This window comes from Myxocyprinus asiaticus, chromosome 2, assembly GCF_019703515.2.
Source record: "Myxocyprinus asiaticus isolate MX2 ecotype Aquarium Trade chromosome 2, UBuf_Myxa_2, whole genome shotgun sequence".
Taxonomy (NCBI): Eukaryota; Metazoa; Chordata; class Actinopteri; order Cypriniformes; family Catostomidae; genus Myxocyprinus; species Myxocyprinus asiaticus.
This window is the reverse complement of record NC_059345.1, coordinates 22859798-23148155: the sequence shown is the minus strand read 5'-3', so window position 1 is coordinate 23148155 and position 288358 is coordinate 22859798. Positions and strand designations below refer to the sequence as shown.

The window sequence follows — 288358 nt, the reverse complement described above, 5'->3', positions numbered from 1 at the left end:
CTTGGGGCTGAGGGAGTTTTTAGACTCTGTAGGTGCTGCACCATGACATAAGGCTGTACTTTGGCTTTTAGGTTTAACCACAGTCTTCTCCTTTGCACTGCTTGGAGATTTCTCATATTGGTAGTATTGCACTAACCTACTGGACAGCCTCTGCTGCTGGGCCTTGACATGGAGCCATCCAGCAAAGTCTTGTAGATTGTATGGATTAATTCTTGAGGAGCTGAGCTTCCCTTGTAGCTGGAGAAACTCTATGAATTTATCTCTTAGGTACTTGGGTAGATTACTAAGCAGGCGATCAATGTGTGAGCAGCAGTTTAGCTCTATCCCTCTGGGTATCTCTAAAGACACTAAGAGGTGAACTCGCAGAGCGAAACTCTGGAAGCTGCGAGCATCGTTTGGTTTTACCTCTGGTGCTGTGAGGATTGCTGCTATCTCACTCTGAGCCAGCTGGTGTGGTTGACCATATTGTAATTGAAGAGCTTACATTGCTGCTGAATATGGGTATGGGTGATGATGGCAGGACTGCCCAATCATCTGGGCTTCAGGCTTTTTAAGGTGTTCAAGCAGGATGTGATATTTGTATTTTTCATCCAGCTCTGCATGAGGCCCAAGGAGGTTATCCAGTGCTAACTTCAGGTTAGTGAATTCTCTTTCATTGTCACTGACAAAGTCAGGAATTCTTGGTTGGGGGGCAGAATGCAATGAGTGATGAGGCATCAAATATTCTGGTTGTTTTATTGCCTGGTTAAATGGCTGCTCTGAAGGGGCAGTGAAGGCTGGAATGTTCCATGTGGGAACTGGAGCATTATGCAGGGTTTGAGGAACTGACGCTGCTGGAGGCATAGGAGTATAGTGAGGAAGTGAAAACCTCGATGCAAGTGGTGGTGACACTGCTGGATAGCCGTAAGGTACATTAGGATGCTGATAGGTTAGCGTGGGAGCTATTCACTGTTGTTGCACTTGGGGCTGAAATGCTTTTCTTGCATCTTCATGAGGGGGAAACTGTTTGGGGAACGGTAATGGCACAGTCTCTGCTCTTGTAGCATGCTGATGTTGGTGTGGAACAGAAGGTAATGTACCTGACCAAACTGGTGAATACAAAGGGAGTGTACCAGCTGGCAGTATTGGAACAAATCTGCCTCTGTCGTAGGAGTACTCGCTTTCATTTGTGTGACACTCCCATATCCCAAAGTTCTGGAAATGGCACACCTTAAAATGTAACTATGTCAGGTGACTGTAACAAAGGGGAAGAATGACTTGAAGATGAAGGCAGATGGGGAGAGTTTACTGGAGGTGATCTTGTTGGAGGTGTAACACATCTTTACACTTTGATCATCCTCTTCATCCCCTTTTTCCTTCAGGAATGACGTGATATGTTCCATCATTTCCTGATGCCGGCGCTGTCGTTTCTCATACTGTCCAAGTTTGCTGCAAAGCTGGGCTATGTCAACATCTTTCTCCTTGACAGATATAGACTCCAATAGTTTGCTCAGTGAACCCATACTCAATAAGACTGTGGAGCTTGGGCTATGTGTGGCTGGATGCTCACCCTGGCTGGAGGCTGGTTGTGCTTGGCTAGTTATGCCCCCTGCTGCTCCTCTCTGCTCCTCTGACTCTTTTCTGGTAGGGTGGGAGGAAAGGGTAGGTCGGTGCTGACTATAGTCAAGGATGTACTCCTCCGGATGCTTGGGTGTCACACAACCCAAGCATCCGGAGGAGTACATTGCCTTGATGGTATATCTGAAGTCTCAGTATGAGAGAGAGGGACTGATTTATCTTCTGATGATTATCTTCATCACTGCAGTAGTCAATGGTTCCAGCTCGAAGGACCAATGTTGGGGATTGCCCCACTGAAAACTGGAAATTGAGGATATTGGCCGCTACAGAACTCTGGTAAGGGAGTGGGAGTCATCAGATAGGTCTTGGCCTTTTATTTGTGCAATATTCAACCATATACACAATCTGCATACTTCTATAAACGTAACAGTAAATTACAGCCTCAATAAACAACTTTGGTATAGTACAATGTGGTATAAGGGAACAAAGAAATATAAATAAGACATGAATATTATACTGTATCATTAATACAAAACTGCAATAATAACAAACTGTGGAATGTATTATTATACAGATAAATATTATAACGAACTGTGGAATGTATTATCATACAGAGAAATATCATACATAAATGGAATAAATGTTGTAAACATTAGTAATATGAGCAGCCGTGCCAGCGGTTATAATCCTCTCAATGAACATGATAAAATAACACTCATACAGATCGCTAATCATCAACAACACTGCATACTCGAAGCCAGGATTAAACATGCAGTGATATATTTAAGCAATCCAAGTTATTAACAAAATACAGTCATGATTTACTGTCACAAACTTTATCCTGCACATACAAGCACTGCACATGATAAACACAGAAGCCCGATCACTCCACTAATGTACCATAGTGAATGAGCAACTTACGAGTATGAGTCCGTACATTCTTTGAAACACCATACTACGCTAGTTCCGTAACAAGATATAGCACATTTCAATTAAATTTAAACTCAAAATGTAAAGAATTCACAACACACGGTGCAACAAAGACATTCGTCCAGCATGGTTTACATAGGAAAACAATGGGAGAACAGAACAGACGTGCGCAAATACACGTTTGGTGTGAATGGCACCTAACTCCTCCTTTCGCACATGTCTGTGAGTGAGAGCGCATGCACGAAACAAGTTCGGTAGGCTGTTTTGTTTTGTTTTTTTTTTCATTAATTGCAAACCCGACCCGAAGTCCTATTTGAAAAACTGACCTGAACCCGTCGGGTTCTCGGGTCCCATCTGGCCCGGGTCAGGTTGCACACCTCTAAGTCACTGTGGATAAAATCTAATAATTGACTTCTTTCTTACATCTCAACTCCCAGCAGGATGTATTGATTCCAATTTATTACTGGTGCTCTCGTGTAATAAATTTTGAGTGAAACTGTCATAATATGATGTTATATCGCTTGTATATATACCGACTGCCTGTTAGTAAGTTATGTTTAAAACCCCATGAAAGTTGGAATTTTAGTCCTTGGCTTTTAGTTCATGTCTGCTAGCTATGAGGCCATCTATATACTTTTAAAAGTAAGGCAAACCAGAAAAAACATCTTGCATGCACAGGGAAATACAAATGCAGTGGCACTTGAAGGTGTACGGCTTAAGAAACTGTGCATATCATAAGCACTCCGACTGACCTTAGAAACATTTTCCCTGATAATATTTCAGCAATCTTGGCGATGAGAACTTGCGATGCCCGATTTGTGAATGAATCATTCTTTTGAGTCATTCTTTTAAGTGAATTGGCCAAACATGAATGCAAAATGGCCAGAAGTGATTTGCGTTTCATTCAGACTGCACATTCCCTGAATCTTTTGGAGAGGTTTCTCACTCAGAACAACAGTCGGGATACTTTAGAACACAGAGAACAAACAGAGCACTGGCTTAAGTGGATATCTATTAGGGGTGTAACGGTTCTCTGTAAAAAACCGAACCGTACGGTTCGCCACCCACGGTTCAGGAAGCATTGGCAAAGCAGTCGGTTCACCTCATGTTTAATGACGCACCTGGAGCACAAGTTTTGGTCAAGAAAACAAAGCGTCAAACAGACAGGCACAGATACAACTTCCGCTAATGCACCTGAATGGATACGCTCCACCTTTGTTTCACGTGGGTCAACTTGATGACATCACTGTTCTGCAAGCGTTGTGTGTAGTTGAAAATGGCAAGTGGAGAAAACGAAACACTGATAGAGAAGCCCCCTGCGTTTCTCCTTTTTGGGAACATTTTCTTTTTGCAGTCATTTACAACAATGATGGTCAAAATACGTTTACAAACAGGCATTGTTTGCAGACATCGCTCAACACGAGTGCTGTATACTGGTAATATGTGTCAATAATGTGTGTGAGGGTTAAAACGTGCACGCAAGTTCTTCCTGTTTTCTTGCACGGCTGTAATCTATCACGAGCGTCAATATTTGATTAATGGCATTAAGATGCCGTTACAGTAATACATTGATAATTAATCATTTACGCCGACATCACCCAGGGAAAGAGCCGCAGGTGAGCCAAAACTGCACACTCCCCCTTCCATTTTTAAGCAGGCACTCAGTGCTAATTCGGACAGACATGAAACAATAGCTAAAGTGCTTGGGTGTTCATGTGGGATTACCATGTATGATTAAAATGCTCAAGCAGCATTATCACTACATCCCTTCTCGTATGCATTCTAATAGAAAGGTTATTCCTTTTATAGATGTACAGCTTCCGAATACTGAATATGTTCAGATGAGTTTGAAGTGCACTTTATGTTGATGCATGTAGCATATTAGTGCAGGTATTAAGTTCAAATGTTGATTTAGTAATTAGAGAATTTTTATTTTTTATTTTATTTATTTTTTGTTAAGGACCCTGACAAAAATTTACCATGGTTTTACTATAGTAATATTGTTGTAAACATGACTGCTGTCATCATGGTTTTCTGAGCAGAAATCTTGGTTTTGATACAATTAACCATGGTTTTATAACAGTAATACTGTATATGTTTCTTTATAGTAACCATGATGTGGACTCAAGATGGCGCCGAGTATGGCTGCTGCATTGCGAGCTCCGACACAACATAGTAATGTTTTGTTTGTTTTGTTCACAGTTCTTATGTTTTTTGTCTTGGATGTTGTCTGCCTTATTGTCTACGACAGACAAACACTTTTGGACATTGGTTCAGCAATCTCACACCGTAAACCGGACTTCACATTCCTCAATGCCGACCCACTGTTTACAAACACGCAAGCGGAGCCCTTTGTCTGGGCAGCACAGCCGCGGAAACGCAAAAGGAAAAGGGGAAACAGAGCCAGCGTTCTCATCAGAGTAAGATGCCGCGCAAATAGACCCCCGCTACACACTATTCTACTGGCAAATGTTCAGTCTCTGGATAACAAGCTCTGCGAGCTGAAAGCGCGGATCTCTTTCCAACGAGATACAAGGGACTGCTGCATTATCTGCCTTACGGAAACTTGGATGTCTGTGGAGATTCTAGACTCAGCCATTGAACACGCGGGGTTCTCCGTGCACCGAGCGGACAGAGCGAAAGACCTCTCAGGTAAAAGTAGAGGTGGTGGAGTATGTTTTATGATCAACAAATCCTGGTGTGATCAGAGGAACGTACATTCTATCAAGTCTTTCTGCTCTCCTGATCTGGAATTTCTCATGCTTCTGTGTCGACCATTCTGGCTACCGAGGGAATTCACAGCGGTCATTATCACAGCTGTGTACATCCCACCACAAGCCGACACAGACCGGGCACTCAAGGAACTGTACAGGATTATAAGTGAGCAGGAAACCGCGCACCCTGAGGCCGTGTTCATTGTGACCGGGGACTTTAATAAAGCCAGTTTATAATCAGTCGCACCAAAATATCACCAGCACATTAGTTTCAACACACGAGGGGACCGGGTTTTGGACCATTGCTACTCTCCGTTCCGGGATGGCTACAAATCCCTCCCCCGCCCACCATTTGGCAAATCGGACCACTCTTCCATTCTGCTTCTGCCCGCTTACAGGCAGAAATTGAAACAGGAAGCACCCACCCTCAGAACAATCCAGTGCTGGTCGGACCAATCAGACTCTACGCTACAAGACTGTTTTGATCACACGGACTGGGAGATGTTCCAGTCCGCCTCTGATGACGACATCGAGCTTTACGCTGATAGCGTAATGTGTTTCATCAGAACGTGCGTAGAGGACGTGGTTCCGACCAGAACAATACGGATCTATCTGAATCAGAAGCCATGGATTAATAGCGTTCGCATGGTACTTAATGTGCGGACCTCCGCTTTTAATTCCGGGAACGCGGAGGAGCATAAACAAGCCAGTTATGCCCTCCGAAAAACTATCAGAACCGCAAAACGCCAGTACAGGAGCAAGATTGAAGGACAGTTTAACACCACCAACTCTAGAAGCATGTGGCAGGGAATTAACATCATCACGGACTTTAAAGGGAATAAAAACTCCGCCATGAACACCGCTGCCTCTCTCCCGGATGAGCTAAATACTTTTTATGCTCATTTCGAGGGAAATAACACCGCCCTCACGGAGAGAGCTCTCGCGGCTGAAGCTACAGAGGTTAGTTCACTCTCCATCTCTGTAGCGGATGTAACCCGATCCTTCCGACGGGTGAATATCCGCAAAGCCGCGGGCCCAGACGGCATTCCGGGCCGCGTCATCAGAGCGTGGGCGAACCAGCTGGCTGGTGTTTTTACAGACATTTTCAACCTTTCCCTCTCTTTGTCTGTATTCCCCACATGCTTTAAAACATCCACCATTGTGCCTGTTCCAAAACAATCAAAAATAACTTGCTTAAATGACTGGTGTCCTGTTGCTCTGACCCCCATCATCAGCAAATGCTTTGAGAGACTAATCAGAGATTACATCTGCTCTGTATTGCCTCTCTCTCTTGACCCGCTGCAGTTTGCTTACCGAAACAACCGCTCTACTGATGATGTCATTGCATCTACAATACACACTGCTCTCTCCCACCTGGAAAAAAAGAACACTTATGTGAGAATGCTGTTTGTAGACTACAGCTCAGCATTCAACACCATAGTGCCCTCCTAGCTAGATGAGAAACTCCGGGCTCTGGGCTTAAACAGCTTGCTGTGCAGCTGGATCCTGGACTTCCTGTCAAGCAGACGCCAGGTGGTTAGAATAGGCAGCAACATCTCCTCCTCACTGACCCTCAACACTGGAGCCCCACAGGGCTGTGTTCTCAGCCCACTCCTGTATTCCCTGTACACACATGACTGTGTGGCAACACATAGCTCCAATGCCATCATTAAGTTTGCTGATGACACGACGGTGGTAGGTCTGACCACTGACAATGATGAAACAGCCTACAGAGAGGAGGTGCACACTCTGACACACTGGTGTCAGGAGCACAACCTCTCCCTCAACGTCAGTAAGACAAAGGAGCTTGTGGTGGACTTCAGAAGAAAAGTCAGAGAACACAGTCCCATCACCATCAATGGAGCACCAGTGGAGAGAGTCAGCAGCTTCAAGTTCCTGGGTGTCCACATCTCTGAGGAACTCACATGGTCCATCCACACTGAAGTCGTTGTGAAGAAGGCTCATCAGCGCCTCTTCTTCCTGAGACGGCTGAGGAAGTTTGGAATGAACCGCCACATCCTCACACAGTTCTACACCTGCACTGTGGAGAGCATCCTGACTGGCTGCATCTCCGCCTGGTACGGCAATAGCACCACCCACAACCGCAAAGCACTGCAAAGGGTGGTGCGAACTGCCAGACACATCATCGGAGGTGAGCTTCCCTCCCTCCAGGAAATACAGGTGCATCTCAATAAATTAGAATGTCCTGGAAAAGTTCATTTATTTCAGTAATTCAACTCAAATTGTGAAACTCGTGTATTAAATAAATTCAATGCACACAGACTGAAGTAGTTTAAGTCTTTGGTTCTTTTAATTGTGATGATTTTGGCTCACATTTAACAAAAACCCACCACACTATCTCAAAAATTAGAATATGGTGACATGCCAATCAGCTAATCAACTCAAAACACCTGCAAAGGTTTCCTGAGCCTTCAAAATGGTCTCTCAGTTTGGTTCACTAGGCTACACAATCATGGGGAAGACTGCTGATCTGACAGTTGTCCAGAAGACAATCATTGACACCCTTCACAAGGAGGGTAAGTCACAAACATTCATTGCCAAAGAAGCTGGCTGTTCACAGAGTGCTGTATCCAAGCATGTTAACAGAAAGTTGAGTGGAAGGAAAAAGTGTGGAAGAAAAAGATGCACAACCAACCGAGAGAACCGCAGCCTTATGAGGATTGTCAAGCAAAATCGATTCAAGAATTTGGGTGAACTTCACAAGGAATGGACTGAGGCTGGGGTCAAGGCATCAAGAGCCACCACACACAGACATGTCAAGGAATTTGGCTACAGTTGTCGTATTCCTCTTGTTAAGCCACTCCTGAACCACAGACAACGTCAGAGGCGTCTTACCTGGGCTAAGGAGAAGAAGAACTGGACTGTTGCCCAGTGTTCCAAAGTCCTCTTTTCAGATGAGAGCAAGTTTTGTATTTCATTTGGAAACCAAGGTCCTAGAGTCTGGAGGAAGGGTGGAGAAGCTCATAGCCCAAGTTGCTTGAAGTCCAGTGTTAAGTTTCCACTGTCTGTGATGATTTGGGGTGCAATGTCATCTGCTGGTGTTGGTCCATTGTGTTTTTTGAAAACCAAAGTCACTGCACCCGTTTACCAAGAAATTTTGGAGCACTTCATGCTTCCTTCTGCTGACCAGCTTTTTAAAGATGCTGATTTCATTTTCCAGCAGGATTTGGCACCTGCCCACACTGCCAAAAGCACCAAAAGTTGGTTAAATGACCATGGTGTTGGTGTGCTTGACTGGCCAGCAAACTCACCAGACCTGAACCCCATAGAGAATCTGTGGGGTATTGTCAAGAGGAAAATGAGAAACAAGAGACCAAAAAATGCAGATGAGCTGAAGGCCACTGTCAAAGAAACCTGGGCTTCCATACCACCTCAGCAGTGCCACAAACTGATCACCTCCATGCCACGCCGAATTGAGGCAGTAATTAAAGCAAAAGGAGCCCCTACCAAGTATTGAGTACATATACAGTAAATGAACATACCTTCCAGAAGGCCAACAATTCACTAAAAATGTTTTTTTTTTATTGGTCTTGTGATGTATTCTAATTTTTTGAGATAGTGAATTGGTGGGTTTTTGTTAAATGTGAGCCAAAATCATCACAATTAAAAGAACCAAAGACTTAAACTACTTCAGTCTGTGTGCACTGAATTTATTTAATACACGAGTTTCACAATTTGAGTTGAATTACTGAAATAAATGAACTTTTCCACGACATTCTAATTTATTGAGATGCACCTGTATATACAAGGCGGTGTGTGAAAAAAGCTTGGAGGATCATCAGAGACTCCAGCCACCCGAGCCATGGGCTGTTCTCACTGCTACCATCAGGTAGGCAGTATCGCAGCATCAGGACCCGCACCAGCCGACTCCATGATAGCTTCTTCCCCCAAGCAATCAGACTTCTGAACTCTTGATCTCCCACGATCAAATACATCAGCACTGCACTTTATTACCCTTACTCTTATATCTCACACCGGACTGTCATAAATTATATTATTATTATATTATATTCTCTCTTAACAACTGACTATCAACCGACAGCCTGAATGTCAATACAGTACAATACTATACATTCTACATATATACTTTTTTTTAATATATTTTTATTTTTTATTTTTATTGAATAATGTGTATCTATATAGTGCATATTGTATACTGTACAGTGTATGTTATTATTTGTATATTGTTGAGTGTAATTATGTGTATAACAGATGTTTATTTGTGCTGTGTTAATTTGATGTTATTGTAAATTGGTATATGTCTCACCTATGTCTCATCACTGTCACGACTGCTATGTTGATCGGAACTGCACCCAAGAATTTCACACACCATTGCACTTGTGTATATGGCTGTGTGACAATAAAGTGATTTGATTTGATTTTGATGATTTTATTATATATTGTAACCATGACAGTAACCATGTTTATATTGTGGTTATTATGATTTTACTACAAATGCCATGGTTAAACTATGGTTACTGTTGTAAAACAATGATTGTTATTTAAGGGCAAACCTGTTGAAGTGTTTACCAAATAGATTATTCTTTGGATTTGGCAGTAATATATTATATATATATATATATATATATATATATATATATATATATATATATATATATATATTTTTTTTTTTTTTAAACAAAGCAAATACTGAACCGTACAGAAACCGAGACCCTTAAACAGTGGTACAAAACGAACCATGAGAAATTCGAACCGTTACACCCCTAATATCTATGTAGGATCATTTGAAACCAAAGGCAACTTTTTTGAGAGGTAACGTTGAGAACAAGCGCTGTGTCATGTGAATAAGGGGACTGTTCACACCAAACATGCACGAAAAATTTTAATTTTCCATACATGATGGATGTCTTTTATCACTATGCCATGTTTTGCTGTGTCTAGCATTTTTCCACACGAGCGCTGCATTTTTTAGACGACGTGTCAAGTTAAAAAGAACTTCATCTGTTAAATAGCAGTCTCAAGACTCCTGCGTTCTAATCCATTTGTCTTTTCTTTATAACGCAAAAATGCATTTGGTCTGAAATTTCAATGGTCATTGTGTTACAGTAATATTGCTGCTACCATGAAGCCCTTGTATGTTTCAAATACCCTTTCAATTTATTGTACCAGATTGTTTAATATAACCATTACACTATTCAAATATGACCTACATTTACTCTGATCTGGTGAACACCTAAAACATTGAGACCTCCTTCTCCAAAAACTAGTATGTCTAGGTGCATGAGTGTGTTTGTGTGTACATACTTAGCTATAGTTTGAGGACAAATCTGCCCCCCTTATGTGCACGGCACTGATATGCGTATCTCCCTCTCAAAAGGCCGTCCTGTTGTAGTGTGGTGTAGTGTGGTCCTTCTGGCAGCCTTTTGACTGAAAAATATTCATAAATGCTGATATACTTTCCACAGATGGTCTACCTTCATACTGGTTCAAATTCTCAGCAGAAAACCCAATGGGGCAGCTTTATTTCTCGCTTTGAATAAAACACTAGAATTTGTATACATATTTTAGACTCATAACCATTGCAAAGCTAGTTATAATGTCCTACTTCACTGATAGTGCTATTTTACATAGATAAAAAAGATAAACCACAAGCTCTGATTGGTCTTCAGGGGCTGGGACTACAGAAAATGACCATAAAATAACTGGGTCATGACACAAATGGATATGACAGAAAAGGAAATGGCAGAGCCAGCCTAGTTAACAAGGCATTTTGTTTTGTACTTTTAACCCCATAAAGATTTTATGTTTTTGTTCTGAACATGCTCCAACAATTTTTTTTTAAATGTCTTGTAGTTTAGCTCATTGCATTAGTGTACAGCTTAAAGGGCTCATATCATGAGAAATTGAATTTTCCTTAATTTTATGAAATAAAATAATTCAATGAACAATAAAAAAATACTGTAACTTTCAGAACTTTCAGAATTTTTTTAAATTAAGCTGCAAAAACCTCCATTCTGAAATCCTTGGATTTCTGACATCAGAAACTTAACATACTGACGGTCCACATTTACAAGTCAAAATAAATTTTTATATCTCAGGTTTTTTTTTTAAAGATGAGGTCAGTTAAATGTGTGCCACAATGTGAACCACAGAGTATACATTAGTTTTATGAGGCAGCATTACAATGGAAACAGACACCGTTGTAAAGTTATATATTTAAAGTGTCAGTATCAATATTACAAAAGAATAAAATTAATACATTCATTATGAACTATAAAGACTATGCCCCCATTTGTTTAAATCTTGACAAGTCTGAAGTTCTTTTGAAGTAAAATGAAAAACCTGTTCAAAGAACTGGTAGCGAACGTTCTGTCAAAGGTCCATGTATGTTCACAGGAAGTCTTGTGATTGTCCCCCTGAACATCCTTTTAACATTTAAGGAACATTTGCAGTGGCCATTCAGGGGATGTTCTGGTGATCTTTGTAGGATTATCCACGAACGAAGCCATCAAATGAACACAACACCACATTCCACAGATCAGAGAGATCCCCCACCAAGCCATTAGAGAGTCATAAAAACGAATGCATGGCACCTAAATTGCTGAAGGAGACTGTCTCCACCATTCCTGCTTAATCTCAAACTAGGGTTTGTAATGACAGAGCTAACCCATATGGACAACCCTTCTTTGTTCCACAAACTTAAACCCTCTGTAAGACCAAATGGCCAAGTAAGACCTTGTGACCTTAAATGCATAAATCTGCAGCCATATCAGGAAATGGAGACTCATGAAGGAATCCATGAATGTTGTACCTTCACTGAGTTAACCCTCTTAAATGTACAGAATGCATTTAAACCTACAATGTACACCATACCTAGCCTTACTAGATAATTCTGAAAATTACTTTGACCTGGGATTACTTTCATAACTGACAAATTAATGATTATAGCCTGATGTACCTTTTAAAATATGTGTAGTGATTTGTAATCACTTCTAACTAACAAATCAATAAGTATAATCGTTAATCTTGTATTATTCATCTCATTCTACTAAGAATGATAACTAACCTTATAATATACCCTGACAATCAGTTTTCTCATAACGTGTAATGTTTTATCCATGTTGTAAAACCAATGAATTAACCAGTATGATTGGTAATCAGGAATTTTCATGTTTTGTTACTTACATGTGTAATACCCACGAAAGTATGTCACAGTCAGTATGTAAATGCTTGCTTGTTTACATAGACAATGTTGATGACAACGAATGTCGTGTCTCTTGCAGCATTTTCAAGATATAAAAGTTCATGATTAAACATTTACTATTTTGAGCGAGAATCTACCACACAAAGGATCATAAATCAACTGTGATGAGGACAGACCAGTCGGCCACGTGACTCTGAAAATCCACTTCTGATTGGCTCAGGACGCCTTTGGGGTGCGGCCAATTTCAGTTCAAAAGTTCCTAAACAGGAAGAACACACTCTCTTACTTTCTTCGCTGCTTCTTCTCTACTCGTCTCTTGCTTTTCACTGCAGCTCTTCAGCTCCAGATCCTCTGTGCCATGTAGAGTTCAGGAAAACTTGGGACCCGGAGTACCAAGAAAGCCTCTCACTCTCTGCTCTACGGTTCAGACACCCAACGGGAGTTGCGAGTCCTCCTTGCAGAAGGCCTCACCTCATCCAGACAACAAACTATCAGTGATCATAACAGAGTCCAAGACATCGACGAAACGAACTTTCTTCAAACGGCAAAGAACCAAGCAACACAAGGAAACGCAACGACACGCAAGTACATCTCCAGACTTTTGCTCAAAGTGCTGGTGTATTAGACAAATACTGTGGTAATCCGACTGCAAATCGATTTAGACTCAAAGAAGGATAGATGGTTCTTAAGGCATTGTCAGCAGACTATGTATTGATCATTTATTTCACATTCTGTCACTACTCACCAACCTGTTTCATGTTGTATGTGATAGATTAGTTTTATGTTTAGAATAGCAATAAAGGTTGTCTGTATTTAAAGATAATTTGATTGTGGTATATTTTGATAAATAATCTCATCCCTGTTTTTAAAAGATTTCGCTTCAAAGCTGTACCTAAATATGTGTAATATTATTTTCAATAAGCCATGAGAATAATATTACTCCAATAAGTAAATTAACCATAATTACCTTATTAAAGCTAATTCCTTACAGTAGAAATTGTGAGCAGATACAACAAGATGTTGTATTACAATTTTAATGGTGGAGGATTTTATTCAGACAAATAATCTAGTTATTTGTCATTTATCTAATTTATAATGGTTGTCGAACACGACTAATTCCATTATAAATTTCCTTACATAATAATGTAGAATAAGAAAAATAAATCATATACAGGTGCATCTCAATAAATTAGAATGTCATGGAAAAGTTCATTTATTTCAGTAATTCAACTCAAATTGTGAAACTCGTGTATTAAATAAATTCAATGCACACAGACTGAAGTAGTTTAAGTCTTTGGTTCTTTTAATTGTGATGATTTTGGCTCACATTTAACAAAAACCCACCAATTCACAAGCCTCAGTCCATTCCTTGTGAAGTTCACCCAAATTCTTGAATCGATTTTGCTTGACAATCCTCATAAGGCTGCGGTTCTCTTGGTTGGTTGTGCATCTTTTTCTTCCACACTTTTTCCTTCCACTCAACTTTCTGTTAACATGCTTGGATACAGCACACTGTGAACAGCCAGCTTCTTTGGCAATGAATGTTTGTGGCTTACCCTCCTTGTGAAGGGTGTCAATGATTGTCTTCTGGAAAACTGTCAGATCAGCAGTCTTCCCCATGATTGTGTAGCCTAGTGAACCAAACTGAGAGACCATTTTGAAGGCTCAGGAAACATTTGCAGGTGTTTTGAGTTGATTAGCTGATTGGCATGTCACCATATTCTAATTTGTTGAGATAGTGAATTGGTGGGTTTTTGTTAAATGTGAGCCAAAATCATCACAATTAAAAGAACCAAAGACTTAAACTACTTCAGTCTGTGTGCATTGAATTTATTTAATACACGAGTTTCACAATTTGAGTTGAATTACTGAAAAATACTTTTCCATGACATTCTAATTTATTGAGATGCACCTGTAGTTGGCGCTTTAATGTATCCCTTTTGCCAAATCCTGATTTCCAACAAATGTTAAAGTCCGAAATCAATGTTTATATGGAGACCAACTGGTCCTCAGTATCCTCTGTGGGCGTGGCTTGGGAGGCACTTAAAGAAGTTCTTAGGGGTCGGATCATACAGTATGCCTCATTCGTTAAAAAATCCAAAGCACGAGAACTTGTGGAGTTGGAAGTAAATATTAAAAGTGCAGAGGCAGAGCTGAAGCGCTGTATGTCAGCTGATGGCCTCGGAGAATTGACCCAATTGAAATACAGATATAATACTATTTTGTCACAGAAAGTGGAGTTTTGGTTATTCAGGGCAAGACAGTCATACTTTGAGTCGGGTGACAAAGCAGGGAAGCTTTTGGCTAGATATATAAAGCAGAGAGAGTCTCTTTCTATCATTCCCTCAGTGAAATCTGCTGGCGGTGAAATTTTTACTTCAGCTATTGATATTAATAATGCCTTTAAAGAATTCTATCTTGATCTTTATAGTTCCATGCCTTTGTCTACTGATGAAGATTTTAGAAACTTTGTGGAACCATTAGATCTTCCTAAACTGACGACTGAGGAAAAAAACTCTCTTGATTCTGAGATAACCTTGGAGGAGCTTGACGAGGTAATTAAGTCCCTACCTACTGGTAAGGCTCCGGGGCCAGATGGTTTTGCCGCAGAATTTTTTAGATCCTATGCTACAGAACTGGCTCCACTTTTGTTAGAAGTTTATACTGAATCATTAAAGAAGGGGAAACTTCCTCCAACCATGACACAAGCCCAGATCAGTCGGATCTTTGTCCTTTTTAAGAATCAAAGCGAGTGTAAAAGTTACCGTCCAATCTCCCTGATCCAACTAGATGTAAAAATATTGTCAAAGATTTTGGCTAACCGATTAAGTAAAGTTATGACATCTCTTATACATATAGATCAGGTGGGGTTTATTCGGGCCGCAGCTCTTCTGATAACATCAGGCGTCTCATCAATATCATGTGGTCAGTGGCTCTCACTTGACGCCGAAAAGGCGTTTGATATGGTAGAATGGGATTATCTTTTTAAGATTTTGGAAATGTATGGGTTCGGGAGTACATTTATTGGTTGGATTAAGTTACTTTATAAACACCCTGTAGCAGCGGTACAAACAAATGGGTTAATTTCAGATTATTTTACTCTGAATAGGGGCACTCGGCAGGGTTGCCCTTTTTCCCCATTATTGTTCTATCTTGCCCTGGAACCATTAGCAGCCGCGATAAGAAAGGAGGATGATTTTCCAGGGGTGACAGCGGGAAGTGTGGCGCATAAGCTTCTGCTTTACGCAGATGATATTTTATTATTTGTCAGTGACCCCACTAGATCTATGCCTTGCCTCCACAGAATTATTAATTCCTTTTCCAAATTCTCAGGATACAAAGTAAATTGGTCTAAATCCGAAGCTTTGGCACTGACAGCGTACTGCCCAGAAACGGCTTTCCAGCCGGGTGCCTTCCAGTGGCCCAAACAGGGCATTAAGTATTTGGGGATTTTATTCCCAGCAAATTTGTCTGATTTAGTCAGAGTTAATTTTGGCCCTTTAATAAAAAGGTTTTCGAGCAATGTGAGCAGGTGGGCTTCATTACATTTATCGATGATTGGGAAGGTTAATGTTATTAAAATGAATTGTATTCCAAAATTCAACTTCCTGCTTCAGTCTCTCCCTGTAGATGTCCCCCTCTCTTATTTCAAGCAATTTGATAGCATAGCGAAGTCCTTCATTTAGAATGGTAAGCGCCCCAGGTTAAATTTCAATAAGTTACATAGGCCAATTGACAAAGGTGGGTTAGGCCTACCCAAGATTTTGTTTTATTATTATGCATTCGGTCTTAGACATTTGGCTCATTGGTCGCATCCACCTGAGAGAGCCCCTGGTTTTGTATTGAAAAGGAAGTTCTTGCCCCTATCTCGCCACAGCAAAGCCTTTCGATCAAACTAGCCAGAGAGGTTAAGTCGCACCCCGTTATTTTGCATTTGCACTCGTTATGGACAAAAGTGTCCAGAGTGTTTAATTCGGATATTTATTTAAACACAGCCTCGAGCATATGGCTGAACCCTAAACTATGTATTAATAAGTCCCCTTTTTGTTGGTCATATTGGATTGTGAGGGGGGTTAATACATTTGGTGACCTGTATGAGGGTGGAGTATTGAGACCTTTTGAAAATTTGGTTCAACATTTTGGCATTCCCAGATCTCAGTTTTATAAGTATTTACAGCTTTGCCACCTACTCTGCACTGTTTTTGGGAGTGGCACGCACCCCCCTGAAGCGGCAGGTGCTTTGGGAGAGGTGATTGCTGCTTTTGGAAAAGGCCATGAAGCATCAGTGTATTACTCCCTACTAATTCAGAGTCTGGGGGATGGAGCCTTGACTTCTCTCGAGAGTATGGGAAAAATATTTGAATTTGGTATTGGAGGATGGAGTGTGGACTAAGATTCTTAAAAATGTCAAGTCTGTATCTAGAGATGTAAGTGTTCGCCTTATGCAATTTAAGATTTTACATAGATTTTATTGGACCCCCTCTAGATTATATAGGCTTGGTCTTAAAGACACACCCACTTGCTGGTGATGCCAGTCAGAAGTTGGAGACACTACCCATGTCTTTTGGGGGTGTGTTAGGATCCAAGAGTTTTGGTTGAGGGTTCAGAGGTATTTGTGTGATGTTTTGAACACTCAGGTTTTGCTCTGTCCCAGACTCTGTATTTTGGGTGATGGAGTGGTCATGCATTTAGGGGATAATCACATAAAAAATTGGGTTATGACCAGTCTCATGATTGGCAGGCAAGTAATTTTAAGGGGTTGGAAGTCAAGTGGAACACCCTCTTTTTCGGAGTGGTGTGTGGAAATGGGGAGGGTAGCTGCATTTGAAGAGGCGGTAAGTAGAAGACTGGGGTTTAGGGACTTATTTGCTAAACAATGGGGCAAATATTTAGTTTTTTGGGGGGACTCTCGGGGAGGGGATGTGGAGAGTGTAGTTTAATCATGTATGTTTATTATTATTTTATTTATTTGTGTATGTATGTGTATATATATATATAATATATATATATTTTATTTTATGTATGTGGATGTATATGTATGTGTGTATATGTGTATGTATGTATGTATGTATGTATGTGTGTGTGTATATATATGTATATGTATATATATATATATATATATATATATATATATATATATATATATATATAATTTATTTATTTATTTATTTATTATTATTTTTTATTTTTTTGGATTGTGTGTGTGTGTTATGTGGGACCACAGGGATGTTCGTTAGGGGTCAGGGTGGGATTGTATTAGTAGGGTTTAAATGTAAAATGTTGATTCTTTATATATGTGTTGAGTTTTTTTCTACTGTCATATACATATGAATCAATAAAAATGTTAATTACAAAAAAATAATGTAGAATAAGGACAGTTTAATTTAATTCCTAGCTCACACATACTGTTTTCCTACATATAATGGTGGAGGTATGCGGACACTTTAACCCATCCCGTGTACATTTATACTACCAAATTCGCTACATATAATGGTGGAGAATGCATGCAAAGACCTAAATTAGTTATTTGATATAATTTCGCTATATCTTTTTTTGTTAGCTGGGATAATATTCGTACTATTTCTTTCATACATATGGCATAAGTAGTAATAGTATGTAGTATGTCATTGTAAACTCATCCACTCTCTGCAGCGCTTTTTTTGTTGAGTTCAAACTTCAAAGCAGCGCTTGATTCTGGTGTTGAGTGGTGCATTGACACCCTGACACAAATCATGTGAATGAGGCTTGACCATTGCTGTAGCAAAGTGATAGCTACAGCTTGCCCACTCTTTAATTTTGTGGAGACTGAGGGTTTAAGACATTTCATGTGTATGTGCAATGTGCCAATGGGGACACCATGAGCTGTGCCCCCTGGGAGTTGTGGGCCCCTGGGCATCAGCCCGTGTAAGCCCGTGTGTTAATGCACCCCTGGTTAACTATATTGGTTAACATGAACTAACAATGAACACTACTTTTACAATACTTATCTTGGTTAATGTTAATTTCTACATGTACTTGTGCATTTTTAACATTAAAAGTTGTTTGTTAACTTTAATGCAATATGAACTAACATGAACAAACAATGAACAATTGTGTTTTTTTTTTTATAAATTAACATCAAAGATTAATAAATGCTGTAAAATTATATTGTTCATTGTTAGTTCATGATAACTAATGCATTCACTAATGTTAACAAATAGAACCTTACTGTAAAGTGATACCAATTTTTTAAATATACACTATATTGCCAAAAGTATTCGCTCACCCATCCAAATAATTGAATTCATGTGTTCCAATCACTTCCATGGCCACAGGTGTATAAAATGAAGCACCTAGGCATGCAGACTGCTTCTACAAACATTTGTGAAAGAATGGGCCGCTCTCAGGAGCTCAGTGAATTCCAGCGTGGTACTGTGATAGGATGCCACCTGTGCAACAAGTCCAGTCGTGAAATTTCCTCGCTACTAAATATTCCACAGTCAACTGTCAGTGGTATTATAACAAAGTGGAAGCGACTGGGAATGACAGCAACTCAGCCACGAAGTGGTAGGCCATGTAAAATGACAGAGCAGGGTCAGTGGATGCTGAGGCGCATAGTGCGCAGAGGTCGCCAACTTTCTGCAGAGTCAATCGCTACAGACTTCCAAAGTTCATGTGGCCTTCAGATTAGCTCAAGAACAGTGCGTAGAGAGCTTCATGGAATGGGTTTCCATGGCCGAGCAGCTGCATCCAAGCCATACATCACCAAGTGCAATGCAAAGCGTCGGATGCAGTGGTGTAAAGCACGCCGGCACTGGACTCTAGAGCAGTGGAGACGCGTGCTCTGGAGTGACGAATCACGCTTCTCCATCTGGCAATCTGATGGACAAGTCTGGGTTTGGCGGTTGCCAGGAGAACGGTACTTGTCTGACTGCATTGTGCCAACTGTGAAGTTTGGTGGAGGGGGGATTATGGTGTGGGGTTGTTTTTCAGGAGCTGGGCTTGGCCCCTTAGTTCCAGTGAAAGGAACTCTGAATGCTTCAGCATACCAAGAGATTTTGGACAATTCCATGCTCCCAACTTTGTGGGAACAGTTTGGGGATGGCCCCTTCCTGTTCCAACATGACTGCGCACCAGTGCACAAAGCAAGGTCCATAAAGACATGGATGAGCGAGTCTGGTGTGGAAGAACTTGACTGGCCTGCACAGAGTCTTGACCTCAACCCGACAGAGCACCTTTGGGATGAATTAGAGTGAAGACTGTGAGCCAGGCCTTCTCGTCCAACATCAGTGTCTGACCTCACAAATGCGCTTCTGGAAGAATGGTCAAAAATTCCCATAAACACACTCCTAAACCTTGTGGAAAGCCTTCCCAGAAGAGTTGAAGCTGTTATAGCTGCAAAGGGTGGGCCGACATCATATTAAACCCTATGGATTAAGAATGGGATGTCACTTAAGTTCATATGCGTCTAAAGGCAGATGAGCGAATACTTTTGGCAATATAGTGTGTGTATATATATATATATATATATATATATATATATATATATATATATATATATATATATATATATAAATTATCTTTGACACCTTTAAAGATTCCCTTCTCAGGTAAGATGCCCCTTGTAAAGTATATTTAGTCCATTAGGGGTTTTCAGCAAAGTTTAATGAGGAACAGGATCAGGAAGCATCACAGGTTGGACTCAAAACTGCATGACCCTCACACTCACCACACACGCTAACTGCTGCACCATTGCTCCCATCTTTCCTTGTCTTAGACTCAGTTTTAGACACAAAATGAACATTTTGGACAGTGATTTCAAAGTACTGGTTCAAATAAGTGCACTGGCTTGTGACAGTTTAGAAAAGCTGAATTCTTATAAATATGAGGCAGAGGTGCATATTATGCTATCAACAGAACACTGTTTATTTGCAGAGGGAATGTGGGTGGCTCAGGGGCACAGCTGATTATAAAAAGATCAAATAAAATCGAAGGAATGTATAACTAAAAGCAGTACTTTTATGTTCTACCTTATTCTGACTTTTCATAGCTTAACAAGTGTAAAAAGAAAAGAGTCTGTAATGAAAATAAAGCAGCTACTCTAACAATCACTGGATGTTTATTTTCAGTAGACTTTTTTCAGTTCTTTCTCCATGTCTCTTTCCATTCAGGGGACACTAGCACCAGATGAGCTATAGCAGGAAGTCATAGAAATAAAATAAATGTAATGTTTGAGTAGTGTTGAAACCTTCCTCTTCTTAATATACCGCACCATCTGTCCTGTCTGAAGAACAGAATGTCTCAAATTGAGGACAGGAGGAAAAAGAGTGATACTTATGTAATTTCCATTTTTAGTTTCCAACTTCTGGCCTGCCCTATAGTGTAAATAAAACAACTAGCTTATACAGTATGTATGTGTGTGTTTGTATTGTGTGTTGGGCAGTGTTGCATTTTCTCTGTAATTGCTGAAGACTTTTTTACCTCAAATTGAGCACTTTTGTATGGGGAGAGCAATTGATGCTCTATTTGTTAGAGTTTGAAATGGACACACACAAATATTGCACATATACATTGTATGTGGCATTGTTGTGGATAGGAACATCCCTGTGGAGAGCTGTGACAGCTGTCTAAAACATGACAGATACATTATACCACACCCACCCCCCAAAGCACACACGCACATAGCACGCACATATTCAGCTCCTTTTTTTCAGTCCCTAAAGCCCATAGAAAGAGATAGTGTTTTCAACTTTAATAATATTTTAAAATCACTTAGTGTCACTGTCTTTGGACAGCTGGTAAAGGGAAGAGAGAGGGAGAAAGAGAAAAAAAAGAAATGAAGTGACAGAGTGCATGTGAAGTTGTGAATGTTTGTTTATTTATGTGTTTTTATATATGGATCTGTATGAGCGATGCCTGCCATAATGTCTCCAGAGAAGCTCGATTAATTTCTACAGCATGTTGCAGTCACAGATTTGCGCACACACACAGAGATCTAAGCTATCGCTTTTGGCAAAATGAATGCGTGTCAGATTACATTAATCACTGAAAATCCCATTTTTGGACCAAGGCCAGTGTTTACAACACATCGCATCACAGGACAACAAATGCAGCACCCAATTTTGCCCCCTGCTTTGGCTGAGTGGCGCTGCTGGAAGAAGTTTTGTCAGATTTCTTCTGTGGTTTTGCTTTTTAAATAGTCAAGGTTAGAAGAAAAAAACTCCTACCTGGAATATTCTAACTGCATCTAACAAAAACAGATCCTTGATCAGCAGTGTTGGGGAATAACGAAATACATGTAACAGGAATACATATTTAAAATACAAAATATAAGTAACTGTATTCCACTACAGTTACAATTTAAATAATTGGTATTTAGAATACAGTTACATTCAAAAAGTATTTTGATTACTGAAGAGATTACTTTGCATTTTATTCTCATTTGTTTCATTAATATTTAGTGCTTTCAGATGGAAAACATTTATACGGATAAATGATGTGATCCAAAGTGTATTTGAACAGCAGTGAAACAATTTCTTATGATGTGTTACATTCATACGAGCAGACAGAGAAGTAAGTTTGGAGCAGAAGAAATAGAAATAAACCTTGTGTAAATTGTCAGCTTTACGCTAAGCTAAAATGCAATTTCTAGCCATTTTACATGCACGTTACCAGGCACAATCATATTTTCTAATCAAGAAAATTCACGTTGGATCATAATTTCTTTTTTTCTAGCAAGACCTTTGATATTAGGGCAAAATCATATTTTTTATATATATATAATTTTTGTATCGTTTTCCTGTAAAAATATCAAAAAATCCTTAAAACAAGATCAATTTGATTTATCTTGTTTTAGAAACAACACTGCATAAGATATTTAGGTTTTTCAGAGAATGTATTTTTAACGTGTATTTTGTCTTACTGTACTGGCAGAGTTTTTATAGTCAAAACAAGTGAAAAAAACACCAGTGCTGAAAAAGTAATCCAAAGTGTTTAGAATATGTTACTGACCTTGAGTAATCTAATGAAATACGTTACAAATTACATTTTACAGCATGTATTCTGTAATCTGTAGTGGAATACATTTCAAAAGTAACCCTCCCAACCCTGTTGATCAATTTAATTAAATTATAATTGTATTTATTTATCACACATTATACATTAGCACATATACAGTGAAATCCTTTTTTTTTTTTTTTCACATATCCCAGCTAAGCTGGGGTCAGAGCGTCACGGATCAGCCATCCTTCTCGAAAGAATCTAGCCTTTTTGCATGCAAAAATAGTTGACCCTGACATTAGACAAAAAAATTAATAAATCAGTGAGCACAGTTTCACTATCTCAAAAAATCAAAAGATCTGTGGCAGGGAGGAGGGCGGGGCCGGGTCATGATGCTGCACACCTGGCCCCTAATCAGGCTAATCAAGCCCTAGATAGGGATAAAGTCGACCGGAGGCAGCAGTTCGAGAGAGAGAGTTACGGGCAGCTGCCCTGCATGTGTATATGTTTGTGTCTTTTTGTTTAAGATTATTATTAAACTATTATTTATATTGTCAAGCCGGTTCTCACCACCTCCTTTCCCTTTTACCTTGTTACAAGGTCTAATGGGTAAAGGCGAGCAAGAGCGATGTACAATAGAGCCCACAGTCAGAAGCAGGAGCTAAATGAAAAATAGATAGACACACTCCATTAGCTTCTACTACTGCAGTTGCAGCTCGGTCTGATGACCCATGGGATGAGGGGTCTGATATATCACCGCTGCTGTGGCAAGGAGACAGAACAGTAATGGATATTTTGACACTAGCCATGTGGCTGCTCACACTCCATTTTCAAGATCTGCCTCAAACTTGAAAACGACCCTGCTGTCACCGTGCCCTGTTAACCCCTTCAGTTTCAGCTGCAATAATACATGTTGGCTAAATGACAACCTTAACCAAATATCAGCATGTACAAAAGTAATATTTTGATGTAGAAGGTATTCCAAGTGGGTTTCTAGTGCCTAGCTGGCCGCCATGAATCATTTAAGAAGTGAAGTACAGACAGTACGGCTTTTCATGACAGAGCCAGGCTTAGAAGGAAAGGAATTTAATCAGTTCAAAGGTATGAAACAGGCCCAAGGCTAGCCTTGATGATGCTTTGAAATATGCCCTATAGAAAAAAACATTGAATTATCCTTTTATTCATGATGCTGTATGCCACTGTAGTGTTCATATGCCAATCAAAATCAAGGCTTAGTTCAATTGGATTTACTACTGTATGTTAGAAAATTTAAGGGATTGTTCACCCAAAAATACTATCTCTCATCATTTACTCACCCTCATGCCAGCCCAGATGTGTATGACTTTCTTTCTTCTGCAGAACACAAAGTTTTTTAGAAGAATAATTAAGCTCTATTGGTCCTCACAATGCTAGTGAATGGGTACCAAAATGTTGAAGCTCCAATATGCACAAAAATGCAGCATTAAATTAATCCATAAGACTCCAGGGGTTAAATCTATATCTTCAGAAGCGATATGATAGAAGTGAGAAACAGATTAATATTTAAGTCTGTTTTAAACATAAATTCTCCTTCCTGCCCAGTAGGTAACGATATGCATGAAGAATGTGAATTGCCAAAAACTAAAGAAAAATAATGTGAAAGTGGAGATTGATAGTTAAATATTAGGACATAAATACTGATCTGTTTCTCACCCACACCCATCATATTGCATCAGAAGACATGGATTTAACCACTAAAGTCTTATGGATACATTTTATGCTTCCTTTATGTCATTTTGGAGCTTCAAAAATGTGTTACCCATTCACTTGCATTGTGAGGACCAACAGAGCTGAAATATTCTTCAAAAAATCTTTGCGTTCTGCAGAAGAATACATTTCATACACATCTGTGATGGCATGATGAGTAAATGAGAGAATTTTCATTTTTGGTGAACTATCCCTTTAAATTCCATTGCCAAGTCCTCCTGTTATGTTCGGGTCATTTTTGACCCATTTTTAAAGTTAAAAACAGCAAAAAATATTGTATTTGGTAAAATGGCTTTGATTTCTCAACAACAATGAATAAATAAATATGTGAGAAAAAACAACAACAAAAAACTCATTTTTATGCAGTGTCATGGTGTTTAGGATGGTTACTAGGAGGTTGCTAGTGCATTACTAAATGGTTGCTAGCTGGTTGCTTAGTAGTCCAAGTCAAACGAGACCATCCCCAAGTCTCAATGGTATCCTTATCCTTGTGGGGACCTGTGTCAGTGGAAGTCTATGTGATTTTTCATTTGCCAATCGGACATTTATATTCTGAAATACAAATCTTTGAGGAAAAACCATAATGCTGTATTTGTTTTAAACAGATACAATGTGTAAGGATTCCACTTATCAGATTTTTCATTTAAAATGAAGGGTTTACTGAATTTCTTCTGTAAAAGAATATTACCACCACTGACATATGGGTGGTGCTCTTTCCAGATGAAATGCCACTATAAAACCTTGTGTTCAGTGTGAAAAACAAGCCTATGTTAAGGTTATGTATATGATGAAAAGAGAGGTGCTGTAAATCTACTGTACTCTACCGGATGCTTTTTGACCCGAAAAGTTGTTAGAAACTTTCTCACAAAACAGGAGGGTTACACAAATGGAAATGTCTACACCTCCATCTTTACACCTGGATTTGTATACAATATGTTCAGCTAAAATGGCCAAATCAGGCCAGTGTCTTCTGGCCATGGAATTTTGAAAAGTGTCAATTGCTGACATTCTGTAAGACCATGCTTTCTATTGCCAGACCCTGTAAACCCCCAAAGCATTGTAAGGGTCATGGAATGTCAGGAACATTGACAGTCACTCCAATGTTAAGTGATTCTTTAACACAGGTCTGAGGTCAGCATCCTGGGTACAGCTCCACAGAGGCTGTGCATATGACAAGCTGGTCTCGGATCTGGTGTTTGTAGCTGATCTTTGTAAACACAAAGTGCTATTCTGAGGAGCATCTTGGTGTTGGTCATACCCCATCTGGACAAGCAACACCCTCAGGGCTAAAATGTAGGTCAACGAATGACTAGCAGGACAGATGGGGTGGGAGGATGGAGAGAGAACATGAAGAATATGTGCAAAGATCCAAACTGAGAGTTATTTTCGAGCAACTCTCAACCTTGCAAATGTTCTCTGAGGTCAAGGTCATTCTTACTGATATTGGTGGTGGCTTAGTGTGAATATTGTCCTTATTAATCACAACAAGGCAAATATCCAGAGGGAATTTGCAGAATCATTCTCTCTGAAATTGCTTTGCAACAGCATCTGACATTCATGTTTGACTTTGGTGCTGATGAAGATAAAGTAGCAATAATTTCTGGTATTAGTGTGGCTCTGGATTAGAGTCACAGTAATAAATGAATCAGATAATTCCTTATGAGTACAGGTTGTCTGTGACAGTTTGTTTTTTTGTCTCTTTTTTCCAAGCATGCTAGATGCCTAAGAGACTATCAAGTTGCTATATGAGACATTCATGTGCAGGGCAGTCTCATGACTGAAACATAGTCATACTGACTTTTTGCCTGCATAATCAAAATGCCATTGTCATGCTGTTCTCACCTCATTTCCAACAATTCCATTAAAGGCTTGGCAATCTTCTGACTTATAACATGTGTTTAAAATTAGTTTAGTTACATTGTAGAATCATATTAATATCTTAGATCTCCTAACCCAACACAATCCCTAAACCTAACCACTAATATAACCATCCAACAATATAAAAGACATAAGCAGATAAAAGTACAGTCACAATAACTTGCCAAACGACACATGCTGCATTTAAAGTCTTCTGAAACCATATGAGAGCTCCATGTGAGGATCAGAGTGAAACTAAATGTTTTATTAGCTGAAAATGTTCCTTTCCTTGCAAATGCATCCAAACATTAGATTGTTGCAGTCAGTCACATGACAAGTTCAGTCACATGACACACAAGAGCCAATGGCATTTGAGTGAGGAGTTAAATATCCGCCAGATACATTTCAGTAGTGCAGGCAAAAAGTCTCCCCAGTGACATTTGGTCATGAAAGTCTGTAGTCATATGCCTTTAGAGTTTAAAATTATAGAGGTGGACTGAAAAGTGGGATCTGACTGGCAGTAGTCCACTTCAAGATGATGTTTATCTCTGTCTGAATACTGTTATGTGAAAGGAAAATCTATTTGGTATAATGAATTTACTCTACCCACTCTAGTCCAACTTCTGGAATTGCTTGTATACATTCTGCACATTTGACAGATTAGATGGTGATCATAAAGCTCCAGCTTCACAACAGGACAATTAAATTGTTAAATACTAAAGTAGTGCAAGAAGTAAAACAGGAGAAATATAAACAACAAACATGATAAATGGGATAACAAACCAAAAGTCCAACAGTATGTCCTAGAATTCTACAGACTAGAGTGGATGGATTTCCTGTTACAGGCCTTTTCTTGACTGTGAACTAACAGCAAGAAATGACGGCCATGCATCCATGGATTTGCCATTTTTATTCGGACTAATTTATTTTGAAGTTTAAAGCTGATGTGCGTAATTTTGTTCGATGTTACACTTTCTCCAGTCCCACTTTAATATGTAGAGATAACTATAAGTAAGCCATTAATATGTAGATTTACCCAACGAGTGTAAACACTAGCTCTGTTGCACTTTCAAAAATTGCTCTGTTTGAGCGGCCCGACCAGCTTGATAAAGCAACAATGGCATGAGTTTTATGTGGGACTATCCGTTTCTTTGACCAATAGAAGACAGAGGGAATACAGAACAATCCCATTGTTTGCAAACATTGCATTTCTTGCACAGTATGGTGGCAGAAAGCTGGCAAACTGTTGTGTTAGATGTGACAGATTAGACAGCTAGCGCTAGCTAACTCCTCTAAATATTGCCAAAATATAATATAGAATAAAATTTGCCTTCAGGTTCAAAGCTAGCTAGGTTTGGGTACACTATTGCTAGTAACACCGCTAGTTTTAATAATCAGTAAATTGATTATCATTTATAAATACAGAAATATTCTTAGCTATAATACTATTATAATGATATGTTAAAAAATAAATAAATAAATAAATAAATAAACAATACCTGTAATAAAATGCTCCCTGAAAAGCTGTGATTTGGAAATGATCTCAGTCCAGTCAGCTCTGTTGATGGAATCCGATAAAAGTGAAGCCCTCTGTGTTGGGCCATTGAGATTTTGGGAGACAACAGCATAGCACGACATCTCATTTAGCTTAACTAGACTATTTAAAGGTAGTAGCTAACTTTTTGAGGACTGTTGGGTCAGCTAACTACAACTTTGGTTTATGCACTGGTCTTTTTGCCACCACTTCTGTCTTGTTGCCAATATTGCTGTATTCAGAAATCTGTTTGAAATCTGTTTATTTTTGCAATTCCATTTGGTAACGCAAGTGTTGCAGAAATTACACACTTCAGCTGTCAGGTCTGAAATAAATTGTTCTGCTTAGCAATACAGAGATTAAATTAATGCAAAAAAAAAAATAAAAAAAATACATAATTTCTAAAAGCACATTGGAAAACACAATAAAACACAAATAAATAGTCTAAAAAATAATTAATTTTAAAAAACAAAAATAAAAAGACAAGCATAAAAAATATATTAGATATGGTCAAGGACAGATGGGGAGAGTTATTATTAAAAAGTCTAATACATGTAGGAATGATAGACTCTGTGATCTGCACTGAGATCTTAGGTTTACTAAACTGATTTAGTAAAAAAAAAAAAATGTTTCCTTGATACCAATTCTGATACTGATAGGACATTTAAAGGTTGTGTCTAAGTGTGAGAAATATGTAGGTTGCTTAGTCATCACCTTGGTGCTATTCTTCAGCATATTCTATATCAGTGTTTACATCATAAATGTGGTCTTACAGTAAAACTTGAAAAAAAAAAAAAAAATGGCCTGAAGCCAGAGCTTTCATGGTTGAAGACGACAATGGGACTGTAGAAGACAGTGAGGTATTTTTATCTAAAAAAAAAAAAAAAAAAAAATTCACTTCCAAAGAAAATCCAGAACACCACCCTGTGGCCTACCTTTAGTGCTGTGTTAAAACTTTAACAGTGACTTCTTTCTGCCTACATGCTCTCTCATTCCCCAGAGCAAAAGATTTCAGAGATCCTCGCTTTTATTCACGGGCAAGACATGCATTAATTAAAGAGTTTTGAAAAGCATGAATGGAGACTAGGGCTAACTGAGCCATATTAAGAATGCCCTGCCGTGTGTGTGTGTGTGTGTGTGTGTGTTATATGAGTGTGTGAAGTGCAGGTTGATGACCCCTACAATTAAGATGCATTTCATGTGATCGGATCTCATATGGTCAGCCCTAAATACAGGTCTAAACAGGGTCTAAAATGTTTTGTGATCAGATTACAAAAATCACATACGAATGTGGTCAAAAACGCATGTGACCACATCACATTTTAGGTGTTAATGCTAATCCGTCCTGTATGCGTCCCAGCAGCAGTGAAGCTCCACCCCCTGTCAATCAACCACTGTGCTAAAACAAGAGTTAAAATTTAAGAGACTTTAAAAGGAAATAACCGTCCGATCTGAACATTTTAAAAAGTGGATCTTCACGTTTGTGATCGATATCAATACAGATAAGAAGCACGAACACCTGAAGCTCTTTTAATACAGGTAGTCCACTAAAACAATGGATAATTCTGCTTGACATGTTGCATTTGTGCTTATATAAAATTTCAACTGCATTTTTTTATTTATTTTTTTTGCCGCTTTCCTTGTCTTTTCTGACTTTGTTGCACTTTATTATCATGCAGTAACACACTGACATACTGATTGATGTATGTTGTCATGAAGTAGAGACATTCCCCTCCAAATCCAATCACAAGTGGTCACAGGAGAAACATTTAAGTGACCAGGTGTGAACAGCGATGTGTCTCACCTGACTACATGTGATCAGATCACCCGAGACGCATCGTAATACCAGGTGTAAATGGGGTCTGACACATTAAGGCCAGGGGATTTGACCTTGAGTGTCATTGAAAGTCTCAGAGTCCTAGTTGTCCATTTGAGCTTTGACTCTCTGAATACATGCTAATTTCAAGAGCAAAACCTACACATGCAGAGGAGAAAAGCAGAACAATGTCAAGGCTATCAACTAGACCTGCATTTAAAAAAGGAAACACCAGTGCTTGCAAGGCAACAAAGAATAGTGTTCAAGTTTTAGGTAAGCTTTTTTTAGGCTTTCGTTCACCACAAATTAAATGCTGGATCAGAGCTATATATAAAAATTGCCATTGCTGTGACACTCAGTGTGCATTTTGTTTTTTGTAGGCCGCACACAAGAATCAACACAGTCACTGTGTATTGTAAATTGTTATATATGCAAGGAAGACAAGACTAATGACAATTCAGTATGCAAATATTACAGTATGTGGTAAAAAGTAACTGAGTTCCCAATTAATTTTCAGCTCATTGGGAGGGAGGCTGTGGGGTTCAACCTGGGTTCAAATCAAATCCATGTCCGAATCTCATTCCCACTACCTCTCCCCCACTTTCCTGTCTGTCTCTACAATTATATAAATAATGACTTGTCACATCAGTCATTATTCTACACATCAGTCAATGGCAGAAATAGTAAGAGCATTATCTAGTATGCCATTTCGAACTCAGCCCATGACTGTTTTCAGTTCACCATCAATATAATTCTTATAGAATGCGTGATTAGTCAGAAAAATGCTAACTTTATTTCCAAATACCCAACATATAAAAACTGTGTTGATTTATTGTGCTTTTTCATCCAGCCACAGTATTGTAACAATGAATGCAATCAGTCTACATTTGTTAAGTCTGTTTGAAGTCTCACTTTTGCTTACCCAGCCACAGTATTGTCACAATGTATGCGTGCAAACATCATTTGAAGTCAGTTTGTTATTAAAGCACTGAATTCAGCAGAAACTGCAGCATTTTCTTCATATGTTGAAGCACTTATGACAGACGTTACTGTTTTTAGCTCACAGTGATTGGCTGTCGCCCTGCGTTTTTCGTTCCCTATTTGCATAAAGCAGAAGAATTTAAACTTTTTTGACGATCTCGACCGCCCTCAACGCTTTCGTACAGTCAATGGGAATCCGCGCAATCGTGAATTTTGCACGATGGACTTCCAGTGGCGAAGGATTTTGTGTGGAGTTCAAGTTTGGTGAACTTTGCAGCGAACTTTCGCAGCGTTGACCAATAGGAAATTGCTTGGTTTGGCAGTGACCTCTGAGTGGGCGGTGCTTCTTACACAGCTACACTGAATATAAACAATGGACAAGGATATCATTTTAGCAGGGAGCTTCTTTTGAACTTAACTCTGCCAGAGTATGAAATGCAGAATTAAAGAGACTGCTTGGCAGTTGTTGTTTTTTTTTTTTGTTTTTTTTTGTGATTTCACACGCGCTCAGCACTTGCCCACGCCATCTTCGCCCATGGAATGTCATCCTGCAAAGGTATGCGTGCCCACGCCTTATCATACATTTCCACTGGCGTGTAAATGAAGCTGAGCGAGCATTTTCAATTAATTTCTATGGCAGCTGGCGTGGTGAGCGTGATTTCTTAGCACCAGTGGAAATTCAGCATTAAGGTGAATATAGTTAGGATTAGGGATGGGGGCCAAGGAGGTTAGGACCTCTGCTGGCTGCATATATGTGATGTACTGCAGGTTGACCCATGTGCAACATAGGTTAATTTTCTCTACAAAATGAGTCTGAGGGGATTTTGACTTCAGTTTGTGTTTATAAACTCGACATTAACATTTTTAGTCATATGATCTCAACATGGTGGGCAGCCATCATGTGTAATAAAACAGCCTTTTCTGGGCCACTGCTTTGACTAGAGTCTTCATCTCATGTGAGTGTACATCATTTTAAACATATATGCCAAAGAAATTACATTTAGCAATCCAAAATGGACTGTTCTGGGATCATCTCAATATTATTTATTGTGCCCTGTTGGTTGGTATTTTACCTACCAAAATACTGCTAAGTGCTCAAAACAAAACTGCTCTCTCATCTCCTTTGAGGGCTACATACGCGTACAGTCTAACTTTCCTGTCGTGTTTGCACCTGTCAACAAATGTACAAATGGCCAACAAGAAAATTAGGAGAAAAAGATTTAGACAGTGAGAGTGTGTCTGCATAATGTACAACAATCATCCAATTATTTGTGTAGCATATATCAGTGTTATTTTGTTTTCCGTTTTAATTTTTTTAATTCTTCATCAATACTAAACTGACTAATTGTATTTTTCGTAATGATCAATTGTCTGAATCATAATTGTGAGTTTTCAAAATTGTTCCCACAGTTACTTGTATAATTACAGTAATCTTTCTTAATTATGCATCCTGTCATTGTTTTATTAGGTCCTGTACATACACTGCACAGACATCACAAAACAATTATAGATCAATTATATCAAATGTAAAATTACAAAGACAAAAACAAAGTCAGGTAGTCATAATCTGTACTTCTAAAAGAGACAGGGACCTGACAAGTACCTTATCTAAAACAGGTGTCTGTTTAAGATAAGATTAGATTAGTTTAGACTCAACTTTATGCATTGTACAGAGTACAAGTACAAAGCCAATTGAATACAATTAGTATCTAACCAGAAGTGCAAATATAATGAGTAGGCCCAGATGAAATCTGGAGAATTTTCCCGCATTTTCTGAATCAACAGATGTGTTAAACTGAGCCAAAAGCATGATCAAATTAGACAAAAATATTTAATAAAGTAGTAAAGGAAATAAAAAAAAATTTTGTTTTGTTTTTTGAACGACTGGTAGGGTGACCAGTTGACCATGACAAAAATTTGGGACCAAGCCTTATAGTTGTTGCATTTTATTCTATTCATTGCGCATTATTCTCTATTTTACTCCAGGTAAATGTATTCATGTGTGCTAATGATTTTAAAAATAAGTTACTGGTTGAAATTCCTGTTTTCACTTTAACAGCTCCCCAGTATTACCTTCCAGTACAAGTAAAGCCCAGTACACACGATATAGGCTCTGTTTTTACTGCACGGTTTGTGAAGAGTGAAGAATAAGTAACAGCTCCATGATAGGACTGCAATTCTGTACAGTTGTTTTAAACAAAATGAAAAAGGCATGGCAAAAAAAAAATTCTTCATTTTTTTTTAGCTCCAGAAGAGCATGTATACATAGGTAATATGCGCCACTCCCTATATGCAGATTACGCAGTACCATCTCACCCCAAAAAGTTCACAGGCTGCCCTTCCTCACACATTATACGTTATTAAATCCACGGCTACTAACTAACTAAATAAATGGACATAAAATATTGATTTGCATTGAAATGATGTTATTATGTGTGAAGAAATCACTGAACAGCCGAATTCCACCTCTGGTTTGTGGCGGAAATGTGTTGGGGTTTATTTTTAAATAATGATTGTCTGACTGCTCAATATCCAGCATATTACATGACCACTTGCCAGATAAATAAATAAATGGACATGAAACATTGAGTTGAGCTGTATTTAGTTTAAAAACGTACTTGTGGAAATCGAACTGTGATCCGAGAAGCTGGAAAGATGACTCGCAATACCCGGATGGACAGTCTGATATTTCTTAATCCCTGGATGTGCGGTTGTTACTCAGAAATATCAGACCACTAGATGGTGCCATTGATCAATCAGAATAGAGTATTTCAGAGATCTGATTAATAAATAAAAATGATAAATAATAAGGTTATGATTTGTCCAATTTAGTCACTGGCCTAAAATAAGTTTGACACCCCTGATTTATACTTCTTGCTCTATTTCTTGTTCAATATATATATGTTCTGTTTGATTTGTCAAAATCAAACAACTCTGTCAAGCCAATAAAGCACTTTGAATTGAACGGAGGTGGAAAAGGGGACAGAGAAACAGAGACACAGAGGGAGGGGAACAAAGAGACAGAGAAACTACCCAGTCATTGTGTTAACAAGGGTCCCATCTGTGCACAGCCAGGAATGCAGGGAATTTTTAGAACTTCTAATACCACCATCTAACTAAACACACACAAATACATTTAATCTTTATCCCTCTAAACAACTTGTTTAATTCACTGCAGATTTTCTGATTACTTCAATTTTTACTCTGCACTGTTATTTTATTGTATTTCACAATATTGTATTTATCTAATTTTTACTACTAGTTTAATATTTCAGTTCACAATAAAGATCAGGGTGATGATAGAAGGACAGAAAAAAAGAGCAAAAGTTAAAAGAGGAGGTGAATGAGTACTACTGAACCATCCAATACTAAAGTGAGTAAAGAACAGTTAAAGAACAGAGCGACAGAAGAGAAAGGGAACAAGAAAGTGCTTTTCAGATTAAGATTCACTTAAATGCTCGACTGAGCTCCTCTCACTGTCAGATGTACTGAGACTAGCAGTAATATATATTTGTTGCCTCTCGGGTTCAACTGCTCCTCTCTTCTTACACCACAGATGAGTCCGCAAGCCAAAAATAATTACTCACCTTGCTTTGATGCTTTCCAGCTCAACTCATACAAACTCCTCCTCCAGCATCCCAACATAAACACCTCTATCTGGACAATAATTAAACTGCACACATCCATTTGTGTGTAAGAATGCTATGATGGAGCTTTTGATTAATTTAATAGCCAAGCTCACTAGGTATAGGCTCCATTTGTCTCTCTCTTATCACAGACTTCCACTCATGTGGTTAATGGACAACCATTTGGACCATGAAATGAGGACGATGGATGTTAATTAAAATTTAGTTTATCATCTACAGTACATTTAATCAGTGTTTTAAATAGTATTTTAAAAAGAAAGTCAAACACATCTGGGATGGCATGAGGGTGAGTAAATGAGGACAGAATTTTCATTTTAAGTTGAACTATCCCTTTAAGTGCAACTTGGCGAGAAGAGGTTGAATGTTTTATCTGCTAAAATCATCTATGATTTCCAAACTGCCTCCCAGTGGCTGAGGCTAAAACTACAGTCTTGCACATCCACACATTCATGCATTCGACTGCACAAGCGTAAGAAATGTGCAAACCTTATACAAATGATGCATAGTGAGAGGCACAGTGTAACAAATTGGCTTCTGCTTATTGAGAAATACAACTGTTACTGCAAGGATCGGGTATTCTGAAATAGTGCAGTCAGTTCAATGGTTTGATATTAAACTCAAATTCAACAAAAGAGGCAGCAATAAAATTAAAGAATCAGATATATTGTTAAACAGAAATATTCAAACACAACTCATGAATAAAGTCACTCAGAAACAAATAATACTTTTCAATGAGTCAACACAGTTAGTTCTCTGTTAACCTGCCCCCCCCCCCCCATTTACACAAACAGGTAATCTTCTTCTTCTTCTTCTTCTTTCAGTTTTGTGGCGGTTAGCAAACAAACTTATTGTGTATTTCCGCCACCTACTGAGATGGAATATGGAGCATCAATGAACAGGTAATCTTCCAGTCACATTTGATATTTTGCTACCCCTAAAATGGCTGCCCCATTGTCCTTCTAAAGCCACATGGGCGTTTCAAAATAAGAGTCCCCGTTAACTTCAAAAAACAGGTTTCCTTATAATGGTTCCAATAAATGAACTCATAAGTATTAAGTATATTAAATTAATTCCAACTCAAACTCAGTGTCTCACCAGTAAAGCATTTTTTAGTGAACAGATTAGGACATAAATATTACCTTTTGTACATACCATAATTCAAATATATCAAATACTTAACCTGTTTAATGTGTGTGTGTGTGTGTGTGTGTGTGTGTGTGTGTGTGTGTGTGTGTGTGTGTGTGTGTGTGTGTGTGTGTGTGTAATGCCCTAATGTGTGGCAGTGTCACAGAGTCCCGTCTCTGTGATTTTCTCCCACATAAGAAGCCATCTTAGTCTTTAAGGTCCTATTGACTCTCTCTGTGAGATTTGTTTGTGGGTGAAACCTAGTAGTAAGCTTTTGGGAAACCCCCCACCGTTTGCAGAGATCCATAAGGAGCTGACTAAGGAATTGGGGTCCCCAATCAGACAGAATGTACTTGGGCACCCCCCATCTTGTGAAAATCTCATTCTTTAGGATCTGGCAAATACGATGGGTCTTACTGTCTTTCAATGGGAAGAGTTCAATCCACTTTGTAAAATAATCAACAGTTATGAGAAGGAAAACATTGCCTTTTTTGCTCTTTGGGAAAGGGCCCATGATATCCACTCCAAGAATATAGCATGGTTCCTTTATTTCAGTTGATTGAAGGAATCCTAAGGGCTTTGTGTTTGGCAGTTTTTACTGTTGACATACTGTACATTCTTTGACATGTTTCCACACATCTCTGCGCACATCTAGCCACCATGAAATCTCCCTGATCTTTAAGAGTGTCTTCATCCTTCCCAGATGGGCTCTTAAGGGGTTGTTTTGGAAGTAATCAATGAAAGTTAGTATATAGACTTCGGCACAACCAGTTGGTACTTTGCACCTACAGCATATGGAACCACTTGGTACAAGACACCCGGCTGGATCTCCCAATGTATGTGGTTATCACTGTCATCCCTAGTCCCAACTCGTTCCATCATTTCCCTCACATGGTCATCTTTGCTTTGGGCTAAGGCTATTTCAGCCAGAGTAGTAGGCAGATCAAAGTTCCATGTTGTGGACTCACTGCTAAGATGGCTTTAGCCTAGACAGATCTTGATAGGGCATCTGGTACCACATTTATCCGCCCTAATGGATTTGGAAATGGAAACTTTGCAACCTCAAAGTCCACCTGGTCAGCTGTCAGGAAGTTTTGGGAGAGCTGAAGGCAGCGCAGCATGGTCAGTGTACACCACAAATGGGACTCCCTCTAGATAATGGTGCCACTTTTCAACTGCCCACACTACTGCAAAACACTGCTCCTCTGATTTACTATAGATTAGTTTAGCTCCTCTCAGACTTCTTGAAGCATAAACAATTACTTGCTCTTCACCATTGATTTTCTGGGTGAGTACAGCACCAATTCCAACTGCACTGGCATCAGCTTGCACTTGAAATGGCTGGCTGAGGTCTGGCTGTGCTAATGCAGGAGCTTGTTGCAGTGCTTTTTTGAGGCTGTCCAGGCTTCGCTGACATTCACTGGTCCATTTCCATTCAATGCCTTTATGCTTTAGGTGATTCAGCGGGGCAGCGTGATCAGTGAAATAAAGGATGAATTTATGATACCACCCAACTAAGCCCAGGAATCTTGTAATGATGGGATATAACGTGGAGTGAGATAAAGAGTAATGGCAGCAATCTTTTCAGGGTCTACCTCCACCCCTTTTCCTGTAATGATATGTCCCAGGAATTTGAGTTCGGTCTTGAGAAATTTGCCTTTCTTCAAATTCAGGGTCAAGTTGGTATCCTGGAATTTTCTGAAAATTGCCTCTAGATTATTCTGGTGTTTCTCTTTAGTTGGTGAGTACACAATTATGTCATCTATGTACACAAAGCAATTATGTCCTCTCAGTTCTCCAAGTACACTCTCCATAAGTCTTTGGATTGTCGCTCCAGCATTTTTGAGACCAAAGGGCATGGTCAAAAAACGATACAGGCCAAAGGGGGTAATGAATGCAGTCTTTCCCCTACTACTCTTCTCCATTTCCACCTGACTTTAGGTCAAGAGTGCTGAAGTACTTTGCACCATGCAGCAATTCCAGTATGTCATGTATTATGGGCATGGGGTAGGCATCCTGTGGGGTTTTGGAATTTAGACGTCTGTAGTCTACACAGAATCGCAGGCTCCCATCTGACTTTGGAACTAGTACTACTGGTGATGACTAAAGGGTTCAGTAAAGCCATCTTGGAGCATACTTTCTATCTCCATTCTCATAATGTTTTTTTAAGGGTGAGTCTCTATAGGCTTTGCATCTGACTGGCACATTATATGTAATTATGATGTGGTGAGTTGCATGGTTAGTCTTCCCCAGTTTGTCTGAACAGACAGTAGGCCAGGCATACAGGAGATGTATTTTTGGAGGGTGGCTCATTATCAGGTCGTTATGCATTGTCGCTATGCTATGCATTGCCTTGGCAGAAGTCAGAAACTCAACTTTCAGACCCCTCTAAGGGCAAAGCCATATACAGATTGCTTACCTGATCCCTTTGCTGGGTCCAAAGCTGCTCACTGAGAGGCTGGTGGGGAAAATGGAAAATGGTTATTCGTCCTCTAATCCTGAGCCCATAACTGCACTCTCCAATATTCAGCTGCGCTCCAGATCGACTTAGGAAATCAAAGCCTAGTATGAGGGGAAAAGCAAGTTGATCATCAGACATAACGTGAGTGTCCACAGTCCACATGAGCCCATGCCATTCATAAGTAATAGGTACTCTGCCTTCTGATGTATGTGCCTTCCCATCTGCTAGTACAAAGACCCTGCTGTACTTTTCCTGCACTTCCTCACCAGGTTTTGCCAAAGTTTCCCATAACTGCTTCTGCATTAATGTGTAAGTGGAACCGGTGTCAGTAATGGCTTCTATTTTGAATCCACATATTCCTATGGCAAACTTAAGCAGTGGATGTGTGGTAGACTGAACTAAAGACACATGGTGAGTTTGGCTACTAGGGGTTTTTGTGATTTTGATGTGGTGAGAGGTACACTTTTTCCCCCTTTCTTGGGCTTTGAGCTGGTTTACCATGGCCCAGTAGTTTTTTTTTAGTTCAGCTCCCTTTCAACCATTGATCCAACTTTAACTAACTGTTCTACCATATGTACCACACCTCTCAGACTGCCTATCAGAGAAGGGTTGCAATTATTTAGAATTCTCCTCACCACTTCAACATCAGGTAGGTCAGCCTTCCACTTTAAGCACAATTCTCTGTTGTCATAAGCAAAGTTTTGAATACACTGGTCAGGGCCTTGAACCATATCTTTGAATTGATCCTCTACCTCTGTGAGGTAGTCTATAGGAAGAAAGGCTGCCAAAAATGCTTTTTTAAACACAGCCCAGTTATAGATCTTATTATTCTCTGCCATCCACTTCTGGCGGGCCCAGTGAGTACAGCGTTGAGAATGGCCATGAGTTCTGTATCTGACATGGGTCTGAGCGTCAATACATTTTCAACTTTTTCTATAAACTCCAACACATCACTTGTTTCTCTCATCTCTCCAAAACTAGGGCATTCTAGATTAATTGGAGGTTTGGGGTAAGAAGCAGATGGGATGGATGAATGTTGCCCATCACTATCAGAAGTGAATTGTTTAAAAGAAAACTGTAACACAGGAGTACTGGTTTTCCTGATGTGGGCAATTTCCTTTTTCCACTGCTCATCTCTCCTTTGTAGACAGTCTACCACTCCTTGTTCTAGCTGAGCTAGAGATCTTTGCACTGCTGCTTTCATATCCTCAAACCACTGTTCAATTAAATCTCAGAATCCAGCCTCTCTGTTTACAGCACTTTCATTGGAAGATCTAAAATAACTTTTCAGTGAATGTATTTCAGTCTGTAATGCTTGGACAGTCTGAGAGAAGCTTAATACTTCAGATTCAAGTCTTCCAATCACACTCCCAACAGGGTTCAGAGCTGGCTGTTCAACTTCATCACTCTCCTCCGCTGGACTATCAGTATACATCTCACTCAATAGAGAGCTATTTCAACCATTGGAACTGGGTTTTTATAAGTGTCTCCAGGAGTAGGGATGAAGGGAAGGGACTCTTCACCACCCACATTATCAGGATTTAACTCAGCCTGAACCCTAACACTGTGAGAGTCAGCAGTACTCATTGCATGTATGAAAAGAATATTCAGCAATGTGTGATACAAATGAAACAATGCAATTAAAATAATTTTTACAGATTCCTCGTATGGGCCAGCATATGTAACAAATTGGCTTCTGCTTATTGAGAAACACAACTGTTATTGCAAGGATCGGGTATTCTGAAATAGTGCAATCAGTTCAATGGTTTGATATTAAACATTTAATATGAATTCCAGTTTCAAAATAAGAGTCCCTGTTAACTTAAAAAAACAGGTTTCCTTATAAAGGTCTCAGTAAATGAATTCATAAGTACTAACTATATTAAATTAATTCCAACTCAAACTCAATGTTTCACCAGTAAAGCATTTTTTAGTGAACAGATTAGGACATAAATATTACCTTTTTTACAAACCACAATTCAAATACATCAAATATTAACACTTTTTTTTGTAAATGTTTAATGTGTGTGTGTGTGTGTGTGTGTGTGTGTGTGTGTGTGTGTGTGTGTGTGTGTAATGCCCTAATGTGTGGCAGTCACAACAGTGCACAAAAGCACATATTTTGTGAATTATCTGAGTAGTAATATACTCCTAACCCAAACTGTAAACCAGTGCTGAGACCAAAACGCCTTCTTTCACTTCTTTGCAAATGTAGTATCTCGTTATCATAAGGGATGTTACGTGAAAGGCAGAGCACAGGCAATTTCCATGTTTTTTTTTTGTTTGTTTTTTTTTTGCATGGTGGCGCTTGTCTGTAATTTGGCACACTGGTCCTAATTTAAATGGGGGGGGGGGGGGGGGAATCAGAACACAACAATTTCCAGTCTGATTATATTGAACTTGTAGTGAAAGAGATCACAAATGAATAAAAAAAAAAAAAATCATGCATGTATCACGTACACATATGCATAAACAAACATATACTGTATATCCAAGCTTGTCCACTGTTTAATTTTAAAATAGGGTTTTTCAATATTATGAAGAGGTTAAGTTAGGGTTAATATTTTGATATGAGAAATGCTTACATAAGTAGGAAAAAAATTAAACACAATCTCCGTATCTTTCATATAACAGTCTGAAGCAATATCATCTGTTTAAATAAATCACCCTGTTCATGCAAATAGAGTGGCAAAGAGACGGATAATGATGAGAGAGATGGGGAGAAAGAGTGAAGGAGTGAGTGAATAAATGGGAAAATGCATTGAAAATCGCTAAAGGTGACTGATACACCTTTGGCTCTGACCATCTGCCAAGGTCACTCCCAGCATCGCCTTTGGTTGGATCCGAGCTGCCAAGTCACACTGACCAATCACCTGTGGGCATCTGGGTGGAATGCGCTGGCTGTGTGCCCAGCTTGGTTAACATCAATTACTGATCCTCTTCACTCATGGCACAACTTTCCACAAAGCAAACTAAGCTGTGGAATGATGAGTGTGTGCATGTGTGCTTGGGATAAAATAAAATAAATAGCATAACCGCAATGCACAGTTGAAATACATTTAATTATTCTTCAGTATGCAATCCTAGGCACTGACAGATCATTTTCTGTTAAGAAAATGAACATGTTTTCTAACCACATCTAAGCAATAGTACGCAGGGGACGTGAGCAGTGTGTAATAGTATGCCTTCAGAATGCTGGATCTAGGGGATTCAGAAAAGTCTTAATAAACACAATATTACAGTCATCACTTAGAATCACTCAGACAAAGCTGACGAAACATCAGTCTGGCAATGTGGCCAGTCTCATTGTACAATCTCACAGCACCCAAATTTACATAAATTAAGATGTTAGAGACGTAAAAAAAAAAAACAAACAAAAAAACAAAACTCTCCTTTATTAGTTCAAATCAATGCTGTTTCTGATTGAGGTGCATAATGATCAATTCCCGATTCTTTTGTGTCTTTCTGCCAGGTAAGCAATGAAAATCAATCATGTGACACACTAGTTAATTTGTTTTCTTTCTTTCTTTTTTTACTCCGAGAACTTATGTCTTTTTGTTATATTTGGTCTTGTTGTAGGGTTATATGGGGTCATGGATTCATTAACTGTATCTGAGGATTACAGACATGAAGTAAAACATTGCATCAGGCAATAATAGTGTATTCATTATACTTACAGAGTTACTTTCACATGAGTTACATTAAGTTGTCAGCACTGATGGGACATATCTGATTTATTTTTTTCCCTTTCTATTTAAGTGGCTCTCTCCCCTCCCCTAATATTTTTAATTCAAGTCAAAAATATTATTTAACATCACTGAATCAACCTGACTACATTAATTTTAAAGGGGTCATGACATACTATTTTTTTAAATAATTTTTATATAATTTAGTAATATATGATTATTTCCAGCCTGTCTCTGGCACTGTCTGAAATGCTCAGTTTTGGCCTAAGCGGCTCCTTTAAACTTCAACGTAAACGCTCACTGTTATGATTGGCTAACATCGTGCACCTCCTCGAATACAGCCATAATTGAAACTCAATCGGAAGAGAATGAACAGGCATTATAAAACTAAATATAAGGGTTTACACATAACGCACATCCAACACATTTCATCCGAATATATTAAACTGAAGTCAGTTTTCCGTTAATACAATAAAATTGTTTTGGATGGAATTTCCAATTCATTAAAATAAGATGTTTATAAAAGAGAGAGTTCCCCTCTACATCCTCTGTAAATATTTAGTAGAGTTTTTAAAGTAAAAAACTCGACTAGAATGTGTTCCCTTCAGATTATTCTGTCCCTCTAGCAGATGGGAACATGATGTGTTTTAAAATGAAGTGTGTAGCTGTGGGTCAGTGTCAGCACTGCACCAATAAACACCTTGGCCATATTCAGAAGTTGGTGTTTGGGATTGACAACTATATTTACAAGCAGGTGTGACTCTCAAATTGTTGCAAAAACCTTACTTAATTCCTATAACCATAGTGTCAGATAATGATATTAAATATCAAAACTTTGTATTGATTCTATTAGAATGAAATTTTTATCATACATGATTCAATTCATTTCATTTTTTTAAACTGCTGCAAACCTTATGGACATCTCCCTTAGTTATTTTTTTTTTTTATTATTTCACTTTTATTTAACCAGGCAAGTCACTTAATGTTATGTTCGGGTCAAACTCTTGATTTAAGAGTTAAAAACTGTCAAAAACTAGACTTAATCTTAAATTTGGTAAAAATGCTTTTGGGTTATCCTCAATATTGAAAAAATGACAAAATGTAAACAAAAAAAAAATGGTTTTTATAATATATTTTTTATATTTATGGAATGTCAAAGTTTTTTTGCCTACACCTATTATGTAGGCAAAATTATGTATGTCAAATGTGACCCAGGGTTAAATACTGCTGGTTTTCAATGCAGCTGTGAAGCTTCTCTTAAGTCAAGAGTGTCACAAGATCTCTCTCTTTCTCTCTTAAAGAGATAATAAACATTATTGTTACTTTTACTTTATCAAAATCAGCAAAGATTTCACCTAAAACAGACATGTGAACAAAAATATGAAGGCGATCATTTTAGGTGACCATTTTTCAAGGTCTTTCACTCCCAGAAGTACAGAAACTTTCATCTTCACTGATACATTGCATACAACAGGGTTTGAGAAAAATATTCATCATGTTGATGATGTAGAGTTTTTAGAAAATCATTTATGAAATATAAGAAGCACAGCTTTACAGCAGGTTAATATTAGCAGAAATTATACACAGACCTGCACATACTGCCAAAACTGTGTGTAGTGCGCACACACACACACACACACTTAGTTATATGTTGTTGTTCAACTGCACAATATTGATCTGACAATGCTGACAATGTATTTACTGTACTATAATATATATATATATATATATATATATAATTTATTTATTTTTGCAATATTCCTTTGGTTGTAATGTTGCAGAATATAAACCATTACTCTTTTTCTTAATTAAATTTGTAAGTAATATGAGTATCATCTTATTTTAAGTACTGAAAATCCTTACAGTAAAGCTAAAGATGTACAGTATCTATTGTACATGTGTAGTACCACAACTCACAAATAGGTGAATAGGTCTTTATGGTTAAAATGCTACTATAGAAGCCTTTATTCAGTGTGAAAACATATAAGTAAGCCTCTGCCAATTTATAGATAAGTGTGCTGCAAATTTATTGAAAACTATTTAACTCAATACGGGTCATTTTTGACACGAACATCACAGGTGTCATTAGTTTTAAACATAACAGAAGGGTTAAGAACAAAATTCTTATTTGCAATAGCAGCTTGAAAATGACAGTTAACAGTTATTAACCAAAGATAATATATATATTTAACACAACAGTAGCTCCACACCAACAATAATGGTAACCTTTAAAAGACACAAATCATCAAATTGCATTTAGCCTCACAGTCCACAGTCCGTTCTCTATCCGTCTGATGCACATAGCACACAAAACTAGAAAATGCTTTCTCGATCAACTATGCACAAATCTGATTGGCTGGTTCATTGGAACTTCAGCGAGTAGACGGACACAGGATGTTTCATCAGTACACCTGGAGGCCGAGTTGTGTTAAAAAAATTCTGTGTTGATTGAATGAGCACTTTTAAGGAAGAAATAATCACAGAATTTGCCCAAGTTTGCCAGGTTAGTGAAATAAAATCTTTTTAAGATATTCAGAGTTTAGTTTGAGGCACATAGCAGAAAGTGAAGTGAATATCCACAAGCAGAGCCGCATTTTCTGCTTTGTTTACTTAGTTATGTCTGTGAAATTCTCTATAATGTGGTTTTCTGTGCTGTACTTAGACTCTTTACATATTTTCTGCTATTCTCCCGTGTGTTTTCTGTGCAGTCGCTCACGAAGACTCACGCGCCATTGTAATTTATAAATGATTTTTTACCCCATGTCGGTCTTTTATAATGGTATGATACATCTCCAGTAACCCCGCCCCTAAACACCCCGTAATGACAAAACCGAACTGATCGTCGCTTAACGTGTCAGTTAGATGGTTTTTCCTGTCTAAATCGGTGGTTCTTGGCCAATTGAAGCCGCTATAGAGCTATGCGAGACAAGATTGCATTTAACATTTTATGTCCTGTCTCTTTTAATGGGCTGGTAATTCTGTGTAACATATAAGCCTGTCAAACTCAACATTAAGAGGCTGTCTTGTGCCACCTTATAAATTTTATTGTCATGCTCCTTGCCACAAATCTTCACGTTGGGTTCTAGGATTCAGAAAGCTGAACCTTTGTTTGTCAGTTTAAGAAAACAAATAGCATCTACCCAGGAATTTAAACATGATGTATGATTTACTATATCTGTCATTTCTGATATGGTCAAACGCTTGTTTTTTATGAACACATACATAACAGAGCCATCACATTCCTGTATAGTGACAACCAATTAGATGCTGGCCAAGAGAGCCATAATCCATAAAAGAACTGTATCCCTGCTATAAAGAATAGCTTAACCAGCATGCAATTCCCATGATGGTCTAGGCTGGTTTATGCTGGTTAGTGTTGGTTTGGAGCTGGTCTATCTGGTGGACAAGCATAGCCATGATTTTAACCAGCAAAACCTAGCTGGTTAAGCTGGTTGACCAGCATGATCTTTCTTATCAAGCTGGGTAAAGGCTGGTGCAGACACCAGCACACCCCTTGCTGGGGGACCAGCACCCAAAACACAACATAAGCTGCTGACCAGCAATGCTGGTCTTTTCAATAGGGATGTCACTGCATGCACAATGTGCGTATGTTTGTGTCATTCTCTTCATCAGTATCAGAGGGTTGATAGTGCTCAATAAATAAATAATATATGATGATGCGAGATTTATTGGCCCTGAGTCCCTGTCAGTGTCAGCTGTCTTTGTATCTGCTGGCCCTTCCAGCAAGTTCTGGTCCACTTTTAATTAAGGTCTGGTCTGTTGTTACTGAGCAGACTGGAACCTCAGGGAAAGACAAAGTGTTAAAGCTGATGGGGAGAGGTGGAGGAAGAGAGAGAGGGATGAAACTGATCAGTGAACATTTTTGAAATATATCTAATTGACTGTGCCAGAGAAAGCTATTTAGGGAATATGTGTGTGTGTGTGTGTGTGTGTGTGTGTGTGTGTGGGCAGGTTTAAGTGGTATATGAGGACTTTTTTTAGGTTGCAAACTGGTAATTACAAGGGTATTATGCTATAAATGTGGTTTATGAGGAAATTTCTAGTGTCCCCATAATTCAAATCACTTAAAAAAACATACTAAACTATGTTTTATTGAAAATATAAAAATGCAGAACATTTTTGTGAGGGTTAGGTTTAGGGGTAGGGTTAGGGGATAGAATCTATAGTTCATACATTATAAAAACCATTATGTCAATGGAGAGTCCTCATAATGATAGCTGCACCAACGTGTGTGTGTGTGTGTGTGTTTGTGAAACACTGTGGTGTTTTAGCACCAGATTGACAAAAGGATTTATGCAAATCAGGTAATGGTCTAAACACATCATCAACATAGGGACTGTTTGTGCAATCTGATCATGTACATAAACGCAGAGAAAAATGATGTGGTGTTTTCAGTGTATGAGCGGCTGTGAACGATCCACACAAACTCCCTCTCTGGAGCTAGTGAGCATTTCAGCATTTCATTTAGAGTCCTACAGTATGTGTAAATATGCAGGAAAAAGGGTTCTTATGTGGTGATAAAAATAAGCTCCATTATTAAGCTATAGACAATATCTATCTTCTAATAAATATTGGGGGGAAAATCAACCTTTTATTTATGAAGCCATCAACCTATTAGAATTTCAACGTACAAATCACACAAGTAGTGTTGTGTAAGGTGGGTTTTTCCAAGCTGTGGAAATACAGAGGTGACTGAAGAAACGTTAACAGCAAGATGGAATAAAACGTCATGGTTACTGGTGTAACCTCCGTTCCCTGATGGAGGGAACGAGACGTTGGTGTCGATGTAGTGACGCTAGGGGTCACTCTTGGGAGCCCGAGACACCTCTGGTCTTTGATAAAAGGCCAATGAAAATTGGCGAGTGGTATTTGCATGCCACTCCCCCGAACATACGGGTATAAAAGGAGCTGGTATGCAACCACTCATTCAGGTGCTGAGGAGCCGATATAAGGAGCCGATATAAGGTCCGGCCATTTCAGCGGGTAGTTCAGCGTTGTGGCAGGAGGGACCAACGTCTCGTTCCCTCCATCAGGGAACAGAGGTTACACCAGTAACCATGACGTTCCCTATCTGTCACTCACTCGACGTTGGTGTCGATGTAGTGACACTAGGGGTCCCTATACAAAACGCCACAAGGCTGAACTGTGTTACGTGAACTGGCGGTGTGTGGTGGGCAGACTTGCTGTGTGCCTCATAGCCAGTGCACCAGGTCGACACGTAACCTCCCCCAACATAGTTATGAGTGTCGAACGGCCCTTTTTGGGGACAAGTCGACTACCCAAAGATAGAGACAGGCTTAACCCAGTCGTGGCCTCTTTCCCCTTCTCTTTTTCCACTCCCTAAAAAAGAAGGGGGATTATCCAACTGGGCCGCCAGGTCTAGTCGGGGGGTGTCCCTCCCAAGGGGAGGACACCGCGGAGACCACACCTCGCCCCAAGAGAGGGGGGGATATTTAAGTGGAAGAATACATCACATGGTCTTTCCAACCATGTGGAGAGCCTTCAAGGTAGATCCTGCCAAATGGGGGAGGAGTTACTACAACATGGAGACTGGGGCAGAGGGGCTCTGCCCAAGGAAGACGCAGTTTGCCAGCAGGGAAACGAACTAGCAGAAGATATAGATCGCATGGGGTTAGCCTTACAGGGAGCCACCACATGCGGAGCACCTACCCCAGAACCGGGCTCTTAGTTAGCGCGTGTACTGGGCCGGCAGTGAGTCTCCCCGAAAACTCGACTGCCACAGGGCTCGGAGGAAGTCAACCAGGGAACAACTTTTGTGAACACTACTGGGAATTAACAGCGCACGTCTTCAGCTCAAAAGGAGGTGGAAGGCGCTATGTGCAAGCGATACACCCGACCAGCTATCCCGGGCTTATCCGCTTGTGTTGCGTGCCACTACCTGGGACGAAACCGGTTCCACCCGGAGGTTGTAAAACCTTGCAAAGGTGTTGGGTGTTGCCCAGCCCACTGCTCTGCAAATGTCTGTTAGAGAGGCACCTCTGGCCAGGGCCCAAGAAGCCGCTACACCACGGGTAGAATGGGTTCGTAGCCCTACTGGGGGCAGCATGTTTTGGGCGAGATATGCCATAGTTATGGCGTCAATGAGCCAGTGGGCGATCCTCTGCTTGGAGACAGCGCTTCCTTTCCGCTGTGCACCAAAGCAGACAAAGAGCTGCTCAGAGATTCTAAAGCTCTGTGTGCGATCCAAATAGATGCGTAAAGCACACACCGGACACAGCAACGACAGGGCTGGGTCTGCCTCCTCCTGGGGCAGCGCTTGCTGGTTCACCACCTGGTCCCTAAAAGGAGTGGTGTGAACCTTGGGCACATAGCCCGGTCGGGGGTCTCAGGATCACGTGAGAATAGCCCGGACCGAACTCCAGGCACGTTTCGCTGACAGAGAACGCTTGCAGGTCACCTACCCTCTTGATGGAAGTGAGCGCAGTCAGGAAGGCAGTCTTCAAGGAGAGTGTCTTAAGCTCGGCTGACTGCAAAGCTCAAAGGGGGCTCTCTGTAGACCCTGAAAAACTACAGAGGTCCGATGAGGGAACGAGGCGTGGCCTGGAGGGATTCAGCTTCCTAGCGCCTCTTAGGAACCTGATGATCAGATCATGCTTCCCTAAGGACTTACCGTCGACTGTGTCGTGGTGTGCTGCTATGGCAGCAACGTACACCTTCAAGGTGGAAGGGGACAGCCTCCCTTCCAACCTCTCTTGCAGGAAGGAAAGCACTGATCTGACTGCACACCTCTGGGGGTCTTCCTGGCAGGAAGAACACCACTTAGCGAACAGACGCCACTTCAAGGCATACAGGCGCCTCATAGAGGGAGCCCTAGACTGAGTGAACACGTCCCGTCCAGGGGCCAGACATGGAGATTCTAGAGGTCTGGGCGCGGGTGCCGGATGGTGCCCCTTCCCTGAGAAAGAAGGGCCTTCCTCAGGGGAATTTGCCTGGGGGGAGCTGTCACGAGGAGCATGAGGTCCGAGCACCACGTCTGGGTGGGCCAGTAGGGTGCTTACCAGGACGACCTTCTTCTCGTCCTCCCTGACCTTGCACAGGGTCTGTGCGAGCAGGCTAACTGGGGGAAAACGCATATTTGCGAATGCCAGTGGACCAGCTGTGTGCCAGCGCGTCTATGCCGAGGAAGGCCTCGGTGAGGGCATACCAGAGGGGCAGTGGGAGGATTCTTGGGAGGCGAACAGGTGCACCTGTGCCTGGCCGAATCGACTCCAAATCAGCTGGACCACCTGAAGGTGGAGTCTCCACTCTCCCTTGAGGGTAACCTGTTGTTACGGCGCGTCCGCCGAAGTGTTGAGGTTGCCCGGGATGTGAGTGGCTTGCAGCGACTTGGTGCTGCTAACTCCGTTGGAGGAGACGGTGGGCGAGTTATGACATACAGTGGGAGCGCAGACCGCCTTGGCGGTTGACATATGCTACCACTGTCCGAACTAGCACGTGCTTGCCCTGGATCAACAGCCGGAACCTCCTCAGGGCGAGCAGAATTGCCAGTAACTCGAGGCAGTTGATGTGCCAACGCAGCCGCGGACCCGTCTAGAGGCCAGCGGCTGCGTGCCCGTTGCCAACAGTGCCCCAGCCCGTTTTGGAGGCATCTGTCGTGACCACGACGCGCCTGGAGACCAGTTCTAGCGGAACACCTGCTCGTGGAAACGAGAGGTCGGTCCAAGGGCTGAAAAGACGGTGACAGACCGACGTAATGGCCACGCGGTGTGTCCCGTGGCGCTATGCCCGTCTCGGGACTCAAGTCTGGAGCCAGTGCTGAAGCGGCCTCATATGCATCAACCCGAGCGGGGTGGCCACCGCCGAGGATGCCATATGCCCCAGGAGCCTCTGAAAAAGTTTCAGTGGAACCGCTGTTTTCTGTTTGAACGCCTTCAAACAGGCCAGCACCGACTGGGCGCGCTCGTTCGTAAGGTGCGCCGTCAAGGAGACTGAGTCCAACTGCAAACCGAGAAAAGAGATGCTCTGAACCGGGAGGAGCTTGCTCTTTTCCCAGCTGACCCGAAGCCCTAGTCGGCTGTGGTGTGAGAGCACCAGGTCCCTGTGTGCGCATAACCCGTCTCAAGAGTGAGCTAAGATTAGCCAGTCGTCGAGATAGTTGAGAATGCGAATGCCCACCTCCCTTAACGGGGCAAGGGCAGCCTCTGCGATCTTCGTAAAGACGCAAGGAGACAGGGACAGGCCGAAAGGGAGGACTTTGTACTGATACGCCTGACCCTCGAACGCGAACCGCAGGAAGGGTCTGTGTCGAGGAAGGATCGAGACGTGAAAGTACGCATCCTTCGGGTCTACCGTCGCGAACCAATCTTGATGCCTGACGCTCGCTAGAATGCGTCTTTGCGTCAGCATCTTGAACGGGAGTCTGTGTAAGGCCCGGTTCAGTACTTGCAGGTCCAAGATTGGCCGCAACCCACCGCCTTTTTTCGGTACAATGAAGTAGGGGCTGTAAAACCCCTTCTTCATCTCGGCTGGAGGGACAGGTTCTATCGCGTCCTTCCGTAGGAGGGTAGCGATCTCCGCGCAAGGTCGCAGCGTTTCCGTCTTTCACCAAGGTGAAGTGGACACCGCTGGACCTGGGCGGATGCCCGGCAAAGTGAATCGCGCAGCTGAGTCGGACAGTCCGGACCAGCCCTCGTGACTGACTGGAAAGCGCAAGCCATGCGTCCAAGTTCCGCGCAAGGGGGACCAAAGGGACAACGTCATCGGATGTACCGGCAGGTGGGGCCTCGCGGCGGGGCGGAGCTCGAGGTGCCACACCACATCGTGGCCATGCTGAGTCCGAGGATATTGAAGCACTTACCTGGCTCCTTGTGACCACCCCCGAAACAGCCTGGGACAGGGGAGGAAGAGACCTGTCCTCGTGACCCGTGGAGACTGTCACATCGGGGGCGGATTTGTGCCACAGCTGGGCGCTCAGGGCGGGAGACCGCAGCTGGAGCGCCAACCTGCCAAATGGAGTGGTGGATGGTGGTCGTGATGCCAGCCATACACACCGGATATGTGACCCAGGGAACAAGGAAACCACTCTTGCTGAGCTCTTGAGTACTGCAGCCGCTCGGGCATGCAGCGCAATTAAATGCAAAAGGTAACAAAAAGACGAAGATCTGCTTACCAGCTCCAGAGCAGCGGGTTTCGTTGTCCCTGGGTCGCCCGTCTCAGGGGTGCTTTGAAGACCTCCGTGGGTTCTTCGGTGCCGGCTGTGAGACGGGTGGCGTCGGCTTCCTGAGGTGGGCTCCACGCCGGGGCCAGGCCGGAGGGGCGGGCTGCGGCGGAGCCGGTGCAGTCACCGCAGGGGGACGCCCTTGGCGATGAGTAGATGGGGTGCGGGATCTTGAGCCGCGCCGGGGCAGGATAAGCCGGCTAGCATCCATCTACTGCTCTACTATCGAGAACTGCTGGGCAAAGTCCTCGACAGTGTCGCCGAATAGGCCCGCCTGGGAAATGGGGGCAGCAAGGAATCGTGTCCTGTCGGCCTCACCCATCTCGACCAGGTTGAGCCAAAGGTGGCGCTCCTGGACCACTAGTGTGGCCATCGTCCGCCCGAGAGACCGTGCCGTGACCTCCGTCACTCGGAGAGCGAGGTCGGTCACCGAGCGCAGTTCCTGCATCAATCCCGGGGCGGAACTACCCTCGTGCAGTTCCTTTAGCGCCTTGGCGGACTTGCAGGAGAGCCATGGTGTGCAGGGCGGAGACGGCTTGTCCAGCGGCACCGTAGGCTTCGACCGTCAGAGATGATGTAAACCTACAGGCCTTGGACGGGGGCTTTGGGCACCCGCGCCAGGTGGCGGCGCTCTGCGGGCATAGGTGCACCGCGAGCGCCTTTATCCACCGGGGGATTGCCGAATAACCCTTGGCCACCTCACCATCAAGGGTAGTGAGAGCAGGGAAGCTGAAAAGATCGGGACCGGGCAGTAAAAAGTGCCTCCCGCGACCTTGTCAGCTCTTCATGCACTTCCGGGAAGAAAGGAACGGGGCGGGGGCGTGGCTTTGAGTGGCGCCGCGAGCCCAGGAACCAATCACCGAGCCGCGAGGGTTCAGGGAAGAGCGGTGAAATCCACTCTAACCGACGCTCGCGGCTGTCCGGGAAAGCATGTCGTCATCTCCGCGTCAGCCTGTGACTGGGCGATCGACCCCGAAGGGAGGAGCCCAGCTGAGGCTTCCGACTGGACGAGCCCGCTCTCCGATGCTGCGTTCGAGAGCTCATCACTTTCGCAGGCTCCAAATAAGAGGTCGAACTCGCCATGAGACGAGCTAGCAGACTCACCCGGAAGCCCGCTCAGGGCAGACGAGCGTGCTGGGGAATGGGAGGTCCGCGGGGGGATACCCGGCGGAGGCGGTCCCATTGGGGTCCCCAAATCGCCCCCAGTGCTAGCCGCGCTGGCCTCAAACCCGTGGGTAAAAGGACCGAGGCGGGAGCCTCTGGGGTGGCTCGCTTTCTTACGAAGGCGAGCCGCGACCGCAACGTTGCCATGGACATATTCTCGCAATGAGAACGTGACCATCCACAAACGCTGTCTCCGCGTGAGCAGTGCCCAGACACGAAAGACAGTGATCGTGACCGTTAGAAGGCGAGAGATAACGAGCACAACCAGGAATAACACACAATTGGAAAAGCATCTTTAAAAAGACGCGTCTTTAAAAAGACGTTCCGTGTGTGCGCTCTTTTAGAGAAATATATACTGTTTTAGAGGGGAAAAATGCTCTTTCAGAAAATATACTCTCTAGTTTTTCTGCCGAAGCGCCCAGGGGCGTTCTCTGCAGTGCACCAGTGCAGAGGAGGGAGAAGCGGCTGAAATGCGCCATCAGATCCAGCAGGTGAATAAACAGTAGTATTCAGCTCAATGAGCATGACCATTCGGCTCCGAAGAGAAAATCTGAATGAGTGGTTGCATACCAGCTCCTTTTATACCCGTATGTTCGGGGGAGTGGCATGCAAATACCACTCACCAATTTTCATTGGCCTTTTATCAAAGACCAGAGGTGTCTCGGGCTCCCAAGAGTGACCCCTAGTGTCACTACATCGACACCAACGTCGAGTGAGTGACAGATAGGGAACTGCATTTCTTGTCTATTACCACCTTCTGCTTCTTATACCAACAACAGAAATAAGCGCAGTTAAAATAGCTAATAATTTGGGAGAGCGTTTTTTAGAACCTTACTATGACCTTAGTGTAATGAAATATGGAGCACATAAAAATATATAGTTTACACAGTGAGAGAAGCTAGACATGAATTAAAAAAGTAAATGTTTAATAACAGTTTAGCCTTACAATGTTACAGTAGATGGTTACAGTTTAGATATAATAGTTACATATTGGATGTATGAAATATGTATATGAAACCAGTATGCATACTACCTGAGTGAAAGAGAATGGAGGATAGAAAGAGTAAAATAGGGTAGAGAGAGAGATGCCACTGAGAGCTAGAGTCTAGGCCTGATTGCCTTTAACTCAGTCACCCAAGAGCAGAATCCAGAGAAAAGAGTGAGAGGAAGAGGCAAAAAGACCCCGAGCACAAGTTGCAATGTTGTTTTATTGTTTTATCTTTGACGTTATGACCACAAACAGACCTCAGAGCAACACACAAACACCTCACATCAGAACTCTCCGGAATGCAAGATGACTGCTTTCACAAAGGAATAAGGGTTGTAACACAGAAATGAATTATTTTGTTAATTTTCAATCCTACTTGATAATCTGTTTCTTGTCTACAGTGTTTCTCATTTCTACATTTTCGGTTGTTTCATATGTTCTCACTGAGCAAATTTGTGTTATTTATTCATTTCATGTTCATGTTTACCTACACCTTAAAGGAATATTCCGGGTTCAATACACGTTAAGCTCAATTGACAGCATTTGTGGCATAATGTAGATTACCACAAAATAAAATTTTGACTCCTCCCTCCTTGTCTTAAAAAAAGCAAAAATCAAGGTTACAGTGAGGCACTTACAATGGAAGTTAAAGGGGCCAATTTATGAAGTGTTTATAGGAAGAAATTTAAAATGTTACAAAAGCACTTACTATACATGAATTCTTCTGTTAAAACTCATGTATTATTTGAGCTATAGAGTTTTTAAATCGTAATTTTTACAGTCATTTTAGGGTTGTAAAATTGGCTATAACTTCACACAGAAAAGGTTTGTAATTGATTTATCGCACTGAAATCCTGTTAACACACATATTGTTTATGTCTTTTCAAACAGTGAGTATTCTAACATTTACGGATTGGCCCCATTCACTTTTTTTTAAGAAAAGAAAGGGCAAGTCAAAATAAATTTTTGTGGTAATCAATATTATGCTGCCACAAATGTTGTCGACTGAGCTTAACTTGTATTAACCTGGAATATTCCTTTATTATATGCTAAACATCATGTTATTTTGATTTTTAAAACATTTGAGCACGCACCTGATAGCTCAAATAAATACAAATTTGTATGGCCTAAAATGTCAGTACTTTGTTGTTACCTGTCACACGCCACACACATAAACACACAACTGATCTTGCTACAGTTATTCCTGCCATGATCACTTTAAAATGTATACAACTATCCCTTTTAAGTAAAATTTTGTTCAAAAGGGAGATTTATGCATGCTTTTTGTGGGTGGCATAAGCACCAGGAAAATAGTGCAACAGGTCCTGCTCAACCTGCTCTGAGAGGGATTCGAATTGGCGTCAGCTGGCAGGGGAGGCGGGCGCACTAACGAGGAGGCTAAAGGCTACAGCCTCTTTCATCAGTCGCTAGTGTGCCTCTTGAGGCCAGGGGAGTGAGGTTTACACATACCGCACAGCTAGCACGTACCAGCTGGCTCCTGTTACAATAGCATTGATGTTTGTGAACTCATTTACATCGAATGGAGGATGTTAGCGCTACAAACAATGGGTCTGTTCCAAAACCTAGTGAGCTTCATCCAGAGGCAGCATTTTAAAGCGATATTTCAAAAATGAAAATTCTCTCACCAATTACTCACTTTCATGCCATCCCAGATGTGTATGAATTTATTCTGCTGAACACAAATGAAGGTTTTTAGAAGAATATCTCAGCTCTGTAGGTCCATACAATGCAAGTGAATGGTGACCAGATCTTTTAAGCTCCCAAAATCACATAAAGGCAGCATTAAAGAAATCTATACGACCCCAGTGGTTTAATGTGTCTTCAGCGATATAATAGGTGTGGGTGAGAAACAGTTAAACATTTAAGTCCTTTTTCACTATAAATCTTCACTTAAACTTTCTCATTCTTTCACATTCTAAAAGTAGAAAAAAAAGTGACATTTTTTGAAGATTTTTGGAGCTTGAAAGGTCTGGTCACCATTCCCTTGCATTGAATAGACCTACAGAGCTGAGATATTCTTCTAAAAATCTTTGTTTGGGTTTCAGCAGAAGAAAGTCATAAACACCTGGGATGGCATGAGGGTGAGTACATAAGAGAATTTTCATTTTTGGTTGAACTATCCCTTTAAGATCAGTCTGGTAAGCAGCATTAATTAAATTAAACTCATGAAAGTGGAAAAAGAGGAAATCATATATATGCTGCCCTTTAAGATACCTAACTTTTACCAAATTGTAGGGTAACATCATTTGTATCCCTCCCCGTGAAGGCAATCCCAGAATACACTGTAATGAGCTCATTGAAAAAACAGTTCAAAGGTAGCAGACAAAGTGAGAGAAATTTTTATTATAAATGTACTTAAAATCCATTCAGAACTGAAAAGTACTGATAAAAATAGTGTTAAATAATATAAAACAGAATATTTTACCCAAAATGTGTGAATGCTATGTATATTTATGCTTAGAGTGCCGCGCCGTTCCTCTTGCGTCATGTGCGCAGCCTGTGCAAAGCTCTATCTGTGTTGCACGCAGAGTTGCTACATATGTATAGCTTTCTAAATCGGTCACTTATAAGCCACCATTTCATTTTTGATGCTGCCATAGGCAGCTGCCTATATAGGCAGGAGGCAGTGAGGCTGTGAGGCCACTCACTAGGTTTAACTGGATTGTTTGAGGTAAAACTAATAGTATGTGAATAAGACACAGGGTTTAGCACTGAAATACCGCACACTAAAGTGCCACATATATAAGTGAATTCGCCCCTTAGAGAAAATCTGGCTTGACATTGATAGCTGAATATGTAGATTTTGCCACTTTTTCCCTACTAAAGCCATCATCCCCTCCTCTCCAACCCTGTGTCAGGAGGACTTGTTTCTGCGGCGCCGGGTTACGCACCAGCTATCCCATTAATGGCGTATTCATCAATTAGTCCGTGGTCTTTAGCAGAGCTACCACATTGGAGAGCATTGAGAAATCAATTATAGGAGTGTAAAAACAATAAAACAAACATTCAAGCTGAAGGTCTCTAAAGAGTAATAAATACAAACACAGCACTACAGTCAAAGAATGCTAATAATACACTTGAGACCAAATTTCACTAATGAATAGGACACCTAGGCCGAGCAAAGGAGACTTTTATGGAAATTGGATGCAAAGTGTTCCCTCTAAATGAATAAATTGCAGCACTTTTTTTTTTTTCTGGCAGGACCTCCACCTGTTTGTGTCACCAGTTCACTGCAAAAACAAAACCTCCTACTAAATGGGGTCTGAATACAGTAACCACAACATTTTATTTGCCCAAAAACAATCCCAAAAACAGAGTGGGACAACGAGGCAGAAAAGCCAGAACAGAAAATCACCACTCACTGGCTTAACTCTTAATCCATCAGGGAAGAAATAAGTGGGTAAGGTGTTCTATGAAAATGTTGTTTTAAATCCCTTTAATTACCAGCCTTTGTTGGAGCGTGTGTATCTCCTCATCTTCTCATGCCTGTTTTTCAAATGAAGCCTCATTACGATTCCATTTAGGGATTCATGGGACAGCGCTATGCATGCCTCAATTTTGATAACCTACCCACAGCATAGACAAAAGATGCTCATTTCATGATTGATTCGAACTCCGCAAATCCTCATACTTGATACCTGTCACATTTTATCACACGTCTTAACTGGAAAGCTGGAGGAAGGGGCAGAAACAAGTTGCCACTCTAAGAAACTTCGCTACATCACCATTAGACATGCTCACACCATGACACTGAGAAAATTAATAAGTCAAGCAATGGTGCTTGAGATGGTGGCTCATGTACTGGCGGAGAAATGACCATCATCAGCTGTCAGTGGGAACGAAAATCTAAGAAATTTGATAATTGAATGATGAAATAGTTTTTGGAGGAATGACAGGGTCTCAATTTATTTCAAACCAAAAAAACGTAAGTCATCAGAACATTCAAATCAGTCGCTACCTTGGTAGAAGAGTAGAAGGGTAGATAATACTACAACAGTAGTAGCTTTCACTTCAATCAGAGTAGCAGAAGAAGCCCTCAGAGAAAATCAAATGCAATCAAGTCAGTAAGGCAGTGAGAAACTACTGGAAATCTATGACGTAAATTCCTCCACATAAACTACACATACGCATGTCTGGTATTTCTTTCAAGAAAATCCATACATAGATTCTTACCCATTCTATCTGTTACGACACATCTAGTAAACCAGCGAGTGTCTCCAGCCCGCAGAAGAGATAGTGAGGAACATCTAATCAGGAACATTATTGTTGCAGAACGGCCACTGCTGACAAGCAGATGACGAGAGTGGAAATCTCATTTTTCACATTAGGGCTATCAAATTCAGCAAGGGGTGAGCAGAGGCAGAGGTCCAATAGGACATCATCACCTATAAAAACAAACCCGGTGTTTTGGATTGCCAGATGGAAGGAAGCGAAATCCATCACATGGCTTACTGGACACTCCACTCTGAAATGCCATTAAACATGCTTAACTCACTCTGCCAGTCATCTGATATCAAACGCAAATGGAATAGATGTGGAATACATGAAGATAACTAGGGAATACATACAGAAACTGAGCCATTGCTCTAATGCTTATGTTTACACTTAGGACTGCAGGATCAGCTACAAATGTTGAACAGAGAAGCTGCCAAACATCCAGTCCAATAGAATGTGAGTGAGCATTTTGGGCAGGGTTAAATTGCTGTGAATGGCAGCAGCTAGCATTAAACCAGAACATTTAAATGAGAGGTGCTCTTTCTCGCTGCTTTGTGTGCACCTGGCAGGTGTTAATTACAGGCAGGTGTGTAAGAATAATGCTTTAAGGTAGATTTCCAGGACCAAGATTTAGCACCCCCGATTTAAACTTATAAGTTAGCTAATAGACCGATGATTTAGGCAATGACTCATCTTGTTTTTCTTAATTGCAAAAGAAACCAAAATATATATTTGCTTAATCATGAATCAGTTAATGAAACCACTGCAAATGCTGTTCCCAGAAATTGCCTGCAGCTATACACTGTATCTTATTGCTCCTTGCCATGTGTCAGTGTGCACAAAGTTCTTCACTAATTTCAAGAAAATGCTCTCTGGGGAGTTTAATTTTCCTCCCCTTAGTCCTATTACTTCACATCAGTCTGTTAAATGATGCACACAAGTGAGTGGATTCATTCATCTCAGCTGTCATGTCCATCTCAATAGATGTGTTCAACTTCATGCATCGCTGCACAGACCGTTTGACGCTTGACTAGTGCATGTCAGTTAGAAATTTTGTCCATCTTTAGTTGGCGCCACATCACCATGACATATGCTATCAAAAAACCGCGAGAGCAGGACGAGACGAGATCAGCTGGCTGGGTTAGATGCTGCAGATTCTCCAAAGCAGCTGCACAAGCTCTGATGACAACACAGCTTATTCGTAAGGACGATGATGACGTGTGTTTCATGGGCTGTGTTTGGAATGGCATACTACCCATACTTCTCTTACTTCTTCTGCCATATCATCTTTTAAAATAGTATGGTATGGTAGTAGTTTTACCTAGGTGTTCTTTCTGACATCTTCAGTTCAGCTAAACTCTCACAAATCCATGTTTTTATAACAGTATGTGACAAGTAGGGTGTGGCCGTGCTGTGATGGAGCATGGCCGGCGCTGAATCAGCTGATCAGCGGGAGAAAGAGATAAAGGGCAGCTGGAGACGCCGGTTCAAGAAAGAGAGATGCACGCGTCCACGCTGCATGTGTGTCCTTATGTTTTATGTTAAGATAATTTATATAATTTTACTTTATGTTGACTGTACAGCTGGTTCCCACCTCCTCCTTGCCCATTCTGAACCACATAACAGAGTACAAATCTCTTTTCATGCAATCTTAATCTTATATATCATGTTAGTTCGTAAAAACTATTCAAAAATACTTTATTGGTATTAAAACAATATAGGCTTATATCAGACTTTCTTCATGTACACACAGGCATTGTATTAAGCAGCATGTAACCTATTCAGATGAATAGTGTTTCTGGTTATTATATGTAAAATTGAAGCATCTGTCTATCTGAATTTCTATCGCATCTTGAATACCCTAGCAGTGTTACAATCCAAATTCAGATGTGGGATATTCCTACTCCATATCTCAGACTTCTGACCATAATAGCATTCCATTGCCAAGTGCTCATGACATAAAAAGGTGAATCTGTAAGGGACTTGACATGGAGGCTAAGGTAGAATCCAAGAAGTTTATTATAATCAGCAAACAAATCCAAGACAAAAGGCAGAGACGTAATCGTTGAAGCAGGCAATGTTGTCGTTACACAGGTAATCAGTCCAACCAGGTAAACAGATCAAAACAGTAATCCGATATCAGTAAATCTGTAAAGCAGGCACAATGGTCATAACAAGTATGCAGTAAACAGGCAATGAGTGTAACGCTTGGCAAGGCAGTGAAACTGGCAATACTTTGCAAAGTCACAATGGAAGAGCATGGCTATTTATATGATTCAAACAGGAAGTAACCATAGAAGAAATGGTAGTGTCAGTATTCGGGAGACGGCTCCCTCTTTTCGGTAGTCAATGCATGGACGGAGCCCTCCATCTTCTCAACGAAGAAGCCTGCTGCAGCTGGTGAAGTGGAAGGACGAATGAACCCTGAAGCTAAAGCCTCCTCGACGCAAGTCTCCATGGCCATGGTTTCAGGTCTTGACAATGGATAGGCTTTGCTCCTAGGGGGTGCCATGTTGGGAAGTAATTCAACAGAGCAGTCCCAAGAACGATGAGGGTGTAGTTGGGTTGCCTTGACTTTGCTGAATACCTCACCGATTCAGAATATTCTCTGGGGACCTGGATTTGAGCTTGGTTCTCAGGACTTTTGATGCTAGTAGTCAAACATGGCATGGTGACTGTGACATGAAGACAATTAGACTGACAATAATCTGACCATTGTTTTAACTCACCCTGGTTCTAGGAGATGATGGGATTGTGGATAGACAGCCATGGATGACCCAGGATGAGGATACTTGGGTGAGTTGATTATATAAAGAGATGTGATCTCTGTATGAAACAATCCAATCCGTAGTGTCACTGGAACTGTTTGGTGAGTGATGCCTGTGCCTATAGGTGCATTATTCACAGCAGCAATGTTAATGGTGGGTATACAAGGTACTGTAGGGATATGGAGTTCTCGTACTAGACCTTGGTGAAATTCACGGCAGCCCCCGAGTCGACAAGTGCAGAAAAACATTTCAGTTTATCATCAAAGGAGAGCTCAAAGGGAAGAATGAAACTGTGGTGTGTGGAAGATGAAATATTCATGGTACTCACAATAGTTCTGGAGTCTTGATATTTCTTGCCTTTGTGAGGGCATGTGGAGTTTCGATGATTCCTTTCACCACAGTAATAACACATTCGCTCCTTATCTTCATCAGAAACTCTGGTATAGGCGAACTGCATGGGTTCAGGAGCTTCGGGGCATGCCTGGACTTGACTTTGGACTGATGGTTGTGACTTTGAGCTAATCCTTGAGCGTGGTGAATTACGCAGTAAATTATCAATCCTTACTGCCAATGAAATGAATTCAGTAAGTGTTGCATCCTCACCCTTACATGCAAGTTCGGCCTGCAGATTGTAGTTCAGCCCCTCTCTGAACACAGTCTTGAGTGCAGTCTCATTCCATCCGCTTTGGGCTGCTAATGTGCTGAAGTGTATGGCAAAGTCAGCTGCAGAACATGAACCCTGGCGTACATGAAGCAGCTGAACAGAGACATTTTTTTCCTCCCTCTGGGTATTCAAACACTTAATGGATCTGGGAAGTGAAGTAATCGAAAGATGTTTGAATCCGATTATCGCTCTTCCAAACAGCTGAGGCCCAGTCTAACGCCTTTCCGGTAAGTAATGTCATCATAAATGCACATTTCTTGGACTCCTGACTGAATGACTCTTGTTGGTTGGAGAAATATATTTTACATTGACATAAAAACCCCTTGCATTTCTCTGGCGAGCCATCAAATTTATCAGGAAGAGCTAATCTGTGTAGCTTGTGGTGAAGGAAGAGAATGGATATAGTGGGTGATGTTCTCATTTGCAGCTCATAGGTTGTTAAGTTGTTCCTGGTAACCTTCGAGAAGTTCGTTCTGGGAAGCGAATGCAGCCTGGAGTTGAGAAACTTCCACTGGATTCATTGTTGGCAAAGTATTCTGTAAGGGACTTGACATGAAGGTGAAGGTAGAATCCATATGCAAGAAGTTTATTACAATCAGCAAATAAATCCAAGAAACAAGGCAGAGACATAATCGTTGAAGCAGGCAATGTTGTCATTACACAGGTAATCAGTCCAACCAGGCAAACAGAGCAAAACAGTAATCCAATATCAGTAAATCCGTAAAGCAGGCACAATGGTCATAACAAGTAGGCAGTAAACAGGCAATGAGAATAATGCTTAGTAAGGCAGTGAAACTGGCAATACTTCACAAAGTCACAACGGAAGAGCATGGCTATTTATATGGTTCAAACAGGAAATAACGATAGAAGAAATGGTACAGTGTCAGTATTCGGGAGAGGGCTCCCTCTGGTGGCCAGCTGAAGGGATACCAGCCACATTCGTTACAGAATCTCACCAAAAAATAAATATATATATATTTTTTTGTTTTACATAAAGAAAATAGTCTACTATTAGGACCATTAATATTTTATTTTCAGGACAATTAAGCTAATTTTACCCCCCAATTTTTATTACTGTAATCCAAAATACTGTGTCTCATTCTCATTGCTGTGACGTAAAAACTGTTAATATATAAATTTTGAAGTATTTATACATCATAGCATTTGTTGTACTCCCCTATCTAAATTTTTTTCTTTTTTTATTTATTTTTTAATAATTGCTAAACCGTATTTTTACTGTAATACTGTAAATTAAAAAATACTGTATTAGCGGTAAATTATTGAGGATCATCATTAACCCTAAAATGCATGTGTGGGTCAAAAATGGCCATCTACGTTTTGGCTCTAATTTTTACATGAAGTGGTCTTTTGATCTGACACTCCAGGTATTCCTTAATTAAGGTGTCGTTGACCATGTGAACTGACTTTCTTTTACATTTAGTTGAATGTTTTTTTAAATTATAAGAGAGTTTGCATCACACACCCTTGAATGCAAATGTGGGTCCTATGTGATATTTAGATTTTCCTGTGGTATTCAGAGAATTTAACCCAGGTATTACACTTGTAATGACCCTGTTTCCACCTTGTATTAAGATGTGTTTAGGGTGATCCAATCACATGTGGTCAGCCCTAAATACAGGTCTAAACGGGGTCTAAACTGTTTTGTGATTGGATCACAAAATACACATACGAATGTGGTCAAAAATGCATTGTGACCAGATTGCATTTGAGGTGTAAAAGCTAATCCATTTTTTCACTTTCTTTGTCTTTTCTGACTTTATTTATCACAGAGCAATGCTCCAGCTACCACCCAGAACCCCCTAGTAACTACATAACCATGTGCTAAAAAACACTCAAAACACCTTTGCAAACACAACATCCCACATCCTAGTAAATGTAAAAATCTAGAGATTAATTTTGTATTAATCAAAAAGGTTTCATCTCAGACCAAAAATTGGTCTAAATCCTTTGTTGTTATTGTATATAGGAGGAAACTCAGGAGAGGGTCAGTGAGTGAGTTGGCCAAATATCTGAATATACTGAAAAATATTGAAAAGGGGTTCTCTGCAAGTACTATGGTCAAGTGCCTTTGTGCATAAACTCATAATCATTTTCTGAAAGTAACATGGCATCATTCCTTTAAGGCCACTGACCTTGAGGGAAGCTTTCCTATCTTTTACATGTTACTTTCATGGGATAAACTGTACAAACAGCAAAGTTGAAAATAAAAGCAATATTTTGAAGAAATTAGATAGTTTGCACATGCACCACTGGAACAATTGGTCTTGTTTATCTCCATCTATTTTTGCTCCCCTGCTCAATTATAAGAATAATGCAAGCCCATAGATTTGTCAGGGAAATAGCAACAGGATTTATTACAATATGAATCGTGATCAGGTACCAACACATTCTGAATAGGCAGGTGGGTCTTTTCCATTAGCTGAGTCAGTGCATTCCCTTGCTTGCAAACTGAGCAAGTCACTGAATACAGAATTGACAGCAAGGCGAGAAATAGTGTCCTTTTGTTCAGAAATACTGTATGTAGAGTAGGAATACGGGTCTGGAACAAACACTTTTAAAAATGCATTGTCAGCCAGTATGTTACTGTTTTGCTGAAAAATTTCTCACTCAGACAAAAGGAGTAATAATATCATAGTCTGACAATATGTGGGTAACAGAAAGTCACTAGTAGTTAGACAAGTTGAAGTTTCTGTCTGCAATGATATATAAAGTTCTGTTTAGGAACAAGGAAGCCCATCTTTAAAGTACTGATTCATGATTTCATATAAGTTTATACTGTTTGGTTTAAATGATTCATAATTGTATAAACTTTTTCTCTTGCTATGTTTCATTGCTGATAAATCTGACATGAGCAATGTGTGATACGAACACTGTCTTTGAGAACCAGCAGTGGAATCATGCACCAAACAATTCTCTGACTTCAATGTAATAAGCCTCCAAATTCAGTGCACCCGTGGTGTGCAAACACAGACACAAACACATTTCTATTGAATAATGCATGGACAGAGATGAGAGAAGCCTAAACTAACACAAACTGACACCTCTGCCTCATTCTTCCATCTTTAACAAAAGCACCCATCACACTCAACTGAACTTTTAGTAAAATGAACCCTGGTATCTAAATTCCCAGTTTTCAGACTTCCTGAAATAATCAAATAGAAACACAAACACATACTTTTCAATTCAAATACTGTACACACTCTGGTTCTGCTGATTCCATCTGACCATTACCCCTGTGGTCACACTGTAGTTAACAGAGGATTGATTTTCTTGTGGTGTTTGAAGCAGGGTGGATCATGTTTGCAGTGGTTTTTCATCAGTGTGGTGATGTGAGATGTGGATGGAGTGGACAGACGGAGGAATGGTGAATGAAAGAAAAGGAGGAGGAGGGGGAGGAAGAGCAGGACACAAACTGACATCTCAGCCCCAAGAACTGCCAGAACTGTGCAGAAGTCATAGCCCAGTCACTGAAGAGAAAAGGGGAAGGGGAAAGTAGATCCTGAGTGGAAAAATTCAAATGAAAACTGTGAATCAAAGAAGGAACCGTGTTCAGGTTCAGTTGTTTGAACTTCCAAAGATATTTTAGAAAGGCTGGCCAGGTCAATTATAACATTTCCAAAAACATTGGCTCAGGTAACCAGAAAAGTAAATAAAGATGTTTTTCCCCCGTGTCCTGTGAAAGTGGTTTCGCCAACTGGTTGGTCCATCTGTTCATGCCTGTGGCAACACCTAAAGGCAAATGCTCATGTTAACAACACACCACCTGCAGGTCAGCAATTATTTTATTCAATACTAACACACAATCATTTTGAATCCTTTGTGCACATTTAGGCCCATGTGGATCACAGTTACAGCATTGATCTAAAGACTACTTCAGCCTGTTGTGATTACCTTAACATTAATCTTGTTTGTGAACTTTCCCCTACTTTTAATGTATTTATATTTATCAAACATACCATACCTGCCATTACATTCCCTTTCCTCTGTATATAACAGATTTGTATTTGTATTTGTATATTATACATATATATTGGAGATAATATATACAAAGATAATAATAATAATAAAAATAAATAAAAAAACTATATGCATATATATATATACATATATATATATATATATATATATATATATATATATATATATATATATTATTATTATTATTATTATTATTATTATTATTATCTCTGTCTTGTTGCTGTATTGTTTGTGCACTGGAAGCTTCTGTCACCAAGACAAATTCCTTGTATGTGTAAGAATACTTGGCAATAAAGCTCATTCTGATTCTTCTGATTCTGAATGAGATCAGGGCATTGTTGACACATGGGCATTAAAGGATGCATCTCCATTTGTTGTTTCCTTCACCTTATTTGTCCTCAACAACTGCACTGAAATAAAACAACACTTCTATGGCTTTTTCTCTTTTCACTCTTTGCCTCCCCAGGCCATCAAACATTTACAGGATACTAAGAGCAGCTCAAGGTTGAGAACATTCTTCAGAAAGATGAATTCGACACAGATTTGACAGCCACCTATTGTTTTCTGTATACTTGATTTTAAATCCTTTATTTTGATGGCAAAACCTGCAACTTTAAAAATGTTCTCCTCTTTTGCTGCAAAAGTTTTTTTTTTTCATAAATATACACAATATTCTCAGGGAGTCCACTGTATTTCGCAAGATGGGCGGAATTTCCGGTTGGCTAGCGGAAGTGCATTTTGTGTGTAGCCAGTCACTGCTTGTTTGCATGTCATGCGGTTAGATCCTTCTTTTTAAATGTTGTAAGATGTCTTAAAAATGTTCTGGACAATGTGTGCAGTTAATGGTTATCCAAATAATCAAGCGAAACTAAAATTTTATCTAAAACAGCAATGTTATGATCAGAAACCATTCACAAAGCATTCATTTGTATTGCATGTAGTTCTTTTTGTAGATACAATTTATTGTGTGGCTGCAAAGACATCGTTATTTCCTACACAAGAACAATAAATTCAATCTATCAACAAGATCAGTTGTTTAGTCGACACTAAAACATTTTATGTAGGTTATAGCATTTAGATACAGAGATTAAGGATGTAAATTGACAATTATGAAGCTAGATTGAGCTTACTACACATTCATCTCCTGCAAAATAATTGTATTTTATCCGGAAAAACGGCAGCATGACAATCTCATCTCCTTAGTCCTGTAATACACACGCATCCTGCTGTCCGGACCTCCCCTGTATCTGCAGTAAGTACATAATCTCGGTACAACAAACTTTTCAGGTTCTGATTAGACTCAGTATATGCTTTAAAATAACGTCTAGGTTACTGTCGTAACCCCCATTCCCTGATGGAGGGAACAAGACGTTGTGTCAATGTAGTGACACTAGGGGTCACTCTTGGGAGCCCCAAACACCTCTGATGTTTTAAGAAAAGGCCAATCAAAATTGGCGAGTGGAATTTGCATGCAACTCTCCCAGACATACGAGTATAAAAGGAGCTGGTGCAACCACTCATTCAGGTTTGTGCTGAGGAGCCAAGACAGAGTCCCGGCCATTACAGCAGGTAGTTCAGTGTTGTGGCAGGAGGGACACAACATCTCGTTCCCCCCATCAGGGAACAGGGTTACAACAGTAACCTAGACGTTCCCCATCTGTCACTCACTCGACGATGTGTCGATGTAGTGACACTAGGGGTCCCTATATGAAATGCCACAACCAGCTGAATTATGTTACGTGGATCCAAGTAACAAGTGCACCGGCCCCATCGTAACCTTCCCAACGCCCTGTGAACATCGTATGGTCCTCGCCTCCCAAAAGCATAAAGGGGGGGGGGGGGTCAGACATGCCCACAATGGGAACAGGCCGCACCAGCTCGTTCGGCCTTTTCTCTTCTTTCTTCTTCCGGAGAAAGAACTCGCTTGATTCCAGCTGGGGCCAAACGTATTCGCGTCGGGGTAGGTGTCCTTGGAAAAAGACACCGCGGAGACCACACCCTGCCCGAAGGGGAGGTAATTGTGTGGAAATACATCACATGGGCTTACTGATTCCTTATTGGCAGTATCACATGTGGAGGAAGTCCCCGTGGTAGGTCCTACCCGGAGGGGATGGAGCTCTACAAACACGGTGACCGGTGGCAGAGGGGACTCGGGTCTATCATCAGGGAGACCATACTGTGGAAGATTACGTCCTTACCGACAGGGAACCAACACATATGGAGCACCTATTCCAGGGTGCCTTGGGAACCTTGGGCATATAGCCCGGCCAAGGTCTCAGGAGCATGTGAGAGTATGCTGGACTGAACTCTAGGCATGTATCAATGACAGAGAATGCTTGCAGGTCCCCAACCCTCTTGATGGAGGTGAGCGCAGTCAGGAGGGCCATCTTCAAGGAGAGGGATTTCAGCTCAACTGACTCTAAGGGCTTGAAAGGGGCTCTCTATAGGCCCAACAGGACCACAGAGCGGTCCCATGAGGGAACGAGGTGTGGCCTAGGAGGATTCAACCTCCTGGCGCCTCTAAGGAACCTGATGATCAGGTCGTGCTTCCCCTAAATACTTACCGTCCACTGCATCATGGTGTGCCGCTATAGCGGCTACATACACCTTCAAGGTGGAGGGGGACAGCCGCCCCTCCAACCTCTCCTGCAGGAAGGAAAGCACCAACCCGACTGCACAACTCTGTGGGTCTTCATCTCGGGAAGAACACCAATTTGCAAATAGGCACCACTTTAAGGCGTACAGTTGCCTGGTAGAAGTGGCCCTGGCCTGAGTGATAGTGTCTACCACCATGGGTGGTAGACCACTCAGATCTTCCACGTTCCATCCAAGGGCCAGACGTGGAGGTTCCAGAGGTCTGGTCGCGTGTGCCAGATCGTGCCTCGTCCCTGAGAAGGGAAGGTCCTTCCTCAGGGGAATTTGCCAGGGAGGGGCTGTCGCAAGGAGCATGAGTTCCGAGAACCAAGTCTGGGTGGGCCAATAGGGCGCTACCAACAAGACCTGTTCCTCGTCCTCCCTGACCTTGCACAACGTCTGTGCAAGTAGGCTCACTGGGGGAAATGCCGGACCACCTGGGGTGGAGCCTCCACTCTCCCCTGAGCGTCACCTGCCACGACAGCGCGTCCACTGTGCGATTGAGTTCACCAGGGATATGAGTGGCCCGCAGCGACTTGAGCCGATGCTGGCTCCAGAGGAGGAGATGGCGGGCGAGCGAGCACAAACTGCCTTGGCGGTTTATGTACATTACCGTCGTCGTGTTGTCCGTCCGGACCAACACATGCTTGCCCTGGATCAACGGCCAAAGCCTCCGCAGGGCAAGCAGTACCACGAGCAACTCGAGGCAGTTGATGTGCCAACGCAGACAAGGGCCTGTCCAGGAACCTGCGGCCATGTGCCCATTGCAAACGGCACCCCAGCCTGACTTGGAGGCCTCTGTCATGACGACGACTCACCTGGAGACCTGCTCTAGGGGAACCCCTGCCCATAGAAATGCCAGGTCCGTCCAAGGGCTGAACAAGCGATGGCAGATCGGCACGATAGCCACATGATACGTGCCGCAGCACCATGCCCAGTGCTGAAGCGGTCTCATATGCATCAACCCGAGTGCCGTGACTGCCACCGAGAATGCCATATACCCCAGGAGCCTCTGAAATTCAGCACCGACTGAGTGCGCTCGTTTGTGAGACGAGCGGTCATAGTGACTGAGTCCAACTCCTTCCCGAGAAAAGAGATGCTCTGCATCGGGGCGAGCTTGCTCTTTTCCCAGTTGACCTGAAGCCCCAATTGGCTGATATGGCTGAGCACCAGGTCCCTGTGTGCACACAACAGATCTCGAGAGTGAGCTAGGTCCAGTTGTTGAGATAGTTGAGCCACTTCCCTTAGCGGGGCAAGGGCTGCCTCTGCGACCTTTGTGAAGACATGAGGCGACAGGGACAGACCGAAGGGGAGGACCTTGTACTGGTATGCCCAACCCTCAAAGGCAAACCGAAGGAACGGTCTGTGATGAGGCAGGATCAGACATGAAAGTACGCATCTTTCAGGTCTATCACCACGAACCAATCTCGGTGCCAGACGCACGATAGAATGTGCTTCTGCATCAGCATCCTGAACGGAAGCCTGTACAGGGCCCGATTCAGTGCCCGCAGGTCCAAGATCGGTCGCAACCCACCGCCTTTCTTGGGTACGATGAAGTAGGGGCTGTAGAAGCCGCTCTTCATCTCGGCTGAAGGGACAGGCTCTATTGCGCCCTTCTGCAGAAGGACCGTGACTTCCGCACGTAGGGCAGTGGCATCCTCCCAACCTATAAGGTGAAACTGACGCCGCTGAACCTGGGCGGGCGCCTGGCGAACTGAATCGCGTAGCTGAGTTGGATCGTCCTGGCCAGCCATCACGACGGGTTGGAGAACGTTAACCACGCCTCCAAACACCGGGCGAGTGGCACCAAGGGGATGACCACTGCTGACGTACCCATGGAACGGGTCTCGCAGCGGAGCAGGGCGAAAGTGCTATGTCGGGGGGGCTCGTGTCCCGATCTTGCTCTATAGGGAGAGATGTTAAGGCACTTGCCTAGCTCTGCGTACCCAACGTAGGACTGGTCAGCGATGGGAGAGGAGGCTGAGCCAGCCACAACTGCCTGTGCGTGGGTGTGTGTGTTGCGGCCGGGTGCGTGGAGGCGGGAAACCCACACCTGCAATGCCCTAGCCATCATAATGACGACGGCCGAAGGCATCGAGAGTATGACCCAGAGAGTGAGGAAAGCGTTCTTTTTTTAAAAAACGTGGATACCGCAGCCCCTCGGGTGTGTGGCAAAAAGGAAACCAAGGATTCTCCCTCTGGCCCTCCACCGGGGGATGGAGTGGTCTGTCTACCACCTCCAAATATGGCACGAGTCACCTCACCTCCGGGTCACCCATCTCAGGGGTGCTTAGAAGCCTACCTAGGGTTCTTAGTCATGGACCGTGGGACGGGGTGTCAACTTCCTGCGGGGAGCTCTACGCCAGGGCCGAGCCGTTGGCTCAGGCTGCATGGGACTGATGTTGCCACTGCAGGAAGGTCGCCGTGGTGACAGGCAGATGGGGTGTGCAATCTTGAGCCATGCTGGGGCAAGATGTGCTGAATGGCCTCGGTCTGTTGCTTTACAGTCAAAAACTGCTGTGCGAATCACTGCTGTGTCTTCGATGGTGTCGCCGAAAAGGCCAGCCTGGGAAATGGGGGCATCAAGGAAGCAAACCTTGTCGGCATCCCTCATCTCAACCAGGTTGTGCCAAAGGTGGCACTCCTGGACCACCAATGTGGATGTCCGCCTGCCCGAGAGCCCACACTGTGACCTTCATTGCCCGTAAGGTGAGGTCGGTCACCGAGCGCAGCTCCTGCATTACTCCCGGGTCATGACCAACCTCGTGCAGCTCTTTCAATGCCTTGGCCTGGTGAACCTGCAGGAGGGCCATGGCATGCAGAGCGGAGGTGGGTAAGCCTTCACCATCAGAGACGCCGTAGTCTTACAGGCCTTGGATGGGAGCCTAGGACAGTTCCACCAGGTGGCGGCGCTCTACGGGCACAAGTGCACTGCAATCGCCTGCTCTACCTGGGGAATGTCCGTGTAGCCCCTGGCCGCCCCGCCGCCGATGGTGGTGAGAGCAGCAGAACTCGAAAGCCCAGTCCGGGCAGTGAAAGGTGCCCACTATGACTTCACGAGTTCTTTGTGCACTTCCAGGAAGAAAGGCACCAGGGCAGAGCATGGCCGTGAGCAGTGCTCCGACCCCAGGAACCAGTCATCAAGCCACGAGGGTTCAGGGCAGGGTGGAGGGTCCCAATCTAGTCTGATGCTCGCAGTGGCCTGGGCAAGCATGGCCATCAGCTCAGCGTCAGCCTCAGACTGGGCGACCACACCCGAAGGCGGAAGCCCAGCCGAGTCCTCCGCATCGAACTGAAGCAGCCTGCTCTCCGATGCTGCTATCGAGATCTCATCCTCCCCTTGAGAGCCGAATGAGAGGTCGAACCCGCTCTGAGGCAGGCCACCTGACTCATCCCAGAACTCAACCGGGGCGCACAAGCATGCTGGGGAAAGCCGCGATCGCAACATGGCCATGGTCATGCTCTCACAGTGCGGGCATGAACCATCCACGAATGCTGTCTCAGCATGTCTGGAGCCCAGACACGTAAGGCAGCGATCATGACAGTCAGAAGCGGAGAGATAACGACCGCAACCAGGAAGTGCACATAACCGGAAAGGCATCTTTAAAAGACGCTCTCCATCAGTGCCCACTCTTTTAGGGAATATATACTCTTTTTATGGAGAAATATACTCTTTTAGCGCTCCACACGCGGTGCCGAAGCACCCAGGGGCGATCTCTGCACTTATCTGTGCGAGAGGGGGAGAAACCGCTGTGATGCGCCGTAAAATCCAGCAGCTGCAGAAATCGCTCTTTGCTTTTTCTTGCAGAGGTGAATGGACTGGCAGTGGATACATCAACACCGCTTGGCTCCGAAGAAAAAATCTGAATGAGTTGTTGCACACCAGCTCCTTTTATACCCATATGTCCGAGGGAGTGGCATGCAAATGCCACTCGCCAATTTTCATTGGCCTTTTCTTAAAACATCAGAGGTGTTTGGTGCTGCCAAGACTGACCCCTAGTGTCACTACATCGACACAACTTTGAGTGAGTGACAGATAGGGAACCATAATTATCTACAGTTCTCAAAACATATCCAAATTTACAGCTTTGAAGGTGCTAATAGGCTACATAGCTTTTCAGGTTAGTCTGCTCAGGTTCTTCCATCAATGGATAAAGACTCAAAAAAACTAAAATGCTTCTATTTGCGATATTTGGCCATCATCCTCAAACCCATAATCATTATTAGATAGGTGGGGAAGATCGCCTCACGTTCTGTGATCATTTGCTCTCAAGTTTCTGTAATTTTTAGTGCTGCGTTAGTACGTAACATAACGATTGTTTACGCTAACCGTAAGTTCCACCCACATCACCCGCCAAGCTTCATGAGACTCAAGAATATTGTGGATAGATCCAATTATAATGTTTCATTAGGAGACTGAAAGTACAGAATACTTCAGAAATCATTGTACCAGAGCACTGAACGAGACTAAAATGTTAACATCACACTTTGTGTTTTAATGTGTGTTTTTTTATTTTTCATCCTTAAAATGCCTTTTAGAAATTATAACAAGCTTCTGTTGAACACATTAACTCAGACCGATGAGGATCTATTGATTGTTGTTGCTGAAATTACCAGAGTTAAAAAATTCTCAAAGGCTATTAAGGAGACACAATTTAAACAGGGGAGCTCATGCACATCCTTTGGTGTCCCAAAAGTAAAGCCTTGGGTGTGATGTATTCATATGTGTGTGTGTGTGTATGAGAAAGGGAGAATCTCAATCTCTTAAAGACCTCTGTTTATATCAAGAGTTTTTAAGTTGATCTAAAGTTAATTTCAGTTTTCAACTCTTAAAGTGTGATCCATAATGATGTTACTGTAAAGATATTGAAATAAATACAACAAATTCCTAATCTAACAACACTTCTTGTGTATTTCTGAGGTGATTCTCTTAAAATTTATTTAGAATATGAATCCAGATTTTAGTGTTACTATTTAAAAAAATATATAAATAGTATAAGGTCTCTACATTCTGATTGGAAGAGCTTTGTTTGAAGCTGTTGTGAAATGATGCACACTCTATCCACCTTTTTCCTGAACGCGGAAGTGTTTTACGTTTCATAACAGAAGCCTGTTTTCATTTTCCATTTTCCAGTGTTTTAGTTGATAATATGATGTTTAGCATAAATAATTATTCAACATTGGCAAAAAAAAAACAAACAAAAAAAACATGTGGCTTCATAGTGCCGAAATTTACAAAGTCGCGATGGAGCCACGTTTTTTATTTTTTTTTATTTGGCAATTCTTTTGGCTTTTGTTATTAATCATAGAAAATTCCAGGAAAAAGGTGGATATTACTTGCTGGAAGAATTGTTTATTTTAATATTTTTAATACATTTAACTGTATATTGAACATTGATGTCTCTCATCATTGTGCTGTTGCCGCCATTTTATAAAAGCAATAAGCCACTTCAGTCTGTGCTTTATGGCTATTTTACCACAGGTAAGGGGGTTTTAGGCACTTTGCTTCGCACCATGCCTAAGAATGCCCCTTAATCATGGTAAAATCATTGCAACACACAGCCTCTCATTGTTTATTGCTTTATTCAGCTTTTACTATACTATACTTACTAGACTGATCACACTTTGAATTTGGTGACAAAACGGGTCGAAGAGGCTGAAATCGGTCCGTGCTTACCAAAATTTTAACCACTGCCCCTGTGGCTGAAGCTGGAAGTGTTGTTGGCCAGTTTCTGCGGGAAATGTCCACAGGGTGGTGCCAAAAGCAAGTTGTATTTTTACATTTACATTTATTAATTTAGCAAATGCTTTTATCCAAAGCGAATTGCAAAATGAGGAAGGATACAACATAAGAGATTCATACAACATAAGCAATTCTGCGATGATGTAATACAATCAACAGAACTGCATATTTTATTAACTCTACCCACTAACCCAAAACCCAACCCTAAACCTAACCATTTGTGTTCTAAAAATTAGATTTTAGAGCAAAAATGAAAACTCCAAATGGTGCTCACCATTGATGTTGTGTACACAATTACTTGCTGCACATCTTTCACGTGGCTTGTTGAGCACATTACCGTGGATACGTAGCGCATGTGGAGGCCCATGCTATTCTCCGCGGCATCCACGCACAACTCACCACGTGCCCCACGAAAGCAAGAACCACATTATAGTGCCCATGAGGAGGTTAACCCAATGTTACTCTACCCACCCTAGCAACTGGGCCAATTTGGTTGATTAGGAGACCTGGCTGGGGTCACTCAGCACACCCTGGATACGAACTCGTGACTCCAGTGGTGGTAGTCAGCGTCAATACTCGCTGAGCTACCCAGGCCCCCGTGAACTGATTTTTGATATACTGAATGCTGTTGCCATGGCGACATGATAAATTAACGCCCAAAAATGGGAAACAGGAAGTGTCTCATCTCTTCTGCGTGCATCGTGGGATTTACATAAAAATTTAGCCGTATGTTTGGCCTTGCAGGCTGATCACATTGATGTGGCTATTGTGGGTCACTGTCATAGTGCCACCAACTGGCAGAAGGAAGTGTGACACTTTTAACAGACTTTGAAATATCCCTCTTATGTTTACCTGAATTGCTTAAATTTTTTTTAGAATAATGTCAAGACAGTGCAGATATGAAATTCTGAAGGGATTCTTGATATCTTAGTGTTGCCATTGGCAACGCATTAAATGTCACTCTTCCTTTTTATGAATATTCACATGTTTTGAGGTACTTGGCATGCTTGAATTTTCATGATATTTTGCACACACATCAGAGTTGTCCGCCATAAGGCCTGGGCAAAGGTTAACACATGGGCGTGACTGGAGAGCTCTGTAGAGCCACCTTTAATAAAAAGTGGTGGGGTAAGTTTCTTCTACGGTCACCAAACTTGCTACATATATTGTTCTCATCAAGTCAGACAACTTTCAAAATTACAGTCATTAGCTCCGCCCAACAGGAAGTCGGCCATTTGGATTGAATGTGCATCTTTTTCAAATTGCAGATCATGAACTTTTGAATACTCCTCCTAGGGGTATTCATGTGATTGTCAACAAATTTAGGCAAAATTATGCCAAGAAATTGAAGATGCTAAATAGCGAACGGATTTTTGAAATATTGAATGGTGTTGCCATGGCAATGCAATAAATTAAGGCAAAAATGTGAAACAGGAAGTTCCTTATATCTTCTGTGTGCATTGTATGATTTTGATGAAAATTCAGCTGTATGTTTGGTAATGGGGGCTGATCACATTTATGTGGCTATTATGGGTCACGGTCATAGCACCACCAACTGGCAGCAGGAAGTAAGGCCATTTTAACAGACTTTGAACTAGCCTTCTTGTGTTTACGTGAATTGCTTCCAAATTCTTTAGAATAATGTCAAGACACATTGATAGCTTTTATTTTCTCCCTTTTTCTCCCCAATTTGGATTGTCCAATTCCCAATGCACTCTATGTCCTCGTGGTGGTATAGTGACTTGCCTCAATCCGGGTGGAGGAGGACGAATCTCAGTTGCCTCTGTGTCTGAGACCGTCAACCCACGCATCTTATCACATGGCTTGTTGAGCACATTACTGCGGAGACATAGCGCATGTGGAGGCTTCACGCCATCCACCATGGCATCCACACACAACTCACCACGCGCCCCACCAAGAGCGAACCACATTATAGCGAACACGAGGAGGTTGCCCCATGTGACTCTACCCTCCCTAGTAACCGGGCCAATTTGGTTGCTTAGGAGACCTGGCTGGAGTCACTCAGCACGCCCTGGGATTCAAACTTGCAAACTCCAGGAGTGGTAGTCAGCGTCTTTACTCACTGAGCTACCCAGGCCCCCCTGGATATTTGATATCTTAAATACTGTTGCCATGGCAGTTTATTGTGGAGGGGAAAGCAGTTTTTAAAGTGAAATTAAAAAAAGCTATACAATTTTAAGTTTATTGTAATGAAAATATACTGCACAAACTTTACATTTTTAATATAAATAAAAATTTATAAAAATATCAACTGAAATGTAAAAATACTAGAAAATCAAAGCCATATATTTAACCCAGTTCTGAGTGGCAATTAACTTGTTCAGATGCAGTACCAGAATTGTCCAATAGAGGGCAGCCTAGCTCTAATGTTGAATGATTCCCAAAATACCACATCTCAGTCCCTCCAGGATTTTGCAGGTCATGTCAAGGAGGGATCCCTCTTTCGTACGTTATGTATAGTCTAAATATGTGTAACTACATTCATCAGTTAACTGTTTGTCGAAAGAACAACATATAAAGTTAAAGATCCATTTAAGATGGCTAGCAAAATAACATCATCATGCTCATGAACTGCTTTTAATTTTAAACAATATAAGCATTAATTATACAGTATTAAGAAAATAGCAACATCTGTGCCACAGTGATGTACTTGAGGAATCGAGAATGGGCGGCGAGCGCTCCTCGTTGCTGCGAGTTCCGCATTTTGCGCTCTTTTCCAGTCGAATCCCATAGAAAAATGCAAACAAATGTGTCCCATTCAAGATATACAAGATATATAGAGGTGCGATGCAATATTTGTTAATTAAAATGTTTAATATGGACGGATTAGAATCCTAAACTTCTTACTCAATGGGCAAATTAATTACCACTAGACCACCCAGTCAAACTCCTTTCACCAGTGCTGATTGATGTACTTCACTGACTTACAATATTTCAAGACCGACAATAGCACACATAGAGATGAAGCTATGAAATGTATTATGTTAAATATGAATTTTAGAGCTTGAATTGATCATCAAGAATGGCTTTTTATTAAAGCAGACAATTTAAAATAATCTTTTACTAGCACTCATCGTTGCTGTGCGACTTCAAACGCCATGTATCATGAGCATGCCGTTGTTATTTTGCTAGCCATCTTAAACTGATCTTTAACTTTATCAAAAGAACGACATATACAGTTAACTGATGAACACAGATACACATACATAGACGCTACATAACAGAATGCGCATATACGAGAAGTTGACGAAAGAGTGATCCCTTCTAGACATGACCGATTTTGCGATCTTGCAAACTCAACCAATCTCAGCATTATTTGTGGTAGAATTTCCGCGAATTATCTGCAAAAAATGCAAATCTGAGAAAATCCCATCGATTTCCTTCATGTTTGACAGTGGCAAAGCAAATGCTTGAAAAGCCTGAAGCAGTCGCAAAATATACAAATGCACAGCAGCTATTGTATCATCTCCATAGTAACAGTGCTTCACGTTGTGTGCTCACTATCAAAAAACTTCTAAACGTTCATGTGACTACAGACAGCACACATACTTCACCCTGCATGCTGCGAATGAGACACAAAAATCCATGTTTATACAAAGAATCCCTAACATTCACTTAAAATCCCCATTAGTTTTGTGATCAAATGTGATTAGTATTTGAAGTGCTATTAATACAGTAGGCTACAAATCTGAAAATGGCAATTTATTTTTAACACTTGTATGCTGAATGTAAATGTTCATAAATGTTTTTACTGATATAAAAGGTCAATTATATAGATAGGCTATATGCAATATAAAGTGTAGACAATATGACAAAAATGAAAATGTTCATATATGTAACATATTTTATAAACATTTGTGGAATTTAAATGTGTACTGTGCGTAAATGCTCAAATATATTAACTCTAATTGTATTTGTTTGTATATGGCCATATACCAGATTTAAATATCAGACAATGTAATAATTGCAACAGGCTTAATTATATTGAATCCTCATTTGTGTTTTTAGTTTACAGATTTATTGTACGTCTATTTTAACCTTAGATAAGTTTTCCTGCATTACCTAACTGCACCGTAATTTGATGACCGAACTTTCGTCATGGCAACGTAACTGATTACATTGTGACAACCGGAAAAGTGAAATTCCTGGATTCGCTGCCGCAGCGTTAGTTTGGAACTGTGCCAGTCCGTCACAAAGTCATTGTGGCAACGTCAACGAACAATAGTTGTTTGTTGGATACCAGTTGGTAATTTTTGCTTTTAATGATTATTCTATGGGCAGACATGCAGTAGTCTAACCTAATTTATGTCCTTATTTTCACAACATAATTTAAAGGCTATTTAAACAGTTGTGCGTATGAATAACGAATGCAGACTAAAAGTTCATGTACTTTATTTATTTTGGCAGATAACAGAGAAAAAATGCAACAATAAAAGAAATTGAGACATATTGCCACATAATTGCAATGAAATTACAAGACTAAATGACTTCTGTGCTCATATTAAACTGTACTTAGACCAACTTAACACCTAATGTGTTGAATTACATTTGTAAATTTAATTTAAAGCAATTTTAAGGATATATAAAACATTACAATATAATCTTCAGATCTACATATTTTTTCAATAAATACTTATATTAAATTATAGCAAAAATTTTAAATTAATCAGTTAGCAATAAAATGAAAAATTAACAATTAAAAATGAATATATATATATATATATATATATATATATATATATGAGGAAGCAGGAGCCGGGTGAACAATCCACAAAGGCCTTTAATGCCACACTTTTCAGTGTTCATCAAAACATAAACGTGCTTTTCAGCACAATAAACAAACACATTCATAACACTCAACAGCATTGCTTTTCAGCAGTCACTGTGGCACAGATACACACAGCTCCGTGCATCTCTTTCTCCCCATCTGCCACTGTCTTCTCTCCTCAAATACTCCTGCCGCTCCTGAGACCGGTGTGGCGCATAGGTGGAACTCGTTTACCATTTATCTCTCCAGCCTCGCTGTGCTCCGACTCCGCTTGGCCACACCCTGCTCGCCACAATATAGATAGATAGATAGATAGATAGATAGATTACATTTATCTTATATTATGTATAAATGTATTTTAACAAATACACTATACTGGCAAAAGTATTCGCTCATCTGCCTTTAGACGCATATGAACTTAAGTGACATCCTATTCTTAATCCATAAGGTTGAATATGACGTCGGCCCACCCTTTGCAGCTATAACAGCTTCAACTCTTCTGGGAAGGCTTTCCACAAGGTTTAGGAGTGTGTTTATGGGAATTTTTGACCATTCTTCCAGAAGCGCATTTGTGAGGTCAGACACTGATGTTGGACGAGAAGGCCTGGCTCGCAGTCTTCGCTCTAATTCATCCCAAAGGTGCTCTATCGGGTTGAGGTCAGGACTCTGTGCAGGCCAGTCAAGTTCTTCCACACCAAACTTGCTCATCCATGTTTTTATGGACCTTGCTTTGTGCACTGGTGCACAGTCATGTTGGAACAGGAAGGGGCCATCCCCAAACTGTTCCCACAAAGTTGGGAGCATGGAATTGTCTAAAATCTATTGGTATGCTGAAGCATTCAGAGTTCCTTTCACTGGAACTAAGGGGCCAAGCCCAGCTCCTGAAAAACAACCCCACACCATAATCCCCCCTCCACCAAACTTCACAGTTGGCACAATGCAGTCAGACAAGTACCGTTCTCCTGGCAACCGCCAAACCCAGACTCGTCCATCAGATTGCCAGATGGAGAAGTGTGATTCGTCACTCCAGAGAACACGTCTCCACTGCTCTAGAGTCCAGTGGCGGCGTGCTTTACACCACTGCATCCGACACTTTGCATTGCACTTGGTGATGTATGGCTTGGATGCAGCTGCTCGGCCATGGAAACCCATTCCATGAAGCTCTCTACGCACTGTTCTTGAGCTAATCTGAAGGCCACATGAACTTTGGAGGTCTGTAGCGATTGACTCTGCAGAAAGTTGGCGACCTCTGCGCACTATGCGCCTCAGCATCCGCTGACCCCGCTCTGTCATTTTACGTGGCCTACCACTTCGTGGCTGAGTTGCTGTCATTCCCAATCGCTTCCACTTTGTTATAATACCACTGACAGTTGACTGTGGAATATTTAGTAGCGAGGAAATTTCACGACTGGACTTGTTGCACAGGTGGCAACCTATCACAGTACCACGCTGGAATTCACTGAGCTCCTGAGAGCGACCCATTCTTTCACAAATGTTTGTAGAAGCAGTCTGCATGCCTAGGTGCTTTATTTTATACACCTGTGGCCATGGAAGTGATTGGAACACCTGAATTCAATTATTTGGATGGGTGAGCGAATACTTTTGGCAATATAGTGTAGCATCAAACATATTTACATACATAAAAGCTTATCCTGTATAATACTGTAACAAGGTTAAACTGGGCAAGGAGGAGGCAGGAACCGGCTGAACAATGAAAGCTTATTTAATGAAACAAAAAGACACAAATACAAATGCACACACGGCAGCTGCGTGTGACTCTCTCTCTTCCGAACTACCACATCTGGCTGCATTTATCCCTCTCCTCGGCTGATTAGCCCAATTGTGGGCTGGGTGTGTGTAGTCACGGCCCGGCCCCGCCCACCTCCTCGTCACACTCCTCACTCCTGTGCCTCAGGCCGGGGAACCCCTGGCATGACGGCCCAGCCCCGCCCTCCTCCTCATCACACTGGTCCCTCCTGTGCCTCCAGCCACTCCTCCCCTGGCAGACAATAGCGAGTCCTCCGACCCCTGGCAGATGGAACACCCCTCCGCGTTCTGGCGGCTGGTAGCGAGCCCCTCCGCCCCTGGCAGCGGCTCCACCACTCCAGGTGGCCAGCAGCGAGCCCCTCCTCCCCTCATGTATGGCGGCCATTCCTCCGCATCCAGGTAGCTGGCAGCGACTCCTCCATCCCCCAGTGGATGGCTTTCTCTCTCCCGAACAACCGCATCCGGCTGCCTTTATCCCTCTCCTCGGCTGATTAGCCCGATTGGGAGCCGGGTGTGTGTAGTCACGTCCTGGCCCCACCCTCCTCCTCATCACAGATACACTTCTGTTATAAACATTTGGCATAATGTTAGTGGACATTTCAGGTGATTAAAGCTGCCAAATAATCACAGATGCAAAAATATTAACAGAACTTCAACTAGAAGGTAATAATGTTACTTAACCAATCAGATGGGGTTGTTGTATTTTCATAAGTGGACCCTCACAATGAAATGCATGCTGTTTTTTCTTCACTCATTGGATCAGATCATAAGAAGAGAACATGAAATATAAGTACTGTCGCTCACATGTTGCATGTTTTAAAAATGCACTCTTTTAACATTTTAAAATATGTTTTTCACTGTAATGTTCTAATTGCAAAATAGACTGCAGAAGATTTAATTTGATACCAAGTTTTTTATATAAAACAAAGCATTTGTTTTATAGCCACACTCAAACAGCCCACCTGTTGGCCAGTGACAGTTAACAGGTTTAAAATGGTTGTATAAGACGTTCTCTGTAGCACCCCCATTTTCACCAAGAGTCACCAAAACTGGTACATATATAGTTCTCATCAAGCCGGACAACTTTCTTAATTACAGTTATTAGCTCTGCCCAAGAGGAAGTCAGCCATTTTTTTAATATTGCAGTCTCTGAACTTTTAATTACTCCTCCTAGGGGATTCATGAGACTGTCACCACATTTAGAAAACATTATGCCAAAAACTGAAATGTATGTTTAGTATTTGGGGATAATCACATGGATGTGACTATTTTGTGGTCATAGCACCACCACCTGGCAGCAGGAAGTGTGGCTCTTACAACAGACTTTAAAACAGATTGCTTCAAAATTGTTTAGAATAATGTCAAATGCCAAATGCATGTGTCCACCTTGCATTGTTTTACGAAAGCCACCAGGTGGAAATGGACCCATGGTGCTTAGGCCCGTCATTGCTGGTTGCAGCTATAGTTATTGCTTGTTATCCTTACAATCTGCCCTCAAGTATCAATCCTAAAGTAAAAAAACAATATGGCAATATTTATTTGCTAGTAATACATTTTACTTAACTTTTCTAAGCTGGTTTTCCCAGCATGGACCACCCTTGAATAATTAATAAGCTTGCATATTTTTACTGTTTGCCAGTTTTTTCCACTGTTGTTATTGATGATTTTGTTGTCAAGTTTGGTAACTTGATGTTAGTGCAGTCTGAAGTTCATTTTCTACACATTATTACCCATTCATGATACAAATAAAAAGATCTGTTGATTGTTACCATTACTGTGTTTTGTGCACCAAGTGTTGAGTGTGGCACTGATTTTATTTTGTTTTTTACACCAATAATGCAAGGTGTTGTTCTTTCACAGACTACACAGCATGCATTAAGCCTCCTACATGACAGAACATGTGTTTTAATGAAAATTCAAAACTGCAAACATTTTTCAATTTACTCAATATTATGTCATGAGGCTAAGTACATGTTATACCACTAAAATGAACTTATAAAAACTATGTGAAAAACTTGTGAAATTAATTAAAAGTAAATCTTAGTAGCAATTTTTTTCAGTCTAGCACTGTACTTACTAATATCTACAACGAAGATGCACAATGGCATGTTGTGTTGATGATAAATACCAGCAAAATTGTATTGTGCTACCTTTTAATTGTGTCGTACGTAACTGAGTTATCAGTGTTTAGTGTAGCAACACCCTTGCTAGTGTCCGTTTTAATGTTATGATACTGATTCACAACATAGGGAACTAGGGAGCAGAATGAGACACAGCCAAGGCGTTTTGTCTTTTTTGTGTGGGGGGGTGTTTCTATATATTATTACCCTTGGCTACTTTAAAGTTATGTCATATTGTTAATTATATTGTTAATATAGTAATTATAATGTTCTAAGCATTGTTCTGATGCAAAACAATAAAACAATTAATGATTGTAAAAACATCTTGAATGCAGTTAAACAGACACACCATAAGCCTATTTTAACTTGTTTTGAATCCTCAATCGGTGCTTTTGCGACATACAGTAGGCAGTCATGCCAGCAGCTCGGCAGCTTACCCCGGCAGTCATGATAACAGATTGCAACCATACATGGATGACAAGCACACAAGAGCTCTGAACATTTGCAGTGGGGTGAAGCAAATGAGCAGAGATGCAATCATGAGACAAGCGCACAATGTGTGAGGAGAGAGGGATAAAGAGAAAAAGATGGACGGATTGAGGGAGAAAGAAGAAAATTGCTTCTTTATCTGAAAAGAAAGATGGAGTTGGGTCAAAATGTTAAGTCTGTAAGGAAATCAGTAAGAAAAGACCACAAGAATCAGGTGTATAACTGTGAGGTCTGCCTTATTTGTTGCTTCTAAGTCCACCAGAACAGTAATTATAACTTTGGATATTTGTCATTTTGTCCTCCCATTCCTCAGTGCGGTTTAGGGGTGGGTGGTGAGGGGTTACATAGAAAGAAAGCGATGACAGAAATAATAATTATCCCTTATCTATGAGAGACAGAGTCTCAGAAGGTTACATTATGTTTTTGAATAAACATTACACTAGGAGAAATTATGCACAGTATTTGGCAGGTGGAATTTAAAGAAGGATAGTTTTAAGCAATTTACAAATAGCCCATCAAATCTGTGTGTGGAGCTGGCGTTTCCAGTTGTCAACTAATATATACTTATCTGAAGAAGAGTATCTGAGCTTTCAGTATGACCTTTGTTTAGTTTCAAATGAACTGAATATGTCCTGTTCATTGAGACCGAGGTCCTGTCACAGATGAATGAAGAGGTTAACCTGAGCTCTCATCTCAGTCCTCTTAATCTTAAAAGCCTGAAGCTTTTAAGATTAAAAAATGCCCCAATAAAATGCCTATTGAATGTTTATTTTTAAGCAATGTCACTTCAGCAAAAATGCAAGAAAGAAAGAAATTAAGAAAGACATTGTTAATCTATTATAGGTCATGGGATTGCTTTACTGTTGTATTTTATATGGCCTGACCCTGGCTCTGGTAATTATTGCCATGAAGACAGATGTGCAGACCAGATGATGTTGGGTACACATCATTGGCCTCTTTTTCGTATTTTACATGTGCTGCAGAGCCATTAGACAGATTTTTGCATGTATAATACATCCATTAGTAAGTATCACAGAGTCACATTGTCCAATCATGCTCTTGTTTGATTGTTTTCACCTCTTACTAGCACAGATGCTGCCTGCTATTTTGTAACTGCAATGTTTATGTTGAGAGCTGCATGTGCTGCATGTGCTCACAGCCGGGCCTGGCATTTCATAACTTGATTGTAATGAATTTTCAATTTAAGTTAGATGGAAGGTAAAGACTTCCATCTTTAAGGTAATTTGCTTTATGAAGCATTTGGTCCCTTTTGTTTTGCAGCTCAAATAGCCAATCTGGCTCTGTGCTTCGAGCTCTCATGCAAATATGCATTTATTTTGGGCAAAATAATGAAGGATACAACTCAATGGCTTTAGGGCCCCAGAGAAAACTAGAGAAACTCTGTTTTAGCAGAGATAAAGCAGATGCTGGGTACAGAATGCATATGAGGTTAAAAGCTAAAAAGCTTGAGGTTATTTATAATTTTACGTCATGGAAATTACAATTATTTGACATTACACTGCTTTAACAAGCAGCCTCTTGCTCTCTCACTTTCACAGAGTACATTAAGATATCAGCATTATGTCTGCAATTAACTGCAAAAATAAATGTCCTTTAGCATGCAGTGTCACTACTATTGAGAAACGTATAAGTGCTGTTTCATTCTGCAGTTAGACTGGTCTCAAACTTTGTGTTAGGGATTCACAGCACATGCACAGCACAGCACATCGGTCAGTCATCAAAGGGAGCTCTCCACTGACAGCACTGTGCATGGCAAACACTGCATCTGGGACGCCATGCACAAAGATCAATGTGTGGAATGCAATATTGAGGATTCGAAACATCGGTCTGAACAGCTCTAGTTTTCATGTGAACATGCGAGCCACTGCGAATAAGCTTGTCTCATAGCATTCATGAACATGTAATGAACGTCAAGATTTTTTACGAAAAATCACTTATATTTTGGATTTTTACTCATCAAAACCTATCATATGCTTTGAAAAGACTTTTAATATGATGCAGGCGTCACATTTTTATGATACTTTTGGGTGCTCTTTTAAGCTTTAAAGTTAGTATGTCAATACAAGTGCCATTTTATTGAAAAGATGGACTGGGATATTACTTTCTTTGTAAGAAAATGTAAGTCATATGGTTTTGGAACAGCATGAGGGTGAGTAAATTATGACATAATTTTCATTTCTGGGTGTGCTATTCCTTTAAAACCAGTAAAACTAGCAATCCGCATTCTGCATTCCCAATAAGCAGCACAACCACTGTTAATCCACAGGAGGTCGAAAAGTTACTGTCTTACAGTATGCTGAAAAGGTATTTTCCCTACCAAATCCTAAGCTAAAACACAAAGGAACTTAGAGATTGGTCGATTTGTCTCTAATCGCAGCAGAAAGAGCAAATCAAAGCAGCACGGGAGTGGTTTGTTGTTCAGTGTTGGCTGTGATGGATTGGATCAGCTCAACTGTGACTCAAGCTGCATCCAAAACAGCAAACAGACGTCAGAGACTATTTAAACATCCAAACAGCCAGAAAATCTCCTCAGATAAAGAGTGGTTTCCTGCATTCAATAGCCACTGGGGTTGAGTGTGTGACAAAGGTTATGTGTTTATTTTCTATAGGTGCAATGATTGAGGGTGGTTCAAGAGACATGCAGTGAATGTAGTTGAATACAGATGCGCACGGTCAATTCAGTGAAAGATTTTGGAGCACAGTGCCTTCTAGTGGTAAATTTCAAATACTGCATTATTGGTTTGTTAGTAAAATGTAACAGATTTAGTAAATGTAGTAAATTAAATTAAGTGCCTTTAATTTTCAAAGGCATGAATCAGACAATTATTAAATGAAAAGATTTTTTTAATCAACACAGTGTAAAAAAAAAAAAAAAAATTCAAGTCTGTGTTTTTTTTTTTCAATGTACAGACATGGCAAACTATACAATGCTGTAGGAAATCCAACAGATAAACAGATATATGTACATGTTTAAGCATTGTTTAAATGCTATTTTAATAACATTATTAGATTAATAACAAACCTATTGAACTAATAAAGTGAACTAATAGGATGATTTATACTTTATTAAACTTTTTTGAACATTTAAATGTTTCTATAACAACTTTAATGATATAGTCACTGGTTTCTGTTCAAGTGATTTTACTCTTACAGGAGTAACATTGTTTATAAAAAAAATAAAAAATCCAAACATGAACACTCAAACATGAAAAATGGAAGACATGCATAAACATTCCATTTACACACATAAAAAATATTTTAAAAGATTAAAATACAACATTATATATAAATATTTACAGTCTTTGAAACATTACACATTTTCCCCTCAGCTCACTTCAAAAACCCCTCCAGCTTCTGTAGATTCACTGTGGGTATCAACGCAACTTCAAAGAAAACCCTGAAAAAAAAAGAAAAAAAAAATTAGCTAATTATTTCAGATGGAAAGAGACATGAAAAAATATATATCAATAACAGAAATCTTGAATATATATGCTGAATATTAATAAAATGCTTCATTAGTCGAACGCTTTCAATAATTCTCAACATCTTCTGTAGGCGTGACATGAAATATGACAGAACAGATGTCAATGCCAACCAGGTTTAGGAAGACTTTCAAAACAATGTAACAGGCAGAAATTCCAATAAAGCATCAAGCATGAAATAAAAAGTAAGCTCTGATGACAGCACCTGTGACATTCTGCTGATTAGAACAAAAAAATACATTTGCCTTGTCCCTGTTTGTAAAAACAAAATATGCACTTACTGTAATGCACTTACACTGAAAACCCGAATAAGTTCATTGCACTCATTTGATTGAGTAAATTCATTCCCTCAATTTCATTGAGTAAAGGAGTCTCCCAAAACTTGAGTATTTAAATTCAATTAACTTGGTTTTCAAGTAGAATGAACTTAACTATTTAAGTTGATTTAAATACATGCAAGTAGACTTAACTCAGATTTGAATTTAAATATTGTTGTTTCTACTGTTGTACATTTTAATTGAATTGATTCAATTTTAGATCAAAAAACAGCACAGCTCAAATAAAGATGATAACTGATTCTAGGTCAGTTATTAAATAATTCTTTACGGAAATGCATATATGCACTTCAGCTGTACATGCACAAAGAGAACTGAGATAGTGTGACCAGGGTCCAACTTGACCAAAGAGACACAGATCACCCTAATGGTGACATTACACCAAACAACTATTTGCAAAGCATAAATAATACAACAAAAGAGCTAAAACATCTATGAATTCTTAATAACAATTATTTAAATTCCCCAATCTGTTCCCTCTGACCACGGAAACATAATTCAAGCAGCAAGGAATTGTGGGTATTCCCCATAGCCTCAATTTTGTACTCCGTAGTTTGAGTTAACACTTCAAATCCTAAGTCTATGGATTTTTAAGAAAAATAAGTTCAATGAACTTAAATATTTGAGTTATGAGTCCAAAACTTGACATTTCAAGTAATACGTAATTAAGACAACTTGATTTTTACAGTAATGACAACTTTAGGGTTTACAGTGTACAATAGAAGTCTATGGAGCAAGGTATTGTAACAGAATAAACGTTAAACACACTATAGGTGTATACAAAGTAGAAGTACAATACTTAACATTGCGCATGTTAACAGGATACTAGCTTGATAGAATCGCTTACCAACCTTGTTTGTGCAAAATTACATTCAATCTTTATCCAAATTCCCATGTCCAAACGACTATGCTATGTAAAGCTGGTAAACCCTACAACTTTTGTAAGGATACCAAAAAGAGCCATGACATAACTAGGGTTGCAGCGGTATACCGGTTTCACGGTATGAAATTTGACAGTTTTCATACCATGTACATTTGCTTATCTACGGTATTGAGGAAAAAAAATTGCAACCGGACAGAGAATCTCACCTGCGCATCTCCTTTCCTCCTCGACTGCCTGTCAGACTTGTCAACTTGCCCCACACACACACACACACACACACACACACGCAGCGGAGAAAATGTCAGAGAGAAGTGAGGCGAGGGGGTCTGACATAAGTGAGTGTGTGTGTGTGAGTTAAAGCAGTGTTTCTCAACTGGTGGGTCGCAGGTAAATTTGGACTGGGTCACGGACAGCAGGGAAAGAACAATGCCATAGTTCTCCCATTGAAGATATTTTGGCAGCCGCCCAAGTGATAGCTTATTTAGGACTGCCGAGGCAGATTTAATAATAATCTCGCAATCAGCTAAAGGCTTCTCATATGCACCTTTGCACGAGTGTAATGGAACCAACTCACGATCATGATCTGCTCTTCTCTCTGTCGCACGCGTGCAACAATCGGGCTTCTCTCGATATTGCGGAGCGCAGACCTCAAAACTGATGTGACCAATTTCAATTCTAATGAGACTTTTCTAGTTTAAAGCGTTACGGAGGAAGACAAGTCGAACCTCTCAAACAGTAGGCAGCCCTGACATGGCAAACAGCACTGAGGAGGAAAAGAGCAACACTGTGCTATGTGCTCATTTTTTTTTTTTCATTATACATCATCACCTTTACAAAATTGTTTCATGATTTTACATGAGTAAAAGTAACTGTTATATTTTGACAAAAAGTTATAGTTTAATATGTAATAATCTAAAGGTAGAATCTATTAGACCTCATTTTATATCAACAGTGGCAGTTGTAGTTAAAGTTTCAAGATGTCTTTCAGCTAGTATTTATTTTTTCATAAATACTATCATTTGTTATTATTATTACTATTATTTAAGACTAGCTACACTGACCTAACCATGGTAATGAGGAGCCTTTCCTCCTGTGTAATATGTATGTTGTGTTTGAATTATGTTTGAAATTAGGAAACAAACGGGATAATAATGGGCTCATATAAGTAAATATGCTCTTCAATTTTTAAAAGGGGGGAGAGAATTTTCTGTCGCTTTTGTTGTTGACGTCAACAACAAAAATAATGTCACTTGATGCATGTCCTTGTACTTGAAAACCATGAACAAACTATGCAACATAAAAGGAAATGCAACTCATGATACATTAAATACAGGTTACGTTTTTACTATGGTGGGTCGCCACTTGATTTCCAATGTAAAATCTGAGTCCTGCAGCAAAACCAGTTGAGAACCAATGAGTTAAAGGTACAGACAGGAGCAGTCTGGCTGCGCTGTCACGCACCTACAGTATATGTTAATCAGCTGTGTGAGCTTTTATTCATTTAGTAGTTCATTTAACATGCTATGCTAGCATGTAAACTAACATGCTTTAGTTATATAACATGTTATAGTTACATGCTAATTTTTTTTCATGTTTATAATTTGGTTTATTATTATTATTCTGTTAGCTTTCTTATTTAATATATTTATTTTACTTATTTTCAAAAGGGAGACTTCTTTTTTTTACATATACTTCCATTTAAAAAAAAATGGTTTCAAGTTTCAGTTATAATAAAGCATTTGTCCAACCCCCACCCCCCCAAAAAACTCTTCTGTTTTCACTCCTTTAAGGGTCATTGTAACTGATAATAATAATTGTGTAATACTGTATACCGTGAAACCGTAATATTTTCTGAGAAGGTTATCGTACCGTGGAAATCATATACTGTTGCAACCCTAGACATAACTATCCGTTAAGTAGTCTTTAAATGGAGCAAACTCCTCCAACCACTAGTCCCAAAGCTCAAAGAAAGATTTAGACAACTTTACAGCTCAAACACATTTTTGCATGAAAGAATCAATAGAAGAGCTTTATCAACAATAAGACCTGCAAATTTCTGATTTTAAACCCTCCAGAATGCCTTGCCCCTTTGACTTCTATTGTAAGTACATTCCTTTGAACACAATTTTTTTGTTTTCAATGGCAATGAAGAGCATGGCACAGATGCTGGCAATAAAAGGTTAACTTGTATTGAGCCCATAACATTTCTTTAACATTTTTTAAATGTGCAATGAAATTGACAGTTTATGAAACAACCCTTCAGGGACATTGTTGCAAGAAACAAACCAGAACAAGAAATAGACAGTCTACACATCCAGTAGGAACTTTGTAGTTCAAAGTCTTTGAATGGCTGAACTGAAACCCTCACAATTTCATTTTAAGGAATAGTTCACCCAGAAATAAAAACACCGCAACATGGGGAAACAGGAGTTTTCTGGAATCTGTTTGAAAACAGTGATTTTCTTGCAATTTTGTTTAATAATGGTAGTAGCACAGAAATTACACACAGTTTTACGTTGATCAATGATTTAATTTGAAAGTGCATAACTAAATTTCAGTCTATTCATCCCACAAAGTGATCGTATGGCTTTAAAAGACTTGGAATACGGTGCAAGAGTTGTATTGATTCCTTGACTGTGGTTTTATGTTCCTTTTTGAAGCTTGAAGCAGAGTCACTATTCACATTAATTAAATGGCGAAAAGCCTAGCAAAGATTATTAAAATGTGCTACACAGAAGAAAGAAAGTAATTTGAGTTTGGAACGGCATTAGGGAGTTAATGATGACAGAGTTTTCAGTTTTGGCTGTACTATCCCTTTAATAACTCAAATATACTGGAACGCCTGAAAATTCTGGTTAAAAATAAACAATTTAACAATTTAATCCAAAATCACACTGATGACTTACTCGTGTGCGTACTTGCTCCTGATGATGGCAAGCTTACTATCTGGTGGGCTGCTGAGCATGTGATGGAGTTTTCTGACCACGGGCGCCAGATCCTCCCCGTTGTATCCAGAATGGAACTGCAGACACGCTGACTGGAAGCAGAGGTGGGACATCACTCAAAACCTTCACGTACACACACTGCAACATCATTTTGAGGTAAAGCCAGATATCTATGAGACTATCTGGAGGGCTTATAAGTATTACCTAAGGGATATGTGACTTTACTACGCCTGCCAAATATTTCAGTGCGAGAAGAAAATACCCTCAGGCTGTCAATATTTTGAGGATAAGACAGAGAATGTAAATGTGTTTGTGTGTGATTGTGGGTGTATGTGGTGTGTGCAGTACTCTACCTCTGACTCCTTCATAAAAGGACACAAACCAATTAATCAAACTTCAGAAAATACTGTCCAGCTTCACTTTTATTAACCACAATGGCTTTGTCCCGGTCTAAACGGACAAACCAATCCATTACTCAGTGCGAGTGCAAATGTGTGTTTGTGTGAGAGTTCCATGCCAGTGGACAGAAATTAGCATCTGTAATGAACAGTCACCAGACCATTTTAAAGCTGCTGTCAGCTTTAGCTCATTTAGTGCTTTCAGAAAAGCACAGAATACTGAATCACAGCACGCAGAGGCTGCTGAATTCAGAGAGTGTGACAGAGAGAGAGAGAGAGCAAGGAACGGCTGGCTGCATGTGTGTAAATAAATGGTATTATTCAGAAGCTCTGTGCCTGTGCATATGTTATAAAGGTATAGCTGTACACACTTACCCATCCTCCCAAATCCTTGGTTACCAGGGCGATGAGCAGGCAGGCAGAGGCGAGCAGAGACGCTCTTACGGGCACAAACTCCATCTCGAGCAAACTCAGCTCACAAATAAACCGCGCCAGAGTCAGAGTGTCCATACCTGCATTCACACACTGCAGGAAGGAGAGAAGAGGTTAATTATCTCACACACACACACACACACACACACTCTGAGGCCTTATTCACACCAAGAGTAAAATTAAAAAGTGAAGCAAAACTATTCACACCTAGAGCAGAGCCAATCATTCACATGCATTTAACTGACTAAAACAGATTTTACACACTTTAATAATAAAAAAAAAGCCATCTGAAAATACAAATTTCACTCACTTTAATGCAGTGATATGGTGATAGCATAATATATGAATATTTCAGAGTATTCTGAATGAAAGGACAAAACAAAACAAAAAAACTACATTTTGGAAAGAACTCATCATACTCTTCTAAATTTGCAGTTTGCAAAGGCTTGAAAAATCCAGCTACTATGTACAACCTATAATTTAAAAAACAATGGTCCAAAATGGTCCAGTGAGCAGTTCAGTGTGGTGAACAGGGGCCGGATTCTCAAAAATATTCTTAAGAAAAAAATTAAAGTTCTTAGGATACATACAGAGGGCCCTATTTTAAATGTGCTACGGCTTAAGCACAGCACTATGCAATACGTCAGGGGTATTTAATTAAAGTTCCAAGAGGTCTGGTCTCTACATTTCCTTCCCAGCAAAGGTCTGGATAGTAATAGCTTGCACGGTATCAGTAGTCAGTATGACTATGAAATGATATAATACATTTTTTGAATAGTTATTATAACTTTCCACATTGGCAGCAATAGTACCTTGTTAAAAAAAAAAAAAAAAATCCTAAATGGTCAAAATAGTCTCTTCAAAACTAATGAGGATGAGGACATGGGGGGCCTAGACACAGCCTATGAAGTGGGGTCTGAGGAATCTTCTACAAAAAGATTTAAATATTTAAAGATTTCAAGAGTTCCTCAGTCAAGGGCACTTGGATATGAATATTAAAAGGTAAAATCAACAGTTCGTTTTGAAATTGAATGACAGCAGTCCAGTTTTTGGGTTTGAATATTTCTACATTCAGAATATATTCAAATGTACAGTATGGGTAAGAAAAATGTAGAAAATGTAAAGGTCTGAATGGACCATTTTTATACTTTCCTTAAAGTGAGAATCCACTAAAAACAAACAAACAATTTGCGACAACAATGCAGCATAAACATAGTGTTTGATTAATTTAGATATAAATAGGCTGACTAAGAAATAGGGGAAACGTTCTCATCAGTAGAGAACTCTACTAGGCTAAAAGTAATTTAAAAGTTCTGGTTGTCTTTCCTTGCCATCCATGCCAGAGGTGATGATATCTCTGATAAATTTTCACAAAATTAGAACAAACGTCTGCTAAATTTAGACAGAAAAAAACATTATAGTCTAAAGGTGCCACGTTAACTTATCCTGTCACAAACCTGGTTTAGCTGAACCATTAGAGTCATATATCAGACAAATGAAGATAGTTTCACTTTGCTTCATTCTCACCATGTCTCCGCTACTGTTGTTAAAATACGCCCGCAACTCTACTTACAGTAAATCAGGCTTTATGCAGCACCACGAGTCTATAGAGGGGAGAGAGGTTTACGCATGGAGTGGGAATAAAGTGTGTTCTGAGCTAGAGAACAGAGAGAAAAATACGTGATATGCGCAAAAACAGTGAGCATGGCCATGAAGCTTTGTTAATTTTGTGCAAGCATACGCCATGTCTAGGCACAAGTGTGTTGGCGAAATCACGAGCACAAAGCGCTAATGGGCTGGGTCAAGTGCAATTTAATACTGAGGTTCTTCTCCAGTTATTGTTGGCCGCATGCACCACAATGTATGTGTTTAATGTGTTCTCTATCAGCCTCTTTAGGACCGTTTGCTCACGACCTCCATGTCACACCTGCGGTCTTGACAGTTACATGACACATGAAACATGCTTTGCTGCTTTCCCATCGTTCACTGTTTTGTAATGTGTGTTTGTTATATGTTTCTTTGTTTAATTTCTGTACAGCACCCTTGAGCTTTATACAAAAATAAACATTTTATTATTATTAATCATATTGATCTGCTGACACACAAATCATAATGGAAGGAATATTAGATAGCGCAGTCACGAAAATAGAGCCCAGAATGTTCCTAGGTGCAATTTATACACAACATTCATAAGAACATTCTAAAGAAGCCTGTTCGGCAATACAAAATATTATGAAATACTATTTTCTTCCTATTTTCAAACTTAATAAAAGGAGGAAGGAAGAATTTTATTCTGTTTTGTGACTCAGGGCCATAACAGGAAAAATATTTGGAAGTTTCTGAGTCAACCAAACTTGGGAATCCAGTCTAACTGTGCATTTTATTCCCTGGCTAATATCATTCATGCCAGTAACACAAGCAGTGCAGGAAGAGTTACATACCAGTGTTTATTACTTGGAGCTAGGGGTTTGTTCAAACAATGGTCAAAGTGGTATGAGCCTTGACAAGTGCTGTAAAAAAGACATCCTGAAGCCTAAATTGAGGCTTGATTAATTCAGCTGTCAAAGAGTGGATCAGATGTGACAGCTGTGAGCTGGAACAACCGCTGCCAGCAGGTCATAAACTGGGTTTCCATCAAAATGTTTAGCATTTTTAATGTGCATTTCTGAAAATTTGACTAAAGAAAATATGAAACATTGCGCATTTCCATGAACTGTAAATGGCCTGCCTTTTTGTCAGAGCAGCTGAACAGCCTCTTTGTTTCGGGAAGAGTTGTATTTGCTGTAATAAAGCAACTGTACATTAAGTTATTAAATGCTGCCAGGAGACGTCGCAGAATTAGTGCAATAGCTCACATAATGAGGGCTCTAATCTGGCTATTCCCATTCACCTACAGCCTCCATATACCTGGGAGCACCCACCCTCAAAACAGTTCTGGTGGATTGTGAGGAACCACTTTAACGACGATCTGTGGGTGAAACACTTTCGACTAACCAGGGCTACGCTTGAAGAATTGTGTGCCATGGTCGGGCCTTTCGTTGAGCTCTCACACACCTGTACCATCCGACAAGCACATTTCCATCGCGCTTTACAAGCTCGCAAATTGTGCCGAATACAAAGTTGTTGGCGAGACCTTCTGTGTTGGTGAGACCTTCAAAATGCTCATCAAAATAAGTGGACGGAAACGCAGCTACTGACACACAAGGGCAGATTCCTCAAGGAATGGTGAAAAGAAAACTCAGAGAGCACATTGAACGTGAACTTTCCTGCGAAGTCCTTCTCTATGACTTTGACACACACATTCACACACAGACATGTCCGATATTAATACTGTGGCATGTATCGTATGACTCTGAGCTCAACCTGTCTCTGCAGTGAGGGTGCGCATGTGTTTGTGTTTTCTCTCACCTTGGCATAACGACGGAGAAAACGGTATGGAACCGGAATATTAATGTCAAATTTCAGTGCCTGCAGGATGCTGATCTCCATGGTGATGAGTTGAGAGCGCTTGTAGGCATCATCGCAAATATAAAGGAAATCGTCTACGCAAGGAGGAGCCCGCTCCTGTAAGGATACACCAAAAGGATGATGGGTAACAATTCATACTTAGGTTCTGTTATTCTAAACATACCCTAAGTTCTTGTACTGTTTTAGCAGGCTATTGTGCACTGTTTGCTAAATTTCTATATACATGGCATACATGGAAAACCAACTACAACATTTGGCAAAAATTGCAGGATACAACCGAAGCACACTGTGCAATATGCTCATCTTGACCTTCCATGTCCAGTTTGATGAATTAACTTGAGAAAAAAATTTACCATAATCTTTTACATCTCCTTCTTGACATTATATAATTGGACTGCCTTAACCTTTTAAACTCTACTGCATATTTTGAATGCCACCTGCAATTTTTCACACTCAAACTCAAACTCACCTTACCCTCATACAGTGGATTATATGTAAAAAAAAAAATGCATCTCATTTAAAAGAAAACCCCCATAAATAATAATTAAAAAAAAACATTCCAATAATTCATAAATAATTTAGCATAGGTTAAAAATCTTATGATTAACACATTTTTTATTGTCTTTTTTTCTAAATTTGCAAGCATATAATTCATACTCTGTTTGCTCTACCTCTATGCAAAGAGTGCTAGTTCGTTCCACAAAATGTTAGCAAGTACTAAGAAAGGTTATTTCAGATCTGTAGTATACAGATCTGAAATGTAAGTGACGCTCTAACACAGCTGAGCACTCATATATGTGTCCATAGACATCCTGTCTGTTTTGTGATCGCATGCACCTTTCCCACTGTTTTGTCAAAACTCTCGAAGCTTAATCTAGGTGTCGCTGGAAAGCTGAGATCCTCAACTATAACATTATTGTATAACATTTCATCATCAATATTGGTGCTGAAAACATATTTTGCAGATGATCTGTTTGTCATGGTTTTTCTGCTGTACTGCATATTTTTTTCTTGACATCTAACATATAACGTTGGATTATTTACCCAAGCAAGCTCACAGACAAGTAAAAAAAAATTGCTTATTTTGAAGAAAACAGCCAAAGGTAAGAGCTGATACAGAGTTTGTGACTTTTGGGGGCTTACAAAACAAGTGATCAGAGCAGACATGAGACAATTGTCTTTGTTGTCTTATAGAGGTCATATTTCATTTTGTGATTCATTTGATAATCTTTCAAACTTTGATGTTATGGCAACAAAATAAACCTTATTTTCGCATTCTTAATTCCTTTTCTAGGCACTCAAAGCGCTTCATAGTATAGGGGGAATCTCCTCAACCACCACCAGTGTGCAGCATCCACCTGGATGATGCGACGGCAGCCATAGTGCGCCAGAATGCCCACCACACACCAGCTATTGGTGGAGAGGAGAGTGATGCAGCCAATTCAGGGATGGAGATTATTCTTGAGAACACAAACTTCCATTTGATATATGACTTGTCTATTTAAGTGTTACATGAAACACTTTTATATTCATATTAATTTATCTAATTCATCACCTCAAGGTGGCGCTCAATAGTGACACCGAGGTTTTCAGGTCTTACCTTGTTATTTTAAGTGAGATAAATGCAAATGAGATGTGATAAAAACTAGTGCTGACAGTCAGTTAAAATATTTAATCTCAATTAATTTTTCATAGTTAATTAGTAGATTTTGAAAGTGCTGAAATTTGACTCTATATATACTTCTTTCCTGTCAAAATGCATTTAGTTCCTGCTTAGAAAAGAAAACAATATTTAGCAATAATGATTTATTATAATTTACCAAATAAAGTATTCCACACTATAAAGACGGAAATCCACTAAAATAACACAAATTCAAGAAACAATGAACATTTCCCAACGATTAAGTGGGAGGTTGACTAAATGAAAAAACGTATCACCACAGATTGCGTATTCATTGCAATGGGAATTAAATCTCTTAAACCCTCATCCTCCACTAGGGATGGGAATCACAAGGAATTTAACGATTCTGGTTCAATTCCTTAACTGTTCCAGTAACAATTCCAGTAATTCTTTTAGTAGCCTACTTTTGAGTAAGAATTTTTTGAAAATGAGAATTACAATTCTTATTGGATTTACTGTCTTCTGCAGACTGTTGCCAAATGATGAGTTCCTTTAAGATTTCTACAGAGCAGATATAACAAATCAGAAATACATTTAATGCAATTCCTGTAAAAGGTGTGTTTGCTAACTTTTTAGTGACATAAATCCAATCCAACAACTGATCCTAACTAGGCTATATTTAAAATAAAATAAAAATCTAAACCAACAAGACATGTGATGGCATATTTAATTCAATCATTTTCGTAATAAAATTTATTGTATTACAAAACTTGTATCTTTAATTAAACATTGTCATATGAATGACCAGTCAGTAACTACACTGCTTGAATAAAGTCTCAGAGGTCTTATGTAACATGACATAACAGTAACAGTTCCAGAGACAGGTTAGTCTGCATCCTGTTATCTAATATTGTACTTCAAGCTTGTAAGACTTCTACAGTTCTTATTTAATCTCGAATTGGACATTCATAACTTGCACATAAGTGTAAGATTAATACTATACTGGAAGCGCCGTATGTTTTACACTGTAAATTCAAAGGAATGTAGGTTGTGTTACGCTGTAGACCCAGTAGACGGCAGCGCTGCTGCTGCTGAAATGCGCTGCAGAAAACAGTGTCAGAGAATTTCAGTACGGTGTTCCATCCGCATTGGCAGAAAAAATCATGCAGGGGAACTGTTAACGTAACCGAAATTTTGTAAATATTGGTTCTCAGTTTCCCAAACCTATCCTCCAACCCTATTAATCGTGGCTATCCACTTTGCAACAGCAATCGTGAAACACATTTACATGATTTGTGGCACTTTGAACTCCACATGAAAATCTTTTAGCGCTGACATTGTCCACATAATACTTCATCCGGATTGTCCGGTAAGATGGAAGCGCTGTGATGCAGGGTAAATGCTGATGCTTCACCCCAGTGAGTCATGTGAATGCGGCTTTTCACAAGTTCCATTTACGTTTGTGTTGTCCACAAATTACGGTTAAGAGGTTCTTTCTCCATCCCTTTTATCAGTGACACAGAATCGCTGTTGTGTGTGTGCTTGTGGTAGTGCCCGACCGATATATCGGTCGGCCAATATTAGCCTTTCACCGATATATCGGTATCGGCGTATATGTTTACCGATATGCGCAGATATGAAAACTTTTTTTCAGAACATATAATGCAGAAAACAATGCTTTAGAATTGGTGTCATTACGTAGTTTGTCCAGCAGAGCGTGCTCCGAGTCTGAGCACGCTCTGCTGGACAAACTATGTAATGACACCAATTCTAAAGCATTGTCTACAGAGCTGACTCTGAACTGACGGTGGCTCTGCAGACAGGGCGGAGTTGAGCGGTGTGTTCTCAGTAAATTGCAAACTAGTTTGTGAAATACATACTGGAAAGTTAAAGGAATAGTTCACCCAAAATTTACTCATTTACTCACCCTCAGGCCATCCAAGATGTATCGGAGTTTCTTTCTTCATCAAAACAGAATTTAAGACTTTTAGGATTTCATTTCAGGCCTCCTCCTCTAAACAATGCAAGTGAATTGTGCATCAAACTAATCCACACGACTCCAGTCGACAAATAAAGTTCTTCTGAACCAAACGATTGATTATTTTGAGAAACAAAACAATACTTATATACTTTTTAACTACAAATGTTTGCTTCTGTACATCTCTGTGACGTAAGCTCATTGATAAGGTCACGCGTCACGTGGAGGAGTCAGGAAGCATGTCATTGTTTACAATAGAAACTTGCACAGAGCACAGACCAAGCACCGTTCACAAACCAGAACAGTCCAAAACAATTTCAAAACAATATAAAATAAAAAATAATTTCCAAATAATAAAAAAAAAACAATGTAAACAATGATGCGTTTCCTGACTCCTCCTCCACGTGATGTGTGACCTTACCAACGAGCTTATGTCATCCCTCTCATGAGCGCACATCACAGAGATGTACGGAAGCGAACATTTGTAGTTAAAAAGAATGTAAGTATTGTTTTGTTTCTCAAAAGAATCAATCGTTTGCTTTCAGAAGAACTTTATTTGTCGACTGGAGTCGTGTGGATTATTTTGATGCACCCTAAATATGCATTTTGGACCGTCAAAAAATGGAGTACATTCACTTGCATTGTTTAAAGGAAGAGGCCTGAAATGAAATCCTAAAAGTTTTAAATTCTGTTTTGATGAAAAAAGAAACTGGCCTGAGGGTGAGTAAATTAAGCACATTTTCATTTTTGGGTGAACTATTTCGTTAATAAACAATGACCCCATCATTTTCCCTTTTCAATATAACTCATATAACGTTAACACTGTCCCTGACAACCATGTCACTCATGTCTGTTTGCTATGTTAGCCAGCTATAGTTTGTCTGTGCTGTCAGTAATGTAGCAGATTGAAAGGTAAACACCAGAGCATCTTTTTGCAGCTCAGCAGACAACAGTGCAGTGGTGGATTGTGTCTGTTGAGTGTTGATTTCACACTACGTTGTTACCTATTTGGTGAGACGCAATGCTGGTCCATCTTTTACTCTGTGACAATGAGCTTATAGCTAACTAGCTAACCACGTAGCTACTTTCATTGCTTGTCAGCTGAGTGGAAGCTAATGTGTAAACATATATTCACATTTTTTCAGGATTCACAGTTTGTTTCCCCCTTCAACCGAACAATTCCAGTCTTTGCATTTATAAAACGTAATATTTAAAAGTCTGGATTTCCCTGAAACTGCCTCTAATTGACTGGCAGTATTAAAATAGTCATCATTTGACTGATACTAAACATACAGTACTGATGTTTATTTAGCTATTTATTTTATTTTTATTTATTCTTTATGTTAATGGTCAACATTTGACTGATACTAAACAGTACTGATGTTTATTTAGCTATTTATTTTTATTTATTCTTTATTTTAATGGTCAGTATTTGATTGATACTAAACATACAGTACTGATGTTTATTTAGCTATTTATTTTATTTTTATTTATTCTTTATTTTAATGGTCAGCATTTGACTGATACTAAACAGTACTGATGTTTATTTAGCTATTTATTTTATTTGAATTTATTCTTTATTTTAATGGTCAGCAAATGACTGATACTAAACATAAAGTACTGATGTTTTTTTAAGCTTATTTATTGTATTTTTATTTATTCTTTATTTTCTCAGTGTTCATTTCTAGAATTTGTTGACAATGTATAATAATAATGTCAAATATTCGTTGATAAAAATATTTAAGAAAGTAGCCTTCTGAATACCTTTGCATAGTCATATCGGTGCAAAATCTGTTTTCATTCCAGCTCAAAAATTAACTATATCGACCACCATATCGGTAATCGGTGAATTTTCCCCCTCTAAAATCAGTATCGGTCTCAAAAATCCCATATCGGTCGGGCTCTAGTTTGTGGTGCGTACATCCCCCGACACATTGCAAAGGTTCTGCCCTATTCCAACCAGTGTCAGAATCAAATGTCATATTGGTAAATGGGTTAATCTTTCATTTTTCTTTAACACATTAAACATTTAAATTAATTTAATGCATTAAAACATTAATTTCAACAGCTCTAGATAAAACACGTACTCTTGCATTTATGCAAAAAGAGAAAGTGTTCTGTAAAAAGTTCAGATTCTAAGCTTTCAAATGGTACCTCATGTGACTAACTTATGTATCCAGGGACATTTCCCAGATAGCACACGTACATCTCTGAGATGTCTGTTTTAGATCTTTTCAACTGGAAAGCATCACTTTCTAATTAACATCTGCTAAACATTTTTAAAATATCAGATAAACAAACATTCTTAATCATAAATGTCACAAAGACATCTGCTGAATGTCTTATTGACGTCCAAGACATACTTTTTCACATACATCTTATAGAGGAAAAACACATCTTCCAGATGTAAACACACATCAGCATTTGGGTTGTTTGTGCTATCAGGGTTTATGCATAAACTTATTACACGCTCCTGGCCCCGCCCATGAGCGTTCAAGTGTTTAAGACATTTGTTACACAAATTTGGATTAAAAATGTAAAATAACCGTAACAGTGGGCAGTATACAGTATATATAGCACAGTATGTATTAAGCATACTGTCAACAAAAAAGTCTGCACGTCTGAATGATAAAGCTGATAAAATAGTACCTGGAGTACTAAGAGTAGATATCAAAGGCACACTTTCAAAGAGTAACTCTGTTTCTATGAAGTTGTGTGTGTGCGTGTATCTGTGTTATGAGTAGTTGAGTAATTACCTCTAAGCCCAGAAAAGTGTGAGCGTAAAGAAATTACTTAGCTATCATGAGAGAGCATATGCTTTACCTCAAATTTAGAAGCAATGAGCATGGCAGTGGAACCAATGAGCTGTAAAGAATCCCGCTTGGCTTGGGTCACGGCCAGATAATGATCCGTCATTTTCACAGCCAGGTACAGAGTCTCATGATTCAGCTCAAAATTCTCCTACAGAAATCAGAACAAGAATAGAGTCATATCAGTGCTCAACACCTCCAAAAGCAATGGACTAAACACTGTTTGCTTTTTTTAACTTACCAAAATGTGGGAAACCCACAAGGGTAATGATGGCTTATTTGGAAGCAGCCTAATGATCAGATATCAAAACGTACCTGCACCTCAACCAGCCAGTCCACTAGAATCGCTCGCATATTTCTGTTCAGATTTGTCTGATTAGCCATGTAGTCATGCAGGACAAACTTTTCCTGAAAATCAGAGAAACAGTCAATCTTTCCTTGTCAGATCATTCACAATAGTTCACCCAAAATTTAAAATTCTCTCATTATTCACTTGCCCTGATGCCATCCCAGATGTCAGACTGTCTTTCTTCAGCGGAACACAAATTAAGATTTTTAGAAGAAGATAGAGCTCTGTCAGGTCCTTATAATGGATGTACAAAGGTGCCAGCACTTTGAAGGTCCAAAAGTCATATTTAGGCAGCAATAAAGTAATCCACACGACTCCAGTCGATCAATGAATGTCTTCTGAAGCAAACTGATACATTTTCGTAAAAAATAAATCGATAATTAAAATGTTATTAACTTTTAAAAAGCGCTTCCTGCCAACAGCTGACGCGAAGTGTGGCGTAAGCGCGTCAGCGATTTTACGTGAGAATTCGGAAGCGGCGCTTATTTACAACAGAAGAACAAACGTCACGTGAGAGTTTGGCCATTTCAAACTGCATCAGAGCCCTGGATGGAAGCGCTGATTTAAAGTTAAAAAGGTTTTAATTATCAACTTGTTTCTTACATAAACCTATCGATTAAGACATTCATTGATCGACTAGAGTCGCATGGATTACTTTCATGCTGCCTAAATACTACTTTTGGACCCTCAAAATGCTGGCACCCATGTACTTCTATTATAAGGACCTGACAGAGCTCTATCTTCCTCTAAAAATCGTAATTTGTGTTCGGTTGAAGAAAGACAGTCTTACACATCTGGGATGGCGTCAGGCTAAGTGGATAATGAGAGAATTTTCATTTTTGGGAGAACTATTCCTTTAAGCCATGACTAAACCAACCTCTCTGCTCTTGAGGTAGTCAAAAATATCTTTTGCATACTCTGGTGCATGTGTGGAGTCGCTGAGGTGCTCAGAATCAATGTCAAACTCTGGAGGGATCTGAGAGACAGCAGAATATAAAAATCAGAAGGTAGAAAAAGATTTATTAGTGTTTAGAAATCTATTAACAAAAAAGACTAACTGCTTCAAAGCCTCAAAACAAATCTAGTCTAGAGTAATATGCCCCTGCAGGAAGGATTTAATCCATGATTAAATATGCATTCATTATTGAAATTCAGTTCGACTAATTTATCTATGTTTTCTGTGGGATGTAATAAGCCTAAATGGTTTCTTTTCGCCATTAAATGCAAATCCTTTTTCAAAGCCTTTTTACACTCCGGTGCAGCACTTTGGAACATTGAACAGCATTCCAGAACAACTGAATATTTATTAAAGCTGAAGTATGTAGTTTCAGCGACACTAGAGCCAACAAACAGAATTGCAAAAATAATCTTTGTTTTCAAAATAGCTTTCTGAATCTGCCATTGGTCAAACAAAGTGATAGCTTTGCCCCCAACGCACGCCACTGGTTGAGTAAAGTTGTTGGGGCGGGTCACTCAAAACAAAGATAGAAATTTTCATAGCAGCAAAGAAAGACAGTGCTTACAGTTTTCATGAAAATTAACCTATGAATGCCTTACTTGTCATCGTCTCTACATATTAAGCTGGGATAGGAGAAAGTATTTTAACAGAAAATATACATACTTCAGCTTTAATGGATATTCACATTTATTTTCATTGTTCATGGCAATTCTGTCAGCATCTTACCAACTAGGGATGGGCAAGACTAGTAGACTAGTTGACTAAACGGTTCTGATGCTGCTAGTCGACACTGCAATTACTAGTCGGTCAATATATTGTAATATTTTAAACTGTTTTGCATTTTTACACATTTATGTTTGGCTTTATATTATTTCAGAGGCTGCGCTTAAATTACTGTCATGTTAATGTTACACATTTTAAATCTAATTAGTATTACAAATATTATTTTAAAAAAGAGGATTTCTGAAATTAGTCGTTCCGCACATCTCTATTACCAACATAGCAGACCTAGACCTTACCTGTGGGGGCAGCAGATGTGGAGGAAGTGAAGCTTTGGAACAGGGCTCCACTGGTTTCTCAACTGGTAACTCAACATTCTTCAGTTCCTGCAACTGTTCCTCCAAACTGACCACAGCTGATCTGATGGAATAGAAGATCAGCAATCCTCAAACGTTTAGCCAATTTAATCTCAAGTTACTCTTAAACCACCTCAGTGTAATGTAGGAAGTTTAGGGGGACCACATGTAGAATTTAGGCTAAAAGATGAAGTGTGTAATTTCTGCATCACCAAACAGAATTGCAAAAATAATGAAACAGGTTTCCTGAAAACTCTCCCCAACATCCTTTGTTTGGACAAACAAACTTATTAATGCCTTACTTACAGCTGTTTCTGCACATTAAACTAGGACAGGAGAAAGTATTTTAACATCCAAAAAATTACACACTTCACCTTTAAGAACCAGTCATCAAAAAAAAAAAAAACAACAACATTTTACTCAATCATTAATCTGAATATTTGGGGAGGGAGGGTGTCCCTCTCTATCAGTATGTTTACATGCACCTTAATAATTTGATTTCAGTCGGACTAAAACAATAAACTGTCTAATTAAACTGTCAAGTAAACACTTAAGTCCGATTGAAATCATCTGTCCAATTCTTGCGAAGTCGGACTATAAAGACCAAGATGAGCCGATTGTACCTCAGCTTTGCCCAGCATATATACACTTTAATCAGACAACAACTGCCCTCGGCATTGAGCGCATACATGCTCCGAAAGACAGAGGTAATGCGTGACGTGTTTCTAACCAGACATATTTGTCATACTTCATTCCATATTCGATTATGCATTGTGTCATGCACTCTTGGACAGACAGATGAAGACTGTAGCTCGACTCTAAAGAACCAGCTGTAGCTCGATTATAACTGTGCATGAAACGGATTGGATGCCTGTGGTGGTTACAGCACATGAGGAAGACAAGAGAGAGGTAGTAACATTCCAATTACTTTTTTAAGGTGCCATCATTCTTAGCAAGTACTGAGGCCTTCTTCTGCAACTTCTTGATAGGATCTTTCTTGATGGGATTGCATAGCTCGATCTTGTGTGCCTTTAACAACAACAAAAAAAAAAAAGAATTTTATGAGTTTGCATGGATAACTTTCCCTTTAGGAACCAATTTATACTGCTTACACAACACTATACACTATATTTGATTTTTCCCTGCAGTCAAGTTGTCCTGATGTTAAAACAAGCTGGTGAAACACCAAATCAATAAAATTGGTTTGATCGGAGAATCAGTGTAAGGTGTTAGACATCTGTGAATAAAGCCATTATCACAATTTGCATATGAGAGCACCTCACCTGGAAACCCAGAACCACCATGGGAGGGCCCATTTGAGTTAAAGGTGTCATGCATTTCATTTTTTTTTTTTTTATGTTCACTGAGGTCCACTTATAATGTTAGTAAGATTTTTTTCATCAAAAATAGTCATAATTTAGAAATAATTGTCCATTTTCTATCCTGTTTTTGGCCCTCTGATTAAAAAGCTCCATTTTCAGGTTGTGTCCCCTTTAAGACTTCAATGTAAACGCCCACTGCTATGATTGGGTAACATCTTTGCATATGAAATAAGTGTCAACAATAGTGTCAAATGAACGTTGTTTTAAAGGAGTTTTAGGTATTTATATTGGAAAACAAGCCATAACAAAAACAAATCAAAAATGTATTTTGTTGCAGTGTATAATGAGGCGAAGACTACCCTCTCTCACCTTTCTGTTCACTTCAATCCATCTTTAACTCACAAAAAAACAAACTCTCTCATATTAATAAAGCTGCGTATTGCCAATTTTCTTCACGAAATGCACCGTGACACATATTATGATACAATAAGTCGCGAGCCATCACGTTATAATCTAGCTGCAGCAAGTGTGCGCTCGAGGGACGAGCGTACCTGCGCCAGAGTGTACACCAGCCGGGTGCAGTTTCAATCTCTCCCCCTTAGATTGGGACACTTCGCGCAACTCATAGAAGAGGCGCTGACCGCACAGAGAAATGCCAGTTTCAGAGTTTGTAGTTATTTACATGATCTGTTTCCGTATTATTTGAACTTTAATAAAGCTATAACGCATTAAATATAACTGCATTTAAGATGTAACGCCGGGGTGTTTCCTTTAAAGATGCTCGACACCCAAGTTTTGCTCCAGCTCCACAACGAGAGTGCTTCTGTATTTACTGATTTTGTATTTTTGCATTATAATTCCCTCATAATTTGCGATCTACATAACCTGAAGATGTTTGGAAAGTTTAGAGTGCATCTGGACCGTGAGCTGTGTAATTCTTCCTCTCCTCAGTCAGGCGCAAACTGCAGTGCTGCTCTCGTACAACATCATTAGAGTTTAATGTGATCTCATGTTACGTTAAATGACATCAAACGACTATTCGACAACTAAAATTTTTGTCAACAATTTTTTATTGTTGCATTGCCGATAACGTTGACTAATCGTTTCAGCCCTAATATGAAGCAATACAATTAATATGGATACTCACCCTTGTCTGTTGCGACATTACTGTCGGTTCCAATATAGTTGGCACTGCATCAACTTTTAAGTCTCACTGCAAAACCTGCATCGAACTGTTTCTTGTTTGAAAGAGTGTCCACAGTAAAATGAAGCGAACAAACAAACACTGCCTTACTGACACGATCCAGGACTTCATTAAAAATAAATGTCAGCCACTCTTTCCTAATGTTAGGATCATTAGGAATCAAATGCAAAGAGTCTGTTTTTCCACAACCTGACACTGCACAACGTTTTGTAAACTTTGCAGGAATCGACGAACCTCTTGTTGCTCCAAAAATCCCTGTGTTTCTCCCTGCCGTGCCAACTCTTATCACCGCTCTAAAAGCGAACCTGTGGGTGGGCCAAATCAGCAATGATGAAAATGTAGGTGTTGACCTGTTTATGCAGAGGCAGACTTGTGCTGATGTATTCATCTCTATTACGTAATAGAGACGAGGAACTAGAAAATGAGTCGTTTAGGAATAATGGTTTCAATAAAGCCTTTTTTTGGACTAACGAATACGTTTTGAGTTCTGAAACGTACAGTATGTTTTTATAGTACCATGACCTCTTATATGTCAAAAGATCAAGGAAAATTTGATTTCTCAATGCATGACACCTTAAATAAAGCGATTTATGAGATTTCCTGCTTGGGCTTGAATGAGATTTCAAGGAAGTCTATGGACTGGGAGGATGACTACGATACATGTACAATCTGTGCTGATTGGCAGAAGATATGCATTATTTAAACAAACCGCTTGAGTTAGTGGGTTACAAAACAATCACACTGAACACTTACTGGTTTGACATCATCAGCAATAAACTGAGGGGCCAAAAAACACTGAGAGATAGCCTAATCAGGTAACATAAAAGCAACAAAGCTGTAATGCATGTTAAGTTAATACATTTATGAATGAAAACCTGGAAGGAAGCCTTACATTGGTGATGTCCACAAAAGCAGTTCTTTTCTTAGGAGCCCCTTGAGGAGAGGATGATGAACGCTTGGTCTGGGGCCCATCCTGCTGAAAAACATAAACACAAACTCAGATCAGTACATGTTTAGAGCTAGAGTCAAATATACAGATCAGCCATTCCTAATTAATTTCTATTCAAATCTCAGTTGTTCTGGTTGGTGTACCTGGTTCTCCAGGCCTTTGGTATTCAGTTTTGGGATTTTGCTGGATATGGGCTTCTTTCCCCTCGGAAATGGCATGTTATTACTGTTCTGATCCTTCACGTTATCTACCGTTTCAATGGGATACACACAAACATGTTTAACAGCACATGATCTACTGTAAACGTAACAAGGAAACGTGCGATCTGCGACAAAGTCGCTTAAAGTTCAAGCAAAGACAGATTTAAAGAGGTTTGCTTCGGTCAGTAATTGTATTGATCTCATTCAAAAGCAGCAGCAGATTCTGAACAGCATGCGGATGAATGTTTAGTTTATCGAGAAATAAACGAACTTACCTTTATATATGAGTTTAATAGCTTAAGTTAAATTTAAAAGTGTTTTGGAGAATAGCATATGTAAACTTTTACAAAAAGTACAATAGTCCAAACAAGTTTATCACAGGCTGAAACACAGTTCGTGTTGCGTTCTGCATGCGTCCAAAACTGCCCACAGCGAGCTGATTGGCCAATTGCACTTTCCACTAGACCAATGAGCGTCAAACTAGAATGCCGTTGTTAAGGGGCGGGACAGTAGAATTTTCAAAAACACCATAGCAACCAATAGGAAGAGAGTTCGCGGCTCGCGCTGTTGTTTGTCTCTGTAGGTTGAAGAATGTGCAACGCGCGAGACTGCTGCTATTGATACCTGTAGAAGTCTGTTTTGTAGTTTTAATAAAGTTTTGTAATGTGAGATAATCGCTTTGCTTATTCTGCCCTTATTTAATTGTCTTTTCAGTAAAGCCACACCCTCATCCACCCACACACAATGCATGTCATCTCACATAGGAAGTCAGCATACGCTTTACATAGCCTGCACACTGTGGCCCCATCACTCACTTAGGCTACTTAAGTATATCAAGCTGAAATTGTTTGACTGATTTCCCTGAACAAGGTATGAAAAACAGATATTTTCCCAGTCACGTTCTGTTATTAAGAAGTGTATGTTTCCCCTCCAAGATTGTGATGGAATTATTATTATTTTCATTTCTGCTGTAAATAATTTTTTTAAAAAAGGTTAAATGCCTGCTTTGCCTACATGTTTACTTTAAACTGCAGAATATTGGGAATTATGTAATTATGCAAGATATATCTAATAAGATTTTTACTGTAAAAATTGAGTGATGAAAATCATATATGGCATTTTAAAGCCATGCTGTGTGGCATGTGATACATTTGGTTACGTCTGCACACTGGTCAAATGTGTTTCATTGTCTGGGCAGTGATCTCTGCATCAAATCTTCAGTAAATTATTCCTCAACATGTGAGTGTGATATCTCTCCAGCTGTGTTTGAAAAACAAAAAAGACACTATTGATGTGTTTCACATCATGTGTTTTACTTGTAAAAATCTTTTATCTGTATTGCTGCACAAGGGAAGGGTAGGGTTGATTTAAGACCATTCATCCCACTCCCTTTGAGTTTTGTTTGTTTCATGGGACATTTGATGTAATGAAAAGAGAGAAATGCCTTGATATCATCATTTCCTTTGGCAGTCAAACAGCACTGCATTGCTTTGGACGAATACAAACACACACGTATTTCATTACTCCTTAGAACATCTCAATCATCTGTGGTTTATCAGAGGTTCTCTTATGAGGATTTAACGGCTGTATTAAAGACATCAAATCATAACAATACATAAACAATGGATTACAAAACCCAAGATTCTTCAAGGTGAAGTTCTCCACTTCACTGCCCAGGAGACTTTATATTTTCAAATCCCTTCAAATGTGCTTGTAATCTTACTTGAACCCACTGCAGGTCACACAAGTGTGTTTTAGCATTCATAGCCAAATTAAATAAATATGTGGATCCTGACACAAAGTGCTTCACAAGTTTTAGCCTGAGAAGATGTTTATCAGAGATTCAACATATACATCCGTAAAAGTTGCACCATGATACTGATCTAGGATCACCCTACTCAGTGAGTATCATTGCTTTAATTATTTGATGAAAGACTTTAAAACTTATCTCATGGAAATGGAAACATCTACCATCAAGTTTTTTTAGCATCCGTCAACCCCCACCATCTTTTCCTGTCTGTCACATGACTTATTTCCTGGAACCATGAGAGCAACTCATCTGGTGATCACTTGTGGTTTTCACGGCGCTAAAGTCTCTTTTCATCTGATCTGAGAACAGTTTTGAGGTTTCTTTTTCGTTTATTTTGATTAGATCGAGCTGGTCCTATATCTGTGTGGTTATAAAGTAAGTGCATTTACTTTTGCTTATTTACAGTCCTGTCATCTAATTGCACCATTTGCAAATCCTCAGTGCTCAAGGCTTCACAATCAAACACTTAACAAGCTGAAACATTACAACTGATTGCCACAATCTGGGGATAAAATAAGGATTGTATGGGGTGGGCTGTATGCCAGTCCCCAGAATTTCAGAGAATCATGCTATGGGTTCCCATTGTCCTCATGGACATGTGAAAGATATCCTGTAGCTAGAACATGATTGCTCTATCCTGCTCCTAAAGATCTTCTAACAAAGTTTCATGACTTTCAGGTTCACGTGATAATTATAGGCAGGTGTGTTACAGCATGGTTAGAATTTGGCTAATCTTTGCAGAATGTGATCTGGGCAAAAAGCAACCCTGCTCTATCATATCAATGGACCACTGATATCTGTTGTCCAAAGCTACAAAATATCTGTTATCACGCCTCCAACCACTACATAATAATTTGATCTTATTTATGTCTTCTTTTTTTTCTTTTTTTCAGATGACTACCGAGGAGTGGTTGTGCAGCACATTTAAACTTTGTAATCTTGTCACTTCTTCAGAGTCTGGTCACTCTGGTGTAAGTACAAAAATGTAGAAAGTATTTTAAAGGTGCTGTAAGTTTTTTTATTTATTTATTATTTTATTTATTTATTTTTATTTTATTTTATTTATTTTTTAATACCACATAAAATGTCCCTACTTAATGACAGAAATAACTAAATCTGTGACAGCCCTAAGCTCTATAAACTGTTGTCATGCCAAATCCTAGCCCCCTTGGCCCCCGGGGATTGGCCGTTTGTAATGCCTGATCAAAAAGCCTTCTGCAAAGGTTTGTTGTGAAAAAGTTTAATAAATTGCACAGGGTTTGATAGGTTATCATGATAATTGTTTAGTGGCATGCTGAACTATCAGGCTAATTATTTATCTTCCTAACATGAAGCTTACGGAACATACAAAGAAAGATAAATTATTGATTTGACCAACTGTAGCTTCGGTAATATAACGTGGCATAAGATATATAATTTAAACATTGCTTTACAAATTATCATGACATGTATTAACAAGTGTTATTGTAGGTTTTGTAAGCTAATCAGGCACCAAATAGAGTACCCCAAAGAAGTTCCATTGGCCAATTAAATCATTTTGGGTTCCAAAAGGGGTAGGATTTTAAATTGGGTAGAATTTTGGATGAAAGTTTGGATGGATTTATCAAAATGGCTGAAACTGTCTACAGCACTTTTAAAAGCCTATAAACACTTTTCAGTCATAAGACTTTTCCTTGTGCTCTAAATTTGCTTCACAAATCTTAAACAAGTACTACAGAAAAGCAGCTATTGAATAAAATCCTATAACAGCAACCTTGCTATTTTTCCATTTTGACATTCTCAGGATTCCATGCAGAAAGTAATCAACAGCGATTCATATCCACAGCCTGCTTATAACCCATCATCTATCCAACTTACTTTGGAAACTTACAGTCGGCTACTGGATAAAACATCAGAATTAAACATGAAACATATCGATCAAAAGGTGATGGAACTAGACAATGAACAGATAGAGTCTATTGACCACTTTGCACAGATGACAGCCAAATCTGTCATAGATTCAGCTATGATGACAGGAGAATACCATCTTGACAACATATGCAATCTAACTGACCCAAGAGAATCCATCAAAGTTAGAGGAAATGACGTGGATATGTTAGCTGAGGAGCTAACATTACAAGTCTGTTGCAAAGCTTTGCAAGAGATGGGGAAATCATCCAAAGAAAGAGGTTATAAAGAGGCTATGGAGGGAATTTGCGAAAATGCATCTGTCATGTGTGCCTCGGGGTACCACTGTGATGAAAACACATCTGAAATGGAAACCAAGATGGAGGAATATGATGAAGCATCTGGTACCACAGTATATGCCACTGCCTTGAACAGCATGGCCAGTCTGGGCTCTATTGACTACCCTGATGCTCCTCCAAGCACCCCTTTACTTCCAGAGATGATGAAGAGCCGAGCCAGTTTTACAAGGAAGCTAAAGGGGGGATTGGCTAAAGAGTTCCTTCCTTCACCCCCTCCTCCAACCCCCAAAGACCAGATGCAATCCTTATTGGCAAACCAGATGACAGACACCTCTGCTGACAAATCAGACTTCATGGTAAGACTGTTGCACTCACTGTCATTAGAGTACTGTCAACATGAAGGTGTAGGAGAAGAGGATGCTGAAGAAGTTGATGATGGTGGACATCAAAATGAGATTCCTAGACTGTATGACTACGCAGCACAATTGTCTGCAGATATTCTGCATTGTATTACCGCAAACACGATAGAAGTAAATGGAGAGGGTTCTATGAAACGAGTGCAAGCTACTGCTTATCAACTGGTGGATGACATTTTCGTAATGTCTTTTGCAGAGCTGATTGAAAGGGAGAAAATTGAAAGTATAAGAGACACCTCATTTATGAAGGAAGAAGCAACATCATATTCAACCCACAAGCCCACCATGGTAGACATGGCTTCAGTGTTAGATACTGCTTCTCAACAAAGACCCAGCATGCAATTTTCTGCAGCGGAGGGAGTGAATGTTTTAGCTAGTGAGCTAATCCTTAATGCCATGGTTCAAGCTTTTGCTAATCTAAAACAGGGTGTGTTTAAACATGGAACCCATCCACATTTTTTGGGCCAAGCAACAGAACTACAACCATGGGAAAAAGGAAGATATTCAAACACACATTTGTGTACAGACTCGATCCAGTCCCACAATGCCAAAACCTTCAGTTGCTGTAACAATAAATCCGAATTGAATCCTATTACATTTGACAGCAGTAACATGACATCGTCAGCAGTATACACATTTGCGGAGAACTTCGCAGAAGATTCTGTAGGTGATGCTTCCAGCTTACTGTTAAACTTTAGGAAATTGCAGAGAACACATGTCGAAGTTGGTTCACAGAAAGACATTAAATCGTGCATAATCAAGACGCATGCTGAGGAAAGTCACGATGTTCAGGAACTGCAGTGTGCGCTACTTTGGGCTGCAGCCTCTCAGAAAGGGATTTCAGCACTTCAGTTTCATCTACCAGACACAAGCCTTCAACACCAGGTACAGAATTTCGTTTTTTCACAGACTGAATGTCATATAATTTGTCTATTATTGCACAATATAAAAGCTGTTATAGATATGTGGATTGAACAATTCCAGAAGTATATATTGAAGCACTATAGGTTTTTTTTTATTTTTATAGCATTCATTGTACTACCCATACTACTTACAGTGTTTTGAAAGGCTCATTACTTTACTAATTATATTTTCAATCAAGTCAGTTAGAAGTGCTTATGCAGGCTATCATTTTCATTATAAAAAAAAGTACTGATTTTGTTTGAAATGTGACTAACACTTTTTCTTAGCTTTGTAGACTCTCTCGGAGTGCCCATGTGAATGGCTGGACAGTGGGCGCTTTAATGGCATCACTCTACCAGTTTTGTGATATGCAGCAAGAGACCAGCAGAGGGCACTATGAGAGCTCTGATTCTCTCTTGGAGCATCTGCAGTGCCTGATTGACAGTATATGTTTAAACTGATCATTGACTAGCTTCACCCATCCAATTTCTGGTGTAGAACATGCAGAATTGGTCATTGATCAATATGACACCCAGCGATTCCCCCAGATATCCAAAGAGGAAGGAAACAGCTGACACGATCTTAAACAACACCACTCTCACATCTTAAGCATTAAAGGATACAAGACCATAACAAAGTAATGCCATACAGATGAATATTCAGTAATAATTGATTTATTTTTGAGCCATTAAATAGGAAGCAGCTTTGACCCCTTAAAGATGAAACTGCTGCGCACATGCTGTCTGTTTATACTGAGATCTGCTTTCCTAACCTAAACGGCAAGCCACAGCCATTATTAGGAAAGTGGAAATCTGAGCACAAATTAGTTTTGAAGGTTACCTTCTAACCAAAACAGAGAGACACATTTTTTAATACGTTTCCTATATTCTGTGTGTTTCTCTATTTTTATATTTTAACAATAATAAAATGACTCAGTGAATGCTGTATTGTTGGAGCTGTTTTAAAATTGAGATGATTGCTCTAAATTGTTGCACAGGGCTTTGGAGGGTCTGTAAAAAGCAGGACTATTTTACTGCATCCCATTTATACTCCCCAAGCAGTGATACCTAACATGGCAGGAATGCCCTTTGGTGAACTCCTGCCTCCCACTCACTCCCAATGTTAGCGACCATCGCCTGAATTCAGGAACACACATACAATCTCACACATACTCATTCTTTGACCCTCTGCCTCTCTCTATCACTCTCCCAGACACACTTTTTTATTTCACTCGATCTCTCCTGCACACACACACACATTTTCTCATCCACATGGGAGACTGACTTCACAGCTGCAGTGTCAGTGAAGACACAATGGCTTTTAGTCCAGCCCTGCTTTACACATCTGGAGAAGTGTTTCTTCCAATGTCTGAGGAACCTCTACTGCCAAAAAGAGAGAGTGAAAAAAAGGTGCATAAGTATAAAAGATATCAGGAAAGGGGAGGGAGCGAAAGAGAGTAGGGAAGAAGTGATTGCAACAGAGCTGAGACATATAGAGCCGAATGGATCACAGGGTTTCTGGAAAAGATCCCAACACTGATTCCCCCCCTTTTCCCCAAACTATGACGCATCGATTTATTCTCTGCAATGAGAGCCAGACACATGTAAGGAATTCCTTACACTAAACAGACCTTAAAGTACTCATAAATTTTCTATTCAAATCAGTCAAGTCTAGCAAACCATTGAAGCACCTCAGATTAGATCAACAGCGATGGTAAGCAGTCCTTTGTATTTACAGTTGAAGTCAGAAGTTTACATACACTTAGGTTGAAGTCATTAAAACTCATTATTTAACCACTCCAAAGATTTAATATTAGCAAACTATAGTTCCGGCAAGTCATTTAGGACAACTACTTTGTGCATGACACGAGAAATTTTTCCAACAATTGTTTACAGACAGATTGTTTCACTTTTGATTGACTATATCACAATTCCAGTAGATCAGAAGTTCACATTCACTAAGTTAACTGTGCCTTTAAGCAGCTTGGAAAATTCCAGAAAATGATGTCAAGCCTTTACAAAAATGGCCAATTAGCTTCTGATAGGAGGTGTACTGAATTGGAGGTGTACCAGTGGGTGTATTTTAAGGCCTACCTTCAAACTCGGTGCCTCTTTGTTTGACATCGTGGGAAAATCAAAAGAAATCAGCCAAGACCTCAGAAAAAAATTGTGGACCTCCACAAGTCTGGTTCATCCTTGGGAGCAATTTCCAAACATCAGAAGGTTCCATGTTCATCTATACAAACAATAGTATGCAAGAGTAAACACCATGGGACCAAGCAGCCATCATACCGCTCAGGAACGACACACATTCTGTCTCCTAGAGATGAACGTAGTTTGGTGCAAAAAGTGTAAATCAATCCCAGAACAACAGTAAAGGACAATGTGAAGGTGCTGGAGGAAACAGGTAGACACGTATCTATATCCACAGTAAAATGAGTCTTATATCGACATAACCTGAAAGGCTGCTCAGCAAGGAAGAAGCCACTGCTCCAAAACTGCCATAAAAAAGACAGACTACAGTTTGCAAGTGCACATGGGGACAAAGATCTTACTTTTTGGAGAAATGTCCTCTGGTCTGATGACACTAAAATTGAACTGTTTGGACATAATGACCATCATTATGTTTGGAGGAAAAAGGGTGAGGCTTGCAAGCTGAAGAACTCCATCCCAACCGTGAAGCATGGGGGTGGCAGCATCATGTTGTGGGGGTGCTTTGCTGCAGGAGGGACTGGTGCACTTCACAAAATAGATGGCATCATGAGGAAGGAAAATTATGTGGATATACTGAAGCTACATCTCAAGACATCAGTCAGGAAGTTAAAGCTCGGTCATAAATGGGTCTTCCAAATGGACAATGACCCCAAGCACACCTTCAAAGTTGTGGCAAAATGGCTTAAAGACTACAAATTCAAGGTATTGGAGTGGCCATCACAAAGACCTGACCTCAATCCGATAGAACATTTGTGGGCAGAACTGCAAAAGTGTGTGCGAGCAAGTAGGCCTACAAACCTGACTCAGTTACACCAGTTCTGTCTGGAGGAATGGGCCAAAATTATGGCAACTTATTGTGAGAAGCTTGTGGAAGGCTACCCAAAACATTTGACCCAAATTAAACTATTTGAAGCAATGCTACCAGTTACTAACAAAGTGTACGTAAACATCTGACCCACTGGGAATGTGATGAAAGAAATAAAAGCTGAAATAAATAATTCTCTCTACTTTTATTCTGACATTTCACATTCTTAAAATAAAGTACTGATCTTAACTGACCTAAGACAGAGAATGTTGTCTATGATTAAATGTCAGGAATTGTGAAAAACTGAGTTTAAATGTATTTGGCTAAGGTGTATGTGTTCAGACAGGCCAAAAAAAAAAAAAAAGGAAACTGCATAAAAGGCTAAATAAATAAAAATAAAATGAGAAAAATAAAGTTTGCATTGGAGAAGACGGTTGTGTTTTTAGGTTTTTCACCGATTTTCACTGCTTTTATCAGGCTTTTTGTATCCATCATAAAGATACGGCCAACATTTCTTAAATACACCATGTTCTCTGTGATCTGTGGTCTGTAGTGTAAGAAAAAAAAAAGTAGTTCCAAGCTGTAACAATACATTAAGAAATCCTTCCCGGCATGAGTCAGTTCCTTCATTTTGTATCGTTAATTTTCTTTAGTCAAATTAATTATCAAGACATGTGAAATGCTATTTTATCCAGGTAAAAAGCAGTGGGGTCCTGTTTCTTATATGTTTTCTCATGGCTGCCAATCAGTTTTCTTTTTACAAACAATACCAGATATGAGAGATCCAAGCTCGTGTGGTTGTCTCACATGCCAGTTAATTAATCTGCCACAACGGAGGCGAGTCATTATCCATGGTCGAGGTGTGAGCATCAGTCTGAAGGGGGCCAAGACCAACCGTGACCTATCAGCCATCTGACTTCTATCTCCACAAACATACACTCTGGCCCACACACAATGCTCATCTCTAGATGTTTATGGCTGAAACAGAATGGCTGCAGATATATTTACAGTGTGTGGAGAGGAGTCTTGTTCATGTCCCTTAAAATTTATTGTTGACCATTTATCTCAAGAAGACTGGAATGTTTGAGACTGGTGAAGAGTGCAAGTGATAAACATAATTTATTACACAAATGCTAAATGCAAAAGATCTTACGTTTTCAATTTTGTAAGTGAATCTGAAACCAGTTCCCCTGCATTTGTCATCTTATCCTTTTAAGTCACACAAATTGCAGCCTGAGAACTAGCAGTTTATTTTTGTCCACTAAAGTAGTCAGCGTTTTTGTTTATTATATTTAAGTCATGGTATATCTTAAAGAGAACATCCTTGGCTTGTAGGGGTGTGACCAATATGGTAAAATGAATAGCCTATATGGTATAACAATGGTATGATGTGGTCATAATATAATATAATAAAATATATAATAACTATAAAAATAATATGATATGTCTAATAGTTTCTTATGCATGAAACACTAAATCTAAATGTCAGAATATTGTATTATTATTATTACTATTATTATGATTAACCTATTTTTATTTATTTATTCGCTACACCTCAGTGGGATATATATGAGCGAGGAGGAAAAGGGTTACTTAGTCATCAGCATTTGTAGTTTCCCTTGATAAACTCTTGAGACTCAACCCCTCTGTGTCTTTACTCACTTCACACACACTCGTCCTGTACCATTAGTCACTGCATACGAGTGTCGGGCAGGCTGTACCCTCCCACGGCCGCTCTCCACCGAGAAGGAGTTTATTCACCGTGCCGTTGTAGATGTGTATTTGTTTGTCACTGACTGGTTTTATACTCACGTCTTAGGAATGCCATGGCTACTCAGAATAACCAGGATTACTTCAGGTCTGTCAGCAGCGAGTCCAGCACATACATGATGGTTCCGGCGAACGGCCGCGTTCGGGACTCGCCGTCTAAATTATGGGTCGCAATGGTCGTGATTGTAGTGGTCGTGCTGCAAATCGCCTCGACCACCGGGCTCTTTGTCTATTTAAATATGTCTTTATCGCAGGTAATGCTTTTTGATTTTGACTTATTTTGCAATGATTTGTAGACACATGGGCGTTATCTCAAAACTTAGTGAGTTGTAAACTTTTACATATATGTGGAATCATAAACGCGTCGCGCTCAAAACAAGAGTGCGCGAACTTACTAGCGTTTTTAAACGCGCTCCACGTGTCCATGATTCCCAAAAGTGCTGTCTAGGTAGGCAGCTTACTAAGTTTTGAGACGCGGTAATACATAGTCTGCAACAGAGTAGAACTTTTACGAAGCTTTTCTATCAGGATAAGTAAGGCAACTATAACTGACACAGTCAAAGTGAAAAGCTTTGTGAGAACTGATTGTGATGGGAAAATGTTCGTATCTTTTTATGTCATTTATATGCACAGATTTGCAGTTTCATAACTGACATATCAAATACTGATATTTCATCAATCAACATCATGACAAATAATAATTTGAAACAACATCAGTGTTGTCAGATTTATTAAAACTATTGATCATTGTTACGTAACTGCATAAAACATAATTAGCCAATGAAATGACACGTGAGTTTTGGAACATTGTTTTCAGAAGTTCCTATGCATGCTTTACTTTCCAGTTTGGCAACATGTCATGATCCAACATGCTACAAAAATAACAACAGGTGCTTGTGATATGCACACATTAGGTTGAATATATCAGCATTCTTTGAATCAGAACTGACTTTATTGGATCATTTGCACTGAGATAAGGCAAAGATTCCTCCACACACTCCCACCACATCTGCTGTCTTTTTGTAACTATGCATTTAAGTAATTACACTGTATGTGCTTGAATATTAGTATATACGTTATTACAAGTATGTGTATGAAGATTAGGCTAGTAGGCCTATATGAATATATCGGTGAGGCCGATAAATCAGATGATATTATGAGTTTTTATATTATTGCATCGGCTGATAAAATTTCCTGTTTAGCCGATTTGTTTTTCAAGCCGCAGGGGCACATAGAATCGCCTGCTTGCATGTATAAAGGAGCCATCTTAAACATGTAACTGACCAATCACAGTTCACTTTGTTGTTACGTGCTTTGCTGTTTACTTTCCAACTTAAAAATGTTGAAATTTTCAATTAAGTTCAGTTCCGTTTTTGCCCATAAAAGTTGAGGGTAAACATTTTTTAATATCTTGACATTATGTTTATTCATAAAGGACAACTTGAATGTTGTTCTTTTTTATTATTATTTAATTTTGTATCACGAATGAAGAAATTATTGTAACATCACTGACAAATTCTCATAAAAGATACATTTTTTAAGATGATTCTTGCAGCCCCTTTTTCCTCTGAACTTTGACCTAGAAAGTTCTTCTCCACAACAAGTTTTTAACATTGAAAACACCACTGACATGAAATCAAGGGGCAAACATTCTTTTTTAATGATTTAAATTATTAATTATTTTGTTTTGCTTTTTTGACTTGCACTAATGCTTGACCTGAGAAAACAAATTTATTAAAAACTAAACATACTGTAAATGTCATAAAAAGTGGTGTATACAATGAAGGATACAGGGGCTTTTTCAGGCAATCGACAAATTCAAATATAAATCAAGTCAAACCATTTCATATTATTTAATAAAAGGGTAGGTTATAGAATGAATACTTTTTAAATGGGGTTTCATGACTTACTGAAATATTTTTCATAACTGAGAAGTCAAGGGATATTTTTGTCACCATATTTTGATAATGACCCTACAACAATGTCTCATTTAAACTGCCCTGCATATCAGAGCAACAAAAGACGTGCAGGAACTCATTAAAGTGTTTGCATGTTTCAGTCTCTGTCTCTCTTCTGAACAGTTCCCTGTAACCTTTAACTGTCTTTTAACTGGGTTTTTAACGCCCAATATCCAGAGAGCAGGGGGCCGATAGACCGATATAATGCCGATACATCAGACAAATTTAAAATAATAAATAACATATACGTGAAACTGCTAAAAAATGCTAACTCAACACCTTTTATTGTTTTATTATATAGTTAACTTTTATTTAGCACTATATTTACTCAAAATTTGACACAGAAAACTTTAAGTCATAACTGATTTTGAAACTTAAAGGGATATTTCAACATGTATGACTTTCTTTGTTCCGTGGAACACAAAATATGTTGTAAGGCAGAATGACAGCCTCAGTCACCATTCACTTTCATTGCATCTTTTTTATTTTTCCTCCATACAATAAAAGTGAACGGTGACTGAGGCTGTCAATCTGTCTGACATCTCTTTTTGTGTTCCACAGAATTAACAAAGTTAAATGAGTTTGGAACAAAATGAGCGTGAGTAAATTATGACAGAGTTTTCCATTTTGAACAGTGCCTTTAAAATTAAACACGCCGAGTTTGGTTATCAGAAATCTGAATGTTGTTTTTCAAGGTTTTTAATGTTATTATTGCAGATTGTGAAGGGTTAGTCCTAATATTTGCTAAACAGACTCTGTGGTTTTGATTAGGGAGTCAAGAACGCTCAATGATTGAGATTACACCAAAGACAAGTTGGCTTTACAACACTCGACAATAACTAGTAGTCTTCATTGGGTTCTGCTTTTAAGTAATGCAATGTAGTCATACTCTGACGCAGATTGTAGGCTATTGTATTGCTAATTCATCTCATAAACCATTGGATAAATGGGAATGCAGTTGGACTGTCTGAGCCCTGAATATTTACTCCATATTGGGGATTTCAAAGACGCTTCTGAAACAAATCCAAAGTTACAAATAGGGCTGTATTTCACTATGAAAACATAAAGCTGCCCTTCGATCAGCATATCCAGTAAAGCGATAGTACTTGGTGTGAAAGGCTGATCATTTCGAATAAACGCTCCCTCTGTAGTGAAAAAGAAAGTGGGGTTAATTCATGGTCACACTGTGAGACTGTAAACACAACAGGGAGGATAAAGAGAGAAGCTCCCACGCAAGTCGCCTTTGTTGGAATTACATGGGGTTCTGGCTGACCTATTTATATGTAACTGCAATTGACAAAACCCACTGAGAGAGGGTGTTGGGTTGGAAGGTGATTATGATATGTGCAGTTTTGTGTCATAGTTGTGGTGCTGAGTCATGACATTGTCTAAGAACTGAGTTTGTATGTAGTGCCTTGTTTTGGGACAGCACTTGTGGGTTTTTGTTTAGTTTTTTCTGTTTATGCCAGCTCCAAACTCTTTCTCTCTCAAACAGCAAGGTTTGTGTGTAGTTCTGGTAGCCCCTCATCAACGATAACAGTAAAGTTATACCCTGCAAGCAAATGTTTGTCTCGTTTTCCTGGGCTCCCCGATGGTAAACCTCCTGTGACATTTTCCACTGCCAAGATCCACATCGTCTCACTCTCTCACCCGCTTGTTTTCCTCTCTCTTTCACTTTCTGTCTTAATTCTTATTCGTTTTCTTCTGTCTTTCCCTCTCTTTTACTCCCTCTCTCACTCTTATACCATGCATTTTATATGGAACATATTACAGCTAATTCTTGCTGCCTTTCCCTGATGTTTTTTTGCGGATTCAAGTTACACTATGTTTGTCAGACCTAAGGAAGGCATGGGTAGATTCCAGTGTTACACAGACTTTTTTTTTTTTTTTAAACAAAGTTCAACCGTAAATGCAAAACTGACATGAGGACAAAGTTCTAGATCATTTTTACTGATATGAATGGCTTTGAGCTATTTAAGACATTTTTATACTTTGCTGTCTGGGAGCCTGGTGAACATGCCTTCAAAATGATTGGGGAGCATAGAGAAGCTTTTAGATTTTTTCCTTAATAAGTAAAACTAAGCATGCAACTTCACCAGCACAGTATACTAATTCATTTCTCAGTATAAATCATGTTTAATGCACAAGACACAGGCTTTTATAATAAATCTGAGAGAGGTTTGAAATATCTCCTGGCCTATTTTTGAGGCCCTAGTCATGATGAAGTTTTAGTCATATATGAGTAAAAAAGCCTTAGAAAAACATTTTCAGGGATTAAACACCCCGTTGAATTTGCAGAAGGATTAAAGATATTTTTTTTTCCCGGGAGGGACTTTCATTAATTCAAAACAATGACAAGCTGAAAAGGCGAGAAAAGAGGTGCGAGAATTGTGAGATATTGTGTGAGAATGTGCTGAAAATATAGACACACGAGCACTCACTTTAGACACACACACACCCACACACACACACACACACATACAGCTGTTGCCTAATGAACATTCTTCAGCACTAACATAAATATCCTGTGCTCACTCTTGGTGCACTGGCCAGATGGGATGCTCACAATGTTGTCCTGAAAGACTAGTAAACACCTCCATTTTACCCCATTATCAGAGCCTGCAAGGACAAACAAAGCCCTAGTTTATACCAACAGTATTGGTAATAAAACGATGCCACACCCTCACTTAGATCCATTAGTGCAGCATAAATATCTCAGCTGTGTCGCTGTCCTTCCAATGACATTTAGGGAAAGGATGTTTTCTCTCTTTATTTGACAACTATCAGATTAAACATTAAAAACATTTACTGATAAGGCCCAAAAAGAAGATTCAGCTTCTTAATTCATGCGATCCAATCAAGTGTCTTGAGTTAAAATTATTTAATAATTACTCCAGGCTGTCTTTGTCAAGTTTAATTTCTGTATTAATTATGTGTGGTGGAAAATTCTGCTTGAAGTGCTAAGATACTTTAGCAGGGCTAGATCACTGTTGGGGCCCCATGTGGTTGGAGAAAAGAAGCCCTAGTCCACTGACAGGCAAGTAGTTAGTATTCTGGAAGAGTAACATTCAGTCAGAATAGCAGAACTAAGGCAGAACAGGACGGAGATGGCCCGAGACCACCCAGAGGACTTCACAAACACACCACAATGGGCTCTTAATAAGGCCTGTCTTCATTGGCCATTTACCAGAGATTTATGAGCAAATGAGAGAAGCCAAGACAAAGGTGATTATGACAGAAAGGATAGTTACCCTTGGCAACTGGGGTTTTGCCACACACAAAAGTTGAATGTTTGTGTGCACAGGTGCATACTAGGGTATTGATGGCATTCCGAGTATTCACTTCATCAGAAAGTTTAACTTGTAAGGAAAATATTGTACTGTATGTATCCTACACATACTGGCATGTGCTAATTTTAGAGAAATTTGCCATTGAAAGGAAAACACCTATACGGACCTTGTTGACATACTTTTCATTATGTAATTCTAAATAAAACTCAACTAGAAACTTTGCTCAAAAAGGGGGTTCCCCTTTTAATGTGACATGATTTATTGCTTTTATTGACTAGTCGACCCAAGGTCAGGATTGCTTTTTGTTACTCAGACAGGTTGTGACTTCTGTGTGGTATTTCAGAGAGAGAGAGAGCAATCTCCTTAGAGCTCTTTGATTGCCAAATGCACAAATTGAAGATTTGGGTGGATTTCCTTTGAAGACCTGCTTAGACAACCTGTTGCCCTGAGGGATTTCTCTCTTTCTCTTTAATAGTTCACCCAAAAATGAAAATCCTGTCATCATTTACTCATCTGCATATTGTTCCAAACCTGTGAGACTTTCTTTCCAAATTAGAGTTTAGAAGATGTTAAGCAGAATAACAGCCTCTGCCAGTATTCTCTTACATTGTATGGGGGAAAAAATTATGCAATGAAAGTGAATGGTGACTGAGAGTAAAACCCGCTATACACTGTAGGATTTTTAGTCCTTTAATGTTGTTGCTTGTCAGACTGTACGATATGAATGCATTGATATCGCCATGGCACACTGTGTGACAATATGTCTGTACGATACATCATTGCCGACTGTGGTCTCAATCGTCCCGATCAGTGAACGTGACTCACATTATGGGAGCGTTGCAGAATAGAAGCGAAACAGCGAGATTTGCCCACCCCAGAGTTTTTTTTTTTTTTCTGAAAGTCAGAACATCCACATTTCTGTTGCTCCAATACCACTCCATCACTTGCATAGGCTAATATATAAAAATAAAGATGGATTTTGTCAAATAGGCCTATACAGCCTGATCACAAATACAAAAAATAACAGATGTTGAGATGTTGAACGCGAGTGCGGGAGGTAGCCTACATTAATAATTAGCTACCACAAGCAAATATTCATTGTGGAAATAAAAAGATTTGTGGCCCGAAAAATAACGAACTTCTCTGTTCACATAGGGGAAAACAAAAAGGGTGGGTTATAGTACGTCTTTCTCCTCTTAGTTTAGTAACCTATAGGCCACGCAAAATTTCAAAAATTAATATAGGCTAATAGCGTATCGCGCTTGCAAATTCCCTATGGATAATCCATAATTGTATCCAATTTTTCTTCTGATTTGGATTAAAATGTCCCATTAATACATACCAATATAAATTGTTCAAAACTTTTTATTTATATATATATATATATATATATATATATATATATATATATATATATATATATATATATATATATATATATAATTGAGTGGTGTGAAACTTAACTAAAGAAGTTTACAGACATTTCAATTAAATTTATTAAAAGTAAAATACTAATTAAAATAAAGTTGTAAAGAAAATGCATGATAAATGTAAAGAAAAAAATGTGTTAAGAAAATGCAATCATTTATTTATTTTCATTTTGTAAGCTCTGTATTTATTTAATTCAGGGAATAATTCTTTCATATTGCTGAAGTGTTACACTTTTATCCAAGTGTTTTCTGCTTATTTATTTATAAAAATTTTTTATATAAAATGAAAAGAAGACAAAACATTGAAAGAGCTTGAGTAGAGTGATAACTAGGCACAAATTTTGCTATGGTGCAGAAGCAGAGCAGGTTTCTTTCCAAATGAATTGGGGAGTGAGAGAGCGGAGCGGACTTTCTCATCTGACCGTCGGAATTGCAGTCACACTATATGGCTGCAATGCTAAATTTCTGACACAGCCAGAACTTCGTCGGAGGCTAAAGATCATCGCAAAGGCTATTAATCAGCCGTCGGTGAACATGTCACACTGAACGTTGTAAGATTGCCAATTTTGCCCTACGATGACAGAAATCCTTTAGGGTTCCCAAAATGTATCTCAGATGGCAGAATTGTGGCCAAAATCATACAGTGTGCACTGGGCTTAACATAGAGTAACTGCCCAACAGTCATACGATTTTGGAACAATAAGGGGATGAGTAAATGATGATAAAATTGTCATTTTGGGGTAAACTTTCCCTTGAATCCAAGCAGAAGTGCAGGGCTTGAACTCTAACAGATCATTTAGATCATGACCAACTCTCATTCTGCTTTCCTTTCTTTGAGACCATAGGAGGGAACTAGAAAAAACAGACACATGGATCGAGGATAGAGGAAAATAGAGAGAAAGTGGGGAGGACAGGGTGAGACATTATGGAGAGAAAGAGAGAGATACTGAGACAGAAAGCCCCTGGCATGGATTACATGTCTGGTTTCTCTTATTTAATCCTTTCCCAAAAAAGTAATGGATGTGGAGTGAAGCAGAAAGTTCAGTGGTGGCTTCTTTTCCCCAGCAAGAGGAATCAGGGCTAACACTGAAGCATTGTTCCCCACTTCCTGATGCCCTCTCTGGGATCAGAAACCCTCAGCCCCTCTGGTGCACAACTAGTCTCGCTACCAGTGACTAAATACCACCATCTATGTTGATTTTACGTAACTGAGTTATTTTACTGCATTTTTAGCTACATGTGCAATGATTTTATTGGGTACAGCAGCCCATCTGTGATAGATTATGTATAGCAACACAAGGATAATGGAGTTTACATGTACAAAAGTTGGGGAGTAGCAGCATTACACCAGAGTTGTTTAATTTATTTGGTATACACTCACTGAGCTATTTATTAGGAACACTATGGTCCTTATTAAGTGCCCGACGTGGTCTTCTGCTGTTGTAGCCCATCCGCTTCAAGGTGCGACATGTTGCGCGGTCTGAGATGCTATTCTGCTCACTACAGTTGTACAGAGTGGTTATCTAAGTTACCGTAGCCTTTCTGTCGCTCAAACCAGTCTGGTCATTCTCCGTTGATCTCTCACATCGACAAGGCATTTCCATCCGCAGAACTGCCACTCACTAGATGTTTTCTGTTTTTGGCACCATTCTGAGTAATCTTTAGAGACTGTTGTGCATGAAAATCCCAGGAGATCAGCAGTTACAGAAATTCTCAAAACCAACCCGTCTTGCACCAACAATCATGCCACAGTCGAAATCACTGAGATCACATTTTTTCCCCATTCTGATGGTTGATGTGAACATTAACTGAAGGTCCTGACCTGTATCTGTATGATTTTATGCATTGCACTGCCGCCACACAATTGGCTGATTTGATAATCACATGAATAAGTAGGTGTACAGGTGTTACTAGTGCTCAGTGAGTGTATATCATGATGACAGATGGTCAATTGCTGGCACGCACTTAATCACACCCTGGATAGTATGTCAAATTCCAGGGCATGTTTAAATGACCCATTTCTCAAAAACATAAAGCAGGAATTAAAGACTTAAAAGAATAAAAGATGTTTACAGTCATCAAGACTTTGAACATGTATGCACAAGCACAAGCTATGTCACATCAGGTTATTTGTGGTCTTGTCATTAAACTGTGAGCTGTTCAAGGGTGTTTCTGTGTTAAAAGTGCCTTTTCACTACTGCTTTAAAATCAGCCTACATAGTTAAATGGTAAATAGAACCATTATCAGGAGCATAAGCCACTATTCCACTATAAGGCTGAACGATTCTTGTTTGTGTAACTATTACCTTCTGTACCAATCCAGGCCTGTTGGCACATTTTTTTTTTCCATCATGGTGCTGTAAAATTAGGATTAGAATGTCTTGCTGGGCAACATTCTGTCGAGTTACTGACAAGCAGCAACTCCTATCTGACATCTTTGCATCAATTGAAATGCGTTTACCTTATCTTGTGGTGCTTCTGATAGAGCTTTGCACAAGCAACCTCTAATAATACACACCTTCTGGTCCTGTGGTAACCAGGAAGTAATTGTGTTCACATAATCAATGATAAGCATGATTTCAAAGTTGCATTTTTCCCCAAAGATGAAATTTTTAGGATGCTTTCACACTAGCACTTTTGCTGCGCACCCGGGTTCGTATGATGTCAAAATTTGGTTAATTTGGATGATGTGTACATTGGATGATGTGAACAATGTTTTCGAAACTCAGGTGTACACCCACGAACTGCATTCGAGTCTGCTTGAAAAGGTGGTCTGGAGTATGGTTCATGTGAACTCCAGTTAGGGTGTATGGTTAATAAAATATGCTTTCCTGTTGACTGCATTACATCAATTACAACTAAAAACAACTCCAACTTTGTGGACATTTTACCTGGAAACTGGAGCTCAAGTGCTGAATACGTTCAACAACACTTCCAGCTTCAGCTGCTGGGGGCAGTGATTGGAATTTTGGTAAGCACGAACTGATTTTAGCTGAAGAATTTTTAATCTACTGTCACCGATTTACAGTGAAATCAGTCTGAAATGCTACTGGAGCCATTACTCACCACGTTTAGAACTATTCTGTCCAAGGGTGGAAAAGCATTTATAGATGTTCAGGGCTAAGAAAAACAGTAAAAAGCAGCCCCTAATAAGAACTGACCTTTCTTCTTAGTGTACTTTGCTACTAATTGTAAACTGGTTAATCAACACACATGGCAGAGTCTGCACTTGTCCTAAAGGTGTTTTCAGCACATTTAGGTAGAAACTTGCTCTGGTCTAGGACCAGCCTCTCAAAATCAAGTAATCATCTTTCCTATTCCACAATAAATTGTGAAACTAGTCTCAGATCAGCCCCTTGCTCTTCCTGTAAGTGCGGCCTGTTTGGCATGGGGATCCCTCATTACCTGCCCAACTAGCTTTGAAAACTGTAAAGCAGTGTGAGCTAAAGAAACACATACATTCCCTCCACACCTTCTGCTGCCACGCTTCACCAGCAACTGGAGAGTCTTTTAAGAGCTTTTGCGGACCGTGACTCCAAGCAATTTCTGACCCAAGGCTTTAAAATTGCATCCAGAGATCCTAAACTATATATAATCGTTATACATTTCGTGGAGAGACTCAGGGTTTCAGAGCTGGGACCTGAGAGGACAGAAAATGAGAAAGAAATAAAACTGAACAAAGTTCTGGTCTCAAAGCAATGCCATATGAAAGTCTCTCGTTATGTAGGGCATACAGTACTTCTCCAGCTGACAAGAGATATTTGTGCTGAATTTGTACCCCACTGGCTTTCCATTGCAAGCCCCATTGCAGATGTTCTCATCTACCTTCCTGGAAAGGGTCAATAGTGAAGTGTGTCCTCATTTTGATCTTCAGCCTTAGCTTCAGCCTCAAGCCAGTTGTTTCCTCATTGAGCCTGTCTTCAGCCCTCTGCTGACTGTTTCACAATTAGCTTCCTAAACCAAAGTGCTTTCTTCACATTTCCAAATTTGTAACATGGAAGTAAACTACAGTGGGGTAAACCTCTATAGCAGTGAATGGGAGACCACAGCAAATATTATTTTTGCATTCCCATTTGCTCCAACAGCAAAAGAAAAAATCTATTATTACATTTCCACAACTTTCCAAAAGATTACGGCAGTCAAAAGAGAGAATGATACCATTTACTGTCACTCCATCAGCAGCTGTATTTGTAAGTTAATGGCAACAGTGATGACTAGTTTATTTTTTAGCAATGACAGAGTAATATATCACAAAGATAATAATGTTATAAACTCACAGTAAAGCCACACTCAGACTGCTCTGTGATTGGGATTTGGACTTGTGTTCTAACTTTCATCATTGCCATTGGCAGGTTAAGAGTCAGGGGGTCACAGAAGAGCTGCGGTGCCTCGGTTTGCTCAATGCGCTTGATAAGGACATAGACATTCCTGAAGACCTGGCCCAACTGTTTGGAGAGCCCTGCATCAAACTAGCTGAGGGTATCAAGGCCTATATCTCCAAGGTGAGTTCACTTAATTTGATCTTGATTTAATGCAAAACATTCATTGGGTTATCTGTTGAGGCAAGCTATGTCTTAATAACAACTATTAAAACATCATATGCCTTGTCAGCGTATGGGCACAGTTGGAGTCAACAGTTGCATGAAACAACTTGCTATTACCATAAATGTGTCCAGGCAAGTGATTACAATCTCCTAAGGGAAGAAAAGTGGATGGTTGAGTCATGGGAGTATTTTCAGGCATTTGTATTTGTATATGCAGCATTGTAGAGAATGAGTCACCTCTCTGTCCTGATCATAAACCAGTCTAGCAGTCCAGGCTCAGATTTGAAGAAAATGTCTTGGTTTTCCCCTGGCATGGCTGGTTAGTCCTTCAGTATCCAGCTTTTTCTTCACAACCTTAAAGTGCTCAATACATTAATAAACCTGACGTTCTGTTTAGATGCCTAGGGCTTTGTTAAAGTCCTGTTCTGAAGGTGTGAATGGATTTTCAGTTTATAAAGTAGTAAGGGCAAAAGCACAATTAAGTCAAACAACTGAGGAAGCTTGCATTGGGTTGTTAACTTAGTGTTGCAACTTCTGAATGGTATTACTTTTTGAATAATTTTCCATGCCACCCCTTTGTTTACCCAAGTCCCTAAGTTCCGGGAATATATGTTATCGGGTTTTATGGAGCGTGTCTCCCCTGTCCCAATTTACCCCTTCACCCCCACTGCTGTACGCAACAACCCGTGCGTACTGTCAAATCTTTCACTATTAATTGAGTGAGGCTGCAAACAATTTATTGGCACTCGGAGACAGAGGCATTTGCCGCTTAATTAAAAACACATGTGCCACTTCTAAGAGATGCAATTATGGTGCGCTGAAGAACTCTCTGATCATGTTAAGGGTCGGTCACTGGAAAAAGTAAATAAATATGGATTTAGGACACAGAGAGCTTAGTCAATTAAATAGAAAGTGTATGTGGCAGACTATATATAAGTCCTAAATTACACAAAGTTTTTGTGTGCATGCTTGTTCACGTGTCAACACAAATTTGAAAGTGAGATTCGGATTAAGATAGGTAGATATTTATATGCAGAGGGAAAAAACAGCACACTTTGAGTCCTGGGCTTTTTCCCAACTTCACGTCAGCACAAAGGTAAAGCACACAGAAAAAGAACATGAGAAAGGGAGATCGTGAGTATGTTCGAGGGAAAGGCAGAGAATGAGTGAGTGAGGAGAGATGGAGGAAATGCATGTTTCTGAAGCGAAGGCCTTCAGAATCTAGAGAATGCCAGAACACCTGGAAGTTATTATAGAGGGCTAAAAAAACTGCAAAAAGAAAAGCACGGCCCTACTCTGACATCTTCCAGATTCTTGACTTTAGCTGGACCAAGCACACAAACATGTACAGACATCCTGTATACACAAACCACTGACCATTGTTGCTCCCTGGCTTGCTGTCGCCCTTGTGAGCTTTTATGTGGTGCTTAATGCAGCATGAATGTTCATCTAACAAGAGTCAAACCCTGCAGGAGATTTGTAAACTCATCGAACAGATGCCTGCGTCCACCGAGAATATAAGAGGCCTGCAAGCAGTGACCCTAACAAATCATAAGCCACTACAGTGTCTCAGCCAAAATGGATACGATCCAGCCCAGAAATAATATCGGCATTCCAAGGAATATTATATGCTGAAACAGCACCTGAGTAGGATCCAGGGAGCAGCCACTCGTGTCCTCTCAATATCCTTAAATCCCTGCTCAGTTTCCCGCAAAGCTAAATGGGACATTTGTCCCCCACATAGTCCCTTTTCTCCCCATGTCTCGGATTCTCCTAATTACTCATTAGATGAGGAAGCATCTCATCTTCGGGCTCATATCCGCCACTGCATCACCACCAGCATGCCAGACCAGAGCCTGAAACAGATTTACGATGAAAGGCTTGATCATACACGGGGCATTCCGCCAGCCACAAAATCTTCCGCTGTTAGCCATTTCCAGCCTCTAAACAAACACAAAGGCCATCTCTGTCTGCCCTCTAACCTTTATCTTCTGCATGATCATAGCTCAAACACTGTGTTTTTGGTGCTGTGGTGAGTTTTACTACATGCGGTTTGTTTGGATGAATGTATTTTTTGTTACAGAAGACTACTGGAAAGAAAAGCTTATAATGACAAGATGAGAGAAGGGCCTTGTAACAAGTAAATACAAGACTTGTTAGAGTGAAAAGGAAAAGAAGGAAAAATAGACAAGTTAATAAAGTAATATAGCCCGGTCCATTTGGTGTTATGTTGCACTGTGTGTGGACTACACGATGGTTTGCCTCTTGCCAAAAATATGCTGAGCTCTCAAAGCTGGTATTACTTAGAGTCAAATTTCACCGAGTGCTCTGTAGTGACCTTCCGTCTAAGAGAGAGAAAGAAAGAAAGAAAGAAAGAAAGAAAGAAAGAGATTAAGTTGGGTTTAAAGCCTCGGAAGTTATGAAGCCCATTCTCCACACCAAAAGACTGATGACAGCCTGTCACATCTTTAACACCCCATTAAGTGTCACGGTGTCAAAGAGCCCTGACTAGAGAGGGAGTTAGGGAGGAGGACACAACTACAAATATAACATTAACCCCAACTGCTGTTTTTAAAGTCTAGGAGAATAGATACAAATGAGCTTAAAAACATGTGAATGGAAAGACTTAGAGAGAGAGGGAAAGAGAGTGAGAGAGATGAATTCTCTCAGGGCTTAAAGTCAGATTCTGGAGACTTTTGTGCACTGTGGTAGAACAGCGGGGTCCCTGGTGAAGGGGCCAGGGGACAGAGGAATGGGGCCAACCAAAGACAGTAGCCAAGAATGGCAGGAAACAACTTGTAAGCATACACACGCACACACCCCATTCATTCAAAGGCCCATAACAGGTATGCACTGATTTTATCCAATGAGTGTGTACTGTATACAGTGAGTATAGTCTGTATTAATGCCTATCAGGACTTTGGATTATTAGCTACTTAACTGTGCAAGCCTGAGTCACAGATAGCAAAGTCAAATGCTCTGAGATTTATTGTTTGCTATTCTCTGCGCCTCAAGTAAAGAAACAGTTATATATTAAGAAATCTGTTGTAGGAAGGGAGAGCACAGTGCTTTAGTTTCTTGGCACATTCTATGGCACTAACGCACAGCAATATTAAAGTATAGGATTGCCATCTCTGTAAAGCTCATGAGCTGAAGAGGATGCTAATGGTTCACTCGCATGCTGCGTACATGCACTTGGCCTATTCCTGCTCCTTTATTGGAGGAAAAATTCTCTTCAGCCACACGCCTTTCCTGGCTCATGGGAGCGGGGGGCCAAAGGTTTAACACTGGGTGTTTTTATTGTTATTGTTGAGGTCTTGTATGGGTTTTTTCCCTGCCCTCCACCTTTTGAACTCTGTTGTGTTTTGCAAAAAACAGTGGTGTGCATGCTTAACTAGATCTTTAACTAGACTTCCTGGCAAAAATAAATAAATAAAAAAATCCAAAAAAAATGTGTGCAGGATTATTGTTGGAATTTTTATCATAAATTGGAGCCAATACTAATAAATCCTGATAGGATTAACTAAGAATCCTATAAGAATCACATAAGACCGTGGTGGACAAACTGATGTTTCAACAGGAGTTTTCAATTCTTATTTTATTCTTAGAGTCCTGTTGAATATTTTGTCTTAATCAGAACCTTACTGGACCTTTAAAGGAAATTGCACTGGGAGTGAAAGGAGTTTTACAATCCTGAAAGATTTTCTGTAAATTCTTTTTGATGTCCTACAGGGGCATTTTATCCTATTTAAAAACATAGTAGCTCTATTGGGAACAGTGTTTTAAAAGATTAAGTTTTTGTTTTGTCTTATGATACTGTTAGAAATTTCCCTCTAGGACTGGTTATGATACAAATAGTTGCTAAAAGCTAACAGACTCTTAGTTTTAACAGCCACATTAGTGTTTAGAAAAATCGTTCGTTCTTTCTTTCTTTCTTTTCCGTACTCTTTTCTCTCCTTCTCTATCTCTTTTTTCTATCTTTGTCTTTCTTCCTTTCTTTTTCTATTTTTCTCTTTTTTTCTATATTTCTTTTTCTTTCTGTATCTCTCTCTCTTAGGTATGGCACGCTGCATCTGGTAGAACATGCTCAAACGGCTTTTATCTTCTCCATATGTGAAATGTTGAATTGGTTTTGGGATCATTTACCAGAAATTATGGTGAAGAGGAAAAGCCCTAGTCAGAAATCCATCTTTGCAGTGGCCTGTGTAAGATTATGTCATGTTATAAAGCCTGCAGGCACTCGGCTGTCTGATGAATGGATAGGAGAGAGAGATAGCCAAAAACAACAGAGACTCCATCACAAACTCACTCTTGGATGATGGCTAGACAGAGAGGGACTGGGGAGGTAGGGACAGAGAAGGAGAGGGTGAGAGAGGAGAAGGCAAGAAAGGAAATAAACTTATTCCTTAAGAACAACATTTTTGTTCATTTGTTATTTCATCAAACATGTCAAATATCTTAAATTAAAGAATTTGCATTAAAACTCAGTTAAATTTTACACAGACAGTAATACATAACAACTGAACGCAACATTAAAATGTACTGCGAAACAGAAAATGGCAAAACTATACATTTTATTGATTGAAAATATATTGTAAAACATTGAGGGCCAAAACACTGCAAAATGTATATTTGTTGTATCTATTAAGTGACGTTCAACCTTTATGTGAGAAGTATTCAAGAGAGAGGGCAAAAAAAGTAAGGAGAGGTCAAAACCAGTCTGGGGAAATTGGGTTGAACTTTGGCTTGTAACTTAGTAATTTAAAAAAAATCTGAATGGCTTCTTGGATTCTTTTGGCCGACACTTTACAAATCACAGATTTCTCACTGACATTCTCTTGATTGTTTTCCCATCGTGTTTAATGATGTCTGGTTTTAGCACAGTGATTACATTCCCAACTACATATTAAACTAATCATCAAGAGTTTTCTATTAGTTCGATTTGGTTAAATCAATTGGGAGTTGGAGCTGAAATTGGCCCAGAGGCAGTGGAAAGAAGCCAGTAAGTAGAGTGTTGTTGGTTCAAGCACCAGCCACTGGGACTAATGATCTGAATACTGGGGGTGACTGGTTGAAATATGGTCCTTACAAATTACTGAAAAATTGCCCTTGAGCAAGGTGACCCTAAAACTGTTCTTAGTAGTTTAGTTCTGTGGTTGACCCTCCAGCTCAATGCAAAGTGAACATTTCTGTGCATAGAAACTGCTGTCTTAAAGGGTTGTAGAGGAAAAATTGGTCAGTTAACTTGTATGTTGTGCTCTTTTGTAACTTAAGGTAAACTTTAACTACAGTCAACAATGCTTGAAAGAAAAGAAACAGAAACCAAACAAGGAAGGACACAGTTACAAAACTGAATCATCCAGTTTCACATTTTTGTTAATAATCTAGAATTTGATTGAGTCATTAAATGTCACTTAGTTTCCTCAGCTAATGGGACTTTTTCTGTGTCACAGGTTACAGACAGTATCATCTCCAAACAGGCTTTACACGGTGAGTATCTTATCAGTTATTTCTCTAATGAAAAAACAGTTTGCAGTAATCACTAGTCTGCTGTACGTAAGAACTAGTCTACAGCGCATCACAAAGTTGAGGAGACATCAGGAACAAGGGGACAAAAACAGTTCTAAAGCTTTTCACAAAAACAATTCAAAACAGTTCAAAGAACAGAAAACCGGTTAAAGTCTCTTGTGAAACACAATACTATGTTTTTGAATGTGCTGACTGTATTTACTCTCTGTTTCTCCCTCAGAAGCAAGAGCCATGCCTCATGCATATAATACATCAGGGTCAAAGTTCATGACCACAGTGACACAGAGGCCATCAGCCCACCTGACCCTTAGCAGCCTCCCAGGTAAGCCTGTGTGTGTCTGTGCATGTATACACATGCACGTGTCTTGTGGCAAGTTGACCTTCATGTGTCCATTCTGCTCGGATCAAAGCTTAGTCCTATTCACTATGTGCGTACTTGATCAAAATACTTGATTTATTCAGCCAAGCATCCCACAAGGAAATGAAACCAAGTCAAACTGGCTTTGTTTCTGGAGCACGAGTTACACTAAGCTGACTAAGAGTCTGATCACTAAGCTGCAAAGGAGTGTACACATTCCCTTTTTTTACACGTCCTCCATATGCTTAGCAGATGCATCATTATTCAAAAAACTGTCTAATGATGACACCATAATGGTACAAGCACCATGAAAAAACTGCACAGTCTGCCAACTTCAAAAAGCCAAAACTGTTTAATCCTCAGGAACAGTTATATTATCCACTGTGATCACAGTGGGCTGTCCTACACATCTGTTGTTGTGATGTTTTCTCTATATCTTTTTTGTCAGAAAAATGGCCCCCTTAAAACATTTTAAAGCATTAAATCTTGTGTGGTATTGATCTTCATTGAGGAATGTGGCTCATTGTGTTTGAGGAACATGCTGCCTGCTGCATTTGTGTCCTCTATACCTCCCTTCCTCCCTCTCTCTCTCTCTGTTCTTTAATTTTTCACTCTGTCCATTTCTTCCTCTCCTACACAGGCATACCTTCCTGTTCTGATCTATGCTGTACTCTTAAGGCAATCTACCAATCTTTCATTCCTCCTTTTTACCTTTTGAATTATGACTTTTCTTATTCTCCACCAGCTCCTTGTCTTGGAAACTTCTTCTCTACTCTGACACTTTTCTACTCTGATACTTCTCATGCCTTTTTTTTTTTTTGGTCATTGCATGGTTTATTTGCTTTTCCACATTTTGAAAGTCAACATCAAATCAAAATGTACCCTTTTGTCTTCTTAATCTTTCATCACAATGTAATAACTTACCCTGCCACTGAATTATTTCCTTTTTGGCTGACGGTGCCTAGGCTGCATGGGCTATTGGTTAATGGAGCCATTTAGACATGGTTTAAGGCTACTGTTTTAGGTAAGGCAGCCTTTCTAAAATCTTGCCAGTTAATCAGTGATTTAATGTCGGTTATTGTAAATCAGTGTTAGGGAAACTACTTTGACTTTCTCATAATTTAAAGTAGTTAAACTACACTCAGTCTACTCTTTAATAACCCTCCTGTTATGTTTGGGTAATTTTTTGACCCGTTTAAGAGTTAAAACCATTGCTAGGGTGTTGCTTGACTTCCCATCGCTAAATATAAGTGAATCATTTATTGTAACCGGTTCATTTACATGAACTGTCCGAAAGTACCAATTCACTTAAATGATTTGGATTTCCCAGCGCTACATGAGTGAGAAGATGGTTTAGGTGAGCATGTTTGTTTACTCAATGGCTGATTTACTGCATTTGCTATAGTACCTACCTACTGCAAGTTAACAAATGTAGCATTTTGTGATGTTGCTCACTACTCGTTGAAAAATGTTGCTTGTTACTGGAAAAGCTACATTATTATGCTACTGAAAAATGTAGTTAAGTTAGTAGCGTTGTTACTTTTAGTTAGTTACTCCCCAACACTAGTTAATGTAATACTGGTTACGGCAATAATAACAAATAAATATAGATTTGAAAAAGAAGCATTACGATTACCATTGTCATATGTTCCTGCAGCTCAACAGGTAGTGCATGGCACTAGCAAGCATACCTTGAATGCACTGTAAGTCCCTTTGGATAAAAGCGTCTGCCAAATGCGTAAATGTAAATGCATATGCTGATGTGCTTTCTATCTTCAGCCTCAATATCTTAGTCAAAAAGCCTCCTCAAAAGTGGCCATTGGTGATGTTTCAGGAGGAGAGTAGTTCTCCACAGACAACTGCAAACTTGCGTTCAGAGGCCGGTTGCATAAACATAGCCATTAACTTAAGACTGCGTCTAACAATTAGTTTGACTAGCTAAAAACACCATTGAAAGCCTGTTGCATGAAACAAGCTCACAGTTGTCTTTAGTAAGATGGTCTAATTTGCATTGCATTGTGGGAAAAGTAAGACACTGAACAGCTTTAAAAAAAAATGGCCGATAGTGGACGCTCAATACAGTTTTCATTCACTGAAAATATTTGCTTATTAGAAAACGACAGTGCTTCAAAATGTATTCCAATGAAACATTTTTGTGATTTTAACCCAAATAATAAAAAACACATGACATTTTGTTACCATCACTGAAGTCATAGTCTTCTACTAAGTCTTAACTTAAGCCTCTTTCAGCCCTCAACTGAAGCCCCCACAAGCTCAGCTGACAGTTATTTTCCATGGCAACATGGAATGTAAACAAAATTTAGCCTGGGGTGTGCTGTCTTACATTTTGGCCTTAAATTAGACTGATCTAAGTTTTTATGCAACTGACTGAAAAAATTAAGACCAACATTTTAGATGACTAACTAGTAAGACTAGTCTAAAACAGTTTTATGCGACCGGCCCCAGGTCTTGCTCCATTCCGGAATGGAATACCCACTTCTCACAATCCAGTCAATTCCTAAAATAAAATAAAACCCTGCCCCACATCAAATGCCTTATTTCACTTGGAAATGCAAGACATTACAGAAGTAAAATTGATTGTGAATGCCATTTCATTTTGACTGTCCCTCTCTCACTTTGTCTCAGGTGGCGCTCAGTACTCAACGCCTCAACCAGACCTGCACCAGTCCTGCCGCCACCCAGTGCGCTACTGGGCCAATCAGAGCGTTCGCGGCCATCTGTACAACATGACGCTGGCCAATGGACGCCTTCGTGTACCCCAGAATGGCCGCTACTACCTGTACTCTCAGGTGTACTTCCGCTACCCCTCCCCCAGTGAGGGTGATCAACACAGTGCAAGCCACCAGCTGGTCCAGTGTATCTATAAGAAAACCTCCTACCCTAGGCCCATTCAGCTTTTGAAGGGAGTTGGGACCAAATGTTGGGCACCTGAAGCAGAATACGCACTTCATTCCGTGTACCAGGGCGGCCTGTTTGAGCTGCAAGCAGGCGATGAGGTGTTTGTGTCTGTCTCTTCTCCCACTATGGTATATGGTGAGGACTCTTCTAGCTACTTTGGAGCTTTCCGTCTGGACCTGTAAAAGCATATCAGAGGAACTACCCAAGGACTACATTGCCCAGAATGCACTGGGCAGATCATTCTGTGGCTGCAACCCAAAGTAGAAGACTAATAATTTCATCGTCTAACTGTCCTTTCTATAAAACAGACATTGAATATATGAAGGATGCGTTTATGAGCGACATTCGGACACGGTTGACAGAGGAATTTATGTATATTTCTACAATCACATCAAAGATGTGACTCTGAAACGGTAGCAAAAGCAAACAGGATTAAAGCAGAGAAACTCATGCGAGGTGAATATGTGCTAATGGATGTAAGAACTAAAGTCTCTCCTGTCCGCTGGAGGGAAATATTTTTGTGTATACAGATTTACCACAGAATCTGGGAAAACAGAGATATGAGAAGAGAAAGATGACAGCGGGAATGTGGAGGAAAGAGCGGAGAGGGGAAGCAGCTCTACCAGCCTCAAAAGCACCATCCTGGCAGGTTGCAGTACATGTGAAATTCTTGCTGTCCAGTCAAACCCGTGGAGCAGCATGCCCTGACATAAAAAAAAAACAGTTATGACCCAAAGAGAATTCCCCTTTTGCATAGATTACATTTAAATACACACCCATGCTCATAAGATAATTTATGGCTTCCAAACATGCAAAACGCAGACATAAGACACAACAGATTTCAGATAAATCAAAAAGCACATATGTTTAGTCTCCTAGTCAAACACAAATCACACGCCAGTCTTCGTCCAATTATCGTACACTTTTACAAGATGCAGATACACCTACACTCACGCTCAAACAGAGTCTCCCTCTGCTGTCTGGTCCGGGGTGCAGAGGAAGTGCTGTCAGGGAGGGGACGCACAGAGGAACCCTGCCTCACGTGGTGTTCACTGTCTTTAAGGTTAAATAAACACTATGCCACACCGTTTGTTGAAATGTCACACCCAGTCTTACAATGCTTCATTTTTGCTAATGCTGCACACACATACAAACACACACCACAAGATCTCAGCTCACCCTGAAGAAATAATTTCTTGACCAGTGGCACATCATACATGTGACTTCCATCATTCTCTCTCTTTCTGTGTGTTTGGTTGGTTCAACTTGTGTAAATATTGTGTTTAATTCAGAATCATGTGGTTTGGAATTGAATGTACAAGCGTTGTAATGCTGGCTTTTCTACTAAGGTTTCTTTCTTGCATGGAAATCAAACATTGAGCCTCTCACTGTAAATGTAAACAGCCTAGAAAAATTGACATTCTCCAAAGGAAGCAGCACTGTGAAAGAGAAATGGGAAATTCTATTTACTGTACGCCAGCCTTTCTGAGGAAAAAGTGTTTGTTTCAAGGAGGAGAGTGTGGGGTAATAACTTTCCTCTGTAAATGGACAAATGCTGCAAAACTGTCACAATGGTGCTTCTCCGAACAAAACACTTTCATTGTAAACCGCAAATGGGTTTTCTTCTTTTTGGACTCTGCCCCAGTTTTTACTGATAAAGTCAGAAAGAGCCCTTGCCAAGACAGTGCCTTAAATCATTAAATACAAGGAGAGCAATTGAGCCAAGACACTTTGTGGCATTTAAGTATGGACACAATGTTAGTTATACCTCATATTATAAAACATAATTCTGTCTAGCTGTTATCAGCAATTTGTCTGGATTAAGGAACTTGAAAGTAGTTTTAATCCAAAGGGGAGAAACAATTTATTCTATAAAAGGTTAAAGCTTTTTGATGCCTTCAGTGCAAAGGCATTTCACTCAGCTGAAATGCACAATAAAACTAAACTTAAACATTATATTGTTATAACAGTGTCATAAAACTGTTATAACATGCATAATGCCATGAAGTTCCCCCCTGCTGGGTGCTACTTTTGTTTTAAGGAATGTGACGTAAGATACCACTAAGTTTTGGGTAACGCTTCAGAATAAGGTTCTATTTGTTACCATTATTAAATGCTTTAGGTATTATGAAGTAACAATGGACACTATTTTATTAGGCTACAGATTTTATTAATCTTGTTTAATGTTCATTTATAAAAACACAATTGTTCATTGTTAGTTCATGTTAACAAATACAACCTTATTGTAAAGTGTTACCAAGTTTTGTTTCCTCAATTATGGTTATATTGTATGTGTAAAAATTCCTTTGTACCACTTTTATGAAAGCCTCTCACAGAGTCTTCACTGTAAGTGACTTAAGAAAATCCAGTGGTATTAGAATTGGCTTTGCTTGGGTTCTTTAGTACAAAACATAACATTAGTATTGCTAAAATGGCATATACCTGGTTAGAAATAAAAGATGATTCAAATTAGTAGGCCAGAGACCAGAAACATCACAAGCTGGCTTTGATGTAATGGTCAGAAGTTATTTAAATACATATCAAAATTCATAACACAAAACACATATTTGTCAAATAAATAATTTTACTTCAGACTGACATAAAATACATGGAGTAGCTCTGCAGTAGCTCTGTCTACACTTCTAGTGTAGACAGCTCTGTTGATATAACAGGAAGTATCTACAGTATAGTTTTGTTATGTCGCAACATTCCTTTTTACACTTATCTGAGGTTCACAGTTCATTAAGTTAGTGCCTGTTGTCACTATATCACTATATCATATATTCAGGTCAGAGGACAATGCCCGTTCCCAGATGAAGTGTGTGCAGGATTGTATTCGTACTACTCACCTGCATACCTAAAGAACATACATTATTAAGTACGTTCTAAATCAAATGCAGTAAATTCTCTGACAATAAGCGAATTCGGACGCAGCTTAACATTTACCAATATAAGGGAAAAAACCAACCCAGACTTAAAGCCATACACAACATCATCATTGCCCAATGCCCATCAGAATATATATCATATAACAGCCCTCTGAGCCCAGTGAGGCCTTGCACACCCTCACAAATAAACATCCACCTAAAGATAACAATGCATCCCCAGAGTATATACTGCAATTGCACTCCCACTGTTTTAAAAGACAATTGGATGCTTACATTTAAGAACATACCAGAAGTCCCACCAACCGCACACCTTATCCCAGTCAATCTGCTCTGGCCTGTGTGTGTGTATTCAAGTGGAAATATGTATCTGTGGATCATGAAGGTCTGAATTCCAGCGGATCTAGATAGATTTCAGCAGGACTTGCCCTCTGAACCGCATAGCACCACAATGTGAGCACAGAAGAAAAATGGATGTTAGGTGAATATGTGCGTGAGCTTGTGTTTTATAATGAAATGCTCGAGTGGTTTCTAAAATATTGGATGTAATGTTTTGCATGCTCACTTTAAACAAAACTCTCACTGAGCTCTGGAGAGACTTTACAGGACTGCTGTGAAAAACTGGAGGGAGTATAACACATCGAAATCCAGTGAGCAACATGAACTGTCAGGCGAGACAAAAAGACTATTGTTTTTCCTTTTCCAGCGAGAGCCGCAATACTTATTTTTTTTTCTTTGCTTTTTTTTCTTGGGATTGTTAAATTCTCTACCCACTAATCTCTGGGTCTTCTAGAATTTTCCATGTAAAGAAAGATGCACTGTTTACCAATGTTGTGCCTCCATCTTGGTAAGAATGTACTGATATCTCTCACTCTTTATTGTGTAATTTTACAGTGTCTGATCTGTGTGCTTAAAACATGTGTTTGAGGTGTCATTTCCAATCATTAAAGTGCCTTTTTTTTAAAATCACGAGTCATCTTTTGATCATGTATTTTTAGTTTTTGTGCACTTTTGCACATGGCACATTTTTTGTGTCTTTATTTGTTTGTTTGTTTGTTTGTTTTGTGGATGGCCCATATTACGATTTCTTCACAGCTTTGTTTTCTTTTTTCTTTCAAACTTATAAACACAATACCACAATCAATACCTCATTTATCCACCAACACAAACGCTCTGCTCTAACACAGAAGATGCTTTCACACACACACTTAGTTATGTAAAGAACACACCACACAGAAAAAAGGGAAAGCAGCTGAAAATAATAAACCAGTACACTTGAAACCATTTTAATACATTTATATTTGAGATGAGAACATAATTATATTTAAGTCCAACTGATATTCAACACAGACATCAAAAAGTGAGATGATCACATTGCTATGAAATATTCAAATGTATTCAGACTTCTGACAGATGATGTCATCCCAATCTCATGAAAATTCATACTTATTTTACGAGCTGGCCATTTCGTATGATTTCGTACGAGTACATTTGTATGAATTTGTATAATTTCATCATGTAGAAATGCCCGGATGTCTAATGCAGAAGCACGACGTGCTTATTAATATTATGCCCTTACCCAATCCCCTTATCTAAACCTAACCGATCAGTAGAGTGTGTAAACATGATAGGAAACCGTTGTGTGTGACAGAAACAAGTACTTGTCGCGTATTAGATGGAAACGATGTCCAGCAACATCATTGGCTGTAGTGAAAGTTGTACGAATTCATACGAGTGCAGTCAAATTTTGAAAAGTCATATAAACCCTTACGATTTCGCCGTGAGTGTGTGTAGGATGATGTCCACTCTACAGGATTTTTAAAATGAGTTATTGCAACAAAATTCTTTAACATTTGGTCTCAACTCAATATTATTGTGTACAGTCTATCTATGTTCACTTAATCCAATTGTGTTGGGACTATGTGAATTATATTAGTTGCATCAATGTATTGCTGAATCCAGGCAGGGGATTTCCATTTCCCAGCATGATTTGAATAGGAATGGATTGGGAGAGTACATTTTAAAATAAAGTGTTATTTTAATATATGTTAACACAAAATGAAACAAGTAGGGGACTTGTTAGTGTTTAATGTTCTGTTATGTTGGGACTTAAAGGAGTTTCTGTCATGTTTAATTTTTGGAGGTTACCGTTGTGCAAAAGAGTGGAACTAATGGTTAGATCGAGGTTGTGTACATATATCAGTGTCTAATGCTTTTCAAAAACCAAATACTGAAAGATCATCAGTATAATGATTGATTGGGGATCATTAAGCTCTCAACAGCATCATCATCTTTGTCGTATAGTATAATATATATATATATATATATATATATATATGCTGATGTTTCTGTAGTTAGCACACATTTAGTTGCAAGGTTCGATAGAGTTATTTGAACAGATCAAATTTAAAATAGGTTTGATTAGTTAACTCAATTCATTTAGGTTTTCACTACTCAAAGTATTTGAGTAGAGCCTACATTTTAATTTTATATTTTAGATAGCTTCACAACAGGCGGGAAGGAGAACACAGGGAAGCAGGTTTTTTCTGGCTCAGGTAGGACTTTTAATAGTCCACTTCAGTGCTTTACAACTTCACAAACTCATCAGCTTCACAGGCACGTAGGCATTTAACACATCAGCTTCATAAACACGTAGTCACTTAAACGTAACAGCTACAGCTTTAGGAGCACCGTGGCCTTCTTTGTGCCAGACTCTCACTCTCTCTGCTGGTGGCGTGGCTGCTTATATGCCGCTCTTCCCATGCTCACTGGAAATAGAGACAGGTGTTACACATAATCTAGCTCAGGTGCAAGCACCCTTACCGCTGTCTCTCTCTCCGGACGGACGCTCGATCACGCCCCCGCTGCCACATATATCAAAGCAACTCAGTTTGATTGCGTGGAACTAATGTCCACAATTGAATTAAGTTAAACGAACAGCTTTTTTTCAGTGCATAACTATTCTTTTTGTATATATTTTTAGAATAAAAAATAATACATAAAATAACTCGGGATATATAAATTGGTGGGGAACTTCTTGTATTTTTTATTTTTTTTAATTTATATCCAAATGTTATCCTCATTTTTGTCAGATTTAGCTTACGTATGTGGACAAACTTGTCACCTACAGCCAAGTATGTACTTACACAAACACACAGACACAGTGTTGGGTAGTTATGAACTACATGTGATCTGGATTACATGATCAGATATTTTAACAAAAATCAAGTACTTATTTTTATTATGAATTGTACTTGATTTGCAAATTACATTTTAATGTGTGTAATCTGATTACAGTTACTTTGTGGATTACATAATTGCATATAGATTATAAAGTACATTACATATCAAGGACTGACAAAAACAAATTGTTGTTTGATTTCATGTTTACTAATGCTTGATGAAAGTGTGTAAAGGAGTGTAAATTGGTACTTAGTACACTGAAAATTAGATTTTCATCAAAACGTGGAATAAACAGGCCTAAACTAAAAGTAATAGATTGAAATCCCAGAATTTGCCCCTGGCAGTCTACATGAGGACATACCATAAAGTTCTATTGTTTCTATATGAAGCTAATTATAAATACTACTGAGTACTACTGACTCGTTTCGTATTTTTAGAATATATATATATATATATATATATATATATATATATATATATATATATATTGTTTTATATAAGGCTAATTATAATTACTGCAGAATAACCCAAACACATTTTCTTTTTTTTTTTTTTATTTGATCCACTTTCACTTTTGAGGATGTCCATGGACATCGCAGGGAAGTTTTATCAGATTAATCTTACTTCTGGGGAACAATCTGATCCCCAAAGTTTAGCCAAATAACCACTCCACACCCACACTCTTCTTAAAGCCTTTCTTAATATCCCTCCCTCACCTTGTTCTCATAAGTCTTCCAGACAACCTAGCTATGAGTCACCATCATTCTTACTTATTTTGTTAGTGTCTCACATTCACAAAAACAAAACACACTCACAGGCCACACACACTTACCAATTGAGCCAAGTCATCAGTGTTGACCACACACACACACCAGTCTAATTCAGTTCCTTAGATATGGCCACACACATCTCTTTAAACTGTCAGAAACACACACACAAGAGTCATTACGACAACCTGCCCTGAGCACTTAGACTGCCCTTGTTCCTGGCTGCAAAAACAGACCCTCTCTCAAAACAATTCAAACACATCATCACACATTCTGTTGGCCAGATCTCCCTAGCAATCCATCAGTCATATGTCATTGTTAAACCTTTTCTGCCATCCATTAAGACCATCAGGCATTCCTTTTCACAAACCTATCCTTGTCCTCCTGAATTCCCAGAATCCACCAGAACCCTTCGGAATGTCACAGGAATTGCATCCAGGCCAGGCCTTGTCCAAACCAATTAACATCTCTGCACACAATCATGGACCTCAATAATCTCATTCGTTTGCGCAGGACCGGAAAAGAGTAAATACAAACAAACAAACAGGACAGCTGGCACAGTGAGGCTGAAAGTCTTTCTGGTCAGACAGATCATCACCCTCCCCTGAGACCAAGAAGCAATCCCTCTGGCCCACATTTGTCTCCTGTCCTCCCTGAGCTACATAAATTAGGCCAGTAAAACACTGTTTTTAGGACTGCTTGCACTTAGTATGTGGTTACCAGGGTGTTAATTTAAGGTTGCTTAATTTAAAGTTGTTTTGACTGATCTTTATCATAGACATCTATAAGTAGATACCTCATTCAGCTGGTTTGGGTAGGTCAGCCACACATCAAGGAGACCCGTTTGAATGCAAGTCAATGAAGGAGATGCCTCAGTGTGCTGACTAAACTGCTTTAGTGTTGAAACAGTTCATCATACAATAAATGGACTAGATGCGTGCTAATTTTTAATGTTTTCTATGATATAGGGTACAACGGGGCTAACGGCACAAATTTGCTTTTTTCTGGTCACAATCTGTATCAAGATTGAAAAAGTACATTCCATTCTATTGAATATTTATGGAGCAACATCATTTGTGTGAATAGAAATAATAACGGAAGTTTTTTTCTATAAATTAAAATTATTATTATTATTATTATTTTTTTTTAAAGGTGGTGAGTATGAGTAATCCTAGGGGGGGATAAAGTGATATAATTACATAATCAGTCATTACATTTACGAAAAAACAGAATTTATTTACAACACATACTTGTAAAATTCTGAAAGCATTTTTAAATCTCAGTTTAATACAAGCCCAGGTTCTGGTTTATAAAATATATATAGAAATAAGATACTACATGAATGATTGCTGCTATGTACTAAAATATATTATTTGAATAAACAAATATATTATGGATGTTTTTAGAGCTAAACTCATTTATGTTTATGTCTCAATGTTATTCTGGTCCCTAGATATGGCAAGAGTCCCTCCTTCACTGAAAGTCTATAGGAATTTGCTCCTATTTTGTCATCTGTAGGCAAAAATGTTAAGTCTGACTGCTACGAAAAGTGTCAGCACTCCTTTATTCATTAAGTCACATGATTTTAAGTATCATCCCATTGCACAAACACTGCAGGAGTAACACACTAAAGTTTAATATAGTACCAAGGTTTAGGAGTTTAGAACAAACCTTAGCCAGCATCACTAATAAAGGCAAATTAATCTGAACTGGAAAAGAATCAAGAGGGTTTGAATCATTCAAGAGATCCGCAATATGTAAAATTATCCACTTGTGTCATCTGTGAACAATTCCTCACAAAAAAAAAGAAAAAAAAAAGGAAATAAAAAATAACAGTCCGAGACAGAACCTTTAAGTTTAAAACTTCACTTAACATTCCCGCTTTAACAAAATAAAACATTTCTGATAATAAAGCTACAAAAGAAACAATAGTCATTAAACAGCCCCAAGATGACCTTCAAAAAGGTGTGAAAATGTAAATGTTCAGAACAAATATCAAATAAGACTCGCTCCAAAATCCTGTGGCGTTTTAACAGACCATCAGCAATTTCCTTTAAATACCGCATTTATTGCAAAGCAGCGTGGGGCTGATTCTACAGCCACTGAAGAAATTTAGGATTTGTGGTAATAAAATGTGATTTAATGTTAAAATTTAACATCTTTGATTATGTTAGACAAACCAAAAGATTCAGGTCACACCCGATTCTTTACATACTTGAAATTGAAGCATAGACACATATAAAAACAGTCTTCTCATGGAATGCAAAATTCAGATTTATTCATATGAAAAATTCATTTGACATTATTACAATAATGTAAAAATACTGCACTAGAATGCATTCTTTTAGAAAAATAAACCAATTATGAATTCTTCATTTCTGAGGAGTGCTTTGTAATAGCGATTTCGTTATTAACCATATTGCCATTTTTGGTGAGAAAAATCATGTTTTTAAGATCTATATCGTAAACATACTCATTGACGCCATTCACTACGGTTTAGCATTTGTCCTCGGCACTAAACTGTGAAGTGTATTTACATGGAAATCAGGCACATTCTCAAGTAGACGACACCAAAGCAACTGCTTACTTGTTTCTGGTTTGCTTGTTTGCTTTACCAAGAATGAACAGCATGTGAAACTTTAAACTAGTTTCAACACTTGGAGTTTTAACATAAGAAAAGGTATTAAAGCAGAAATCCACACAGAAGGTGGAAGCCCATGTTCTGTTGATAAGAGCATTGTAGGTCTGTGGCATGTCCTGTTTTACATTACAACATTTCATTTGGTCCTGGCTCGGGTCCTTCTACACCAGTCAAGTGTTGGGTTACAGCACAGAGAGAGGCTCAGCACCCACCCTAACTGCAGGAATGAGTGGAAGTCCTTCGTGCCAAGTCTCTCCAATAACCCCTGTGTGACACAGAAGGGACCTTTGTGAAATGATCCTTCCACTGACCAGTGAACACTGTTTAATTAACCTTTTCTCCTCTCCCTCTCCCTCCACCCTCATTCCCATGTTTTCCTAGGAAGGCAAAAGAGAAAGACATAATCCCTCCGTCCAACACCCGCACTGTCCCCTAACACACAAACACACACCTTTACATTCAGTTATCAGAGCTCAAGAATTTCTTTTTTTCCTGCTCTATTATAACAGTGTAGAGTTGCTTGTTGTTTAAAAGCCAAACCGGAAATTGTCTTTCTAAGAGTGGAAAGCAGATCGGGCTGCGTGACGGTGCTTGAGGGAAGCGGTCGGGGGACATCCTGGCGACCGAGAGCCCAGACGAACAGGAGCGAGCGGGAACAATAGCCCTCTCCGACCTCCCTGCCCCAAATCTAACTCCCGGGAATTACGGCAAGCAGGGAAAGAAAAAGCATGAAAAGAAATAGAATGCCTTTAATAGGCCATAAACAACTCAAAATGCCAAAGGGGGAAAAACATGCATTGAACTGACGGGGGGTGGAAGGGCGGAGGTTTCAAAACATGCAGAGACATAAAGTCGAGCAAGTGTGCCAAGGAAGGGAACTACAGTAAATAACTATCAAACGTTTCACCCTTTCATTAAAGGGAGGTTATGTCATGATAGGATCCTCATTGTCAAAAAAGGAAGGCATCGGGTGATGCTTCACTGAGGTTGTCTGAGGACGAGAGCTTGGTTACGTGCAAAAGACTAGTGGGTAGAAAACGGAGGATGAGAACTTAAGTTTGAGCAGGTGCGGAATATAAAATCACCTACACATCACCAAAGAGACTATGAACAAGGGTTCAGTTGCTCTGACACAAGGATGAAGACATTGAGGGATTGCTAAAGGAGTCCCTGAGGTAATGACATGTAAGCTTTCTGAAATCCACCCAGTGAGTGAAGCCGGCCAGGAGTCAATCAGATGGCGCACACAGTTCAGACTGGACAATCAGTGAATAGTGCCTTCTGGTGGCTCCATATGAGAACTGCAGGACACAGTTTGTTTCATTTGGGAAGCTGAGAGAAAACTGGTCATTTTGTAACCACAACAGATTTATGTTTTGGAAAACATTAGACACTGCCAAACTCACTGAGAACAACAAGCTCAGATTTGTGAGAGGGAAAAAGACAGAAACAGAAAAAGATCAGGCCTCTTCAACATAAAGCATAACTAAGAACTATTGAAGCACATTCAGCCATAAAATGAATGCTGGCTGCTGTCCAACTGAAGTGAAGCATACACATAAACACTTACAGAATGGCACACTATCAGAACTTGATCTTCTAAACCTCCTTCTCAAAGTCTTCGGAGTGAGAAATGGAGAAACACAACCACTGAGGGTGTTTAGTTAGTGAGGATGAGTGTAACAGAGAAAGAGCATGTGTGACTTAACGTGACACACCAGATCTCTTTTCTACTTAGTCAAATGCACTTGTACAAAAGAGCATCTTCATCTTCCCACAGGGATTGCTCGACGCACACAGGTTCAGACATGACACCATCGGTGCATGTTCCCAGATCATCTCAGGAATGTTCTCACTGTTCTGAGGTTCCTTTTGAGGTCACACATCACTGAAGGGATGGCAAGTGCACCATAAATAAATAAACAGCTCAAAAAGTCCTTCAATTTACCAAATTTGAGTGTATGTGTGATTGAGAAAAGCATAGTCTAGATCGGAAGTTGTCAAGTAGTCCTGATGGCAACAGATTTTCTCAGGGCTAATATGAGTTTTCCATATGTTTCACATTAATGTCTTTTTAGCCTCAGGATAGTCAAAATAGCCATGGAAGTTCCAGGAGCCGGGACAGCAGATCCTGTAGGAACATGTCCAGTTCCACTGCGGCAAAAACTGCCGTAGGCCACTCTCATTTTGCTCTATAATAGCAACACCTCAGTGACATACACACACATACTCCTATCACCATCATCACAGGATAGTTCAGCTCTTAATGTTTGCAGGAGAGTGTGTTTTGTCCTTTCTATCGAGTCCTGAGAGCATTCAGTTGAAGAGGATTGAATCTGGGTCTCTGTTGGCCATCTGCGCCATGTGTTTAAGAATGTCCTTTTTAGTAATGATTCCCAGCAAACGCCTGAAACATAGAGAGATAGAGCAAAGGTAAGAAGGCGAAAAAGGGTTCTTGTTTATTAACTAACAAACATCACTAATCTGTCTGACAACTAATTAGATTTGCATTTCTGGAAAGGAAATAACAGTGTTTGCAAGACAGCAAAACAATAGTGTTAAAGGGATAGTTCACCCAAAAATGAACATTCTCTCATCGTTTACAAAAATGAAAATTCTCTCATCGTTTACTCTCATGTCATTCCAGATGTATACGACTTTCTTTCTTCTGCTGAACACAAAGATTTTTAGAAGAATTTTTCAGCTCTGTAGGTCCTCACAATGCAAGTGAATATAAAAATTCTGAAGCTCCAAAAAGCACATAAAGGCAGCATAAAAGTAATCAATATTACTCCAGTGGTTAAATCAATGTCATCAGACTTGATATAATAGGTGTGGGTGAGAAACACATCAATATTTAAGTCCTTTTTTACTATAAATTATCCTCCCTGCCCAGTAGGTGGCGATATGCACAAAGAATGCGAATCGGCAAAAACAAAAGAAGAATGTGAAAGTGGAGATTGATAGTAAAAAATACATTAAATATTGATCTGTTTCTCACCCACACTTATAAAATATCACTTCTGAAGATATGGATGTAACCACTGGAGTTGTATGGATTATTTTTTTGCTGCCTTTATATGCTTTTTGGAGCTTCAAAGTTCTGGCCACCATTCACTTGCATTGTGAGGACAAACAGAACTGAAATATTCTTCTAAAAATCTTTGTGTTCTGCAGAAGAAAAAGTCAAATATACTGTATCTTGGAAGGCATGAGGGTGAGTAAATGATGAGAGATTTGTCATTTTTGGGTGAAATGTTATTTTTAAGTTTTAGGTAAGCTTAGGTTCTGTATTAATGAAACGCTGCAACAGAACTGCAGAACTGTTGTTTTGACACTCCACTTGTTGATCAGAATCAACATACCGCAACTCTGTTAATGCAGTGTAAATGTGGCCATATATGCTTAAATAGATCCAAAAAAGAAAGACCAAATCACAATTCATGAATGCAAACAGATGTATGAAAAAAAAGAATCTGAATTTATATGCAAATATCGCAATGACGCCATCGTTGTCGGTTACATTTTGAATGCTGAACATTCTATCAGTGTAAGTCTATGGAACATTTCAAAGTATAATCAAAGTTTATTGTACACAGCGAAGGCTGAAATCATGTAGAAAACAAAGTTTCAAAGAAGTCTGTTTGTCAAGCAGTTAGGACTGAATTAATTGCAGTTTGTGTAGAGGAGGCGAAGAAGAAAAAGAAGAATTATAACAAGGCCGAACAGATGGTCCTTGTTAGTATATGCATGAGAGAATCATGAAAATTGGTACAGATAAATATGCTAGGCCACATGTACAGCATTTATTGTATTGAGTTTTTATTTTCCCACAGTGTTTTTCTAACTTTCATTGTACTCGATAGAATAAGAGTGGATCACAGGGACAGAGAAAGACGAACGTCAAGTTTCATCCACTCAACATCAGGAGCTGATTAACACAAACTCACACACATACACTTTAAAAGGCAAAACAACTGTAGAAAGAATCAGCTTCAGCTGTTTTGAACAGATATGGCAGGGAGAGCGCTATTAGGCCAGAACCTTAATGAAAACAGAAGAACAGAAACCAAATATGGACTTTCACAGGACAGAAACATGCTGAGGAAAATGTCCCCATCTTAGACGTTCTGAGATGGGGTTTTTTTAAGCGCTGCTACAATGGACATAGCCTCAGCTGCAGTGTTGAGTCATATACACTCACTGAGCACTTTATTAGGAACACCTGTACACCTACTTATCCATGCCATTATCTAATCAGCCAATCGTGTGGCAGCAGTGCAATGCATAAAATCATGCAAATACGGGTGAGGAGCTTCAGTTAATTTTCACATCAACCATCAGAATGAGGAAAAATGTGATCTCAGTGATTTCGACCAAGGCATAATTATTGGTGCCAGATGGGCTGATTTGAGTATTTCTGTAACTGTTGATCTCCTGGGATTTTCATGCACAATAGTCTCTAGAGTTTACTCAGAATGGTGCCAAAAAGAAAAAACATCCAGTGAGCTGCAGTTCTATGGACGGAAACGCCTTGTTGATGAGAGAGTTCAACGGAGAATGGCCAGACTGGTTCGAGCTGACTGAAAGGCTACGGTAACTCAGATAACCACTCTGTACAATTGTAGTGAGCAGAATAGCATCTCAGAATGCACAACACGTCGAACCTTGAGGCGGATGGGCTACAACAGTAGAAGACCACGTCAGGCACTTTATTAGGACCACAGAGTTCCTAATAAAGTGCTCTGTGAGTGTAGATCTGTTCCAAAACCTAGTGAGCAGCCTACATAGGCAACTGCCTTCTAAGGCAACATCCTAACTGAACTAGAACCTCAAATGTGACAGATTTGGAATGCTCTAAATAGGTAGCAACTCCACGCACCACACAAATAGCACCCCTCACATGTAGCACATCAGAGACGCAACTCACGATTGATTCCAAGAGTTTGATGTTAGCATGTTGCTAAGCTAACAGTGTGAAGGAAATGAAGCAACAACTCTGCCATGCAAGCATCTCATCTACTCCTATAACAGATCATACTGCTGTACACCTCATCCACACCCACAAACTCACCCATTCTGAGTGACGAGGCACTGTCGCAGGCCGAGCTTGCGGAAGATGTCCACCACGATTTCCATGGGTGTGTGCACAGTGACGGTGAAGGGGCTGAGGTCTAAGATGCTGTACAGGTTGACAGCAGGAGGACCGTTGGGTGACGAGGGTGGAGCACACTCGGTGAACAGGACAGCAGACACGCTGACTATGCCCTCCTGATGTCTGCGTGCATTTTCTGAGTTGAGTAAGAGTAATGAAGGAGTAGAAGACAGACAGACAGGGGGAATTACAGACAGACAGAAAACTGTAAATTACAAAAAGTTTTGTCTCAGAGCCAACAGAAATTCACAAACAAGCTGATGCATACTGCACACAAAAATGACAAGAACTGGCTAAAATTGTTGGCTCCAATCTGTTTGGCTGGCTGCTTTAAAATGTCCTGGAGTCAGGGTACAAATGTTTTTATCAGTCAGCCAGGAAACAAAGTTGCATTTACAAGGCGCCAGGCTGACAAAGTTTGTGAGGTTTGTGGTATCAAATCTTTCACAATATTCAAGTGTTTTAGTTTGAGACATTTAGTAGCAAGTAAACTCGATATCCTCAAGCTTGAGCTTTACCCACTCCCTAAATATATCAAATAAAAAAGGAACTATGCTTGGTAATTTTAAATTTTGGTCAGTCGGCCAATTTCAACGGTTTTTAGCCAGAGAAGTAAACTGTAATGTGGACCAAACTTTATACCAAATCTAAATAAGTGGAGCATCGCATGAAAAAAAAAGAAAAAAAGAAAAGAAACATACACACACCTAAGGATATGACAAGATCCCTCCTCAACACAAAGCCCACCAGTCTCTGAGACTGATGTGAGATGACCACAGGAAAGCCGCTGTATGTGGTGTCTGCGATGAGCCTCTCTACCTCCTCTACCGTCATTCCACTCTGTGTCAGCACAGACAGCGGTGGGTCGCTCCGCCGTGGGTGCATCACATCCGTGGCAAGAGTCTGGTGGCGGAATTCCTCTTTAGGCTCAAGGAAGGGGTAACCATTGAGACGGATGTGGGCCTCATAGATGCTCTCACGACCCAAAGCATCCGAGACCCATTTACTGGTCATAGCGGCAGCCATGAGGGGCACGATGTACTCTAAACCACCAGTCAGCTCAAACATGATAACCACAAGAGAGACTGTCATACGGGTCACACCACCTGGAGAGGGAAGCAAAATTAATAATAATTTTTTTGGGGCTGGGTGATATATGACATATTCATGATATATTCTGATTGATTTTCATGATGTAAAATTTCACAACATTGAGAATATCATGATTTTAATGAACTTTATATTAGATTAGTTTTGTGATCCTTTCTTGGCTTGCATCTTGCAAGCATAAAATTGCTAAAATGGATTAACAGCATTAATACCATCTATGATTTGAATTTAAAGGAATAGTTCACCCAAAAATGAAAATTCTCTCATCATTTACTCAACCTCATGGCATCCCAGATATGTATGACTTTCTTTCTTCTGCAGAACACAAATGAAGTCTTATGGATTACTTTTATGCTGCCCTTCTGTACTTTTTGGAGCGTCAAAGTTTTGGTCACCATTCACTTGCATTGGATGGACCTACAGAGTTGAGATATTCATCTACAAATCTTTGTTTGAGTTGAGCAGAAGACAGAAAGTCAAACACATCTGGGATGGCATGAGGTTAGTGAATGATGAGAGAATTTTCATTTTTGGGTGAACTATTCCTTTAAGAAAAGCAGGAACAACACTGGTAAATTCAATCATTTCCATGAATCAGTTCGAACTGTCCATTTAAATTAATCGATTCAAAAATCATTTAAATGCATTTCACATGGATGCAGCTTAATCACCCCTCACCCAGACAGGCTGCAGCGCCCACCATGGCATATAGACCCGGTGTGATGCAGTCCGCCCCAGGAGAGCACCAGCCTCTGAAAACAGTCCAATCATGGTGGTAGATGGCCAGTTGCTCCATACCAACACCAAGCAGTCGGCCAGCTATGGCGCCCACCGCCATACTGGGGATGAACAGTCCGGATGGCACCTGGAGAGAACAAGGGACAACAGAGAAGTCGTTGATAAAGACGGAGCTTAGCTGATACGCAAGCAGTTTTTTGACTCTAGATCATTAGAGGGTTTGAAGGTCTAATCATTTAGCTTTTTCTTTCGGAATCGTCCAAAAATTTTTATTTGTTTTGTTGACCACTACATCTAAAAGGTCCATTACCTTCATGCCAAATGTAACCACAGTGATGAGCGCCTTAAAGACCAGTGCCAGTGCTAGCTGCCAAATTGCCGTATAGAGCCCTGGTCCCGCCACCCGATCTGCCAGACTGTTAATGCCATCACTAGCATTCAAGCTTCCTAGCCCATTTTTGCTGTTGTCGGTATAATTGCAGAGCTTCGATGAGTCCAGCAGACCGCAGTCGTTGAACAGCTCAGAGATCAGCTCACTGCTGCTCATCTGTGTGTACTCATTCGGAAATGCCAGTAAAGCTGTGACCAGGGTCACCACCAGAACCTCCACGACAGGGTAGTGCCCAAGGCAGGTGCTCTTTCGCCGACGACACCAGGCAATGTTAGCACGAATGAAGAAAGCTCCCCAAAGGCCCCCAAAGATGCCTAGTAGAACAAAAGGTATGAGTTCTAGAAGGTGCCAGGGAGTGTGAAACTCCACGTAGAAAAGAACCAAACGGCTGTTGCCAAAGGGATTTATAGAGCGAAGGGTGAAGGCTGCAACCAGTGCAGCGAAGAAAGAACGCCACAGAGTCTTCAGAGGGAAGTAGTAACTGACCTGAAAAACAGAATAAATGTGAGAGAGACTGTATCGATTAACCTGAGACATCTGTTTGATGTGAGTTTTCATCTTTAAGATGTATTTTTAAAAGCATTTGCTCTCCTGCAATATGTTAACAAAACATTCCCTGTTGCAGGTTAGAACAGCATATGGATGTTTTCACAACATGTATAATTTCAAATGTATCTGAATCAGCTCTTTTTAAGAAGTTTGTACACAAAAATTATGCATACAACAGAATGCAACTCTGACAACACACGTTCTGCATGTCACTCAGACATCTATTTGATGTGTGCAGTTTCATCTACAATATGTACTTTATGCATGCTTGATTATCTCAGTGTTGATAAACAGTGTCCTTTCGGATGTTGGATCCACATTCAGCAGATGTTTTCACAATGTTCAGAGTTTATTCAGAATGCATGATAATTCACTCTTTTTAAAGGGATAGTTCATCCAAAAATGAAAATACTGTCATGATTTACTCACCTTCATGATGTTCCAGACCCTTATGAGTTACTTTCTTCCATGAAACGCAAAAAGGAGATATTTAGCAGAATGTCCAAGCTGCTCTTTTCTATTCAAATGAAAGTGTATGGTGATAAGGAAAAGCCATGGTCACCATGCACTTTCACTGTGTGGAAAAGAGCAGCTTGAACATTCTACTAGATAACTTTCATTTTTCAGTTAACTATCCCTTTTAATTTATGTAAAAGAATGCAATGCTTATAGGATACAATTTTTCTAGGTAGTAGAGCAGACCATATTAAATCAAATAAAACAAAAACAAACAAACAAAAAACTCTAGTAAAATATAATATTTTCAGTTACACTTTACAATAAGGATCCATTTGATAGCATTAGTTAACAACATTAGTTAACATGGAGTTACAATGAACAATAGTTTTACAGCATTTATTAATCTTGGTTAATGTTAATTTCAACCTATAGTAATACATTTTTAACCCTCCTATGGTATTTAAAAAGGGCACCTCCCTTTGGTATTCATGGTAATTTTTGCCTGGAAGGGTCTGATGTGTAACCCTTTTTTTTTTTTTTTTTTTTTTTTTGGATGATGATGATGAGGAGGAGGATGATAATGATACCATTTCTTTTTTCCCTGAAGAACAAAAAAAAAAACCTATGGATTTCTTTTGGGATCTTTTGTTATATTGATCTTATTTACATGTACATTTCTAAATTTGACCATTAATTTGCATATACAAATAAGCAATTATTATTTAATTTAATTCAGAACCTACACTTCTATAAGTTGAAACATGAAGAAAATATGAGAATGTGACATAAATTGGAGGCAGATTGCTGCCATCTGGTGAACAAAATATAAATAACATGACTTGAAAACCACGTTATGCCAGTAACAGCCAGTAGATGGCTGTAGCCACCTACTGTGTAGTCCGATGGCTTGTTGTAACCTAATTTTATATTTTACCACAATATATGCATTTGGATATATATTTAGACATTATAAACCTATTGTTTGTCAAAGTTTAGCATTTTAAATTGATTTGAAGCATCCGTTTTTGCAGTTAATGTCATTATGCTTGCAATCAAACCTGACCATGGCGTAACAAAGAGAAGACACAGAATAAGCATTTTTCTACCAATTATTTCAAACATAAAACATATATAACATGTAATTGCATAATAAGTAAATGCATAATAATGTCAAGAAAATGAACATCAAGAAACAGAGTAAACATTGCAATGTCAAACTTTCTGTAGTAAAAATGTATTTAGCAAATGTGTGTGTGTGTGTGTGTGTGTGTGTGTGTGTGTGTCAGATTCCTTTCATTTGCTGTAAAAACAACAGATGACTTGTAATGACAATGTAAAGGGGTTATAAGGGAAAGGAGGAGGCGAGAACCGGCTTGACAATATAAATAAAATGTAATGATGAACTTCAACAAAAACACATAAACACAAAAAGGGCAGCTGCCCATAGTTCTCTCTCTCTCTCGAACTGCCATCTCCGGTTGCCTTTATCCCTCGCTCGCCTCATCAGGCTGATTGGGGTCCGGGCAGGCATCATTCCAGCCTGGCCCTGCACTATAGACAACAATGACCAAAACTTGGCTGTAGAGCCCCACTTAGGCCCTGTTTCTACCTGGTATTAAAGGTGCACTCAGTAATTCTAATCCAATACACTTTTTGTAAAATTCTGTAAATATCTCCTCACAGTCTGCTAGCTGACCGTTCTGTGGGTGGCCTGAAAATATATCTAGTATTTGTGCACAGCTCTGGCTCTGTAAATGGGACAAAAACTAAGTGTATCGGACTGATCCACACAACACTACTCCAGCCAATTAGCAACAGGGGGTGGTTCTTGCGCGTGCACAGGATGGGGGAAGGGGCGAGAGGGAAATTCATTAGAAGAGCGACGGCAAATCTGGCTGATGCGAACTTTCTAAACTCCAAGGGGGACAAATGGCTGAGAAACAGACCAAGAGAAAAGGGTCAGACGAATATAAACAAAAACAAAAAAAAGCTTCAGATTTTCATGCTTGTCATCTGTGTTGATATCAGACACACTAAAGAAGATCCATGAAGCTCTCGTGATTGTGTATGTATCCACATTTTTAATTTTCTTATCAGATGGTTATTTCCTTTTAAAGCTGCTTATAACCGGCAAAGTTTAAACTCTTGTTTTGGCACAGCGGTTGATTGACAGGTGAGGGGTGGTACTTCACTGTTGCCAGGACACATACAGGACGGATTACTGTTTACACCTCAAATGCGATGTGGACACATACGATTTTGTATGTGGTTTCTGTGATCTGATTGCAAAATGTTTTAGACCCTATTTAGACCTGTATTTAGGGCTGTCCACATGTGATCAGTTCACCAGAAACGCATCTTAATACCAAGTGGAAACAGGGCCTTATTGATGTCCTGATTCTGTGTGTGCATGTGTGTGTTCTGCATTGTGAGTGTGTTATCGTCTCTCCCCTTCATTTCTGAATGTGTTTAGCATTATGACTGATTGTTTTTTTTGACAAATGTAAAAAAAAAAAAAAAAAGGCTGTGTTATTGTCTCACCAGTTCATTTTTGTGCGTGTAAGTGTGTTTGTGAGTGAGTGGGTGTGTGTGTTCATTTTGCACTGAGGATGTTTTAGTCTCACCCTCTAATTTCTGTGGGTGATTGCATTTTGGCTGATTTATTGATTGTATTTGACAGATAAAAAAAAACATTGCTCTGCTTTTTGGTCTTTCCCATTCATTTTCAATGGTTGGTCAATTTTGACTGCGAATACCAAAAGGGTCACTTTTTTTTAATTTTTTTTATGACCACTTAGACTTATCGAATCAAGCACAATTTTTTTGTACCTGTATCTTCAGATGGCAAATAGAGGAAAAGTCACCAAGTCTTGTACTGCTCATATAAAAGGAACCCACTTTTTTTTTTTTGCCATTAACAATTTTATTGATTCCAAAATTAAAATTAACACAGACAACACATGAAAACTCGGAATCAACTTTTATCCATATATGCCCAACTCGGTACACCACTCATAAAATGAGGGTGCACCCGGCGACTTCCATCCCCTGAGTATCACCTGCCTGCTGATCATCACGCAGGTAAGGACCCAGTTTTTTATGTGTTTATTTATAATATAAATACCCGCCCCATCACCCAAAATACAAAGTCTGTGGAAGAATAAAATCTGAGTGTCCAAGACCTCGCAGACAAATCTCTGAACCCCAGACCAAAACTCCTGAATCTTAACACAGGACCAAAAAACATGGGCCATGTCCCCATCCTCCAACCGGTATCGCCAGCAAATAGGTGTGTCTTTAAGGCCAAGCCTGTACAGTCTAGAGGGGGTCCAATAAAGACGATGCAGAATCTTAAATTGAATGAGGCGCACACTTGCATCCCTAGACATAGACTTGACATTTTTAAAAATCCTACCCCATTGTCCATCTTCTAGTACTAAATTCAGGTCTCCCTCCCATAACTTCTTAAGAGATGTTAGAACCCTGTCCCCTAGACTCTGAATTAGCCAGGAATAGTACGCTGAAGCTTCATGACCTTTTCTAAAAGCAGCAAACAACATCTCAAGAGTGTCTGCCTCTTTAGGGGGCTGCGTACTACACCCAAAGGTGGTACAGAGTAGATGGCGCAGCTGTAAATACCTGAAAAATTGAGATCTGGGAATCCCAAACTGCTGTATAATATTTTCGAAGGATCTCAATGCTCCATTTTCATACAGGTCACCCAGTGTAGTAACACCCTTCTCAATCCATTCTGTCCAGCAGAAAGGGGACTTGTTAATGCACAATTTCGGGTTTAACCAAATACTTGCGGCAACGTTCAGATAAATGTCAGAGTTGAACACAACTTTTGTCCACACTAAATGCATGCGTGAGATGACAGGATGTGTCTTTACTTCTCTGGAAAGCTTGGTGGAAAGACTTTGCAATGGCAAGATAGGGGCAAGGAACTCCTGTTCAATAAAGAGCCAGGGAGGGGCTCTCTCAGATGGAAATGACCAATGTGCCAAATGTCTGAGACCAAAAGCATAATAGTAATACAAAATCTTGGGAAGACCTAACCCACCTTTGTCAACTGGCCTGTGTAACTTGTTAAAATGCATCCGAGGACGTTTACTATTCCAAATAAAGGATTTAGCAATACTATCAAATTGTTTAAAATAAAAGAGGGGAACTTCAATGGGGAGAGACTGAAGTAGGTAGTTAATAACATTAACCTTACCAATCATAGATAAATGTAATGAAGCCCACCTGCCCACATTGCCTGAAAAACTTTTCATTAAGGGGTCAAAATTAACTAATTAATTAGCTGGAAATAAAATGCCCAAATACTTAATGCCCTGTTTGGGCCACTGGAAGATGCCCGGCTGGAAAGCCATTACTGGACAGTATGCTGTCAGAGCCAAAGCTTCGGATTTAGATTGACTCTGTATCCCGAAAATTTAGAAAAGGAACTGATAATTCTGTGGAGGCAAGGCATAGATCTAGTGGGGTCGGAGATGAATAATAAAATATAATCTGCGTAAAGTAAAAGCTTATGCGCCATACATCCCGCCATCATCCCTGGAAAATCATCTTCCCTTCTCATCACGGCTGCTAATGGTTCCAGGTCAAGACAGAACAATAATGGGGAAAGAGGGCATCACTGCCGAGTGTCCCTATCCAGAGTAAAATAATCTGAAATTAATCCATTTGTTTGTACCGCTGCTACAGTGTGTCTATAAAGTAACTTAATCCATCCAATAAAAGTATTTCCAAACCCATACATTTCCAAAATCTTAAATAGATAATCCCATTTTACCATATCAAATGCTTTTTCGGTGTCAAGTGAGAAGGCAGCGACCGGAGTCTGATCATTCACCACTGACCACATGATATTAATGAGACGCCTAATGTTATCAGAAGAGCTATGGCCCCGAATAAACCCCACCTGATCTATATGTATAAGAGATGTCATAACTTTACTTAATCGGTTAGCCAGAATTTTTGCCAAAATTTTAACATCTAGCTGGATCAGGGAAATTGGATGGTAACTTTTACACTCACTTGGATCTTTGTCCTTTTTAAGAATCAGAATTAAGAATTTACTGATCCAGGCTTGCGTCCTGGTTGGGGGAAGTTTTCCATTCTTTAATGATTCTGTATAAACTTCTAACAAAAGTGGAGCCAATTCTGTAGCATAAGATCTAAAAAATTCAGCAGCAAAGCCGTCTGGCCCGGGAGCCTTGCCTGTAGGTAAAGACTTAATTACCTCGTCAAGCTCTTCCAAGGTTATCTCAGAAAAAAGATAACTTTTTTGCTCAGTCATCAATTTAGGAAGTTCTAATGGTTCCACAAATTTTCTAATATCTTTATCAGTAGACGAAGACGTGGAGCTATAAAGATCAATATAGAATTCTTTAAAATCATTATTAATATCAATGGCCGAGGTAAAAATTTCACCACCAGCAGATTTCACTGAGGGAATGGTAGAAAAAGACTCTCTCTGCTTTATATATCTAGCCAAAAGCTTCCCTGCTTTGTCCCCTGACTCAAAGTATGACTGTCTTGCCCTGAATAACCAAAACTCCACTTTCTGCGACAAAATAGTATTATATTTATATTTAAGGAAAAGTGTTATTCACAAAACAAACTCCAGCCACTTGGCGGAGCCAACGTAAAAAGAAAAAAGAAACCAAAATGATGCCCAGCTTCCTCAAAAGCCAGAGTAAGTACAGCGAGTGGACCCACTCACATGAGAAACACCCAATGGTTTACTCACCAATTGATTCTATAAAAGACATTGCCTGATTGGGACATGTAAATACTTTGCGACCGTCCTTCGTTTCTATTCTCAGTTTGGCCGGAAACAGAGCAAAAGTGATCTTTCGCTGATGTAAGAGTTTCTTACATTCCTTGAACCGATCGGGTTTCTCTCTTGTCGAACTCGCAAAGTCCAGGAACAAGAAAATATTATGGTTCTTCCAAGAAAGCTTCCCTTTACTCCTCGCCTGGCGCAACACAAGATCTTTATCGGATGATCTCAGAAATTTGGCCAGGATTGATCGGGGCCTTTCTCCCTCAGCTAATCTGTGAGCTCGCTCGATTTCCAGTTTATGGCCTGTTATGTTGAGCAGACTCGGGAAAAGCTCATCTAGGAATTTCACCATATCTCTGCCCTCCACATGCTCAGGAATTCCAATAATTCGAACGTTATTCCTGCGGCTTCTATTCTCAAGATCTTCAAGCTTTTCAAGGAGATGTTCCAAATCAACTTTGGTCGTGGGCGGATTAGCGGTTAATTCCTTCTCCGAAGACTCCAGACAATCGATTCGTCTCTCAACATCAGTCACTCTTGTAACTAACTCAGAGAATTTTATTTCCATCGCCGTAATCGATCGACGTATTACAGCGAGATCCTCTAAGTCAGCAAGAACCTTCGTCAGAATCACCGACATGTTGGACAAATGACACTGGATCCTCTTCTCCCGCCGCGCCATCCAAATCGAGTCCCTGGTCTGTAGGCCTGTCGGGGCTTTCATCCTGAACACGTAAGTGTCTTTTAATGTCTCCAGAGCCCGAGGGTTTTGACTTCTTTGCCATGTTTTGCCTCAAAGAGCAAATGTGTAACTGGGTGTATCAAATTTCACCAGATTATAACATGAAAATAATTAAAAATTTAGCAAAGTGTGCAGAGCTTGTCGCTCACAGGTCTGCTTCTTGCATGGCGTCATGTGACCTCTAAAGGAAACCACTTTTATTAAATGAGAAATTTATTTCTGTCAAAAATAACCGAATACCACAGGAGGGTTCAAATCAAAAGTTATATATATGTAAACATTATGTTAATGCACTATAAACTAACATGAACTAACAATGAACAATTGTATTTTTTTAACTAGCATTAACAATGATTACTAAATGCTGTAAAAAATGTTTTGTTCATTATTAGTTCATGATACCTAATGCATTAACTAATGCTAACAAATGTAACCTTACTGTAAAGCGTTACCAAATTTACTTTGTGTGTGGAAGGACTGCAGAAATAAAAAGTGCTACTCACCTCCTCCAGACTGAAAAGCACCCCTCCAATAGGAGCACCAAACGCAACAGACACCCCCACTGCAGATGCTGCAGACAAAACCTGACAAAAACACACACACACACACACACACACACACACACACACACATTTACCTTATTTACAATCCATTACAATCCCATTTTAAGTAAAATGTATAATAAAGAGCATATTCATCCTCCTAAATTCATGAACACGATGAATTATAAAATCCTGATGCACTAGAAAAGCTTTGCCTGTTTAAAATTTCTCTTGCCTGTCCAGATTGGAACTGGTAACTTCCAGCACATCAGCTAACAGAGACCAAGCCAAGAGACTTATATCAATGTATTACATTACAAGTTTTGATCCAAGACACAAAATACCCTCTCCCTCCTTCCTTCCTCTCCCAAGCCTCACTCTGCCTCCCTTCTAACCATTCCTTCAGCGTATCCCATACTCCCTTCTTCCTTATCTCTCCATCACTCCATTTCTCCTTTCCTTATCTTCATCCCTGTTCCTCTCACCTCTCGTCTCTTGGCCTCATTCCGACAGTATTTGGTGAAAAAATGGCAGAGGATGTTTGCGCAGCAGCAGGCTACATGAACCAGTGGGCCCTCCTTCCCCAGACTGAGGCCTGACGAGACAGCCAGCACCAGTGTGATGGTCTTTATGATCAGAGTCCACTTTCCCAGGTACCCTCGGATTATAAAGCCACTCAGGATGGTTTTGATCTGCAGGAATTAAAGACAGCATTCTAAATCATTTTATGTTTTTTGTGACTTTGAGTATGTGTCCGAGTCCATAGCTTTGAAGCCATCTAGATGCTTCTGTACTCCTAAAGGTTTAAAAGTACTTTAGCAGATATACACATTTAAAATGCAGTCTCTCTCTTTCCAGGAAAAATTACCAAAAATATAGATGACTCATTTTTCACAACACTGATTTGTATCCAATCAGATGCTCTCTAGAATGAGCATGTCCCTCCCCCTAAAACTACCTGTAATTGACAAGCAAGTTACAAATTATTGTTAATGGCTGTGAAATAAATTGAAGGCTATATTGGGATAGTCTGCTGTAAGTTATGATATGTCATTGTCAATGTTATATGTATGTTTCAGGAAGTAATAAGGAAAAATGTGACAAAAAAACACTCCTGCTTATTGCATTTATGTCAGTGGGAATTTCATACACTAATACTCACTGCAGTTTGGCCTCGGAGTGAAAGAAATTCGCTCATTGCATTTTACTAATTGAGACCTTTCCAACAATATACACTGGCAGCCAAAAGTTTGGAATAATGTATAGATTTTACTCTTATGGAAAGAAATTGGTACTTTTATTCACAAAAGTGGCATTCAAATGATCAACATGTATAGTCAGGACATTAATAACGTGGAAAAATTACTTTTACAATTTGAAAAAAATGTTCAGAACTTCTTAAACTACTTCAAAGAGTTCTCATCAAAAAATCCTACACGTGCAGCAATGACAGCTTTGCAGATCCTTGGCATTCTAGCTGTCAGTTTGTCCAGATACTCAGGTGACATTTCACCCCCACACTTCCTGTAGCACTTGCCATAGATGTGGCTGTCTTGTCGGGCACTTCTCACATACCTTACAGTCTAGCTGATCCCACAAAAGCTCAATGGGGTTAAGATCCATAACACTCTTTTCCAATTATCTGCTGTCCAATGTCTGTGTTTCTTTGCCCACTCTAACCTTTCCTTTTTGTTTTTCTGTTTCAAAAGTGGCTTTTTCTTTGCAATTCTTTCCATAAGGCCTGCACCGGAGCCTTCTCTTTACTGTTGTACATAAAACTGGTGTTGAGCGGATAGAATTCAATGAAGCTGTCAGCTGAGGAAATGTGAGGTATCTATTTTTCAAACTAGAGACTCTGATGTACTTGTCCTCTTGTTTAGTTGTACATCTGGCCTTCCACATCTCTTTCTGTCCTTGTCAGAGCCAGTAGTCCTTTGTCTTTGAAGACTGTAGTGTACACCTTTGTATGAAATCTTCAGGTTTTTGGCAATTTCAAGCATTGTATAGCCTTCATTCCTCAAAACAATGATTGACTGACGAGTTTTCTAGAGAAAGCGGTTTCTTTTTTGCCATTTTTGGCCCAGTATTGACCTAAAGAAATGCCAGTCTATTGCATACTGTGGCAAATCAAAAAAAACACCAAGACAATGTTAAGCTTCATTTAACAAACCAAATAGCTTTCAGCAGTGTTTGATATAATGGCAAGTGATTTTCTAGTACCAAATTAGCAATTTAGCATGATTACTCAAGGATAAGGTGTTGGAGTGATGGCTGCTGGAAATGGGACCTGTCTAGATTTGATCAAAAATGACTTTTTTCAAACAGTGATGGTGCTGGTTTTTTTACATCAGTAATGTCCTGACTATACTTTGTGATCAGTTGAATGCCACTTTGGTAAATTAAAGTACCAATTTCCTTCCGAAACAGCAAAATCTGTACATTATTCCAAACTTTTGGCTGCCAGTGTATAAAACATGGCTAGCTCATTTTTTTATATTTTTACCAACCAAGTATGCTAATTAATTTGTAAGCAAATAAAAAAGTATTATTTAAGAACTGATCGAATTGGGAGTCACGTGACGCCATGCGAGGTTCGGACGTGTGAACGGCGAGCTCTGTGCACTTTGCTAGTTTTAACACTATTAATGTCATAAGCCGGTGAGATTCGATACACTCTGTTCCATAACTGTTCTAGGAGGACAATATGTCAAAGAATTCAAAATCCTCGGGATCTGGAGACATTAAAAGACACTTACGTGTTCAAGCTGAAACCCTTGACAGGCCTTGAGCCCGGGGGTCGGAGAAATGAGGAAAATTCGGCGAGAATTTAGAGGGATGGATGCCAGTTGGCGCTGTCGTGCGCAGGTTTTTCTTTTTTCTGTTTGTTTGGCTTGGGGGGGGGAAGTTTGAGGTTTGATTGGTGCACTAATGTTGGAATGTGGTCTTTATAATTTTGTTTTTGACACACAATCTATTTTTTCTAATATGTCAAAATGTAAAATGTTAATATGAGTGGATTGTCTCTCTCCACGTGGAATGTGAATGGGTTGGGGCACCCCATAAAAAGAAGGCAGGTTATTTCTCTTCTTAAGCGTAAGAAATATGATATAATGTTTCTTCAAAAAACGCATCTTTCCCCACAGGAAGCTGTTTTGGGAAGATATGGGGTGGACATGTTTTCTTTAGTGCTGGCTCAAGTAATAGCAGGGGAGTCATTACACTGATAATGAAGCATCTACAAATCAAATGTCTCAAATAGATTAAAAGATAAATGAGGAAGAGTCATTATTGTTTTAGCAGAAATTCAGAGGCAAAGTCTTATTTTGGCTAAAGTTTATAGATCTTGAAGGGATGTTGCAAGCCGCTGGCACCCCTCATTATATGATATTGGGAGAAGACTTTAATCTATTGATGGACTCAGTCCATCATAGTGAAGCAAAAGTGTGTAAGACCCCTAGAGCAACATTGATGCTTCACAGGATGTGTAAAAATCTTGGTCTTACAGATATTTGCAGACTTTTGAACCCATCTGGTAGGGACTATAAATTTTTTTCATTAGTCCAAAAGATTTATTCTAGAATAGATTTTATATTATATATATATATACAGTGTATATGTATATATATATATATATATATATATATATATATATATATATATATATATATATATATATATATATATATATATATATATATATATTATATAAATCCCTCATTTCATCTGTTGTTGATTGCTCAATTGGAATCATTTTAGTCTCAGATCACACCCTGGTGAGTTTAGAGGTGTTTCCACATATGGAGAAGAGGAAATCATATAGTTGGCACTTTAATGTATCCCTTTTGCAAAATCCTGAATTCCAACAAATGTTAGAGGCTGAAATCAATGTTTATATGGATCCTCTGTGGGCGTGGCTTGGGAGGCACTTAAGGCAGTTCTTAGGGGTCGGATCATACAGTATGCCTCATTCACCACAAAATCCAAAGCACGAGAACTCATGGAGTTGGAAGGGAATATTAAAAGTGCCGAGGCAGAGCTGAGGCACCGAATGTCGTCTGATGGCCTCAGAGAATTGACCCGATTGAAATACAGATATAATACTATTTTGTTGCGGAAGGTGGAGTTTTGGCTATTCAGGGCAAGACAGTCATACTTTGAGTTGGGGGACAAAGCAGGGAAGCTTTTGGCTAGATACAGTTGTGGTCAAAAGTTTGCATACCCTAGCAGAAATTGTGAAATTGTGGCATTGATTTTGAAAATATGACTGATCATGCAAAAACAACTGTCTTTTATTTAAGGATAGTGATCATATGAAGCCATTTATCATCACATAGTTGTTTGGCTCCTTTTTAAATCATAATGATATCCGAAATCATCCAAATGGCCCTGATCAAAAGTTTACATACCCTTGAATGTTTGGCCTTGTTACAGACACACAAGGTGACACACACAGGTTTAAATGGAAAATAAAGGTTAATTTCCCACACCTGTGGCTTTTTAAATTGCAATTAGTGTCTGTGTATAAATAGTCAATGAGTTTGTTAGCTCTCATGTGGATGCACTGAGCAGGCTAGATATTAAGCCATGGGGAGCAGAAAAGAACTGTGAAAAGACCTGCGTAACAAGGTAATGGAACTTTATAAAGATGGAAAAGGATATAAAAAGATACCCAAAGCCTTGAAAATGCCACTCAGTACTGTTCAACCACTTATTAAGAAGTGGAAAATTTGGGGATCTCTTGATACCAAGCCAAGGTCAGGTAGACCAAGAAAGATTTTAGCCACAACTGCCAGAAGAATTGTTTGGAATACAAAAAAAAACAAAACACAGGTAACCTCAGGAGAAATACAGGCTGCTCTGGAAAAGGACAGTGTGGTTGTTTCAAGGAGCACAAAATCACGATACTTGAACAAAAATGAGCTGCATGGTCGAGTTGCCAGAAAGAAGCCTTTACTGCACAAATGCCACAAAAAAGCCCTGTTACAATACGCCTGACAACACCTTGACACTCCTCACAGCTTCTGGCACACTGTAATTTGGAGTGACAAGACCAAAATAGAGCTTTATGGTCACAACCATAAGCGCTATGTTTGGAGAGGGGTCAACAAGGCCTATAGTGAAAAGAATACCATCCCCACTGTGAAGCATGGTGGTGGTTCACTGATGTTTTGGGGGTGTGTAAGCTCTAAAGACACTGGGAATCTTGTGAAAATTGATGGCAAGATGAATGAAGCATGTTATCAGAAAATAATGGCAGACAATTTGCATTCTTCTGCACGAAAGCTGTGCATGGGACACTCTTGGACTTTCCAGCATGACAATGACCCTAAGCATAAGGCCAAGTTGACCCTCCAGTGGTTACAGCAGAAAAAAGTGAAGGTTCTGGAGTGGCCATCACAGTCTTCTGACCTTAATATCATCAAGTCACTCTTGGGAGATCTCAAACGTGTGGTTCATGCAAAACGACCAAAGACTTTGCATGACCTGGAGGCATTTTGCCAAGACGAATGGGCAGGTATACCACCTGCAAGAATTTGGGGCCTCATAGACAACTATTACAAAAGACTGCATGCTGTCATTGATGCTAAAGGGGGCAATACACAGTATTAAGAACTAAGGGTATGCAGACTTTTGAACAGGGGTCATTTCATTTTTTTCTTTGTTGTCATGTTTTGTTTTATGATTGTGCCATTCTGTTATAACCTACAGTTGAATATGAATCCCATAAGAAATAAAAGAAATGTGTATTGCCTGCTCACTCATGTTTTGTTTAAAAATGGTACATATATTACCAATTCTCCAAGGGTATGCAAACTTTTGAGCACAAATGTATATAAAGCAGAGAGAGTCTTTTTCTACCATTCCCTCAGTGAAATCTGCTGGTGGAGAAATATTTACCTCGGCCATTGATATTAATAATGCTTTTAAAGAATTCTATCTTGATCTCTATAGTTCCACGTCTTCGTCTACTGATGAAGATATTAGAAACTTTGTGGAACCATTAGAACTCCCTAAACTGACGACTGAGCAAAAAAATTATCTTGATTATGAGATAACGTTGGAGGAGCTTGGCAAGGTAATTAAGGCCTTGCCTATACGCAAGGCTCTGGGGCCAGATGGCTTTGCCGCTGAATTTTTTAGATCTTATGCTACAGAACTGGCTCCACTTTTGTTAGAAGTTTATATGGAATCATTAAAGAATGGAAAGCCCGGATCAGTCTGATTCTTAAAAAGGACAAAGATCCAAATGAGTGTTAGAGTTACCGTCCAATTTCCCTGATCCAGCTAGACGTTAAAATATTGTCAAATATTTTGGCTTACCAATTAAGTAAAGTTATGATATCTCTTATACATATAGATCAGGTGGGGTTTATTTGGGGCTGCAGCTCTTCTGATAACATTTGGCATTTCATCAATATCATGTGGTCAGTGGAGAATGATCAGACTCCGGTCGCTGCCATCTCACTTGAAGCCGAAAAGGCGTTTGATATGGTAGAATGGGATTATCTTTTTAAGATTTTGGAAATGTATGGGTTTGGAAATACTTTTATTGGATGGATTAAGTTACTTTATAGACACCCTCTAGCAGCGGTACAAATAGATTAATTTCAGATTATTTTACTCTGGATAGGGACACTTGGCAGTGATGCCCTCATTCCTCATTATTGTTCTGTCTTGCCCTGGAACCATTAGCAGCCACGATAAGAAAGAAGGATGATTTTCCAGGGGTGGTGGCGGGAGGTATGGCGCATAAGCTTTTACTTTACGCAGATGATATTTTATTATTCGTCTCCGAACCCACTAGATCTTTGCCTTGCCTCCACAGAATTATTAATTCCTTTTCTAAGTTCTCAGGATACAGAGTCAATTGGTCTAAATCCGAAGCTTTGGCTCTGACAGCGTACTGCACAGTAACGGCTTTTTAGACGGGCGCCTTCCAGTGGCCCAAACAGGGCATTAAGTATTTGGGCATTTTATTCCCAGCAAATTTGTGTGATTTAGAGTTAATTTTGAACCTTAATAAAAAGGTTTTCGAGCTATGTGGGCAGGTGGGCTTCATTACATTTATCTATGATTGGGAAGGTTATTGTTATTAAAATTAATTGTATTCCAAAATTCAACAATCTCTCCCTGGAGATGCCCCCCTCTCTTATTTCAAGCAATTTGATAGCATAGCGAAGTCCTTCATTTGGAACGGTAAACGTCCCAGATTACATTTCAATAAGTTACATAGGCCGATTGACAAAGCTGGGCTAGGTCTACCCGAGATTTTGTTTTATTATTATGCATTCGGTTAATTGGTCACTTCCACCTGAGAGAGCCCCTCCCTGGTTTTGTATTGAACAGGAAATTCTTGCCCCTATTTCGCCATTGCAAAGCCTTTCTATTAAACTAACTGGAGAAGTTAAGTTACACCCCGTTATGTCGCATTTGCACTCGGTATGGACAAAAGTGCCAAAGTGTTTGATTCGGACATTTATTTAAATGTTGCCTCGAGCATATGGCTGAACCCAAAATTATGTATTAATAAAACCCTTTTCTGCTGGTCAGAGTGGATTGTGAGGGAGGTTAATATGCTTGTGACCTATATGAGAGTGGAGTGTTGAGATCCTTTGAAAATATGGTTCAACATTTTAGGATTCCCAGATCTCAGTTCTTTAGGTATTTACAGCTGCGCCACCTGCTCTGTACTATTTTTGGGAGTAGCATGCACCCCCATAAAGCGGCAGATACTCTGGGAGCAGTGATTACTGCTTTTGGAAAAGGTCATGAGGCATCAGTGTATTACTCCCTGCTAATTCAGAGTCTGGGGGACAGAGCTTCAACTTCTCTCAAGAGATTATGGGAGAAAGATTTAAACTTGGTATTGGAGGAGGGAGTGTGGGCTAGGATTCTAAAAAATGTCAAGTCTACATCTAGAGATGCAAGGGTGCGCCTTGTGCAATTCAAGATTTTACATCGATTCTATTGGACCCCCTCTAGATTGTATAGGCTTGGTCTTAAAGACACACCCACTTGCTGGCGATGCCAATCAGAAGATGGGGACAAAACCCATGTTTTTTGGTGGTGTTAAGATCCAAGAATTTTTGTTGAGGGTTCAGAGCTTTGTGTGTGACGTATTGGACACAATTTTCATTTTGCCCCAGACTCTGTATCTTAGGCGATGGTGCGGTCATTAATATAGAGGATAGACATAATAAATTGGGTCTTAGCCGGAGTTATGATCGGCAGACGGATCATTCTCAGGGGATGGAAGTCAGCTGGAGCACCCTCAATTCAGGAGTGGTGCAAAGAGATTGGCGGGATGGTGGCATTCAAGGAGGTGATATATAGAAGGCTGGGAAAATGGGATTTGTTTAATAGGAAGTGGGGTAGATATTTGGCCATTTTGGAGGGTTCTCGGAGAGGGGCAGTGGAGAGGGTTTTGTAGTTTTAAATGTGTATGTACATTCTTATTGTTTTTTGAAAGCATACTTTTTTTAAGGTTTTTTATGTTCTAATTAATTATGACCATTAGAGTGTCGGGGAGGGGGCTTAATGTGTATAATTTGATTCAGTATTTTCTGTTATGTTTATTTATTTTGTGAACGGAATCAATAAAAATTGTTAATAACAAAGAATTGGTAGAATCAGCTATATGCATTGTAAAGTTTATTAATGTATTACATAATTATTATTATTTGTAAAAAAAAAAAAATGCAGAAAGTGGCCCCCAATAGTGCAGTATAAGCTCAGTTCAATTAATCTTTCTATAAATAGAAAATATATATTTTTAAAAATATGTAAAAAAAAATAAAAAAGTACAAAACCTGTCACAATTACTAAAGATGTTGACAAAACGATCTAAATACAATATCTTGGGATAATATATGCAATATAAGAGATTTATTAACAATCTTAGTGGGCCGGTCATTTGTGACAAGGAACACAAAAGGTGTTAACACAAACGAAAACAACACAAGGGTTAAAGGATTTGTTTTGAAATTATCCCTAAACTAGGAACTAGTTCCCTTACCTAGACTTGAGGAACAGTTATCATTTATTGGATCAGATATTCTTAGCATATGAACACTTCTTAAAGAGACTAGTCCTGTGTCTCAATTCGCTCCCTAGCTCCCTATGTCATGAATCAGAATATTGTGAACATGAATTCAGGCACTGCTAAGGATACTGATCCACTGAACATTTAACGAGCTCGCGCATTCAAGCACAGCTGTTATTAATCAGCTCCATCGCTGTATAAATGACACTATCGTTAATTTTCATTGAAGATATTCAAACGTACAGTGTTATTATAACATAAATGACAAATAAAAAAATACAAATATATTGGAGTGTATTTTAAACCTTCTTTTAACAACTCAAATATTTAAAAGATTGTTTCATTTTCATGGTAATTATGAATGAATGACATTACAAACAACATATCTTTTAAAGAGAAAATAAGGTTTGGACTTCATAGTTTAACACTTGTGCTCGTCTTCTAATGACTTAAGAGACTTCAGAAGACATGACAACGTTTCCGGTAAGGGAACATATTGAGCAACGATACTCCGTTTTTTACGGTGCATTGTGGTATTTTTTAGGGAGTGAACATTTCAGTGTACTGGAACGATTTTGCGAATGAGACAGCCCTTAAAATGACTGACTCACTGATCAGTGCCCTGACTGCTGAACTAGTGAACTGACTGAGATGCACAGATCATTTTAAAATTATACTGGCCTTAAATCTCAACAGATAACTCCTCCTTAATTTAAGTCAGTAGTACCTGTTTAACACATTACAGGCGAGTCTCTGTGTATGCTGAACATAAAACATGGTGTCAGAGGTCAGAACCAACAAAGAATCAGAATCAGTTTTATTGCCAAGTATGCTTACACATACAAGGAATTTGTCTTGGTGATAGGAGCTTTCAGTGTACAACAATACAAAAACAATACAAAAACAGCAGCAAGACAGAGAATAACAAAAAATAGTTATACACATATGTACATACACACAGACACACACACATACATAGTGCAATCTAATACAAATCTGTTATCTGTTATGTACAGTGCAAATATAAATCTGTTATGTAAAGTGCAAATGTTTTTTTTTTTTGTTTTTTTTTCCCAGAGGAATGAAATGGCAGAAGAGGTTGGATGTGTTGGATAAATATAAACAAAGACTAAACTGTGTATTGCACATAGTTATTGCTCAATGGGGCAATTCAACTGTTCATGAGATGGATAGCCTGAGGGAAACAACTGTTCCTGTGCCTGACGGTTATGGTGCTCAGAGCTCTGAAACGTCAGCCAGAAGGCAACAGTTCAAAAAGGTAGTGGGCAGGGTGAGTGGGGTCCAGAGTGATTTTTCCAGCCTTTTTCCTCACTTTGGAAGTGTATAGTTCTTGAAAGACCACTCAAGTCAACCAAGCAAGTAATTAATGAGTCTACTGACGGATAACGTGTTTGTATAATTTTGTTCCTTGTACAGTCAAGTCAAATTATCAGCTATGGCATACAGTATCGCAGTTCCTGAACTCATGGAGATGAAGGGAGATGCATACAGCAACTTGATGTTTTTTCGTGTACAGTGGGAAAACTATGAGATTGCCACGGGCCTAGAAAAAAAAAAAAGACTAAAAGGTTTGTGTTGCCACACTCCTAACAGTAATGGGAAAGGAATGCCACCAGCTCCAATGCCACCTACACATGCCACTGGCAGACAGGGAGGATCCGACTAAAATACTGGATGCACTGCAATCACATTTTGAACCATGCAGGAACGTGATCTACGAAAGGTTTGTGTTTAATGACTGTAAACAAACTCAGTGTGAGACACCAGTTCATAACCAAGCTAAGGAAATTAGCAGACACATGTGAATTTGGTGCATTGACAGAAGAGCTGATCCACAGCCAGTTGGTCATAGCCACAAAAGATTTAAGCGCACAAGCATGGATGTTACAGGAACCAAAGCTCACACTAGCTGCGGTTATAGACGTGTTGCATGAGTTAACAGGCACAATTGCAGATACAGAAAATAGATGGAGCTGAACGGAAAGACGCCTTTAACTTTACTTCCCATGAAAACTACTCTGAATGTTGCAGGCAGGGGTCCACACAGAAAAACATAGTGGAGGATCACAAAAAACATAACAATTCCTGTCCTTACTGTGGATCACTGCATGCAAAATCCAGCATATGGAGTAACCTGTAAGGCCTGTGGCAAATGGAATCATTTTGCGCATGTTTGTAAACAAAGACAATATAAACCACAGCTGAATCTGGTGGAGGAGGATACCCAGTCCGAAGAACAAGTTGATGCAATGTGGTACATCTCACATGTAAACTGCATGCAAGCCAACAAATATACAGGTGCATTGGTGGGTTTTTGTTAAATGTGAGCCAAAATCGTCACAGTTAAAAGAACCAAAGACTTAAACTACTTCAGTCTGTGTGCACTGAATTTATTTAATACACGAGTTTCACAATTTGAGTTGAATTACTGAAATAAATGAACTTGTCCACGACATTCTAATTTATTGAGATGCACCTGTAAATGGTTCATCAACCTGAAGCTGGCCCCACACAATGACAAGTCATTCAATGATGATCCCCATTGTACCTTGAAGTGCCAGCTAGATACAGGCTCCATGGTCAATGTAACTGGCTTTTGCGACCTCCAACGCCTACTGCAAGATGGCAATCCAACCTTAATGCTCAAAGCCACACTCAAGCTGTATGATTGCACGCTAATTAAGCCAAAGGGAGAATGTGACCTCAAAGCAGACCATGAAGGACGCATATACATCCTCAGATTTCAAGTAATGGAGACATCACAGATACCGCTGCTTTCATCTGAAACCTGCCAGAAGCTCAATTTACTCCAGGTAACTACCAACCATGTGATACATAATGTAAACACACAATGAGCACCTGCTGCAGATGCAACCAGCACAACGGAAGAAATCATCTCCATGTATGAGGACGTGTTTGATGGATTATGATGCCTCCCAGGGGAGCTATACCTTGAGGTTGACCCCACAGTCCAGCATGTGCAGCAGTTGCTAAGACCATCAAATTCCCATCAAATCAAAAGTCACAAAGCCATACGTGAAATGGAACAAAAGGGGGTTTATCGCTAAATTTACGGAACCAACACCACGGATCAGCTATATGGTGGCTATAGAAAAGAATGACAAGCTATACATCTGCACTGACCCCACCCCACTGAGATCACACTACCAGATGCCCACAATTGAAAAGATCCTTCCAGAAATAGTCAATGCAAAAATATTTTCAGTTCTAGATGCAAAAGATTGTTATTGGCAAATAAAGTTGGATAAAGCCAGCAGCTACCTCAACATATTCTGGACACCTGAAGGAAGATACAGGTGGCTTAGGATACCATTTGGAATCAAACCAGCAGCTGAAGAGTACCAAAGGAGACAACATGAAGCATTGCAGGGCCAGGGTCAGCGTGATTGCAGATGACATTCTCGTCTATGTGTGCGGCAACACTACCAAAGAAGCAAAATGGCAGATCATGATCGAAATATCTCAGCCCTGCTACAGAGAGCTAGGGAAGTCAATTTGAAGCTAAACAAAAAGAAACTTAGGTTGAAGCTCCCTAGTGTGACATACATGGGTCACCTCCTCACAAATGAGGGCCTACGCCCCCTGACCCAGAGAAAATAGCTGCAATACAGAACATGCAGACACCTACTGATGTAAAATCCCTCCAGAGGCTCCTGGGGTTTGTGAATTACTTGTCAAAGTTCCTACCCCATCTCTCGGACATATGTGAAACTCTCAGACGCCTGACAGACAAGAATGTCGAATGGACTTAGCTACAACAGCACGATGCAGCTCTGGATAAGATCAAGGATTTAGTCACTCACTACCCTGTAGTTAAATACTATGACCTCAAAGAGGAAGTCACTCTGCAATGTGATGCCAGCGAGAGAGGCTTAGGGGCAGCCCTCCTACAGAATGGACAACCTGTTGCATTTGCGTCCAAAACACTGACCCCATACGCACAGATAGAGAAAGAATGCCTCTCCGTTGTCTTTGCTTTTGATAAATGACCAATATCTGCATGGTAGAGAGCATATTACTGTTCTAGTGATCACAGGCCACTTGAAGCGATCTTCAAAAAGCCCTTGCTGACAGTACCCAAGCAATTACAGAGGATGTTACGGAGACTACAGTGATACCAGATACAACTGCAGTACAAACCAGGCGAGGATTTGGATGTCGCCAACTTTCTCTACAGAAAACCTCAAGCGAGCATGACACACTCACAAATGCAGACACCAGCCTCAGTCTATGCAATGGGCCTAACCTCACAAGACTTTGAACAAGTAAGCCACTCCAGCTGCATCAACATCTCTACAAAGACACTGGAAACCATCACAACCCACTCTGCCAAAGACCCGCTGTTTCACAAACTACATGTTCGCATTAAACATGGGTGGCCCAACCACAAACATGCAGTCAAACGCTTGCTTCTACCTTTCCGGACATGCAAGAAAGAACTTGCATGGGACAGTGGCCTGATATTCAAAGGACAGAGGATTTTCATTCCTGAAGCTTTGCGCTGTCTTTCTACAAAAAATCCACACTGGGCACTCTGGAATTGAGGCTAGCCTGAGAAATGCTCGTAAGGCAGTCTACTGGCCAGGCATCACATTTGATGCAAAAAATGTGTCAGCAGCTGTGCCACATGCAACTCTATCCAAGTGAGACAGCAAAAAGAAACTCTGATTCCACACCAATCCCTCACCTCCCATGGTTTAAGGTTCCTAATCATGGTGGATTATTACTCTGACTACTGGGAGACTACACCTCACCTACAGTCATTGAATGCTGCAAAGGACAGTTCAGCAGACATGGAATTCCCCTTGAGGTTTTCACCGACAATGGCCCACTCTTCAGCGGCATGGATTTTCAACAATTTGCGAGAATGGGACTTTACTCATGTTACATCATCCCCTTATCAAGGCGAATACGCACCAACCTACCTACTGGAGAGGCACTACTGCATCCTAAAGTGGTGGAAGATATTGTCACAAGAAAACTAGCCAAGGGCACGGCAGTGAAGCAGCGCTATGACACTACAGCCTGCGATATGCCAAGCATAATTCAAGGAGAGACAGTGAGGGTCCTTACACCCTAACAACTCAACCAGCACATGGGCGCTTGGCATTTGTATTGACAAACTCAGTGGCCGTTCCTACATCATGCTAGTGAAAGGCAAGAAATACCGTCGTAACAGAAAAGACATCTGTCCAGTACCTGAACAGTTCAAAATCACCACACCAGCAGACCAACCCACTCCAAAGAATGACTACTTGGGCACAGGAGAGTCCCAAGACTTCCCAGAGGACACAGCACAGCAAGTCACAAACAGAGAAGCTGCCTTACCCCCTATAGACCCGGTTCTAAAACACACAAGAACCAGATTCAACATCAAAAGGCCTGCTAGATACTCTGACAACTATGTTATGTAAGAGAAAAAAGTGAGAGAGAGAGAAAAAAAAAAAGAGACATTCAGGCAATTGAGTAAAATCTTCATGATTTACATTTGCAGAATAATGTTATGCTAGAATAACTTTTCATCAAGCTATTCATCATAGACTAACAGTTAAATCTTTTCTACCTGCTGATCAGGTTATTGATTGCCCTGGTTAAATTTGTTGTGTTCAAGGTAAGAACTTTCCTTTGTTATATGAAGGGAGATGTTATGATATAGTTGAGCCAATAGATGGAGCCATTGAACTATGGTAAGGTGGGAGCTACACAACTAAAAGTATTATACAAGTGTCACAGCTACATGAAGCATGTAGCGCTTATGCTGCTGAATAAAGAAAATAGTTTAACACATTACAGGCGAGTCTCTATGTATGCAGAACATAAGAGTACAAATATAATAATCGTACATTTTCAGACAGACAGTGTGGATTTTAAAAAAAGCTTAATTGTTCTCTCTGCCAGTGTTAGAGTGCAGAAGCAATTGTGGTTGCGCATCTGAAATCATTTTAAACATCTGAAACATGAAAGAAAACTCTAAAACTGACAAATAATTATAAACACAAAGAAAAGATGATCCAGTCTGTCTCTCTGCCTCTGACTTTGAACAGGGATTGGACAGCAATAACATTTTCTACTAATGTCTGGATCACTGTTTTGTGCTTAAAAAGGGAGCGTTACAGTCTGCGAAGCTGAAGTATGAAACTTCCACGCCACTAGCAGCACCATGCTAGGGTGATGTGGGTGGCTGTTAGGGTGTTCTGTGTAGTTACTAGGGGGTTGCAAGTCAAACCCCAAGTCTCTATAATATTCTGGACCCTAAATAAGGCTCGGATCCTTCCTTTCATATAAATCTAGGGGATATTTTTTTATTTATTTATTTTTGCCCATTTGGTGAAAATCATAAGTCTGAACAATTTAAGTATAAGCACACGTCTCATCAAGGCATACAATTTACCATTCATGTCAGTAAATGGTGCAGGACGAGTTACGCACATTTGTTTAATACTTAGGGGTCAGTGGTCTGTTCAATTCCCTAACCACCAAAAAAAAAACATTACCACACCCACAGAGGCTATAATATAATTTCTTGAGAAAACACGAGAAAACAAGACTGAGGAATAACTGTTTGGAAACCATAACTACTTATGCAATTCCATTTTGGTGCTGCTTGTGTACCAGAAATTACACACTTCACTGTTAAAAGTACTGCAGAACTGATAAAAAGCAGACACTACTGTACACAGAGTGAGTGACCCCCCTCTCTTGCTGTCTTTCTGTGCTTGTGTATGCCCATTAATAACAGGTTCTGTATTTATGCATTTGTGTTTTTCTTTGCATCCAGATCAGATCAGAGAGAGAAAGAAAATCAGTTACAGAAAAGTTCAGTATGATTTACACAGTGATTAGCTTCAGGCAGGATGTCAGGGCCATTTCCAGACAGACCGACCACACGTGTGCAAACTCAGATCTTTGCAAACCTACTTTTGCAACCAATGGTTTGACAGATGGTCAGGGGAAAACACTTCATGAACATCGGTAATTAACTATAAAGATACCATTGCTGGAGGAGGGGTGATTTGAGACAATAATGAAAAGAAGTAGGACAGAAGTAGGACAGAGTTTTTAAAGAGAGTCTCACCTCTGGAATTCCTGAACCACAAGCATAAGGGGCGAAGGCTCTCACCAGAGTCACAGCCAGGCAGGCGAAGAAAAGAGCCCAGCACACATACATCAGATAATTCACCACATAGGCACTAGCCCCCTGTAGGACACACACAGGATAAAGCTGAAGTCAAAGCAGCTGATACACTGTCACACCCTCTAGGACATATACAAACTAAAAGGCCACATTTATTCAGACATTTACTTTCTTAATAAATGTTCCTGGTCTGATTGTGCATGATTCATTGGTTCATGTTATTCCAAAGAAAAAAATTCTTCGTAATCTTTCATCCAGTCATAGCAACTTGCTCCACTCTGAAACAACTTTCCTTTTTGGCTTAAGTTTTAACCCCTCTCCTCCAGCCATCGCTCACCCACTTTTCACTATTCAATCAATTCCCGATGGATAAAGTCCCACCTAACATTTATTTCACGTGTAAATTAGTCACATTACACAAGTAAAATGGGTTTCTAATGCCATTTCATGTTGACTTTTTAAAGCTTATTATTTTCAGCATAAAAGGCCATAAAAATATTTCATTAGTGTTTCGGTCACAATTCAATTTATAACCAGAACAAGCACATTTCAGTATTTGTTGTGTATTTTCAATCAGTCATTTTACTAAATTAATGGCTCTGCATTTTTAAATCTATAATAAAAAAAGAAAAAAAAGAAAATTATCTACTATGGAAAATAAGTGTTGTATTGCGATCAAAGATGAATATTACAGCTTTGCTTTACACCACAAGGGGGTGATATTCCTGCTAAAGTGGACCTGGAGCAGAGAGGAATAGTTGTGTAAGTGAAGAGATCTAATCAACAGGAAAGTGAGTCACCTAGAACTCATTTCAATCTGCTTCACAGAAAACTTTCTGAGACTTGTTATCAGAATCAGACAGAAAGTTACAAATAATACATCTGCCTTTCATCTGGTCAACAAGATTTCTCATGTCCATGAAGAAATGCATTATAAAACTCAGTATAAAGTACTTGATGTTTAAAGTAGCAAACAACTAAATGGTGATGAAATCATTACATTTCACTTCACACATAACACTCTTTTTCACTCTTTTGCTTTTACTATTGGTAACGTGGATTTCTGCCATGAAGTGTGCCTATGTACTATAGATGGAATATAAAACCCACCTCACTGACTCCAACCATGAGTTCTGCCCAGCTTCTCCACTGAGGACACTTGTCTCTTTCCTGGAAAGTAGTCTCATTGGATGCCCAGCAGCAGTGCTCATGGTTAAACCAGAACCCGTTAAGGCACACACCCTCTTTCAGGTCTGTCATCCAATGGGCGGCAATGTCTATCCCTCCAGCCAATGCCCCTGAAAAGGGAAGATATGGGACACATGAGGCCTTCAAATCACAGCATAAAACACATTTTCACACAATAACAAATCCTCATTACTTTTATAACTCTTTTTATAACACAGCAGATGTGGACTAAAAGCCTTTGAATACAAAACCTTTATTGTACTTAAATAGTAAGAGGCTAAAGCGTAAAAGGATTATTTAGTTGATGAAAAACAGTATGTCTAGGGTGACCAGATTCCTGCTTGTGGAAAACAGGACAGCCCCCTCCCAACATAAATGAAATTGATGTATCCTTACCTAGGCGCAGATCAATGCAAAGTAGAGGGTGCATCCGCATCTGTAACTGTTGTCACCTTGTACTTTTCGCTGGCAGCAATTTTTCTCAGTGTGCGCTTGTCTTTCAAGAATTTATCGTAAAATGCAGAGCAGTCCAGTCCAAAATTAAGATGCACGAAAAGCATTGCCTTCATGACTGTTACACTAAACCGAGATTTATCTGGTGTCCCTGCTGTGTTCATTAATGAGAACACACGATCCACAGATGCAGATGTTCAAGGTAGGCATAAAACAAACTCCACAATCTTGGCTAGGACACCGAAGTTGATGGTCTTGCTCTCCAGCTCATGAAAAGCGTCTGTCCATCTAACACATGGCCGTCTTGTTCATGTTCCACTCGGTGATGCAACGAGTGAATTTTTTTTACGCAAGCCCACTCATCAAAGTGCGTGTTGTCATCAATCAAACTGAGAGTGGGGATTCTGGAGTGGAATTGTTCGAGGCTGCTCTGAATGTCTTTCCACTCTGGGATGTCTCTCAGTAGGGCCAACTCAAGTTTTTCTGTGTTCTCCAATGAGCGGCTTCAATTTTGGAGGTAATCCACTGATGCTGAATAAAAGTTTCTCACTGCACAAAAGAAATCATCCGCTCGCATGTAACCAGATTCAACCAGGGCATCCAACTGCTTTTTAATGTCAGAGGGTATGAATGATTCCTCCAGCCTGGTCTGCAAGACTTTTCTCAGGTCATGAATGTGCAAAGTTATGGCCGTGCACAACAGAATGATAAGAAATAAGTCCTCCACTTGCGTGCACCATGTCAGATTCGGAACTTTGCTTCAGGTGCGGCCTCCATGGGTGATGGAAAAGCGAGCTCTACAAATCTCACACCTCACTTTACTAGGCTCTGTTTGTGACTCCTTTTTTAGAAATTTAAACTCTTTTTGAAGATCCTCATTAAATGTACATGCAATTTTTCCAGACGCAATTTCATCTTTCAACTGACTCTTCAGTCAGTTCACTAACTGGATGTCTATTGATAGGGGATTGTGATTGGATAGTTTAATCCAATCATGTACTTCAAATAACAGTGTGATTTTATTGGTTTTACAAGCCGTATCCATGGTTACCTTTGAAAGCCGCATAGGTGATAGAGAAATTTTAGGAGAGGGGAAATACGGGACAAAACACCATTTTTTCACTGTCCTGGGAAAAACTGGATGTCTGGCCACCCTAAGTATGTCTGACTATAATCAAGAAGTGAGAATGCAAATAGGAAGCAAGGAATTAAACAGAGAGTGAGACAGACGTGGGCTGACCTGACATGAGTCCGATGAGCAGCATAAGAAGCCAGCCAGAAAAAGCATCATTGATGCTAAAGAGCAGGGCTGTCATAGATTGCTTACTCTTATTCGTGATCTGAAAGAAAGACAAGGTGTTATAGCAAAACTGAGGAGTTTCATGGCATATGTATCACTCAGTACTCAGTACATGCACTTTAAAAGTTCAATTTCAGTAGGACTATTTGTTTTTTAAAATGTCATGTAAACAGTTGGCTGAAATCGTAACAGTCTGTTTTTTGCGAACTCGGGCTAACAGATCTAGATAATGCAATAGTAGCTCGGCTTTGTCCAGCATGTATACTCCAAAAAACAGAGGTGATGTGTATTTAAAGTAATAGTTCACCAAAAAATGAAAATTCTCTTATTATTTAGTCACGCTCATGCCATCCCAGATGTGTATGACTTTCTTCTCCTGAACACAAAGATTTTTATAAGAATATCTCAGCTCTGCAGATCCTCACAATGCATGTGAATGGCTACCAACATTTTAAAGCTCTAAAAAGCACATAAAGGCACCATAAACGCAATCCATAGGACGCCAGTGGTTAAGTACACCGATCAGCCACAACATTAAAACCACCTGCCTAATAGTGTAGTTCCCCTCGTGCCACCGAAACAGCGCCAACCCGCATCTCAGAATAGCATTCAGAGATGCTATTCTTCTCACCACATTTAGTCAAAGCAGCCTGTCTGGCACCTACACAATATTAGGCAGGTGGTTTTAATGTTGTGGCTTATCGGTGTATATATCTCCAGAAGTGATATTACAGGAGTGGTTGAGAAACAGATGAATATTTAGGTAATTATAAATTCTCCTCCCTGCCCAGTTGGTGGCGATATGGATGAAAAATGTGAATCGCAAAAAATATAAGAAGAAGAATGTGAAAGTGAAAGTGTAGACTGATAGTAAAAAAGGACTTCAATTCCGATCTGTTTCTCAACAACACTTATCAAATCCCTTCTGAAGACAGATTTAACCACTGGAGTCTTATGGATTACTTTTATGGTGCCTTTCTATGCTTTTGGAGCTTCAAAATTTTGGTCACCATTCACTTGCATTGTATGGAGCTACGGAGCTGAAATATTCTTCTAAAAATCTTTGTTTGTGTTTAGCAGAAGAAAGAAAGTCATAAACATCTAAGATGGCATGAGGGTGAATGATGAGAGAATTTTCATTTTTGGGTGAATTATTCCTTTAACACTTCCTCAGCTGACTGCCTTTCTTAAAATATTTGATTACACATTGTCATGTATTCTTGGTATGATGGATAAAGTCTGTAGCTCGACTACAAATAATAACCTGCTGTAGCTTGATTATAACTGCACTTGTAAATGAACTGATTTATTATAATAGAGCGCAACAAAAACCAGCCACTTTTTTTAGTGGTTTTGGTCCTGGAAGTATATTTTTCTCCATTATTTTTTTCCATTGGAAATTTACAAAATTCTCCAATAAAGAGTTGTAAGCCATTAACCAAACCAACCAGCTCTAAGATGAATCACAAAATCACAAGCTTTGATTTGAACCAACAAGTTTAACAAGGATAAAAGAGAAAGTATTACAAGACGTGGAATTAATGTCTTTTATAAGGTAATTAACTGCAATCCCCTGAATGTGCGAATTACATAATGAAATGAAAAACAATGGTACAATATAAATACATTGATGTATAGTTGCTAATTATAAGTTTAAAAAACTAAAAACTTATTTGTTTTAAACTTATTGCTAAATATTCAGATATCATTGTACATCAAACGTTACCAGCGACTTCTCTGATTGGTGGCGCTCTCTTCAGGATTCATCAGTAGTCTAGTTCTTGAACAGGAATTTGTTAAAATGACTTAAGCTGATTTATATGACCACTAAACAACCTCAGAGATTATGGTAGGCCCGACTTGAAAGGTTTATATGTTATCATTAAAAATCAATTTCTCTGTGGAGAAAATGAATGGGATTTTTACCTGACTGCCGGACTGGAGTGAAATCCTCACTCACCTCTCTATGCCGGTCTCGATCTTTTGACTTCTCCCTAACCCAGTCAATGGTGTTGAAGTCCTCATAGGTTCCAATGCCAGGAACAGTCTCATCTAGCAGATCCATCAGCTTAGGACTGCTGTTGTGTGTCCACTCTCCTTTACAGCATCCTACAAGGACAAAAGACAACAGAAACACCCATGGGAAACCAACAGCCCCTTTACTGGTTTTATTGTGTGCAGCAGTGCATGACTACACCATTTCTCCACTGTGAAAGCAGAATGCAAATAAAATGGCAATTAACTACAGACAATTCTTATTGTGGCCTGAGAGGAATTACTGATAACAACAAATTCAATATTTCATTGGCATTCATAGCTGTTAGAGAGCGTGTGTGATATCACAGCTCATGCAATTTCAAAGTGCCATTCAAATTCAACAAAGAAAAGGGCCGGAGTTGACCACAATTATGCTGGCCACAAATAACAGTAGATGAAGTCAAAATAAGCCAGTTAGAGCAGGATACACAAAGAATGATATTTACACAGTACATAAACGTATCAACTTTACTTTTTAAGTTTACTTAAAAACAACCACTAAGCTTCAGAACACAAAACCCTTGAAGGCTTCTTCAGTAATTGATTCTATCCCAAAAACTAAAAGGTATACTGTGGGGTCAAAACCACAATATTTTTCTTTGGGAATATTGTTTTGGGATTTTGAAAAATGTAAAACAAACAAAAAAGTTCTGATGTAATAAATAATTTCAGCACTATTTCTAGGTCACTAATTAAATGTAAGCAAATTTGTTATCTCTTAGAAAAGGTCAGATTTCCTTGCTTCCACAGAAATACACTAAAATGTTTTCTTTAGAGCATTCTCAAATACTGCCAGGAGAACATGGATCATCAGGTTTTGCACAAAATTGTGTAGTCTATGCCAGCGAGTGCATACTGACATTAAAATAAAGCAAAAGGAAACATACCAATACTAAGCAATGCTGAAATCACTGTATTTATTTTATTTATTATTCTGTTTTCACTCAAATTGTTATGCTGATAATGTAATTGTAATGAAATAGTTTGCATTAAATATAAGCATTTTCCCTAGTAATCTCAGACTTTTAGAACCTACTGTATAAAAGACATGTAGTGGAGTGCTAGATTTAGAGACAATACATAAATGAATAAAGAAATGGTTTTCTATGGAGAACAATAATACAATGTATGATATTACTTAATGCAAGAGCCTGAGAGCTAGACATGTTGTTATGGCTACCATCTTAACTAATGTCACTATTCAAATTTTTATAGTGAAAAAGTCAGTCAAATGATACAAAGTTAGAGGCTTTGAGCCCGGTCAAATGTTTCTAATCAAACTAGTAAGGCTGGTTTAACAGATACAGAGGCAGAGATACCAGACTGTTTTTGAAACAATGTGATACAGGCACAACGACTCAGGTTCAACTTGAAACACTGATATTACAACTTTCAGAACTCACAACAGGATAGAGAATGTTGACATTTTCAACATTTGACATGGCATACTGGCTATAAGGCCCCTTTTCAGGCATATCTACATCCAGAATCCAAATAATAATCAAAAATCAAGCTGGAGAGGGTTAACAGCCAAAGGACTATGGGGTTTTATGGGAAAATAAGGTTAAGGAAGAAGTGTGGACTTTGATCCATAAATTCCTAGTTGAGTCTAAACTGAACTTTGGATTAGTGGGAATTGAAAACATTAAGGAGGAAAGATGCTTAAAGCGTGGGGGTTTAAGAATAACCAGCAGCTCTGTGAAATGAGTGAAAGTCCTTCAACATTTTTAATTTTTTTTCCAAACAAAGGAAAAGCTGGGGGGAGTAGTTAACTGAGAATTGCAAAAAAGGAAACTGAGAGAAAGTAGATTTAGGGTTCATTTTAGGTTGAGTCACCATTCTTCATGTTAAACTTTTCTATTTTCTTTCCCTCTTCTCTTACTCTTCTCTTCCCTTGGGCCATCCTTGGTGTTAAGCCCTGCGATAATCTCTCTTGTGAGACTTTGGGATAACCAATAAATGTTACAGTATTTTTACAGTGTTTGTTTACCACTTCCTGTCCAGTGGGAACTCTGCTGTTTGGCTGTGTGGGTGAGATGTCAGAACAGTAAATTACTGTGTACATGTGTGTTTATGCGTGTATGTAAATGAAGTGATTAACTAGTCTTTGAGTGCGTCTACTCCATGGCTCCCTATGTTGTAAATCAGTAAATCGTGAATACAATTTCAGGCACTGGCAAGGGTATTCATTCTCTAAACATTAAGACACTGATGAATCAATCACCTGCGACACGATAACAAGGTTGCATGTTTAAACGCAGCTCACAATATAAATGACACTATTGTACATTTTCGTGGTATATTTAAATGTACACTGTTATTATGAAAGATAAAATGACAAACAAAATAAATAAAAATACAAAGTATATTTTTAATGTGATTGTTCACCCAAAAATTAAAATTCTCTTAATTACTCACCTTCATGCCATCCCAGATGTGTATAACTTTTTTCTTCTGAACAAAAATAACAAATTTTAGAAGAATATTTCAGCTCTGTTGATCCTCACAATGCAAATGAATGGTGGCCAGAACTTTGAAGCTCCAAAAAGCACATAAAGGCAGCATAAAAGTACTCCATAAGACTCCAGTGGTTAAATTCATCTGTTCAGAAGCGATATGACAAACAGATCAAGAATTTAAGTGTCCACTTTCACATTCTTTTGTTTTGGCAATTCGCATCCTTTGTGCAGATCACCAGGGAGGAGAATTTACAGTAAAAAAAAAATACAAATAAATATTGATCTGTTTCTCACTCACACCTATCATATCACTTCTGAACAGATGGATTTAACCACTGGAGTCTTATGGACTACTTTTATGCTGCCTTTGTGATTTCTGGAGCTTCAAAGTTTTAGTCACCAATTTACTTGCATTAAATGGACCTACAGAGTTGAGATATTTTTATAAAAATCTTAATTTGTGGTCTGCTGAAAAAGAAAGTCAGACACATCTGGAATGGCATGAGGGTGAGTAAATGATGAGAGAATTTTCATTTTTGGATGAACGATCCCTTTAAAACTGTAATATGTTCAAGACTGTTTACCTTTCATGCACATTATGGATGAAAGATATTACAAACAGCATCTCTTTTAAAGAGAAAATAAGGCTTTTACTTCATAATTTTACACTTGTACTCACCTTCTAATGACTTGAGACTTCATAGGGCATGACGAAATTTCCGGTAAGGGAACATAGTTAGCAACGATGCTTCCTGGTTTTTACGCTACATTCTGGGAATTTTTAAAGAGCGAACATTTCAGTGCACTGGAACAAATGGCTGACCCCTTGATCCATGCCTTGACTACTGAATTTGGGTGCTGATTGAATCGTACCCTTTAAAAAAGTTTATTGTGCAGACACAATCAGAATGGATACTAACTAACTGGCCATGTGACATGCTCTGGATAGCATCAAACTTCAACAAGTGGTAAAATGCATGTGATGGCTATTGATACAGTGACAAATGACACTTCATGTACTTTGAGTGCAATTAAATCATACATGCTGTGAACACATTGAATTGAGCTGGCTCATAATATTTCTATTATCAATGCCATTGATCGCTCTTTCCTCCCTTACTTTGTTTTATGATAATCTCTTTGTGCACCATTGAAAACAAAGTAGAAACACACACAGTGCATAATGTTGCCTCAGAGACAGCTTCTTCGTTTGTATTTTGTCATTGTTTGGCCAATCATTAGAAGAATACAGCACAGTCTGGTAGAGGTAAGTGCATACGATTGTGAAATAAAAAGGCCTGGTTACTTCATGTTAAATTTCAGTATAATTATTTTTTACTTCAACACACACAAACACACAGTCTCACACAAATCTTTACTTCAAACACAGTGCAATGTACAAATGATTTTCTTAATCAGATGTTATCCTTCTGTCAAACCAACTATCCTGTCAAACAAACCATCCATGTCCCCAATCCCAGACCTAACCATTAACTGGCCCTAAAATCAAAGGGAAATGATAGGTCGATAAGAATATTAAATTCAATGACAAGAATGTTCAATCAATCCCAGACCAAATCTTATCCCTAAAATCTGATTTGTGAATAGGAATGCTGTTCCATGTTGTTTGAGCAATATTACAGTTAAAGTATATGACAAAAAAGGAAGTCAACTGAGGAAGAGAGAACAAGTTGTGAAACGCTAACAAAAGGGGAACTTCCTGGTATGAGAATAGCCTGTTTGTGACATCAACACAGCATCATCAATATCTGTGCAGACAGAGAACTGAGTGTGCTGATCTGTCTACACTGACATCACAAGACGCATTACACATATAAACTGTATGATATCACTGTCAGTCATAAGGATGGCAGCTCATATCTGTTGTCTTAATGATTCATTTATCAAATGTTTGTAAAACACTCAGTGTCTATAACCAAGAAACATGCTAGTGGTTAATCATTCAAAACAAACAGTTATTTTATAAATGCTGCTGTGTAAACAAACAACTCATGTCTGGTGTGAGTTACCAAAGGTCAATATATAGCACTCTCTGTCATGCAGTGGCTGTGGGGTGTGTGTGTGTGTGTGTGTGTGTGTGTGCGCGTCCATACCCTCACTGTAATCTCTGTCCAAAGGCGGCACATCCTCACTGAAATCCACCGTGACAACTGAAATATCCACCAACTCATCGCTGCTTTCACCATTATAATAGTCACTGCAAAATCCTCCGTTCTCCATCATCCCCCTGTCAGAGTAGAGAGAACATAAATTTGCATTATTAAAAATAATGCAGGGAGCCTCTAATTAATGGTTGCCAATCATGTAGTTAGTAGTGTTGGGAAACGTCTCCGGTTACTCACCTAACCTCGGTTCCCTGAGATGAAGGGAACGAGACATTGCATTTGAACGCTATGGGGAAAATCCCTTTTCCACGACCTAGTTGAAGCCCTTGTATCATAACACCAATATTGTGATTGGCAATGATGTTTGAGCTCCGCCCCTTTAGGCGCACACTTGCTCTATATAAGCGGGCGCTCAAACATCATTTCTTCAGAATTTCTGACTGAGGGACAAGAACGTGTCGCTTGATCCTCGAAACTCTGACATAGTAGTGCGGCCAAGTTTTGCAATGTCTCGTTCCCTTCATCTCAGGGAACTGAGGTTACGTGAGTAACCAGAGACGTTCCCTATCGATTCAGTTAACTCGACATTGCATTTGAATGCTATGGAGAATGGAGTCCAATCATGCCATACTAAGAAGCATCATACTCTAGATGTACCAGGGTAGAAACACTTAGAAGAATGTGTAAATGAGGTAACGGCCCTTCGGGTGGTGACTTGTATGTCATATTCTTCCATCTCTACCTCACGGCACCGCCGTGCTTCCTCGCATGGTCCCTCGAGACTTAACACAGAGGAAGCGGTCGGGAGGGCGCGGGGGTGGAATCATCCCTCAGAACGAGGGTGACCCTAGAGCGGAGCGTCTTGAGACTCATGTCCTCACAGTGAGGGCAGTCTGTCCCCATGAGAGCGGCTTCAGCGTGGGTGCAGCCCAGTAGCAACGCAGCTCTCATGTTGGTCTGACAGAGCGATGTGTCGCTCACAGGAACACTTGCGATACGACATCTTTAAAAAGATGCGTACACACAAGTGGCTCTTTTATATGTGTTTTACGTCACTTGGACAAAATTATATTATATATATTGAAAGGATACAACACCTGCCTGGATGCTGTGGGAAGCGGGTAGATGTCTCGCTGAGCGAATAACCCGATCCGTCGGCAAGGCAGAGAGACTTCTTCACCAGAACACTAGAGGGGGCAGGTGAATCTTCGCTGCAGGCGCTGGACTCAGAAGAACGACCTGAAGCGTCTGCAGGGAATCCCGTCCACTGAGGGGTGTCCGTCGATGGCAAAGAGCGGGCTGATCAAGATGAGATGATCTGTCGTAGTCAAGATGAAAAGATGTCGGAGCGCCCGCTTATATATGGCAAATGCGCGCCTAAAGGGGCGGAGCTCAAAAATCATTGCCAATTACAAGACTGGTGTTATGATACAAGGGCTTCAACTAGGTCCTGCAAAAGGGATTTTCCGCATACTAGTGATGGGAAGATCAGATCATTTTACTGACTTGGATCTTTGAGTCTCGTTCAGCAAAATGAACAAATCTTTATTCAAGTCATTTCATTCGAGCAGAATTAAATTAAAATGTTACATTTTCAATAACCAAATCCCCCCCCCCCCCAAACACGTCTACTTACGCAAACTTTGATTATACAACCAATAAGGAAAAAATTATAATGCAGCCAAGGACAAATTTTTAGAAACAGAAAGATTAGTTCACTCTGGACTGAATCTTCTTGTCCTAGTCGTTCGTTCTTTTGTCACGTGACAGCCGTATATGCTATGCATCACTCACACAGGAAACAGAAATGATTAGTTCACCTTTCAACTCTTTTGGTCCCAGTTGTTACAATATACGGCTGTCAAGTGACAAAAGAACGAACGACTTGGGACCAAAAGAGTTGAAAGGTGAACTAATCATTTCTGTTTGCTGTACAGCGCCTATGCGGTTTTCACGTAACAAACGAACGGAGGTTGTGCAATGCGCATGCGCGGCCAACACAAACTGAACGAATCACTCACTGAGACTACTCGTTCTTCTAAGTTACATAAAAGATTTGTTCAAAATGAACGAAACGTTCATGAACGACCCATCACTACCCCATACTAGCGTTCAAATGCAATGTCGAGTGAACGGAATCGACAGGGAACGCTGTTTTATATATATATATATATATATATATATATATATATATATATATATATATAACGGACCGTTCACGCCAAACGCGTTATTCCGTCCGTTTGCGCTTTTTTTCTATTTCAAGCAGTAAACGGACTTCTTTGACCGTTACGTCGCGACTCACTTTTTTAAACGCCGTATCATGTTAAAAAAGCACGTCAACTTTTAAAAATGCGTCTCGAGACACCTGCAGTGCGTTCTGTCCTCTGCGTCTTGCTTTTCAACGTGTGAACACTGAACAGCCCCTACAGCCTCTAAGTATTCACCGGTAGTTTGATGACAGCTATGCAGGAAACGTTGATACAACACAGTAATGTGGGCATTAATTTAACACCAGTCAGCCACATTTCACTGAGAAGGGACTCCTTTTAAAATGTTACGAGAAAGTGAAACATGACAGTGTTCAAAAACCACTCTACCACTGACTCTTTCTTGCTCTGTCTCCCTATTCACTTGTCAAGTAAACTGACTAAAACGACCACCAAAACACTCAGAGGAGGGAGGTCAATCAGTTCCTCTCAACCCAGCAAATCTACAACTAGACTGATTTTTATAGACTGTAAAAGACAACTAATTTGTCGAATATGATACAGCTAGAGCAAATTAGTAACCTTATTATTATAGTCTCTATTTGATTAGTGTGAATGGCTGATAACACTTTTACATCGTAAATTTTTATCACAATCTGAAGTCAGCTGTCATTTGTCTTAATTATCTGTCAAGCGCCTTTAAATCAACACGTATGTCGCTACAACAAAATATCGATTCTTTACTTTATTGTATTCGATTTCCCCCCGAAATGATTCAGTTGGCTTTATCCGAATAAAACAGTTTGATACATACCTCTCTGGGTCTTTCAGTGGTGACGCCAGGTCTTATGATCTGGATTTTAAAGTCTCGCTGTTAAAAATGCAGACGTAATCTTCACCAGCTGTCAGTCAGTTCCGTCAACTGGTGCGTCACAATTCACCCGGCAAAAGCATCCCACAGCCTCTTCACCGCTGATGTCTTCAATTAAAGCACATAGACCGTTCACATGGGATGAGGTCTGGTAGGGACCGGGGTCTGATTGTAAATCGATGGGTTGTTTCGGGGGTTTCAGCTCAATTACTGTTCCTTTCTTCGAGAAAGAGGGAACTCTGAAGTGTTTGGAGATTAATATCGCCACCCGACGTTTTGGGGAGTTACTGAAAGTTGTAGTAATGCATCCCAACGACAACATTTATGCAGTCGTTGATAACTAAATATATTGCAGTCACAATCGTGTCCTGCAGTGTGACATGCTTTATTCCATCTAAAACTTTATTATAAAACGTTTTCTAATTATTATACACGTAATTGTTATGACCTCATATTAAAGGAATAGTTCACCCAAAAATGAAAATTTTCTCACCCTCATGCCATCCCATGTGTGTATCACTTTCTTTTTTTTCTGCTAAACACAAACGAAGATTTTTAGAAAAATATTTCAGCTCCGTTGGTCCTTACAATGCAAGTGAATGGTGTTCAGAACTTTGAAGGTCCAAAAAGCATATAAAGGCAGCAAAAAAGTAATCCATAAGACTCCAGTGGTTAAATCCATATCTTCCGAAGCGATACAATAGGTGTGGGTGAGAAACAGATCAATATTTAAGTCCTTTTTTATTAAAAGTGCCCACTTTCACTTTCACTTGCACATTCTTCTATTGTTTTTGGCAATTTGCATTCTTCGTGCAATCAAGTAGGTGGCAAATTCTTTTGCCACATACTCGGCAGGGAGGAGAATTTATAGTAAAAAAAAAAATATTTAAATATTGATCTGTTTCTCACCCAGACCTATCATACTGCTTCTGAAGCTATGGATTTAACCACTGGAGTCTTATGGATTACTTTTATGTTTCCTTCATGTGCTTTTTGGAGCTTCAAAGTTCTGACCACCATTCACTTGCATTATAAGCACCAACAGAGCTGAGATAGTCTTCTAAAAATCTTCGATTGTGTTCAGAAGATCTGGGATGGCGTGAGGGGGAGTAAATGATGAGAGAATTTTCATTTTTGGGTGAACTATACCTTTAATTAATAGACTACGTGAGTATTTGTACTTTTAAATGTTTATTTGTCACTCTTCGGTAGGCTATTATTTCAGTGAACTGCAAAAAAGAATATGATTAAATTGGTGAAAACGTTAAACAAATACTGACCAGACACAGTACTTTAAATACAGACCTACACTTTCCTTTAAACAAAGAAGCTTGTATAAATGTTCACCTTAAAAAAATTGTTCCCTCATTCAGGCACCAAGACTGTGTGTAGGCCTGCATTATATATAAAAGGTGTTCATTAAGTCACATATAAGTAGTATTCATTCGAAATAAACAAGCAACCAAAAATCATTGGCTAATTTATCTTTTATTTCTCTTTTTGTTACTCTTCAAGGGTGTCAGCAGGACTGTTTGGTGTGGGTTGTCACCAACAACAGGAAAAGAACATTTAATTTAATTTACACTCATTTAAGACGAGTTAAATTAAGATGCACTTCCCTTGCAGCTTGGGTGTTGCAAGTTGCTTTGAAGGAACATTGTCTGCTAATTGGCCACTCCCTACTAATCCAAAAGCAATTGACTGCACATTCTTGTGACATCTCCTTAATTTCCTATTCTAAGTATATAAGACTATCATAATATATCAGACTGAATACATTTCAGGGTCTTGAACGCAGCCTAGCAACTCTTCTTAAGAACCCCATCATTGCTACAGAGGTCAGCTGTCTTAGCAATAGTGCGTTTTCTGTGTGGTGTGAAATGAGTTCTAACAGCTTTACAACAATATATGTGCACAGGGCTACAGGCCAAATCTTTATGATGACAAATGTTACAGACTATTTCTAAAGTGCTAAATTGAGGAGCTCTGCAGTTTAAGGAATATGATATGATCATCAACAGGCAAATGAGAGACAAGCAGAGAATCAAACACTAACAACACAGTAGTTTAGGTTAAGGCAGTCATTTTTTAGTTTTAAAGCAATAATCCGGGTACAATACAAATTAAGCTCAATCGACAGCATTTGTGGCATAATGTTGCTTACCACAAAAAATTATTTCGACCCATCTCTCCTTTTCTTAAAAAAAAAAAAAAAAAGAAGCAAATATCGAGGTTACAGTGAGGTACTTACAATGGAAATGAATGGGGCCAATTTTTGGAGGGTTTAAAGGCAGAAATGTGAAGCTTATAATTTTATAAAAGCACTTACATTAATTTTTCTGTTAAAACTCGTGTATTATTTGAGCTGTAAAGTTGTTTAAATTGTCATTTTTACAGTCGTTTTAGGGTTTGTTGACATTACATTGTCATGGCAATGAAGTTGTAAAATTGTCTATAACTTTACACAGAAAAGGTTGGAAGTGATTTTATCTCACTAAAATTATGTTAACACGCATATTGTTTACGTCTTGTTGCTATGCTTTTGAAACAGTGGGTATTTTAACGTTTACTGATTGGCTCCATTCACTTCCATTGTAGCCTCACCGAAAACCAGATTTTTACTTTTTTGAAGAAAAAGAGGGACGAGTCAAAATAATGTTTTGTGGTAATCAACTTTATACCACAAATACTATTGATTGAGCTTAAATTGCATTGAACCCGGAATATTCCTTTAAGAGAGAGGTCAAAGGGTGTGAAGGAAAAATGACAAACTGGACCCAATAAGTATTGTACATAGATACTGTGACTGTAATGGTACCAAATCTGAAATCATCAAAGCCAAGACAGTTCATTAAACCAAAGGTTTTCAAACTTTTTAATGCCAAGGACCCCCAAATATGAATTCATAAATTTCATAAATTATAAAGGCAGCTATATATTATTATGGATAAGGGTCCATTTATATTGTGTGAGAAAAACAATAATAGAGACTTTCTTGTTGTATTCCTAAGAGAAAAGAAAAAAAAATTATGCATAAGAGATAGGTTTGATTTTATAAAATGAACGTGTTTCACATATGTAATCTTTTGAGTTAACGCTTACTTTGACAAACCATGAAAAAAGTTTTGTACTAATCTCTTTTTTCTACATTTTTCTGCAGACCCCTAATGCCCATGTCCCCCCAGTTTGAAAACCTCTGCATTACACTGCCATAAGCAACTGAAACAGAGAATTCGTAATTTTTATTAATCAGTTTGCTATTCTAAAGCTAACTTAAACAACTATGTTTTAAAAACATAAATTACACAAATCACACCCCCCAAAAAAGAAAAGATTTTAGTGGTTTCTCAATTTGTTTCTGTAACAGTCATTATCTGCTCTGACATGTGGCAAATACCTAAAAGCCTTGGCTATGGCCTTATACTTTGACATTACTGTATATGGGTATGCTCAGAATGAGGCTGTGCTGTATTCTGTTGGTGCTGAGTGACAAATAAATTATACCTCTTCATTATACTCCACAAAAAATGTAACATTCTTAAACCAACATATATACGTATATAAACATGCCACAAAGCTAGATGCATGGACTCGGAGGGTTTCGGAGAAGTTAATTCTGGTAGAGGTATTCTGGCTGTCTGACGGCAGAATAGACATTTCAATGTTAAAATTACTTTTATCCATACATATCTTCACAATGGTCAATACATTGAATGTGAGAACAGCTACAGTAATGCAAGATTTTCACTTGGCAGAACAACTTAGCGAGGGTCATCGGGGGCTGCGATTTTCTCCAGATTAGGCTCCATGCCCCAGATCTCACGGGCATACTGAGCGATGGTGCGGTCGCTGGAGAATTTGCCACAACCAGCAATGTTCTTGATGACCTTCTTGGTCCATTCTTTAGTGTTCTGTTTGAGAATATTAAAGGGGAACAAGCTAGAATGTTTAATCAGTTCCTGCATTGTTGTGTTTCTGTTTTGTGTAAAGCTCTTACAGCACAATAAAGGTTAAGTACTATGTCCATTTTAAGATTATGAGTGAATTATGCAAACATTTTCCATATAAACATGAGTTCTGTAACTGATACAAAAATCCTCTTGAATTTAAAGACCCCCTGTGCAATCAAAATTGTAGTTTTGTGGCTTTTGGTCCATGTCTGTTTCCTTTGAGGCCTTCTACAGTATATGCTAGTGTAAAATCACAACATTAAATAACTAAATGAATTTACAGCAGATATATGCATGTAAATAGTCATCTATAGTAATTCTCTTATAGTCTTATAGTCTTTAGACTCATATTGTTCCCAGGGGCACATAAGCATATTTGTGCAATAAAATTCTCTCTAGAATGAGAAAACCCCATTCCCCTTATACCATTTGCCACCAACTGGCCATAGCAAGTGGAAAATGTTGGTTTTGCCCGGCTGTGACGTTAAAAAAAAGGCCTTTCAATAAGTCCCAACCCAACTTTCTACTTCAATAGGAAATTCGCCAACCAAATTGTGTTCATCAAGCCATTTCATCGGGTCTTGAATACAAACCTTATAAAGAGCACTGACTCTGTCCTGACATTTAATGTAGTCCTCATAGTCAGCAAACACCTTGAATCTGCAATCACACAAGACAACCAAAATTAATAATAGATATGATCAGTGTAAACCTACAGCTGCGTGAGAAAGGGAATGGGGATGGACAGAGATTCAATAAAGCGTCTAATAAAAAGAGACAAGGATGTTCTGTTTTTCTTACCTGTCATGGTACATCAGCATGTTTACAATGTCTTTAAACTGATCAGGCTCTTCAGGACTGAAGAATCCTCCAGAAATCTGATCAATTACTTGCTTCAGCTCTGGAATGCGGTTATAATACTCCAGAGCATCATATCTGGAAACAAGACAACTATGTTAATCAGCACTGTATCTTATTCTCTCACTTGTATCCTCCACATAAGTACAATAATATTGACAATACGTTTTAATCTAGTTTCTTCTTTTTCTGGTGTTCCAATCTCTCTAAGAAGACAAATGTTTACTCAAATAAGATCTAAGTTGATAAACTTTTAATAAAGATTAAAATGCAAACTTTACAACTGAAAACTAAAGGTTAAAAATGTTCATCTGTAATCAATTTTTATCAATGTTAAGTTACCCCTTCTTATCCAAAGCTTCAACATCATCCACTCTCATGCCGAAGATGAAAAGGTTTTCCTCTCCCGCCTCTTCAGCCATCTCCACGTTAGCCCCATCCATGGTGCCGATGGTCAGAGCTCCATTCAACATGAACTTCATGTTGCCTGTTCCAGAAGCTTCTGTTCCTGCTGTGGAGATCTGCTCGGATAGGTCAGCCGCAGGAATGACTGTAGAAAGATGGAGAGGGGGAAAGCTGGAACAAATGAGCGGATGGCATGAGACAGGAAGTTGATGGAATAATCAGTTGGGCAGACGGCATCATACCTTTCTCGGCAAGTGTGACCTTGTAGTTCTCAAGGAAGATGACTTTCAGACGATCACCCACTACACTATCATTATTTACCACTTCTCCAATTGCCGTGATCAGCTTGATGATCATCTTAGCAGTGTGATATCCAGGGGCAGCCTTCAAGAGACAATTCAACCAATGATCATTCAATGTCTCAAAGTTCAGTGGGACAGATCTGACTGGTAAATGAAGTGATCAGTCTCACCTTTCCACCAATCATAATTGTCCTAGGTGTCCAGTCCTTGTTAGGCTCCTTCTTGATGCCTGAAAAGAAAATATAATAAAGTTAACCAAACTATATTCAGAGTGGAATGATAGCTTACTGCATACTGCACATTATACACTGTATACTGCCTTTTTTAAGTAAAAAAGTATCATTTTGGGGGGAAATTTTATTTTGTATTTTCAACCCGTTTTTGTGTTTAAATGTTTTAACTCTTTGGCAGACTGATCAAATAATAAGTCAAGGAAGTGATCGCAGTTGTTATTACTTCTGGTTCATTTATAAAAGTTGTGTCTAGATGGTAACTGTCTAGCTGCGAAGTTTATTGTGTTTAACCCATGTGATGTTTTCGTTTGTCCAACACTTTTTGTGTTCCTGGTCAAAAATGACCGGCCCAATAAGATTGTTAATAAATCTCTTTTTATATATATTGCATATATTATCCCAAGATATTGCATTCAATCTTTTTGTCAATGTCTTTTTTTATAAATTTTTTTTTCTTTTTTTCATTTTGTTTTTTCATATTTAATACAATATATTTTTTTATTGATAGAAGGATTCCTTAAACTGAGCTAGTGGGGGGCACTCCCAGCAGAAAATAATAATAATAATAATAATAATAATAATGTAATAAATTAACAAATTAATAACCACTTGCTTGATCTAAACAAAATAGGTGTCATTTTAAATCTTATAATCTGGACTTTACAAAGCATATAGCTGATCCTACCAACTGAATAATTCTTTTTAATTTGCTGACAAATTCTCATAATTGTTCTCATAATTTTTACATTTGTTATCACAACAATTATATTCAGAGTTGGTAAAAACATACAAAAAAGATGAGAAAACCATGTGTTACATATCGTTGGAAAGGTCTCAATTAATAAAATGCAATGAGCAAATTTGTTTCACTCAGAGGCCAAACTGAACTGAGTATTAGTGTATGAAATTTCCACTGACACACATAAATAAAATAAACAGGAGTGTCTTTTTGTCATGTTTTTCCTTAATACTTCCTGAAACAAACATATACAATGACATATCGTAACTTACAGCAGACTATCCCACCTAATCAAATACAAAATATAGTGCTCCTGAACACTATATATATTTCTGTATTTTGTAGTCTAATCCATTCATTTCCAGTGGCCCAGTCTTCCACTTTAGACTGGGAACACCACAGATGTAACAAAGTGAAATAAAACCAATAAAATGTTATGAAAATGATCTAAAAAAAAAAAATTGTGTTCAGATGGCCTGTGTGAACAAAGTGATGGAATTTTATTCCAACTGTATGAAATAAACTACAGCTTTCAGAAAAAGAAAAAAAAAGTTAATCAGTCAGTTTTTAACAGAACACAACATAAGGGTTAATTAGAGTCCTTAACCTTAACCCTACCCCTAAACATAACCCTGACCCTAACCTTAGTAGCAGCAAATGTTACTCTCGCAAGTCTTGTATAGCAGAAAGGTTACCATCTAGACATTCCCAGGCCAAGTTGAGCACATTACAATGTGGGATACAGTATTCCATGCTGTGTCCTCTGGTGTATATGGCACATTTTAGCAAATGAAGTAGAAATTTACAAAATACGTGCTACTTGGTTTAATCGTTATGTGGAACCTTGTGATACTAGAGATATATTTAACTGGTTAAAGAGTAATCTTGAAGGATATTTTTACTCACGGTTGTAAAGGGTGATGATGTGCAGACAGTTCATCAGCTGTCTTTTGTATTCATGGATCCTCTTCACTTGGACATCAAACATGGAGTTTGGGTTGATCTTCACCTTATATTGTTCTTCAAGTTGCACAGCAAATTTCATCTTACTCTCCTGAAAACAGCAAAGCAATATAAAACTTCATAATCATCATCACGCTTGTATATTATATATATATGCTAATAAATCATAGTGGATTATTTCTTTCACCTGTTTGACTTTGGCGATATCTCGAATGAAAGCATCGTCATCCACAAACTTCAGGAGTTCCTTCAACTGGCTCAAGTCACGGATGTAGTCCTCTCCAATTCTCTAACAGACCATCACAAAATAAAATAAGCGGTAACAACATTAGTTAACATGAACTAACAATGAACAATTCTTTTACAGCATTTACTCATTTTGGTTAATGTAAGTTTCAACATATACTAATACATTTTTAAAATAAAATGTTGTGTTTGTTAACATTAGTTAATGCTCTATGAACTAACATGAACTAACAATGAACAATTGTATTTTTATTAACTGACATTAACGAAGATGAATAAATTCTGTAAACAATATATTGTTAATTGTTTGTTCATGATACCTAATGCATTAACTAATGTTAATGAATGGAACCTTATTGTAATGTGTTACCAAATCAGTTAATTTGCCTAATCATGTTCATAGTTACATTGTGGTGTACTGTTATTAAATACCACTTTAAAGAAGAGAGAAACTTTACACAATATTTTCATTGAATAGCAACTTAAATTTCCCTCTGTTTCTCACACAAAGCTATTGTATGGTTTCAGAAGACATGGTATATACGTAGCAAGATCTATGGTCACTGTATGCTGTCGAAGACAAGAAAGAAAAAAAATTCATTTTGGGGTGAACTATTTCTTTAATATTTATATAATGTTCATATAATGTTAGATGAACGTTTAACTGTGTTCCACCGGCAGTGCTCTGTTCACACATGCAATAGTGTCTTTAATTCAATGTTCCTCACCTCAGCAATGACTTCAGCCAGTCCAGGGTTACACATGACAAGCCAGCGACGGGGTGTGATGCCATTGGTTTTATTCTGGAACTTTTGTGGATCCACTTCATAGAAGTCTTTAAAGCTGTACATAAAATCAACAGTGGCAAATTAGACAAAACTGTTTTCAAACTGCAACTATATGTGATTTATTTACTAGGGCTAATTGTGTGGAGATGCTAACAAGAAACATAATGTAATCTATCGATATACTGTAAATGTCGTATGATAAAAATGTGAGCAGACATACACAGTATCTTTAATGATGTTGGAGTGGATTTGTGCCACGCCGTTAACTGCGTGAGAACCCACGATGCAAAGATGAGCCATGTTGATCTTCTTCTGACCTCCCTCCTCAATCAGAGACATGCGTCTCAAACGGTCAGGATCATCAGGGTAGAGCGCAGAGATCCTCTAAGAAACAGGACAGGGCATGTGAGGCAAAGACAGAGTAGTAGAGGGTAGAAAAACTACTAGAAAAGTACATGGGAAGTCTGAGATTTACAGGAAGCAGAGTCATGTAGAGCAGAAGAGACTGTTTTTATAACCTCATTCCATAATTTGTGTCCTGTTAGGAGAGAACACTCTGGTATGTCATAATACAGTGAGTTACTCCAGAACTCTCAACCCCATCAGAAACATCATATTAATTTTCAGCTTCAAGTAAACCCTACTTGAGTTCCCATGCTCGTCAAAGATGGTATATGCTGGTTAATCTACTGTAGCTTAAAATACTGTAACTGTGTAATATGTGCTGGTGACCAGCTATGCTGTTTTGTTTTTTTCAGCAGGGACGTTCACAATTGCAATGTGTGAGATATAGAGAATGTCTGTTCCAAGACCTCCAGGTGACGTCGGTTAATCTCGTAGATGATCTCCAGGTGGCGGGGCAGAAGGTTTTGGAACAGGTCAACTGGCCAACGCTCCAGAGCTTCCGGCAAGACGGTATGGTTAGTGTATGCACAAGTACGCACAGTGATGTCCCAAGCCTACCCGAAAGAGAGAGAGAGAGTGACAGAGAAAGTGAAGTAAGAAAAAGTAGAGGAGAGAGAGAATTACAACATCATGGCATTTATCCAATTGGGTGTAATATCTTTCAAACCTTTTAAACTCTCTCTCCTATATAACTCTAATGAATAAAAATGCTAGTTTCACAGCATGTCCTTTTGAATTTTATGAACCTCACCGTGTCCCAGTTCAGTTTCTCATCATCAACGAGGATTCTCATCAGCTCAGGGATGGCCATTGCAGGATGAGTGTCATTTAGCTGGATAGCCACCTGTACAACACACAAAAGGTATAGCAAAACCCTAACAACATTATTTACATATTTTTGATGAAATTCAAGGAATATCAATGTATGAATTTAATATTTTGCCACTATTTTAGTTGACTGAAATGCTTTGAACACAGTGTAGCATTTGCAGGTTAAGTTTTATTGTTCTGTATTAATACAATCAATAAATGTATACATTATGTAATAAATATGCTACATTATGAAGTATTATGATGATATGATGTAAACTTTTACATACTGTACCTTTTTTCTAAAGCAGCAGTGAAATTAAAGGAATATTCTGGATTCAATACAAATTAAACTCAATCAACAGCAATTGTGGCATAATCTGGATTACCTCAAAAATGTATTTTTTTAAAAATAAAGCAAAAATCGAGGTTACAGTGTGGCACTTACAATGGAAGTTAATGAGGCAAATTTTTTGAGGGTTTAAAGGCAGAAATTTGAAGCTTATACTATTAAAAAAAGCACTTACATTAATTGTTATGTTAAAACGTATGTATTATTTGAGCTGTGAAGTTGTTTAAAGTGTTTTTTATGGTCCTATTTGGGTTTACAGCATTACGACGTCAAGGCAAAGAGGTTTGACACAGAAAAGTGATTTTATCACACTAAAATCATGTTAAAATGCATATTGTTTACGTCTTGTGACTAGATTTTTGCTCTTTTTAAATAAAAGGATCATTATGCCACACATACTGTCCATTGAGCTTAGCTTGTATTGAACCTGGTATATTCCTTTAATGTAAAACTGATGCATTATCTTTTGCTAGTATTTTTTATTTTTTCCCCTTTTCTCCCCAATTTGGAATGCCCAATTCCCAATGCGCTCTATGTCCTCGTGGTGGTGTAGTGACTCGCCTTAGTTTGGGTGGCGGAGGACGAATCTCAGTTGCCTCCACGTCTGAGATGTCAATCCGCACATCTTATCACATGACTTGTTGAGCGCATTACCGCAGAGACCTAGTGCGTGTGGAGACTTCATGCTATTCTCCGAGGCATCCACGCAAAACTCACCACGCACTCCACCGAGAGCGAGAAGCACATTATGGTGACCATGAGGAGGTTAACCCAATGTGACTCAACCCACCCTAGCAACCGGGCCAACTGGTTGTTTAGGAAGCCTGACTGGAGTCACTCAGCACGCCCTGAACTCGAACTTGCGACTTCAGGTGTAGTAGTCAGCGTCTTTACTTGCTGAGCTACCCAGGCCCCCCATCTTTTGTTAGTATTAATAATTTTGTTCAGATCCTATTGGTTTCAGAAATGACTGTAGTCTCCCGAGTGCTTCAGTGTTGTCCCACCTTATCAGGCAGTGTGGTAAGATCCATGCGAACCACCTCTGTTGAGCCAAACTTGGAGGCTTTGAACCTGCGGATGATGTCCTGAAGAGTCGCAGCCACCACAAAATACTCCTGCTTCAGACGCAATTCTTTGCCCTCAAAGAACTGAAACACACACACACACACACACACACACACACACACAATAGGGAGATCTGTATGAATTTGGGCTCCAAAAGTCATAGTTTCTGCTGAATATTTGGCTTAAAAATAAAATCATATAGAGCATACACAATTTTTTGCCATTGTAGCAGAGAGTTGTGCTCACATTGTCATTGGGGTATAGCACACGGGAGATGTTCTCAGCCAGATTCTTGTCCAGGACAGCCTGGATGTATCCACCAACATTAACTGTTTAGGGAGATTAAAAAGTCTGCTGTTGTGCTAAAACATTTTAAAATCTGTTGCTCATGCTAAATATTAGATATAATATTAAGATAAACTAGACAATCAAAGCCAGAATAATATATACTACTACTACATAATGACAAAATGATACATTATGAAAAGAACAATTATTACAGAAAACAATCCAGAGATTAAATTACAAGCTTTTAAATATGGCTGAAGACCTATTAGTGTAGAACTCACAGTCTTTGAGGTGGAATTCGCATGGAGCTTTGGCAGACCAGAGCCTCATTGTGTTAACAATGTTGTTTCTGTATCCTGGGACAGGCGTATCATAGGGGAGGGCAAGGACGACCTGTTGAGTCGAAGAGGCACAGATTTAACAAGGAAAACTTTGATATATCTGTAAAAATATCACATCTGTAATGAATATACAGCAGAACATCACGGTTATGTTTTGTTATGCTAATTGGTTGTTCTATTTTCTGTTTTTCTATTGGTATTTTTGCTTTAGCTCTATTGCACCTCCTGATGTATATCCTCACTAATTTGTGTATGAATATGTAATATGAATAACTGATTTTTCCTTTTCCAGTTAAGTGAAGATACACGGTTTCTTTGCTCACACCTGTGTGTCTACCCATTTAACTCCATCAGGGCTGTGCTCCACCCGACCATAGAAATGCACAGGACGCATGTATTCAGGGCGGGCCTTTTCCCAAGGGTTTCCATAGCGCAGCCAATCGTCCGCCTCCTCCACCTGTCAAATAATGTGAATAATTTACTGACAGCCAGCACTGACAAATACACAGAAGGGAAGGAATGGTTTTTCACTGATATATTGTTGCCAGTAAACATTCTCACAGATATTACTGTTTCTTACCTGCCAGCCCCTTATGATTTTTTGATTAAAGATTCCAAATTCATATCGGATTCCATAACCATAAGCAGCCAGGCCCAGGGTTGCCATGGAGTCCAGGAAGCAAGCTGCAAAAAAAGAAATTAAAGGAATATTCCAGGTTCAACACAAGTTCAATTGACAGCATTTCTTGCATAATGTTGATTACCACAAAAAATTATTTGGACTTGCCCCACCTTTTCTATAAAAAAAAAAAAAAAAAAGCAAAAATCAATTTACAGTGAGGCACTTACAATGGAAGTGAATGGGGCCAATTTTGGATGGTTTAAAAGGCAGAATTATGAAGCTTATAGTTTAATAAAAGCAATTACATTCACTCTTCTGTTAAAACTTGTGTATTATTTGAGCTGTAAAGTTGTTTAAATCATCAATTTTACAGTCTTTTTAGGGTTTGTTGACATTGTATCATCATGGCAGCAAAGTTATAAAATTAGATATAAATTTACACAGAAAAGGTTAGTAAGTGATTTTATACACTAAATCATGTTAACGTGTATATTGTTTACGTCTTGTGGCTATACTTTTAAAAAAGTGAGTATTTTAATGTTTATGGATTGGCCCCCATTCACTTCCATTGTAAGTGCCTCACTAAAAACCCTCCATTAACTTTATGAACAGCACAAAGAGACTGAATTCACCTGCCAGTCGACCAAGGCCTCCGTTACCCAGGCCAGCATCCTCCTCCATGTCCTGCAGCTCCTCCATATCCAAACCCAGCTGAGAAGAGTCAGACAGGAAAAAAATATTTAATCATGCTCTTTGACAAGGACAGTGAGCAATTGTGTGGAAAGACCACACTATTTTTTTGCAGCAATAATACCTATACATTTTTTAAGCTATTTTTACCTCTTTGTACTGTGATGATACTAAGTTAGAGGAGAAGAGGTGGGAAAATTCACATCTTCTTTGGGTATCAGTTTTAGTTCTACATATCTACCTGATAGATGGCCTCATCGCAGGCATTCTCCAAAGCTAAGTTGACCATGGTGTTTTGTAGGGTCCGCCCCATGTAAAATTCCAGAGAAAGATAATACACACGCTAGAGGTGGAGAGATAGAGTTAGAGAGAGAGAGAGAGGTAAAGGTAAGACAAAAAATATATAATTATACATCTTTCCCTATTGCATCAGAAAAAAATCACACTTTTCTACCATTTCTATACTTAATGAACTCCAGTAGCAGAGAACCAGTGACAAGTACTATTGTGACAGGTGCATTACACAAATCTAATCTGTATTTTCTGTCTAAGACCTCATTGACCTCACTGACCTCCGGACCATCACTTCAAACCTTCAATCAGTAATGGAGGTTGTCATGGAGGCCTTGCTAGCACAAAAAAATAAAAATAAAATACAAATCAGCCTGGGATATTTTCGTCTCCTAGTCTAGATGCTAACAAAGGTTAGTCTGAAAAAAATATGTGAGTGTGTTTGCGTGCTCAGGCATGTTGCTCATGTATAAATAGCTGCATTAGTAGTCAGTGTTAAAGGTTAGACACTCTGTCAGCATGCCAGCCATTCAAAAAGGGATGACACAAACTCCATATACAACCATATCATAACCGCTACCCTTCAATTACTATTATTTTGAAGCTAAAAGTACTTTAGATTTTAAGCATGATTTACAGTTACTGAAGGAAAGGCCACACTTTTCAGCAACTGGTTAAAGTTTTAGGTTAGCTAACGTTTTAGAATGTTCTCTGCCAGTTTTGCACTGTAAAGGCTGCTAACAATGGTTAAAGGGATAGTTCACCCAAAAATGAAAATTCTTTCATCATTTGTTCACCCTCACGCCATCCCAGATGTGTATGACTTTCTTTCTTCTGCAGAACACAAAGATTTTTAATAGAATATTTCAGCAGGTCCATACAATGCAAGTGAATGGTGAGTAAAATTAACTTCAAGCTCGATTACACTTCCAAGTGCTTGCATGCCCAGAGCTGTAGATGGTGCTATAGGAAGTGTAATCGAGCTTGAAATCATGTTGGCCAAGGAGAATGGCTGTCAAAATTTACAGTGAAAAAGGAGTTACATTTTGGTCTGTTCTCACCAAAAACAGATTGGATCGCTTCAGATGATGGATTTAACCACGGGAGGTTTACAAATGGCTTTTATGCTGCCTTTATGTGATTTTTGGAGCTTCAAAATTCTAGTCACCGTTCACTTGCATTGTATGGACCTACAGAGCTGAAATATTCTTTTAAAATCTTTGTTTGTATTCTGCAGAAGAAAGAAAGTCAAACACATCTGGGATGACACGAGGGTGAGTAAACAATGAGAGAATTTTCATTTTTGGGTGAACTATCCCTTTAAGTAGATGTAAGAAATAAAACACCAATCACAATTTAATATGCAAATATTACGACGATGTCATGCAGGCCTATTTTTTATAGTACACAGTGTATTTAAAAAGTAGATAGCACAGATGATGCTGAAATTAATTATTGAACAGAATTTGAGTCTGTACGTTAAGTTCGCGCTGCATACATTGCAGAAAGTTAAGGAGAGAAAAAAATATGTGAGGAATCCTGTACAAATAGTAACGCATGCGCGAATTCAAATGTATTTCGATCGGCGTGTCGATGTTTTGAATTAGAATTTCTTCTTTTTCATAAGAAAAATTCCAATGCATAACTTGTTATAACACAGAAGCTGCGCACATTATATCTTGTCTTCTCTCTGGACAATTAGAAATAACAGTTTGACCTGTTGATACACTTGTCAAGAGCACATAAGAAGACTATTTCAACACATCAAATTCAATTCATTCGTGGGACCTTGAATTAAAAGGAGATTCGGCGAATCTGCATCAGATATGGAGATTATGTAATTCTTGGAAAAAAGCGTTTCCGCCGGCCGAACCGTGAGCGCTGAGTGGCATTTCTTCGTGCGTTAGTAAGACCTAGCAAAACATTACACCCATAGCAATTATAAAGATATTGATTTTTTCCTTTCAATGTTGCGGCTTTACTGCGCAACATTATGTCCCCTGGTTGTTACCCGGCCCCGCCTCCCTGCTGCCCATCTGTCAGTGGTGTACGTGCGGCCCCGGACAGTGAGATGAAACTGCGGCATTCGGGCATCTTACTTTCGGGTCTTTCTCATAGTAATGCTGCTGCGTCCGGATCCATCTTCCCACCAAATGGTCGCGGACGGTGTGCGCCAGGGCGAAGTAGTAGTCGCGCTTCGTTGCAACATTACGGTCCTTGACCAAGGTGAAGTGCAAATGCCGATTAAAATTGGTTTTGAGGTCTGCGACGTTTTCAACCCCGGCGAGACCTCGTACGGAAATTTGCTTCCTCTTCTCTTGATCCGTTAGTGGCTTGGACATCTTGTATGTAGACTGTTATATAATATGAAGTTTCGTGCACCGGGGATAATAGTCTACGTGATGCCTGCTGCGTGTGTCGCGGTCGTCACACTGATCTCCAGTAGATGCTTCAGGGTTAAGCGCGCTCACGGGCGGCGCGCACACTCTTCATAAACATGAGCACTCTATATATTTCACAGACTGGGCAGCTCATAGTACATTTCGACCACTTGTCTAATGTTAAATATAGCCTCATATGTTACTTACTGAGATAACATGACCTACATGAGCCTCACAGAGGGATGATGCGCGTTTAAATTATATCACCATGCAAATATTCTGAACATGAAGGAATACACTACATAAAAGGCTCAAAATAAATGTGAATGTCCATCGAAAGCCGAACTATCAGCCATTATTGTTTCCAGAGAAACAACTTCCGTTATAATGTAGTGTAGCTGTAGTTTCCATATATGGTGGCCTGAAAATTGCTGGTACACTGCTGTGTCTAGCTTCCTTACTGTAGACGCAATGTAGCTTACTTAGTTTGGGGTTTGAAATTCAGACTTTGATTGGTTATAAACTAGCTATGCGCTGTCGTAGATATGTAAATAATGTTGCATTTTATTCTTCATGATTTGTGAATTCAGATGACATCATCCTCCACTCTGCAATCGGTCGTTTAAATTTTATGACTCTTCACTTTCTGATGCAAATAGCTCCAAAAGTTGAACACCTAGAAGACTGAAACCACTCTCATCTTGACCGGTCTGATTTGTGCATTTTTTCACAGCAGTTTGTTTTCCTGTCAACCCTTTTTAAGTCCATGAGTCAGGACGACGACAAATAATTGCTCTTCACTTTTCACTTTCACATTTCCAGCAAACACGCAGTCTGGGTTCATGCAGATTTACTTGTTTTAGATTGTGAAAACTTTCACAATCACATTTGGTCGTGTTTGTTTGCATCTTACTGCTCTACCCCCACTGCCTTGAGTAATAATAGGAAATCAGATTATAATTCTAAAAACTGATCTTTACAGGTCACAGTAGGCTCAAAAAGACCTTGATGATTTGTGAATTTTTGAGTTCTGGAGTCAACAGTTTACCAAAAAAAATCTGAGAGGTCACATTCTTGGTGATAATTATGATGGAAAAACACTAGTTTCACACAAAACTGGATTTGTGAAAACTTTCACAGATTAGTTTTACTCAGTTTGATGGCTTTGGTTTGTTCTTGACAAATTAAATTTTGATATGGTTGATACATCAGCTAGCTAGTCATTTTGTTTAACTCTTGTGTGGTGTTCGGGTCATTTTTGACCCATTTTGATTTAGTTTCTTTAATAAAAATGGTGTCCTTCATCTTGGTGGGCCAAGGCTTGGTTACTTTTCCCACATATGCAATCTAAACACACAACAAAATTGGACTGTATTCAATGAGTTTAGGCCACATGACTAAAAGAAGTAATACTAGTGGTGTTCTAGGTCATTTTGACCCGCCTTAGGAAATGAATGGGAAAGACTAAAACACAGAGCAATTATAACACTAAGCCTATAACTCTGATTTTTCAGGTAAACTGTTGACTCTATGATTATAAAAAGGGTTAAATGAGAAAAACTGATCTGTGAAAAAAAAAAACACAAATTAGGATGGCCTATTTAAGCCTAGTGTGACGCATCTAGGTGGTCATTTTTTAGAATTGTAAGAAGTTTATTGGTTTTATGGCTTTGTTGATGAATGATTCAAAATGCCAGTATGCATGAAGCCATCAAGCGGAGTAAAATCAATCTTTGAAAGTTTTCACAAATCCAGTTTTGTGTGAAACTAGTGTTTTTCTAACATAATTATCATGTGTTTCAAGAATGTGACCTCTCAAACCTGTAACACTGATTTTTCAGGTAAACTGTTGACCCAAGAACTCAAAAAAGGGTTAAGAGACAAAAACTGATCTGTGAAAAAAATCACAAATCAGGAAGGTCAATTTGAGCCTATACTGTGACCCACCTTGATTGTCAGTTTTTAGAGTTTTAGGCCTTTTATTAATTTTATGGTGCATATCCTTAATTTTTCCACAATGCTAATATGCATGAAGCCATTAAAATGACAAAAATCAATCTGTTAGTTTTCACAATTCCAGTTTTGTGTGAAACTAGTGTTTTTCCACCATAATTATCATGTTTCAAGAATGAGACCTCTCAAAACACAGATTTTTTTTAGGTAAACTGTTGACTCCAGAACTCAAAAACTGATCTGTGAAAAAATTTACAAATCATCAAGGTCTTTTTGAGCCTACTGTGACCTGTAAAGATGGTCAGTTTTTAGAATTATAATCTGATTTCCTATTATTACTCAAGGCAATGGGGGTAGAGCAGTAAGATGCAAACACGACCAAATGTGATTGGGAAAGTTTTCACAATCTAAAACAAGTACATTTGCATGAACCCAGACTATGTGTTTGCTGGAAATGTGAAAGTGAAGAGCGATTATTTGTCATCATCCCGACTCGTGGGCTTAAAAAGGGTTGACAGGAAAACAAACTGCTGTGAAAAAATTCACAAATCAGACCGGTCAAGATGAGAGTGGTTTCAGTCTTCTAGGTGTTCAAATTTTGGAGCTATTTGCATCAGAAAGTGAAGAGTCATAAAATTTAAACGACCGATTGCAGAGTGGAGGATGATGTCATCTGAATTCACAAATCATGAAGAATAAAATGTAACATTATTTACATGACTACGACAGCGCATAGCAAGTTTATAGCCAATCAAAGATAGTTTCAAACCGCAAAAGATGGTATGTATTTTTTCCATCTTAACCCATGTCTACAGTAAGCATACCAATTTTCTCAAAGTAAAATGAAAAACTAAAGCCCACTTTATTTTATTTGTTTGCACCAAGACAAAACCATCAACACCCAATGTAACTTTCATTTAAAATAATTTTAGACGTTGTCTTTATGTACATAAAACACCACAGGGCATTATTACACTCAGGAAAAACTGGTACTAGAAAGACAACTACCTTTAGAGAGATGAATGCAGCAAGCATTCCTGTTAGTGAGATCAGTGGTACAGACCCTAAATCTGCAAACCCTTAAAAAGAGTGAACATTGTGTAGACCTAAATCATCTGAATTAAACTGATTATACAAAATCCATGTTTGTTAGAAGTGTGAAGAAAAACTTAACTTTCATTAAAAAGAAATAGTCAATGTTAAAATGATAACTCACCAAAAAATGAAAATTCTCTTATCATTTACTCACCCTCATGCCATCCCATATGTGCATGATTGTCTTCTGCAGAACACAAAAGATTTTTAGAAAAATATTTCTCCTCTGTAGGTCCATACAACGCAAGTGAATGGTGGCCAGAACCTCAAAGGTCCAAAAAGCATATAAAGACAGCATAAAAATAATCCATACGACTTCAGTGATTTACTCCATGTCTTCAGAAGCGACATGATAGATGTGGGTGAGAAACAAATCAATATTTAAGTCATTTCTTACTATCAATCTCCACTTTCATTTCCGTTTTTGGCGATTCACATTCTTTGTGCATATTGCCACCTACTGGGCAGGAGAATTTATAGTAAAAAAAATGTTGATCTGTTTTTCACCCACACTTATATCACTTCTTAAGATATAGATATAACCACTGGAGTCATATGGATTACTTTTATGATGCCTTTGTGCTTTTTGGACCTTCAAAGTTCTGGGCACCATTCAATTACATTGTATGGACCTACAGACCTGAGATAATATTCTAAAAATCTTTGTGTTCAGCAGAAGAAAGTCAAACACATCTGGGATGACATAAGGTTGAGTAAATGATGAGAATTTTTATTTTTGTGTAAACTTTCCTTTAACCATCTTTAGAGTAAGGTCTCATGTTGTTTACTACCAAAACAAAACAGCTAAACATGATGAGAAACCAAATATGCTAAACTTCAAGAATGTAGATTCTCTGATGTGCGCACCTAGGTCTTCAGAGATCCAAAATATCCCCTCTATCTTAAAATAACACCATCATAGTCAAGCGTTTTGTGGCCTCGAGCCTAAAGAAAAGATCAATTACAAATTCGCTCAATCTGACGCCAAGCCAACTTTTATTTAGTCCAATGCTTCATTACAAAAATACATTTGATGGAAGGCAAAAAAACAAAACAAAAAAAAAAACTGTAAATAAATGTAATTTAATTTTTTTTATTTTTTTTTATTTTTTTAGTAAAATCAATTGTGGGGGGTTGTGGTACAGTGAGCAGAAAAAAAAAGTTGTTATTGACCATTCAACATGAAGCATATCGATTATTCAAATTTAAATACAAAATTATCTTCTGCAGCAACAAATGCAAAGTTGATTAAGAATGTAAATGGTCATTTCCATCTGTTGGAATGTTGATAACTGAATCATTTGCAGATGTAACTTTTTTTCTTTTTTTTTTTTAAACTGGAGAGGTACAGAATAGAATACATGAAAATGTAGGCTGGCAGAAAACAAACAAACAAACCAAAAAATGTCTTGCACATCAACATTTTAACAGCATGAACAAATATTCTACTAACACATCAAATACTAGTTAAAAATCATGAACAATTGAAGCAAATTTACAAATTCCAACCACACTAGATCTATTGCTCAATTTCTTTGTCCAAACAGAAGGAACAAAAAAAATCTGAACCGAGGCCAATAAAAAAAAAAAAAAAAAAAAAAAACCTTTCGCAATTAAACATCAAGCTGTTAAATGAACAGAACAATGTATAGTTCTGTAGTGTGTGTGTACATATATTTTAGGCATCACTACACGGTCACATGGCCATAATAACTACACAGAGCCTTTAACTCTGGGGCGGAGGAGGTGGAGGAGCAGGTGGCATCCCGTAAGGTGGCATTCCAGGAATCCCCATCATGGTCACAAAGTTAGGGTCCATGGGTGGTGGTGGGGGAGGGGGTGCATACATCATGCCTGCTGAGCCAGGTGGAGGGGGTGGTGGAGGAGGTGGTGCTCCAGGGGGAAGCGGAGGCTGGACCCCAGGTGGAGGGGGCACCATAGAGCCACCCATGGGTGGAGGGGGCTGAGCGCCGGAGGCGGCCGTCTGCTGAGGCTGCTGCCAGGGCGGTAGGTTTCCAGTAACAGGGGAGGATGTTGTGGTTGTATCTGTGACAGAAAGATAAGCAAATCAGTGTCAATATGACCATACCATAGCAACGCTGCTCCTACATGTTACTGCAAAGAAAGATTTATGCACTTTCAAAGAAGGTAAATATTAAATACTTTTAATGACATCAAATGTGTACTCACTTTGTTGCCATGGTAGTGGTGCACTGCTTGCCATGCTGCTAGTGGGTGGTGGGGGAGGAGCCTGCTGTTGCCATGGTGGCAGAGGTCCTGAGGGTGGTGGTGGCGGCTGGTTGTTGGGAGGAGGTGGAGGTGGGGGCATCATACCCATGGGTGGGGGCAATAAAGCTAAACACAAAACAAGATTGGAAAACACTGAGCTTTCTGTAATACTGTCTAATGACAAAGCTATGAATAGGGCTGAAAAGGTAAGTCAAACTTTCAAATAGTCGTTTGATCTTATTTAACTTAACATGAGATTATATGAAACTAATGACGAAGAGCACTTCAGTTCAAGTGCGTTAACAGACGAGAGAAGGAAGACACAGCTCACAGTCCAGATGCACTCCAAACTTCTCAGGACAGCCTAAGGTGATGTAGATCACAAAGTATGAGGAAATTATACAAAATAAGTAAATATAGAAGCGTCAGTGTGAAATAAAGTGGAGCTGGCGATAAGCTGGAGCAAAACTTGCATGTCAGAGTGTCTAAAAAGGAAACATCCTAGTGTTATATCTTTACTGCATCCTTACAGTTTAAATAATAAGCGGGTCATGTAAATAAGCACAAACTCTGAAACTGGCATTTCTGTGCGGTCAGAGCCGCTTCTATGAGTCACGTGAAGTGACCTAATATAAGGGGGAAGAGACTGAATCTTCTCCTGATGGATGCACTCGCTCACGCGGAGATGCTTGTCCCTTGCACGCACTTGCTGAAACTTCAGATGACAACATAACGGCTCACGACGTGTTGATTCATAACACACCGATCAGCCACATCATCAAAAACACCTGCATAATATTGTGTTGGTCCCCCTCGTGCCGCCAAAACAAAATACTCAAACCAGCCCATCTGGCACCAACAATCATCCATGCGATTATCTAATCAGCCAATTGTGTGGCAGCAGTGCAGTGCATAAAATCATGCAGGTACGGGTCAGGAGCTCAAGTATTTTTTTTCTGAAATTCAGTGAAGGTCATTTAGAGGTATTTTTAAAAGATGCTTTTTTTTTTTTTTTTATTATAAGCACATATTTAATATAGCCTCTTAACTCGAGGCACAAGCTGAATTGTTGGTTAAGAGCTAATGATTAATCGTTGCAATAATCACCTGAACAGACATATTCTAATTAGAGGTCGACCAATATGTTTGTTTTTTTTTAATAGCCGCTGACGATATCCAGAGAGCAGGGTGGCCAATTCACCTGCTTGGATTGTCACGGACTGACCGTCATGATTTGTGAATCAGAGGAACTTTTGATTCTGGCTGATAGAATACGTGCTTCAGAGAGAGATATTATTAGATGAGAAAAACTTTTGTAACCGCTACAAATTATTATACAAATCTACAAAGGCGGCACAATACAACTGAAAAGGAAAGGACAACAGTGCATTGTAAACTACACACTGCACGTAATTTTTGAAGCCATATCACCCAGCCCTACCTTAAAAGGGTCATGAAACACTACAACAATTTTTTTGAGATGTTAACAGATATCACAAACACACATATACATGTCTTGCACACAAGGGAAGAGAATTTCAACATTTGTCATTTTTAATTTCAAGAGGAAAAGGGTTAATTTAGATATTGTTCAGGCTATTTTCATCTTCCAGATTTGAAATGAACAGTCAACGTCACAGGGCATGACAAGGTTTAGCTTTCCATTGAATTTCAGTGCCTCTACATGGTGTTCTCGATATTATTCATGAGAAGGCGTGGCCTTTACCCTTTGACAAGCAAGAGCTGCAGGTATGTCAGTGCTTCAAACTCTCAAGCGCCTCAGTTGAGAGTCAAAGGCAACACCTTTTAACCATTCGCGCAGCACGCATTTATTGACGTGAGTGTTTTGAGATATGCGGTGCGGAGGACTGTCTCTGACTGGGACTTGTATGAGACACGGTTATCATTGATTGTCCCAGACACAAACGCTATCAGATTGATCCATCCATCCACCCTTAATGCGAGTGTGTTAACCAATCTAAGCACTTATATTTGTGAATCAACGACATGGAACAACTCTCATAAGTTTTTAGTGTTCACATATTTTCAATAGAGTACATGGCTTGGCATTCATTTGCGTATTAAATTACAGATATAAAATGACCAGTGTGGTTCTGTGTACTTTATCGTGAGCTTACAAAACAGTGTATAATTATTTGTGCATTCTGTTACAAGCAATTGTGAGTATTAGTGAAATAATGCTGAGTGACTAATGCAGACAGTTGATTTGTTCTCTCAGACAGTGGCGTTCAACCTATTTAGTTGGACTTTAACTTTGCCAGCTATTTAAATCTTTACAATTCGTCATACTCTATCCTGATATTTAGTGAAAGATGGCATGGGCAACTGACAGATTACTTGCCCCCCTTTCAAAACAGTTGTGAGGCAGGCTTGAGTTGAAAGAGGAGTGTTTCAGGACCCTTTAAACAGATCAGCCAAACGGAAAAATGTATTAGCCGATGCAATAATTAAAAAATTCAGAATATCGGATGATTTACTGCCTCTGCGATATATCTGTCGACCACTAGTTCTAATAATCGCTAGATAAGTCGATTATCCAAATTAGTGGAGCACCGATCAGGAAATTTGATGCCGATACCGATCTTTTTTTAAAAAGTTCCATTTGCCACACTTTTGCAAGTTATATGCTGCAGTTATATGTTTATGCCCCACACAGTAAAATTATGGTTACACTTTATAAGAAGGTTCCATTTGTTAACATTATTTACCAATATTACTGTAGTTAACATGAACTAATGAACTTAAAATGTTAGTTACAACAAAAAATACATTTTTAAAATCAAAAGTTGTATTAGTTAACAATAATGCACTATGAACTAACATGAGCTAACAACGAACAACTGTATTTTTATTAACTAACATTGTGATTAATAAATGCTGTAAAAAATATATTGTTCATTGTTCATGAAACTGAATGCATTAACTATCGATAAAGAAATTAACCCTTTTTATAGTGTTAACAAAATTACATAAAAATGACATTAATTGTGAACTGCTAACATTTACTTGTATTGAAAAGTTATGAATAGGGATGTGCGAGACTAGTCGACTAGATGGTTCTGATGCTGCTAGTCAACACTGGAATTACTAGTCGGTTAATATTTCCCCCCATTAAACTGATCATAATTTTTACATATTTACATTTGGCTTTATATTTTTACAGAGGCTGCACTTACTGTCATATTAATGTTACATATTTTAATAGAATTAATAATACAAATATTATTTTAAAAAGAGGATATTTGGAGCAGATACAGAGTTTAATTTCACCTCAGGCTGCGCGTGCTTCTTCCCTCTCACTCACGGCACGCGCAGGAAAACGTCCTCTCACTAGACAAGAAAACTCAGCATAGTAGTAATGAAATCACTTCAGTGGTATGGAAATCGGCTTTCCAAACGTTTGAAAGTCCCTATGGATGTTTTCACATTTGAGTCTTCTTTAAATCTGTGCATGCTTGTACGTTATTTTTCCGCTGAGCGGGCTTTTTCAAGCGCAGGATAGACGCCTCAGGTAAGTCAAGTCCCATCTTTCACCGGACCATGTCGACGGGTTAATTTTGCGCATCCAAAAAATTATGCTTTTAAGTAGCCTAGAAAATAACTGTTTTAGGCTAGGTATGCCATTTTTTAATCTGCTGATTAAGAAGGCTATTTTCAACAAGGTGCCGACTGCTGAATTGGTTAAACTATATTTTATTATGTGTACAAGTCATGTTTAGAATACATTAGGTTTATTGTAGGCTACATCACAGGCCTATTCTTTTTCTATCCTATAGCTACTTTTTTTTTTTTTTTTTTTTTTACATCGTAACTGTTATTGGTTGACGTTCTTTACCGAACAGCTGTCATATTAAATCAATGGTTAATGCATGACTGCACGTCGTGAAATTCGCGCAACTTTTCAAAGCATTTTTTTCTCTCTCATAGATTTGGCTTAGTCTACCTGTTAATTATTTTCAACAATGTCCTGACAGTTTTAATATGTTATGTAACTTGATGATTTCCATTTAGAACAGGCTTTTAATGGTTGTTCCATTGATCCTGCACTACTCATTCAATTGTTTTCAATAAATGTCAGTTAAATATTCGCTAATGTTGATTCAGTGACTGCGTGTCAAGTTCTATATTTAAAGTACAATGATCATAACTCAAGGCGAGCACGTCGCAGATAAATGCCCCTTTTCAGTGGAATTTAGCAACAGATTTGGAATAGATTAAGTATTTTAAATGGGTCGCATAAACACTTTCTTTTACTGTTTTCTGAAGGTAGGTTTTTCTTTAGACTAGTCGGTTACAAAACTTCCGTTTAAACAACAGTCAAATTAGTGGCAGAAATTCTACCCTGGCAGAAATGGTGAAATTTTGGCATTGATTTTGAAAATATGACTGATCATGAAAAACAAAACAAAACAAAAAAAACACTGTCTTTAAGGATAGTGATCATATGAAGCCATTTATCATCACATAGTTGTTTGGCTCCTTTTTAAATCATAATGATAACAGAAATCACCCAAATGGCCCTGATCAAAAGTTTACATACCCTTGAATGTTTGGCCTTGTTACAGACACACAAGGTGACACACACAGTTTTAAATGGAAAATAAAGGTTAATAGATGGTCACATGTATGGTCACAACCATAAGCGCTATGTTTGGAGAGGGGTCAACAAGGACTATAGTGAAAAGAATACCATCCCCACTGTGAAGTATGGTGGTGGCTCACTGATGATTTGGCGGTGTGTGAGCTCTAAAGGCACAGGGAATCTTGTGACAACTGATGGCAAGATGAATGCAGCATGTTATCAGAAAACACTGGCAGACAATTTGCATTCTTCTGCACGAAAGCTGCGCATGGGACACTCCTGGACTTTCCAGCACGACAATGACCCTAAGCACAAGGCCAAGTTCACCCTCCAGTGGTTAAAGCAGAAAAAGGTGAAGGTTCCATCACAGTCTCCTGACCTTAATATCATCTGTGCAGATCTCAAACGTGCGGTTCATGCAAGACGATCAAAAGACTTCGCATGACCTGGAGACATTTTGCCAAGACGAATGGGCAGCTATACCACCTGCAAGAATGTGGGGCCTCATAGACAACTATTACAAAAGACTGCATGCTGTAATTGATGCTAATGGGGGCAATACACAGTATTAAGAACTAAGGGTATGCAGACTTTTGAACAGGGGTCATTTCATTTTTTTCTTTGTTGCCATGTTTTATGATTGTGCCATTCTGTTATAACCTACAGTTGAATATGAATCCCATAAGAAATAAAAGAAATGTGTTTTGCCTGCTCACTCATGTTTTCTTTAAAAATGTTACATATATTACCAATTCTCCAAGGGTATGCAAACGTTTGAGCACAACTGTATATCCATTACAAGCTCTAAAACTGCTCCAGTGAGAAATCAATAATATCTAGGATTTGTTAACCATCTTTGGCGTCTTGTTGTAACACAAATCACTAATTATTAAGCAAATGCGTGAAGACAGGGTGCTGTTATTTAGGGTTAAGCAGTTATACCTGTTATTAGTGGCATTGCGACCAACATCAGTCTGATTTAAATTGGGATCCTCAATTAAATTGGGAATAGTACTGGGATGAGTGACTGATGAGATATTGAAAGCACCTGGAGAGCACGTATGTTTGACACCGATAGCGCTCATGTCCATGGGAGTGAAGCTAAAAGTGCTCATGATGGCTCAAACAGTATCACTCCACACAGCGTCTGATTGTCACGTGTACTCAGATTTGTATTTGCATGTTTATTTTGTTGTTTAATTTGTTTTTTTTATACCCGTTTGCAGTCTCTTTATCCTCTCTGTGCTCACTGTGCATCGAGTCAGAATTGCTGCCATAATTACTCAAAAAAATGGGCAGCTTAATATTCATACGCATGTAATTCTTACACATTTTTAAAAAGAAAAGGCATATTCATGTGAATTACATCATGTCTGAAAGTTTAAATTCGTTAATGCTTAGAATTGCCGACAACTCACCCTCCAAAGGCCACTCTGTCATGCTTCAAGGGCTGAGCAAGTGTTCATTCATAAGGAGTAGCAGTGTGTGTGATTCCTTGCGTGCTGCAAAAAGGATCGGCCCTAAATCTAGGCACAATTGGCCGATCACGGATTTAAGACGAAGATCGGCCGAAGATTTAGATTGGATCATGACCAGGGCTGCAACAAACGACTATTTTGATAATCGACTAATTTAACATTTATTTGGATTCTGGGTAGCTCAGTGGTAAAAGACGCTGGCTACCACCCCTGGAGTTCACTAGTTTGAGTCCCAGGGCCTGCTGAGTGACTCCAGCCAGGTCTCCTAAGCAACCAAATTGGCCCAGTTGCTAGGGAGGGAAGAGTCACATGGGGTAACCTCCTCGTGGTCGCTATAATGTGGTTCGTTCTCGGTGGGGCGTGTGGTGAGTTGAGCGTGGATGCCGCGGTGGATGGCATTAAGCCTCCACACGCGCTATGTCTCCGTGGCAACGCGCTCAACAAGCTGCGTGGGTTGATGGTCTCAGACACGGAGGCAACTGGGATTCATCCTCCGCCACCCGGATTGAGGCGAATCACTACGCGACCACAAGAACTTAAGCGCACTGGGAATTGGGCATTCCAAATTGGGTGAAAAATCCAAAAAAAAAAAAAAAAAAAAAAAAAAAATTATTTGGATTAGGGGTGCACCAATCGATCGGCCTCCGATCTAAATCGGCAATTCTTAGTCTTAAATCCGTGAACGGCGGCTGATCGATCGGGGCACCCCTAATCCAAATAAATGTTAAATTAGTCAATTATCAAAATAGTCATTAGTTGCAGCCCTAGTCATGTATGCACTTCACAAATCCTAAACACTGATGTCAGTCTGGACTTGTACTCACCCATGGGGTGTCCAGGTGGTGCTGGGCCTTGGCCCATTGGAGGGGGAGGCTGCATCCAGGGGGGAGGCATTCCATTGGGGTTTGGAGGCATAGGAGGGCCACCCATGCTTGGCATTGGCGGAGGGAAGTTATGAGGGCCACCAGGACCCCCGTGCATGCCATGGAAATTCCTGTTATCAGCAGGGCCTGAATTCATCCAAGGTGGACGATTCTAAAACAAAATTTCAAAAACACAGATCTTAGTTATATACACTGGTGGCCAAAAGTTTGGAATAAATGTGCAGTAATGACAGCTTTGCAGATCCTTGGTTTTCTAGCTGTCAGTTTGTCAAGATACTCAGGTGACATTTCACCCCACGCTTCTTGTAGCACTTTCCATAGATGTGGCTGTCTTGCCTGGCAATTCTCACGCATCTTACAGTCTAGATGATCCCACAAAAGCTCAATGGGGTTAAGATCCATAACACTCTTTTCCAATTATCTGTTGTCCTATGTGTGTTTCTTTGCCCACTCTAACCTTTTCTTTTTGTTTTTCTGTTTCAAAAGTGGCTTTTTCTTTGCAATTCTTCCCATAAGGCCTGCACCCCTAGTCTTCTCTTTACTGTTGTACATGAAACTGGTGTTGAGCGGGTAGAATTCAATGAAGCTGTCAGAAGAGGACATGTGAGGCATCTATTTCTCAAACTAGAGACTCTGATGTACTTATCCTCTTGTTTAGTTGTACATCTGGCCTTCCACATCTCTTTCTGTCCTTGTTAGAGCCAGTTGTCCTTTGTTTTTGAAGACTGTAGTGTACACCTTTGTATGAAATCTTCAGTTTTTTGGCAATTTCAAGCATTGTATAGCCTTCATTCCTCAAAACAATGATTGACTGATGAGTTTCTATAGAAAGCCGTTTCTTTTTTTGCCATTTTTGACCTAATATTGACCTTAAGACATGCCAGTCTATTGCATACTGTGGCAACTCAAAAACAAACACAATGTAAAGCTTCATTTAACTAACCAAACAGCTTTCAGCTGTGTTTGATATAATGGTATAAAGTGATTTTCTAGTACCGAATTAGCAATTTAGCATGATTACTCAAGGATAAGTTTTTGGACTGATGGCTGTTGGAAATGGGACCTGTCTAGATTTGATAAAAAAAAATGACTTTCTAGTGCCCGACTGATATATCGGTCGGCCGATATTAGCCTTTCACCAATATTTCGGTATCGGCGTATATTTTACTGATATATGCCGATATGAAAACTATTTTTCAGAACATATAATGCAGAAAACAACGCTTTAGAATTGGTGTCATTATGTAGTTTGTCCAGCAGAATGCACTCCAACTCCATTGTTTACAGAGCTGACTCTGAACTGATGGTGGCTCTGCAGACAAGGCGGAGTTGAGCGGTGCGGAGTTCAACTGTGTGTCGGTAAGGTGCTAACTAGTTTGTGAAATACATACTGGAAAGTTAATAAACAATGACCTCATCATTTTCCCTTTTCAATATTACTAATATAACGTTAACACTGTCCCTGACAACCATGTCACTCATGTCTGTTTGCTATGTTAGCCAGCTATAGTTTGTCAGTGCAGTCAGTAATGTAGCAGATTGAAAGGTAAACATAAGAGCATCTTTTTTGCAGCTCAGAAGACAACGGTGCGGTGGTGGATTGTGTCTGGTGAGTGTTGATTTCATGCTATGTTATTACTTAGTTGGTGAGACACAGTGCTGGAAAGTAAAATAAACAACGTCCGTCTTTTACTCTCCGTGACGAGTTTATAGCTGACTAGCTAATCACGTAAATACTTTCATTGTTGCCAGCTGAGTGGAAGCTAAAGATTAAACATGTATTCACCAAACTGTTTTGTTCAGGATTCACAGTTTGGTACCCCCTTCAACCGAACAATTCCAGTCGTGTCATTTACAAAATGTAATATTTAAAAGTCTGGTTTTCCACCGTTGAAGGTTTCTCCTGAACTTGTGTAGCAGTATACAGTGTAACACTGCTGCCACTGTATATCTTGACTCGGCAGTATTAATATAGTCAGCATTTGACTGATACTAAACAGTACTGATGTTTATTTAGCTATTTATTGTATTTTTTATTTTCTAAGTGTTAATTTCTAGAATATATACTTGGATAAAAATATTTAAGAAAGCAGACTTCTGAGTACCTTTGCATAGTCATATCGGTGAAAATCCACACAGAAAAGGTCTGTTTTCATTCTAGCTCAAATTAACTATATCAGCCACCATATCGGTAATCAGTGAATTTTAACTCTCTAAAATCAGTATCGGTCACAAAAATCCCATATCAGTTGGGCTTTAATTTCTTCAAATAGTGATGGTGCAGTTTTTTTACATCAGTAATGTCCCAACTATATTTTGTGATCAGCTGAATGCCACTTTGGTGAATTAAAGTACCAATTTCCTTCTGAAACAGCAAAATCTGTACATTATTCCAAACTTTTGGGTGCCAGTGCGTAATATATATAAATAAATAACAGTTAATACACACATGCACATTATATGATTCACTGCATTCTGTTTAATACTCAGGTAATGTGTAATGCTCTTAAGAGCAAGCAATATAAAGCCATATTCTTCAGGATGATGTTTTACTCATCCGGTGCATTTGTTCATACTTGTTGTTGCTGGTTGTTGGTGGGTCCTGATGGACGGGGTCCACTAGGGTGAGGGTTGCTGTGGCCTCCACTAGAGGCAGGGACTGGAGCCTCTCCAAGCTCAGCCATGAGGGACAGGTATTCTTTATCCATTCTGGCCTTATCCTGGGCAGACTGGGGTGGTTCACCTGTCCGAGGAGCAAAAGAACTGCGGAGAAGACAGAGCCGATTACATTTTATTGTGCTGTCCGAACTTTTCTAGAGGGCTTGAATTATATCCAATGTCTGACATTGCCAAAAGGCACCAAACCAATATTGAAAAGGCTCTGTAACTCATGAATATACTGTTGAGCACAAGATTTCTGGTGGTTCCGATTACCTGGTGTATTTGCAGTCAGAAGAAATGTGACCAGCTCCACCACACTTTGTGCACACAGTTGTGTTTGTGATGCTGCGAGGCTCTGTGCTCTGCCATGGACGCAAGATCCTGAGACAGCAAGAGGTACATGAGTGAGTATCGAAGAACATCTACTCGCATACTGCTCTGAGACGATGGTACAAAAATGTGCCATTTCTCACCTGTTGTCATCCTCTCTTAGAGTGCCGTTGAGTCGCGCCAGCTCCCTCAGCTGCATCTTTCTCAGGTCATTCTGGTCCTCTGGAGTCTCAATGCCCTGCTTAAGGATGTTGCGGATCTACGTGGACAATCAAGAAATACAGAGAGAAGACAACTTAGTGGTAAGTAAAAGGGTTCCTGGTAGCTGCATGAGTAGAACCCAATATACAGTTTTTGTACAAGTTGTCTTTTGTATGATGCTCAAATTATCTTAATTGAAAGCATTTCTAATTGAGACAAAGGCTAACAATCAAGTCAGAAGTAGGCTCACCTGCTCTACAGCCTTCTTGACATTCTCCATGGTGTTAGCAGTGACCAGGGCATGAAGAGGTTCATCCTCTCCTGGGAGCATCTGTCCATCCTTACGACCCACCTTCCCTTCCTTCACTGAGCCTTTCCCACGGATCATGATCTTTGCACAGCACTCCTTCTCAATATTTTTCAGAGTGTTGCCACTGGGAAAACCAGACAGATTATATTAGGTTAATATACAGAGACTAAGGAGCACAAACACTTTTCTGTGTTCAAAAACATCAGGAAAAAAGCTTGTAACTCACCGAGGCCCAATCAGAAGTCCAACAAAATTGATCTCCGGATATTCGTCCTGAGGAATCATCACTTTATCACTGACCCGAGTAGCTGGGGGTCTGAAAGGGAAGTACAGATTAGAGAAAAAAATATATAGAACTAGTAAACCCATCATTACAGAACTAGAGAGAAGGTAAATACTAAAGGGGAAGGGAAAGACACCATACTTGTAGTCAGCAGGGGGTTTAAATTCAGGGTTGAGTCCCACCATCTCAGTAATGAGAGAATGTCTCTCTTCCTCTATTTTCTTGCGTGTACGGTATTCACGTGTGTTAAGCCTCTTTCCCTCGCTGTTGTAGATGGGCTCCGGAGATGGAGACCTGTGAAAAGTAAGGAAGAACAAAAGGTACAACAAAAAAAGGGTCAAAATCTTAAACGTTTTACTTGCAGCTACAACAGCTATCAAATACTCACTGGCTTGCCTAATCTAGACTGATACTCGTTTGGCTTCTGTTTTGGGGTCAATTAAGAAGTGCATGGGATGCCCCAGAGTGTTTGTGTGCCATCCGGTAAAGCAACATGGGGGCCCTAGCATACTGAACTGCTGAAAAATTTAAACATTTTGGAACTTGAAGCTCTGAACAGAAACATCAGTGGCTTCTAAAAAAAAAAAAAAAAAAAAAAAATCTAAAGAACTTGTCAAGGAGCCTTTTGAATGTAAAAAATATTAGAAAATGTAATCAAATGACAAATTGGGTCTTTAGTTTCAATAGTATCTGGGACAAAAAAAAAAACTAATTGGAGACAAACGAGGCAACCAACACACTTGAAGAGCATCTCTTCTTGTGCACTGATCTAAACCTTCACACCCTCTCAGAGAGAATTCCAACTGTTACCTTCCCCTCGGATGGTGCTGAAAACCTGTTAAACGGTACAATGAGGCTCTGTGCTTGAAAAAAGTTACGAGAGGGGGAATTTGGGTTAGAGAAATAAATCTGGATTAAATATTAACCTTCATCAGCTCTCAAACACGAGAGCCACACAAGTGTAACAGGTTGATTAGAGGCAACTCGAAAAGGAGAAGAGTTGGGGGGAAAAAGAGGGAAGAGTTTTCTGCTGGTTTCTTTTGGTTTGATATCTCCAGCGCTGACAACCTGAAGCCCCCCCCCCCCACCCACCCACCAGCTTTGTTTTGTGAGCTGGAAGTTGATGAGCGATCATTCCTAAATCCTGGAGTGGACAGACCTTTAAGAAGAACCTTTTTAGAGTTGGCGCTGTAAAAACTTTGGATTAAGTTCTGCCGGAGAACCTACGGCTGTTCAGAGAGCAAGGGGTATGGCGACTAGAAAGACACTCTCACGTCAGAAACATGACATTTCCTGCTATGTTGAATGCTTATGAAGTCTATGTGCGGCCAAGGTCAGTGGTGTTAAGGTTATGGTTATTCCAGAAAGGAAAGGTCAGAGGGGTCTCCTCCAAGCGATCTTCAGTGCGGAAATCTGGAATACTGTGGAAATTCCTGGACAAAATGGTGGCAGCGCTATTATGGAAAACCATTACTGACCATCCAATCAACCAACAATTTGATGCTTAAGGACTTGGGCGTTTTGTCAATCCTGCATTTCCGAGGTTAGCAAGAAGGGGCATCAAATTACATATAATCTAATGAAAAGCAAAATACCTTTTAAATGTCTTAAAATTCTCTCAGAAGAGAATATACTTTGACACTTGATAAATTAAATACTAGTAACTTAAACTAAAGGAACTACACTGGGATAAATACTATAAAATATTCTACACAATGCTTTGTAATATGAACCTGACAGAAAATCACTTTAAAATGCATGCAATAACATATTAATGCATTAATATCAATTCAAGAACAGCAAAGAATAAAATATTAATCTGATTTTCTTAAAAAAATAAATAAAATAAAACACGAAGACTAAATCAAGAAATTGTATTCGACATCAACAGGTTCTTAGGTTCACTGCATGTTTTAAATGTAGAAATACAGCAACATAAAAATGTTACCGTCTAAATTCACAGTGCAGCATTTGCTGATGTACTAGCTACCTGGCAGGATTAATGAATTATTTCTGATTTCAGATCAGACCATATCCTACCTTAAAGGCCTTTGGTCATATCTTTGCATCTCCATATAAAACAGATCCAATTGTTTGAGTACTAAAATTCTACTATGCATTTAACATACTAGAATGTTTAGGCAATAACTAAACTATTTAATTGTAATCAGATATACATTTACTAAACACAGTGTTACAAGAGATGCAAAGATATGGTCATTTTAGAGCAGGGGTCGGGAACCTTTTTTTCACTAAGGAGCCAATTTTAAAATTTTGGTTGATGCATTTTTTCGAAAGAGCCATGCCACAAACGAATAATTTTTTTCAATAAAATAAAATGTTTATATTGCCCATAGACTACTCAAAAACAAATATGCAAAAATTAATAGGTAACATGTTGCAATATGGAATTAAGTACACGTGTTTGTGCAGGTCTCCATAAAATGACTTCATTTCACAATTGTTCATGAAAAATTCCCTTTTGGGCTGGGTGATATGTAAAAAATATTTTAATGTTAATTGCATTTAAAATATCGCGATATCCGATTATATGGTCAATCCCCAAGGTCCGTGAATATTTTTGCTTGATTTTGCTTTAAAAATTTAATTAAGTTATTGAAACACGAAAACAATAAAAGACATTTCTAAATTCAAATTGCACTTTAAACAAAATGAAAAAAGCAATTAAAATAACAAAGTGATTAAAAAAATCTTATATAAACCCCAAATAAAATTACTTATAGCATACAAATTAAGAACTAAAGACAATTATAAATGTAAAGAATTATAATCATCATCATAATAAATAAGCCTAATAAATTCCCTTGTGTTCCCAAAAATGTCTGCCAAATGTGTGTTCTTATCAAATGTGTTTGTATTGCATTTTGGTAATACAGTTTATGCTGCCTAAAGAAAAAAGAATAAAACTCAATAGGTTCAAGGTGAACATGTCTTGTATTGCTTCATGATTTAATCACTTTTGTCTTTGTTTCTTTAATACAAAGATACCTGTATATATTACTGAACCTGCAGAGCTGCGTTCACAATGTACAAGAGCGAACTGCTCCGTGGAAATAAAGTGAAACTCGCACCTCAGGAGATGATCGCAGATCATTTGCAGCATTTTCATAGATTACATTATTCTTCCAAACAGTTTTCAGTTGAAAGAAAGAGAAAAAGGAGTGATAACTCTTTACATGCGCTTGTTCCACGAGACAGGGTCCCGTTACATGCCTCTGAACAAACAGAATCAGACACGAGCATTGACGGCTTTTCTTTTGTCTGTTCTTAAAAATATAATAAAGTGTGTTTCTTCAAGCGCGTCTTTTTGACTAACAGCATTTCTTGTCGTGTCACTCCGAGATGTCTTACAGGTCCCCCACTTGTTGCGGGTAGATGAGCAAATTTACTCGCGCATGAAATACATTTGGACGAGGAGTTTGCGAACTGGATTGAGCCTTGTTGCATTTTGCGGGTGGGGGGTGCTATTTCACACCCTGGGTGCACATAAAAAATAACGAACGTTCAAAAAAAAAAAAAAGAGGCCCAGAACTCTGTATGTGCGTGTCTAGGAGAAGCGCTTTCATTGCACTCGTGAACAGCAGAGCTCACTGCGCACACATATCAAATCAGATGCGCGTCGGCAGCTTTTCATTCGTCTGTTCTTCAAAATATAATCACGTTTCGTCAAACGTACATCTTTGTATCTAATTTCTTGTAATATATCACTCCAAGAAGTCTTACAGATCGCCTTCCACAGTGGCTGGTTCATCAGCAAAATGCTCTGCATGAAAAATCCGCATTTGGCGGGTGTTCATTTCAAACCTTGCTTACCAGGCTGTACGACAAATTCGGAAGGAAATCAAAACTGTCACTGACTTAAAGCTTTGCAATCGCTCCCACACTTTCTGTTGGAAAATTATCTTTAGAAAGTTAACGTTCATGTGTTAGTGAATGGCGAGACACCCGGCGAGCCACTTGATTTTTAACAAAGAGCCACTTGTGGCTTGCGAGCCATAGGTTCTCGACCCCTGTTTTAGAGCAAGGCATTAAAACTTATTTCTTCATTTAACAATCACTTGTGAGGCTACCTCTACATACAAAATTGTAACACATTTACAAACTAGCCTCACATAAAATTACTCATTAAAAAGGTAAAGAAAATGTTACTGTTGGTGGGTTTAAATCGTTATTCCAACCTGTCCTCAGGGTTAACAGGGATTCCCAGGTCTCCTGTACGCAGTTTACGTGTCAGGTCTTCAATCTGCAGTTGGACTTGAAGAAATCAGGTTAGGAAAGAAAAAAAAAACAAGGACGGAGAGAAATGTGGTTAACGGCAAAAACCCACAAAAGCAGAAACAGTACACTGTAAAAATCAATGTGACTAAGGTTAAACAATAAATAAAAAAAAAAAAAAAAAAAAAAAAGACCATGGTAATTGTCAGGTCACTAAGAATCAAGGTCAACTTAAAACTTTTGATCCTCTGAAACAATTTTCTAAATTACTGAAACCCCCATTTAAAATTCTGGAAGATGCACTTATGTTTGAGCTTTAGTCATTATACAAGCCCATATAGATTTCCAAAAATAAAGTTAAGAAAATGTTTCATTTCAATGTAGAGCCAATCCAAAATCCAGAAACCTGGGGTAGGGATTTCAGTAAATAACCATTTCACAGGAAAAGGTTCATTGCAGCAGGCTTTCGGTTTTATGCCACCGACTTTGAAAAAGACAAAACTAACGTCACAATTTAAACACATAATATTATCATTAGTTCACAGACAATCATTTAAATTGGGTGGGTAAAGGTGGCAAAAACAGGAAGGTCTGCCGGGGGGAAAAAAGTTTTGAAAAAATTAAATGTCACACTGGCTAAAATTGAGTGGCTTGAGCAACTGCATCAGAGATTGAAAGAGGATCAACAACCTGTATAATTTATGACGCTTAGGATGAGAGAGCTGAATTAATTTTTACAGGACTAAACTCTCTTTTAAGTAGCCCTGTTTTCACTTGTCAACAAGCAAAGACAATGTAAAACAAAAAAATGAAATAGAAATTTCAAGAGTATTTAAATAGGCCAGGCAAAACTAAAACAGTTACACTGGCGGCCAAAAGTTTGGAAAAATGTACAGATTTTGCTGTTTCGGAAGGAAATTGGTACTTTTATTCACCAAAGTGGCAGTTGAGTTGTCATCAAAAATCCTCCACGTGCAGCAATGACAGCTTGCCAAGGATCCGCAATTCTAGCTGTCAGTTTGTCCAGATACTCCGGTGACATTTCACCCCACGCTTCCTGTAGCACTTGCCATAGATGTGGCTGTCTTGTTGGGCACTTCTCACATACCTTACAGTCTAGCTGATCCCACAAAAGCTCAATGGGGTTAAGATCCATAACACTCTTTTCCAATTATCTGTTGTCCAATGTCTGTGTTTCTTTGCCCACTCTAACCTTTTCTTTTTGTTTTTCGGTTTCAAAAGTGCCTTTTTCTTTACAATTCTTCCCATAAGGCCTGCACCCCTAGTCTTCTCTTTACTGTTGTACATGAAACTGGTGTTGAGCGGGTAGAATTCAATGAAGCTGTCAGCTGAGGACATGTGGGGTGACTATTTCTCAAACTAGAGACTCTGATGTACTTATCCTCTTGCAAAGCCTTTATTCCTCAAAACATTGATTGACTGACGAGTTTGTAGAGAAAACTGTTTCATTTTTGCCATTTTTGACCTAATATTGACCTTAAGACATGCCAGTCTATTGCATACTGTGGCAACTCAAAAACAAACACCAAGACAATGTAAAGCTTTATTTAACGAACCAAACAGCTTTCAGCTGTGTTTGATATAATGGTATAAAGTGATTTTCTAGTACCAAATTAGCAATTTAGCATGATTACTCAATGATAAGGTGTTGGAGTGATGGCTGCTAGAAATGGGGCTAGTCTAGATTTGATCAAAAATGGCTTTTTCAAACAGTGATGGTGCAGTTTTTTTACATCAGTAATGTCCTGACTATACTTTGTGATCAGTTGAATGCCACTTTGGTGAATTAAAGTACCAATTTCATTCCAAAACAGCAAAATCTGTACATTATTCCAAACTTTTGGCCGTCAGTGTACATACTTTGTGTGAGTGACCATTAACAAGACATTAAGAGGTAGCCATTTACCAGGAGTTACAAATAAGCAGCAGTTAGGTCAACTGATATCCAATAATTCTAAATTATCAGATTAACCAATCAATCTTTGGATTGTGTTCTTTCATGCATTGAGTTAAGACTAGATTTACCCAGGCCTCAAGCCACACCGACTAAAACAGTCTGTACAAACCCAAAAATGTGACCTGTAATCAACCAAGGATTTGCATCACTCATGGAAGCATTTGTGTTTACACAAGCATTTCTCTATGACATGCTCAAGAGAATCAGACCCCACAGGTCACATGTTATCTGAATGGTGCAGTTTAATGGTAAAGCCTAGTGTACACTACACAATTTGCAGTCGGCACCCTGCGACTCAGTCTTGTTTTCCGTCATGCTGGTGTAAACACTAAAGGACTGTAGTGTATCAACTACACAACCAATCATCCCCGACTGAGGCCATGTGTACACCTGGTATTAAGATGGGTGATCCGATCACAAATGTACAAGCGAGACACATCACTGTTACACCTGCTCGTCTTTTTTGAACACTTGTGTTCGGATTTCTAAGGGAGAATCTCTGATTTCATGAGGAAACACCAATCATTACCTCTGTGTTTTACTGAATGATAAAGCACAAAAAAGTACAAAAGAAAGCGCTAAAACTGGCACACAGATTTTCTTAATTATACTTGCATTTAATAGCGCAAACATGAAGTTTAGAACAGAATCAGGGCTCCAGACTGCGACTAAAATGGTTACAAATGCAACCAAAAATAATTGATTGAGACAATAATTTAAAACCTAGTTGCCACTGGCAACAGTTGTTGTGTGCGTTCATATGCGGTTTCATCAGGTATCATCTTGTGAGTTATTGAATACATCTACAGAGTGCGCACCAGTGTGTCTCGCGCCACTTTTCACCGTTCTGTTGTGATGACGAGCTCGATGCACCGCACGCAACAACAAACCCAACGCGAGAGAGAGTTGTGAACAAATGACTCTTTTGAACAAGGTCTTTTCATGAATCACCCGAAAAGAACTAAGGGTTTGAACTCAAGAGCTCAGGTTAGCAGTTTGAATCAGATTCACTTTCTCAGTGAATCAGCCGTCTGTGTCCTCACATCTGGGAGTGCAGACATTTCAAAATAAGAGTCCCATGTGTATTTCTGGCTTCTTTATCATTAAAAGTCACGTATTGTGTACCAGTTTTCTTCTTCTTCTTGTAATTACTGGTTGGGATTGGAGTAGCACAATAAACTGCATCTGGGATTTCATTCAATTTGCACTCTTGTAGTCTCTGTGTCTGGGCCATCTGGTAAGTAACAGTAAAGAAAGGCTAAAGCAATACTGTAAAACAATAATAAAAAAAAAAAATATATATATATATATATATATTAGAGGTGTGAATCTTCACTGGCCTCACGAATCGATTACGATTCAAAGGGTAACGATTCGATTATAAAATTATTCTCAATGCATCACGATGCATCTTGTCCTTCAATTTCTCTTTTTTCAGTTTCTTCAAAATTTATTTTTTACTCTAATTTTTCCCTTTCAGCTTTTTATTTAACAGCTGTTTCAAAAAATCAGAACGAGTCACATTACATAAACTGGCCTTTTACATTCAGTATGAGCTGTGAACAAAACATGGAACATCCACAAGATTAAATAAATGGTTCTATAGTTTAAAAGAGTATCTCAGTTTTTCAGTTTCTTTTTTTAGAACCTTATACAAAATCTCTTAAAAGCACAAGAAAAAAAAAATATTGGTTCTCCATCAAAATACACTGAATACTATTACTTCAATTGATTATATTATATTATTTTTATTTTTGTTTAAGCATTGTAAATCATTTAATAGTATTTATTATTTAAAATGAATCTATGCCATGCTATTCATTTTTAACCACAACTAGAAGTTGCTGGTCCAGGATGAGAGATATATCTGCTTCTATGAGAGTGCAGTTGTCAGCTTCTCCTATCCTCATCTGCACAGGTGATATTAAAGCGGTTTAAACAGCGCAGTTGTTGCTTCAGAAATGTATCAAGCGTCTCATATGCACTGTTCCATCTGTTTGCTTCTAATGTGCATGATGCTCATCTCTGTGTTCATATTGTACGTTCATGCATTCGCTTAAAATTTTATAATCATACACTTATTTCCCTTTAAATCCGCACGTAACAAGCGAAAAAACAGCCATTACAGCTGCCTTTAGCGTCATCCTGTTTCAAAAGGATCGTCCAAAATGCATCTTAATTTTAAGATAACGAAATTCATTCACAAACTCAGGCAGTTTATTTTTGATAACATGTCAACAAACACGCCCAGCTCGCCCGTTTTCGTGCATATTTGCAAAGGGAAAAAAAGACAAACTGCTGAAAATAAAGACAGCAGGTAGGGAGATGTTGGTGAAGTTTTATATTCGAATTATTTTTGTCTTCCGCTTCATAATACCTTGCCCTCCTCTTGCGCTCTCGCTCCATTTCATTGGCTGCGGCTCATTGTCGGTCTCTTGCTCATAGGGACAGTGTTCACACTTGACAACAAGACGTCTAGATATCAAGTTGTTTTGAAAACTGTCTGGGACTCGTCTCGGCATGTCGCCTGAGTGCGTGCACAACAAGACCATTCGCAGACTCAAAACATCAAAGGAGACGAGCTTAAGTCGTGTAGTGTCCACTTGGCTTAAGAGACACGATGTGGCAGGTATCAATAAAGGACTAGTTAAGGTGATGCATGTCTAGTCTTTGAGTCACATTAGCTTTGAACAAACACTACACCACATGCCATCGCAAAACAAGTGCCTGACATCAATGAAAAAACAATATACTACACAATGCTTTCAGATGCTGGGATGGAGATAACGTCGCAGTTCATTGTTAGACCTGCATTGTTTTGTGGTCAAATCTCAGAAACGACCTTTTCCATAGTGGACATCGTAAGCAGTGATGGAGCCCTGCAGCTGGAGATGGTTCACAGCAAGCGGCAACATCAGAAAAACACTATGGGTTCTTGTTAATGGACATCAGATGTGATGCAAACATTGACAGTGCAACTAATAACCTTGGTGCTTCCTAAACAAAACCATCCTTACATTGCACATCAATGGAGTTAGTACATTCTGTGAATTCGGGCAAATTGCTGAATTTCCATGGAATGACTCCTTTGAGAACACCATCTCAATATGGTCAATTAAAACACTGTACTAAAACCTGCAACTTGAGTCCAAAGGAATTAAACAGATTAGCAAATATCCAAAAGAGTGTGCCTTAAACTGATCTCAATTAGATCAGCAAGGATGTCAGACTAAGGAAATTGAGCAATTACATACCGCATGTGATGTGCAAACTGTGAGGAAATAAAAAAAAAAAATAAAAAAATTGACTCGAAGATAAAAAAGGCGAGTTGTTTGGGTGCAGATCAAAAACTCAAACAATATGCAGCAACCTCTTTATCAATATGACTCAAACACATTAGATTACGAGAACATTCAGATATTCACCTATATAAGCTCGCTCCTGGTCGCGGGTCAGACCGGGAGGGATCACGGTGGGCATGCCCGGGATAACGGTCTTCTGATCGGGGGTCTCGCTGCTCCATCGGCTCCTTTTCCGCTTCTTCTGCCCGAAATCTAACAGGGATGGATTACATGTGAGGTGTCAGCGCATTGCATGCAAACAACACCACGCTTTGCGCGTTTAATTTACACAATGTGAGCAGATATTCAGCCTGAAAAATTATTCTGCTGATGCATCTATGGACCTGATACATGCTAGTGTCATGTACACGTTATAGAAACTCCATAAATGAAAAGACGAAGAGCCCCGAAAACTACTTAAAGCAAGCCACAACAATAAAGGACCGGGCCTTTGGCCACACTGAGGCCCCTTCCACACTCTTTACCTCCACTCCCCGCCTGTGAATGCATCCCTACTCCAATTGGGTTTGAGAGCGCAGAACTCACGGCTCCGGTGAACTGGGGGAAAGCTGGGTTTGATAACTGCGGTTGCTGGAAGTTCTGCAGCGGGAAAGAGACCGCAGGAACGGGCGGAGCCATTAACCCCGTGCCGGGCCCGGAGTCGAAGCCTCGCTTAGCGCCAATACTCGGGTGCAGCTTACCGAGCGGGGTTGCGTTAGCTCCCGTTGCCATTACTGGGCGTCGGAAGCTTCACTGTTGTTAAATGTCTGCACAGCAAGTGTCTGTAACCTTTTCAGGTAATCTAATGAAGATAAACGTGTGTCGCGTATCTAGCAACCTTCTTCTGTCATCCGCTTGTTAAGATGGCGTCCACTACGACTGACAAAGAAGATTTCGCATCAAAGAAGAATGATCCGATTGGCTTATGACAATGTCAATCTATGTGTGGTTTGCAGTCATTGGACTAGTTAGAGTGTGTCGTACTTCCGTTTAGATCATATGTTGGCCTTTCATTGGTTGTTCTAGGACTCAGCAAACTAGTCAAACCTCCTAGCATGGTCAGTAGACTGTCTCGGCTGTATCAGAAGGTAACACCAGAAATACGTTTATTTACTGAGATAACATCAGGGATTCTTTTATTTACTTATATTGCAACATCCGCAGTTCTGTCATAGGAGATAGCGTTGTGAGTGTTACGACAGTAAGTCAATGTTTGCGGATACCATTCAAATGAATGGGGAGAGTCGTAAACTGACACCTACCTGTCGCAAAATTGTCCAAGTCTTCCTTATATAAAGCAATGTATCGTTGTAAACTCCACACATCGTTTATTCCAAAAGGGTTATTTAGTGTAAAACACGTTGAAGATTAGCAGACGGGCGGTCAATTCATTAAGTGGTGAGCTGTTTTCTCACAAAAGCAGTTTATTTAGCACACTTAAGTATCTCATCCATAGACATCCATTCAAAAAGAACGGCTTCTGGTCTTCTCGCCAGTCTACTACCGCCTATAGAATGTCTATGTGACCGCTGCTTTATGAATTGCTTTGAGAACTTTGTAAGGTTCTATAAGTAGAAGCGCTCTGGTAACACACCCGCAGAGTCTCATTCAGAATCAGAATCAGCTTTATTGCCCAGTATGCTTACACATACAAGGAATTTGTCTTGGTGACAGGAGATTCCAGTGTACAACCATACAAAAACAGCAGCAAGACATAGATAATAATAATAAAAAATAATTATACACACACATACATACAGTACATACACACATACACATGGGTAGTGCAAATCTAATACAATCTGTTATGTACAGTGTAAATACAAATCTGTTATGTACAGTGCAAAGTTTTTTTATTTATTCATTTTTTTTCCCCCAGAGGAATGAAATGACAGAAGAGGTTGGATGTGTTGGATAAATATATGAAAGACTAAACTGTGTATTGCACATAGTTATTGCTCAATGGGGCAATTTAACTGTTCATGAGATGGATAGGGGAGGGGAGAGGGGAGGGGGAGAGGGGAGGGGGGGCCCTTTGTAGTCTTCTGATTTTGTAGCTGAACCAAACCAGACAGTTAGTGAAGTGCAGAGGACAGACTCAATGACTTTTGAGTAGAACTGTTATCAGCAGCGCCTGTGGCAGGTTGAATTTCCTCAGCTGGCGAAGGAAGTACAACCTCTGCTGGGCCTTTTTCACAATGGAGTCAGTGTGGGTCTCCCACTTCAGGTCCTGTGAGATGGTAGTGCCCAGGAACCTGAATGACTCCACTGCTGCCACAGTGCTGTTTAGAATGGTGAGGGGGGACAGTGTTGGGGTGTTTCTCCTAAAGTCCACAATGATCTCCACCGTTTTGAGCGTGTTCAGCTCAAGGTTGTTTTGACTGCACCAGACAGCCAGCTGTTTAACCTCCCTTCTGTAAGCAGACTCATCGTCATCTCGGATGAGGCCAATGACAGTGGTGTCATCTGCAAACTTCAGGAGCTTGACAGAGGGGTCCTTGGCGATGCAGTCATTGGTGTAGAGGGAGAAGAGTAGTGGGGAGAGCACACATCCCTGGGGGGCACCAGTGCTGATTGTACAGGTGCTGGAAGTGAGTTTCCCCTGTCTCACAAGCTGCTGCCTGTCCATCAGAAAGCTGGTAATCCAATGACAGATAGACAAGGGAACAGAGAGTTGGTGTAATTTATTCTGGAGTATAGCTGGGATGATGGTGTTGAAAGCCGAACTGAAATCCACAAAAAGGATCCATGCATATGTCCCTGGTCTGTCCAGATGTTGCAGGATATGATGCAACCTATGTTGACTACATCATCCACAGACCTGTTTGCTCGATAAGCAAATTGAAGGGGATCTAGAAAGGGTCCAGTGATGTTCTTCAGGTGGGCCAACACCAGTCTCTCAAATGATTTCATGACCACAGACGTCAGGGCGACAGGTCTGTAGTCATTAAGTCCTGTGATTTTTGGTTGGGATGGGGATGATAGTGGAACATTTGAAGCAGCATGGGACTTCACACTGCTCCAGTGATCTATTGAAGATCTGTGTGAAGATGGGGGCCAGCTGGTTAGCACAGGATCAAAGACATGCAGGTGAAACGCCATCTGGGCCCTGTGCTTTCCTTATCCTTTGCTGTCGAAAGACGTGGCTCACATCATCTTCACAGATCTTAAGTGCAGGTTGAGTAGCAGGAGGGGGGAGGAGGGGGGTTGCAGGAGGTGTTGGTGTTTGTGTGAAGTGAAGGTCAGAGTGGGTGTGGGGTGTGAGATTGGGCCTTTCAAATCTACAGTAGAACACATTCAGGTCATCAGCCAGTTGTTGGTCCACCACAGGGTTGGGGGCAGGAGTCCTGTAATTCGTAAATTGTTTCATGCCACTCCACACTGATGCAGGGTCGTTAGCTGAAAACTTGTTTTTCAGCTTCTCAGAGTATCTTCTTTTAGCCACTTTGATTCCCTTATTCAGTGTGTTCCTGGCCTGATTGTACAAGACTTTATCCCCAACTCTGTAAGCATCCTCTTTGGCCTGACGAAGCTGCCTGAGTTCCGCTGTAAACCATGGTGTGTCATTGTTAAATGTTAAATAAGTCCTAGTAGGAATGCACATATCCTCACAAAAATTCGCTGTTCCTAAGGTTAGTTTTCGGGTTACATTTAGTTATAGGGTTAAGGTTAGGGGTAGGTGTAGGGTTTCTGTAGGACTCCAAGTAAACACAGTGTGGGGAGTTAAGCCCTTCTGTCAGCTCAAACCAGTCTGGCCATTCTCTGTTGACCTCTCATCAGCAATGCGTTTCCATCCGCAGAACTGCCGCTCACTCAGTGTTTTTTGTTTTTGGCACCATTCTGAGTAAATTCTAGAGACTGTTACGTGTGAAAATCCCAGGAGATCACCAGTTACAGAAATACTCAAACCAGCCCATCTGGCACCAACAATCATGTCATGGCCAAAATCATTGAGATTAAAATTTTTCCCCATTCTGATGGTTCATGTGAACATTAACTGAAGCTCCTGACCGTGTCTGCATGATTTTATACATTACACTGCTGCCACAGGATTAACTGATTAGATAATCTCATGAATAAGTAGGTGTACAGGTCTTCCTTATAAAGTGCTCAGTGAGTGTACGTGTGTGTATTTATATACACTGGCAGCCAAATGTTTGGAATAATGTACAGATTTAGCTGTTTCAGGAGGAAATTGGTACTTTAATTCACCAAAGTGGCATTCAACTGATCACAAAGTATAGTCAGGACATTACTGATGTAAAACACTGCACCATCACTGTTTGAAAAAGTCATTTTTGATCAAATCTAGATAGGCCCCATTTCCAGCAGCCATCACTCCAACACCTTATCCTTGAGTAATCATGCTAAATGGCTAATTTGGTACTAGAAAATCACTTTATACCATTATATCAAACACTGCTGAAAGCTATTTGGTTCATTAAATGAAGCTTAACATTGTCTTTGTGTTTTTGAGTTGCCACAGTATTCAATAGACTGGCATGTCTTATAGGTCAAAAATGGCAAAAAAAGAAACAGATTTCTCTAGAAACCCATCAGTCAATCATTGTTTTGAGGAATGAAGGCTATACAATGCTTGAAATTGCCAAAAAACTGAAGATTTCATACAAAGGTGTACACTACAGGCTTCAAAGACAAAGGACAACTGGCTCTAACAAGGACAGAAAGAGATGTGGAAGGTCAGATGTACAACTAAACAAGTAAGTCGCTTTGGATAAAAGCGTCTGCCAAATGAATAAATGTAAAATGTAAATGTAAACAAGAGGATAAGTATATCAGAGTCTCTAATTTGAGAAATAGATGCCTCACATGTCCTCAGCTGAGCTTCATTGAATTCTACCCACTCAACACCAGTTTCATCCCACCCTGGTAGGAAAGCTACGCAAAAACCGCTTGGGGTGATATGTTGCTCTGGGTACATGTGCGAACACGCTATTGTCAGTGCTCTCAGAGTGGTTCATGTTAGAAGCTGCCGGATTCAGGTCAGTAGGACTTTGGGTTTGTAATTTAGGAAAAAATAGGCCTTCCGAACTTGTTTCACTCACATGCTCAGATACGCGCAAACGGATGAGTTAGGGGCCGTTCACACCAAATGTGTTTTTGTGTGCGTCTGCTCTGTTTTTTCATTGTTTTCCTATGTAAACACACAGGACAAACGTCCTTGACTGCTGCACCATGTCTCGGTGTTTCTTCAGTGTGTCACACAGTGACTGGCACATTTTTAGACACTGTTTCAAGTTAAGACCTGAAGGTTTCAAAAACGCATGTCGAGACACCAGCGTTCTGTTTCATTCGTTGCGCTGCGTCAAGATTGAGACACCTGCGCTAAAAACAAAGATTTAATGTTCTGAAACAGTTCAGGTTGCAAAGAAGTGACTGTTACGATGCTTAACATTATTCCAGATTGTTCTTCAACAAGCAAAGTTTCAGTGCTTGATAAATGCCAGTGTTTTTTCCCCCTTCTGCTCTAGTGTGCTGAGGGGCCACCGTGCCTTGTATGTTTACTGTTACTGTTATGAGTGTTGCCTGTGATGCTAACATAAAATACAGCCTTTTGCAACATGGTGAACAATACACTGCAGTGTCAGAATATAAGCTCCAGGTGAAAGTAAATAAGACAGGAATATAATACTATTGTATACAACAAATCCTCAAAGTATTAATAATAATAATACTGTATCATGTTATGATGACCATCTGGACAACAATAAATAATTGATGGGTTATAATATTAATAAATACCAACTAAATTTCAAAATGTTACTGGGTGAAGTAGTAGGTTTTGCACACCCTGTTCACAAAAAAAAAAAAAAAGGAAAAAAAAGTGTTTTGTACAAATATATGTAGGTAAATATTGCTTTCTTAATCTGTGGGAAAACAGAAAAACATGCATTAATTACATTTAACTATATTTTAATTTCATTAAACATTCTGAATGTATGTACTGCTTATAGGACGAATTTAAAATTGATTTAAATCAATTTGATGCAATTTTTTCAAAATGGGGCCCTGGGTTGGTCGGTTGATTGGGGCCTCAGAAATCATAAACCCGCCCCTGGGTGAAATGTCACCCGAGTATTTGGACAAACTGACAGCTGGAATGCCAAGGATCTGCAAAGCTGTCATTGTTGAACATGAAGGATTTTTTTGATGACAACTCTTTGAAGTAGTTTAAGAAGTTCTGAACATTTTTTTTTTTTCAAATTGTAATAGGAATTTTTCACGTTATTAATGCCCTGACTATACAACTTTTAATCTAAAAATATTAAAATCCATTGTAAAAATATAACTAAATATAACTTTGTTTATTCTGTGAAATAAAGTTTCAACATTTGTGGGAAAATGAAATATACATTTTACACAAATCATATCCACTACAACCAACAATTTTGCCCCAATAAATGTTTATAAAAGTAGGTTTACTATGAAATATGAGATGTGTTGTGCACAAAAAGAAAAATCAAGAAAACAAAGCAAATTTTACTTGTAAGCAGTCGCTTCCAATCAAACTGTAATTCTGGAATTAAGCTGTAATTATGTAAAAAGTGTGAAAATATTAGTTGATCATATTTAGGAAACTTAAAATGTTAGCTATGAAATTAGCCATGGCAAGACAAAGTATTCTGCAAATTTATTACCAGCATTTTTTTTAATGTCTTCTCTTAACACAGAATACTGTTAACAATGCATAATTTGAAATATTGCAGAAATGACACTATGGTGGAAATATTCATGACTTTCAGAAAAAAATGACAGAATTGTCCTGTGTATTGAATAATACATTGATGAGCCAAAACATTATGACCACTCACAGGTGAAGCGAATAACGTTGATCATCTCCTAAGAAAGCCACATGTCAAGGTCTGGGTAGATTAGATGGTAAGTGAACAATCAGTTCATGTAGTCAATGTGTTGCACCGTTTACCTGGGGAAGTGAGGGCACCAGGATGCACTGTGGGAAGACGACAAGCCGGTGGAGGGAGTGTGATACTCTGGGGAATGTTCTGCTGGGAAACCCTGGGTCCGGCCATTCATGTGGACGTCAATTTGATATGTTCCACCTACCTAAACATCGTTGAAGACCAGGTACACCCCTTCATGGCAATGGTATTCCCTTATGGCAGTGGCCTCTTTCAGCAGGATAAAGCGCCCTGCCACACTGCACACATGGTTTGGGAATGGTTTGAGGAACATGATGAAAAGTTTGAGGTGTTGTCCTGGCCTCCAAATTCCCCAGATCTCAATCCAGTTGAGCATCTGTGGGATGTGCTTGACCAACAAGTTCGATCCACGGCAGCTCGCAACTTACAGGACTTGAAACATTTGCTGCTAATGTCTCGGTGCTAGATACCACAGGACACCTTCAGGGGTCTTATAGAGTCCATGCATCGGTGGGTTGATGCTGTTTTGGTGGTACGTGGAAGACCAACAGCATATTAGGCAGCTGGTCATAATGTTTTGGCTCATCAGTGTATTAATAGACCAAGTAGACTAGTGTGAAAAGTGTGTTTATTTTGAGTGTGTTATATAATGGATTTTATAATTCCACAGGGCCAGAATTTGTTAATAGTTGAAGAAACACTTTTCTATTTACAGGCTATGTCAATATGTCCGCAGTTAAAGAAACCATTCCTATAAGCAGTTTATATAAATTGTAATCAGTTTATATTACTTTTGATATTCCAATATAAATATAATCCAAGTATGTAAAATAACCAGAAGACCACATTTCTAGGAAGAACATTTATTGAGAATTTAACAGATATTTTCACTCATTTGCACATTAAGAACATAGATTATTTACATTTAAAATGATCTTTTCACAAATCTGACAGTTATATGATGGCTGGTTGATTTACAATAGAGCTGTTCAGCCATGACATCAATTTGCAGGCTAATTCGCTAATGGATTTTTTTTTTCTTCTACTTATGAGTAACAGGTTTAAATTCATGTTTGAGGTATGAAAGTGTGTAATTTACATTAAAACAAAACATCCAAGTATCGTCTGCCACAGACCTTATTTTACTCATGAATTGAAAACCCCATTATAAAACCCCACAGGAAAATCCCAAAGGGAACCCATGGCGAATTCTCTTCTGGGTTTTTGGACTACAACCTGAACAGCTCTATACATAATTTTTAATCTGAGATCATAAATGTTTTATGGATGCCACATGAAGGTGAAAAATAGTAAGAATGGTAAGGTATTAAAAATTGTAGAAAGTGGAGGAGTTGGGCAAAGTCTCCTTGGGAGACAAAAGTTGTCAATGGCCACACTGACAGTGCATCCGAAGCATCTGCTGGCAAATCTGCATCCACTACTAAAATACATTTGCAATGATGCCTAGAAACAAAATAACTTTTAAGACAATATTTACAGGTATTTGTATTGAAAACAACAACGACACAGGGCTACATGACATTTGCTAAGAAAACAAAAGTAGCTTAGTGCTAAGAGGTGGGCTATTTGTAGTGTCCTTGATCCAGACAAAACCTAATGCATCACAACTTCTAAAACGATCGATGAGTAACCAAAGAACACAATTCAACTGTTAATCATTCAGTTATCAATTCTGTGGACTACCATGTGGCCAACATGAATTGTTATAGGTTTCAAAGGTAACCAAGTTCTTGTATGATTATTTAAAGATTATAATGTCAATCAATATATAATGAGCTTTTGACTGTTAGTATTTATGAACAAATGTGGCCTGTAACATTTAAATATACTCTGAGGTTGATCTCTACATTGAGGTGGACCTTGCATAATTGAGATCATATGTAAAAATGTTGACATAAGAAATAAACGCTGATTACTACACTGCATGGACAAAAAAAAAAAAAAAAAAAGTCGCCGTTTGGATTTAAATAAGCAGATACTTAAGAGCCTATGATTGGATCGTTATTGCAGTGATTAATGTTTCAGCTGGCAACAATTCTTTTAACCCTAACTGATGCAGTGTGTAGCTTCTCATTTCCCAAACAGCCATGTTGGAAAATTTATCCTGTAGTCGTGGAAAATATGTTTCTGTGTTTCAGAAGGGGCAAATTATTGGCCTGCATCAATCAAAGAAAACAACTAAGGAGATTGCTGAAATCACTGGAATTGGGTTAACAACTGTCCAACGCATTATTAAAACCTGGAAGGATAGTGGTGAACCGTTAGCTTTGCTGAAGAAATGTGGTCGGAAAAAAATCTTGAATTATCGTGATCGGAGATCACTTAAACGCTTGAAGTCACATCGTAAAAAATCGTTAGTAGAACTCTCAGCTATGTTTAATAGTGAAAGTAAAAACAATTCCACACACAATGCGACGAGAACTTACAGGATTGGGAATAAACAGCTTTGTGGCTACAAGAAAGCCACTTGTTAGTGAGGCTTTTCGGAAAAAACGACTTCAATTGGGGCCTAGGTAGCTCAGTGGTAAAATACGCTGGCTACCGCCCCTGGAGTTCGAATCCCAGGGCGTGCTGAGTGACTCCAGCCAGGTCTCCTAAGCAACCAAAATTGGCCCGGTTGCTAGGGAGGGTAGAGTCACATGGGGTAACCTCCTTGTGGTCGCTATAATGTGGTTTGTTCTCGGTGGGGCCCATGGTGAATTGAGCGTGGTTGCCGCGGTGGATGGCGTGAAGCCTCCACACGCGCTATGTCCGTGGCAACGCGCTCAACAAGCCACGTGATAAGATGCGCGGGTTGACTGTCTCAGATGCGGAGGCAACTGGGATTCGTCCTCCGCCACCCGGACTAAGGCGAATCACTATGCGACCACGAGGACTTAGAGCACATTGGGAATTGTGGGGAAAAAGGGGGAAAATCCCCCCCCCCCCCAAACAAAATGACTTCAATTTGCTAGGGAGCATAAAGATTGGACTGTGGAGCAATGGAAAAAGGTCATGTGTTCTGATGAGTCCAGATTTACCCTATTCCAAAGCGAAGTGAAAGGGAAGTGCATGAAGTGTTATGCATTGTGCCCACTGTACAAGCCTCTGGAGGCAGTGTTATGATCTGGGGTTTCTTCAGTTGGTCAGGTCTAGGCTCAGCAATGTTATGCAGCAATAAAATTAAGTCAGCTGACTATCTGAATGTACTGAATGTCCAGGTTATCCCATCAATGGATTTTTTCTTCCCTGACTGCACTGGCATATTCCAGGACTACAATGCCAAGATTCATCAAGGTCAAATCGTGAAAGAGTGGTTCAGGGAGCATGAGGAATCATTTTCATACATGAACTGGCCACTGGCCCAATTGAAGAGTCCTGACCTTAACCCCATTGAAAGTTTTTGGAATGTCTTGGAGAAGACTTTATGGAGTGGTTCAACTCTCCCATCATCAATACAAGATCTTGGACAAATATTAATGCAACTCTAGATGGAAATAAATGTTGTGACATTGCATAAAGTTTTCGAAACAATGCCACGACAAATGCACGCTGTAATCAAAGCTAAAGGAGGTCCAACAAAATATTAGAGTATGTGACACTTTTTTTGGCCAAGCAGTGCATAAATAACTGCTATCTGACAACGTACTTTCAGTTTTATGAAACTTTGCTCTCACCTTTTGTAATCCTAAAATGATCTCACCACAGGTTAGTAAGCATAGCGTGTCCACTCGGCATATGGATCCCACGGAATGTCGTACGCAGAACTCCTGGGAAGCGTAGAGACAGGGGAGAGGCGCGATTGTTCGAACTTGTATCCCTCTGACTCTAGGGGAACTCGCCGGATCGGGCTCCAGTCGCGGGCATAGTATGAAGAGGAGGGGGCAGGGGATGGTGCTCGTATGGGTCAGTGTTAGAGGAGGACAGGCGCTCTCTCACGATCACCGATGAAGATGGGGGAGGAGGGACAGGAGGTGGAACTTCTAAATAACTGGTTCCAGATATAGGCCGGTCGGCGTATCGACGCATAGCCCATGCCACTGCTCCCATACGCAGCCTCACTGCCATACGCCGGGGCCATGCTTTTATCTGCGCCAATGCCGTAGCCTGCTGGCATATCAATTCATTGCGCTCTCAAAACCTGCACCCCTTCCATACCCAGGGACACCATACCCTGCTTCCCTGGTGAAGCCATGTGAGGATACAAAGCTGCCACCATAGCCTGGCTCGCCACTGAAGCCGCGATGAAAACCCCAGCCCCACGATCGCCACCCCCACCAAACCTGAGGGGCCCATGTCCTGCCGAGCCCGGGCCCTCTCGATAGGAGCCGTTCTGGTCCAATGAGCATTCTTTGGACCAGTGGCCTTCCTGCCCACACCGATAACAACCCATTCTCTCTCCCATTCCCGGCACAGTACGCAGGTGGCTAGTTGAAAGCTTCATGCTCATCAGTTTTCCTTAAGGAAAAGACGTAAGAATTTTCCATGATATTTCGACTTAATTTAGCATACACACGGAGTATATATTCATAAGCAGCCATAAATTTTGATTCTCGTTCCAACACCGCTATTGTTGGGCCTCATGTATTCCTGACAAAGGCAGGCCTAACACAGTCCTAAAAACATAACTCAAGCCCCCACCTTCTAAGTCGTAAATTTTACTGATAAAAATCGTGCCAAAATCAAACAAAGGGAGTCCAAAACAGACTACAGATCCATGAAGCCTTGCTCACTAAAGGATCGAGCTCTCAACTCCTATTGGATGAGGCACACAACAGAACGTCCCTCAAACATGACCTCATCAGGAGTTGATATACCTCTGAAATGTTTCGTGAGTTGCTTCCAGTGACTTCGTCCACCGAATATATACGTAGCTTTTTTTGCTTCTCTCTGGTGCAACCTCATGGCACAAGGAAGTAATGTCCGACTTGAAACTGTAGCCATACAATCTCCATCTCGCTGGACGAGTTGAGATTACTCTGTGTTCAACCAAACACTCTAAAGGATCCGAAGGAGACCGCCGAGCAATTGCATCTTCATCCGTTTGCCTACAGAAGTGAAGAGATTAAAGATTTCTCTTCCATCTTCAATCAAGCCGACATTTCTGAGTTCTCCGCCAGCCCGCCGAGAATCAACAGCCGTACCGCCCGCTGACAATCAACAGCCGTACCGCCCGCCGACAGAGCGAGGAAACAGCCTCCCGTCATCACACGAGCCTCAAGGAACCGGGTCAAAGTTAAAGGACGGAGGAAAACACATTCTACCTGTGTCCTCATGCGATTCAAGTAAGAGGTTACGTCTGGGCAGAGATGGAATATTATAGCGTGTTATTCTTGTGTTTCAAGGTTTTTTGCTTGTACAGTTTACAGACCGCCATGTCCGCTCATTATTAATACTCAGGGTATTAATTATCACAAATTTGTTTTGCTGTATTGTGGTCCAACCAAATTGGATTGTGCAATTTCGCCATCGCGGGTGAAACAGAAACTGAGTTCATCCATTAAAGAGTCAAATAACGCAGGACTTTTACGAGCCCCGCTCGTAAAACCGCGTCTCTGAGTAATGAACACAGCTGCTTTCTCTCCCGCTATCGCGAAATCAGCTTTAGGGCTGTCACTTAATCGTCTCCTCTCTCTCTCTCTCTCTCTCTCTCTCTCTCTTACTAATCACACACACACACACACCTAATGTGTTATAGGATTATTTTATTTCCATATCTAATCATATCACTGTTTAGTTTGTAGTTGTAAGTCGGAAGTTTATTGACTGCATTGTATTAATTATTAATTGATATCACTGCATAAATAAACTTTGTTTATATTACAAAGAGAAGTGTTTTGGTTTGTTTTGCATACGCCTCTGTCATGCTGACGGGATGTCAGTGCTCGGATTCAAACCTTCATTCATTGTTTTTTTTCCCGAAAATCGATATTCTTCGGATGCCAATTTTCCTAAGAAAACAATCTAATATTGAGACTGTTTTAATACTTGGTTACTAGTCCCTGATTCCAGGGTGGTGCCCCGTCAATGTTAATCCTTATTAATATTCTATTTGATTTTTGATAATTGATAATTATCTTTGATGATTGTTGAATTTGAATGATCAATAAGCTAGTGTTAATTTTAATTAATGTTTCATCGATGTTAACAATTGACGATTATCTTTGATAATTGTTGATTTTAAAGGATTAAAAAAAGCTAACATTGATTTTAATCAATGTTCTATTGATTTTAATAATTAGTAATTATCTTTGATAATTATTAATTATTGTTAATAACCAAACTTGCTCCTAAACGTAGCACACTACATTTACTGGAGCCCCATATGAGGTTTTAATGAGTTAGATCCAATTAATTAATTTAAATATTAATTAATAACTACAGAAATAATTATTAATTATTTCTGATAATAACACTGATCTAAACAACCGGTAAAGCCCTACACTATCAATAAATCCCCACCATTGGAGTTCAATTGTATAACGTCAACGTGAAATGCCGTTCGCAACCTATTTTATTTACGTAACCAGACTTACACAAACCACTTTTAGGTACACCTGTACACCAACTTATTCATGTGATTATTTAACCAGCCAATAGTGTGTTAGCAGTGCAATGCATAAAATCATGCAGATACGGGTCAGAATGGGGAAAAAATGTGATCTCGGTGATTTTGACTGTGGCATGATTGTTGGTGCCAGATGGGCTGGTTTGAGTATTTCTGTAACTGCTGATCTCCTGGGATTTCCATGCACAACAATCTCTAGAGTATACTCAGAATGGTGCCAAAAACAAACAAAAAAACATGAGCGAAAGTTCTGTGGATGGGAACAATTTGTTGATGAGAGAGGTCAACGGAGAATTACCAGACTGGTTTGAGCTAACAGAAAGGCCACGATAACTCAGATAACCACTCTGTACAATTGTAGTGAGCAGAATAGCATCTCAGAATGCATAACATGATCAACCTTGAGGCAGATGGGCTACAACAGTAGAAGACCATGTCGGGTCCCACTACTGTCAAACTAGTCAAAAATCATGCTACAGTCAATCACTGAGATCAAATTTTTTTCCCCATTCTAAAGGTGGATGTGAACATTATCTAAAGCTCCTGACCTGTATCTGCATGATTTTATGCATTGCACTGCTGACACATGACTGGCTGATTAGATAATCGCATTAATAAGTAGGTGTTACAGGTGTATCTAATAAAGTGGTTGTGAGTGTATTTCTTAGTGAAAAAAGGATATTAAATAGACAGAAAATAAAAAGAAAAAAAACTTTTTTTTTTTTTAAATAAGATGCACCAAGGTGATCTTGCACATTAAAGTTGCAGTATGTAAGATTCAGAAACCCTTGTTATTAATGACACCTGTGGCCGTTAATTGAACTGCAGCCAGCTACCTGTTGCTCGTGCTCGCGCGCACACTCCATAGGGACATGAGCAAGCGAGCATCAGCCAAAACAATGACATAAAGTACAAAGAGACTGAACATGATTCACCGGCATCATGCTGACAGATGAGGTAGCATAATTAAAATTACACAGTTATGATTGTTTTACAACCAACTTTGAGACTGTATATTATATTTGACTCTACAGTGCTGGAACAGGGCTAAAACAAAGTGTGGATATTGGTCTGACTATGCGAGACTGTAGTTTGAAGTAATCACTTTTCTTTGTATGATACATAGGCTATCGTATAAATGTAGTCAATGTTGGCGTTAGTTAGCTAGCCAGCTTTATCAATAGATGTTAGCTAAATTTGGTAGATGATGACAGTAGCTGTTTATAAAATAGACTGTACATTATAAATATGTTGACAATTCAGTATTGATGTGATTCCATCACAACTATCATTTTGATATATTGATGCGCTATTGGTTTATAATAATAGAATGTATATATTTTCTGTATAACCAAGTTACGTTACACTAATGAGTGGAGCTTTTTGCATTATCTTGAACATTGTCTAGCATTCATTTCATGTATTATTGTAGTTTACCTTGCTGAATAATTACAGATTAACATTGATTATGACAGTTACTGTGCAGGCCCTGCCGATGTTCACTCTAGTTTTCGCTCGACCACGATCACATTCCCGCTAAGCCAGATGGGATTCAGTAGATAAATGTGTTTTTTTGTTTAGTTTTTTGGCTTACTCTGAGTTTGTGTAGGAGACGGTGTTGTGCTAGGAGCCGGACGTTTGCTGGATTCCATCTCTAAGATAATGTTACCTAGTGTTGCAGTTTGTTGTTGCTGTTGAATAGCGGAAAAGAAGCAATTACTGTCTGAGGCAAGGCTCTTGGGAGCGCACATAAACGTCACATCCTTTGGAGTTTCCCGGAAAAAGCGACCCGCTCCCTTCGCATGAAAATCAATCTACAGGCTTTAATAGTCAACCTAGGAAGTCTGGGAAGGATTAATTTCTTAAGTTGCGTTACAAGCCATTCACATATTGGCAAAAATAAAAATAAAAGGCAAATATTACACGAAAATGTTTACACATTGCACCTTTAAGATTTTGATTTCATGTTGACTTTAAGGGTGGCTATAAAATTGTCCGATTTTTTTTATTTTTATTTATTTTTTTATTGCTCATGAAATGTCTCAATCATCCTCAAATTTAAAGAAAAACAGACACAATAGAACAAAAACATATTTCTGTTGCCTTTTTAGGAGATTAATTTCCATAAGGATTAGATCATCTCAATGGAAATGGCTGTTAAGTACCAGAGACAAAACTACGAAAGAGCTGAATGGACATCCTATTAACTAACATAAAGAAAACTTACAGTAGTCCTCCACTCCTCACCACTTTTTCTACTTACCAACCTGTAATGAGACTCACATTTGGTACAAATGTGGCAAAATAAAATTACGTTTGGGCTATACTGGGCAAAGGACCATTTTGGTTCACCTTGGAAGGCTGTGTTGTCCAAGCCACTGATGGCCTCCATTGCATCTTCCACTCACTCCATGTGAACAAATGCATAGTCCTTGACTATGTCACACTCAATCACGGGGCCATACTCCTAGACTTGGCCCTGAGTTCTTGGTTGGTGCAGCTACTGCTGATGTTGCCAACATTAAGTTTTGTAGAGGTCTTGGGATTTCCTTTGCTCATCTCCACGTTCATGGCTAAACCGTTCAGCATGTAATGGTGAAGATTGCGAATAGCTTCCTCTGCCTCTGCTTTGTCATCCATGTGCACAAAGCCAAACATTTTCACTACGTCTCACACTGAGATCTTGCCATACTGAGAGAAGAGGGAGCGGATCTCATCTGCTGTAGTGTTTGGTGAGAGATTCCCAACAAAAATTTTCACCATTGTAGTAATACAATTTCAAATATCAGGCCCTGTTACGAGAGAAATGTATGTAATTTGTGTTACTACAAGGCAGGCACATTACATATGTAATTTGGTCAATGATGTGAAGCTCATTTTTTGTCATGATCTATTAAGTTATTTGAATATGTAAAAGATGCAGTTCACACAAAACAATTACTTGAATACACCTTTACTATGATGAACATGCATTTACTATGTTTTTTTCTGAGGGTCAAAGTAAAAAAAAAAAAGAGCATAACCATCCTGAGACATAAAAAAAAATTTAAAGCAGAGAAAAAGCATTTTTGTTTTAAAATATTACATTTTTCCATCAAATCGTTGTGGGAGGAAAAAAAACAAAACACATATTTTGACATTTGCATAAAAGGCACATTTTGTTCAGGTCAAATGGACAAACCCTAAGAAAATTATATTTGTGACTGAAAAAAATAATTTTACCTTTAAAGATGTTTGAAAACTTTTTTGAAATGATTGATTGTTGTTCACGTGTATTCAAAGTGCAAATAAATATATTTTAATATTTTAAAATTATTTGTAGAAAAAAATATAAATTATGTTCAGATATGTATAAAATCAACATGGATTTGTATCTTTTTTTTTTTGTTTTTGATACACGCGTTTTAACTTCGATTTCAAAATATTTCTCATTCGTATTATCACAGACAACCTTAGGCTATTTGAAAACGACCCAACTATCCACCTTTTGCACAGGGAGCGAAATTATCCATTATGCTTAGCGTGTTCTTCCAATGCGGATGCATAATAGAAATACATCCAGAAAAACTTATTTTGTGTAAAATGCCATTGTCCTTAAGAAATAAAACTGAACAAAATATATTTAGGGTAATCAGAATAGCAGCTTTGAAACAGATCACATAAAATTGGCTTAAACCGGAACCCCACAATTTCGGAAATATACCAAATGGAGAAACTAACATTTAAAATTAATAATTAAAGTCTGAGATGTGAACATAAATGGGATTTGCTTAAAAATATAATAAATTAAATTAGTTTAAATTAAATCTCTTTTTTTTTCTTTATACAAAATTAGTTAAAATATGAGGTATGATGTCCTATCTCATTTAATATATATAAAAAAAAAAAAAAAAAAGAAAGAAAGAAAAAAAAAGGGAGGTGATGCCTTAAAGGTGCTATATGTAAGATTGACAACAAGCGTTTGAAATGGGTACTGCAGTCCAAATTCAAAATATGCGGGTTGCCAGAATTAGCCAACTCAGCATCCTTTTTAAAGGATTTCTGGGCTTTAAGCTGTCTCCATCTTCAAAAGGCATCTCCAACATTTATCCTTGTTTTACTACGCCTCTGGTCATGGTGGTTTTTAGACGGATTGGTGAGGCTTTTTAGGTCGGGTGGAATCTGTTATCTCTGATCCAGTTCCATGGCTGCAGCATGCAGTGTTGTTTACCTGCACACTTGTCGAAATCTGGCAACCCGGTGGTGTCGAAATACTGTTGGTGAGCGGGCAGTATCTCACAGGCCAAAACATAAACACAAATTCGGCCCGGGATGGAAACTTCTAAGTATAATATACTGGCTGAAGCATTGTTATCGGAGAAGCCAGTATTTCAACTTAGCATGTTTCCTAAACCTCTAATGACATATTATGTTCATTTTATGATTTAGTACAGTAAAAATATTACATATAGCACCTTTAACTTTCTTTCCACTTTATTTGAAATAAAATATAACATTACAAGTTTATACAACAAAATATAACAACTTTCTTGATGTACAATTTGTACATTATCTTTAGTATAAAAAATAAAATAAAATAAAAAACATGCAATAATAAAAAGCATAAAAAAGGCTACTACTGATTAATTAAAAAGCACTTGGAATACTGTGTGCAAAAAAAAAAAAAAAAGGTATGCAATAATAAGACGTATTTTATATATATATATATACACACACACACACACAAAAGACGTATTTTGTGTACTGCTTATATTATAACTTCAAGTAAAATACTGTATGTTTATCTCGAATCCATGAAAGAAAGAAGGGGTTTGGGTGGCATTCACCCCTTTCCATAGCAATCTTGAGCTTTTCATATTTTAAAAATTGTTTTTTTCAGGTAGATTAATCCATCTTACTGGCAGCTTTATAGATAGCCTTATATATAATGTTTATATTTTCAAAGATATTTTTTGCTATGGCTAAAGAGGATAAATTTTAAATAAAATACAACACTATCTTCTGAAAATCTACATTCAGATTCTCAAATAAATAATTTATCATTAAGAGTCTAGTTTGTGGATTTCTGAAATTTTATTTGTAAAGTGTGCTTTAAGAGACACGGGGGAGTGACTTGATTGCGTCAGAGATGTCATTTTACTCACAGCTGATTGGTTCAGCATCTGCAATCCAGAACGAAGCCTGCTACAGAACAGGTTATCCGTGTAGCGTAAATTACTATAGCGATGAACACCGCTAAATGCCGACCAACTTTCATGGTACTTAAAACCTTGGGTGGCAAACTAATCTAAAACTTACCTAGCTAGCCACCGAAACCGGCTTCATGGTACAGGCGTCAGACAGAGCTATATAAAACGATATGTAAACTAAGACAAAGCTACTCCGTGTATACTTTACGTTATTATAATAAAAATATTGGGAAAACTGAGGTGCATGCAACACGTGCGTGCAGGATCACCGCATGGGAAAACAATTAAATACACGCTACATTTGCGGCGCACTGATTAATGAGCTGGGTGCCACCAAAACCTCTAAACCTACTATAACAATATATCAAAACCAAAAGCAGGCGTTGTATCTACATTACAGAAACGACTGCATTCATATGACATGCATGGTATAAATCAAGTAAGCTAGCTAATCAATAATATAAGCAAAACACTTTAGTGAACGAGGAAAACAGCCTAGCGATTACATGCGTTTGAACAAAATGACATGCATAAAATATGCGATTAGCCATTCAGTTCTGAGAATATTGCTACATTTTCATGGACATACCCATTTAGTGTTGGCAGTGGCCGGATTTGAAATGGCGTCACTCTCGCATCGGATAAAAGCGAGACTTGCTGGAGAGAATATAAATGCATCTGCCCATCCTCTTTTCTGTTCTTTATACTAGAAGCCTCGTGCAATAACTTGTTGCTGCAGCGTTCAAATATTTCAAAGCAGCACGTAGTCAGAAAGACAGTATGATTGTTACTTAAGAAATACAATGAAAATCAACCAGGATATTGGTGCATATTTGTATCAATCACAATTACGTAAAAAAAAAAAAAAAAAAAAATCCCCCGCTCTGGATCACTTGACTGTATTCTCATGAAAAAGGCAAAACCTTAAAATCGAGACAAAGACATGTCACCAAAATATTGGTTTATTACAAAAGATAATTGATAAATCACACTCCTGACTTCTGTAGGAAACATACATACAGAAAATCAAATTTATAAACATTTTTCACAGAGCTTCCCAATGCACCCATAAAGAAACGCCAGCAGTCTCAAAGGTGAAGAGCATTGAACGACAGATGGTCAGCTCATCATCATGCAAATTCCCACTTCACTCCTGTGTACAGTCCACAATTCTGTCTCCATACCTGAAGATGCTTCTTACAACCTAAAAATCTCCTGCCATAAACGGTCACTGGCGAGAACAGAATTGTAGACCAAGCAGCTTGCATTCCTTCCGAAATCAGGTACATGTTGTTCACCTATATCACGAGCTGCCCAACCACTTTTAATTTGTACATTAAATCACATTGTTTTAAAAGGACTAATACATCTGTCAGGGGGTTACAATCAAAACTCCAAAACGCATGTTGCCAAACTCTCAAATCTTGGTTGTACACAAAACAAAAACTGACATAGATTGGAAGGAGTATGTCAGTATGTACCCATTAGATGCAGCACAACTACCAATTCAACAAGCATCATCGGAGCAAATGTAAAACATACCATTTAAAAAATAAAATAAAAAATAAATCACCTGTAGTGGATAGGACTAAAAGATGGAATGTTGATTACCCCATCAAGTTTTTTTTTTTTTTACAGCTGTAGGACTAATTACAGGTTGCCACTCCCTCCAAATAAATGGTGGCATAAATCACCAAAAGAAATTAACCAGATTGTCCTCACAAAGCACAAATAGTTTTTACCAAAATTAAAGGAATTAGGTGGCATGCGGACCCAACAGCTAGAGAAAAATCTTAGCATTACAAATAAAATGTCAAGAGGACAGAAATAAACAAAAAAAAAAAAAAAAAATTTGTCTTCATGACATCATGTTTAATTGCAATTAATAGCAAAGTTTAAAAAGTATGCTTACGTGAGAGACCGCTCCTGACCTCTGGACATAATTGAAAAAGCAAAACCCAAAATCAACATGAATAACTTTTTGCACTCATACACAGATGATAGAAACTGACTCCATGGGAAATTAAACTGTAGTTTGTGTTATATGGGTAAAATAATATTGCAGAGCTAATAAGCATCGTGATAAATACATATGCCTTTTCAATCCTGCATCTTTTAAATCCAGCGCAGCATCTCCTTGGAATATCATGTAGGTGGAGGGAAAGTCTTGTCACCTGAAAATACCTAAAAGGAAAAATATTTTGAGAGGAAAGATTTTACAGGCAAAGTTCAGACATTTATACTTTCTAACCCGAGTAATGCGGCTGCACCGCTCTGATCCACTCATTGAAATGCCTGTCAGAACACATCACGATGACACATCTCATCTGGATCATCAATGGTAACGACCCGCATTCGCTCACCTTAGCATGTGTGTGGTTTAGAATGCGTATCGAACCCGCTCGGTGTAGCTCTCCCTGGTTCGCGGCACAGCGTAAGATGAGCTCCTTGAGACCGGAGAAAGTCGCGAGCGCTCGTACGAGTAGCCTTCCGCACCGCCGCCCACACGTCTGATTGGGCTACGGTCCCGCGCGAAGTACGTCGATGCCGAGGGAGGCGGTGGCCCCAGAGGGCGTCGTTCATAGGGATCATGGCTAGGGGGAGCCAACCGCATCCTTGAGAGAGAAGAAGAGGGAGGGGGAGGAGGAGGGGGAATAGAGAGAGGCCTATCCTCAAAAAAGCTAGAGCCAACAGGGCGAGCCCGATACTTCTCATAATAATCAATGCTTCCGTAGCGATCCCGCTCAAAAGCGGCCGACCTCTCTGGATAGGCAGTCGGCAGCCTGCTGGGGTACCGATCTCGAGCATCTGCACCATAATCCCCATAGCTGGGACGCCGGCTCATGGGTGGGGGAGGGGGGCGTGGCTCTGCTGGGTAACCTCTACTAGGAGGACCTCCAGGGCCACCCATGCCATAACTTGGCCCACCCCTCGGGGGACCTCTATTGCCACGGAATCCCCCCATGCTTCCACCATAGCTACCGTTCGGACCACGTCTGCAATCTTTGGACCAATGGCCCTGCTCCCCACAGATGAAACAGCCAGTTTGGTCTCCCATGCCGGGTGCTGTACGGAGGCGACTCGTGGACAGTTGTACTTTGACCAGCTTGCCTTGTGGGAGGAAGAGAACAACACGCAAGACAATGTAAAATTTTCTTCCGCTCACGTTACCGTATTAAAGAGAATTATTGTATCATGACAGCCAAAGAGCACTTACATGCTAAAATCACTTAACAACTAGTAGCTAAACTTGTGATGAAAACAGTCACGCAGTTTCAGTAAATTGTGAAAAAGTTTTTACCTCAATACAAATTTTACTCCCCCCAGAAAATATGATGTCTAATGCCAACTGTTTAGGAAAAAGTTTCTATGTAACAAATACAATAAATTGAAAAAGGCCTTATAGTCTCCCCGTGATTATTTTTACATTAAAAGGACTAAAATGTAACCTTGGGTAACCATGTTTTCCGTCGTTTTCTCTTAATGTTCACCTTGGAAGGCGGTGTTATCCAGCCCATTGATGGCCTCCATGGCATCCTCCATTCGCTCCATGTGTACAAAGGCATAGTCCTTGACTATGTCACACTCAACCACAGGGCCGTACTCTTCAAACTTGGACCGGAGCTCCTGATTGGTGCAGCCACTGCTGATGTTGCTCACATGCAGCTTGGTAGACCCCCTGGGTTTTCCTTTGCTCATCTCCACATTTATGGCTTGACCTTTCAGCTCATGATGGTGGAGTTTACGAACAGCCTCTTCGGCGTCCTGCTTACTTTCCATGTGCACGAAGCCGTAATTTTTCAGCACGTCGCACTCTTTAACTTTGCCATAGTCGGAAAAAAGAGAGCGCAGATCTTCCGCGGTCGTACTTGAGGATAGGTTGCCAACAAAGATCTTAACCATCTTTATTGCCGTTTATGTCCTGGACAAAGGGAGCATAGTTGCGAAATGCACGTTATTTCAAACGATGTTTCTTTACATTACTGATGTGCTGGTTTACACAACCAGAGATGAAAACTGAAAGTACAACCCAATCACAGAACTCATAACACGAGTAAAAATGTGTGTTTCTTCAGGCTAAAATAATTTAAACATGCGGTGTATAACACACTTATCTAGTTAACGTGAGTGAAGCTTAAATACTGAACATGGACTCGATGGCGCAGTTGAATTAAGTTTGCTAGGCCATGTCTCGCCACCTCTGCTCGGGATATGAGACCATGATACCCGAATTAACAATAATGATCAATTAACGAATAAACCCTTGTATTTATTCGTTTCTCATCATTCAACTATATATTTAAGGGTTAGTTACACGATTCATCCACACCGGTGACCGTCGGCGGGTACCTTTTAGAGTTGTGGGCTAATGTGTCAGCTATGGAATGCTAAACTAAACCGGATTAGCTCGACAAAATAAAGTTAACCGAGCTGACGCCGCAATATTACGAAACAAACTGTATAACAGTTCACTTTCACATTGTACTCGCTTCTTATAAAATAAAACGTTTACAACTCATACAAAGCGAGCGGAATTCGTTGTAAAAGAATAGCATTGTCTTACCGTAGCGAGCACGCAATCTCACCGCCTGCGAGTGCAGAGATGAATGAATTCTAAAATGGAGTCTCGCGCCTGATAGTCAACAACACTTCCGGTCAACGAACCACCTTTTTGAGTAAGCGTCGAGCTTAATTCGATTTTTCAACATAAACAAAATCCAAGGTCTAAATGAAATTGAATTATAGATAGACCCATATTAAACACTGTCTATTGAAGTATAGATCCACGGAAATATAACGTTCTTACATGTATTCATATTACATATTGAAATGTCTTCTCTCGATTTTGTGCATTCTAATTCCTTTGAGCAAAAATAAATAAATAAAAAAATCCCTTTTACTAATGTATTCCTTTAACCAGGTCTGTGTATGCAACAGATACATTTATAAGATTTATAAACCAATTACCAATCCATTACGTGAAAGCAGTCGTTAATTAGCACTGTAGTAATCACCAAAATGCTTGGAGTACTTTAAATCACATTCAAATGTCACAGATGAGACAACTACAGATAATTCTAACCCTTTCTAACACTTATTTTATAAGCAGCTAATATTTACAGAACTTTTTCATAAGGCCATTAGAAATATATGGAAACTTGAAATATGTTTACTGTATAGTTTTACTATGTGTTCTGCCTGGTTGCTTTCTGAGTCACTATTTCTTATGTTTATATATATATATATATATATATACATACACACACACACACCGATCAGCCACAACATTAAAACCACCTGCCTAATATTGTATAGTTCCCCTCGTGCTGCCAAAACAGCACCAACCTTTATCTTCTCACCACAATTGTACAGAGCAGTTACCTGAGTTACCATAGACTTTGTCAGTTCAAACCAATCTGGCCATTCTCTGTTGAGCTCTCTAATCAACAAAGCATTTCTGTCCACAGAACTGCCACTCACTTCATGTTTTGGTCCTCATTCAGAGTAAATTCTAGAGACCGTTGTGCGTGAAAATCCCAGGAGATCAGCATTAACAGAAATACTCAAACCAGCCCATCTGGCACCAACTTTCATGCCACGGACCAAATCACAGAGATTAAAATGTTTCCCCCCCCCATTCCGATGTGAACATCAACTGAAGCTCCTGACCCACATCTGCATGACTTTATGCTGCCACAAGATTGGCTGATTAGATAATCGCATGGATGATGGTTGGTGCCAGATGGGCTGGTTTGAGTATTTCTGTAACTGCTGATCTACTGGGATTTCACACACACGTCTAATTTGCTCAGAATGGTGCCAAACCAAAAACATTCAGTGAGGGGCAGTTTTGCGGATGGAAATGCCTTCAAACTGACAAAGTCTACAGTAACTCAGATAACCACTCTGCACAATTGTGGTGAGAAAAATATAATTCCCGAATGCTATTCTGAGATGCAGGTTGGCGCTGTTTTGGCAGCACGAGGGATACCTACACATTAGGCAGGTGGTTTTGATGTTGTGGCTGATCAGCATATATCTTATATCATTGTCATATTAATAGTCCAGTTATAATCCTAGTTTAACTGCAGTTATTTCCCCTCCAAGGTTTGGCCTGAGAACCAAACCTCCACCATAAGCTTTATTGGAAAACAAAGGAAGAGTCATAGTTGCAAATATAGATTTTTATTGCAAACTTCATACATGGAGGGGAGAAAATGCATAGAATTGTGCATGAATTTAAAATAAAACTTACCCTCAAATTTTACCAGAGGTCATCATGAAGTGTAAATAAAACATTTGTTTCACATAGGTTGTATAACCAGAAAAGTCTGTTCTCTTTGACTACAAATCTGTATAGCATTAGTTGTACAGCTCTCAAAACAACCATTTTGTGAATAAAGGGCATGCTGGGTGGTACAAAAATATAATACCATCAACGGACTTACCTGGCTTAAATCAAAGCTTCAAACATTGGGTGCAAAAAAAAAAAAAAAAAAAAAATTATTGGAAAGTCAATCCAATTAGTGATGCCAAAACAGCACTTCAAACTGACAATTTAAACACAGACTAGCAATTTGCACATGCTAGTGACTTAAATACAACTAATAATGGCGCTAGTTTGAATTTCGTCGCACAAGCAGTTCCATTCCACCATAACGATATATTATTAATATTAGAAGTTTTACAATCATGTTAAAAAAAAAAGTTTGCAAGGAAAGTAAAACGACGCACCCAAGTTACAGTCTTTATAAAAAGTTTAATCAAGTGTTCTTATGAAAGAAAACGGTACACAGTCCTTGAATCACTATGCTCTGTATTTAAAATTCAAAACTAAAACATTTAATGAAGCCCAAGTAGACGTAAGTTTTTATCTGCAGCGGAGATGATTATACTTGGCGCACGTGTATCTGCTCATTTCAGGCTTTAACAAGTACTAATAAAAAACAATTTAGTTTACACAAGTGTATTGTGGGCTGTTCTAAATCAAGTTACTTGTTATAGCGCTTGTTACAGTTTAACAAACGTACGCTAAAACCAGATAAAAAAAAAAAAAAAAAGATACAGAGTAATACATAGAAATTTTAGTTGAAAGAATTTTTGTATACGTTTCTTTAACAGCTTTGACCAAACCACCAAGTTAACTTATTTTTTGTACTCTTAGAGCTTTACCTATCAAAAACTAAAACACAAACAGAACAAAAAGACATGCAGAGTTAACAATTTAGCATGAGAATGAACTTTATGCGTGTAAAAGCGTTTGTTTTATAGAATGTGCAGTCTGCGACAATTCTTCCACTATGGTGCGCAGACGAACGAAACGCGCTCTGGCAGACAACGACGAATCGCATCACGTGCATCTGGAGACGACGACGACAATCTGGAATAATTTACACCTGGAAAGAGAGCAAACCATAGGAGTCAAAAGGTGCTACCTGTGATTACTGAAACGACAAGCCTAGTTAGAACACCAATCTAAAAACATTTATTTTAAATTATACAAAGTAAAAAAAATAAAATAAAAAACCTTAGTACCTTACTGGACCACATGGTCACTTATTTACAATTAACACTTCGATACGAAGGCCAGTGTAGCTCGAAAATTGCTCAAGACTATAAAAAGGTCATTAAAATTACAACCCAGACACAATTTACATTACTGCTACTTACGCATCACTTGCACTACACGCAGTACTGGAATGAACAGCGCAGTAATTAAATTCTGAGCTCTGTAATAAAAGGATGCTTCAGAGCTAGTTTGGAGGTTTTGGGACCCGAATCTAAATTCTCACCTTGGGTTACAAAAGCGCAGGGATTCACTTTAATACGCGTAACGCGCAGGAGGTGGAGGCGGCGCCCTCTCGGCATAGGGGTCTCTGGGCCGAGGCATGCTGTACATCGGGTTCCGAGACATGGAGAGAGGAGAGAGACGTGAACGCTCATATGAGTAACCATTCCCTGTGGGTGCTGGAGGGGCAGGTGGAGCACGTCTGATAGGACTGCGGTCACGGGCAAAGAATGAGGATGGCGGGAGGGGACGTCGCTCATAGGGGTCAAGGCCATTGCCAGCCAATCGCTCTCTCATAATGGCAGATGGAGGCGGAGGGGGAGGGGGGACACCGCTTGGACGTCGGTCCTCATATGAGGAAGCGCCATATGGGCGAGCACGATACTTCTCATAATAGTCGACCACACCATAGCCATCACGATCGTATGCAGATACAGCACGCTCTGGGTATGGGGGGCGTCTGGGGGGTGGTGGTGGTGGAGGAGGGGGGCCAGGGGGGTAGCCAAAGCGACCTCTAGGAGGACCATGGGGCTCAGGACGACCACCAGGGAAACGGGGTGGCCAATATCCTCTGTCTGGGGGGCCGTATCCGCCATCATCTTCCTCCCCTCTTGGTCGACTCTTTGAAATCTGCACATGAATTCTTTTGCCTGCAAAATTATGTTGCAGTATTAAGAAATGCTGTAAACAATGAACTGAAAATTAAGCTACTATCTGTGCTGACTATTAAAGATTGTGAAACGGGTAATAGAGACTAGCTTCCTACCTTGGAATTCAGAGTTGTCCAAGCCCTTGATTGCATCCATGGCCTCATCAGAGTTGCTCATGTGCACAAAGGCAAAGTTCTTGATGATCGCGCATTCACTAACTGAACCATACTCTTCGAACATTGCTCGGAGCTCCTCATCGGATCCCTTCTCCACATTGGCCACGTGAAGCTTCACCGGGCCCTGGTTCTTGCCCCGACTCGCCTCAACGTTGATGGGCGTTCCATGTAGCTTGTATAAATGCAGGTTTCGGATGGCTTTTGTTGCACTTTTGCGATCATTCATGTGAACGAAAGCAAAATTTTTGATAATGGCGCACTCACTGACGCTTCCATATTGCGTGAACAGAGACTTAATTTCTTCTACTTCGGCCTGCTGAGGCAGGTTTCCAACGAAGATCTTCACCATTTTGGTTGATGGATTACACAGAGCCTGAAAAAGACAGTAGCAAACACTGTATTCAGTTGCCAGCAACACTACACAAAAGGACTGTGTGAAGTCTAAAGGGATAGAAAGAAATTTAGGAATATTCTGGGTTCAATACAAGTTAAGCTCAATCGACAGCATTTGTGGCATAATGTTATTACCACAACATTTTGACTAATCCCGTCCTTTAAAAATAAATTACAATGAGGCACTTACAATAGAGGTTAATGGGGCCAATTCGTAAAAAAATTACTCGGTTACAAAAGTATAGTCACAAGACGCAAACAATGTTTTAATAAGAGTTTAGTGTAATAAAATCACTTACTAACCTTTTCTGTGTAAAGTTAAAGGCAATTTTACTTCGTTGCCATGACTATGTAACTTAAACTCTAAAATAAAGCTTCACATTTCTATTTTTTCCATCGTAATTGAATCACTGCAATTGCGATTTTTGTTTTAAAGTTCGGGCGAGTCTACATTTTCTGCGGTAATCAACAATGCCACAAATGCTGTCGACTGAGCTTAACTTGCACTGCCCCTTTGAGCTGATGTGCAATCGAAACTGATTCTATTCTAATGGGGACACTAGCATTTCCTGAAAAGCCAGCGTAGTCAAACCGGTCTTAAGCAAATAATACATTTGAATACCTTTCGATAAAAATAAAAAAAAAACTCTCATTATGTGAGATTAAGTAATATTAAAACAATACGATTTATTACTAACAATATCGAGCAGTTTCGTTCTTTACATGCAAACTTAAAATCCACGGCCTCGTGTGATGAATGCTAGCTAACTAGCACGCCTCGTCTAACATACAGAAGGCCTACTCCTTCCCACAAGTATTTTTGTGTTATTTTATGTTCGTAGAAGCAACACTGTTCGTTTTAGGAATAAAACCACACCCAGACGCCTTTACATATTTACAGCGGCCTAAATTTTATTTTTTGTTAGTTAAAAAAAAGCTAACAATGTTAGCTTAGAAGCCGAGTAGCCGTCCGAGATATTCACGATGTTGTACATTTTAAACGTAACAAAAAAAACAAAATATGATTTACATTTATACACTGCTACTATACAAGCATCGCATATCTAAAGTATTTTAAGACCAAGCACATTTTTAAAATGACGCTACACTAGAAGCGTTAAAGGTCAAAGAACAGCACTCCATACTCACCGCCTGCTTCTCAACGCAATGAGGAAGAGGGTGGGTCACTTAATAAATATGCTTCCTTAGTCCCGCCTATATAGTTGAGGAAACCAATCAAATATGAGAATGTTGCTGAAGTGGCACGTGAAAACGAATAGAATAGAAAACGTTCGAAATTTCGGATTTGTGGAATGGATGAAACGACAGTCAATAATAATAATAATAATAATAAAAGTCGTATGTAATTTTTCCTACCTGTAGAGGTCGAAAAGTTTGATATCCATTTACACGGAAGTATTTCCAAAAATTCCCACTTGACTTTTACCGATGTATGATGGCTTATATATTTAGTTCATTAGCTTAGCTCAATCTAAAAAAGCAAATTGATCACAGACCAAATCAAGCGTGAAAACTATTTGGAACTGCTTCCCTGTAAAGTTGATACATTTATTTTAAAAACAAATATATAGATAAAAATATTCTTTCATAAAGCACTAAAAAAGTGCTTTTCTGATGGTGAAAATTATATGCAACTGGCACAGAGTATACACTCAGCTTCTCAGAAAAGGCTTCTTGGGGAAAAATTTCCAGTCAACTTCATTGTAGTTGAACAGAATTGTCTGAATGCTAGGTGACTGATAAGACCAGACGATAACCATAAACGTTTTCTCAGTGACGCATCATGGATCTTGCGCAGTCTTAGTTTTATTGACCAGACTATGCAATTCATAAGATCTATCCAGACGAGCAACTGCTTCGTAATATGGAATGTACGGAGCAATATCTTTTCTGCGTCTAAATGAGAAAAATGTGTCTGCGTCAAGGTCAAAACATTGACAAAACAGTATTTTAAGATATAACATGAAATCGATAGCGAAACAATGGAAGTTTGTTGTGCAACACTGGAGTTTTGGAGAATCAAGTCACATGCTGAAAGGGGATGAGGACTTTAGCATCACTGATGCAATCCTGTCTTTGTTTCCTCAATTGTTAGAGCAGCGGATTGCTGACAGCGGAAAGTGACCTATTGCATTACCTAAAGTTATAATGTGCACAACCTAATTGTAAAGTGCTCCCATTTAACCCCACAGAAGTTCAAGCCTCCATTTATCACACAGAATGAACGAAATTAGTAAACTTGAGACAGAGGAACTGCTCACATGTCTTCGTCTCCAACTCTTCCACCCTGATCAAGCCTGCCATCCTGCATTCCACGACCTGCCCCTAAATCAACCATACAAAATGGATGCTGAAGATCCCCTAAGGCTTGGCCATGATGGACAAGCCTGCACCTTTGTCCTAAACGACACCTTTGTCTCCAGAAAACAGTTCTCCATACAGGCGTATAGGAAATCCGGCAACTCTTGTTTGAGCTTTATGATTCAGAACATGAGCCAGAAGGGTAAACTCATGGTCAGTGGGTCTGAGCTGAGACACCTTAAAAGAGCAGAGCTTGATGACAAGTCCCTTCTCTGGTTTGCGAGATATGAAATGCTGATTTGGCAGGAGCAAGGAGAGTCTCAAAGTAAATTTGAAGTCCTGTTTAAAACATGCAATAGGCCCACTTCACAAGAAATGGGCATAGATGTGCCATGCTATTAGGTTATTCTGGATACTCGTGTACCATGGAGAAACTTTCAGAATGGAGGACCTCTCAGCCAAGAGCCACTGGAATCAGATGAGACAATACTAGTACAGAACCTCATTCACACTGGGCTCTGATCCTGAGATATTGGCAGGATCAATGCCAGGGAACATTCTGTGTGAACGCAAGCCGGTGCCAAAATGCCCGAAAATTAGATCCCGGGATCAGATCCTAGTAACATTGCTGGGATCAGTCCCGGAACGTGTCTGTGTGAAAAAAAGCAGAGCCAATACCGTGAAGGGTGTGTAGTAGTGATGTCGTATTTATCATGCAAAGGAGAAAGTTTGAGTGCAGAAATTCAACAGATTCACTGTGTACCGTGGTTTAAAAAAAATACGGCTGTCATAAACCTGTCATTTTTTTTTCCATTCACGGTATTGTGCAATTGTTTTTAATATGAAAGTAAAGAACTTAACGTTTCCATTGTAAATATTAGTTAAAAACAATTGGCTACATTTACCGCTTCACCAACCTGACCTGATAAAATAAATTCATTTTTCATTCAGAGCGCAGCACACCAAATGTCGGAATTTTTTTGGGTTTATGGCTGACGGGGAAAAAAGTACATGCTGTATTCATAAAACAAGACCACATATTTGTACCAGACATGTGTAAAATGTATGTGAAAAAAGAAAAATACTTTGAGCCCCAAGTGTATTTACACAAACTTAAGAAAACCAAAAAGTGTTAGTTTGTGCCCCGCTCTCCACTTCAACCTTTGTGAACATCATTCCACAGAATTTGCAAAGATGAAAATCTGTAGTGAAAATATGGTAGGTAGGCTAAAGACCCCCTTACATAAGAAACACAGCCAGATTTTCCAGTTTTGAAATGTCTCAGTAGCTTTTTAGGTGACTAATTCGCCTACACACTCTCACGGCAAAATCATAAGGATTCATACGACTTTTCTAAATTTGGCTAATTCGTATGATATCATAGGACTGCACTTCGTTGGACTTTTACTACAGCCAGTGACGTTGCTGGACATCATTTCCATCGAATTACTTGATTCTGTCACACACAACAGCTTCCTATCATGTTTGAACACTCTGCTGATTGGTTAGGTTTAGATAAGGGGTTTGGGTAAGGGCATAATATTAATAAGCATATGCATGTGATGAAAACGTACACATTTATACAAACAAACTCACGAAATCATACAAAATAGCCTACTCAAAAAATATGTACTAATTTTCATGAGACTGGGTTGAAATCACACAGTGCTTGCAACCTTATGACAGACCAACTGTTTGATCATACATTTATTTTCTTAACCCTATGAAGGGCAAGAACATAATGAAACTGAAAGTTACTTTATTGCTATTTTCCGAGACATTAGGTTTCCAATCATACATTTCTTTATTTTCTCCAAAAATAGCTTTTATTTTAAATTTTACAGCTTGTAGAAATCATGATCGAAAAGATGACATTTGCCTCGATACTTCTCAATGCTTAATCAAAGCGCAACAGCCAGCATACAATGTGTATATTACTAATATGTTTAATTTGTTTCAAAAGTGCTTAAGGCATACAGAAAAAAAAAAAATAGGCAAATGAATAATCATTAATGATTGTAATAAATGCTAATGTCTGAAGAAAAAAGTATAGTTTTACCTTGTTGGTGTAAGCTAGGAAGGTATAGGCCAATTGAGAATCAAAATAAATTAAAAACGCACAACTTAACTGTTGCAGGGCAGTATCATTGTAAATTATTATTTAACTATTATTTAATATTAATAATATTGCAATGCACCTTAATACCATGAATTTTGTTTATTTGTTTTGTTTTTTGACAGTTAGCACTTTCACTTTCAATCTTTATTGTGCTTGGGAGGCATTTCAGTTGGTAGACAACAGCCAATAACACAAAAAACAATTAACATAGAACAAAACTCTTGCATTCCAAAGCACAGAGGGTGTTGATAGTGCTCTAACAGCCTATTGGCTGAGGAGGTTGTATATTATGGGTCTGCAAATGGCCACAACTTAAGTGTAGTGGGGGTTAAAGGTGGTCTGTGAATTGGTCAGTTTAGATGTATGAGGTTTCATTTGATCACATGGTCAAAGAAAGGACTGTATCTGACCTCTTCGTCTTTTTCACTGCCTCACTCTTTTCTCTGGGCCCTGCTCTTGTACAGACTCCAGCTCTCAATGATATCTCTATCCTTTTTCTCTTTCTTTCTATCTTTTGGTCTTCTTTACATTTCTTCAGTCAATTTGGCATTATTACAACTGAACCACTTTAGTAAAAACCCATCTTACAGTTGTTTGTTTTCAAACATGCATTGAAATGTATTTCTCTGATATAAGGTATGCATCTTTGAGCATTAGTTTTTTTGTATTGAGTATGTTTACATGGGCAGTTATAATCTAGCTACAGCTGGGTTTTTGATTAGTCAAGCTACAGTCTTCATCCCTCTGTCCAAGTATACATGACACCATGCGTAATCGAATAGCTGAAGGAAGGATGTCAGCTAAGGAGCTGATGAAGACGGTTTCCAGTTGACCTTTTGCGTCATAATAACACATCAAAGAAGTTAGCTAACTAGCATCTCAATAGCTAGATGCACACAACAGGCACAACAACATGGAAAACTTTACAGCCATGTGCATTTATTACATTCTTTATGCTTTGATTTTGGTGCAGATCAGATGTACATTATCCGTTGTGCTTACGGTGATGTCCAAAGGTAGAAGATGACACAATTTGTTCCTGGATTATTCTAACTATACAAGCTCTACTTTGCTTCACTTGGAGCCTTCAGTAAGGATATTATCCTTATAAACTCTGTGTCAAGCATAATAATAACGTTTAGACTGAGGAGAGATGTTGTGAATAAATAGATGATTAAGAAAATATATAGTTTGTCTATATTTTCTAAGTGTTCACTAGTATTTTTATAGGCTTGTTGTCTGTATACTTCAATAGTTCTGCATCTATTGGACCTGTCATTTTCTTCAGGCTGCAATAAATATCAAGCTTTCTACCTCATTCTATGAATGGAATTACCAATCGATGATAATTAGAAGTAAGATATATGCTGTTTATAATGTGTAATTTGTAATGTTTACATTCTGCATTCATGGTGCTAATGCTGATGCTTGCATGCTAACCTTGGCCATAGTTTGCACCTTTTACCCTCTTTTATTTCATTTTATGATGGAATTTGTGAAAATAGTCCATGTAAGATCATGAAAAAGTTTTGTCGTACTTTTTTTTTAAAGAAATATATTTGATGCTACTGCAATGATGGGTGTTGGGTGATATGGGTGTTACTATGGCAGACAGATACAGTAAGAGGATTAGTCGATAGGCACAATAAAGACAAAAGAATAATAATTAGAGGCACATCAGTTCCTATTCTAGGGAGGGGTGATACCTCTTATTTTCTTTTCGATCCGATACCAAGTACTATCAAGGCCAATATTGTCGTTATGATGCCAGTACAGATACCTCTATTAAATAGATTTTTGTATGTGTAAATTCTTGGGATAAAATTGTTCATTTTAAATATTATTTTTTAAATCCATATTTATTTTACATTTATAGGCCTAAAATGGATAGTACTGTCATGGTTACTACAATATAATCATACTAAAACCATAGTTAATATTCGTAAGGGTATCATTTAGCAACAATTACAGCTTTTTTTTTTTTTTTTTAGTGTTTTAACAACTTTTCATTTAAATACAATCACAAAAAATCTTTTTCACTTTTAAACTTATGATAGGCATTCATTTTCATTGTAACAAGTAATAATATCACTTGTTAAAAACAAAACGTTAGAATCAATATTTTTATGTGAGGTTCGATATTCTCGATACAACATCAGTATCAGAAGTATCAATACTTTAGGATCGATCTGCCAATCCCTACCCTATTCTCTTTGAAGACTTTATCATCCACTGTGAGCACCTCTGAGGGCTAAAAGATTTGGGGCTCCAAAAATAACATGTATTCGTAGCTCGCCTTTTATGTAATTTTTACTGTAAATTCAGTTTGAAGCGATTTCACAGCATGGCTATCATGATTGTTCTCCCTTCTAAGACTGATTTAGCCTATCCCGTTTGTAATGCTGGGACTTTTGTGTAGTTTTTGTTGCTCTTCTATTTCTCTGTTAGACTTCCGGGTTAAATACACATTGTGCAGCACCTCTATTTTTCAGAGCATGTGCATAACGCTGTCATGAGCGCTAGTATGTGTTATATTGATTCAGCCCACTCTTGTATTCCTTGTACACACATGACTGTGTGGCAACACATAGCTCCAGTGCCATCATTAAGTTTGCTGATGACACGACGATGGTAGGTCTGATCACTGACAATGATGAAACAGCCTACAGAGAGGAGGTGCACACTCTGACACACTGGTGTCAGGAGAACAACCTCTCCCTCAACGTCAGTAAGACAAAGGAGCTTGTGGTGGACTTCAGAAGAAAAGACAGAGAACACAGTCCCATCACCATCAATGGAGCACCAGTGGAGAGAGTCAGCAGTTTCAAGTTCCTGGGTGTCCACATCACTGAGGAACTCACATGGTCCATCCACACTGAAGTCGTTGTGAAGAAGGCTCATCAGCACCTCTTCTTCCTGAGACGGCTGAGGAAGTTTGGAATGAACTGCCACATCCTCACACGGTTCTACACCTGCACTGACTGGCTGCATCTCCGCCTGGTACGGCAATAGCACAGCCCACAACCGCAAAGCACTGCAAAGGGTGGTGCGAACTGCCAGACACATCATCGGAGGTGAGCTTCCCTCCCTCCAGGACATATATACCAGGCGGTGTGTGAAAAAAGCTCGGAGGATCATCAGAGACTCCAGTCACCTGAGCCATGGGCTGTTCTCACTGCTACCATCAGGCAGGCGGTATCGCAGCATCAGGACCCGCACCAGCCGACTTCATGATAGCTTCTTCCCCCAAGCAATCAGACTTTTGAACTCTTGATCTCCCACGATCAAAATACATCAGCACTGCACTTTATTACTCTTACTCTTATATCTCACCTGACTGTCATAAATTATATTATTATTATATTATATTCTCCGACAGCCTGAATGTCAATACAGTACAATACAACCTACTGTACATCCTATATATACTATATATACTTTTTTTATTGAATAATGTGTATCTATATTGTGTGTATTGTATACTGTACAGTGTATGTTATTATTTGTATATTGTTGAGTGTAATTATAGTGTATATCAGATGTTTAAATTGTGCTGTGTTAATTTGATGTTATTGTAAATTGGTATATGTCTCATCACTGTCACGACAGCTGTGTTGATCGGAACTGCACCCAAGAATTTCACACACCATTGCACTTGTGTATATGGCTGTGTGACAATAAAAGTGATTTGATTTGATTTTGATTTGATTTAAGGCAAACAGACCCAAGAGCAGAGGAACAGTTCAAATGATTTATTAACAGCAATAATGAGCAGTCACTGGGTTAAGGAGCATGTTTGTAGAATCCTCCGCTGAAGCCAAATGAGGTGCAGAACAATGCCCAGCAGAGATGGGCGATCATAACTCCCCACCCAAAAACCCAGCCTGAAGAGGTGACAGGATCATGACATCACCAGAGAGCGCACGGTGGTAACTCGCACATGGCGGTAACCAACAACCGGACCGTGCACTCACACAAATAACATACACGAAACACGAGACAGACAGGGGACGATAATGCCAGTGACAGTAACCCCACCCCCCGAAGCCTCCTGGCGTCCCAACGGGAACATCAAACAAAAAAACAAAATGAACACTTAACAAAGAACAGGAAACACAACAGAAAGGGAGGGAAACCAGGGGGGGAGTTTAAGTAAAAGGACATGGTCTGGAGGCCTGGGAGGCGGCCTCAGTGCAGAGGGGACAGTGAACTGTGACATTGTGGATATCTCCCTAATCAAACACACCTGATTCAAATCATCAGCTCGTTAGTGGAGACTCCAAGACCTGAAATGGGTGTGTCAGAAAAGGGAGATATATAAAATGTGCAGTGTTGGGGGGCCTCCAGGAACAGGGTTGGGGATCACTGGAGTAGACAATATATTTTTAAATCTTTTAATATAATATTATTTATTTGTGATGTATTATTTACCTACACCAGAAGCCCTCCCGCATGACATTATATCCTGGTTTGTTGCATTGTCTGAAAAATTTTGTGTACTCAAAGCCCAGTGTGACCGCCCCTTTATTATGAAATCTTAGTAGATTAGGTTACGTCCATGTTACCTCAAATCTGCCTGCATTTGATGGAGCATGGGGCACATCAACTGGGATCTTAGCTGTTTGACTAACTATTTGGCTTTAATTAAGTGCATACACTGTAGATTGTAAGGGTTAAAAGAAAATACCTTTTAGTTTAAAACAATGTTAATTGACCTGTCTAATTAAAATTAGTCATTCCCTCTGGTTACGGATAATGTTACTGTAGTTCAATGAGATAATGTTGGTCAGCCTGTCGAAACAGTATTAGTAATTTATCTCTGACTGTTGAAACTGTTACATTAAAGTGTATACAGATTACAACAGGACTAAGCAAAGCTACTATTTGAAAATAAGGTAAGCGAGAGTGACCTATCTAAATATTATTAGTTACTTATCTCTAAAACAAGAAATTACATCAAAAAGCAGGCCTTTTTTTATTTTTTATTTCTTTGGTTTGGTGGTAGTCTAATAGTTAAAGATCTGTGTTGCTACACAATGGTTGGAAGGCTAATTACTGGTGACCCAGGAACTGAAACTCACCTGAGCTCACAGTCCTGCTTTATCAGTCTTTTGCTCTATATCTATCATGATTCACTGTTGTTTTCCTTGTGTTTCTCCCCTGTCATCTGTTCCTGTGTTTACCCATTATTTTGTACTTGTTTATTTCTCATTAAACTCCTTAGCCGCACCTAGATCCAGCTCTCGTGACTTCCTTCCAGATTGTTACAGAACAACAAGTGACCGCAAAAATGGATCTAGCGGCATACTTCACGCAACTGAGCCAGGCGGACCTATCTATAAGGGAGTACTCTCATTTCTTCACCACCGTTGCCGCCCACACAGGATTTGATGATGCATCCCTGAAGTCCATATACAAGATTGGACTCACAGCACGCCAGTGGAGAGAATTGCCGGAGTCCGGTGATTACACGTGGGAGGAATATGTGAGGCTAATACTCGACACACTCGCTACAGAGGATCCTCCTGTCTCAATCCCGGTTCCAGCTTCCGAATCAACCACTTCTGAGTCTGCTCCACGCCATGTCACAGCCACGTCTGAATCTGTTCCATGCCATGTCACAGCCACGTCTGAGTCTGCTCCATGCCATGTCACAGCAACGCCTCAGCCTGCTCCATACCATGTCACAGTCAAACCTCAGCCTGCTCCATGCCATGTCACAGCCACGCCTCAGTCCATGCCCACGACCACAGAGGTCGTACCCAAGTCTCTGTCTATGCCCACGACCACAGAGGTTGTCCCCGAATGTCAGTCCATGCCCACGACCACAGAGGTCGCTCCCGAGACTCTGTCTATGCTCACGACCACAGAGATCGCTCTCGAGTCTGTCAACACCCACGACCACAGAGGTCATTCCTGAGTCTCAGTCCATGCCCACGACCACAGAGGTCATCCCCGAATCTCAGTCCATGCCCAGGACCACAGAGGTTGCTCCCGAGACTCTGTCTATGCTCATGACCACAGACGTCGCTCCCGAGACTCTGCCCATGTACACAACCACAGAGGTCGTTCCCGAGTCTCAGTCCACACCCATGACCATAGAGGTCATTTCCTAGTCTCTGTCTACACCCACGACCACAGAGGTCGTTCCCAATCTCAGTCCATGCCCACGACCACAGAGGTCGTCCCCGAATCTCAGTCCATGCCCACGACCACAGAGGTCGCTCCCGAGACTCTGTCTATGCTCACGACCACAGAGGTTGCTCCCGAGACCCTGCTCATGTTCAGGACCACTGAGGGCATTTCTCAGTCATCCTGGACTCTTAGCCTGGAGCTGGCCACGGCTCTGCCTTCTACGGTTTCGCCCTACGAGCCTGCCATGGCTCCGCCTTCCACGGCTTCACCCTTCGAGCCTGCCAGGGCTCCACCTTCTACGGCTTCACCCCTCGAGCCTCCCATGGCTCTGCCTTCTAAGGCTCCACCCCTCAAGCCTCCCATGGCTCCGCCTTCCACGGCTTCACCCTTCGACACAGCCACGGCTCCAGTCTCTAGTCTGTGGCCGCTTCCCAGGCCTCCTGACCCTATCTCAACCCTGTGGTCGCCACCCAGGCCTCCCGATCCTGTTTTAGCCCTGTGGCCGCCAACCAGGCCTCCTGACCCAGTCCCTACCCTGAGGTGGTCTTCTGGGTCTCCTGGTCATCCACCTGATCCGCTTGATATTCTGGGTCTCCTGACCATCCGCCTGATCTACTCTGGTCTCCTTGGTTCCCTGGCCATCCGCCTGATCTGTTCTGGTCTCCTGGGTCTCCTGACCGTCCACCTGATCTGCTCTGGTCTTCTGGGTCTCCTGACAGTCCGCCTGATCTGCTCTGGTCTCCTTGGTCTCCTGGCCGTCCTCCTGATCTGCTCTGATCTTCTGGGTCTCCTGGCCGTCTGCCTGATCTGCTCTGGTCTCCTTGGTCTCCTGGCCGTCCGCCTGATCTGCTCTGGCCTTTTGAGTCTCCTGGCCATCCACCTGATCTGCTCTGGTCTCCCTGGTCTCATGGCTGTCCGCCTGATCTTCACTGGTCTCCTTGGTCTCTCGGCCATCCACCCCATCTGCTCTGGTCTCTTTGGTCTCCTGGCCATCCGCCTGATCTGCTCTGGTCCCCTTGGTCTCTCGGCCGTCCATCCGATCTGCTCTGGTCTCCCTGGTCTCATGGCTGCCCGCCTGATCTGCACTGGTCTCCTTGGTCTCTCGGCCGTCCACCCGATCTGCTCTTGTCTCTCTGGTCTCCCGGCCTTCCGCCTGTTCTACTCTGGTATCCTTGGGGGGGGGGGGGGGGGGGGTTCTGTCATGATTCTCTGTTGTTTGCCTTGTTTTTCTCCTGTCATCTGTTCATCCCAGACTACATTTCCCATAATTCCCTGCCCTCATCACTGCCAGCTGTCCTTGATTGTCCTCACTTGTGTTTCATTAACTCATTACTTTTTTGATGAATTTGATGTAATTTCTCTTTGTGTATATAATGCCCTGTTGTTTGCTTGTTCTTTGTCAGTTGTTATGTGTTTTGACCTTCCATGTATGACCAGTGCCCTTCGTAGATGTTTCCTCCTGTTCATGTTCTTGTTTCCCATCGTGGATGTTTTATTTTGTTCCTGTGTTTACCCGTTATTTTGTACTTGTTTACTTCTCATTAAACTCCTTAGCCGCACCTAGATCCAGCTCTCATGACTTCCTTCCAGATCGTTACAATATCTAAAATCTTTACCCACTTCCTGTCCCTGTTCTTGCAGAAAAAGCACTGAGAAGCATCAGCTAAATGGCAAGTAACCACCAGAGTAGATGATTTACAGTAAATGATTGCACACAAGGCAGATTGAAACTCTGATATAGACAAAACAAGAAATCAGAAAACGTGTAGTGCAATTTGATAAGAATTGGGCAAAATGACTGAAATTAATGAATGCATGAGTTAGCTAAACATCATCAAATTCCATTGGTATATTTTAGGAATGAATAATGAAACTCTAAGGTTTAAGTTGCTCAGTGGTTACCTGCTTGCTTTTTTGCTTGATTGCATGTAGACTGGTTTCATTTGCTGACTTGCTGCAGATGGTCTGTTGATGATTTGGTGAGCACTACCAGCAGCATTGTCAGCTGTCTTGCCAGATTTAAAATAGAAATCATATGGTTTTAGAATGACATGAGGATAAGTTGACGATGATTCATCATTCTGTAGATGATAACAGAATTTTCATGTTGGGGGTGAACTATCTCTTCAATTTCTTGTATATGCAATATACCTCAAACATAGTTTTTTTTTTTTTTTACATTTATGAATGCATTGGTGTGGAAATAAATTCCCATTGACTGCATTATTCTGAAAATGTTATTTTAAAGAAACTTACTAATTGTTATGATGAACTAGGTGATAAGATAATGTTGCTGTGGTTATTGGTGACTATCTATTTAAAACAATATACATCCAAAATGTAATGGACAAACTGAGATGATTTATGAAAACAATACGTTTTTATAAGACCTTAATGAAGAAATAGTTACCTGCAGTGTATACAAATTCTCAAAATACAATATTATTATAACTAATTAATTAGGAGGGACCACTTTTCAATGTGTGCCATGCTAATGGAATGAAGTGCATTTTAAAAGATCAATCTCTATGATCAAGCACAAAGATAAAGTAGTCAGCAGTTGATTGTGTGAAAGTACAGTAGATCATTACGGGAGTGGATTTACAAAATAAAAGAATTCAAAACATCATGGAATACTTAATCTTTGTGTTGCATGGCAGACATGACTTTACAATGCAAATTGAAAAAAAAAAAAAAAAAATCTTGTGCATTAGGCATTGGAAAATTTACACCTACCACTTTAGAGTTTAGAGCTCACCTGTACAACTGACAATTCAGAACAGTTTTGGTTGGGGCATTGATTTTAAAGACTGTATAACAGCCATGAAATTAAATTGCTTTGATGTTGCTCTTTGGCTTGGCAGCAGCCTTCTTCCCTTGGTTCTGTTGGCAAGGTTTACCTGGGTTCTTATCTTTGGCTTTTATTGGTTTCTTGCATTGGTTACATAGGGCCTGTGGCTGCTGGTTGACCCCTTGGGAGGTTTCACGTGACCTCAGCTCTCTTGCCATTTGACACCAGGCACACATAGTACAGCACCTCATCGTAATGCAGTCATAGTCTATCGAATCCTTAAAGGAAAAATTAATAATACCAAAGATATAAAATCTGACATGAAGACAGAGAGAAACAACCACATTTGGAACATGATGTATATAAACAGTTATAAGAGTGCAATCAGTCATCCTTTTTTTGGGGGGGGGGGATTTTCTCCCCTTTACTCCCCAATTTGGAATCCCCAATTCCCAATGCGCTCTAGGTCCTCGTGGTGTTATAGTGACACGCCTCAAGCCAGGTGGCGGAGGATGAACCTCAGTTGCCTCCACACCTGAGACGTCAATCTGTGCATCTTATCATGTGGCTTGTTGAGCACGTTACTGCAGAGACCTAGTGCGTGTGGAGGCTTCACGCTATTCTCCGCGGCATCCACGCACAACTCGCCACGTGCCCCACCAAGAGCGAGATCCACATCATAGCGACCACGAGGAGGTTAACCCAACGTGACTCTACCCACCCTAGCAATGGGCCAATTGGTTGGTTAGGAAGTCTGACTGGAGTCACTCAGCACACCCTGGATTCAAACTTGCGACTCCAGGTATGGTAGTCAACGTCTTTGCTGAGCTACCCAGGCCCCACAATCAGTCATCCTTGAATGAACGTATATACTCTATTTCACATCGAATTTCAATTTCTCTATTGAAATAGAGAGAATATATGTGCACGTGTTCACTAGTGTGTTATGTTTAGTTTTTTCCCCCAGAACTTTTCTAGATCTGACCTTTAATTGTTGTCATGTTGCACTTTAAAGCTGTAAATACGTTAATGTTGTACCTCTGTCTCACAGTGCTTCTCATAGAGAGGCCGATGGGATGCAATATGTAGCTACAACAAATCTACCTAAATATTATTCATCAACAGTACAGGATTTGCCAGTCAGGGTTAGCATCCTGAACTCGGTCAGCAAGGAAAACAAAGACGTCCTGCCTTGATGGTTAGCAGGACTAGAATCTATCGACTATGTTTGATCACGTTTAAAAGTCAACAGTGTTTGTGGACTGACTGTAGGAGTGAAGTGGAAGTGGATTTGGAGTTTAGAGTTAAGGTTAAGGATTTGGGTTAAGGTTAGGGTTACTGATATTAAAGGGGTCATAACTTTTTTTAAATAATCTTATTATCTTCCCTAAGGTCCACTTTTTTTTTTGTTTGTTTTTTTTTTGCACCAAACAGTCATAATTTAGTCACAAATAATAATTTTCCACCCTGTCTCTGGCCCTCTGTCTGAAACGTTCGGTTTTAAACTGCCTTGCCCTTCTAGACTTCAATGTAAAAGTCCACTGTAGTGATTGGCTAACATCATGCAGCCCTTCCAATACAGCCATTTTTGAAATGCTATCCGTAGAAAATGAACCAACTCCACACAACATTTAAACTAAATTTCAGGGTTAACCAGTGGTGAAAAATGCATTAATATTTTTACTTTTAGCAGCGAGGTAAATATACAGCGCAAATTATGGTGACTCCAGCAAATTATGGTGACTCCAGACTACATCTCACTGTAGACGCTAGAAATGTCCCATCCCTTACTGAAACCAAAAAATATGATTGGTTAGAAAATATCCAACCGCGTCTTAAACGAACGTTCTGATTGGTAGCTCAGCTAAGTCGAACAGTCTTATTATGCCTGTGCCTTCAGTTGTGGTCCCGCCTCCCGCTGCTCCGTGAAGTGAATATCTCTGTACACTTATTTAAAATAAATAAATAATCACAATCAACTCAACGGTGCTGCGGCATCACCTCAGTATAATTAAAAGTTATGGGTCAAAAGCCTCCTTGCTGTTCTAGTGGCCATACGTATCATAACTAATTTTAGGTGGGAAAACGGAAAATCCTTTGAAAGATAGGTGGACATACAGCGTATGCTGTAGATGACACTACTGGGGTTAACACATAATGTACACCCAACACATTTCATCTGAATGTATCAAATTGTTCACTCATGCACAGCATAAACAATCAACAGGGTTGGGAGGGTTACTTTTGAAATGTATTCCACTACAGATTACAGAATACATGCTGTAAAATGTCATTTGTAATGTATTTCGTTAGATTACTCAAGGTCAGTAACGTAATCAAAATACTTTGGATTACTTCTTCAGCACTGGTAGATTTTTTCACTTGTTTTGACTATAAAAACTCTGCCAGTACAGAAAGACAAAATACACATGTTAAAAATACATTCTCTGAAAATCCTGAATATCTTATACAGTGTTGTTTCTAAAACAAGATAAATCAAATTGATCTTGTTTTAAGGATTTTTAGATATTTTTACAGGAAAACAATACAAAAATTATTATCAAGAATATGATTTTTGCCCTAATATCAAATATCTTACTAGAAAAAAAGAAATTATGATCTAACGTGAATTTTCTTGATAAAAAAAATATGATCGTGCCTGGTAACGTGCATGTAAAATGGCTAGAAATAGCATTTTAGCTTAGCGTAAAACTGACAATTTACACAAGGTTTATTTCTATTTCTTCTGCTCCAAACTTACTTCAAACTTACTTCTCTGTCTCCGCGTATGAATGTAACACACCATAAGAAATTGTTTCACTGCTGTTCAAATGCACTTTGGATCGCATCATTTATATGTATAAATGTTTTCCATCTGAAAGGACTAAATATTAAATGAAACAAATGACAATAAAATGCAAAGTAATCTCTTCAGTAATCAAAATACTTTTTGAATGTAACTGTATTATAATTACCAATGATTTAAATTGTAACTGTAGTGGAATACAGTTACTTATATTTTGTATTTTAAATACATAATCCCGTTACATGTATTTCGTTACTCCCCAACCCTGTATATATATATATATATATATATATATATATATATATATATATATATATACACACACACAGTACTGTATAAAAGTCTTGTCCATCTGTTCTAAAGGATTCATTCTAAACTCCTCCTTTCAGAGAGCCTACTCTGCTCTGAACAACTGACTATCAACCAACAGCCTGAATGTCAATACAGTACAATACTGTACATTCTATATATATACACTTTTTTTTATATATATTTTAATTTTTAATTTTTATTGAATGTGTATCTATATAGTAAAAAAAAAACAAAAAAAAACAGCGTATTGTATACTGTACAGTGTATGTTATTATTTGTATATTGTTGAGTGTAATTATGTGTATAACAGATGTTTAAATTGTGTTGTGTTAATTTTATGTTATTGTAAATTGGTATATGTCTCATCACTGTCACGACAGCTATGTTGATCGGAACTGCACCCAAGAATTTCACACACCATTGCACTTGTGTATATGGCTGTGTGACAATAAAGTGATTTGATTTGATTGGTCAGATGTCCCAGTCTGTTGTGATTGGTCTACCGCTTAGTGTTGTGTTTGAGGGCAGGTCAGTGCTGTTCGCGAGCAGCCAATGAAGACCAGAGGTGGGTTTTTTGTTACCAAATTATGTAGGTTAGTACAGGAATTAAGTCTGGATTTACTAACGACTTGTTTCAGGTGTTCAGAATCGGTTCTTTCTTTTGGGAGTCAATAACTCCATTTGTCGTGCACTTTGATTTTTGAAACTTTGCAAACAATTTTACATTCACAAACAGCAATATAACACACTACATGAAAGGTAATATTTGAAAAACCATAATAGGTACTCTTTAAACCAATGTATGATACTCCTGGGGAACCCTGGGTCCAGATATTCATGTTTTGAGGAATATAACACATTACAATCAGTTATTTTTAATTTGTAAATTATTGCTAAATAAAAGTACCGCACCGCTGTCTATCGTGTCTCCATTTAGTCCTGGGGATTCAGGAGGGGAGAAGTCCTCAACCTCATCAGAGCCCTGTGCACTGCTAACCTCAGTGTCACGGAATGACTTAAGTACACTCCTCTTGGGAGAGTGAATTTTCTGGTGGAGCAAGTTACTTATTTTTGTTGGGATTTGGATTTAGCGCCATAAGTTATATTGAAGACAATATAACACACAACATGAAAGGTAATATTTGAAAAACCATAATAGGTGGTTTAAACCAAAGTGTGATACTCCTGGGGAACCCTTGGTCCAGATATTCATGTTTTGAGGAACATAACACATTACAATCAGTTATTTTTCATTTGTAAATTATTTGTAAATAAAAGTACCTTGTGTAAACAGTTAAGACCTTTTTATATTAAATATCTGGCATTAGATATTTGATACTTAAATGACATGGACACACTGTACAGCTGAATATTTCTTTATTTTAGTCAAGGGGAGGGGATTGGAAACCTGAATAGGTTCCACTATTGTTTGGGAACTGTTCTCTGATGCATGGGGTAACAGCACACAAGGGAATCACCACCCTGATGTGTCAGCCAAGGTACCCCCAGCACCACCAGACAAAACTTCTATAGCCCAGGTGTCTGTAGCAAAGACGAAACTTCTTGAAGTTAGCTTGTACAGTGGGTCATTGCATTGTGTTAAATATGAAAATGTTCTCTGTGCTTTAAAAGGATGTTAATCTCTGAAATGCTGCTTTTAGTTATCAACAGGTACAACATTAAATTGTAACTGTAGTGGAATACAGTTACTTATATTTTGTATTTTAAATATGTATTCCTGTTACATGTATTTCGTTACTCCCCAACACTGACTATCAAACAGTCATGACATATTAAATATTCATGAATTAAATTGGTTATATTTTTTTGCCCCATTTTTCAATACCACTTCAATACCATACCATTTTTCCCAGTTTGTTTACACACACATCGCCGGAAATGCATCAAAGCGATCAAAGATGTTTACATTTAAAAATAGCACAGATGGGTGCAAAAATGGTCCAGGAAGCCTTCCAAACAGCACAACTAAGCGCAATGGGGGTCTCCATTTTAGAGTTATAACTTGACATCATGTCTTTTTTTTTTTTTTCCCCAATTTGGAATGCCCAATTCCCAGTGTGCACTAGGTCCTCATGGTGGCGTAGTGACTCGCCTCAATCCAGGTGGCGAAGGATGAATCTCAGTTGCCTCCGCATCTGAGACCGTCAATCCGCACATCTTATCACGTGGCTTGTTGAGCACGTTACCGTGGAGACCTAGTGCGTGTGGAGGCTTCACGCTATTCTCCGTGGCATCCACACATAACTAACAACGTGCCCCACCGAGAGTGAACCACATCATTTGGTTGCTTAGGGGACCTGGCTGGAGTCACTTAGCACACACTGGATTCGAACTCGTGACTCCAGGGGTGGTAATCAGCGTCTTTACTCACTGAGCTACCCAGGCCCAACATCACGTCTTTTAAAAGGGGTGCGAGATGTATGATAACGATCAAAGTCATTCGTCTAGTGCACGTTTATTTAGAAAAACATTTAAATCCAGACAGGCACATGAAGGTGTCCTGTGTCAGTCCACTTTGGATGACTCTCTCATGACAGGACAATCTCTCACTTCTTCATCTGTGCGACTGACTCAGCACCAGTGGGCGGGGCCAAGGGTGCAATGACAGAAAAATAGGCATTGCTTATGCAGATGTATTTGGTCCTTGTGACGTCACAATTCCCACAAATTCCAAACGTGCCGTTATCATCTTTATTACTATAACATTACTTCATGATTGCAAATGAACATTACATTGCAACAACTACAATATTACAATTTCATTACTGTAGCATAAGGGTAACAAATAGACATACATAAATACAGTATATGCATGCATAGATTGCTCAGACCTTGAACACATGGACATGGACTAAAACAAAGAGACTCCTACAGCACAGATAAAACCTACTGAGCCTTTTGATGCTATTGCAATCAATTAGGCACTTCTTTTTATATGCTAGAAAAACTGAAATGCAGAGAATATTGATACTGTATTAATTAATGATTATGATATTTTCATTATACAATGTTATTCAATTAAACGTATGTTGTTATATTAATTGCACTGAAAGATTGCTACTTAATATATCATGTTGTTTAACGTCACAGTTTCTGTCAGTCTTTACTCCAGTCATGTAACAGGCTGCACTACATTGATCTCCCCTTTTCTTCACATCATTTTAATCTCACATATTTAGGCCCTACACAGGTGGCATTAGGGCCAGGACTAGGATGCGATCTTTGGTAGGGCACTGATATGTTTTAAAGGAATATTCCGGGTTTGATACAAGTTAAGCTCAATCAACAACTTTTGTGACATAATGTTGATTTCCACAAAAATTAATTTAGTCAAGGTCACAGTGGGGCACTTACAATTGGAAGTGAATGGGGCCAATTTTTGGAGGGTTTGAAATCAGAAATATGAAGTTTATAATTTTATAAAAGCACTTACATTAATTTTTCTGTTAAAACTCAGCATTATTTGAGCTGAAAAGTTGTTTAAATCATCATTTTTATGGACGTTTTAGCTTTGTTACGCCGTAATGGCAACAAAGTTATAAAATGGGATATAACTTTACAGGTTAGTAAGTGATTTTATCACAAAAAATTAACATGTATAGTGTTAACGTCTTGTGGCTATACTTTTGAAACAGTGAGTATTTTAATGTTTACGGATTGGCCCCATTCACTTCCATTGTAAGTGCCTCACTGTAACCCACATTTTATTTTTTTAAGAAAAGGAGGGACGAGTCTAAATACATTTTTGTGGTAATCAACATTATGCCACACATGCTGTTGATCAAGCTTAAATTGTATTGAACCTGGAATATTTTTTAAGGGGGACAGCATTGATTGTTTTGCTGTCAGTCCGGGAGTGCTGTCCATCGGGACAGGGGCATCAAAAGTGGCAGGCTCCAGGTAAATGTAGGGGGCGATGCCCCCACTAGCCACCCCTTAGACCCAGCAATGCCTGGCATTATTATGCATTTCCAGATAGTATCTGGAAATTCTGTAGCTAGATTGCATTTACACCTTGATAGAGGTAGTAAGCAAATGATGCTAACAGGAATTAAGAGTGAAGAAAAGGGGAGAAAATAAAGTTTCAAACGCCCCAGTAACAATAGACCTCGACAGAGGGTTTGGAAAATGTCTTCCCGCACTCAATCGTTCAATTAAATCAATCAGATCACTGACTGACATAAGACTTGTTCAAACCTGTTAAGAGGAGCTACTAGTTGCCACACCCATCGACCTGCCAGTAGGCGACGTGCTAAACGAGTGAGGTTTGCAAGTCAAATGCTTGATGATTATGGCGATACAAATTACCTACATCGTACTGTAATGCAAAAGTGGGAAAATAAAGATGAAAACGTGAAGGAATGACACTGATCACAAGTTTGATTAGATTAATGCCATCACATATCAGTGGAGTTTTTTCCGTGTCCAATTGACACTCGTGAAACCCGATTTTCACCTAAGAGACATTAAGAGATGCTGAAGGAGACATCTGCTTCCTATTTGCTTTTCACAGGTTCTTATTTTTCTTTATTCATTTCACGACTCTAGAAACTGGGATTAGACAGTTGCTCTCTCAGGCCTACATGGGTGGACATCAGCTGCGTTCCGTCCTCACAGACACTTGTTTTCGGAGCTTGACTCTTCGATGTATTTGCAAATTTTCCAAGCCGTATAAAGTTGTACAATTAAGTTCCAGTTGGAATTTGGAATGGACCTGTTCGACGTAAAATAAACGTAGGTAAAATACAGTCGGCTGTATATGGGCAATAACAAATTCATTGTCATGTAACTCAGTGGTTCTCAGCTGTTTTGCTGCAGGACTCAGATTTTACATTGGAAATCAAGTGGCGACCCACCATAGTAAAAACGTAACCTGTATTTAATGTATCATGAGTTGCATTTCCTTTTATGTTGCATAGTTTGTTCATGGTTTTCAAGTACAAGGACATGCATCAAGTGACATTATTTTTGTTGTTGACGAATAATGTTCTGCCACATCAGTTTTGAGGTCTGCGCTCCGCAACATCGAGGAAAGACCGGTTGTTGCACACGCTTGCCAAAGAGAAGAGTATGATCGTGAGTTGGTTCCGTTACACTCGTGCAAAGGTGCATATGAGAAGCCTTTAGCTGATTGCGAGATTATCATTAAATCTGCCTCGGCAGTCCTAAATAGGCTATCACTTCGGCGGCCGCCGAAATATCTTCATTGGGAGAACCACACCCATTGTTCTTTCCATGCTGTCCGCGACCCAGTCCGAATAGACCAGTTGAGAAACACTGATGTAACATATACAGGTGCATCTCAATAAATTAGAATGTCGTGGAAAAGTTCATTTATTTCAGTAATTCAACTCAAATTGTGAAACTCGTGTATTAAATAAATTCAATGCACACAGACTGAAGTAGTTTAAGTCTTTGGTTCTTTTAATTGTGATGATTTTGGCTCACATTTAACAAAAACCCACCAATTCACTATCTCAAAAAATTAGAATACATCATAAGACCAATAAAAAAAACATTTTTAGTGAATTGCTGGCCTTCTGGAAAGTATGTTCATTTACTGTATATGTACTCAATACTTGGTAGGGGCTCCTTTTGCTTTAATTACTGCCTCAATTCGGTGTGGCATGGAGGTGATCAGTTTGTGGCACTGCTGAGGTGGTATGGAAGCCCAGGTTTCTTTGACAGTGGCCTTCAGCTCATCTGCATTTTTTGGTCTCTTGTTTCTCATTTTCCTCTTGACAATACCCCATAGATTCTCTATGGGGTTCAGGTCTGGTGAGTTTGCTGGCCAGTCAAGCACACCAACACCATGGTCATTTAACCAACTTTTGGTGCTTTTGGCAGTGTGGGCAAGTGCCAAATCCTGCTGGAAAATGAAATCAGCATCTTTAAAAAGCTGGTCAGCAGAAGGAAGCATGAAGAGCTCCAAAATTTCTTGGTAAACGGGTGCAGTGACTTTGGTTTTCAAAAAACACAATGGACCAACACCAGCAGATGACATTGCACCCCAAATCATCACAGACTGTGGAAACTTAACACTGGACTTCAAGCAACTTGGGCTATGAGCTTCTCCACCCTTCCTCCAGACTTTAGGACCTTGGTTTCCAAATGAAATATGAAACTTGCTCTCATCTGAAAAAAGGACTTTGGAACACTGGGCAACAGTCCAGTTCTTCTTCTCCTTAGCCCAGGTAAGACGCCTCTGACATTGTCTGTGGTTCAGGAGTGGCTTAACAAGAGGAATACGACAACTGTAGCCAAATTCCTTGACACGTCTGTGTGTGGTGGCTCTTGATGCCTTGACCCCAGCCTCAGTCCATTCCTTGTGAAGTTCACCCAAATTCTTGAATCGATTTTGCTTGACAATCATAAGGCTGCGGTTCTCATTAACATGCTTGGATACAGCACTCTGTGAACAGCCAGCTTCTTTGGCAATGAATGTTTGTGGCTTACCCTCCTTGTGAAGGGTGTCAATGATTGTCTTCTGGATAACTGTCAGATCAGCAGTCTTCCCCATGATTGTGTAGCCTAGTGAACCAAACTGAGAGACCATTTTGAAGGCTCAGGAAACCTTTGCAGGTGTTCTGAGTTGATTAGCTGATTGGCATGTCACCATATTCTAATTTTTTGAGACAGTGAATTGGTGGGTTTTTGTTAAATGTGAGCCAAAATCATCACAATTAAAAGAACAAAATACTTAAACTACTTCAGTCTGTGTGCATTGAATTTATTTAATACATGAGTTTCACAATTTGAGTTGAATTCCTGAAATAAATGAACTTTTCCACGACATTCTAATTTACTGAGATGCACCTGTATATACTTTAAACTTTTGGCTTCAATGCAGCATATAGCATATATGTTACTTGTTCGTTGTGCGTGTGAGGATGAATGTTGCCATTACAGTTACATGCTAATGGCTTGTTATGTTATATATATTTATACTTTCTGGGCGGATTTTGAACAACCATTGGGCTAATGTGGCTACACAGCGAGAGCAGAATACAAGAAAGAAAAACACAAGTGATCCAATCACAAATGCGTCTTGGGTGCATTTACGTCTTACTTTTAATGCCAAAACATGCCGCCCAACGTGGGGCTCGAACCCACGACCCTGAGATTAAGAGTCTCATGCTCTACCGACTGAGCTAGCCGGGCTGTGTATGTTTATGCCCTCTTATGGCCGCTAAATCCATATCCCAACAAAAATAAGTAACTTGCTCCGCCATAACATTCAATCTCCCATGAGGAGCGTACTTAAGTCATTCCGTGACATTGAGGTTAGCAGTGCGTAGGGCTCTGATAAGGTTGAGGACTTCTCCCCTCCTGAATCCCCAGTACTAAATGGAGACACGATAGATAGCGGTGCAGGTCCTCTGCCCTATCTATTTGAACTATTAGCCCCGGGCGTGACTGTGGAGGAACCGATGACGAACCGGAGGCAGCGCACATGGGAGATGTGTCGGAATCAGAGCTATCTAATCAGAGATGAACCCTGTTCTAAATCTATAATAAAGACCATCGTTAACTCCATTATGCTCTGCTTAAAACGATTTATGGCTAGTAAAACACTTCTGCAAGTACAGGTTTGACCTGAAATGTAGCACAACATTTAAAACCATGCACAAGTAGCACTCATAAACGTGTCATAATTTCGCAACAGCTGTACTCGTGGTCACTGCTCTACACTGTCTCCACGAGAAAATGTATGCTGTATGGAGGTGGCACCGGAGAAAGAAGCTTACACAATGATCTGAGAAATAGCCTCACTCTTTCACTGTATTGTATTTCAGGATCTCATCACTGTCAAAAAAATACATGCATATGATATGAATGCATTCTTCCTGACATGCAGGAGATGCACATATGTGAGCAGGTTGGTGGGGCAGCATGCATAACTGCTCATCCAGGTTTTGAACCTGTGACCCTAAACCCATATGTTTTGCAAGCTGTGTATGGGACATATCGGCAGCTCTTTGGTGAGGTGGAAGACACAGTCCTCAGTAGGTTAGTAACAATCGTACCTGTTGATAACTAAATGCAGCATTTCAGAGATTAACATCCTTTTACAGCACAGAGAACATTTTCATATTTTACACAATGCAATGACCCACTGTACAAGCTAACTTCAAGAAGTTTCGTCTTTGCTACAGACACCTGGGCTATAGAAGTTTTGTCTGGTGGTGCTGGGGGTACCTTGGCTGACACATCAGGGTGGTGATTCCCTTGTGTGCTGTTACCCCATGCATCAGAGAACAGTTCCCAAACAATAGTGGAACCTATTCAGGTTTCCAATCCCCTCCCCTTGACTAAAATAAAGAAATATTCAGCTGTACAGTGTGTCCATGTCATTTAAGTATCAAATATCTAATGCCAGATATTTAATATAAAAAGGTCTTCACTGTTTACAAAAGGTACTTTTATTTACAAATAATTTACAAATGAAAAATAACTTATCGTAATGTGTTATGTTCCTCAAAACATGAATATCTGGACCCAGGGTTCCACAGGAGTATCACACTTTGCTTTAAACCACCTATTATGGTTTTTCAAATATTACCTTTCAAGTTGTGTGTTATATTGCTGTTTGTGAATGTAAAAATAATTCTGCAAAGTTTAAAAAAACAAAGTGCATGACAAATGGAGTTATTGACTCCCAAAAGAAAGGACCGATTCTGAACATCTGAAACAAGTCGTTAGTAAATCCAGACTTACTTCCTGTACTAACCTACATAATTTGGTAACAAAAAACCCACCTCTGGTCTTCATTGGCTGCTCGCGAACAGCACTGACCTGCCCTCAAACACAACACTAAGCGGTAGACCAATCACAACAGACTGGGACATCTGACCAATCAGAGCAGAGTAGGCTCTCTGAAAGGAGGAGTTTAGAATGAATCCTTTAGAACAGATGGACAAGACTTTTATACAGTACTGTGTGTGTGTGTATATATATATATATATATATATATATATACAGGGTTGGGGAGTAACGAAATACATGTAACGGGAATACGTATTTAAAATACAAAATATAAGTAACTGTATTCCACTACAGTTACAATATAAATCATTGGTAATTATAATACAGTTACATTCAAAAAGTATTTTGATTAATGAAGAGATTACTTTGCATTTTATTGTCATTTGTTTCATTTAATATTTAGTCCTTTCAGATAGAAAACATTTATACGTATAAATGATGCGATCCAAAGTGCATTTGAACTGCGGTGAAACACTTTCTTATGATGTGTTACATTCATATGAGCAGACAGAGAATAAGTTTGAAGTAAGTTTGGAGCAGAAGAAATAGAAATAAACCTTGTGTAAATTGTCAGCTTTACGCTAAGCTAAAATGCTATTTCTAGCCATTTTACATGCACGTTACCAGGCACGATCATATTTATTTATCAAGAAAATTCACGTTAGATCATAATTTCTTTTTTTCTAGTAAGAGATTTGATATTAGGGCAAAAATCATATTCTTGATAATAATTTTTTTATTGTTTTCCTGTAAAAATATCTAAATATCCTTAAAACAAGATCAATTTGATTTATCTTGTTTTAGAAACAACACTGCATAAGATATTTAGGTTTTTCAGAGAATGTATTTTTAACATGTGTATTTTGTCTTACTGTACTGGCAGAGTTTTTATAGTCAAAACAAGTGAAAAAATCTACCAGTGCTGAAGAAGTAATCCAAAGTATTTAGATTACGTTACTGACCTTGAGTAATCTAACGAAATACATTACAAATGACATTTTACAGCATGTATTCTGTAATCTGTAGTGGAACACATTTCAAAAGTAATCCTCCCAACCATATATATGAACATCAAGCAAGAAATAAAGTAATACATTGGATTAGAAAAACTGACATAAGTTTGGCAAGGATACACTGAAGGTGGGAGGACATGTTTTGTGCTTGCTGACTGTAGATGGATCTGGATGAGCTCTGAATCGGGACGTATGTTGAGCAACAGCTTCACTCTTGTCAGGTCTTTGAAACTGTGTGCAGAGGTGGTCAGGCAGATCCTGTAACCTGTCAACATATTCTGTAGAACATAATAAAGCAAAATGTCAATTTAATAGACAGAACAATAGATAGATAAGCAGACAGATAGAACGACATACATGTAGGTGATGAACAGAGCTCACACAACAGACAGATAGGATGATAGACAGATATAACGATAGATAAGACAGAGAAAGATATACAGACTGTGTACAAATTTGAAGTTATCTGCAACAGATCGTCAGGTTCTGCCGTCCAGTCCGCGTTCACCGGGGTACTACGATATCCTGTCTCTGTGGCGCAATCGGTTAGCGCGTTCGGCTGTTAACCGAAAGGTTGGTGGTTCAAGCCCACCCAGGGACGGTTGGAGCTTTTGGATTTTAATATAAATAATCCCTGAGCATTTGCACATGAAAGTACTGTAGAACACAGATTCACTGCATATTCTTAATATTCAAAGTGCATATGGAACCACCAACCACAAAAACTTCAACCATAAAACATGAGTGAAGAATCATATTGATCACTAGTACTAAAGGAATCTGAAGAAATGATTGGCAGGTAGAGTAGATCAACTGTGAAGGTGGCAGTCTGTGGAGTAGATTTAAGATTGGTGTGTGTAAGTGGGGACTTCACTGCAGACTGTGATATTTATCCAGTCCAAATGGAGTTGCTGAACACTGGGGTAGAAGAGTGGGCATACTGGCTATTTTGAGAGTAATTCACACTTTGGATGTCACCCCCAAAACATTGCCTGCCCCAACTGCTTTACGAGATAAATACAGGGGATGAACTGTAGGATATCTAGATTTTAGATATTCTACTGACCCGCTGGGAGCTTATGTGTTATTTCAAGAAGGATTATTGACATTCATCTTGTTTTCCAATGAAGATGGATTCATTCCCATTAAATCTGTTCCCTGGAAGAGGTTTAAAGAAGAATAAAAAGCCATGCAATGCAGTAAACAGTTACATTTGGTTAAGATGTAGAAGAGAATTACATGAAATCAAACATATTCTTAAAAAAAAAAAAAAAAAAAAAAAAAAAAAGGCAACCACAATAGCAAAACAAACACAAATGCACACTGAAGAGCCTGTGTTTCAATACCCTTTTAAAAACAACTACAAACTATTGAGACTTTTAAGAGTCAGTACATCATTTTTTCCCCCATGACGTACTTCAAGACAATTACTAAGATGACATATTAAAATAATAAATATGAAGAGTATTCAAACAAAATTAATAGTGCACTGCATTATACAGTACAAACTCAACACCCTTTTAAATCCCATGCTTTGAACCTTTATGGATTAGAAAACAGTTTAGGAATATAATTAGCTCATATTATTATAAGACTACAATTTAAATGCCCTCAACAGGGGGTACTTCTTCATGATTTGACATAATTGCATTAAACCAGAAAGTCCGATCTCATCTTTTCTAATTCTAATCAGGAAATAGTACAACAGTTATTTTTGATAGCCATATTGCCCAAAGCCAGATATACTAACTACATCATCTTTTAATTGGCCAAGTTCTCTGGGCCATCTATAGTTGTAGCTCACTGGATACCTCTACTTCGCTCCAAGTTATGTGGGTGAGTCATATGCGATATGTGATTTCTTGGCAATACATGACTGACACCTAGTGGACAATTTTAAATATTGCAGTTCACCCTAAAAAAATAAAAATAAATATCTGTCTTCATTTACTCCCTCTCTTGTTTTTCAAAGCCTGTATAACTTTCTTTCTTCCATAGGACTGAAAAGGAAATCCCATGGAACGACATGAGTGTGATTAAATGAAGACAGAATTTCCATTTTTGTTGAACTATTCCTTTAAGTTTGCACTTAGATATCATCTTAAATATTAAATACATCTAACACCCATTAAATCAGGGGTTTACAACGTTTTCAGACCGAGGGACACCCAATACAGAAAAACAAGATTTTCTCTGCAGTAACTTTCATTAGAAACATTAATTAACATTATTAAATCAAACAATCAGATCACTATTTTTTTTAACACTGTCTTTATTGATTGTTATTTAAATAACACCACTAAAATAAGATAAAACAAATAATAATAATAAATAAAGGAAATTTTCACATACATGCCAGTACATCAGTACATCATTTACAAAAACTTATAATGGGTGTCAAGCCAGTTACACAGAAATTAGACTGTTAGGATTAGATTCTTTCAAAAATTCTGTAAAGGGATTCCATACTTTGTTGACATTTTCAAGGTTTTCCCTTAACAATATACATGAGTTTTTCCATAGTCAAACCGAAACTCTTGTATCCATTGTTTAATATTAGGGCTTTCTATGTTTTTCCAGTATCTAGCGATTATGAGTTTTGCTTGTAATAAACAAAAGATCAACATTTTCTTTCCAGAGCTAGTTAAAGTTCAAGTTGCAGGAAACATATTAAGAATGCAAAGTTAAGAACATTTGGGGACCTTTTGTTTCACCACCAGAGACAAACAATCAATAACTTTTTTCCCCAAAAAGTTGGATTTGAGCACTATTCCATAAGCAATGATATAGAGTTCCTTTCTCCGAGTTACATTTTATACATTGATCTGGAATATTGGGGTTAAATTTATGAAATATTTCTGGAGTTATATATATATACCCTCCCCCAGGTAAGATGCCTCTGACGTTGTCTGTGGTTCAGGAGTGGCTTAACAAG

General features: G+C 39.4%; 9 protein-coding genes, 2 non-coding genes and 2 pseudogenes across 23 annotated transcripts; 4 read left to right on the top strand and 9 right to left on the bottom strand.

The window, feature by feature from the left end:
- Positions 1 to 84660: 84660 nt before the first annotated feature.
- Positions 84661 to 108223, bottom strand: LOC127455287 (G2/mitotic-specific cyclin-B3-like). 5 transcript variants are annotated; one of them, XM_051723045.1, is made up of 13 exons: positions 108181 to 108223; positions 106153 to 106256; positions 105953 to 106036; positions 105814 to 105867; positions 103463 to 103563; positions 102478 to 102598; positions 101378 to 101476; positions 100467 to 100559; positions 100165 to 100302; positions 93683 to 93838; positions 90218 to 90367; positions 89406 to 89536; positions 84661 to 85196 (listed from the first exon to the last, which is right to left on the bottom strand). In XM_051723045.1, the coding sequence occupies exons 1-13, from the start codon at positions 108197 to 108199 to the stop codon at positions 85130 to 85132; spliced, it is 1317 nt and encodes a 438-aa protein (XP_051579005.1). In that variant the 5' UTR covers positions 108200 to 108223; the 3' UTR covers positions 84661 to 85129. The 5 variants fall into 5 exon arrangements, with proteins under 5 accessions (XP_051579005.1, XP_051579010.1, XP_051579020.1 ...); XM_051723050.1 differs by having other exon boundaries at positions 105953 to 106033; positions 108181 to 108214; XM_051723060.1 differs by lacking the exon at positions 108181 to 108223 and adding an exon at positions 106485 to 106624.
- si:dkey-171c9.3 (uncharacterized) lies at positions 107012 to 114971 on the top strand. Of its 2 annotated transcripts, none has more exons than XM_051722928.1 (4): positions 107012 to 107079; positions 108913 to 108990; positions 109803 to 111506; positions 111812 to 114971. In XM_051722928.1, exons 2-4 carry the CDS (start codon positions 108913 to 108915, stop codon positions 111983 to 111985), a joined length of 1956 nt encoding a protein of 651 aa, XP_051578888.1. In that variant the 5' UTR covers positions 107012 to 107079; the 3' UTR covers positions 111986 to 114971. The 2 variants fall into 2 exon arrangements, with proteins under 2 accessions (XP_051578888.1, XP_051578890.1); XM_051722930.1 differs by lacking the exon at positions 107012 to 107079 and adding an exon at positions 108248 to 108394.
- Positions 114972 to 116216: 1245 nt separating this feature from the next.
- On the top strand, positions 116217 to 140175 carry LOC127455356 (tumor necrosis factor ligand superfamily member 10-like). The gene is made up of 5 exons (XM_051723191.1): positions 116217 to 116566; positions 127343 to 127492; positions 132988 to 133024; positions 133284 to 133385; positions 136068 to 140175. Exons 1-5 carry the CDS (start codon positions 116369 to 116371, stop codon positions 136520 to 136522), a joined length of 942 nt encoding a protein of 313 aa, XP_051579151.1. The 5' UTR covers positions 116217 to 116368; the 3' UTR covers positions 136523 to 140175.
- A 5256-nt stretch (positions 140176 to 145431) lies between these two features.
- LOC127455175 (H(+)/Cl(-) exchange transporter 5-like) lies at positions 145432 to 190378 on the bottom strand. Of its 5 annotated transcripts, none has more exons than XM_051722844.1 (14): positions 190104 to 190378; positions 188177 to 188456; positions 187068 to 187201; positions 182418 to 182566; positions 180398 to 180497; positions 178627 to 178814; positions 177457 to 177579; positions 161782 to 161988; positions 161258 to 161338; positions 153130 to 153696; positions 152760 to 152946; positions 151679 to 152077; positions 150891 to 151107; positions 145432 to 148223 (listed from the first exon to the last, which is right to left on the bottom strand). In XM_051722844.1, the coding sequence occupies exons 3-14, from the start codon at positions 187195 to 187197 to the stop codon at positions 148133 to 148135; spliced, it is 2439 nt and encodes an 812-aa protein (XP_051578804.1). In that variant the 5' UTR covers positions 187198 to 187201; positions 188177 to 188456; positions 190104 to 190378; the 3' UTR covers positions 145432 to 148132. The 5 variants fall into 5 exon arrangements, with proteins under 5 accessions (XP_051578804.1, XP_051578814.1, XP_051578822.1 ...); XM_051722854.1 differs by having other exon boundaries at positions 188181 to 188456; XM_051722862.1 differs by having other exon boundaries at positions 188177 to 188397.
- Positions 190379 to 191629: 1251 nt separating this feature from the next.
- On the bottom strand, positions 191630 to 206040 carry pygmb (phosphorylase, glycogen, muscle b). The gene is made up of 20 exons (XM_051722772.1): positions 205608 to 206040; positions 203459 to 203560; positions 203160 to 203238; positions 202486 to 202589; positions 202231 to 202362; positions 201846 to 201957; positions 201523 to 201605; positions 201216 to 201359; positions 199801 to 199893; positions 199457 to 199603; positions 198865 to 199028; positions 198585 to 198699; positions 197798 to 197899; positions 197554 to 197701; positions 195846 to 195904; positions 195616 to 195757; positions 195311 to 195518; positions 194912 to 195046; positions 194704 to 194770; positions 191630 to 194071 (listed from the first exon to the last, which is right to left on the bottom strand). Exons 1-20 carry the CDS (start codon positions 205848 to 205850, stop codon positions 193922 to 193924), a joined length of 2529 nt encoding a protein of 842 aa, XP_051578732.1. The 5' UTR covers positions 205851 to 206040; the 3' UTR covers positions 191630 to 193921.
- Positions 206041 to 209909: 3869 nt separating this feature from the next.
- Positions 209910 to 232359, bottom strand: LOC127455206 (splicing factor 1-like). Of its 2 annotated transcripts, XM_051722906.1 has the most exons (12): positions 231957 to 232359; positions 231556 to 231684; positions 226116 to 226191; positions 222058 to 222210; positions 221860 to 221949; positions 221574 to 221757; positions 221266 to 221381; positions 221066 to 221173; positions 220708 to 220894; positions 218072 to 218282; positions 211128 to 211292; positions 209910 to 210983 (listed from the first exon to the last, which is right to left on the bottom strand). In XM_051722906.1, the coding sequence occupies exons 1-12, from the start codon at positions 232201 to 232203 to the stop codon at positions 210664 to 210666; spliced, it is 1986 nt and encodes a 661-aa protein (XP_051578866.1). In that variant the 5' UTR covers positions 232204 to 232359; the 3' UTR covers positions 209910 to 210663. The 2 variants fall into 2 exon arrangements, with proteins under 2 accessions (XP_051578866.1, XP_051578876.1); XM_051722916.1 differs by lacking the exon at positions 226116 to 226191 and having other exon boundaries at positions 231957 to 232099.
- A 6880-nt stretch (positions 232360 to 239239) lies between these two features.
- LOC127455374 (RNA-binding protein 4.1-like) lies at positions 239240 to 242823 on the bottom strand (annotated as a pseudogene).
- Positions 242824 to 247144: 4321 nt separating this feature from the next.
- LOC127455423 (RNA-binding protein 4.1-like) lies at positions 247145 to 247704 on the bottom strand (annotated as a pseudogene).
- A 3372-nt stretch (positions 247705 to 251076) lies between these two features.
- On the bottom strand, positions 251077 to 254785 carry LOC127455315 (RNA-binding protein 4.1-like). 2 transcript variants are annotated; one of them, XM_051723112.1, is made up of 4 exons: positions 254695 to 254785; positions 253622 to 254052; positions 252494 to 253241; positions 251077 to 252314 (listed from the first exon to the last, which is right to left on the bottom strand). In XM_051723112.1, exons 2-3 carry the CDS (start codon positions 254031 to 254033, stop codon positions 252511 to 252513), a joined length of 1143 nt encoding a protein of 380 aa, XP_051579072.1. In that variant the 5' UTR covers positions 254034 to 254052; positions 254695 to 254785; the 3' UTR covers positions 251077 to 252314; positions 252494 to 252510. The 2 variants fall into 2 exon arrangements, with proteins under 2 accessions (XP_051579072.1, XP_051579063.1); XM_051723103.1 differs by having other exon boundaries at positions 251077 to 253241.
- A 1515-nt stretch (positions 254786 to 256300) lies between these two features.
- Positions 256301 to 260270, bottom strand: rbm4.3 (RNA binding motif protein 4.3). Of its 2 annotated transcripts, XM_051723126.1 has the most exons (3): positions 258686 to 260269; positions 257924 to 258569; positions 256301 to 257527 (listed from the first exon to the last, which is right to left on the bottom strand). In XM_051723126.1, exons 1-2 carry the CDS (start codon positions 259092 to 259094, stop codon positions 257953 to 257955), a joined length of 1026 nt encoding a protein of 341 aa, XP_051579086.1. In that variant the 5' UTR covers positions 259095 to 260269; the 3' UTR covers positions 256301 to 257527; positions 257924 to 257952. The 2 variants fall into 2 exon arrangements, with proteins under 2 accessions (XP_051579086.1, XP_051579094.1); XM_051723134.1 differs by having other exon boundaries at positions 256301 to 258569; positions 258686 to 260270.
- Positions 260271 to 261379: 1109 nt separating this feature from the next.
- On the top strand, positions 261380 to 261862 carry LOC127455437 (TRAF-interacting protein with FHA domain-containing protein A-like). The gene has a single exon (XM_051723354.1). It carries the CDS (start codon positions 261380 to 261382, stop codon positions 261860 to 261862), a length of 483 nt encoding a protein of 160 aa, XP_051579314.1.
- A 20870-nt stretch (positions 261863 to 282732) lies between these two features.
- Positions 282733 to 282805, bottom strand: trnak-cuu (transfer RNA lysine (anticodon CUU)). The gene has a single exon. It is a non-coding gene; the product is annotated as a tRNA-Lys (tRNA).
- A 3145-nt stretch (positions 282806 to 285950) lies between these two features.
- On the top strand, positions 285951 to 286024 carry trnan-guu (transfer RNA asparagine (anticodon GUU)). Its single transcript has one exon. It is a non-coding gene; the product is annotated as a tRNA-Asn (tRNA).
- The last annotated feature ends 2334 nt before the right edge of the window (positions 286025 to 288358 follow it).

Excerpts from the sequence above, each read along its gene's own strand:
- LOC127455287 (XM_051723045.1), bottom strand. Across the intron at positions 100,560-101,377 it reads ACTACCTCAAGAGCAGAGAG|GAAAAGTTTGTCCTGCATGA; the intron begins GTTGGTTTAGTC and ends TCTGATTTTCAG. Across the intron at positions 93,839-100,164 it reads TCATTGCTTCTAAATTTGAG|GAGCGGGCTCCTCCTTGCGT; the intron begins GTAAAGCATATG and ends GTATCCTTACAG.
- si:dkey-171c9.3 (XM_051722928.1), top strand. The coding sequence starts at position 108,913 with ATGACTACCGAGGAGTGGTTGTGCAGCACATTTAAACTTTGTAATCTT. Across the intron at positions 108,991-109,802 it reads CAGAGTCTGGTCACTCTGGT|GATTCCATGCAGAAAGTAAT; the intron begins GTAAGTACAAAA and ends TGACATTCTCAG. Across the intron at positions 111,507-111,811 it reads ACACAAGCCTTCAACACCAG|CTTTGTAGACTCTCTCGGAG; the intron begins GTACAGAATTTC and ends ACTTTTTCTTAG.
- LOC127455356 (XM_051723191.1), top strand. The coding sequence starts at position 116,369 with ATGGCTACTCAGAATAACCAGGATTACTTCAGGTCTGTCAGCAGCGAG. Across the intron at positions 116,567-127,342 it reads TAAATATGTCTTTATCGCAG|GTTAAGAGTCAGGGGGTCAC; the intron begins GTAATGCTTTTT and ends TGCCATTGGCAG. Across the intron at positions 133,025-133,283 it reads CTCCAAACAGGCTTTACACG|AAGCAAGAGCCATGCCTCAT; the intron begins GTGAGTATCTTA and ends TTTCTCCCTCAG.
- LOC127455175 (XM_051722844.1), bottom strand. The coding sequence starts at position 187,197 with ATGATGGAGAACGGAGGATTTTGCAGTGACTATTATAATGGTGAAAGC. Across the intron at positions 177,580-178,626 it reads TCATGGTTGGAGTCAGTGAG|GGGGCTAGTGCCTATGTGGT; the intron begins GTGGGTTTTATA and ends TGTGTCCTACAG. Across the intron at positions 153,697-161,257 it reads TGCTTTTCAGTCTGGAGGAG|GTCAGTTACTACTTCCCTCT; the intron begins GTGAGTAGCACT and ends TCTGTTTTTCAG.
- pygmb (XM_051722772.1), bottom strand. The coding sequence starts at position 205,850 with ATGTCCAAGCCACTAACGGATCAAGAGAAGAGGAAGCAAATTTCCGTA. Across the intron at positions 201,606-201,845 it reads CGAATTCCACCTCAAAGACT|TTAATGTTGGTGGATACATC; the intron begins GTGAGTTCTACA and ends CTCCCTAAACAG. Across the intron at positions 195,758-195,845 it reads CAATTATGATTGGTGGAAAG|GCTGCCCCTGGATATCACAC; the intron begins GTGAGACTGATC and ends TGTCTCTTGAAG.
- LOC127455206 (XM_051722906.1), bottom strand. The coding sequence starts at position 232,203 with ATGGCAACGGGAGCTAACGCAACCCCGCTCGGTAAGCTGCACCCGAGT. Across the intron at positions 218,283-220,707 it reads CCAACAACCAGCAACAACAA|AATCGTCCACCTTGGATGAA; the intron begins GTATGAACAAAT and ends ATTTTGTTTTAG. Across the intron at positions 210,984-211,127 it reads ACCACTACCATGGCAACAAA|ATACAACCACAACATCCTCC; the intron begins GTGAGTACACAT and ends TTTCTGTCACAG.
- LOC127455315 (XM_051723103.1), bottom strand. The coding sequence starts at position 254,033 with ATGGTTAAGATCTTTGTTGGCAACCTATCCTCAAGTACGACCGCGGAA. Across the intron at positions 253,242-253,621 it reads GGATAACACCGCCTTCCAAG|GCAAGCTGGTCAAAGTACAA; the intron begins GTGAACATTAAG and ends TCCTCCCACAAG.
- rbm4.3 (XM_051723134.1), bottom strand. The coding sequence starts at position 259,094 with ATGGTGAAGATCTTCGTTGGAAACCTGCCTCAGCAGGCCGAAGTAGAA. Across the intron at positions 258,570-258,685 it reads GGACAACTCTGAATTCCAAG|GCAAAAGAATTCATGTGCAG; the intron begins GTAGGAAGCTAG and ends ATAATTTTGCAG.
- LOC127455437 (XM_051723354.1), top strand. The coding sequence starts at position 261,380 with ATGAACGAAATTAGTAAACTTGAGACAGAGGAACTGCTCACATGTCTT.